The following is a 269,152-nucleotide window of genomic DNA, read 5'->3' as shown; positions in this document are numbered from 1 at the left end:
CAGGGGGGCCGATGGGCGTGAATTCCCACGCTGGGTCGGCAATCCGGGATCAATCCCTGTCAATTTTCCACATCTTTTTCATCGGCTCTGTCACGAGACATTTCTAACCACACTTGTCCTTACCAGAACGACCTTGAATGGTTGGCCGATAGCTACACCACACCGCTGGCTACCGATATTCAGAGGAGCTGTCAGGTTGCAGATAGTTGTGATGGGGATTTGGGGTAATTTGGAGTCATTATCTGTCCGAAGCGACTCCATCAAATTGTACGTGTGGCTGCGGGTGGGTAAAATCTTCCCCGTCAGCAGCTGCATTTCAGTCACACACACCCCCCCGGGGTCGCCTCCCATCTCCCTTTACCTCGGGGAAGTCATATTTTCTTGGCTGACCTGATCTCCGCTGGCTGAGACATGCCAAGGTGCCATCGCTCCCACACACCGCCACACCAATCACCCCCAGCTCGGGTGGCCAGTTTTGGTTGGACGTATTCCTGGAGGTTCCATCCCATGACATAACCCTTAATTAGAGATTAACCCCGAATTGCTGGAGACTCCAGGACAATGGTGGCAGATTGGCAGCCCTAGGCCTCAGATGACAGCCTGGTTGTGGACAGGGGTGGGCGGGGAAGGGATGGCGCCTAGCGACTCAGAGTGAAGGTGTCGGGCGGTAGGTGGGCTCCCGGGAAGGGGTCTGAGAGTGGAGGGGCAGACGGGGCGGTTGTGTTGAGGGGCTGTGGTTCCTTGCTTTCGTGGGGCGTTGTTTTGTCCACTGACCCTGGTTGTTTCACGACCTGCTTTGGGTGTTAAATTTGACAAGAGGTGCTTGTGAATTTCTACCGATGGGGAAATCTAGCCGCATGTGATGTTATGAGTGTAATATAATCGCTTCTCGGCTCTCTGAGCTAAGAGGTGAAAACATTATCTAAAAGCAATATCCCATTGAAGGGTGACAGGGCCAGAAAGAGTTAATTAACTCAGACTGACCTGACCCATGGGTGAACTTCAGAGATGGGTTAGAAAGATCTGTAAATGAATAGAGCTTTGAAATGCAGCCGGCACTGCTAGAGGTAGAAGGGGATGTCAGCAAACAAGTCTGGTCTATCGCTAGAGCTTCAATTCAAAGATCAAAACAGGAATATTAACAGTTTTGATGACACTTGAGTGAAATAATATTATTGTCTCTGTGTCTCTTTGAAGGTTGTGATAAATTGTATCCGATATTAAACTTACTCTCTCAGGCCAAGAGGCTCTGGAAAATGTCTAAAAACGCTGGGACATGATCCTGTTATATCTCAGATTTGCTTTGGGTTTCAAGAAGGGGAAACCCTGAGCCATAAGGATCGAGATCCCCAGTCATTGACTGGAGTCACCCTGAATATGGACATTGGACTGTAACCTCTGGACTATTTCTAAAAGGACTTTTCACAACTACAAACTCATCTCTGCTGTGTCTGAACCTCAAGATTTGAATTCACGTCTGTATGTATATTGATCTTTTAACCAACACTCTCTCTTTTCCTGTTAATAAATTTTAGTTTCATTAGTAAGAATTGGCTGTAGTGTGTATTTTGAGTAAGATCTAAGTTATAATTGGACCTGGGTGTGTGGCTGATCCTTTGGGGTTGGAAGAACCTTTTCTTTTATATGATGAGATCAGATTTTCAGGAATCATCATCATATCTGCCGTGTGTGTTGGATGGAGGCCTGAGGCTGGGCACTTCAAGGGAACTGCGGGGTTTGGATTCTGAGTAACCAGTGAGGTGATACAGGCGCTGTTTTGTGCTGGTTGGTAAATCTAAGTATTGGAATAACCACCAGCGTTTGGGGTTTGTCTGCCCCGTTCTGTTTGCAGTTCACCCTGATTGAGTGACCTCAGCTGGCTCCCATGGGCAGCACCGTCACAGTGGTGTAGTTTTGCAAGGATCCACAGAACCAGGTGAGTTGAGCTTTGGGTCAGAACCTCACGCTATCCACATTGGAATTTTGAAATTGAGAGTTTGGTTGGTTAAAGAGCAGTTGCAATGGATGAGGAAAGCGCATATGAGACCTTGGCAGATTTGTGTTCAGAAAAGGGGATAAGCTTTAGAAAGCTACAGCTCAAGAACTGAGAGAGCTGTTAATGGCCAGTGATCAGGAGGCAGGAGCACAGCCCCTACCTGAGGCTGCAGAAGCAATTAGAGTGCAAAAGGCAGCAAGCAAACTGCAGCTTGAGCATGAACAGAAACTAGCAGATCTTCGGTGGCTGGGAAAGCAGAAGATCGATCGTGTGAGAGAGAGAAAGAAGCTGATAAGAAAAAGGAGGAGGCTGATGAGAGAGAAGAAAGGGCTCGAAGGGCGTGCATGGAGCTGTTGGCTGCAGAGGAGAAGGCCCACTGACCTCAGCTCCAAGTAATGGAAGAGCGGAGAAAGTCATCGCCACCTGGTACTCACTGCCCCACCACTGGAGAGGATGTGTCCCATTTACAACGATACTGAGGAAATTGGGGAGGTTTTGGCGATCTTTGAACACCTCTGCAATCTGTACCAGATCCCTGCGGGTCAGCGAGTGCCCGTCCTGCTGACCAGACTGAGCGGAAAGCCAGGGAGGTATTTGATGAATCGGGGGAACAGGAAGCCTTGGATTATGAGCGGTTTAAAGATTCTGTGGTAAGGCAGTTCAAGGTTACTCCTGATCCTTACAGAGTGAAATCTAGGAAATGTAGCATGTCTAATGATTGTACTTTTGTGCAATGTGCCCATAGGCTGATGGGTTTTGTTAAAAAGTGGGTTGTGGGGGCAAAGGCACATGGGAGTTTTGAAAAACTGCTGAATGTAATAACTTTGGAAGAGTTGTTAGACATTGTGCCTGACCATGTTAAAGCTGCTGTTTGTGCTGGAGACCCTGAGTCAGTCCTACGGGCAGGGGGCGGCTCTAGGCACCAGCAAAACAAGCTGGTGCCTAGGGCGGCAAAATCTAGGGGGCGTCCCCTGTCGCCGGGGGGGGGGCGGGAGGCTGGGCCGGCGGACCTGCCGCAGTCATGCCTGCGGGAGGTCCACCGGAGCCCCGGGACGACTGGACCTGCTGCAGGCATGACTGCGGAGGGAGCGCTCGTCCCGCGGCTCAAGCTGGACCTCCCGCAGGCATGACTGCGGCAGCTCAAGCGGAGCCGCCGGACCCGCGAACCGTCCGCAGCCGCGGGAGGTCCAGCCGAGCCACGCGGGACCAGCGGTCCCTCTGCAGTCATGCCCGCGGGAGGTCCGCTGCTCCCGCGGCTCCGGGGCGCCTCCCGCGCATGACTGCTTGGGGCGGCCAAAAACGTAGAGCCGCCCCTGCCTACGGGCTGCAGAAATTGCGGCTGCCCATACCCGAAACAGGGCTCGGGAAGGTGGAAATCCCCTCGGAAAGCTAATCACCATTTGCCCCTGTTCAAGAGGAGGGAAGGGTTTAAAAGTAAACCGGCCCTGACTCGTATAAAGGAAAACTCCCACTCCAAGGGGAAACAAGTGCTCTGTCATTTGTGTGGTTCGTACACCTGGGCACATCAAACCAGAGTGTCCAACTGTGAAAAACAACCCCTCAAACCCAGCAAATGCTAATCCTGTTGTTATAAACTCACGGCCAGCCGCACTCAGCCCAGCGCTGGGGCCGTGTGTGCAAATGCTGTTCCTGTGGTCTCTGAAGAATTCGACCTTAAAACTCATATTAAAGCTAAATATGGGAAAAAATACTGCAGAGTTATTAGCAGCGCAGCAGTGATTGGAGTGAGGTGTGTGGCAGGGAGGGACACACAGCAGATATTACTCTGGTTAAAGCAAGTCTTGTCGGGGAGGAAGAGTATTTGCCAATTGAAAGTATAACTGTTGTAGCCTTAGCTGAGCATTTTGTCAGGGTGCCCTTGGCTGAAATCCACCTTCAAGGGAAGGGATCTGAGGGCACCATGGTTGTGGGAGTGAAAACACAACCCCTGAGGAGCTTACAAGCCGTGTTCAGTCAACATATCCAGGCACAGGGGAGCATTAATCCCGAGGTTGTGTCTAGGGAGGGTTTCTCCAAACGTTTGTCTTTGCAGAAGAGCTGTTTGGCTGTGAATGAAGTTTCTGAACATCTGAAGGGGCCTTTCAGCCTGTGATGGCTGGGAATAGGGCAGTTGTCTCAGAGTTGGTTGTAGATACAGCTAAAGCCCAGGAAGGGAATGGCCCTAAGTTTGTGTCTGCTGGGGAGAATGGCCCTGTGACTAGGGTGCATCCAGTTAGTTTCGTAGCAAAATCCCAGAGACCAGACAATTCTGGTGCTGGTAGTTTGCCAGTTGCTAATGTGCGGTTGGAAAGGGTGTAGCAAATCTGTCTGATCAGGGTGATACCCCAGCCAGGGCACAAGGAGAGCAGAAAGGTGATTTAATTGTGTTACCTACTGACAATTTAACAACTTGTAGCAAGAAGGAAAAGATTCCTGAGCTTGTGTGTGGCCAAGGGAAGGAGAATGCTATGAAATCTAGCAGTTTGCCTGAAAGGGGATGGGGTAGGAATCCGCCTGATGGGCCACAGATGATCCTGGATGAAGGTGAAACCCAGACAGTGTCTGTTGTTGCTCAGGGACGTGTTCCTTTAGAGCAAGCCCTAGGTGAAGAGGGTAAGGGCAGAATTTCTGGGAGGGGTGAACTGTTGCATAGAGAAGCCGGGGCCGACAAGAGGGAGGGAAGCTGGTACAAATTACTGGGGCCCGGTGGTCTGGAAGGGGGTCCAGGGCTCGGCTTTGTCGGCCCTGTTTAGCTGGTCCACCCTTGCTGGGGGGCCTGAAAATTTTTTTTCACCGGGACCCGAACCCGCTGTTGGCGGCCCTGAGAGAAGCTCCTAGGGAAAGGAATCCTCATGGTAACCTGGGCAAGCTGTTTGCTGTAGCTGAGGAGCGTGAAAGTGATTTAATCAAGAAAAAAGATTGAGGAGTAATTTATGTTAGTCTCTAAGGTGCCACAGGTACCCCTCCCTCTTTTTGCTGATACAGACTAACCCGGCGACCACTCTGAAATTAATCAAGGAAGTTTCAGTTCCTAACAGCCAGAGCTGTTCTGTTGTGAATGGATCCACTGACTTTCCTTTTGAAAGATCCAGTGTGGGGAGCTCTGAGAAGGTCTCCGATGGAGTAGAAGCTGTTAAGGGATTCACACAGCCCTGAAACCAAGTGCCTGGGTTTGGCCAGCTTGTTGGGGAGACAGTGGTGTTGGAACAGGAATGTCTCCATGTAGATTCTGTGAGTGAACAGTCTGTGTCTCGGGTTCAGAGGGAAGACTGGGTCGCTCGACAGGCAGAGCAGAACAGCTGTGCAGTTAATCTCTCGAGAATGCAGAGGATGGCAGGTACGGTCTCATCTCTAGACACTTTGGAGATGTAGTTTCTCAGTGGACTTAACGTCTGATCCCATGTGGAAGCCGAGGTTGGTAATGAAAGGACAACAGAACCTTGCATCTGACATGCTAGTAAAAATGGATGGTATCTCTTAAAGACAGAATCCAGCCTTAACATTGGTAGCAGCTGAGAATCTAAAAGCTAATGTCTGTGTTGATGCAAATTACCTGACTGACTGGAGAAAGAAAGACTTGCCACAGATACTCCTGTTCTTTTTGCTAATAGCTGTTAGCACAGAGAGCACAGCCAATCAGCCAGTGAATTCTGTTAAGCAAGAGGAATTGGGGTTCGATCCTTCAGAACAAGGAGGAAAGAGAGAATTTAATTTAGCAAAGGGAAGCCACAGGGTAACCCTAAAATGCCCAAACCCCAATGGTATTGGGCCAAAGGTGCGACATGACAACAACAATTATAAACGGACACTTGCGATGCATTTGTTGTTATTGCTAATGACGGTTTTTGTAAGTCATGTGTTGCTATTGTGGAAGCAGGGAAAGAATTAACAAGGATTTGAAGGGGATTTTAATGCATGTCAGTCAGTCAGCAAGAGTTAGGCCAGCTGTAACCCTAATGACATGAGACTTGTAGAAGCGAGGATGGTGTGAGGCGAGAGGAAAAGAACTGTGTAAAAAGTTATTACGACCTTGTAACTGATAACCAAATATGCAGACTGGTGTCTTCTAGGAGTGAGAAAAATAAGCTAGCAGGATGGCTTATGTATAAACAAAATGCAGTTGTTGCTCATTATCGTCTGTATTGTTGCTAGTTATTGTCTGTATCAAAGGTATAAATACTGCTGTAATTGTTTACCAGTGGAGAGACCTGTCCGGGACTGGGGCGACCCTGTGTCCTAGGACACTCCCTCCCTCTATTGTAATTACTGGAGAAATAATAAAGTATTTGATTTTGCTGCACCCAAAGAAAAAGCGAGAACTGAGTTTTTCTCCGACACTATTACCAAGAACTGTAAAAATGTACAATGGGCCTAATCTTTTGGCAAATCCCTTAGATATGTTCAAGTGATACATAAGAACACACTTTATGTTAGAAGGGCTTGTAATGCTAATGTTGCACTGTTAGTGCCTGTAAACAGTACTGGAACTTTTCACAGGGGAAAAGACGTTCCAGACCTGATGTGCTGTATAGGAAGGGAAACTGAGGCACACGACCATATTGCTTTCACGGCCAAATGCCAAGATTCCTACACTGTGGACAACATTAACCTCTACACTGACCTGAGGTTAATTGGGTTCTGAATGTTTGCCAGAGCTTGTATGGATAAAGTAGCTGTTTTCGTTAGCTCTTGGCAAGATCCCACGAGCCATACAGGAATCCTGCTGCAACAGCCGATCCAATCCGCTGTTGTTCTAACCAAGTTTTACCTTGAGTTTGTAAAGAGATTCAGTCATGTTATTGAACATGACTTGGATAAACCGTTTCTGTTATGCACTGGTACGGCCTCTAGCCCAACACTAGCTGCAGTGAGACAGACCCAAGGAGGGGGAGCTCTTGGGATGCACTCGGCGATGTTTTGTCATCCCTTCCTGCATCAATTTTGCGTTGGGGTGTGACGTTATGAGTGTAATATATCATCTCATTGAAAGGTGACAGAGCCAGAAAGAGTTAATTACCTCCCAGACTGACCTGACCCATAGCCGAATTTTAGCAACTGGTTAGGAAGATCTGTCAATGAATAGAGCAGGGGTTGGCAACCTATGGCACACGTGTCGAAGGCGACACTTGAACTGATTTTCAGTGACACTCACACTGCCCGGGTCCTGGCCACCAGTCCGGGGGCTCTGCATTTTAATTTAATTTTAAATGAAGCTTCTTAAACATTTTAAAAATCTTATTTACTTTACATACAACAATAGTTTAGTTATACATATAAACTTATAGAAAAAGACCTTCTAAAAATGTTAAAATGTATGACCGGCACGCGAAACCTTAAATCAGAGTGAATAAATGAAGACTCGGCACATCACTTCTGAAAGGTTGCCAACTCCTGGAACAGAGCTTTGAAATGCAGCCGGCATTGCTAGAGGTAGAAGGGGAGATGATTGCTCAGGTCTTGGGATGTCAGCAAACAAGTCTTGTCTATTGCTAGAGCTTCAATTCAAAGATCAAAACAGGAATATTAACATTTATGATGACACTTGAGTGAAATAATATTATTGTCTCTGTGTCTCTTTGAAGATTGTGATAAACTGTATCTGAACTGATTAATGGATAAATGACCCTGTGCTAATTGCTAGGGTGGTTGGGAGACAGAAGATTAAGCTTATTCTCTCAGGCCAAGAGGCTCTGGAAAATGTCTAAAAACCCTGGGACACGATCCTGTTATATCTCAGATCTGCTTTGGGTTTCAAGAAGAGGAAACCCTGCACCATAAGGATTGAGATCCCCAGTCATTAACTGGAGTCACCCTAAATATGGACATTGGACTGTAACCTCTGGACTATTTCTAAAAGGACTTTTCGCAACTACAAACTCATCTCTGCTTTGTATCTGAACCTCAAGATTTGAATTCACGTCTGTCTGTATAGTGATCTTTTAACCAACACTCTCGCTTTTCCTGTTAATAAATTTTAGTTTCGTTAGTAAGAATTGGCTGTGGCGTGTATTTTGGGTAAGATCTAAGTTATAATTGGACTTGGGTGTGTGGCTGATCCTTTGGGGTTGGAAGGACCTTTTCTTTTATATGATGAGATCAGATTTTCAGTAATCATCATCATATCTGCCGTGTGTGTCTGGATGGAGGCCAGAGGCTGGGCACTTCAAGGGAACTGCGGGGTTTGGATTCTGAGTAACCAGTGAGGTGATACAGACGCTGTTTTGTGCTGGTTGGTAAATCTAAGAATTGAAATATCCACCAGCGTTTGGGGTTTGTCTGCCCCGTTCTGTGTGCAGTTCACCCTGACTGAGTGACCTCAGCGGGCTCCCACTGGCACCATCGTCACACTGCAGCTGTGGGGAGAGAGTGAGGAGAGGTGGAGCTGGGGGGAGGGCTGGGAGTCAGGACTCCTGGGTTCTATAGTAGGTTATAGTAGTGGGGGTGGGGGTGTCTATTTGTTACTGGTAGTTTCTGCAGTTTCTCTGGTGGGCTGAAACGTGCCGAGTTGCTCGGGGCTCTGTCTTCACGTTCACCCCGAGCGTCGTGGTGAGAAACAGGAAATTCAGCATCTTGCACGGCTGCAGCTTTTGCAAAGGTGGCAGCAGGTGCGGCTGGGGGAGGGGGTGAGTTACTATCAGCTACAGAAGTGTCGGGGTCAGGGGCATGTATGATGCAAAATTCTCGGAGGTTAGCCCCCCCCAAGCCAGCCCACCCCCATCACTGCCTGGATCACACTGGGGGCAGCTCCCCGCTCTCAGAGCGACCAGCTCAGGCTCTCTGCAGACTCAGGTGTGGGTCCCACCTGCCCTGCTTTGGAGAAATGTCTTTGCACTCCTGAGGGCTAGAAGTATTTTTTGGCTCTGCAAGCTGAGCGCCTGGAGATCGCCCCCAGCTCGCGGGACGGAAACCGTGGTCAGTTATTTGTGCGTCACACATGGCCCCGACTCCGACATGTCTGTCGCTGATTGTAAATCACCCCCTGCCCGCACCTGCTGCTGCCTTTGCGATAGCTGCAGCCGTGAACACCGCTGAATTTCCTGTTTCTCACCAGGAGCTCAAGTGCAGACAGAGCCCTGAGCCACTCGGCGCGCTCCGGCCTGCCACAAAACCTGCAGCCGTAGCCAATGGAGGGGCCCCGGGCGCCACACAGATCTCCTGAAAAATACCGGGGCCCTGTGGTGCCAAGTGCAGCACAGATCAGCGCCCTTGTTATGCCAGGCTCTGCACAGACCTGAACTGAGCAATGGCACAGGGACCTGGACTCCTGGGTTCTGTCCCACAGTTAGGGGAAGAGTGGGGCTGAGAAGGTTTGGGGGGCTGGGGGCCAGGACTCCTGGGTTCTCTCCTGGCTCTGGGAGGGGAGTGGAAGCTGGTTGGTTACAGCAGGGGGGGCTGGGAGCCAGGACTCCTGGGTTCTCTCCCGGCTCTGGGAGGGGAGTGGGGGCTGGTGGGTTAGAGCAGGGGGGGCTGGGAGCCAGGACTCCTGGGTTCTCTCCCTGCTCCTGGGAGGGGAGTGGGGTCTAGTGCTTAGAGCAGTGGGGGGCTGGGAGCCTGGACTCCAAGTGACAGTTGGCCCCGCCCCCTCTCTCAGGTGACAGTTGGCCCCCTTCCCATACTTCTCGTGACAGCTGAACCCGCCCCTTCAGGTGACAGATGGCCCCGCCCCCTCCCACCCTCTAGGGGACAGTTAGCCCCTCCCCCAGGTGACCATTGGTCTCCTCAGATGACAGTTGGCTCCTTCCCCTCAGGTGACAATTGGTCCCGCCCCCTCAGGGGACAGTTGGCCATTCCCGCCCGTTTTTATCTCCGCGATTCCTCCCTCGTGCTGCCCCGGCTGACTCTGTCCGGCAACTAGTGATGCTCAAACACGACGGCGCCTTCTGATTGGCTGCCCCGCCCAAGCCAGCGAAGGAAAGGGAGGAGCCTGGGAGGAGAATAAGGAGGCGGGGCCACAGAGTGGGAGGGGCTAATGAGCGGGAGGGAGGGGCAGGGAGCAGGAGTGTGGCTAATAGGAAAGGGGCAGGGAGGGGGAGGGGCTATTGGCGGAGGGGCTGTTGGGGGGCAGGGATGAGGGGGCAGTTGGGGGGCTCTGCCCTCCCTTCTGTTCTGTCTCTCCCCCCATCCCCCCTGTCACTCATGAGCCAGGCCCAGCAGTCAGGGCTCCCCATGGCCCCAGGGCGGCGCTAGGGGCAGGGGGCGCGGGGGGCTCGGCCGGGGCAGTCAGGGCTCCCCAGGGCCCCAGGGGGGCGCTAGGGGGTGGGCTGCGGGGGGGGGGCAGCAGGGGGCTCTGCCCGGGCAGTCAGGGCTCCCCATGGCCCCAGGGCAGCTCTAGGGGCTGGGCTGCAGGGGGGGCAGCAGGGGGCTCTGCCCGGGCAGTCAGGGCTCCCCATGGCCCCAGGGCGGCTCTAGGGGTGGGCTGCAGGGGGCAGCAGGGGCTCTGCCCGGGCAGTCAGGGCTCCCCATGGCCCCCGGGCGGTGCTAGGGGCTGGGCTGTGGGGGGGGGGGGCAGCAGGGGCTCTGCCCGGGCAGTCAGGGCTCCCATGGCCCCAGGGCGGCGCTAGGGGCTGGGCTGCAGGGGGCAGCAGGGGGCTCTGCCCGGGCAGTCAGGGCTCCCCATGGCCCCAGGGCGGCGCTAGGGGCTGGGCTGCGGGGGGGAGGGGACAGCAGGGGGCTCCCCCCCGGCAGTCAGGACTCGCCCCATGGCCCCAGGGGGGCGCTAGGGGTTGGGCTGCAGGGGGCGGGGGACAGCAGGGGGCTCTGCCTGGGCAGTCAGGGCTCCCCATGGCCCCAGGGCAGCGCTAGGGGCTGGGCTGCAGGGGGGGCAGCAGGGGGCTCTACCCGGGCAGTCAGGGCTCCCCATGGCCCCAGGGCGGCACTAGGGGCGGGGGCAGCAGGGGGCTCTGCCCGGGCAGTCAGGGCTCCCCATGGCCCCAGGGCAGCGCTAGGGGCTGGGCTGCGGGGGGCGGGTTGGGGACAGCAGGGGGCTCCCCCCCGGCAGTCAGGACTCGCCCCATTGCCCCAGGGCAGCGCTAGGGGCTGTGCTGGGAGCAGCGGTATCCAGGCCAGAGGAGATGGAGGGGCTGAGAGTCGGGACAGGGCCGGGTTCTGATCCTGCTGCCGGGGCTCCCCCTCCTGCGCTGCCCCCGCTCCCCGACTCACTCTGCCCGGATTGGCTCGGGCTGGCAGCTGCGGGGACAGAGCTGAGCAGAGACAGACAAAGGGAGAAGTTGGCAGAGAGGTTTGCGCCCTGGGAGGAACCGAGAGCACATGTGTGTAGCCCTGGGCCCCGGCCTCGTCCCGCTGCCCTGAAGACTGCCTGAGCGCGGATTCCCCTGCCGGGATGCTGCTCCCTCTGCTGCTCCTCCCCTGGGCATGGGGGGCCCTGGCTGGTAAGTGGGGACACCCCCCATTATTGCTACTGGGGTGGGGGGGTAGGGAGGGTGTAATGCCAGGTTGGGGCAGCACCACGCTGGGCTAGTGACCCTTGCTGGGGGTGTAGGAGGAGGAGGGAGGTGGGTTGGGGTCAGCAGGGAGCGTTAAGGAGACTCATTAATCTCTCTCTCCCCCTGCTTTATCCCCCATGTGTTTCCTCTCCCCTCCCCACAGCCTCCCCTCCTGTCCCCACAGAGTCCCTCACCCTCCGGGTGCTCCAAACCATCATCTTCCACAACGCCAGCTCCACGGACATGTGGGGGACGGCCTTGCTGGGCGACCTGGAGACCCACTCCCTGGCCTGCAGCACCTGCGAGATCCGCTTCCTGCAGCCCTGGGCCCGGCAGGGCCTGACCCCGAAGGAGTGGCAGGACCTGCAGGAGCTGATCTATCGCTACCTGTCTGACTTCATCCGTCTGGTGAAGGCACTGGCTGCGGAAGAAGGAGAGGGCTGTGAGTATGGCGCGGTCTGAGGGGGTCCCTTCCCACCCCCACCGGGGAGCTGAGAACTGACACACTCACCGCAGCAACTGAGTGTGTCCTGACAGGGTGGATCGGGGGCAAGACAGCCAGGCCCTGGCCCTTAGGGTGAATGGAGCCGGCGTCCCCTAGAGGGGAAGGGCCCCGTATCCCATTCTCCACCCCACTGAGCCAGTCCCCCTCTCCGGGGCCGGATTGTAACCTGTGCGCCCCAGAGGGGAAAGGCCCCGTGTCCCAGCCCCTGACCCTAGGCTCATGGTCTTTCACGCCCACGTGCTGCGCTACCAAAGGCCTCTGTCGAAGGAGGGGGAAGTGGAAACGAGGGGGGAGGCTGCTCAAGGTGCCACCTGTCCTGCCTCAACCGTGAAAACTGGCACATGGGCAGGAAATGCAGAGCTAAGCTAATGCCTCCCCCAGGGCATGGGACAGAACCCAGCTCGCCTCTGCTCAGCGGCTCAGCCCAGGGTCTGCGCTGGGTGTCTGATGCTGGAGCACTCAAAGCAGGTCCTCGGGCGAGACTTTCTCTCAGGAACCCCTTAACCACCTGCCCCCAGATTCGCTCTACAAAGTCTCCCCTGCACCTTGCTGGGGCGGAGCTGGATTCACAGCAATCTGCCTGGGCACGTCCGTTTCACACACAGAAGCAAGGCCCAGGGGACTTCTGTAACCTTGGGAAGCCAAACGTGTCCTTGCTACCGGTGCGGCTCTGAGCTCAGGGGAGCCCAGGGGTGTGAGCGGATTGAGGCTCAGGGCCACAGTTTTCTCTAGAGCATCACAAATAACGTTCTAAATAATTAAGCATTTATTTGGGACGGGGTCTCTGTCTCCGGATCCCCCTGATGAAGGGACCCCAAATTAGCCCCACAAACTCTGCCTCAGGCCCCGATGTCTCACAGCGATTTTTAAGCCAATCTGACTATGCATGTGGAGGTTAGAACACTTTGAAAAATCAACTTTAAACAGAACCTGCAACGTACCCTGACCTCGAGCCAGGGCCGCCCCACAATCCCGCCACCATCTTGTGGCCAAACATCCTCATTCCACCTGACATTTATTTCCCCCACCACCACCACTGTCCCGGTGATCTCTGGGAGGCCTGTCCTCATCCCCCCGTCCTTCCTGTTCCAGACCCCATTGTTACCCAGTTCTCCATCGGCTGCGAGCTGCACCCCAACGGCTCCTCGAGGCGATTCTGTGATGCTGGGATGAACGGTGAGGACTTTGTCAGCTTTGACACGGACAGCGGCAAATGGGTCACTCGGCAGAGGGATAAACTGATGCTCAAAGCCCAGGAGATTCTTAACTACAACAAGGTTGTGGCCATCACGCTTCAGTTTCTCCTGAGAACAACGTGTGTCAATCAGCTCAAGAGCTTTGTCCAGCATGGGAATGAGTCTCTGGCGAGGCAAGGTGAGGCAGGACACCACTCCCCGCTCACTGCATGCAGCCACCTCTGGGTAGGGCGTGTTTGCTGTTTACACAGGAATTCCACACCCAGTGCTCATGTGCAGCCACCTCTGGGGTGGGGTAGGGGGCTGGTTATCCAGGGCCCCCTTGCCTGATGTACAAATGCAGCTATAGCTGGGGTGCAGCACAGTAGCCATTTCATAGCCGCACTGCACAGCAGTTTAGGACAGGAAGTGAAGGGGGATCTGTCACCACTGGTAATGCAGGGGGCAGAATTGGGGTCTGGCCAGGACAGCGGGGCCAACGCCTGACCCCGGGGAGCGGAGCTGGGCTTGGCTAGTGAGTCCCTGAGGCTCAGGCTGAATCGTCCCCTCTCCCCCGCCCCATCTCTCTCCTCCTGTCTCAGAGCGGCCGGTCGCCGTGGTGTTTGCCCGAGTGCCTCCCCCAGCCGGGCCCCCCGCGCCGGTACTGCTGGTTTGCCGGGTCACCGGTTTCTACCCCCGGCCTGTCCGCGTGGCCTGGCTGCAGGACGGGGAGGAGGTGGTGCCGGGCTGGTGGCTGAACTCCAGCGGGATCCTGCCCAACGCGGACCTGACCTACCAGCTGCGCAGCTCCCTGGGCGTGGAGCCGGGCGCCGGGCACAGCTACGCCTGCCAGGTGCAGCACAGCAGCCTGGGGGGCCAGAGCCTGCTGATCCCCTGGGGTAGGTGCACGTCCCCGGGGGCGGGGGCGGTCGTGGTCTCTGGGGGCTTTTCCTGCACGTCTTGAGTGGGACGAGGGTGGGTCCAGGCAGCGGGATTGGGGCGGAGGGAGGTCGAGGGTGTCGGTGGGTGTGTGGGGATGGGCGGGGGGATGCAGGGTGGAGGAACTGAGGGGGACCCGACTGGGACGGGGGGAATAGGGTAGGGGCTGAGGGGAGCATGAATGGGACAGGGTAGAGAGAGCTGTGTGGAGTGGGGCTGGGGAGGGTCAGGAGGTTGGGCAGAGGGACAGGGTCTGGAGGGGATGAGACAGAGGGGAGCAGGACTGGAATGGGGAAGTTGAGGGGTGGGACAGCAGGGGAGCGATGGGAATGGGATGGTGGGGGAGGCTGAAGGAAGAGATTTGGGGTAGGGCAAAAGCTGAGGGCAGTGAGTTGGAGCAGGGTGATTGGGGGATACTGTGGGGGAGGCTGAGGGAGCAGGGTCAGAGTCTGGGGGCTGAGGGCAGTGGGGTGGGGTGAGGGGCACAGGGGGGACAGGGGGGAGGCAGAGGGAACAGGGCCCACACTCCTGTCCCCGGTCCCAGCCCGGCCCCCCCTGTTTTACAGAGCAGAGCAGGCCCTGGGGCCCCGGCCTGGTCGTGGGCATCACCCTGGGGGTTGTGGCCATAGCCGCCGTGGCCGTGGTGCTGTGGCGGAGCAGACGCAGGTGAGTCCTCCCCTCTCGGGGGTGGGGGTGGGCAGGGGCGTTACACCCCCTAACCCATCCCCTCTGCTCTCTCCTTCCAGGGGCTACCAGGACGTTAGACCAGGGGAGTCCAGGCCCTGAGGGTGTCACAGGCCCAGGCGTGGGGATCAGCCCCTCCCCTGGGGACATGGACATTGGGGCTGGATCCCTGCCCGGCTCCAGAGCTGAGGGCCCCAAGAACAGGACTGGATCAAAGCGCTGGGAGATCGGGGCCCTGTGGGGGGGGTGGGATTCTTCTCCCTCTGGGACATTCAGGGACACTTGGGGGACTGTGAGATCGCTGAGTTCCAGGATCTGCAGGGAGCCGGCACTGGCCTCTTCCATTCAATAAACCCTTCCGGGAGGGGCTGCCCAGTGGACCCCACCGGGGGCTGTAGGAGCCGGGGCCTGGCTGCAGGGGTCAGACACAGCTACGTACACAAAGGGGGTAGGGGTGTGGGAACCAGGAGGGCCCTGGCAGGGCCTTCAGGCTGAGCTGAGGTGCCCGGAAAGCAAGCGAGTTCCCCGTGGGACATAGGCCCAGTAACCCCCACAGAGCCCTGACCACACTACGGCCTTTGGGGCGCTGGGGAGGCCGCTCCAAGTTGCTGGCTGGGCTGGGCTGAGAGCTCCTGGGGGCAGGGACCCTTCATAGCTGGGTGTGAGGGACCCCGTGACAGGATTGAAATGAAACGGTTCGAGAACGGGCAGGAGCAGACGGCCAGGGTGGTGTTCACGGAGCTGCTCCACAACAGAGACTGAACCTTCCAGATCCTGCTGGTGCTGGCGATGACCCCCCGGCGCAGGGACGTCTACACCTGCCAGGTGGAGCACATCAGCCTGTGCAGTGGGGTAAGAGCCTCTGAGTGTGGGGCAACCCCTGAGCCCGCTGGGGCACCCCTAGCTCTGTGGAGCCCCCTCAGGGGATGGGCCGGGTCAGATCCCCATCCCCACCCCGGGGGCAGAGAGCAGGGACGTGACAAGGGGAAGGAGAAGCTGGGCTCCTGTTTTCACAGAAGCACCAACTGACTCTGCCAGGGGCAAGATGCTGGCTGGGGTCGGGGGCTCCGTGCTGGGGTTGCTCTTCATGGTCCTGGGATTGCTCCTCTGCCTGAGGAATAAGAAAGGTGAATGGCTCAGGGATGGGGCCGGCAGCCCCAGGAAATGAGCCAACAGTGGGGCCATGACCCAGTGGCACTGGAGGGTTTCACTAGAATGTTGATTCACCACAATTTACATTAGCTTCCCCTTCAGACTCAAATCCAGTTTTCTAGTGACCGAGCAACTTCCTACCCATCTCTCGGCCCACGTCCAGGGCTTCCCATACATCTGAGTCAGACCTTTCAAACTCTGAGCTACGGTTGTGGCCTCCTGGCCTCCCCTCCACTTCTCCTCTCCTGGAACCTCAGGTAGTTACAGACACAGCTGAAGAGTTCGCAAATCAGTCAGTTCCTCTCTAGTTATGAAACAAATACACTTCCCCTTTGAAAAATATGGAGACCAAACTCACTTGAGAAACGCACCAGAAACTGATGAACTTCTGAGCCTGAATTTTGGGACTTTTTTATGCTACCCTCTAAGCTGCTTCCCTTTTTGCCTAAACGTGAGAAACAACGTGCAATAACTTGCAGGTCAAAATCCTGAGTGGATGATGCTGATACCGGAGAAATTCCCCAGACTCCATTTTGTATCCCTGGCTTCCATTTTAAGTAAGCAAGAGTCACTCCTCTATTTGAAGCTGCAGGTCACATAGCTCTAAAAATAGAATTGGTGGGAAAACCAAAGTAGGGGAAAGGTCAGCAGATCATAACAGTGAGGTAAACAATGGTGGCAGACTGAAAACAGAACAGACTGTTTGGAATGTGGGCAGTTGTCATGTGCAAGAAAGTCCTGATGGGTCGGTATAAAAGTCAGTGTGTCAGCAGACAGCCAGGGGGTAGGTGGAGAGCGAGTGGATGGTGAAGAGGAGGAGAGAAAAACAGAGAAGCTTCCCTGAGTGACCCATCTGTCCAACAACCGAACGGAGAGCTGATGGAGCAGCAGGAGAGTGTCCTGTCCTGTCCTGACCAGCAGCAGAGGGAGAAGACACACAAACCCAAGGAGAACCCAGCAGCGGAAGGAGGCAGAGAGAGCGCGCAGGAGAAGCAGACAGCAAACGGGGTCAATCGGTTGTAGATCCACTGGAAGCAATGGGACCAGAGCCCCAGCTTGTGTCAATCAACCGTAGGTCCGTCAGAGTCAATGAGGCCAGCCCCCTAGTTGGTGTCTATCGTCAGATATTAGGAATGGCAAACTGCTGAGCTCCAGTTCATCTGCAAATTTGACACCATCAGCTCAGGATTAAACAAAGACTGTCTGATACTATCGTCTGTAGCTCTTCTGACTTCAATGGAACTGATTTACAGACGCTCAGTACCTGCCCCACTGAGGTCAGTGCAGGCACGGCTGCTTGACACAGCTGGGATCTGGCCCCAACTTTTTCCTTAGCTTATTTAGAAATGGTTCTGTCAAATTAAACATTTCTGGGGAACAATAACTTGTGAGAAAACATTATTTCAGTGTGTTTTAAATGCAGCATTTTTAATGAAAGCTGTCTGCTGGGAAATGTTCTTCCAGTGCCGAAAGAGCTTTGAACAGAAAACGCATCTTTGTGAACTAGTCTTCTTGACAGAAACGCTGTCATTTGAAAAAGGAAAATACTTTGGGGAAGACGTTTCTCTTTACAAACAATATTTTCAGAAAAATTCATTATGGAAAATAATGTTTTTCCTTGTGGACAAAAAGTTGTGTGTGTGTGTGTATAATATAATATACACACACAATTTGTTTTTATGTGTGTATGTTTATATCTATATGTAATAGCTCACTGATATGTTCCACCCCAGTCATAGTTACATTTATGGAACATATTTTCTTTTCCTTACAAATATTTCAATGTTATTGAAATAAACACTTTTGCACTAGGAAATATATCTGTCTCGTGAATGTACGACATACCTTGCTAAGAGGAAATTTCCAGCGGAAACAATGGGGAGAGTTTTTTAAGGCTTCCGACTTTTTGCCCAGTGCAGATGTGTTTGTTTCAAACACATTGTGGGGTGAGACTCCTGGTGGAGGAGAGATTGCAGTACAGAGGAGAGACGGTGATATGGCTGGAAAATAATGCTGTTCACAAGCAGGGATCTTGGCTGGAATTTCAAGTGCTCCCAGTTCAGATGTTAAAAAAATAGACTTTCCATCTATTTTTTAACACTTATTTTTCTTCTGAACGGGAACATGTGGGTGAGAAATTGGAAATTTGGGTGGAATGTAAAGTTCTAAAACAGGTTCTGTTTGGAAATGAAACATTTTAAGCAGTTGGATCAAAACAAGCCATTCCAGCCGTGACGCTTGGCCAGAAAGGGTTACCCGTCCTGCAAAATAAATTACTCAAATTCAACCCTTAAAGACATATGTGAAGATCATGTTTGTGGTTTTGTGTATTTACATATATACCGGTAGTGGTGAACAATGTAATCAACAGTCCTTGTCTATGCTGTATTCTGATAATTCAGAGATCAAAAGAACATCCTGGCATGTAAATGAATTGTAAACACGGCGTATCTCGGTATTCATCTCTCTTCGAAGTGGTGGAGGAACACGCCTTATGTTAATTCATATAGACTCACAGAATATCAGGGTTGGAAGGGACCTCAGGAGGTATCTAGTCCAATCCCCTGCTCAAAGCAGGACCAACCCCAACTAAATCATCCCAGCCAGGGCTTTGTCAAGCTGGGCCTTAAAAACCTCTAAGGAAAGAGATTCCACCCCGTCCCTAGGGAACCCATTCCAGTGCTTCACCACCCTCCTAGTGAAACAGTGTTTCCTAATATCCAACCTAAACCTCCCCCACTGCAACTTGAGACCATTGCTCCTTGTTCTGTCATCTGCTACCACTGAGAACAGCTGAGCTCCATCCTCTTTGGAACCCCCCTTCAGGTAGTTGAATCCCCCCTCACTCTTCTCTTCTGCAGACTAAAATAGAAGTACCAGTGATGAACCTATTTCAAAGTTGCCCTAATTACCTATGGTTCCCCGAGGGACTCCAGCTTGTCAAAGAAGGCTTGAAATTGTATAAAATATCCTTCGGTCCCAATCCTTGTTATCTCAGATCTGCTTAAACTTCATCCCCCTCTCACAGCGACCAGCTCAGGCTCTCTGCAGACTCAGGCATAGGTCCCACCCGCCCCGGTTTGGAGAAATTTCTTTGCACCCATGAGGGCTAGAAGTGTTTTTGGCGCTGCAAGCTGAGCGCCTGCAGAGCGACTCTGGCTCGCGGGACGGAAACCGTGGTCAGTTATTTGTGTGTTGCACACGGCCCCGACTCCCAACACTTCTGTAGCTGGTTGTAAATCACGCCCCACTCGATGTGCTGCTGCCTTTGCAACAGCTGTGGCCGTGAAGGCTGCTGAATTTCCTGTTTCTCACCAGGAGCTCAAGTGCACACAGAGCCCTGAGCCACTCGGCGCGCTCCGGCCTGCCACAAAAACTGCAGCCATAGCCAATGGAGGGGCCCCGGGTGCCACACAGATCCCCTGAAAAATACCGGGGCCCTGTGGTGCCAGGTGCAGCACAGATCAGCGCCCTTGTTATGCCAGGCTCTGCACAGACCTGAACTGAGCAATGGCACAGGGACCTGGACTCCTGGGTTCTGTCCCACAGCTAGGGGAAGAGCGGGGCTGAGAAGGTTTGAGCGGGGTGGGTAAGGGGCTGGGAGCCAGGACTCCTGGGTTCTCTTCCCTGCTCTGGGAAGGGAGTGGGGTCTAGTGCTTAGAGCAGGGGGTGCTTGGAGCCCAGACTCCTGGGTTCTCTCCCTGCTCCTGGGAGGGGAGTGGGGGCTGGTGAGTTACAGCAGGGGGGGCTGGGAGCCAGGACTCCTGGGTTCTCTCCCCAGCTCTGGGAGGGGAGTGGGGGCTGGTGAGTTACAGCAGGGCGGCTGGGAGCCAGGACTCCTGGGTTCTCTCCCTGGCTCTGGGAGGGGAGTGGGGGCTGGTGAGTTACAGCGGGGGGGGGGGGCTGGGAGCCAGGACTCCTGGGTTCTCTCCCCGGCTCTGGGAGGAAAGTGGGGGCTGGTGGTTAGAGTGGGGGGCTGGGAGCCAGGACTCCTGGGTTCTCTCCCTGCTTGGGGGAGGGGGGGCCAGGTGGTTAGAAGGGGGGCTGGGAGCCAGGACTCCTGGTGACAGTTGGCTCCTAACCCTCAGGTGACATTTGGCCCCGCCCCTTCAGGTACCAGTTGGCCCCGCCCCCTCGGGGGACAGTTGGCCCTTGCCCGCTCGCGCTCTCAGCGGCCGTTAGCGCCTGGCGGCGCTTCCCCTCCCGTTTCCCGCCCTTTTTTATCTCCTGCGGCCCGGCTCACACTGCCCAGCAACTAGTGACCTAAAAAAACACGACGGCGCCTTCTGATTGGCTGTCCCGCCCGAGACAGCGAAGGAAAGGGAGGAGCCTGGAAGCAGCAGAGGCCTGGGAGGAGAATAAGGAGGCGGGGCCACGGAGTGGGAGGGGCTAATGAGCGGGAGGAAGGGGCAGGGAGCGGGAGTGTGGCTAATAGGAAAGCAGGGAGGGAGGGGGAGGGGCTATTCGGAGGGGAGGGGCCATTGAGATGGAGTGGGAGGGGCTATTGGCGGAGGGGCCGTTGGGGGCAGGGATGAGGGGGCAGTTGGGGGGGGCTCTGCCCTCCCGTCTGTTCTGTCTCTCCCCCCCATCCCCCCCGTCACTCATTAGCCAGGCCCAGCCCCACGGGACAGGACCCGGCTGCGGGGTGAGGGGGGGTGGGTTTGCTTTCCACCCCCCCCCAAGTCTCTCCCCGCCCCCACGCCAGGCCGGGTCCGGGGTGCGGCGCCAGGTCACAGGGGGCAGCTGGGGGCAGGTGGAGCTCCTGGGTGGGGTGAGGAGGGGGAGGCTGGCCTGTAATTTTGGGGCCACCCCCCACCAATTCGGGGCCTAGGGCCCTGCCTGGTTTGTCTGTGGGTGAATCTGGCCTGAGTGGGGGGCAGAGCTCCCCATGGCCCCAGGGCGGCGCTAGGGGCTGGGCTGCGGGGCGGGGGCAGCAGGGGGCTCTGCCCGGGCAGTCAGGGCTCCCCATTGCCCCAGGGTGGCACTAGGGGCTGGGCTGCGGGGGGCAACAGGGGGTTCTCCCCTGGCAGTCAGGACTCACCCCATTGCCCCAGGGTCGTGCTAGGGGCTGGGCTGCAGGGGGCGGGGGGCAGCAGGGGGTTCTCCCCTGGCAGTCAGGGCTCCCCATTGCCCTAGGGTGGTGCTAGGGCCTGGGCTGCGGGGGGCCGCAGGGGGGTCTCCCCGGGCAGTCCGGGCTCCCCCTGGCCCCAGGGCGGCGCGCGGGGCGGGGCTGCAGGGGGCAGCAGGGGCTCTGCCTGGCACTCAGGGGTCCCCATGGCCCCAGGGCGGCGGTAGGGGCTGGGGTGCAGGGGGTGGGGGGCAGCAGGGGGTTCTCCCCTGGCAGTCAGGGCTCCCCATTGCCCCAGGGTGGCGCTAGGGGCTGGGCTGCCGGGGGGGGGGCAGCAGGGGTTCTCCTGGCTGTCAGGACTCACCCCATTGCCCCAGGGTGGCGCTAGGGGCTGGGCTGCAGGGGGCGGGGTGGGGGGCAGCAGGGGGCTCTGCCCAGGCAGTCAGGGCTCCCCATGGCCCCAGGGTGGCGCTAGGAGCTGGGCTGCAGGGGGCGGGGGGCAGCAGGGGGTTCTCCCCTGGCAGTCAGGACTCACCCCATTTCCCCAGGGTGGCGCTAGGGGCTCTGCTGGGAGCAGCGGTACCCCAGGCCAGAGGAGATGGAGGGGGCGTCTCACACACACTGACCCTGGGAGTCGGGACAGGGCCTGGTTCTGATCCTGCTGCCAGGGAGCCCCCTCCCCAGGGTGACCAGACAGCAACTGTGAACAATCAGGACAGGGGTGGGGGGTAATAGGAGCCTATATAAGAAAAAGACCCAAAAATCGGGACCGTCCGTATAAAATCGAGACATCTGGTCACCCTACCCCTCCCGCACCGCCACCACTCCCCAACTCACTCTGCCCGGATTGGCTCGGGCTGGCAGCTGCGGGCACAGAGCTGAGCAGAGACAGACAAAGGGAGAAGTTGGCAGAGGGGTGTGGGCTGCAGAGGAACTGAAAGCACATTGGGATCCTGGACCCCTCGTCCCGCTGCCCTGACACCCACCAGAGCCCGGATCCCCCTTTTCCTGCCAGGATGCTGCTCCCTCTGCTGCTCCTCCCCTGGGCATGGGGGGCCCTGACTGGTAAATGGGGACCCCCCCCCGCTGGTTTTTCTACTGGGGGGGTGGGGTAATGCCAGGATGGGGCAGCACCATGCTGGGCTAATGACCCTTGCCAGGGGTGTAGGAGGAGGAGGGAGGTGGGTTGAGGTCAGCAGGGAGCGTTAAGGAGACTCATTAATCTCTCTTCCCACCTGTTTTATCCTGCATGTGTTTCCTCTCCCCTCTCCCCAGCCTCCCCTCCTGTCCCCCCAGAGTCTCTCACCCTCCGGCTGCTCCAAACCATCATCTTCCACAACGCCAGCTCCACGGACATGGCGGGGACGGCCCTGCTGGGCGACCTGGAGACCCACTCCCTGGACTGCAGCACCTGCGAGGTCCGTTTCCTGCAGCCCTGGGCCCAGCAGGGCCTGACCCCGAAGCAGTGGCAGGACCTGCAGGAGTTTATCTATAACAATCTGTCCAAATTCATCCGTCTGGTGAAGGCACTGGCTGCGGAAGAAGGAGAGGGCTGTGAGTATGGCGCGGTCTGAGGGGGTCCCTTCCCGCCCCCACCGGGGAGCTGAGAACTGACACGCTCACCGCAGCAACTGAGTGTGTCACTGGGGCAAGACAGCCAGTCCCTGGCCCTTAGGGTGAATGGAGCCAGCGTCCCCTAGAGGGGAAGGGCCCCGTATCCCATTATCCACCCCACTGAGCCAGTCCCCTCTCCGGGGCCGGATTGTAACCTGTGCGCCCAGAGGGGAAAGGCCCCGTGTCCCAGCCCCTGACCCTAGGCTCATGGTCTTTCACGCCCACGTGCGCTACCAAAGGCCTCTGTCGAAGGAGGGGGAAGTGGAAACGAGGGGGGAGGCTGCTCAAGGTGCCACCTGTCCTGCCTCAACCGTGAAAACTGGCACGTGGGCAGGAAATGCAGAGCTAAGCTAATGCCTCCCCCAGGGCATGGGACAGAACCCAGCTCAGCTCTGCTCAGCGGCTCAGCCCAGGGTCTGCGCTGGGTGTCTGATGCTGGAGCACTCAAGGCAGGTCCTCGGGCGAGACTTTCTCTCAGGAACCCCTTAACCACCTGCCCCCAGATTCGCTCTACAAAGTCTCCCCTGCACCTTGCTGGGGCGGAGCTGGATTCACAGCAATCTGCCTGGGCACGTGCGTTGCACGACAGAGTGACAGCCGGCCGTGCGATCACAGCTCACAGCCACAGGAACTGCTCGGTGACAGGGCTTGGATGGATCCTCCTGGGGCTCCGAGGTTGCAGCCTCTCCCACTGAGCGAGTGTGGGACTCGGTGTGTCACACCCTGTGTCGCTGCTAAGGAAAGAATCCCTCGCAGGGGTGTGAACTGTCTGTGGGCAGAGGTGCCACCGCCCGGTGTCCCGCTCCACACACAGAACCAAGGCCCGGAGACTTCTGTAACCTTGGGAAGCCAAACGTGTCCTTGCTACCGGGGCGGCTCTGAGCTCAGGGGAGCCCAGGGGTGTGAGTGTGTGAGGCTCAGGGCCACAGTTTTTTCTAGGGCATCACAAATAACGTTCTAAATAATTAAGCATTTATTTGGGACGGGGTCTCTGTCTCCGGATCCCCCTGATGAAGTGACCCCAAATTAGCCCCACAAACTCTGCCTCAGGCCCCGATGTCTCACAGCGATTGTGGAGCCGATCCGACTATGCATGTGGAGGTTAGAACACTGGAAATCAGCTTTAAACAGAACCTGCAACGTACCCTGACCTCGAACCAGGGTCCCCCCACAATCCCACCACCATCTTGTGGCCAAACATCCTCATTGCCCCTGACATTATGCCTTTATTTCCCCCACCACCACCACTGTCCCGGTCACCTCTGGGCGGCCTGTCCTCATCCCCCCGTCCTTCCTGTTCCAGACCCCATTGTTACCCAGTTCTCCGTTGGCTGCGAGCTCCACCCCAACGGCTCCTCGAGGGGATTCTGTGATACTGGGATGAACGGCGAGGACTTTGTCAGCTTTGACACGGACAGCGGCAAATGGGACACTCGGCAGGGGGATAAACTGATGCTCAAAGCCCAGGAGATTCTTAACTGCAACAAAGTTGTGGCCATCACGCTTCAGTTTGTCCTGAGAATGACGTGTGTCAGTCAGCTCAAGAGCTTTGTCCAGCATGGGAATGAGTCTCTGGCGAGGCAAGGTGAGGCAGGACACCACTCCCCACTCACTGCATGCAGCCACCTCTGGGGTGGGGCAGGGGGCTGGTTATCCAGGGCCCCCTTGCCTGGAGTACAAATTCAACTATAGCTGGGGTGCAGCACAGTAGCCATTTCATAGCCGCACTGCCCAGCAGTTTAGGACAGGAAGTGAAGGGAGATCTGTCACCACTGGTAATGCAGGGGGCAGAATTGGGGTCTGGCCAGGACAGCAGGGCCAACGCCTGACCCCGGGGAGCGGAGCTGGGCTTGGCTAGTGAGTCCCTGAGGCTCAGGCTGAATCGTCCCCTCTCCCCCGCCCCGTCTCTCTCCTCCTGTCTCAGAGCGGCCGGTCGCCGTGGTGTTTGCCCGAGCGCCTCCCCCAGCCGGGACCCCCGCGCCGGTACTGCTGGTTTGCCGGGTCACCGGTTTCTATCCCCGGCCCGTCCGTGTGGCCTGGCTGCAGGATGGGGAGGAGGTGGTGCCGGGCTGGTGGCTGAACTCCAGCAGGATCCTGCCCAACGCGGACCTGACCTACCAGCTGCGCAGCTCCCTGGGCGTGGAGCCGGGCGCCGGGCACAGCTACGCCTGCCGGGTGCAGCACAGCAGCCTGGGGGGCCAGAGCCTGCTGATCCCCTGGGGTAGGTGCACATCCCCGGGGTGGGGGGGGCGGTCGTGGTCTCTGGGGGCTATTCCCGCACCGCCTGAGTGGGACGGGGGTGGGTCCAGGCAGCGGGATTGGGGCGGAGGGAGGTTGAGGGTGTCGGTGGGTGTGTGGGGATGGGCCGGGGGAAGCAGGGTGGAGGAACTGAGGGGGACCCGACTGGGACGGGGGAGCAGGGTGGGGGCTGAGGGAGATGAGACAGGACTGGGACGGGGGAGCAGGGTAGGGGCTGAGGGGAGCATGAATGGGACAGGGTAAAGAGAGCTGTGTGGAGTGGGGCTGGGGAGGGTCGGGGGCTGGAGGGATGGGCAGGGGTCTGGAGGATGAGACAGAGGGGAGCAGGACTGGATTGGGGGAAGTTGAGGGGGGACAGGAGGGAGTGATGGAGGTGGGATGACGGGGGAGGCTGATGGAACAGCGTGGGGGGCTGAGGGGGATGGGTTCAGGGTGGGAGGTGCAGGGGGACTGCGAGGGAGGCAGACGGAACAGGGTCCTTACTGCTGTCCCCGTTCTGCGCATGGCACACACCTTCCCCCTGTTTTACAGAGCAGAGCAGGCCCTGGGGCCCCGGCCTGGCCGTGGGCATCACCCTGGGGGTTGTGGCCGTAGCCGCCGTGGCCGTGGTGCTGTGGCGCAGCAGACGCAGGTGAGTCCTCCCCTCCCTGGGGTGGGGGTGGGGGTGGGCAGGGGCGTTACACCCCCTAACCCATCCCCTCTGCTCTCTCCTTCCACGGGCTGTCAGGACATTAGACCAGGGGAGTCCAGAGATTGGGGGGTGGCATAGGCCCGGGCGTGGGGATCAGCCCGTCTCTTGGGGACCTGGACCTTGGAGCTGGATCCCTGCCCAGCTCCGTGAGGGCCGGTCTGGATCAAAAGCGCAGGGAGATCGGGGCCCTGGTTGGGGGGTGGGATTCTCCTCCCTCTGGGACGTTTGGGGGGTGTTGGACACTTGGGAACGCTGTGGGATCGCTGGGATCCAGGAACCGCAGGGAGCCAGCACTGGCCTGTGCCATTCAATAAACCCTTCAGGGTGGGGCAGCCAAGGGGAAGAGGGTTTGAGCCGGGGTGTTGGGAGCCAGGACTCCTGGGTTCTATCCCCATTTCTGGGAGGAGAGTGGAGCTCCTGCTCAATCAATGACAATAACCGTTATTTATTAATTCCCATTTGCATGGAACAGCTGCATCCTCCCCTCAGGGCCTTGTGCATCACTGTCTGTTCCCAGAGCTCTGCCCTGCCCAGCTCCCTCTTTTCTATGGTCCTGATTTGTGATCAGATGGAGGGGGGGACATAGAGACAGGCGGGGCCACAGGGGTAGGAGCAGACCCTGGTCCCGAGATCCCATCTCCCCGGGGCCAGAGAGTTAGACAATCCCTGTCTCTGTGGCCATGGGCGTTTCCCTTATGAAATAGGGGTCCCAGCCCCACCCCGGCCTCCTGCTTTGCTCCGTGATGGGGTTTTACCTCTCAGGGATTGAAATGAAACGGTTCATGAATAAGCAGGAGCAGACGGCCAGGGTGGTGTTCACGGAGCTGCTCCACAACAGAGACTGCACCTTCCAGATCCGGCTGATGCTGGCAATGACCCCCCGGCGCAGGGACGTCTACACCTGGTGGGTGGAGCACATCAGCCTGTGCAGTGGGGTAAGAGCCTCTGAGTGTAGGGCAACCCCTGAGCCCGCTGGGGCACCCCTAGCTCTGTGGAGCCCCCTCAGGGGATGGGCCAGGTCAGATCCCCATCCCCACCCCGGGGGCAGAGAGCGGGGACGTGACAAAGGGAAGGAGAAGCTGGGCTGAGCCCGAACCACCCGTGCTCTTGTTTTCACAGACGCACCGACTGACTCTGCCAGGGGCAAGATGCTGGCTGGGGTCAGGGGCTCCGTGCTGGGGTTGCTCTTCATGTTCCTGGGATTGCTCGTCTGCCTGAGGAATAAGAAAGGTGAATGGCTCCGGGATGGGCCCAGCAGCTCCAGGAAATGAGCCCCCAATGGGGCCATGACCCAGCGGCACTGGCGGGTTTCACTTGAATGTTGATTCACCGCAATTTACATTAGCTTCCCCTTCAGGCTCAAATCCAGTTTTCTAGCGACCGAGGAACTTCCTGCCCATCTCTCGGCCCACATCCAGGAAGTGCGGAGCTAATCCCAGCCCCTGGCTTCCCATACATCTGAGTCAGACCTTTCAAACTCTCAGCTACAGTTGTGGCCTCCTGGCCTCCCCTCCACTTCTCCTCTCCTGGAACCTCAGGTAGTTACAGACACAGCTGAAGTGTTCGCAAATCAGTCAGTTCCTCTCTAGTTATGAAACAAATACACTTCCCCTTTGAAAAATATGGAGACCAAACTCACTTGAGAAACGCACCAGAAACTGATGAACTTCTGAGCCTGAATTTTGGGACTTTTTTATGCTACCCTCTAAGCTGCTTCCCTTTTTGCCTAAACGTGAGAAACAACGTGCAATAACTTGCAGGTCAAAATCCTGAGTGGATGATGCTGATTCCAGAGAAATTCCCCAGACTCCATTTTGTATCCTTGGCTTCCATTTTAAGTAAGCAAGAGTCACTCCTCTATTTGAAGCTGCAGGTCGCATAGCTCTAAAAATAGAATTGGCGGGAAAACCAAAGTAGGGGAAAGGTCAGATCATAACTCTGAGGTAAACAACGGCTTCAGGCTGAAATTAGATCAGACCGTTTGGAATGTGGGCAGTTGTCATGCGCAAGAAAGTCCTGACGGGTCGGTATAAAAGTCAGTGTGTCAGCAGACAGCCACGGGGTAGGTGGAGAGCGAGTGGACGGTGAGGACAAGGAGAGAAAAGCAGAGAGAAGCTTTCTTGAGCCGTCCATGCATCCGACAGCCGAATGGAGAGCCGGCGGAGCAGCCGGAGAGTGTCCTGTCCTGTCCAGCAGCAGAGGGAGAAGATGCAGAAACCCAAGGGGAACCCAGCAGGGGCGAGAGCAAGCACAGGAGAAACAAGCATCAAGGGAGTCAATTGGCCGTAGCTCCATCCAAGTCAATGGGGCCAGATCCCTGCTGGGATCAGTCGGCCGTAGCCCTTCTGACTTCAGTGGAACGGATTTCCAGAAGCTCAGTACCTGGCCCCACTGGGCTCAGTGCAGGCGCGGCCACTTGACGCCGGCTGGGATCTGGCCCTGAGGTTTTCCCTTAGCTTATTTTAAAACAGTTCTATCATGTCAAACATTTCTGGAGCACAAGAGCTTGTGATAAAATGTTATTTCAAAATGTTTTAAATAAAGCATTTTTAATGAAAACTCTACCTGGGAAATGTCCTTTCGGTGCAAAAAATGGCTTTCCACAGAAAAAATATCTTCGTGAACTATTCTCGTTGACAAAAACAATATTTAAAAAAGGAAAATTCTTTGGGAACAATGTTTCTCTTTAGCAAAAATATTTTCAGAAAAAATCATTGTGGAAAATGATGTGTTTTCCTGTGGACAGAAAGTGAGTGTGTGTATATGCGTATATGTGTGTGTGGTTACCTCTATATATAATAGCTGACACAGTATGCTCCACCCCAGTGCTAGCTGCATTTATGGGAAATAATTATTTTTCTTGTGAAAAATAATGTTATATATATATATATATAAATACGTGTCAAGCTTCACCCCACTGGTAGTTGCGTTTATGGAACATATTTTCTTTTCCTAATATCAATGTTATTGAAACAAACACATTTGCATTTGGAAAATATCTGTCTTGTGAATGTGTGACACACCTTGCTAAGAGCAACGTTCTAGCAGAAAGAAAGGGGTGAGTTTCCTTCAGGCGTCTGACATTTTCCCAGTGCAAATGTGTTTGGTTTGAAAACACTGTAGGTCCAGACTCGGTGTAGGAGGAGAGATTGAAACAGAGAAGAGGAGGTGAAAGAAGGCCAGAAAATAAGGCTGTTCACTCTGTCAAGCTACATGAGAAAAGGATGTTGGGTGGAATTTAAAGCACTCCCAGTGCAGAAGTTCAGAAAACAGATTTTCCATCAATATTTTAACACTTGTTTTTCTCCTGAATTGGAACAAAAAGGTGAGAAATTGGAAATTTGGGTGGAAAGTAAAATTCTAGCAGGTTAGACCCCATCTGCGCCAGCCCACTCCCATCGCTGCCTGGATCACACTGGGGGCAGCTCCCCTCTCTCTGCGTGATCGGCTCAGGCTCTCTGCAGACACAGGCATGGGTCCCACCCGCCCCTGGTTAGAGATTTCTTTGCACCTGTGAGAGCTAGAAGCATTTTTGGCAGTGCAAGCTGAGCGCCTGGAGATCGACTCCAGCTCACGGGACGGAAACCGAGGTCAGTTATTTATGCATCGCATGTGCCACCGACTCCGACACTTCTGTAGCTGATAGTAACTCACCCCCTCCCACAGCCTCACCTGCTGCCACCTTTGCAAAAGCTGCAGCCGTGCAAGATGCTGAATTTCCTGTTTCTCACCACGACGCTCAGGGGTGAACATGAAGATAGAGCCCTGAGCAACTCAGCACGTTTCAGCCCACCAGAGAAACTGCAGAAAGTACCAGTAACGAATGGATCACCCCCATGGGGCTTAAGAGCTGCACAGACTCCTCCCCCCGAGAAAGATCGGGGCCCCTGTCATGCCAGGCTCTGCCCAGACCTGAACTGAAGGATGGCAAAGGGTCTGGACTACTGGGTTCTCTCCCAGCTCTGGGAGGGGAGTGGGGACTAGTGGGTTAGAGTCAGGGGGGCCTGGGAGTCTTTTTCTGCAAGACCTCGCTTAACCAGAACCTACGATAGAACCCAGGAGTCCTGACTCCCAGCCCTCCCGCCAGCTCCACCTCTCCTCACTCTCTCCCCACAGCTGCAGATAGATTCACAAGCACCCCTTGTCAAATTTAACACCCAAAGCAGGTCGTGAAACAACCAGGGTCAGTGGACAAAACAACGCCCCACGAAAGCAAGGAACCACAGCCCCTCAACACAACCGCCCCGTCTGCCCCTCCACTCTCAGACCCCTTCCCGGGAGCCCACCTACCGCCCGACACCTTCACTCTGAGTCGCTAGGCGCCATCCCTTCCCTGCCCACCCCTGTCCACAACCAGGCTGTCATCTGAGGCCTAGGGTGGCCAATCTGCCACCATTGTCCTGGAGTCTCCGGCAATTTGGGGTTAATCTCTAATTAAGGGTTATGTCGTGGGATGGAACCTCCAGGAATATGTCCAACCAAAACTGGCCACCCGAGCTGGGGGTGATTGGCGCGGCGGTGGGTGGGAGCGATGGCACCTTGGCATGTCTCAGCCAGCGGAGATCAGGTCAGCCAAGAAAATATGACTTCCCCGAGGTAAAGGGAGATGGGAGTCGATCCCAGGGGGGGGTGACTGAAATGCAGCTGCTGACGGGGAAGATTTTACCCACCCACAGCCGCACGTGCAAATTGGTGGGGTCACTTCAGACAGATAATGACTCCAAATTACCCCAAATCCCCATCACAACTACCTGCAACCTGACAGCTCCTCCAAATATCGCTAGCCAGCGGTGTGGTGTAGCTATCGGCCAACCATTCAAGGTCATGCCGGTAAGGACAGGTCTGGTTAGAAATGTCTCGTGACAGAGCCGATGAAAAAGATGTGGAAAATTGACAGGGCCGGATTGCCGACCCAGGGTGGGAATTCACTCCCATCGGCCCCCCTGGTGTGAGAGCAGAGCAGGGATTGGTGGCCCAGTGTAGGACGCAACCCTGGCCAGGGAGCTGCTCCTGGGGACCACCACCAAGCCAGGATGCTCCAGGAGATGCCAGCTGCTGCTGTGCTGACCCTGCGCCAGGGCAGCCAGGCGGGGCATCAGACCAGTTGCTCCAGCTCTAAACACGCCAACTGCCCCAGTCTAAGTAAGGGGAATCCTCCTTAGTCATATGCAGTACAGGGGCTAGGAGACACAGATAAATGCGGCTGATTCTAGGGGCAGTGGGATGCGTGCACACACACACACACACACACACACCAGCCTGTCCCTCACACAGTTAATAGCACATGCTCAAACACACACACACCCATCCGGCCCTTGTCCCCCGCCTCTCGCTGCAGCCATCTCAGAGGCACTGACCACAAAACTTTCCACCGCCCCCTGGGGCTGACGCTTCCGGATGATGCTGAGGCTGAGCTGAGCTGGCCCCACGGAGCTGCCCAGAGAGCGGGGACCATGGAGCAGCTGCCAGCCCTGAGCACCGTCCTCTGCATTGTCCTCCTCATCCCCACCGGGGGAGCAGGTACTAATTTAATGTGTTCATCCAGCCACCTACCCCATCTCTAGATCCATCTCTGTCCATCTGTCCCCACCCCTAGATCCAGCTCTGTCTGTCCACCTGCCCCACCCCTAGATCCCTCTCTCTCTCTGTCCTTCTCTCCACCTGCCCCACCTCTTGATCCATCTCTGTCTGTCCACCTTGTAGCCCAGAGGGCTAACCTGCTGGCCTGCTTTATTATGTTCTGCATTTATTTATTGGTCTGCTTGGTGTATTTGCCTTGTACGTTTGCATTGGGTTACTTTGTTATGTTTGGCTGTAATGGGACCTGCAGGCCTGTATCCTGTATGTTTAGCTTCAGCAAGTGAGCATCAGTGTGGTTAAGTGGACTTAGTGACCTTGGGCTCAGATATCTGGCCTCACCGATACCCTTTTAGATTTTGGGGAACTAAACATGTTTATCTAAGAAACTCGGGACTTCACGGTGACCACATGGGACACGGCAGGAATGTGGAAGTAACGACCAGAAACCAGATTGCGAAAAAAATAACGTGTGAGAATGAGCCAATTGGCCTATAGAATAAGTGCACCCCAATATTATGCGGGTGAGGACGTTAGATTTGGGCACAGAAGGTTGGGTACTAGCAAGAATATTCAAGATATTGCTGAGCTCCTATAGGAGGGCAACCCACCGTGTGCAGGCAGCTCCATCTTCTTCGGCTTTTGAGTTTCTCCACTGTCTATTGTCAACTTCGCTTCTCAGCTTCCGACCCCTCAGCTCTATTGTTCACCCTCAGTCTCGAGCATCGTCGGACCCACTTGGCAGGCCAGGGGCAAGGCTGGTCCGTTGTCTCTTACCACCAGGTGCCCATGTGAGGGAGCTAATCTAGGAAGCTTTGGTAAAGGCTGAGGTGACAGGTACCCCCAGAGCTGTGTTGTTCCCTTGTGGAGCTTTGGTAACTTTTTCACTTATTTTAATAAGCTCCTATGGCTGCATTTTCTCCTCAGCCTGCGTGTCCTTGTCATCGACCTTGAAGGTCCTTACAAGATATTGAACTCATGGCATTTAATTCTGGGTGGCCTGATTCTGGGACAAGAACCTCCTCATCTTCTGGTCAGATCTATTGGCGAGTCTATAATAACATACCATTCTCTAAAATCAGGCAACAATCTACCTCATCTCTATAGATGCTTCTTTATCTGTCCATCCATCCTCCACCCCTAGATCCACCCCCAACTGTCCTTCTGTCTATCTACCCCATTCCTACATCCATCTCCATTCATCCTACACCTGTAGATCATTTCTATCTGTCCATCCAGCCATTCATCCCTCCCCCTAGATCCTTCTTATCTATATTTCTACCTATGTACCCATCCACCCCACTCCTAAATTAATATCTACCCATCCATAGCCCATCTCTAGGGCATCTGTATCTAGCTAGCTATCGTCCAGCCAAGATCCTGTCTATCTATAGATAGAGAACTAGGATAGCTATGGATCTGGGGTGGAGGATCGGTGCATGTATGGATAGATACGGATATGTCATTTCAGGTTAACCAGATGTATTCTGTTTCCATAAAACTGAAGCATTTCATTTCAATTTTGACTCTTTTAATAATATAACATCAAATAAGTTTGGAAATGGAACAATCAAACCATTCCCTTTCGACCCGCTCAAAACGCTTTTTTGTGCCACCCACCCCATTGCTAAACAAGTTCTCGTCATTTCAGTGAAACGGCATTGTCCAAGGGACAAACGTTCCACCGGGAAACACTTCCACCCGCTGTAGCTTGGAGCACAAATTGTATAAAGTCGAGGCCTGTGCTTCCGGTGTACTTAAAACTGTTAAACTGACAACCTGCCACTTTAATTTATAAGTGGGTCTCCTGGGCCTGCTTGCAGCCTAGGGGTCTCCATGTGATCAGAGTCAGTCCTCAGAGACCCAGCCTAAACTAATGTGGGGGTGAGTCATTCCTCTCTGCCTTAGGAAGCAGCCTCTTTTCTCTCTCTCAGTTTTGGGGGGTTTGTGTGTTAGGATTCTGAATTCTAGGAAATAAAGTAGTGTGACTCGCAATCCTCCTGCAAGAACATAAGAATGGCCATACTAGTCCATCTAGTCCAGTCCATCTAGCTCAGTATCCCGTCCATCTAGCCCAGTATCCTGTCTCTGACAGTGGCCAGTGCCAGAAGCCTCAGAAAGAATGAACAGAACAGGGCAATCATCAAGTGATCCATCCCTGTCGCCCAGTCCCAGCTCCTGGCACTCAGCGGTTCAGAGACACCCAGAGCATGGGGTTGCATCCCTGACCATCTTGGCCATTGATGGACCTATCCTCCAGGGACGTATCTAATTCCTTTTTGAGCTCAGTGATACTTTTGGCCTTCACAACATCCCCTGGCAGTGAGTTCCACAGGTTGACTGTGTGTTGTGTGAAGAAGTACTTCTTCTTCCTTGTTTTAAACCTGCTGCCTGTTAGTTTCGTCGGGTGACCCCTGGTTCTTGTGTTATGTGAAGTGGTAATTAACACATCCATAGTCATTTTCTCCACACCATTCTTTATAGACGTCTATCCTATTCCCCACACACACACACACACTCGTCTCTTTTTTTAGCTGATCAGTCCCAATGTTTTTAATCTCTCCTCATACGGAAGCTGTTCCATACCCCTAATCATTTTTGTTGCCTTTTTCTGTACCTTTTCCAGTTCTAATGTATCTTTTTTTGAGATGGGGTGACCAGAACTGCCCGCACTACTCAAGGTTTGGGCGTACCCTGGATTCATTTAGTGGCATTATGATATTATCTGTTCCTTTTCTAATGGTTCCTACCATCCTGTTTGATTTTTGTCTGCCGCTGCACATTGAGCGGATGTTTCCAAAGAACTATCCATGATCTCTTTGAGATGTAACAGCTAAATTAGACCCCATCATTTTATATGTGTAGTTGGGATTATGTTTCCCAGAAGGCCTGACTTTGCATTTATCACCTTTGACTTTCATCTGCCATTTCGTCGCCCAGTCTAGTGAGATCCCTTTGCAACTCTGCACAATCTGCCTTGGACTTAACTGTCCTGAGGGATTTTACATCTAGCGTCTCTGTGAGCATCTGCCGTGCAATAGCAGTGCTGATGTGGGGTCTCTGCTGGAGGTGGACGTGAAAGCCCTGTGCAGTGTGGGATCGACAGTGTTGTGAGCAATAGCAAGGTGGGCCGGATGCACAATTCTTTCCCCTTAGCTTCTTATCTCCGTGCTGCTAAGGCTTCGGGCGGCTGGGGCGTGTCTCGGTATCACTGATCGTAGTTTTCCTTTGCTGCTATAACGTTTATTGCTCTGGTTCTTGAAGGTCTCACAGTCCTTCAGAGCCCTGCTGCCCTCCGAGCGTCCCCCGGCGAGACCATGACACTTAACTGCTCCTTCGAGAACAGACAGGGCAGCGTGGCCAAAGCGACCTGGACTATAGCACCCGGAGTCGTGCTGGATTCTGCCCATCCCTTCTACAGCGGGCGGCTCAGCGTGTCCCACCTGGAGCTGCTCCAGAAAGGGGAGGCCACGCTGACCCTGTCGGAGCTGGAGCTGCGGGACTCTGGTCTCTACCAGTGTCAGATCAGCATCCACCGGGGAGAGAGCGGGACGGGAGCAGGCACCGAGCTGCAGATGACGGGGAGAAACCAGAGTGACACAGGTGAGGTGGGGAATGGGGCACAGGGCTTCCCCCACTCCAGCCCCAGGGCAGGGGACTGGCTGGCTCCAGGGGCTGAGAATCCCCTAACGCTCCTCTCCATCGCCCAGATAAAGGACCAGCCCCCTCAGGGAGCTGCGCCCGGGAGCTCCTGTACCAGGTCACCATCGCCCTGGGGCTCCTTCTCATCCTTGGCCTGGCAGCCACCCTCCTCCTGAAGAGACACCGAGGTACCAAACCGGAGCCTTCCCCCCGCTAACCTCCTGGGCCCCATGGGCCAGGGCCTGCGCTACTGAACACACCCGAGCGGCCGTCTGTCCTCTGTGGTCCATGCTGGGCTGTCTGTCCATATATCCACCCCCCCTCCCCATCCTTCCTTCTCCCTCCTTCTTCCCCCATCCCTAGATCTCTGCAGCTTCCCTCTTCACCCCAGACTCTTTCTCACTCCTCCGTTTTAACGTTCCTTCCTTCTCCCTTCTTCCGCAGCCCCGCCCGACTCGCAGCCCCGCCAGCGGCAGCCGAAGGTGAGACAATGCAGGCTGGGCCCTGTTCCAGCCAGTGCTTGGGTCTGGTCTCCGGGTGCCAATAAGGACCGGTACAATACAGTGTGGGGAGAGAACCCAGGAGTCCTGACTCCCAGCCTCCCAACCCCTCCAATCTGGGGTAACACTGTGGGATTTGCTCCCTGGGAGCTGCTTAAATTGGCCAGAATTAAGAGGCGAGATGTGGGGTGACGGCTCCTCACTGTGTGTCTGTCCAACACAGGGCCAGGGCAGCCAGGCGGCCGCGGACAGCGAGAACCTGCACTACGCAGAGATTACAGTCCAGACCCCAGCACACAGGGACCACACGTCCAACCACTCCCAGCGGCGCTGAGTCCCTCCGCACACAGAACTACCTGAGTCCCTCACACCCAGAGCCACGCAGCCACGAGGGAATTCCCCACAGGAGGAGACCCTCACAGGGTTTGCAGGACAGCAGAAGAAAACTAACGGCGTGAAGGTCCATGTGAACCCCAACAAAACCCAACTAGCCCTCTGTACAGCGGGGAATAATCTACTAGGGCATGGTCCTACCCTCAGGAAATGCCTTCTCCGGGGCCTCCTGAAGTATAACTATATCACGCCCCTGTGCGTTATTTCCCTGGCCTCTCTGGAGTGATTGAAATGCCTCCCTATGGAGCATGACCAGGTGAGGGTAATTAATGCAGCATCTGGTCCCTCTTCCTAACTGAGCACGAAGAGAAACACTAGCCCACCTCAGCATCGTGTGGGCGGTGGAATCGGTCTGAGTGACCAGCATGACAGTTCCAGCCGGCTGGAATTGCTCAAAGAAACATTTTTTGTTTGTTTGTTTGTTTGTTTAAAAATTAAATAATTTCTTTTTGTGAAAAATTGTCTATTTTCAGACTTTTTTGAAAAAAAATGTGTTGGGTAAAAACTTTTTCTTTTCTCCATCATTTCCCTCTTCCCTTCAGTCCCCTAGTGATGTTCCAAAATCTTACAATGATTTTTTAAAATTTGCTTTTTAGAAAATCAATCATTTTCCCCATGAAAAAAATGTTATTTTCCTAAAGAATTGATATTTTGTTTTAGAACATAATTTTTTTCCCCAATGAAAATGTCATTTTATTCCTGAAAATTGTGACACTTCCCCCCCCACCACCAAAAAAACAAAACAAAACAAAACATTTTTTTCATGAAAAATTTTTTCTGAAAATCTTTTTTCCCTTGAAAATTGGAATTTTGTCCCCCATGCAAATGTTATTTTTTGTAAATGATGAGTGTGGGAAGAAGGGGAAAAGAGAGGAAAAAGAAGGAAATAAATAAAAATCACCGGGGAAAATCCACAACAGTGTAGAGACGTAATTGAAACACGGGTTAGAAATTGGTCTCTGATTTTTTTCCCTTTGGGTATTTATCATTTTTGTGGGAATTTTGTCCCTCTCCCACTTTTCTCCCATCCTCACCTATCTCCTCCCCATCGTACCTGACCTGGGGAAGGGGATTCACTCCCTTTCTGATACCAGCCCCAAACACAGCCCGGAACCTTCCAACGCGGCTCCTGTTTCCCACCCGGACCCCATGAGGAACTATGAAACCTATGGGCAAGTTGCTCCTTTATATTAGAGGGGTTGATGCCACTTCCGGTAAGCTTCCGCCCTCACTGAGATCCACTTCCGCTGTCTCCCCCTCCCTTTGGAACGTCAATCCCAGCTTCACTCGCCCCCGTTTAAATCCTGCGGGACCCAGCACACTTTGGAAATCTCCACCCCGTGTTTCCCTCCTGGACCATCGAGAGCGCCACACCCAACTGTGGGCAAGTTGTCTATGGCTATAATCCTGATGCCATATCCGGTTCACTTCTGCCCTGCCTCGCCCCACTTCCTGTACAGCCTTCCGTCCCCCCCACATACACACTTTCTCCCCTTGGAGCGATTTAACCCCCGCAGAACCAAACACATCCGGAACCTTCCCTTGCGGCCTCCTGTTTCCCACCCGGACCCTATAAGGCATTGCACCAAGACTGTGGGTAAACGCCTCATTGTGGCAGGCGACGTGACGCTACTTCCGCTTCACTTCCGCCCGCGTTTGCCTCCCCCTCCTGTTTCCCGTTCCCCGCCCCCCGCCCCCCCTTTGCTGCCAGGTGAAGGACTCATCGATTCCGCGTCCCCCCACCAGGGCAGTCGGCCCCCAGGGTGGACAAACCCCTCCCTCGCCTCATCGGGCGGAATGAGGTCACTTCCGCCCCGCTTCCGCCCTTCCGACTACCCCACTTCCGGTCCTCCCTTTTTCCCCTTCCCCCTCTGGTGTCGAATTCAACCATTGATTAACACCCCCCGGCCAGTGGCCCCGGGTGGGTATCGCAGCCCCGCGGGATGCGGGGGGGATGGAAGGGCCGGGGGGGGGGGTCTGGGAGGAAGAAGAGGGTTGCCCGGGGGCTCTGGGGGTCGGCAGGTGATCTGGGGCAGGGGGTGAGCAATGGGGAAGATGGTGGGTCTGGGGGGGCTGGAATGAGCAATGGGGACACAGGATCTGGGGGGCAGGGATGGGCTATGGGGTCATGGGGGATCTGGGGCAGGGCGTGGGCAGGAAGGATGATGGGGGAGTCTTGGGTCAGCAAGGGGGACGTGGGGTGATCGGGGAGATGAGCAGCGTCTCCGATGCCAGTCCAGGTGTCTTTAACCCCGACTCCCCCTCCAACACACAGGCCCATCCCCATGGCCTCGCGGCACCAGCGCCGCCTCTGGCGCTACGTGGAGTCTGGCCGGCACCGCCGACTGCGCTCGCTCCTTGCCCGCCACCGGGAGGCGTTAGACCTGGACCAGCCAGGGGGGCACAAGGGCCGTCCTCCCCTGCACTATGCCTGTGCCCACCGAGACCCCATTACCGCCCAGATCCTGCTGGGCCACGGAGCCAACCCCACCCTCCAAGACCGGCAAGGAGACACGGCCCTGCACCACGCCGCCCGGCAGGCTGCCCGCAAGGGCAAGAGCGGTGAGCACCGGCCCTTTAAATCCCAGCTCGGTGGGAAGGGATTTGAACCCAGGCCTCACCCCTGGGCTGCAGGGCTTTGAGGATACCACTCGGGGGGGGGAAGGCAATGGAGCCAGGGAGAGAACCCAGGAGTCCTGGCTCCCAGTGCCCCCTGCTCTAACCAGCCCCCACTCCCCTCCCAGAGCCGGGGAGAGAACCCAGGAGTCCTGGCTCCCAGCCCCGCCCCGCTCTAACCCACCAGCCCCGACTCCCCTCCCAGAGCCAGGGAGAGAACCCAGGAGTCCTGGCTCCTAGCCCCCCTGCTCTAACCCACCAGCCCCCACTCCCTTCCCAGAGCCAGAGAGAGACCCCAGGAGTCCTGGCTCCCAGCCCCCCTGCTCTAATCCACTAGACCAGGGGTAGGCAACCTATGGCACGTGTGCCGAAGGTGGCACCTGAGCTGATTTTCAGTGGCACTCGCACTACCCGGGTCCTGGCCATCGATCTGGGGGGCTCTGCATTTAATTTAATTTTAAATGAAGGTTCTTAAACATTTTAAAAACCTTATTTACAGCAATAGTTTAGTTCTATATTATAGACATAGAAAGAGACCGTCTAAAAACGTTAAAGTGTGTGACTGACACGCGGAACCTTAAATCAGACTCGGCCCAGCACTGCTGACAGGTTGCCGACCCCTGAACTAGACCCCCTCTCTTCTTTCAGATGCAACCCGTAGTGCGGGTCTCTGGCCACTAGGGGGTACCACTGAGCTCCCAGCCCCAGGAAAGGGGGAGAGACCTGGACATGGAATGGAAAAACCGGGAGCGGGAGTCTGGGGGCCATCGACCACGGGGGGGCTGGGGACCCAGGCGTCCAGGGTGGCATTTGCCCCCTCCAGGGGGCACCATTAACCTCTCCCTTTCTCCCTCCCCAGCGTACAAAGTCCTCTTTGCCACCCTGCAGAGCCACTGCCCTCGGGCCATGGGGATCCGGAACCGGGCCGGGGAGACGCCCGGGGACCTGCTGGGGCCCACGAACGCGGAGCAGGTACCGATCTGGGGTGCTGAGCTGTAAGGAGCCGGCTTGGGGCTCGGTGGAGGCGCTCTCCCCGTCCGTCAGGGCTGGCCCCAGTGCCCTGGGGCAGTGCTGGGGGGCTGAGCTGTAAGGAGCCGGGACGGGGCTCGGTGGAGGCGCTCTCCCCGTCCGTCAGGGCTGGCCCCAGTGCCCTGGGGCAGTGCTGGGGTGCTGAGCTGTAAGGAGCCGGACGGGGCTCGTGGAGGTGCTCTCCCGTCCGTCAGGGCTGGCCCCAGTGCCCTGGGGCAGTGCTGGGGTGCTGAGCTGTAAGGAGCCGGGACGGGGCTCGGTGGAGGCGCTCTCCCCGTCCGTCAGGGCTGGCCCCAGTGCCCTGGGGCAGTGCTGGGGTGCTGAGCTGTAAGGAGCCGGGACGGGGCTCGGTGGAGGCGCTCTCCCCGTCCGTCAGGGCTGGCCCCAGTGCCCTGGGGCAGTGCTGGGAGAGCTGGAGCCGGGCGCGGGGGAGCTCGGTGAGCCTCTCCCGTCTGTCAGGGCTGGCCCCAGTGCCCTGGGGCAGTGCTGGGGGGCTGAGCTGTAAGGAGCCGGCTTGGGGCTCGGTGGAGGCGCTCTCCCCGTCCGTCAGGGCTGGCCCCAGTGCCCTGGGGCAGTGCTGGGGTGCTGAGCTGTAAGGAGCCGGCTTGGGGCTCGGTGGAGGTGCTCTCCCCGTCCGTCAGGGCTGGCCCCAGTGCCCTGGGGCAGTGCTGGGGTGCTGAGCTGTAAGGAGCCGGGACGGGGCTCGGTGGAGGCGCTCTCCCCGTCCGTCAGGGCTGGCCCCAGTGCCCTGGGGCAGTGCTGGGGTGCTGAGCTGTAAGGAGCCGGCTTGGGGCTCGGTGGAGGCGCTCTCCCCGTCCGTCAGGGCTGGCCCCAGTGCCCTGGGGCAGTGCTGGGGTGCTGAGCTGTAAGGAGCCGGACGGGCTCGGTGGAGGCGCTCTCCCGTCCGTCAGGGCTGGCCCCAGTGCCCTGGGGCAGTGCTGGGGTGCTGAGCTGTAGGAGCCGGGACGGGGCTCGCTGGAGGTGCTCTCCCGTCCGTCAGGGCTGGCCCCAGTGCCCTGGGGCAGTGCTGGGGTGCTGAGCTGTAAGGAGCCGACGGGGCTCGGTGGAGGCGCTCTCCGTCCGTCAGGGCTGGCCCCAGTGCCCTGGGGCAGTGCTGGGGGCTGTGCTGTAAGGAGCCGACGGGGCTCGGGGAGGCGCTCTCCCGTCCGTCAGGGCTGGCCCCAGTGCCCTGGGGCAGTGCTGGGGGCTGAGCTGTAAGGAGCTGGGACGGGGCTCGGTGGAGCGCTCTCCGTCCGTCAGGGCTGGCCCCAGTGCCCTGGGGCAGTGCTGGGTGCTGAGCTGTAAGGAGCCGACGGGGCTCGGTGGAGGCGCTCTCCCGTCCGTCAGGGCTGGCCCCAGTGCCCTGGGGCAGTGCTGGGGTGCTGAGCTGAGCCGGGGACGGGCTCGGGAGGAGCTCTCCCGTCCGTCAGGGCTGGCCCCAGTGCCCTGGGGCAGTGCTGGGGGCTGAGCTGTAAGGAGCCGACGGGGCTCGTGGAGGCGCTCTCCCGTCCGTCAGGGCTGGCCCCAGTGCCCTGGGGCAGTGCTGGGGGGCTGAGCTGTAAGGAGCCGACGGGGCTCGGTGGAGGCGCTCTCCGTCCGTCAGGGCTGGCCCCAGTGCCCTGGGGCAGTGCTGGGGTGCTGAGCTGTAAGGAGCCGGCTTGGGGCTCGGTGGAGGCGCTCTCCCCGTCCGTCAGGGCTGGCCCCAGTGCCCTGGGGCAGTGCTGGGGTGCTGAGCTGTAAGGAGCCGGGACGGGGCTCGGGAGGCGCTCTCCCGTCCGTCAGGGCTGGCCCCAGTGCCCTGGGGCAGTGCTGGGGGGCTGAGCTGTAAGGAGCCGGGACGGGGCTCGGTGGAGGCGCTCTCCCCGTCCGTCAGGGCTGGCCCCAGTGCCCTGGGGCAGTGCTGGGGGGCTGAGCTGTAAGGAGCCGGCTTGGGGCTCGGTGGAGGCGCTCTCCCCGTCCGTCAGGGCTGGCCCCAGTGCCCTGGGGCAGTGCTGGGGTGCTGAGCTGTAAGGAGCCGGGACGGGGCTCGGTGGAGGCGCTCTCCCCGTCCGTCAGGGCTGGCCCCAGTGCCCTGGGGCAGTGCTGGGGGGCTGAGCTGTAAGGAGCCGGCTTGGGGCTCGGTGGAGGCGCTCTCCCCGTCCGTCAGGGCTGGCCCCAGTGCCCTGGGGCAGTGCTGGGGGGCTGAGCTGTAAGGAGCCGGCTTGGGGCTCGGTGGAGGCGCTCTCCCCGTCCGTCAGGGCTGGCCCCAGTGCCCTGGGGCAGTGCTGGGGGGCTGAGCTGTAAGGAGCCGGCTTGGGGCTCGGGAGGAGCTCTCCGTCCGTCAGGGCTGGCCCCAGTGCCCTGGGGCAGTGCTGGGGCTGAGCTGTAGGAGCCGACGGGCTCGGTGGAGGCGTCAGGGCTGGCCCCAGTGCCCTGGGGCAGTGCTGGAGTGCCCTGGGGCAGTGCTGGGGCTGAGCTGTGAGCCGGGGGGGGCTCGGAGGAGCTCTCCTCGTGCCTCTGGGCTGGCCCCAGGAGGAGGGGGGGGCTCGGGGAGGGGCTCTCCCGTCCGAGTGCCCTGGGGCAGTGCTGGGGCTGAGCTGGTCCGTCAGGGCTGGCCCCAGTGCCCTGGGGCAGTGCTGGGGGCTGAGCTGTAAGGAGCTGGGACGGGGCTCGGTGGAGGCGCTCTCCCGTCCGTCAGGGCTGGCCCCAGTGCCCTGGGGCAGTGCTGGGGTGCTGAGCTGTAAGGAGCCGACGGGGCTCGGTGGAGGCGCTCTCCCGTCCGTCAGGGCTGGCCCCAGTGCCCTGGGGCAGTGCTGGGTGCTGAGCTGTAAGGAGCCGGGACGGGGCTCGGGAGGAGCTCTCCCGTCCGTCAGGGCTGGCCCCAGTGCCCTGGGGCAGTGCTGGGGCTGAGCTGTAAGGAGCCGACGGGGCTCGGTGGAGGCGCTCTCCCGTCCGTCAGGGCTGGCCCCAGTGCCCTGGGGCAGTGCTGGGGTGCTGAGCTGTAAGGAGCCGGACGGGGCTCGGGAGGCGCTCTCCCCGTCCGTCAGGGCTGGCCCCAGTGCCCTGGGGCAGTGCTGGGGTGCTGAGCTGTAAGGAGCCGGCTTGGGGCTCGGTGGAGGCGTCTCCCCGTCCGTCAGGGCTGGCCCCAGTGCCCTGGGGCAGTGCTGGGGTGCTGAGCTGTAAGGAGCCGGGACGGGGCTCGGTGGAGGGGCTCCCGTCCGTCAGGGCTGGCCCCAGTGCCCTGGGGCAGTGCTGGGGTGCTGAGCTGTAAGGAGCCGGACGGGGCTCGGGAGGCGCTCTCCCGTCCGTCTGGGCTGGCCCCAGTGCCCTGGGGCAGTGCTGGGGTGCTGTGTGGTATGGAGCGGGCTTGGGGCTCGTGGAGGCGCTCTCCCGTCCGTCAGGGCTGGCCCCGTGCCCTGGGGCAGTGCTGGGGTGCTGAGCTGTGGCAGCCGGGACGGGCTCGTGGAGGCGCTCTCCCGTCCGTCAGGGCTGGCCCCAGTGCCCTGGGGCAGTGCTGGGGTGCTGAGCTGTGAGCCAGGACGGGGCTCGGTGGAGCAGGGCTGGCCCCAGTGCCCTGGGGCAGTGCTGGGTGCTGAGCTGTAAGGAGCCGACGGGGCTCGTGGAGGTGCTCTCCCGTCTGTCAGGGCTGGCCCCAGTGCCCTGGGGCAGTGCTGGGGTGCTGAGGTGCCCTGGGGCAGTGCTGGGGGCTGAGCTGTCTGTACGGAGCGGTGGTGTGTGGAGCTCCCGTCCGTCAGGGCTGGGCCCAGTCAGGGCTGGCCCCAGTGCCCTGGGGCAGTGCTGGGGTGCTGAGCTGTAAGGAGCCGGCTGGGGGCTCGGTGGAGGCGCTCTCCCCGTCCGTCAGGGCTGGCCCCAGTGCCCTGGGGCAGTGCTGGGGTGCTGAGCTGTAAGGAGCCGGGGCGGGGCTCGGTGGAGGCGCTCTCCCCGTCCGTCAGGGCTGGCCCCAGTGCCCTGGGGCAGTGCTGGGGGGCTGAGCTGTAAGGAGCCGGCTTGGGGCTCGGTGGAGGCGCTCTCCCCGTCCGTCAGGGCTGGCCCCAGTGCCCTGGGGCAGTGCTGGGGGGCTGAGCTGTAAGGAGCCGGGACGGGGCTCGGTGGAGGCGCTCTCCCCGTCCGTCAGGGCTGGCCCCAGTGCCCTGGGGCAGTGCTGGGGTGCTGAGCTGTAAGGAGCCGGGACGGGGCTCGGTGGAGGCGCTCTCCCCGTCCGTCAGGGCTGGCCCCAGTGCCCTGGGGCAGTGCTGGGGGGCTGAGCTGTAAGGAGCCGGGACGGGGCTCGGTGGAGGCGCTCTCCCCGTCCGTCAGGGCTGGCCCCAGTGCCCTGGGGCAGTGCTGGGGGGCTGAGCTGTAAGGAGCCGGGACGGGGCTCGGTGGAGGCGCTCTCCCCGTCCGTCAGGGCTGGCCCCAGTGCCCTGGGGCAGTGCTGGGGTGCTGAGCTGTAAGGAGCCGGGGCGGGGCTCGGTGGAGGCGCTCTCCCCGTCCGTCAGGGCTGGCCCCAGTGCCCTGGGGCAGTGCTGGGGTGCTGAGCTGTGAGCCGGGACGGGGCTCGGTGGAGGCGCTCTCCCCGTCCGTCAGGGCTGGCCCCAGTGCCCTGGGGCAGTGCTGGGGTGCTGAGCTGTAAGGAGCCGGGACGGGGCTCGGTGGAGGCGCTCTCCCCGTCCGTCAGGGCTGGCCCCAGTGCCCTGGGGCAGTGCTGGGGGGCTGAGCTGTAAGGAGCCGGATTGGGGCTCGGTGGAGGCGCTCTCCCCGTCCGTCAGGGCTGGCCCCAGTGCCCTGGGGCAGTGCTGGGGTGCTGAGCTGTAAGGAGCCGGGACGGGGCTCGGTGGAGGTGCTCTCCCCGTCCGTCAGGGCTGGCCCCAGTGCCCTGGGGCAGTGCTGGGGGGCAGTCAGATAGGCAGCGGGGGCCCGGCTCTCTGGAGCTCTCCCCGTCCGTCAGGGCTGGCCCCAGTGCCCTGGGGCAGTGCTGGGGTGCTGAGCTGTAAGGAGCCGGGACGGGGCTCGGGGGAGGCACTCTCCCGTCCGTCAGGGCTGGCCCCAGTGCCCTGGGGCAGTGCTGGGGGGCTGAGCTGTAAGGAGCCGGCTGGGCTCGGTGGAGCGCGTCCGTCAGGGCGGGCCCCAGTGCCCTGGGGCAGTGCTGGGGGGCTGAGCTGTAAGGAGCCGGGGCGGGGCTCGGTGGAGGCGCTCTCCCGTCCGTCAGGGCTGGCCCCAGTGCCACGGGGCTCGGTGGAGCGCTCTCCCCGTCCGTCAGGCCTGGCCCCAGGGCCCTGGCGCAGTGCTGTGGGTCTGTGCTGTACGGGGCCGCTCCTGGGCTCGGTGGAGGTGCTCTCCCCGTCCGTCAGGGCTGGCCCCAGTGCCCTGGGGCAGTGCTGGGGTGCTGAGCTGTAAGGAGCCTGGCCCCAGTGCCCTGGGGCAGTGCTGGGCGGAGGTCTCTCCCCGTCCGTCAGGGCTGGCCCCAGTGCCCCGTCCGTCAGGGCTGGCCCCAGTGCCGTGGGGCAGTGCTGGGGCTGAGCTGTAAGGAGCCGGCGGGGCTCGGTGGAGGCGCTCTCCCGTCCGTCAGGGCTGGCCCCAGTGCCCTGGGGCAGTGCTGGGGTGCTGAGCTGTAAGGAGCCGGGGCGGGGCTCGGTGGAGTGGCCCTCCCCGTCCGTCAGGGCTGGCCCCAGTGCCCTGGGGCAGTGCTGGGGTGCTGAGCTGTAAGGAGCCGGGGCGGGGCTCGGGGGAGGCGCTCTCCCCGTCCGACAGGGCTGGCCCCAGTGCCCGGGGGCAGTGCTGGGGTGCTGAGCTGCTGGCCCCAGTGCCCTGGGGCAGTGCTGGGCTGAGCTGAGTGCCCTGGGGCAGTGCTGGTCAGGGCTGGCCCCAGTGCCCTGGGGCAGTGCTGGGGTGCTGAGCTGGGGGCTCGGTGGAGGCTCTCCCGTCCGTCAGGGCTGGCCCCAGTGCCCTGGGGCAGTGCTGGGGTGCTGAGCTGTAAGGAGCCGACGGGGCTCGGTGGAGCGCTCTCCCGTCCGTCAGGGCTGGCCCCAGTGCCCTGGGGCAGTGCTGGGGTGCTGAGCTGTAAGGAGCCGGGACGGGGCTCGGTGGAGGCGCTCTCCCCGTCCGTCAGGGCTGGCCCCAGTGCCCTGGGGCAGTGCTGGGGTGCTGAGCTGTAAGGAGCCGGGACGGGGCTCGGTGGAGGCGCTCTCCCCGTCCGTCAGGGCTGGCCCCAGTGCCCTGGGGCAGTGCTGGGGTGCTGAGCTGTAAGGAGCCGGCTTGGGGCTCGGTGGAGGCGCTCTCCCCGTCCGTCAGGGCTGGCCCCAGTGCCCTGGGGCAGTGCTGGGGGCTGAGCTGTAAGGAGCCGGCTCGGTGGAGGCGCTCTCCCGTCCGTCAGGGCTGGCCCCAGTGCCCTGGGGCAGTGCTGGGGTGCTGAGCTGTAAGGAGCCGGGACGGGCTGGCCCCAGTGCCCTGGGGCAGTGCTGGTCAGGGCTGGCCCCAGTGCCCTGGGGCAGTGCTGGGGTGCTGAGCTGTAAGGAGCCGCTGGCCCCAGTGCCCTGGGGCAGTGCTGGGGTGCTGAGCTGTAAGGAGCCGGGACGGGGCTCGGTGGAGGCGCTCTCCCCGTCCGTCAGGGCTGGCCCCAGTGCCCTGGGGCAGTGCTGGCTGGCCCCAGTGCCCTGGGGCAGTGCTGGGGTGCTGAGCTGTGGAGGCGCTCTCCCGTCCGTCAGGGCTGGCCCCAGTGCCCTGGGGCAGTGCTGGGGTGCTGAGCTGGGACGGGGCTCGGTGGAGGTGCTCTCCCCGTCCGTCAGGGCTGGCCCCAGTGCCCTGGGGCAGTGCTGGGGTGCTGAGCTGTAAGGAGCCGGGACGGGGCTCGGTGGAGGTGCTCTCCCCGTCCGTCAGGGCTGGCCCCAGTGCCCTGGGGCAGTGCTGGGGTGCTGAGCTGTACGGAGCCGGGGCTCGGTGGAGGTGCTCTCCCGTCCGTCAGGGCTGGCCCCAGTGCCCTGGGGCAGTGCTGGGGTGCTGAGCGGTAAGGAGCAGGGAAGGGGCTCGTGGAGCGCTCTCCCGTCCGTCAGGGCTGGCCCCAGTGCCCTGGGGCAGTGCTGGGGTGCTGAGCTGTAAGGAGCCGACGGGCTCGGTGGAGGCGCTCTCCCGTCCGTCAGGGCTGGCCCCAGTGCCCTGGGGCAGTGCTGGGGCTGAGCTGTAAGGAGCCGGCGGGGCTCGGTGGAGGCGCTCTCCCGTCCGTCAGGGCTGGCCCCAGTGCCCTGGGGCAGTGCTGGGGTGCTGAGCTGTAAGGAGCCGGACGGGGCTCGGTGGAGGCGCTCTCCCGTCCGTCAGGGCTGGCCCCAGTGCCCTGGGGCAGTGCTGGGGTGCTGAGCTGTAGGAGCCGACGGGGCTCGGTGGAGGCGCTCTCCCGTCCGTCAGGGCTGGCCCCAGTGCCCTGGGGCAGTGCTGGGGTGCTGAGCTGTAAGGAGCCGGACGGCTCGTGGAGGCGCTCTCCCGTCCGTCAGGGCTGGCCCCAGTGCCCTGGGGCAGTGCTGGGGTGCTGAGCTGTAAGGAGCTGGGACGGGGCTCGGTGGAGGCGCTCTCCCCGTCCGTCAGGGCTGGCCCCAGTGCCCTGGGGCAGTGCTGGGGGGCTGAGCTGTAAGCAGCCGGCAGGGGGCGCGGTCGAGGCGCTCTGCCCGTCCGGCAGGGCTGGCACCACTGCCCTGGGGCAGTGCTGGGGGGCTGAGCTGTAAGGAGCCGACGGGGCTCGGTGGGCGCTCTCCCGTCCGTCAGGGCTGGCCCCAGTGCCCTGGGGCAGTGCTGGGGTGCTGAGCTGTAAGGAGCCGGGACGGGGCTCGGTGGAGGCGCTCTCCCCGTCCGTCAGGGCTGGCCCCAGTGCCCTGGGGCAGTGCTGGGGTGCTGAGCTGTAAGGAGCCGGGACGGGGCTCGGTGGAGGCGCTCTCCCCGTCCGTCAGGGCTGGCCCCAGTGCCCTGGGGCAGTGCTGGCAGGGGCGGCTCCAGGCCCCAGCACGCTCTGCCGGTCGCTGCGAGGGTGGCAGGCAGGCTGCCTTCGGTGGTGCCTGCGGAGGGTCCGCTGGTCCTGCAGCTTTGCCTGCGGGAGGTCCTCCGAAGCCGTGGGACCAGCGGACCCTCCGCAGGCAAACCGCCGGAGGCAGCCTGCCTGCCGTGCTTGGGGCGGCAAAATCCCTAGAGCCACCCCTGAGTGCTGGGGGGGTCTGTGCTGCAGGGAGCGGGGCGGGGGGCTCGCTAGGGGGTTGTTACCTGATTTGCCTGTTACTTTGGGGTCTGCTCATTTATTAGGGTTACTCTTCTGGGGGTGGTGTCACGGGGTCCCCGGAGGATGCTCTGGAACTACTCCATACGAAGCCGGGCCGGACTCTGCGGGAGCCTTCTCTCTCGGAGCCGGCTGTCCCCATGGCAAGGAGCTTCCACCTTGCTGGGTCTGAGCTCGGAGCATTCAGCATGTGCCCCTCCGTGCGCTACCCACAGCGAGTGCGCCTGGGCGGGGTCCTGGGGGAGCCAGAGGGTCCTGCACCCCAATTCCACAGTCAGACGTGACTCTCAGCCGGCCAGGGACACAGAAGGTTTATTTGACGACAGGAACACAGCTCAAAACAGAGCTTGTATGTACAGAAAACAGGACCCCTCAGTTGGGTCACTCTTGGGGTGTGGGGAGCCCAGACCCCGGTGCTGGGCCTCCCCCTGTCTCCCCAGCCAGCTCCGAACTGAAACCACCCCAGCCCCTCCTCTGGCCTTGTCTCTTTCCTGGGCCAGGAGGCATCTGATCCCTTTGTTCTCCAACACCTTCCATTGGCACCTTGCCGGGGAGGGCCCAGCCAGGAGACAGGGTGTCGGCCATTCTCCATGCAGACCCCATCACCCTGGCCCTCTGCTCTTGCAACAACCACACACCCTGATCCCCCCCATCTGGATACCTAAGAACTGCACAGGGGAAACTGAGGCGCACACGCAGTATTCAGAGAAAACATTAAGAACATTCCCGCTTCGTCCCAGGGGGTTCTGTATTTCTGTCGATGTGCAGCTTGTGTCACCTGTGTTCTCACACGGAGCTCGACTTCTGCAGCCCCCTCCCAATGGAGCTGTCCTGCAGGAGCTCGGTTCCCCAGGGCTGGGTCGAGCAGCACCTCCAAGCTGTCACCCCATATGCCCCCGGTTCAGCACGTCCCTGTCCCCACTGTCACACTGCTCTGGGGGTAACCCGCTGGATGAGCAAAGCCCACAGGGTTTGGGGCACTGCAGGGATCTTTTAGCTGAGGTACGAGGAACGTTGCTGCAGAGCGAACGAGGAAGCCACAAAACACCCACGAGGGGGAGAGAGAGAGAGAAGCAACCAGCTTAACCATGAACGTTATCTATTGCTGGGTAATAACCACACAAGGGGAACCAAACACACAAAACAGTGATAATGTTAAATCCAACTGACATTTGATTATAAAAGTCGGGTTTAGAAAACTACAACTGATCCCACAAGTCCGGGTCAGGGGGCTACAGCTAGAGAGATCTGGGTTCTCACCGCTCCGGGAAGCTGGAATCGGTCGGGGGTCCCAGGTGGTAGCTGGGGGTCTGGAGTGCTGGAGCCCGGCAGAGCCCCCGGCGCGATCGGTCAGGAGACGGTGAGGTCCCATGGAAGTGATGCAGAGTTTGGATCCAGGCGTCAGAGCACTGACTGGAGCCTGGGTCGGGTTCTGTAGGGCTGGAGGGAGAACAGGAGATTTGTCTGTGGGTAAACGAGGGAGGATCCCAAAGGTGTGTTGTTCAGGCTGGACATGAGGCTGGGGGAGTCTCCTTAGTCCTGTCACCCGTCCGGGGGGGTTAGGTGTCTCCCACGGCCTTGGCCTTCTCGTTGCTTTTTGTAAGTCTTTCGGATCGGCTTTGGCTCTAGCGGAGGTGGGGGGTGTCGTTCGTGAGTCTCACAGGTTGGATCCTGCACCCTGGTTCCCCAGGAACACAGAGCTGGCGGGTAACAGAGGGAGGTTAATGAGACTGGGACTGTCCAGCTTGGAAAAGGGACGGCTAAGGGGGGATCTAGAAAATCACGCCGGGTGTGGAGGAAGCAGATAAGGACATGTTATTTACTCCTCCTAACACAAGAACTAAGGGTCACCCAATGAAATGAACAGGCAGCAGGTTTAACACAAACACAAGGCCGTATTTCTTCACACAACGCACCGTTAACCTGTGGAACTCCTCGCCAGAGGATGCTGTGCAGGTCAAGGCTATCACAGGGTTCAAAAAAGAATTAGATACGTTCCTGGAGGACGGGTCCATCAGTGGCTAGTAGCCAGGCCGGGCAGGGATGGTGGCCCCGGCCTCTGTTTGCCAGAAGCTGGGAATGAGCGATGGGGGATGGATCACTTGATGATTCCCTGGTCTGTTCATTCCCTCTGGGGCACCTGGCATTGGCCACTGTCGGCTGACAGGACACTGGGCTGGATGGACCGTTGGTCTGCCCCAGTCTGGCCGCTCCAGTGCAGGGGTGTGTTAACCGGCGTGTCATGTGTAATACACGGGAGGTAAATGTCCTGCCCTGCTTGGCCCGGGTGAGGCCCCGGCGGGGGTCCGGTTCTGGGGGCCACGCTCTAGGAAAGATGGGGACACGTTGGCGAGAGGCCGGAGACGAGCAGGAGAACCGAGCGAAGGGTTCGAAAGCCTGACCCGGGGGAGGTTAGGAACGGGGCTCGTTTCGTCTGGGGAAAAGCTGAGCGAGGGGGAACCCGGGAACAGTCGACAGATACGTTCAGGGCTGGTGTGAGGGGCCCGGGTCTCAGTTGTTCCCCTCGCCACTGACGGCAGGACAGGCCGCGACGGGCTCAATCCGCAGCAGAGGCGCCTGGGTTAGATATCGGGAACTGAGCTCCGGGGTCGGCGGCCACGGGCGGGTCGTGGGATCCCCGTCACGGGAGGTCACAGACCAGCTTGGCCAAACCCCCGTCCGGGCTGGTGCAGGTTGGCCGGGCCCTGCCTCAGCGCGGCTGTGAGGGCGACGTCCCTTCCAGCCCTGCCCCGCGGGGGTCTCTGATGCCCCACGACTCTCCGCAGCAGCCCCCGGAGGGACCCGAAGAGAGCGACGGGGAGCAGGACGGGGACTGGGAATGGCGCCAGAAGCTCTTCGGGGAATGCCAAGATGAATACCAGGAGATCTGGCGCTACGAAGGTAGGACCCTGCATGGCCGCCGGCGCCCCCGAGAGGGGAGAGGCCCCGTGTCCCGTGTCCTGACCCCCTGAGCCAGCCAGTCCCTGCCCTGGGGCCAGGTGGGAGTCGGTGCCCCCTAGAGGGGACAGGCCCCTGCCCCATTCCCCGCCCCCCTGAGCCAGCCAGTCCCTGCCCTGGGGCTGGGTGGGAGCCGGCGCCCCCCAGAGGGGACAGGCCCCTGCCCCATTCCCTGCCCCCCTGAGCCAGCCAGTCCCTGCCCTGGGGCCGGGTGGGAGCTGGTGCCCCCCAGAGGGGACAGGCCCCTGCCCCATTCCCGCCCCCCTGAGCCAGCCAGTCCCTGCCCTGGGGCCGGGGGGAGCCAGCGTCCCCGAGAGGGGACAGGCCCCTGCCCCATTCCCCGCCCCTCTGAGCCAGGCAGTCCCTGCCCTGGGGCTGGGTGGGAGCTGGTGCCCCCCAGAGGGGACACACCCCGTGTCCCATTCCCCGACCCCCTGAGCCAGGCAGTGTCAGATCAGCCCTGGTGCCCCCGACAGGGGAAATTCTCACCTGACACCACCCTCCCGGTCTCTTCCCCCCCCCCCAGAGGATTTCTGCACGGCCCACCCGGACCCAGAACCCTACGAGCAGTGGGCAGAGCGCATGGCGCGGGAATACAGCCGCAAAGACCGCCAGGGGGCGGGGCCTGGCCGCCAGAGGGCGGGGCCTGGCCACCAAGGGGCGGGGCCTGGCCCTCAGGACCCCAGCCACGCCTCCCAGCGCCCCCTGGAGGAAGAGTCTCGTCTGTTCCGGGAACGCGCCCGCACCAAGGAGGAGGAGCTGCGGGAAGCCAAGCGGCAGCGCTACCAGGAGGGCTGCGCCCACGTCTTCGCCCCCGACGCCACCCGCCCCCTGCGCTACGGGGACATCCCCTGGCCCAGCCCCACGGGCACCGTGGCCGAGATGGCCGCAGCGGCCATGCTGGGCACGGATCCCTCGGACGCCGGCGCCTACCGCCGCCAGCTCCGCCGCCAGCAGGCCCTGTGGCACCCGGATAAATTCGCCCAGCGCTGCGGGGGGCGACTGGCGGAGCCGGATCGGTGCCGGGTCCTGGCCACGGTCACGGCCCTGTCCCAGGAACTCAACAGACTGGCTGAGGCGGCCAAATAACGCAACGCAGCTGTGTCAGTAAAGCTTCGGTTACTGTACTGAGCCCGGACTCCTGGGTTCTCTTCCCGGGTCTGGGAGGGGGGGCTGGGGGTTAGACCAGGGGGGGCGGGGAGCCAGGACTCCTGGGTTCTCTCCCCGGCTCTGGGAGGGGAGTGGGGGCTGGTGGTTAGAGCAGGGGGGGCTAGGATCCAGGACTCCTGGGTTCTCTCCCTGGCTCTGGGGGGGGGGGGGGCTGGGGGTTAGAGCAGGGGCTGGGAGCCTGGACTCCGGGGTTCGCTCCCTGGCTCGGGGAGGGGAGTGGGGGCTGGTGGTTAGAGCAGGTGGAGCTGGGAGCCAGGACTCCTGGGTTCCCTGCCCGGCTCTGGCACGGGAGCGGGGGCTGGGGGGTTAGAGCAGGGGGGGCTGGGAGCCAGGACTCCTGGGTTCTCTCCCCGGCTCTGGGAGGGGAGTGGGGGCTGGGGGTTAGAGCAGGGGGGGCTGGGAGCCAGGACTCCTGGGTTCTCTCCCTGGCTCTGGGAGGGGAGTGGGGGCTGGGGTGTTAGAGCAGGGGGGGGCTGGGAGCCAGGACTCCTGGGTTCTCTCCCTGGCTCCCAGCTGCAGTTCCTTGTCCCCAGAACAGAACATACCCTTCCCCCCCGCCCGCCGTCTGCTCCGGAAGTGGCCTCTCTGCTGCTCTTGCTCAATATGTTGTTCTCTGTGTTTGGTAACTAGGAGCTGGCGCTGGGCCTGCGGGCAGAGCCGGGCCTCCAGTTCCCAGGGTGTGACGACGGGAGCAGCCCGCAGCAAACCCACAGAGCTGGGGGGCAGGGCTGGGGGGGCAGGGGCTGCGGGTCGGGAGTGAGGGGCACCGGCAGGGCTGCGGGGGGCAGGGGCTGCGGGTCGGGAGTGAGGGGCACCGGCAGGGCGCTGGGGGGCAGGGCTGGGCTATCGGGGGGCTGCGGGTCGGGAGTGAGGGGCACCAGCAGACCTCGGGGAGGGGACAGGCCGGGCCCTGCGGTCTCCTCCCTCGCGTGACCTCGGGAGCTGGGGAGGGGAAGTGAACGTCCCCGTGTCTTGCGTAAGGCCCCGAATCGCCGCCCGGCTGGGATGATGCAGGCGCCTGGGCACTGACGCAGGCTCCCCGCGTCCAGGAACGGGCACGGAGTGTCCTGAGCCCGGGGGGGGGAGGCCATGAGCTCCTCTGGGGAATGTCCCCCATGAGCTGGGGGGAGCCCTGGGCTGGGCTGGGCTGGCAGGGGCTGCGGGTCGGGAGTGAGGGGCACCGGCAGGGCTGGGCTGGCAGGGGCTGCGGGTCGGGACTGAGGGGCACCGGCAGGGCTGGGCTGGCAGGGGCTGCGGGTCGGGAGTGAGGGGCACCGGCAGGGCGGGGGGGGCAGGGCTGGGCTGCCAGGGGCTGCGGGTCGGGACTGAGGGGCACCGGCAGGGCGGGGGGGGCAGGGCTGGGCTGGCAGGGGCTGCGGGTTGGGAGTGAGGGGCACCGACCCCCCCATCCCCTCAGGGCCCCACATGGATGCTGTCCCTGTGCGAGTGTCTCTGGGGAGCGGCCTGACGTGCGGGTCGTCCCCGGGCTCGACCCCGGCTCCCGGCCCTGCCCGGCTGGCACCGGGCGACCCTGCCCGTGTCCTTTCTGCTGCTCTCTCTTCCCGCCACCCTTGCTCGGTCGCCCATCCCTGTGCGCTGGCGCCCGCCGTCCATCGTCTGTCCTCCATCGCCTCGTTCCGTCTCCTTCCCTCATCTGCTCCTCGGCTTCCCCCTCACTCCCTCTCCCAGGTCTCTCCTTCCCGCAGCCGCCCCTCCTTTCCTCCCTGACGCCTTCCTTCCTTCCCGCCTTTTGCCTCCCTCGTTCTTCTTCCATTCAGCCCCTCGTCCCCTCAGCGGGGCCCCCGCTCGCTGGGTTATTCCTTCACTCGCTCTCTGCCACGTTCCTTCCTTCTCTCCCCCTTTCATTCCCCGGCCCAGCGGCTCTTCTGGCCTCCCCGTCTTCCTTAACTCGCCTCTTTCTTTCTATCCCTTTTCATTTGCACCCATTTTATTTCTGTTTTTATCCATTTTCTTTCCTTCTTTCGATCCTTTTTTCCTCTCTCCCCATTTTCCATCCTCTCTCCATCCATTTGTCTTTGGTTTTTTCTTTCTTTCCTCCATTTTTATCATGTTTTTCTTTCTATCCTTGACTTTCCCTTTTACGTTCTTTCTTCTGTCCATTTTCTTTCCTTTTCCCTTTTCTTTTATTCATTCTTCTCGTGTCTTTGTTTGTTTCCTCCCCGCCCCCCGGTGTCCCCGCACACGCCCCCGTCACACCCCTGGCTCCCCGTCAGGGTGACCCGGGAGGAAGGCTCCGGCGTCCTGCTCACATCACAGCTGGGTTGGGACGGGGTGACTCACGGGCAGGAATTCCCGCCCCAGCCCCGAGGCCGGTGCCATATAAACCCCGAACCCGTCCCGCCCCGAGCAGATGTCTCCCAAGCCCGGCACCCAGCCGCACGTCCCAGGGGCCACCATGGTGAAATTCGGGGCAGGCCTCAGGCCTGTGGATCCTGTCCGTGGCTCCGGCTTGCTCTGCTCGGCTTGCGGCTTCCTGCTCATCCGGCCCCGGCAGACAGAGTGTGGCCACCGGTACTGTGCCGCCTGCGTGCAGCAACTGCTGGGGTGAGTGCCAGGGGCTGCGGGTCGGGAGTGAGGGGCACCGGCAGGGCTGGGCTGGCAGGGGCTGCGGGTCGGGAGTGAGGGGCACCGGCAGGGCTGGGCTGGCAGGGGCTGCGGGTCGGGAGTGAGGGGCACCGGCAGGGCTGGGCTGGCAGGGGCTGCGGGTCGGGAGTGAGGGGCACTGGCAGAGCTGGGGGGGCAGGGGCTGCGGGTCAGGAGTGAGGGGCACCGGCAGGGCTGGGCTGGCAGGGGCTGCGGGTCGGGAGTGAGGGGCACTGGCAGGGCATGGGGCAGAACTGGGGGCAGGGGCTGCGGGGCGGGAGTGCGGGGCACTGGCCGCGCCGGGGGGCCGGGCTGGGCTGGCAGGGGCTGCGGGTCGGGAGTGAGGGGCACTGGCAGAGCTGGGGGGGCAGGGCTGGGCTGGCAGGGGCTGCGGGTCGGGAGTGAGGGGCACCGGCAGGGCTGGGCTGGCAGGGGCTGCGGGTCGGGAGTGAGGGGCACCGGCAGAGCGGGGGGCAGGGCTGGGCTAGCAGGGGCGGGTCTGGAGTGAGGCAGAACTGGGGGCAGGGGCGGGTCGGGAGTGAGGGGCACTGGCAGAGCTGGGGCAGGGCTGGGCTGGCAGGCAGGGCTGGGCTGGCAGGGGCTGCGGGTCGGGAGTGAGGGGCACCAGGAGAGGGTCTGTCTCTGACATGTGTGTAAGCAGACGTGCCCCGTGTAACCCGTGTCCCAGCCGTGTGGGGCCAGGCTGCGGTGATAACAGGACTTGTCTTTTCACAGGGACACAGACAAGGTGACCTGCTGCGTTTGTAGCAAGAGGCTGAGCCCCAACCAGGTGAGTGTCACCCAGAAAACGCTGGGGGGACTGCGGGTCGGGAGTGAGGGGCACCGGCAGAGCTGGGGGGGGCAGGGCTGGGCTGGCAGGGGCTGCGGGTCGGGAGTGAGGGGCACCGGCAGAGCTGGGGGGGGCAGGGCTGGGCTGGCAGGGGCTGCGGGTCGGGAGTGAGGGGCACCGGCAGAGCTGGGGGGGGCAGAGCTGGGCAGGCAGGGGCTGCGCTGTGGGGGCAGGGCTGGACTGGCAGGGGCTGCGGGTCGGGAGTGAGGGGCACCGGCAGAGCTGGGGGAGAAGGGGCTGCAGGTCGGGAGTGAGGGGCACCGTGGATTCACTCATTTATTTCTCTCCATCCCCAGTTTTACAAGGACCGAGCAGCCGAGAAAGACGCTCTCAGCACGGCCGTGACCTGCCCCAGAGCCAGCTGCAGCTGGACGGGGACCCTGGCGTCCTACCTGGTAAGAACCCGGGACACAGACACTCTCCGGCCCCAGATCGGGGCCGGCGCCCCCCAGAGGGGACGGGCCCCTGCCCCATTCCCACCCCCCTGAGCCAGCCAGTCCCTGCCCTGGGGCCGGGTGGGAGCCAGCGCCCCCCAGAGGGGACAGGCCCCTGCCCCATTCCCTGCCCCCCTGAGCCAGCCAGGCCCTGCCCTGGGGCCGGGGGGAGCCGGCGCCCCCTAGAGGGGACAGGCCCCTGCCCCATTCCCTGCCCCCCAGAGCCAGGTCAGGCCCGTGTCTGCTCTGGGGCTGTATTGATGGTGCAGTTCTGCCCCCTGGTGGCCGTCCCTGGGAATGGCAGGCTGGAGCTCTTAAAGGGCCAGTTCCCCTTTTTAACCTCACTCCGCCCCATCTCCCTTCACTAACCCCTCTAAACCCCCTAGACTCTCCCCCCTCCCATGTCCCCCCCCACTGCTTCCCCTTCCAGACTCCATCCCCTCACTGCGGTCCCCGTAACCCCCCCAATTTGCCCCGTCTACCCCCCAGCTCCCCACTTCTCCCCTCTCCCGGGCCAGCCTCGTCCCACCACGCTGCCCCTCCCGGTGCCCCCCACCCTCTAACCCTCTCCTCTCTCCCGCGGCAGGAGCACCTCTGCCCCCCGGCGGCGAGTCCCGGCCCGGAGGAGAAGTCAGCTCCGAAGGACCCGGAGGCCCACGCGATGGTGAGTCACGAGGCAGCCACCAGATGTGCGGGGGGCGGGGGCGGGGAGGCCTGTAGCCAGATGTGGAGAGGGGAGGATCATGTAGGCTGATGTTTACGTGGTGGGGGCAGATGGGGAGGGGGAGAGGGGAGCTTGTGGCCAGATGTTTTGGGGGTAGCCAGATGGGCAGGCTGGGGGGAAGCAGTTTGCAGCCAGGTGTGCAGGGGGCAGGGGAGCCCAGGCAGATGGGCAGGGTGGGAGCCAGATGGGAGCTGACCCTCTCCCTGCTCCCCCAGGACGCCCCGGCCCTGGATCTCCAGCGGCGGATTCAGCAGCTGGAGGTTATCGTGACGTCCCTGCGCCAGGAGCTCCAGAGCCAGGCCGGCACCATGGAAGCTCTGCGGCGCCGGTGCCTCCAGGACCAGCCGTCCCCGGGGGTCTCCGCGGAGCCACCCGGCTGCTCCCACGGGGCTCGGGGAGCCGTGGCGACGTCCCCGGAGCTGGCCAGCACCGACGGGACCCTGGTCTGGAAGCTGCAAGGGTTCTCCAAGCTGCTGGGGGACGCCAAGGCCGGGCGGGGAGCGTCCATCTACTCCTCGGTCTTCGCCACCCACCCCTTCGGCTACCGGCTCTGCCTCCGGCTCTACCCCGACGGGGATGGGGCCGGCCAGGGCACCCACCTCTCGCTGTTCGTGGCCCTGGCCAGGGGACCCTACGACGATCTCCTGCCGTGGCCTTTCCTCCGCCAGGTCACCCTGTACCTCCTGGATCCCTGGCGGCGGAGGCCGGCCCTGCGGGAGACGTTCGCCCCCGACCCCTGCAGCACGTCCTTCCAGCAGCCCCGGGGCCGGCTCAACGTGGCTAGCGGGAGCCCCCGCTTCGCCCCCCACGCACAGCTCCAAAACTACCTCAAAGACGACACCCTCTACGTCAAGGTGGTGGTGGACACGTCCGGGATGGAGCTGTGAGCTTTGGGGGTGGGGGGTTCCTCTGCCCCCATAGCCTCCTGACTCTTCCTAGTCCTCCCTAAAGCTCCGACCCCCAATGCTGCCCCCTGCCACCCTCCAGCTCGCCCGCCAAAGCCTGAGAAACAGCCTGTCTCGAGCGCTAGCCGCTCGGAAACCTTCCAGCTGCCAAAGGGTTGGTGTGGTGGGAGTTACCCTTGCGGCTCAGCGCACTACGCGCTTGTTGGGCTTTTAAAGCTAAGCAGGGGGGAGCCTGTTCTGAGACCGGATGGGTGACCTGAGATCCCCCTGCTGAACAGGGCCCTGGCTGTCTGGGGGCTTGGGGGGGAGACAGACCCCGATGCTCAGCAGGGCCTGGCTTGTTTGTGCAGGTGGATGGGAGACTAATTTGCCAGCCACCGGGTTGTCTTGCTTCTCTGGCCGATGATAATTTATGACCGTTAATAACGCCCGGTGCTGCGGGACGGCGGCGCTCGCGGGTTTATCTGAGCAGTGAATTGTCTATTTATCTATTTATGTATTTATTGGCCGGGTGCTGGTGCCCGGGGCCGAGCCGTTTCCCCGGGGGAAGGAGGAGTGTGTGTGCGCGTGTCTGTGTGTGTGTGTGTGTGTGTGTGAAGCACAGTTAATCCGGCCCCTGTGCACAGTCACGTCCTAGGACACGTCCGGCTGCCCCACCCCGTATTTATCGCCAGCGTGTGGTTTATTTATTGTGTGATATTGTAATAAAAATCTCTGTGCACCCGTCGTGTCACTGCCCTTGTCACAGCGCCCGGCGAGGCAACCGGCCGGCCCGGCCTGCCCGGGCACAGCGCCCCCTGCTGGGCTCCCCCTGCTGCCCCCCACAATCCAGTGCCCCTGCTGGGCTCCCCCTGCTGCTCCCTGCCCCCACAGCCCAGTGCCCCTGCTGGGCTGCCCCCCATCCCGCCCCGGCCCAGGGCCCCCACTTCCCCCTGCTGCCCCCACAGCCCAGCGCCCCCTGCTGGGGTCCCCCTGCTGCCCCCCACAGCCCAGCGCCCCCTGCTGGGCTCCCCCGCTGCCCCCCGCCCCCTGCGGCCCAGCGCCCCCTAGTGCTGCCCTGGGGCAGTGGGGCCGGGGGGGGGGGACTCCTGGCTGGGCTCTGAATGAACAGAGATTCACAGACCCTAGGGCTGACAGGGACCTCGCGAGGTCGAGTCCCGTCCCCTGCCCTCAGGGCAGGACCGAGTCCCGTCCGGCCCGTCCCGGGGAGACGTTTCTCGACCCTGCTCTTCGATCGCTCCAGAGACGGAGCTTCCACGGCCCCCCGGGCAGTTTGTTCCCGGGTTTAACCCCCCGGACAGGTGGGAACTTTTCCCTAATGTCCAGCGGCAGCGGGGTGGACCCCGGCTCCTGCCCTGAAAGGGTAAAACCAGCCCTGGGGAGGAGCTGTGGCTGGAGAAAGCAGTTTCTAGGCTGGGCTGATGGGGGGAAGTGGCTGCAGCTGGGGCCACACCCCAGACGGAGTCCGCTGGCCCTAGAGAGGCAGAGAAGCCAGGAGCAGACACAGCCTCCCTCTGCCTGTAGAGGGGGAAAGGGCCCGGCCGCAGGGAGCTAGAGACACAGGACTGGCGTGGAGCAGGGCTGGGGAAAGGCAGAGGAGCTGGGGAGCTCCAGCCTTGAAAGCCCCAGGCTGCGGCCTAGCGTGGGGCTAACAGGCACTGGGGGTGCAGGGGCAGCGGGTCCAGCCCCTTTGCTGGGCTGAGTGGCTGACACCGCTGTCTGCCCCAGGGGGCGGAGGCTGTGATGACTGGCAGTAGCCCAGACTGAGGGGGAATGGGGGTGGGGGTTCCCCAGGGCGGGGAGACCCAGATCGGGGGGGGGCAGGGGGCAGCACCCAGGTAAAGGGGCCCCAGGGCCAGGGAGGGACACGGGGCCAGGGGCGGATCACCGGCCTGCAGGGGGGGCTCTGGAGCTGGACCAAGCTGATCCCCGGCCGGCCCCAGCAGGAGGCGCCGCAGGGGTGAGTCCGCCCCTCCGCACAGCCCCCCGGCCCGGCTCTGACCCGGCCCCTCCGCACCAGCCTGACCCCCCGGGGCAGGTCGAGCCCATTGCTGCTGGTTCTGCCCTCGGGGGGGAGCTGAACGTTTCCTCCCTTCTGCTGACGCCCCCTGAGACCCCTGGAAACGGCTCTCGCGGCCCCGTCAGGCGTCACTTTCCCAGAGTGAACCCGATTCTCTGCCTCCTCCCCAGGCCGGGTTCCCGGGACCTTCCGTCCTTCTCGGGGCTCCTCTCCGGCCCCTCCCCAACTCCTCCGCCTCCCTCCCGCCATGCGGGGCCCAGACCCGGACCCGACACTCCAGCCGAGGCCTGGCCGGCGTGGGGCCGAGCGGAGAATCGCTGCTCGGGCCTGGCTCACAACACGCCTGCTAGAGCCGCCCGGAAACACGGTGGGTTTTTCTGCGACAGCGTCACCCTGCTGACTCCTGTTTAGCTTGTGGCCCCCTGTGACCCCGAGCTCCCTTCCTGCCGGGCTCCTGCCTGGCCCGTCTCTCCCCGTCCTGTGTGCGGGACGCTGATCGGTCCTTCCTAAGGGGAGCACTTTGCCTTGGTCTTTGTTAAACCTCATCCCGTTCCCTCCGAGCGTTTCTCCAGTGTGGCCGGATCGTTTGGGATTGTGACCCCGTCCTCCAAAGCCGCTGCAACCCCCCAGTTTGGTGTCGTCTGCAAACTTCATAAGTGTCTTTCTAGGCCAGTATCTAGTCGCTGATGCAGATATTGACCAGAGCCGGTCCCAAAGCAGAGCCCTGCTGACCCCCCCGTTCTGCCTTTCCAGCGGGCTTGGGACCGTTAATAACGACTCTGAGTGCGGGTCTCCAGCCAGTTACGCACCCGCCTTAGAGCAGCCCCAGCCACGTGGCATTTGCCTGGTTTATCGATAACAATCTCACGCGAGACCCTATCAGACGCCTTCCTAAAGTCCAGGTCCCACAGCCACCGCGTCTCCCCAGCCACACGGCTCGTTAGCCGAGCAGACAAAGCTCTCGGCTCCGTGTGACACGATTTGTTCTTCACAAAGCCCTGCTCTGTGCTTCCCTGGCACCTCACCCCCGTCCAGGGGTCTGCAGACGGTTCCCGTCACTCCTGGCTCCATGAGCTTCCCGGGCCCGGACGCTGAACTCACTGCTCTGTGCTTCCCGGGTGGTTTTTATTTCCCTTTGCAGAGCTGGGCACGAGATTGGCCCTTTTCCAGCCGTCTGGACTCTGCGGCTCCCAGGATTTCCAAAGAGACTCGCCCCGCCTTGGCTCCCTACACGTGCGGGGTGTCAGTTGCAGTTCCGAGGAACGGCCACGGGGTGGCAGCAGAGACCAATATTTCCAGGCCGACCATTAACCCTGATCAACCTCCGCTTTACACTGGGCCCCGGAGGCGCGATACCAGGGTAGATGGGCCCAGGGTCTGACCCGGGGTGGGAGGGAGGAGGCGGGATGCCAGGGTAGATGGGCCCGTGGGTCTGACCCGGGGTGGGAGGGAGGAGGCGGGATGCCAGGGTAGATGGGCCCGTGGGTCTGACCCGGGGTGGGAGGGAGGAGGCGGGATACCAGGGTAGATGGGCCCAGGGTCTGACCCCGGGGTGGGAGGGAGGAGGCGGGATACCCGGGTAGATGGGCCCGTGGGTCTGTCCCGGGTGGGAGGAGGAGGTGGGATGCCAGGGTAGATGGGCCCGTGGGTCTGACCCGGGGTGGGAGGGAGGAGGCGGGATGCCAGGGTAGATGGGCCCAGGGTCTGACCCGGGGTGGGAGGGAGGAGGCGGGACACCAGGGTAGATGGGCCCAAGGTCTGACCCGGGGTGGGAGGGAGGAGGCGGGATACCAGGGTAGATGGGCCCGTGGGTCTGACCCCGGGGTGGGAGGGAGGAGGCGGGATACCAGGGTAAATGGGCCCAGGGTCTGACCTGGGGTGGGAGGGAGGAGGTGGGAATGCCAGGGTAGATGGGCCCAGGGCCTGACCCGGGGTGGGAGGGAGGAGGCGGGATACCAGGGTAGATGGGCCCGTGGGTCTGACCAGGGGTGGGAGGGAGGAGGCAAGATACCAGGGTAGATGGGCCCGTGGGTCTGACCTGGGGTGGGAGGGAGGAGGCGGGATGCCTGGGTAGATGGGCCCTGGGTCTGGCCCGGGGTGGGAGGGAGGAGGCGAGATACCAGGGTAGATGGGCCTGTGGGTCTGACCCGGGGTAGGAGGGAGGAGGCGAGATACCAGGGTAGAGCGGCCCACGGTCGGACCCGGGGTGGGAGGAAGGAGGTGGGATGCCAGGGTAGATGGGCCCAGGGTCTGACCCGGGGTGGGAGGGAGGAGGTGGGATGCCAGGGTAGATGGGCCCGTGGGTCAGACCTGGGGGGGGAGGGAGGAGGCGGGATACCAGGGTAGATGGGCCCGTGGGTCTGACCCGGGGTGGGCCGGCGGAGGCGGCATACCAGGGTAGATGGGCCCAGGGCCTCACCTGGGGTAGGCGGGGGAGGCGGGATGCCAGGGTAGATGGACCCAGGGTCTGACCCGGGGTGGGAGGGAGGAGGCGGGATGCCAGGGTAGATGGGCCCGTGGGTCTGACCCGGGGTGGGAGGGCGGAGGCGGGATACCAGGGTAGATGGGCCCAGGGTCTGACCCAGGGAGGGAGGAGGCGGGATGCCAGGGTAGATGGGCCCAGGGTCTGACCCTGGGTGGGAGGAGGCGGGATGCCAGGGTAGATGGGCCCAGGGTCTGACCCGGGGTGGGAGGGAGGAGGCGGGATGCCAGGGTAGATGGGCCCGTGGGTCTGACCCGGGGTGGGAGGGAGGAGGCGGGATGCCAGGGTAGATGGGCCCGTGGGGCTGACCCGGGGTGGGAGGGAGGAGGCGGGATGCCAGGGTAGATGGGCCCGTGGGTCTGACCCGGGTGGGAGGGAGGAGGCGGGATGCCAGGGTAGATGGGCCCGTGGGTCTGACCCGGGGTGGGAGGGAGGAGGGGAGAAACCAGGGTAGATGGGCCCAGGGACTGACCCAGGGAGGGAGGAGGCGGGATACCAGGGTAGATGGGCCCAGGGTCTGACCCGGGGGTGGGGGGGAGGGGGCGGGATACCAGGGTAGATGGGCCCAGGGTCTGGCCCGGGGTGGAGGGAGGAGGCTGGATGCCAGGGTAGATGGGCCCAGGGTCTGACCCAGGGAGGGAGGAGGCGGGATACCAGGGTAGATGGGCCCAGGGTCTGACCCAGGGAGGGAGGAGGCGGGATGCCAGGGTAGATGGGCCCAGGGTCTGACCCGGGGTGGGAGGGAGGAGGCGGGATGCCAGGGTAGATGGGCCCAGGGTCTGACCCGGGGTGGGAGGGAGGAGGCGGGATGACAGGGTAGATGGGCCCGTGGGTCTGACCCGGGGTGGGAGGGAGGAGGCGGGATACCAGGGTAGATGGGCCCGTGGGTCTGACCCGGGGTGGGAGGGAGGAGGCGGGATGCCAGGGTAGATGGGCCCGTGGGTCTGACCCGGGGTGGGAGGGAGGAGGGGAGATACCAGGGTAGATGGGCCCAGGGTCTGACCCAGGGAGGGAGGAGGCGGGATACCAGGGTAGATGGGCCCAGGGTCTGACCCCGGGGTGGGAGGGAGGAGGCGGGATACCAGGGTAGATGGGCCCAGGGTCTGGCCCGGGGTGGAGGGAGGAGGCTGGATGCCAGGGTAGATGGGCCCAGGGTCTGACCCAGGGAGGGAGGAGGCGGGATACCAGGGTAGATGGGCCCAGGGTCTGACCCGGGTGGGAGGGAGGAGGCGGGATACCAGGGTAGATGGGCCCAGGGTCTGACCCGGGGTGGGAGGGAGGAGGCGAGATACCAGGGTAGATGGGCCCAGGGTCTGGCCCGGGTGGAGGGAGGAGGCGGGATGCCAGGGTAGATGGGCCCAGGGTCTGACCCGGGGGGGGAGGGAGGAGGCGGGATACCAGGGTAGATGGGCCCAGGGTCTGACCCAGGGAGGGAGGAGGCGGGATACCAGGGTAGATGGGCCCAGGGTCTGACCCCGGGGTGGGAGGGAGGAGGCGGGATACCAGGGTAGATGGGCCCAGGGTCTGACCCCGGGAGGGAGGAGGCGGGATGCCAGGGTAGATGGGCCCAGGGTCTGACCTGGGATGGGAGGGAGGAGGCAGGATACCAGGGTAGATGGGCCCAGGGTCTGACCCCGGGGTGGGAGGGAGGAGGCGGGATACCAGGGTAGATGGGCCCAGGGTCTGACCCGGGGTGGGAGGGAGGAGGCGGGATGCCAGGGTAGATGGGCCCAGGGTCTGACCTGGGATGGGAGGGAGGAGGCGGGATACCAGGGTAGATGGGCCCAGGGTCTGACCCAGGGAGGGAGGAGGCGGGATACCAGGGTAGATGGGCCCAGGGTCTGACCCAGGGAGGGAGGGAGGAGGCGGGATGCCAGGGTAGATGGGCCCAGGGTCTGACCCAGGGAGGGAGGAGGCGGGATGCCAGGGTAGATGGGCCCATGGGTCTGGCCCGGGGGAGGTCAGCGATGGGGGATCTGAAAGCAGGAGATTCTCCTCTGTCCTGTCCCCTGAGCCTGGGCTGCTTTGCATCGACACATAGTGAAACGTCTGCCTCTATTTCTGGCATCACTTGGGGACTGGGGCCTTTCACCCCAAACCGCATCCTCAGCGAGGGCTTTTCCCGCCTTACTTCAGCCCGGCCAGTGAGTCACCCCTGCCAACGGCTTCAACCGCTGCTGCCCTGGCCTGGGGGTGGGGAGCCCGGGCTGGGCCGGCAGGGGCTGCGGGTCGGGAGTGAGGGGCACCGGCAGAGCTGGGGGGAGCCCGGGCTGGGCCGGCAGGGGCTGCGGGTCGGGAGTGAGGGGCACTGGCAGAGCTGGGGGGAGCCCGGGCTGGGCCGGCAGGAGCTGCGGGTCGGGAGTGAGGGGCACCGGCCGGGCGGGGGGGGCAGGGCTGGGCTGGCAGGGGCTGCGGGTCGGGAGTGAGGGGCACCGGCAGAGCTGGGGGGCAGGGCTGGGCTAGCAGGGGCTGCGGGTCGGGAGTGAGGGGCACCGGCAGGGCTGGGCCGGCAGGGGCTGCGGGTCGGGAGTGAGGGGCACTGGCAGGGCTGGGGGCAGGGCTGGGCCGGCAGGGGCTGCGGGTCGGGAGTGAGGGGCACCGGCAGAGCTGGGGGGGGGCAGGGCTGGGCTAGCAGGGGCTGCGGGTCGGGAGTGAGGGGCACCGGCAGAGCTGATGGGGGCAGGGCCGGGGTAGCAGGGGCTGCGGGTCGGGAGTGAGGGGCACCGGCAGAGCTGTGAGGGACAGGGCTGGGCTAGCAGGGGCTGCGGGTCGGGAGTGAGGGGCATCGGCAGAGCTTGAGAGGGGGGCAGGGCCGAGGTAGCAGGGGCTGCGGGTCGGGAGTGAGGGGCATCGGCAGAGCTTGAGAGGGGGGCAGGGCCGGGGTAGCAGGGGCTGCGGGTCGGGAGTGAGGGGCACCATCCGAGCTGGGGGCTGCGGGTCGGGACGTACGTTCCATGATACGTTTGTTTCCACCCCTCACGTCAGTCGGAGATTTTTCTCTTCCACCTCTCGGCCACCGGAGCCGGAAGCAGAAGTGACCCCACTGCGTCCCAGAGCCAAAAATATCCCCAGTGGGCGTGGAGGAGACGCCGCAGGTTATGCAACCCGGTTACCTCACCCCATAGACTCCCTGATGAGCCAAGATCTCTCCCTGCCAGCGGACGTCACCAGCCTCCCGTCCCCCCCGCTGAGGCCTCCTCCCGCGGCAGCGCCCGGCCCGGGGTCCCCAGGAGAGGCTCTCCCGGCCGTGTTCCCACCGGCTGCGGGTGCCGATTGGAGCAGCGGTTGGGCCGGAGCAGCCAGGAGATCGTGACCCTTCCCCCCTGCGCGGTGGCGCCCAGCCCAGCGCCGCGACCGGCCCCTTCGCTGGGTCTGGCTCGCGTTTGGGGCGGGTTCCCCGGAGCTCCGTGCACCAAACCGCCGTGTCTGACTGGTCCTTGGGGGCCCCTCTGGCAGCGCCGCGTAGGGCCAGGCCGGGTTTGGGGTGGGTCCCCCCAGGGTACAAGCAGCTGAGCTCCCCACAGCACCTGGCCGGGGTGGCCGTTTCCAGAGCAGGGCTGCCCGGCCCCGGGTGAGTTACTCGGATTCGAGCTCCGCGCTCTGGGCCGGACCGAGCCGAGGTGTCTGGTGGTTTTCCATAAACTACGTAGAGTAACCCCACCACCCCGCGCCCCAGGGCCACGAGATGGGGCACTGCCCCTCACGCTTTGGTCTGAAACAACTTCCCAACACTGGATCCAACCCAACGTGGGATTAACCGTCTCCTGCTTCTGCCACGTGCGGGAACAGTGGAGACGTTCTTCTCTACCGCTAACAAACGGGCCTTTGTTCCGAGGGCTGCGCCGCAGCCTGGGCTGGGATCGACGCTCCCGGCGCCCCTGCGGATAAGAATTCGTAGATTCTACGGCCGGCCGGGACCCCCTGCATAACGCAGGGCCTGGGACTCCCCTGAATTCGGGCCTAGTCGGGCGAGGGCAGATCTTTGAGAAAACCAGATCACGTCACCCCCTGCTCGGTCTCTGTTCGGCGGGACGGAGCCGATCGTCCCTGTGATCGCTCTCCCGGCTCTTCTCGGAGCCGATCGTCTCCGGTTTCCCAGCCCGAATTGCGGTCACCAGCCCTGGACACGGGGCAGCGGCCGAACTGCTCCGCCTTGCTCTGCCCGTCCTTCAAACCAGGGCGCCTGGGGCGGTTTCGCAGCCGCGTTCTCCTGTGGACGATGGCCGGGGACCAGCTGAGGCTGGCGCTATCCAGGTCAGGTGTGGGCTGCGCTCACTTCCTCTCCCCTAGGTCGCCTTCGGCTCGGCTGGGGCGTGTGGTTGGACCCCCATCCGCTCCCTGGCGCTCCCCTATCTCCGGTGCCCATCTGGGGTCAGCTCTGCGCAGGCCACACGCAGCTTGTGGTGGGTTCCCGTAAGTCACGTAACCTCCAGCGAGTCCCATCGTGTGGGGGGCCGAGGCGGCGGGGGCGGGGGGCCGTCAGCCCGGCCTCGAGCGGCTCGCCAGGCCGCGCTCAGCCAGGCCCCTGGTTTTAGCGGCGAGCCAGGCCCGGGGCGGGCGGGGGAGTTGTGGGGAACAACAACGGGGTCAGCGCAGCCCAAGCGAGTTCCCGAGAAAAGCCACCGGCTGCAGCCCCGCGGGGCCGGGGCCCGGGCCTGGCTGGTTGCCGTGCGGCAGCTGCTGATTTTCGGAGAGGGCCAGGATGTGGGTTTGGTGGGCGGGGGCCGAGCCGGGGGCGTGGGGTCTGTGCTTGGAGCAGCCTGACGGGGACTGGGTCTCCGGCGTGGCGGGCGAGGGGGTCGGGGGGCAGCCGATGGTGGTTGTGATTGCAGGTGGTGAGTTGGGGGGGCTGTCCCCTGCCCCCCGCCCCGTGACAATCTGTGTCCTTAGTGCGTGCCAGCCGAGCGGGGAGTGATACACACTGGGGGGACCTGGTTTTGCACCAGTGTCGGTGCACTGTTTGCACCGATGGAAACGTCCTTCACGTGACCCCACGTCGCACGTGTGGCCAAGCACCATCGGCATGGCTGAACCGCGCCTTTTGCATGCAGACAGAGATTCCCTCAGCGTGTAGACCCCATCCCCTTTGCACGCCCTGCACACCTGTCTTTGCACCTGTTTGCACGCCCAAAATTCACCAGTGTTCACCAGCAAACAGCCACTCGTGTTCCTGTAAAGCACCCACATACGGGCACCTTCCCAGCTGTCACACACGCCCCAGCCTGGGCACGCTCAGCCCCCTGTGTTTGCACGTGGGTGGCCTGCACACGCGTGGGTGACGCTCGATGGTGCCGGCAGAGGGACCGGTCACAGTGTAAAGCTCGCACGGCTCAGCCTTTGCACAAAGCTTGAGAAATCCACTGTGGCATTCTCCAGAATCGTGCACACACGTGCTTTTGCATTATGCTTGCACCTGTGCAAGCCACCATTGCACATGAAAGCCTCTTGCACGCTTTGCCCTTTGCACACACGTCTTTGCCCTGTGCTCACGTGTGTGTGAGCCACCATGGCACAGGAACAAACCTTGCACGCTTTTCCGGGTTTGCACGTGTGCGACAGAACCCGGCCCGGTTAAACCTCCCCCCTCCCCTGTTTGCACACCAGTAGCTCCTCCTTGCACACGCAAGTCGTGCCCGTGAAGTGCCGGGGATCCTGCCCACCCGCCATGGCCTCTGGGCTCCGCGTGCCACGGGCACCCGTCCAACGGCCCCCCCCGCCGGTTAACCGCCCGCCCGCCCCTCTTTCGCTGTGACTGTTTCCTTCCCTTCTTCACCTCAACCGCTTTCCCTTTCAAAGAAAAGCAGCGCCCGGGGAATTCAGGGGGGGGGGTTACACAGAATCTGCCCCAGCCCCAGCCCAGCCCCGGCCCCGGCCCGGCTGAGTTACGGGAAGGGAGGAAGGAGGGAAGGAAACGGGCCCAGATGGAGAGAGAGAGAGAGATGCCGGGGGGGGGGGGCTGCGGATCGGGGAGCTGGGGGGGGCCTCACCTGCACCTCAGGGACCCCAAACTGAAACTCACTGGGGACATGAGGGGGTCTGTGGGGGGGGGGAGGGGCGGGGGGTCTTCTCTGGGTGTGTGTGTGTGTGTGTGCTGGGTGTGTATGAGTTTGTATGCGTGGTGTGGTGTGTGCTCTGTGTGTGGTGTGTTCTCTCTGTGAGTCTTGTGTGTGTGTGCGTGCTCTGTGTCTGGTGTGGTGTGGTGCGGTATGTTCTGTGTGTGTGTGTGTGTGTGTGTGTGTTTTCTGGCTCTGTGTGTGGTGTGGTGTATTCTCTCTGTGTGCATCGGTTTGTGTGTGTGCTGGGTGTGTGGGAGTTTCAGTGCATGTTGTGTGGTGTGGTGTGTGGGGGCATGGTGTGTTCTCTCTGTGTGGTGTCTGTCTGTGGGGTGTGATGTGTTGTATGAGTTTGTGTGTGTGCTGTGTCGGTGTGTGGTGTGCTGTGGCCCTGTGTGTGTGTGTGTGCGCGCCTGGGGGGTGCGTGATTGTGTCTGAGATCATGTGTATGTGGTGGGGCTGTTGTGGGTCCCACCTGAGGGTGCCTGTAGAGCCGGGGGCGGAGGTGTAACTGGCTGGGAGGGGCTGGGAGGCCGGGTTGCCCCACCCAGACTCTCACACACACACACACACACACACACACAGCTCCAGACACGCACCCTGGGGCCCAGCCAAGGCCGAGTGGTTGGGACCTTGATTCAGCGTCTGCTCTGGTTACCCGGGGACCCCCCGGCCTCCGCCTCCCCTCACGGCCGGCTCTGGGGCAGGGCAGGGGGCTGGTTACCTGGGGACCCCCAGCCCCCCGCTTCCCCTCACGGCCGGCTCTGGGGTGGGGTGGGGGGCCGGTTACCTGGGGACCCCCGGCCTCCGCCTCCCCTCATGGCCGGCTCTGGGGGTGGGGCGGGGGGCTGGTTACACGGGGACCCCCAGACCCCGCTTCCCCTCACGGCCGGCTCTGGTTGGGGTGGGGGTGCTGGTTTTCCGGGGACCCCTGGCCCTGCACTGAGATGCGACTGGCTCTGGGGTGGGGCATAGGGGGCTGGTTACCTGGGGACCCCTCGCCCAGCGCTGAGATGCAGCTGGCTCTGGGGTGGGCCTGGGGGCGAGTTATACAGGGAGCCCCGAGACCCAGCCCTGACTGGGGTTTAATGATCCCTGGGCTCCCTTGTGACACTGGGGGTCCCAATGCCCCAAGGGGAGCATGGGGGGTCTGACCCCCAAAGAATGGGCTGTTGGAGCCACTGCGTCTCCCCAGCTGGGCCGTGGGACCCGCGTCTCGGGCTCGGGGTGCCAGGGTGCCCGGGCCTGGGCAGTGGCTCTCCTGGCGCCGCCTGCCGATTTCTGGACACTCGCGGCCTGGGACCAAACGAAAGGGGAAACAGCTTCCCCCGGACAGGAGGGCAGCAGCTCCCTACCTGACCTGTCACACACACCCCCCCCAAGCCGAAAGAGAACCCATGAGTCCTGGCTCCCAGCCCCCTGCTCTCACCCCTACGCCCCACCCTCCTCCCAGAGCTTGTAATAGGGTGCATGGGTGAGAAATCGATTTATCCCCAACACATTTACCTAACCCTCCATCCCCACACACCCGCCATCCCTCTATCCATCCATCCATCCATCCCCACATCCCTTCCATCCATCCATCCATCCCAACACAACCCCTGCATCCATCCATCCATCCACTCTATCCCTCCATCCCCACACACCCGCCATCCCTCTATCCATCCATCCATCCATCCCAACACAACCCCTCCATCCATCCATCCATCTCCACATCCCTTCCATCCATCCATCCATCCATCAAACCCCTCCCTACATCCAACCAACCCCACACAAACCCTCCATCCATCCATCCATCCAACCACACAATCCATCCCCTCCCTCCCTCCATCCATCCATCCCCACATCCCGTCCATCCATCCATCCATCCCAACACACACCCTGCATCCATCCATCCATCCACTCTATCCCTCCATCCCCACACACCCGCCATCCATCCATCCATCCCCACATCCCTCCATCCATCCATCCATCCCACACAACCCCTCCATCCATCCATCCATCTCCACATCCCTTCCATCCATCCATCCATCCATCCCTCCCTACAGCCATCCATCCATCCACACAACCCCTCCATCCATCCATCCATCCATCAAACCCCACTATCCATCCATCCATCCATCCATCCATCCATCCATCCCCACATCCCTTCCATCCATCCATCCATCCCAACACCACCCCTCCAACCAACCATCCACTCTATCGTTCCATCCCCACACACCCGCCATCCATCCATCCATCCATCCATCCCTCCTCCCTACATCCATCCATCCCCACAACCCCTCCATCCATCCATCCATCTCCACATCCTTCCATCCATCCATCCATCCATCCATCCATCCTTCCATCTATCCATCCATCCCAACACAACCCCTGCATCCATCCATCCACTCTATCCCTCCATCCCCACACACCCGCCATCCCTCTATCCATCCATCCATCCATCCCACATCCATCCATCCATCCATCCATCCCCACACAACCCATCCCTCTATCCATCCATCCATCCCACATCCCTTCCATCCATCCATCTATCCATCCATCCACTCTATCCCTCCATCCCCACACACCCGCCATCCCTCTATCCATCCATCCATCCATCCCCACATCCCTTCCATCCATCCATCCATCCCAACACAACCCCTCCATCCATCCATCCGCCATCCCTCTATCCATCCATCCATCCATCCCAACACAACCCCTCCCTCCATCCATCCATCTCCACATCCCTTCCATCCATCCATCCATCCATCAAACCCCTCCCTACATCCATCCATCCCCACATCCCTTCCATCCATCCAAACACAACCCCTGCATCCATCCATCCATCCACTCTATCCCTCCATCCCCACACACCCGCCATCCATCCATCCATCCATCAAAACCCTCCCTACATCCATCCATCCCCACACAACCCCTCCATCCATCCATCCATCTCCACATCCCTTCCATCCATCCATCCATCCATCCATCCATCAAACCCCTCCCTACAGCCATCCATCCCCACACACCCACCATCTATCCATCCATCAAACCCTACTATCCATCCCTCCATCCATCCATCCATCCATCCCCACATCCCTTCCATCTATCCATCCATCCATCCCAACACAACCCCTGCATCCATCCATCCACTCTATCCCTCCATCCCCACAGACCCTCCATCCATCCATCCATCCATCAAAACCTCCCTTCCATCCATCCATCCATCCATCACAACCCTCCATCCATCCATCCATCTCCACATCCCTTCCATCCATCCATCCATCCATCCCCACACAACCCCTCCATCCATCCATCCATCAAACCCCACTATCCATCCCCTCCATCCATCCATCCATCCATCCATCCCCACATCCCTTCCATCCATCCATCCATCCCAACACAACCCCCGCATCCATCCATCCATCCACTCTATCTTTCCATCCCCACACACCCGCCATCCATCCATCCATCAAAACCCTCCCTACATCCATCCATCCCCACACAACCCCTCCATCCATCCATCCATCTCCACATCCCTTCCATCCATCCATCCATCCATCCATCCATCCATCAAACCCCTCCCTACAGCCATCCATCCCCACACAACCCCTCCATCCATCCATCCATCCACTCTATCCCTCCATCCCCACACACCCGCCATCTATCCATCCATCCATCCCAACACAACCCCTGCATCCATCCATCCATCCACTCTATCCCTCCATCCCCACACACCCGCCATCCCTCTATCCATCCATCCATCCCCACATCCCTTCCATCCATCCCAACACAACCCCTGCATCCATCCATCCATCCACTCTATCCCTCCATCCCCACACACCCGCCATCCCTCTATCCATCCATCCATCCATCCCCACATCCCTTCCATCCATCCATCCCAACACAACCCCTGCATCCATCCATCCATCCACTCTATCCCTCCATCCCCACACACCCGCCATCCCTCTATCCATCCATCCATCCATCCCCACATCCCTTCCATCCATCCATCCATCCCAACACAACCCCTGCATCCATCCATCCATCCACTCTATCCCTCCATCCCCACACACCCGCCATCTATCCATCCATCCATCCCCACATCCCTTCCATCCATCCATCCATCCCAACACAACCCCTCCATCCATCCATCCATCTCCACATCCCTTCCATCCATCCATCCATCCATCCATCCATCAAACCCCTCCCTACAGCCATCCATCCCCACACAACCCCTCCATCCATCCATCCATCAAACCCCACTATCCATCCCCTCCATCCATCCATCCATCCATCCCCACATCCCTTCCATCCATCCATCCATCCCAACACAACCCCTGCATCCATCCATCCATCCACTCTATCCCTCCATCCCCACACACCCGCCATCCATCCATCCATCAAAACCCTCCCTACATCCATCCATCCCCACACAACCCCTCCATCCATCCATCCATCTCCACATCCCTTCCATCCATCCATCCATCCATCAAACCCCTCCCTACAGCCATCCATCCCCACACAACCCCTCCATCCATCCATCCATCAAACCCCACTATCCATCCCCTCCATCCATCCATCCATCCATCCCCACATCCCTTCCATCCATCCATCCATCCCAACACAACCCCTGCATCCATCCATCCATCCACTCTATCCCTCCATCCCCACACACCCGCCATCCCTCTATCCATCCATCCATCCATCCCAACACAACCCCTCCATCCATCCATCCATCTCCACATCCCTTCCATCCATCCATCCATCCATCCATCCATCCATCCAACCCCACAAAACATCCATCCATCCATCCAAAAACAACCCATCCATCCATCCATCCATCCACTCTATCCCTCCATCCCCACACACCCGCCATCCATCCATCCATCCATCAAAACCCTCCCTACATCCATCCATCCCCACACACCCGCCATCCCTCCATCCATCTCCACATCCCTTCCATCCATCCATCCATCCATCAAACCCCTCCCTACAGCCATCCATCCCCACACACCCGCCATCCCTCCATCCATCCCCTCCATCCATTCCGACACAACCCCTGCATCCATCCATCCCCACGCAACCCCTCCATCTATCCATCCATCCCGACACCCCCTCCCTCCCTCCATCTATCCACACACACACCCTCCCATCCACATCCACCCCATCTATCTATCTATCTATCTATCCCCACACACCCCCTCTATCTATCTATCTATCTATCTATCTATCTATCTATCTATCTATCCCCAGCCACCCCCTCTATCTATCTATCTATCCCCACCCCCCCTCTATCTATCTATCTATCTATCCCCACACACCCCCTCTATCTATCTATCTATCTATCTATCCCCACACACACCCTCTATCTATCTATCTATCCCCACACACCCCCTCTATCTATCTATCTATCTATCTATCTATCTATCTATCTATCTATCTATCTATCTATAGCCAGCCACCCCCTCTATCTATCTATCTATCCCAGCCACCCCCTCTATCTATCTATCTATCTATCTATCTATCTATCTATCTATCCCCACACACACCCTCTATCTATCTATCTATCCCTCCCTCCAGGTCTCCACCCGCTGTCTGTGAGTCTGAGGCCTGGGGCCAGAGGACGTGAATCAGTCTCTCTCTCTCTCTGTTTCTGCCTCTCTTGCGAGGTTACATCCGCGCCTGTTCCCCGAACGCCGGGGTTCCCCAGTGACCTCAGCTTGCCTGAGGCCTCCTTCCCCTATAAAGAGCCGAGCCAGGCAGCTGCCTCATCACAGGCTCCTCCGGCCGCCTTGCCTCAGCCACACGCTCTGCCGGCTCTGCTCTCCCCGCCAGCCCCCTGGCTCCCAGCTCAGCCCCCCCAGCCATGCAGCCCCAGTCAGAGCAGGCCGGGCCCCTCCTGCTGCAGCTGGGGCCGCAGAGCCGCAGGGATCTCTGCTGGCACCTGCTTCGTGGCACCTGCTTCCTCCTGCTGGGGGCGCTGCTGGGCACCGTGCTGTACGGGTACTCCCAGAGACAGGTGCGGGCAGGGGCTGCGGATCGGGAGTGAGGGGCACCGGCAGGGCTGGGCTGGCAGGGGCTGCGGGTCGGGAGTGAGGGGCACCGACAGAGCTGGGGGGGGCAGGGCTGGGCTGGAAGGGGCTGCAGGTTGGGAGTGAGGGGCACCGGCAGAACTGGGGGGGGGGCAGGGCTGGGCCGGCAGGGGCTGCGGGTCGGGAGTGAGGGGCACCGGCAGAGCTGGGGGCAGGGCTGGGCTGGCAGGGGCTGCAGGTCGGGAGTGAGGGGCACTGGCAGAGCTGGGGCAGGGCTGGGCTGGCAGGGGCTGCGGGTCGGGAGTGAGGCAGAGCTGGGGGCAGGGCTGGGCTGGCAGGGGCTGCGGGTCGGGAGTGAGGGGCACCGGCAGAGCTGGGGGGGGCAGGGCTGGGCTGGCAGGGGCTGCGGGTCGGGAATGAGGGGCACCGGCAGAGCTGGGGGGGCAGGGCTGGGCTGGCAGGGGCTGCGGGTCGGGAGTGAGGGGCACCGGCAGAGCTCCATCATAATATTCCCCCCTCATTTGCAGGTGGAAGATGAGGCTGGAGGGGGGGTCAGAGGCTCTGCAGACGCCGGTAAGTCACACGCCCCGCCCGCCCCAGGCCAACCCCAGACTGGACTCTTGTCTGGACTCCATTGCAGGGAACCCAGGCGTCCGGCTCTCGGCCATGGCAATGACTCGTCTCTCTCTCTCTCTCCCCGCAGCCGCCCCCTGGCCCGCCCTGGGGCACCGCGCCGACCGGCCCCCGGCGCCCGCCGCCCATCTCGTCGGTGAGTCGCTGCCCTTGGGGGCCGCCCCCTCCCTCGCTCTGCGCCGCCCCCTGCTGGCGGAGGCCGGAATCGGGCCGCGCTGCGGGTGCCGCTGAGAACAGGGGTAGAAACAATGCCCCGATGTCTGGTTTGTCTCTGAGCCCTTCGGCCGCTGGTTTAACCCCCCCCCTTTCTCTGCCCCCCCCGCAGGGCACCCCGGCCCCTCCGGCGCGCGGCTCCGCTGGCGAAGCGACGTCGACGCCTCCTTCACCCGGGGCGGCTTCCGCCTGGCCAACGACTCGCTGGTGGTGCCGGCCTCCGGGCTGTATTTCGTCTACTTCCAGGCCTCCTTCCTGGGGGCCGCCTGCCCCGCGGGGGCCGAGCCCCTGGTCCTGGCGCACCGCGTGCTGCTCTTCTCCGACACCTACCCCCGCCACGTGCCCATCCTGAGCGCCCACAAAACGGCCTGCCCCGGCGCGGGGCCCTGGTACCGCTCCCTCCACCAGGGGGCGGCCTTCGCCCTGCACCGGGGGGACCGGCTCTCCACCCAGACCGAGGGGGAGGCCCATCTGCTGGCCGGCCAGGGCACGCTGGCCTTCGGGGCGTTCGCCCTGTGACCGGCTGCGGGCTTCGGGGGTGGGCTGGAGCGGCTGGGCCGGTGCGGGGGGGTCACTTTCCTGTACCCCCAAACGAGCAGGGTGCCCTCATTGGTGGGGCACCCTGGGATCAGTGCTCTGCGGTGTGGGGCCGGAGGTGTAAGACCAGCCCTGGGGTTGCAGAGGAGCCTCAAAATATTGTGGGGTTCCAGTTAATGCACCCCCAGATTTTCTGCACACGCACAGGCCCCGTTTAATGCTCTGGGTGCACTAGGACTTGGGGGGATTTTAACAGCAGCACCATTAATGGGGAATCCTCAGAATACTTTGGCAGTCAGCTGTACCCCTAAATTATTGGGGTGCCCTCAATTTTAGTTTATAGGCTGCTCTGCCATGTTGGGGTGACTGGATTAACCCCACCCCCAGTGGAAGGGAGAAACAGCTGAATTTTGGAGGGGTTCAGGCTTAGACCCCACAAATTTATTGGGGGTCCCCTTTGATTTAATTAAGCGGTGGAGCTGAGATTTGGGATGTAAGTGAGATTTTGGGGGACGGAGGCTATTTTCTTGCAGCTGTTCCCCTTCAAAAGTGGGGCCACAGTGACACTGATTGGGGGGAAATGCAGAGCTATTTTGGGGGTTCAGGGAATAGACACCCCCAAGTTATAGGGGTGCCCCTTGCTAGGTGATCATAATGTCCTCCTGGATTTGGGGGTGTGGGTGAATTGAACACCCCACACGTTGTTAGAGAGAGAACTTCTGGGTGCAGCTTTTTCGGGGCCCCCCACAGCACCCCAAAAATGTGTTTTCATCCAAAGCTCCCCCTCTTGGCGCTGGGGCAGCACCACTGACAGGAGACCTGCCTGAGAGTTTTCAGGGGGCAGGTGACCCCCCCCCCCAAGTTACTGGGGTACATCTCTGTTCCTGGGGGTGCCCAGGGCCCCACCCCCAGCAGGGGGCTGTGGATCAGGGAAATGGGGGGCGGGGGAGGCAGAGCTATTTATTTATGGAGCTGTGTTGTAAATTATTTATTTATGATGGGGAGCAGCTGGGGGGGGCAGGGTCCCCTCTTGCCCCCCCCCACTAATGTATTTATTTATGGCCTGTCAGTGAATTAAAGCTGGAATTGTGCCTGGTCTCCCTGGTGGTTTCATCTCGTTTCTCTGCGCCCGAAGGGTTCAAATCCCCTCCCCCGCTCGCACCCCACAAATGGTGAGGGGGGCTGGGGGGAGGGGCTTGTAAAGGGGGGGGTGGATCTGACTGGCTCAGCTGGGACACACCTCCCCAGTGGGCGGGGCTCCCTCAGGTTAGGACACACCCCCTAAATGGGAGGGAGGGGCTCCCTGACTGGCACAGCCCCCCAAAGGGGGGAGGGGCTCCCCTGGGCTGGGACAGCCCCCAGCTGTGACAAGCTCAAGGTCGTCCTAATGGGCAGCGCTTTAGTTTGGGACACCCCCCCCCGGACGCCTGGGTTCTCCACCCCACTGTGCCTCAGTTTCCCCACTGGTGCAATGACGCCGAGCGCCTCGGGAAGGTGCTGAGGCCAGACTGGGTCAGACCAAAGGTCCGTCCAGCCCCGTGCCCTGTCAGCCGACAGGTGCCCCCGAGGGAATGAACAGACCAGGGCAGTTATCAAGTGATCCATCCCCTGTCGCCCACTCCCAGCGTCTGGCGAACAGGCCGGGGCCACCGTCCCTGCCAGCCTGGCTACCAGCCATCGATGGACCCGTCCTCCACGAACATCTCTAGCTCGTCTTTGAACCCTGTTCTAGTCTTGGCCTTGGCGCCGTCCTGTGGCAAGGAGTTCCCCAGGTTAACGGTGCCTTGGGGGGTGTTAAACCTGCTGCCGGTTAATCTCATTGGGTGCCCCCTAGTTCGTGCATGAGGAGGGGTGAATGACGCCCTCCTCCGCCCCGACGCCCCCTTGTGGCTGAGCCTGGGCGTGAGCTCTCAGGTGCCCCTTCCCGGTGCTGCCCCCCCCCCCCGGGACTCAGGGGGCTCCCGCTTTGTGACCCCCCCCGGCAGGTCACTCTATCGTACCCCCTCCCGGGGTCTCAAACCCCCACCAGACCCGCTGGTGCCCGGCCCAGCCCCAGCACGTGGGCCCCCCCCTCGGGTTTGACCAGCCCAAGCAGCCTTCACCCCCCCGGGGCAGCAACTGACCCCCTGTGACGAAGTGGGACTGTTTGCACTGGGGGCTGGGAATGCTGGGGGCAGGCCCCTAAGTATCTAGCAAAGCAGAAGGCCGAATGCCTGACACTCTGTCTCCTAGCAACTGAGGGCCGGGCCCCTCCCTGCAAAGGTGCATCTAAAGGTGTTGGAGACAAAGGGGTCAGGTGACCTCCTGGCCCGGGAGAGAAGCTGGGCAGAGAGGAGGGGCTGGAGGGGGTTGGGCAGACTGGGGCTGGCTGGGAACAGAGGGGAAGCAGGGAGGAAGGGCTCTGATCCCCGAGGGGGCGGGGGGGGCTGTGAGGCCCCCCAGGATGGACCTAACCGGGGGGATCTGGTTATCTGGGCCTGCAAGACCTGTGCTGGCCTGTGTCCTGTCGGCTAAATAAACCTTCTGCTTTACTGGCTGGCTGAGAGTCCTGGGGAATCGGCAGGGAGCCCGGGGGTGCAGGGCCTGACTCCCCCACACTCCGCGACAACTGGTGGCAGCGGTGGGATCGGCACCCTGCAGTAAGTGACTGGGGAGCCGTAAAACGAAGGGGCGATTCACCCCTGGGAGAGTGTGGCCAGAGAGCAGGACTTTGCAGTAACAGGGTCCCCCAGGGGATCACAGCGAGCGATCCCCGGGGCGGAGGAGTCTGCAGCTCGACCCTGGCAGAGAGGGGGTGACCTCAAGGACTGGCACACTAGGGGTCCCCCTGGAACCCGTGGGGAGCGGCGAGCACCCCGGCCTGCGAGCGGCCAGCAGGAAGATGTATTCCCAGAAGCGTAAGTGTGAGCTGGTGGAGCTGTGCAAGCAGAGGGGGCTGCGCCATGGGAAGCTCACCAAGGCCCAGCTGATTGCCCGGCTGGAGGAGAGAGATCGCAGGGATGAACCGGTCCCTGTCTCTGAGGGAAGCAGCCGGGCAGATGCAGCACAGGCTCCAGTGTCTGTACCCGCTGGGAGTGGTCAGCCGGCCGCTGAGGGCTCCCCGAGACCTCCCACCCCTAGGCCTAGGGGGAGGGGGAGGAGGAACCCAGCTACCGAGGGCACCGTGACCCCCCTGGCCAGCAGGGGATCCTCCCGGCAAAGCTCACCCCCCAGCAGGGAATCGTCCCGGTGACGCTCATCCGTGGAGCGCCAGCGGCTGGACTGGGAGAGAGAGATACAACGGAGAGAGCTGGAGGATCGTAGGGAACAGAGGGAACATGAGGCGCGACAGAGGGAACATGAGGCGCGACAGAGGGAGCAGGAACGGGCGGAGAAAGAGCGACAGCGTCACCATGAGCTGGCCCTGGCGAGGCTGGGGGGCAGCAGGCCCCTGGCGGCGGTGAGTGAAGGGGGGGCCAGGACTGTGCGGAGCTTTGATAAGTCCATCCTGGCCCAGCGTAAGGAGGGGGAGGACATGGGTGACTTCCTGGATGCCTTTGAGACGGCCTGCGAGCTGCACCAGGTGGATCCTGTGGACAGGCTCCGGGTTCTCACCCCCTTACTGGACCCCAAGGCCGTGGCATTGTACGGCCGGCTGGGGGAGGAGGAGAAAGGGGACTACGACCCATCCAAGCAGGCCCTGCTGCGCGAGTTTGGGCTGACCCCGGAGATGTGCCGGGAGAGGTTCCGGAGTCAGGATAAAACCCCTGAGGTCTCCTATCTGCAACTAGCCGTCCGCATGGAGGGGTACGCCAGCAAGTGGGCAGATGGGCCCAGACGCCGGGGGACCTGGTTAAACTGCTGGTCCTGGAGCAGCTGTATGAGCGGTGCCCATCCGACCTGAGGCTGTGGTTGAGGGACCAAGAGACATGCCAGCGGGGGGGGCGATGCATGGGATGACTATGTGAAGGGGGGTGGGGAGGAGGGGCCCAGCCAGAAGAGGCCAGGCCGATGCAGAGAGAGAGAGAGAGACCACCCAAAGGGGGAATCGGGAGAGCCCCCTCCCAAGGGGAACGGCCAGCGCCAGGGACAACCGCCCGATTCGAGGGGACCAACGGGACATGGGCTGCTATCACTGTGGCCAGAAGGGCCACCTGCGGTCCCAGTGCCCCAAACTCCCGGACAAACTGAGCAGACCAACCCCCCACCGGGTTAACTGGGTAGAGACCCAGCCGGATGAGGGGCAGCGTTCGCAGGAAAGGGGGGCGGGCCGCGTACCCCCTGCGAAGGAGGGAGGGGGGCCCCGGGTCGACCCCTCCGAGGGGCTGGATGCTCCCAGCCCTGAGTTTTGGGTTTACAGGGTGGGCACGGGGCTGCCCCTCCGGAGCGAGTGCCTTGTTCCCCTGGAGGTAGACGGGAAGGAGGCCACTGGGTAATGGGACATGGGCGCAGAGGTGACGCTGGCCCGGCCGCAGGTGGTGGGCTCAGATCGGATGGTGCCCAACACCTACCTGAACCTGAGGGGTGTGAGCAGGACCCCATTCAAGGTGCCTGTCGCGAGGGTACACCTAAAGTGGGGGGACAAGGAGGGCCCCAAGGACGTGGGGGTGCACCCACATTTGCCCACGGAGGTGTTAATGGGGGGGGACCTCGAGGACTGGCCAAGTAACACCCAGGGTACCCTGGCCGTGAACCGTAGTCAGGGTCGGCGCAGGGCTCTGCACCCTGACACCGGGGCAGGCACTCTGCCCGGGGCACCGGACCCTGACCCGGTGGGGAGGGGACGCCCCGGGACAGGGCTCAGAGAGGCTGTGGGCCCAGACCTAGCCGGGGAGAGAGAGCAGATCCCCGCCCCTGCCCCAGCGGCTGAGTACCAGGCCGCGGTGCGGGAAGACCCCTCCTTGCGGAGGATAAGGAACCTGGCCAGCCTCGGGGGGGACAGACCATGGGGGGAGGTGGCCGGAAAAGGTTCCTGTGGGAGAAGGGGCTCCTGTACCGAGAATGGGCTCCCCCAGGGAAGATGGAGTCAGGGGGGATCAGGAGGCAGCTGGTGGTACCCCAGGAGTATCGCCGCCAGCTGCTGTGCCAGGCCCATGACATTCCCCCCTCTGGGCACCAGGGAGCCTGGCGTACCCAGCAGCGGCTGCTGCAGAACTATTACTGGCCTGGGGTCTTTGCCCATGTCCGGCCGCTCCTGTAACCCCTGCCAGAGGGGGGGGAAGGCCCGGGACAGGGGGGAGATGGCTGTAAGGTCCTTGCCCCGCCCCGAGGAGCCTGTCCAGAGGGGGGCCAGGGTCAGAAGGGGGGCTCTGAACCGAGAGAATCCGAATCACAGCCCCCCAGACTGGAACGTGGGGAGAAGGCCCCAGCCCCGCGTGCACCCCAGGGGTACTGGGGTGGGGAAAGGGTGCAGGCGGCATAAGGCTTCCCCCCTGCAACCTGCAGGTGCCCTCGAGTCCCCCCGACCTACAGGGGGGCCGGAAACTGGAATGACCTGGGGTAACTCTTCCCCCATCACTGGGGGGACCCTGGGGCAGCCAAGGGAATGCAGGTGGGTTCGAACTTCCCCAGGTCACTGGCTGGAGGGACCCCGCTCAGTTCGGTCGAAGGGGGGAGGTGTGATGAAGTGGGACTGTTTGTACTGGGGGCTGGGAATGCTGTGTTGGTGCCTCAGTGTCCCCTATGCAGTTCTTAAGTATCTAGGTGGTGGGATCAGGGTGTGTGATTGCTGCAGAGCAAAGGGCCAGTGCACCTAAATGCCTGACACTCTGTCTCCTAGCAACTGATGGCCGGGCCCCTCCCTGCAAAGGTGCATCTAAAGGTGTTGGAGACAAAGGGGTCAGGTGACCTCCTGGCCCGGGGAAGAAGCTGAGCAGAGAGGAGGGGCCGGAGGGGGTTGGCAGACTGGAGCTGGCTGGGGAAAGGGGGGAGGCAGGGAGACCGGGCTCTGATCCCTGAGGGGGGCTGGGGGGCCCCAAGATGGAGCTAACCGGGGGGATCCTGTTATCTGTGCCTGCAAGACCTGTGCTGGACTGTGTTCCTGTCGTCTAAATAAACCTTCTGCTTTCCTGGCTGGCTGAGAGTCCTGGGGAATCGCAGGGAGCCCGGGGGTGCAGGGCCTGGCGCCCCCACACTCCGTGACACGCCCCCCTCGGCTTCCCACCAGGCTCCGTAATCCGGGGAGGCCCAGGGCTTCCTCCCCCCGTCCGGAGCACCCCCTCGTGCCCCCCACGCCAGGGCATGACAGCAGCTCCCTCCCGCCAGCCCCATCGTCTCTATCTCTCGGCCTCGGGAGCGAATCTCGCCGGGGCTCTTGGGAAACCTCCCGGGGGTTTTACGGCATTTTCCATTTTCAGTTCCTCGCCCGGGCTCCGGCGCTGGCGCAGGGCCAGTTTCGGCTGGATGGTTTCGCAAAGGTTCCCTCACCCGCCGGTGCCCTCCCGGACCAGCCGGCGCGGCCCGGACCCCAACGTGCCCTCCCGGACCAGCCGGCGCGGCCCGGACCCCGACGTGCCCTCCCGGACCAGCCGGCGCGCCCGGACTTCGACGTGCCCTCCCGGACCAGCCGGCGCGGCGGACCCCGACGCGTGCCCTCCCGGACCAGCCGGCGCGGCCCGGACCCAGCGTGCCCTCCTGGACCAGCCGGGCGCGCCCGGACCCGACGTGCCCTCCCGGACCAGCCGGCGCGGCCCGGACCCCGACGTGCCCGCCCGGACCAGCCGGCCCGGCCCCGACCCTGACGGGGCCGCCGGGACCCGCCGGCGCGGCCCGGACCCCGACGTGCCCTCCCGGACCGGCCGGCGTGGCCCGGACCCCGGCGTGCCCTCCCGGACCCGCCGGGCGAGGCCCGGACCCGGCGGTGCCCTCCTGGACCCGGCGGCGCCCGGACTTCGCGGTGCCCTCCTGGTCCGGCCGGCGAGGGCCGGACCCCGGCGGTGCCCTCCTGGACCGGCCGGCGCGGCCCGGACCCCGGCGGTGCCCTCCTGGACCGGCCGGCGCGGCCCGGACCCCGGCGGTGCCCTCCTGGACCGGCCGGGCGCCGGACTCGGCGGTGCCCTCCTGACCGGCCGCGGCGCCCGACCCCGGCGGTGCCCTCCTGACCGGCCGGCGTGGCCCGGACCCCGGCGGTGCCCTCCTGGACCGGCCGGCGAGGCCCGGACCCCGGCGGTGGCCTCCTGGACCGGCCGGCGCGGCCCGGACAGCGGTGCCTCCTGACCGGCAGCGGCGCGCCCGGACCCGGCGGTGGCCTCCTGACCGGCCGGCGCGGCGGACAGCGGTGGCCTCCTGACCGCCGGCGCGCCCGGACCCGGCGGTGGCCTCCTGGACCGCCGGCGCGGCCCGACCCGGCGGTGCCTCCTGACCGGCCGGGCGCGCCCGGACTTCGGCGGTGGCCTCCTGGACCGCCGGGCGCGCCCGACCCCCGGCGGTGCCCTCCTGACCGGCCGGCGCGCCCGGACCCCGGGCGTGCCCTCCTGACCGGCCGGCGCGGCCCGGACCCTGGCGTGCCCTCCTGGACCGGCCGGCGAGGCCCGGACCCTGACGTGCCCTCCTGGACTGGCCGGTGCGGCCCGGACCCCGGCGGTGCCCTCTTGGACCAGCCGGCAAGGCCCAGACCCTGGCAGTGCCCTCTTGGACCGGCCGGCGAGGCCCGGACCCCGCCGGATGGATGGATGGATGGATGGAGGAGTGGGGGGGGGGAGGGGATGGATGGATGGGGTGTCTGGCGAGGGCTGGATGGAGGGATGGATGGATGGATGGAGGTGTCTGGCAATGGATGGATGGATGGGGATGGATGGATGGATGGAAGAGTGGGGAGTGGATGGATGGATGGATGGGGTGTCTGGCAATGGATGGAGGGAGGGAGGGATGGATGGATGGATGGAGGAGTGGGGGGGGAGTAGATGGATGGATGGATGGGGTGTCTGGCAATGGATGGAGGGAGGGAGGGATGGATGGATGGATGGGGTGTCTGGCGATGGATGGAGGGAGGGAGGGATGGATGGATGGGGTGTCTGGCGATGGATGGAGGGACGGAGGGATGGATGGGGTGTCTGGAGATGGCTGGAGGGACGGTGGGATGGATGGATGGATGGATGGGGTGTCTGGAGATGGATGGAGGGATGGATGGATGGAGGGAGGGAGGGATGGATGGATGGATGGGGTGTCTGGAGATGGATGGAGGGACAGAGGGATGGATGGATGGATGGGGTGTCTGGCGATGGATGGAGGGACGGAGGGATGGATGGATGGGGTGTCTGGCGATGGATGGAGGGATGGAGGGATGGATGGGGTGTCTGGCGATGGATGGAGGGAGGGAGGGATGGATGGATGGGGTGTCTGGCGATGGATGGAGGGAGGGAGGGATGGATGGATGGGGTGTCTGGCGATGGATGGATGGATGGATGGGGTGTCTGGAGATGGATGGAGGGACGGAGGGATGGATGGATGGATGGATGGATGGGGTGTCTGGAGATGGATGGAGGGATGGATGGATGGGGTGTCTGGAGATGGATGGAGGGACGGAGGGATGGATGGATGGGGTGTCTGGCGATGGATGGAGGGACGGAGGGATGGATGGATGGGGTGTCTGGCGATGGATGGATGGAGGGATGGATGGATGGGGTGTCTGGCAATGGATGGAGGGATGGAGGGATGGATGGAGGAGTGGGGGGGGAGTGGATGGATGGATGGGGTGTCTGGCGATGGATGGATGGATGGATGGGGTGTCTGACGATGGATGGAGGGATGGATGGATGGATGGGGTGTCTGGAGATGGAGAGATGGAGGGGTGTGTAGATGGCTCGCTAGCTAGAAGAGGGGCGTGGGGGTGGCTAGCGCTGTCTGTCCGACTGACGGGGTAGGGGGCAGGGGCGCCGTGGGGCCGGGATCCCCCAGGGCAAAGACAAACCACCCAGGAACCCCGGAGCCGAGTCCTGCCGTTCCCCAGCGCGGCCAGCAGGGGGCAGCTCAGGCTCAGCTTTGGCAAAGAGACGGATCCAGCCGGGGCCTGGTTCCAGGCCGGCTCCGCCCTGCGCTCGGCCCCATTGCAAGGGGGGCTCCCCCCTAGGGGGCGCCGGCTCCCCCCGTCCCCAGGGGACCGGCTGGCTCAGAGGGGTGGGGAATGGGGCAGGGGCCTGTCCCCTCTAGGGGGCGCCGGCTCCCCCCGTCCCCAGGGGACCGGCTGGCTCAGGGGGGTGGGAATGGGGCAGGGACTGGCTGGCTCAGAGGGGTGGGAATGGGGCAGGGACTGGCTGGCTCAGGGGGGCGGGAATGGGGCAGGGACTGGCTGGCTCAGAGGGGTGGGGAATGGGGCAGGGGCCTGTCCCCTCTAGGGGGCGCCAGCTCCCCCCGGCCCCAGGGCGGGGACTGGCTGGCTCAGGGGGGGTGGGAATGGGGCAGGGACTGGCTGGCTCGGGGGGGGTGGGAATGGGGCAGGGACTGGCTGGCTCGGGGGGGCGGGAGTGGGACCCCCCCCGGCCCCGGGACGAGGCAGAACCAAAACCGAAGCGCAGCCCGAAAGGCCGTTTTCACTTTGCCTCCTGGCGGTGGAAGCGAAAGCAGAAGAAAGTGGCTGAAAACTCCATGTCGGACTCTTGCTTCACGAGGCCTGAACTTTCAGGCGCTCGGATTTTCCCGTGTGGTGGGAGGCTGGGCCGGGGGGAGGGACTTGGGAAACAGCCCCCCCCAAACCCTGATCCCTCCGGATCCCACCGCTGCCCCCCAGCTTCTGACTGTGTCTCCAGTTGTTCACTCACTAGCTCGGCCTGTTGCTGGATCACTTCGGGGACCGGGGTAGGGGCGTCTATACCCCAAACTCTGCTCCCACCCTACACTCCCCCCCAAGTCTGACCCCCTCCCTATCCAGCTGTTACATTGGGGGACTCGCCATCCCACAGTCCCCCCGTCTCTGATCACACACACCCCAACATTTTTTTTGCTGGTGCTAAAATTTAAGCCCCCAAATAATGACCCCCCCGGCTTGGGGTGGGGGTCAGAGGAGCGACCTAGATGCAGCCCCTCACCCCTAATGGCTTTGTCCCCCCCACACCTGACAGGCCCCCCCAGATTTGCTGACACTAAGATCTGAGCTTCCTAAGCTCCCCCAGGGGAGGGCGAGGTGGTGAGACGCCCGCCAAAGGCATTTCGACTTCCCACCCTGTCGTGGGGTTTAGGGGTCCCCACTACAGAGCCCCCCGGATAACCCCGTGGGGAGACCCTGGCTCCCAGAGCGGCTGTGGGTTAGATCCAGCCAGTCTCAGCTCTAGGGCTGGGGGGGTCTGGTGGGTTCCCCCCGAGCTGATCAGCCCCAGATTCATCACAGGTACACACACACCCACACACACAGAGATCCACACACACCCCTACCTACACACACCTGCACAACTACACACACACACAACTACACACAACTAGACACTCACAGAGCTACACACAGACCCACACACAACTACACACACATAGCTGCACACACACACAGACCTACACACACACACACACACCACTACACACACACCTGCACAACTACACACACACACAACTACACACAACTAGACACTCACAGAGCTACACACAGACCCACACACAACTACACACACACAGCTGCACACACACACAGACCTACACACACACCTGCACAACTACACACACACACAACTAGACACTCACAGAGCTACACACAGACCCACACACAACTACACACACATAGTTGCACACACACACAGACCCATGCACAACTACACACACACACACACACACACACACAAAGAGTCACACACCACTACACAAACACACACAATCGCACACACACAATTGTACACAAAGTGACCCACACACAACCACACACACACACAGACCCACACACAATTGGACACAGAGAGATCTAGACACACACAAACACAACTACACACAGAGAGACTCACACACAACTAGCCACACAGTGACCCACACAACTACACACACATACAGACCCACGCACAACTAGTCACACACCCAGCGATCCATGCACAACTACACACACACATGCACAGACCCACATACAAGACACCCATGGCGACTCACACAACCGCGTACACACACAACTACACACAGCACACAACCAGACAGGCACTCACAACAGGACACAGACACACACACCCCCCACACCCTTCTCAAGGCCCCTCACTCTCACCCCTTTCCCACTCCAGCCAGCCCCCCCCACGCCTGACCCCCCAAGTCACCGTCTGCCCCCCTGACAGAGACGCCCAGGTGCCAGGTCCCAGCGCGGCGGCGTGGGAGGTGGGGACCCCGGTATCCCCAGGGGGCTCCCCCCACCCTCTCCAGAGCTGGATTCACACCTCCCCACTCCCCAAAAACCACAGTTCCAGCCGCTGCTCCTGCTTCTGCTTTTGACGCCTTCTATTTTCGGCTTTTTCCTCTTCCCGCCTTTCGCCATCGCAGACTCTCGTCTTTCCTTCCTTCTCTGTGGGCGGCAGCTTCGGAGCTCGAAAATTTCCTCCCGTGTCATGGGGGAGGCGGCTGGGCGGATCCGAAGCGCAGGCAGGAGGCGTATAAATAGGAGCCGACGCCTCGAGGCTGCCACGCTTCTCCACTCATCAATCACCCCAGGACAAGAGCTGCCGGCCACGCAAAGGGGAAGGAAACTGAGGCACGACCGAGCTCCACGCCGGGGAAACTGACTAGACTCAGAGGGTGAAATCTGCTCCCATTCGTCGCTCCGCTCCAGGGAAATCACCTCGATTCGCCTTCTGAAATCGGCTCAATTCACCCGGCAGCTCAGGTGAAATTCCCCACGTTCGCCTGTTTCACAGCCGAATTCGTGCCGTGGAATCGGCTGAATTTGCCCAGGGAAACCAGCTAAATTCACCCCTTTGATCCGGGGAAATCGGCTCCATCCGCCTGCCGGCGTCACTGAAATCCCGGGAATTCGCCCAGTGCCAGCTGCTAACTTCGCCCAGCGAGAAACTAACCCTGGAGATCCCTGCCCGGAGCCCAGCCAAACCCACGGCCATGAGCACCGAAAGTCTGGTCTGCGACATCGAGAAGGGGGGCGTTATCGTGGTGCGGGAGTCGAGACCCACCGACGGGCGCTGGAAATGCCTCAGCATCTGCTCCTTCCTGCTGCTGGTGGGCGCCACGGCCGTCTTCGCCCTGCTGCATTTCAGAAACGGGGGGCCCTTGGTCAGCCAGGTGAGTCGCGACGCCGGGGTGCGGGCGTAACCCCCCAAGCCAGGGAGCCCGACGCGCTCTGTGGCCACCCGCCGCCGATTGTGTGTCTGCTGGAGTGTGTCTTTGTCTGTGGGTGGCTTTCAGCTCCCTGCCTGTGGCTCTGATGTGTGCGTGTGCGGTTTGTCCGCACGTGTGCGGCTCGGACGCTTGTGTGCATGCATGTGTGTCCTCGTGGCCGAGGGCGTTTGGGGGGTTTTACCACACAATTGCAGTCTGGCCTGCGTGGAGTTGTGTGTCTCTTTGTAGTTCTCTGCCCGTTGGCCTGCGAAAGTGTCGGTTATGGGTTTTGCGTGTCTGTCTTTCCAGGTGTGTTTTGCCTAGACGCCGTGTATCTATCTGGCGACTGTGTTTTGTCTGGGGGTGTGTTTTGTGCTGTCTGTATTTCTCATTTCACTCGCATGTGTCTGGCTCCCTGGGCTCTGTTTTGTCTCGCCTGCTGCCTGTGCCGTGTGTAATGATGTGAGCGGCTCTGCTTCTTGCAGGGTGTGGTACACACAGCACCCGACACACACTCCGGCTTTGACTCTGTAACCTCTGTACTCAACTCTCCTCTCTCTCTCTCTTTGCCAGGATCCCAAAGAACCCAGGAGTTCGGGCCACACACAACAACTTAGTAAGTATTTCCCAAGCTTTATTTTCCAACATTAGCCTCTAAGCCGAATCTCCCCGCCCCGGATGAAATTCCTCTTGCCAGATTTACCACAGATCTAATTACTGGCCCTCAATCGTCTTCCCAAAAGGGCCAGCAAATTACAACTGGTCTCCATAGTTCTGTCCCGTTGCCTGACTCGAGATGCCTCCGGGTTTTTTCCGAGGCTGCCGGCTCGGGATTTCCCCGTGAAATCACAGTCATTGACGGTGTTTCGAATCTGAGGTGGTGAAAGGGAACAGAACGGACAGTGCTGCTGGCCCCTTTGGGAAAACATCACCCTGCCCATCTCAGCTCGCTCTGGCCACATCTGGGAAGTGTGGGGAGGGCAGGTGAACCAGGGAAGATCTGTCTGACCGTCCATTTGTTCTTTCTGAAGCAGGTCCTATGACGATGAAGTTGCAAGCCCAGTCGCTGAAAAAGCCAGCTGCCCACGTCGTAGGTAAGAGGAATTTACAGCTGAGATGGGGGAGGGTTTGAGGAACTGGGCCCTACGTGGGTGGAGGGGATGCTTGTGGTTGGGGGTTTCTATGTCTGAGGCAGGCAACAGACAAACAAACACTTCCACAAAGACACACTCATCCACAAGCACACATTTCCACAGCCACCGGGGCACATCTGCTCATAGACGGAAACGCAGAGGGGAAGGGCCCTGTCTTTCAGGGTGATGGAGGTTACGTGGACGTTGTAGGCCGAAGTCCAGGAGAAGCCGGACAGGAGGGGTTTCAGTCCCTCTAGGGTTTGGCCTAGTGTTGTCAAGGATTAGACACGCCATCACTGGATTGAGTCGTAGGCCAAAGCCTGGGTAGATTGACTACAGGGGAGAGACTAGGGTTAGGACCAAGAGTTATCATTTTGGGGGATGATGTAGGCCAAAGCCTGGGTAGACTGATCATGGGGGACAATCCAGGTAGGGTTTGACCACTCATGGCTGGATCATAGGGAATAATCCTGCTGGGTTTTGACCACGTCTGTCTTCTTCTGTCCCTCCCAGCATCCAGTGACTCCAAAGAGCTGATCTGGACTGACAAAGTGGCGCACACCATGATGCAGAACGGGATGACGCTGGTAAACAATAAATTGGTGGTCCCGTCCGACGGCCTCTACTTCATCTACTCCCAGGTGGTCTTCAAGGGAGACAAATGTCCGGAGGAGTCCATTCCTCTCCAGCATACCATCTTTCGCTACTCCGTCGAGTACCCAGAAAACGTTCCCTTGCTGATGGCCATCAAGTCGTTCTGCGAGGGGTCCAAGGCCGCCGAGAATAAGGAGGGGGTGTGGTTCGAGTCCATCTACCAAGGAGCTGTCTTCCAGTTGATGAAAGGCGACGAGATCTCCTCTGAAATCGACTCGGCCCAATATTTAGATCTGGACAGCAATGGGCAGGTGTATTTTGGGGTGATCGCATTGGAATTAGGAGCTCCCCAATAATGATCCACTGTCTTCTGTCCTTGGCCAACGCATCCTGCATCCTTGGTCAACCCACCATCTTCCATCCTCGGTCAACTCTTCAATCCTTCTACCCAACTGGCGTCCAAAGCCGAGACTACCACCCGCATCCCACCACATCAAACTGACTATCAGAGATGATCAGAAGCCCTCTCTGGACGTCCTTTATGCCTCTCTGCCAATCTGTCCCATGTGCCCACCTCTAGGGACCAGACAATCTCTCTAGACTTGGCCTGTCTGTGGTGGTCAGGATGGGGCATTGGGTTGCATCTTGGTAGAACAAAACAAGAACCGGGTCAGAGCCACTGACCTACAAAAATGTTGTGTTAACTAATATTGTATTATTTTTATGGTTATTATGGCTAATTATTGTGGCTAATAATTTATTTATTTATGTATTTATATTTATTGGGGTTAACGAAGCTGTGCTGGTGCACAGAGAGATTTTTGTGTGTGTTGTACACACCTATGACAACTATAGGCCATTGTGCGTGTGTGTGTGTCCGTCCACAAATTCTAAGATTCTATATACACATCAGAAGGGGGTAGTGGGTGTGTCTACACATAGACCCACAAAACCGCAGGCAATGTTTGTGTGTTTGTATCACACAGCTGCAGATAATAGACAGTTTTCTGTACACACACACACACACACACACACACGGATGTTGCCTGTGGGTGTTTGACCCAAACCCACACCAATTTTTGGCAATTCTGGGAGTTTGTGTGTTTACAAAACACCCAGATTTTCAGAGTGTGTGTGTGTGTGTGTGTGACAAAGTCTTCTTTCCAACAAAAGAGCCATCCTCCAAATCAGGCTGGCGGCGGGTGTGACATTGTGTTACTCTTTGACCTGAGCAGCGACACAACCTCACCCCAACCTGCCCTGTTGCTGAGAGGGCTTTGTGGTGGCTGGACTACGCCCTGGCCCCCTCGGTACGGATTCGGTGTAGGGTCCCTGTACGTATACGGTGTATACATGACCCTAGCTGGCTATATGGACGTACATTACACACAGCCAGGACTCCTGGGTTCTCTCCCGGCTCTGGGAGGGGAGTGGGGTCCAGTGGTTAGAGCAGGGGGGGCCGGGGGCCAGGACTCCTGGCTCACTCAAGGGAATGATGTTCTCATTGTGAGGGGCAGAGATATTTGTATCTGAGATACAGTTTCCTGTCGAATCCCTGATCTCACGTCTCTTCGGGGATTTCAGTCGTTTTACGTTTTATGTTAAAATGTCCCGCGCTGGGGGTGGGGCTCCCGCGTCTAACCTGGCGAAGGTTTGCCGGGCCGAATCGCTCGCCACTCCTGGGTTTCTCATGTGTGTTGTGGTTTATTTTATTTATTGTGGTTATTTATTGTGCGTTTATTCCACTGTGCGGGGAGGGGAGGGGCGGGGGCGGGGGAGGGGAGCTGTTTGCCTTTGTTTGAACCGGCCTGTGAACCAGGCCAACCAATAAACCTTGGAAATGGAGATTTGAATTGTGTCTCTTTCAGGCTGACTGGGGGAGGGGCAGCTCGGTGGGTTGAGGCTTCGGCCTGCTAACCCCAGGGCTGTGAGTTCAATCCTTGAGGGGCCGCTTAAGGAAACGCTGTCCGGGGATTGGCCCTGCTTTGAGCAGGGGGCTGGACTAGATGCCTCCCGAGGCCCCTTCCAACCCTGATCGTCTAGGATTCACCTAGCGCGGTATCTGGCCTCTCCCATATCTCACAAATGGCTTCCTCTGCCCAACAACCCCTGCTCCCTGCTATGCTCCAATGTCGTCCCTGGAGAAGAGACACAGAGCAGGGGGCTTCCTTGCTCTCCATGTCCCTCTCCTCCTTGACATTCAGCTTAACTTCAGTACCCACAAGATCGAGGTCTCTTCCAGTCCTATGATTCTAAGATAATGGAGCAAATAATCAACCAATCAATTTGCAGACATTTAAGAACATAAGAACGGCCGTACCGGGTCCGACCAAAGGTCCATCCAGCCCAGTATCTGTCTACTGACAGTGGCCAATGCCAGGTGCCCCAGAGGGAGTGAACCTAACAGGCAATGATCAAGTGATCTCTCTCCTGCCATCCATCTCCATCCTCTGACAAACAGAGGCTAGGGACACCATTCCTTACCCATCCTGGCTAATAGCCATTTATGGACTTCACCACCATGAATTTATCCAGTCCCCTTTTAAACACTGTTATAGTCCAGCCTTCACAACCTCCTCAGGCAGGGAGTTCCACAAGTTGACTGTGCGCGTGAAGAAGAACTTCCTTTTATTTGTTTTAAACCTGCTGCCTATTAATTTCATTTGGTGGCTCCTAGTTCTTGTATTATAGGAATAAATAAATAACTTTTCCTTATCCACTTTCTCCACATCACTCATGATTTTATATACCTCTATCATGTCCCCCCTTAGTCTCCTCTTTTCCAAGCTGAAGAGTCCTAGCCTCTTTAATCTCTCCTCAGCTGGGACCCTCTCCAAACCCCTAATCATTTTAGTTGCTGTTCTCTGAACCTTTTCTAGTGCCAGTAGATCTTTTTGGAGGTGAGGAGACCACATCTGTACACAGTATTCGAGATGTGGGCGTACCATGGATTTATATAAGGGCAATAATATATTCTCAGTCTTATTCTCTATCCCCTTTTTAATGATTCCTAACATCCTGTTTGCTTTTTTGACCGCCTCTGCACACTGCGTGGACATCTTCAGAGAACTATCCCCATAGTAAGGCGCTAAGTAAGAATCAGCAAGGATTTGTCAAGAACAAATTGTGTCAAACCAACTGTGATGCAGTGGGGGGGTTTCTTGGGGGTCTCTGTGTTTCCCAGGGGGTTGCATGCAGGGGCGTGGGACTCAGTGTCCCCGGGTGTTACGGGTTTAACGAGGGGAGGGGAGGGGGGTTCGTTGGACACAGGACCGGAGGGGGACTCGGGACCCCGGCCGATGGCCTGGAGGATGGAGACCCCAGCGACTGGGGACCCAGAGGCCCAGCTCAGGAGTCGCAGCCGGTTCTGGCCAGTGGGGGACAATGGGCTGCGGGGAGAGGGGCCCGGGGACCTGACCAGCCAGTTCCAGCCAGAGGGGGGCTGGGAGGTGAGGAGACCCAGGCCTGCCTGTTTACCACCCTGTTTCCCTGGAGAGAAGCCAGTGGACGGGGGGGCTTGGGGCCAGGGTATTGGAGGCCCAGCTGGGAGCAGGGGGGCTCGGGGCTGGGGGGGGGGCAGGCAGAGCCCCCCTGGCTGCAGGGGGACTGGGATGTGCTGGGCTGAGGGAGGCCAGGCCTGAGGCCGGAGAGTTTCCTGTGCTGGGTTCAACCCTCAATAAACCTCCTGTGTTACGCTGGGGGAGTCGCTCCGGGCTAGAGAACAGGGCGGGGGGGGATCGTCCCCTTCGGGGGTGAGGAGGCCTGGGGGGCCCAGAGCGAGGGGACTCCCTGGGGGGGCCCACGGCAGAGACAGACGTGCTGAGGCTCCGGGAGGTGGAGGGGCCTGACCCCGAGAGAGAGGGGCCCCCCGAGAAGGGCTGTCGCACTGCCAGGGCCCCCCCCCACGGACCGCACGGGCCACGCGTGGGCACCATCTGTGAGTCCGTGACACCAACACAATAACTTTCTTTGGCAGGTAACAGGCCTGGGGGGGGGTAGATGTGGTAGAACTCGACTTTACTAAGGCTTTTGCTAATGTGTCACACGAGCTCCTCATGAACAAACGAGGGGACATGCAACCTCGACGGAGCTACTAGAAGGTGGGTGCAAAACTGAACGTAAGAACGGCCAGACTGGGTCCATCCAGCCCAGTGTCCTGTCTGCCGACAGTGGCCAATGCCAGGTGCCCCAGAGGGAGTGAACCTAACAGGCAATGATCAAGTGATCCATCCCGTTGGCTGCTCCCAGCTTCTGGCAGAGGCCGGAGCCACCATCCCTGCCCGGCCTGGCTACTAGCCACCGATGGACCCGTCCTCCAGGAATCTCTCCAGCTCCCCTTTGAACCCCGTTCTAGTCGTGGCCTTCACAGCCCCCTCTGGCGAGGAGTCCCCCAGACTGGCTGTGTGTCGTGTGAAGAAATACGTCCTTCTGTTTGTGTGAAACCTGCCGCCTGGTCATTTCATTGGGTGGCTCCTAGTTCTCATGTTCTGAGGGGTAAATAACACGTCCTGATTCACTGTCTCCACACCCGGCATGAGTCTATGGACCCCTGTCATATCCCCCCCCTTAGTCGTCTCTTTTCCAAACTGGCTGGAAAACCGCTCCCAGAGAGCAGCTCTCAGCCGTTCCCAGTCAGGCTGGAAGTGGGGGCCCGCGGGGATCAGTTCTGGGTCCGGTTCTCTGCAATATCTTCCTCAGTGATTGACCTAATGGCACAGAGCGTCCACTGATCGTGTGGGGCCGATGCCAAGCTGGGGGGTTGCGGGTGCTTTGGAGGGGAGGGTTAAAATTCAAACTGATCTGGACAAACGAGAAATGGTCTGAAGTTACTAGGATGAAATTCAATCAGGACAATGCAAAGGGCTCCACGTCGGAAGCCCCCATCAGTTGCACACAGACTGGGCAGTGACCCCCCAGGAAGGGGCTGCGGACGGGGCTGGGGGTCAGAGTGGACCAAGCGCGAAATATGAGCCAACAGTGTAACAAAAAAAGCGGCCGTGCTTCTGGGCTGTGTGACGTTATTGAGATAAACTGGGACCATATAGAACATGGGTTGCAACCAAGGTCCTGTAGTGGCACCAAATCTTAGGTAAAGGGGGTCATCTGAGGTGTCCAAGACCAGGTTCTGGGTTGCTGGTTATGATTGTGCTGCCTGTGTGCATGTGTCATTTTGTAGTTGAAGTTATGAGATTTGGCTCTAGACTGTCTGTATTTCAAATCTGTGCTGTGCTGCTCGGTGACACCCCAGACAAGCTGGTGTTAGCTCTGCCCGGCCTGCTTGATGGCCCATTAAGGACCATCAGCTACACAACTGACCCATGGAGAGAAGGCAGACATGCCTTGTGACTCAGCAAAGTGCAGGGACTGGCCCATGTGACTCCAGACTCCATTTTGCTGTTAAGCCTAAGGCTGATGCCTCATCTCCATCTTGTCTTCAATCCTGCTTCTTACCTCTGGAGGGACTTTGCTGCAAACTGAAGCTCTACACCAGGGACTGAGGACCCATCCCAGCGGGGGATGTTCCAGAGACTTGATTTGAACCTGCAGTTTATGCCATCACTGCTACAAGCCTGAACTAAGAACTTTGCCATCACTGTATGTAATTGATTCCATGTAACCAATTCTACCTCTCAGCTCTACCTTTTTCCCTTTGTGAACAAACCTTTAGATTTTAGATTCTAGAGGATTGGCAGCAGCGTGATTTGTGGGTAAGATCTGATGTGTATATTGACCTGGGTCTGGGGCTTGATTCTTTGGAATCGAGAGAACCTTTTTCTTGTATTGGGGTGTTGGTTTTTTATAACCCTTCATCCCCAGGACGAGTGCACTGGTGGTGATACTGGGAGACTGGAGTGTCTAAGGAAATTGCTTGTGTGACTTCTGGTTGCCAGTGGGGTGAGACCAAAGTCCTTTTTGTCTGGCTGGTTTGGTGCCTTAGAGGTGGAGAAACCCCAGCCTAGGGCTGTGACTGCCCTGTTTGAGCAATTGGTCCTGAATTGGCGCCTCAGTTGGGTCCTGCCAGAACCGCCTCGTCACAGGCTGTGTCCGCAGGAGCGCTGGGAGCCAGACCCGAGCAGTGATGCTCTGCGCGGCTCCGGCTCCGGCTCCGGCTCAGCCGCAGGGTTGGGCCCGTTCTGGGCGCCGCGTCTCAGGAGAGGCCAGGGGAGGGGCTCGGAGCCCTGAGCCGCGAGGGCCGGCTGGGAGCCCGGGGCTGGTTCAGGCTGGAGCCGAGGGGCCGTGATCGCAGGTTTCGGGTACCTGAGGTCGGTCGCTCAGTGCGAGGAGCAGGGGGCTGGGTGGTTCTCGGGGACTCTGGGGCCGGGCCGGGGAGCAATGGGCTCGGGCCGGGTCAGGCTGGACGTCGGGCGTGCGGGAGGCTCCGGCTGGAACAAGTGGCCGGGTCGCGGCGGGGGGGGGGGGACGCCTGCGGGGAGGGGCTGGAGGACCCTGAGTCCTGCCCTGAGTGCAGGGGGCCGGGCCAGACCCCTCCCGAGGTCCCTGCCTGGCCTACGAGTCTCTGCTTCAATCGTAGAGGACCAGTCTTGGCCATTCATGGACCTTCCAGCCGCTAATCTCCCTCCACCCCATGACCCCACGCAACCAGGCCTGGCCGTTCTGGGCTGGGCAGGGCTGATCTCCGCCCAAGCAAAGCTGCAGGCGGATGCCTCTTGGCTCACCGTCTCCGCGTGCTCCCGGCCCGCTCCTTGCTTTCTAAGGACGCTAAATTTAGTCCTTGGCAAATAACCCTCTTCTTGCCTTACCCAACCCACTGAGTCACATCCGCTGAGAAATCCCGGCTGGGGTTTTAAGCAGGCCCGAGCCACGGGTTGGGTGTGCTAGGGAGGAGTGGGGCCAAGGGGTTAATGCATGGGAGCCCGGACTCCTGGGTTCTCTCCCAGCTCTGGGAGGGGAGTGGGGGCTGGTGGGTTAGAGCAGTGGGGGCTGGGAGCCCGGACTCCTGGGTTCTCTCCCGGCTCTGGGAGGGGAGTGGGGGCTGGTGGGTTAGAGCTGGGGGCTGGGAGCCCAGACTCCTGGGTTCTCTCCCGGCTCTGGGAGGAGTGGGGCTGGTGGGTTAGAGCAGGGGGCTGGGAGCCCGGACTCCTGGGTTCCCTCCTGGCTCTGGGAGGGGAGTGGGGGCTGGTGGTTAGAGCAGGGGGGCTGGGGGCCCGGACTCCTGGGTTCCCTCCTGGCTCTGGGAGGGGAGTGGGGGCTGGTGGTTAGAGCAGGGGGCTGGGGGCCCGGACTCCTGGGTTCTATTGTACCTGCCCAGCGGAAGCCCTGGGTTATTTTTGGGTCTTGAGGCTACATATTTCCTTCCGCTTTTGCTTTAGTGGCTGATGTGTCAAGAGAAGTTGTGTCCCCGAAATGCACCTGCCCCCTTCACATCTGCCCCATCCCCTCCCCCAACACCCCCGACGGCTCCCCACGACTATACAGGGGGTGGGAGGGGGCAGTTGGGGAATGCAGAACCCCCACGCCCGGTCCCCACCGGGGCCCCCCCACCTCCCTCCCTATGAGTGACACCCCCAACCCGCTCCCCCTGCACCCCACCCCCCCGAACTCCCTGCCCAGCCCAGCCCAGCTCAGCAGGGCCTGGCCGGAGATTCCCTAGTTGCAGATGAGACAAATCTCGGGATGCTCAGGCCGGGGGCAGCCCGGAGAGACCTGTGGGGGCGGCCGGGATCGGTGGGGGGGTTCCCCTGGGAGATGCCACATAGCAACTGCGGGCTTCCCCGGTGCCTCGTGCCCCTCACTCCCGACCCGCAGCCCCTGCCAGCCCAGCCCTGGGCTCCCCCCTGCTCTGCCGGTGCCCCTCACTCCCGACCCGCAGCCCCTGCTAGCCCGGCCCTGCCCCCTCGGCTCTGCCAGTGCCCCTCACTCCCGACCCGCAGCCCCTGCTGGCCCGGCCCGGGGCTCCCCCACACCCACGCTTCCACCTCGGCACCAAAACTGAAACCGGTGGTTTGGTAACTTTGGCTTCTCCACACATATTTGCGGAAATCTCCAAGCTGAGCAACACAATGAGTCGCACAACCCCAGGGCAGAGATCTGAGGGGGGAGGGGCCCCAGGCTGGGCCCGCAGGGGCTGCGAGTCGAGAGTGTGGGGCACCGGCGTTGCTGGGGGCGGGGGCAGGGCTGGGCTGGCAGGGGCTGCGGGTCGGGAGTGAGGGGCACCGGCAGAGCTGGGGGGGGCAGGGCTGGGCTGGCAGGGGCTGCGGGTCGGGCGTGAGGGGCACCGGCAGAGCTGGTGGGGGCACGGCTGGGCTGGCAGGGGCTGCGGGTCGGGAGTGAGGGGCACCGGCAGAGCTGGGGCGGGGCAGGGCTGGGCTAGCAGGGGCTGCAGGTCGGGAGTGAGGGGCACCGGCAGGGCTGGGCTGGCAGGGGCTGCGGGTCGGGAGTGAGGGGCACCGGCAGAGCTGGGGGGGGCAGGGCTGGGCTGGCAGGGGCTGCGGGTCGGGAGTGAGGGGCCCCCCCAGCTCGGGGGCCGCTCCCGGCTTTCTGCCGCTGGAGGTGGAGGTTCCTCTTGGGGCTTCCCCCGGCACATGGAAACTGCTCGGCAGCTTTGTACCCGCTTGGGCGCTCGCAGCATCGAAAGTGGGTCAGTTCCGCTTTCCTCCCGCTGCACCGCGGCGCTGCTCCTCCCCCCACCAGAGAACCCAGGAGTCCTGGCTCCCAGCCCCCCCTGCTCTAACCAGCAGCCCCCACTCCCCTCCCAGAGCCAGAGAGAACCCAGGAGTCCTGGCTCCCAGCCCCCACTGCTCTAACCAGCAGCCCCCACTCCCCTCCCAGAGCCAGAGAGAACCCAGGAGTCCTGGCTCCCAGCCCTCCTGCTCTAACCCCCCAGCCCCCACTCCCCTCCCAGAGCTGGGGAGAGAACCCAGGAGTCCGGGCTCCCAGCCCCCCTGCTCTAACCAGCAGCCCCCACTCCCCTCCCAGAGCTGGGGAGAGAACCCAGGAGTCCGGGCTCCCATCCCCCCCTGCTCTAACCTGCCCTTGAAAGTGGGTCAGGGCGTGTGGGTTGCTGCTGGGAAGCCCGGGGAGCGGACGTGACCCCCAGGCCGGGTTCAGCCTTCGTCACTTTGGCCGCCTCATCCCCAGCCGCAGCCGCAGCCCGTGTCCGGGGCACCCTGGGCGGGGGCTGGGGGCTGGATTCCCGGAGGGACCCAGCTCCCTGCCTGCGTCACAGCTACTTCCGCGCCGTGGGCCGGGGGGAGCCGGTGCCCCCCAGAGGGGACAGGCCCCTGCCCCCTTCCTGCCCCCCTGAGCCAGCCAGCAGGGCCACCCGGGGCGGGAAGCGGCTCCAGGTTTTCGGCAGCGGGTCCTTCAGGGCAGCGCAGGACTCGGAGCGAGTGAAGAACCCGCTGCCGAATTGCCGCCGAAGACCCGGCCCTGCTCCAGCCCCCCGAATGGCCCTGCCAGCCAGGCCCTGCCCTGGGGCCGGATCGGGGCCGCTGCCCCAAAGAAACGTGGATTCACATATCCGGGCTGAGTCAGCCCAATTCCCCGCGATGCCCTGCCCCCGCGCCGAGCAGCACTAGCCCAGCGTGGGGGGTGCTAGCCACACGCCCCAGAATAGCAGCCGCGGGTGGAAGCGACGGGCGCGTTTCTGTTCCGCCCGCCCGGCTGCTGCGCTCAGGGAGTTTTCCTACCGAGCGTGTGTGAAATAGAACCCAGGAGTCCTGACACACGCACCTCCTCCCGCTGCAACTCAAGGCCTTGTTCCCCTCCCAGAGCCGGGGAGAACCCAGGAGTCCGGGCTCCCAGCCCCCCCATATTCTAACCACTGGGCCCCACTCTCCTCCCAGAGCCGGGAGAGAACCCAGGAGTCCTGGCAACCAGCACCCCATATTCTAACCACTAGGCCCCACTCCCCTCGCAGAGCCGGGAGAGAACCCAGGAGTCCGGGCTCCCAGCCCCCCATGCTCCGACCACCAGCCCCCACTCCCGTCCCAGAGCCGGGGAGAGAACCCAGGAGTCCTGGCCCCCAGCCCCCCATGCTCTAACCACCAGCCCCCACTCCACTCCCAGAGCTGGGGAGAGAACCCAGGAGTCCGGGCTCCCAGCCCCCCCATATTCTAACCCCGAGGCCCCACTCTCCTCCCAGAGCCAAGGAGAGAACCCAGGAGTCCTGGCTCCCAGCCCCCCCTGCTCTAACCCCCCAGCCCCCACTCCCCTCCCAGAGCTGGGGAGAGAACCCAGGAGTCCTGGCTCCCAGGCCCCGCTGCTCTAACCCCCCAGCCCCCACTCCCCTCCCAGAGCCAGGAGAGAACCCAGGAGTCCTGGCTCCCATCCCCCCCTGCTCTGACCTGCCCTTGAAAGTGGGTCAGGGCGTGTGGGTTGCTGCTGGGAAGCCCGGGGAGCGGACGTGACCCCCAGGCCGGGTTCAGCCTTTGTCACTTTGGCCTCCTCACCCCCGGCCCCGCCCAGCCCGTGTCACGCCTGCGTCATGGCTCCTTCCACGCCGTGGGGCCGGAAACGTGGGGCTCCCCCCGGGCAGGGAAATGGCCGCCGGGAGTCCTGAGACACGTACAACCGTGTGTTACACAACTAACACACAACACACAGCGTCAGGCCTTAACAGCGCGCACGCCGCGTGGCAACGCAACACAACCACAAAGCAGCGCAACAGGGCAACGCTGCCTCGCAACACGACACAACGCGCCGGCCCCACGGGGCAGGGACTAACCACCGTGCCACACAACACCGCCGAACACCGCCCAACGCACCCCCCGCCGCACAACCCTCCCGTCGCCACAACGCAACGCGGCCAAACACAACCACCACAGCACAGAGCCCATGGGACACACCGTACGGGTGAAAGGGGGCGGGGCTGGGGGCCAGGACTCCTGGGTTCTCTCCCCGGCTCTGGGACGGGAGTGGGGCCTAGTGGTTAGAATATGGGGGGGCTGGGAGCCCGGACTCCTGGGTTCTCCCCGGCTCTGGGAGGGGAACAAGGCCTTGAGTTGCAGCGGGAGGAGGTGCGTGTGTCAGGACTCCTGGGTTCTATTTCACACACGCTCGGTAGGAAAACTCGCTGAGCGCAGCAGCCGGGCGGGCGGAACAGAACCGCGCCCGTCGCTTCCACCCGCGGCTGATATTCTGGGGCGTGTGGCTAGCACCCCCCACGCTGGGGCTAGGGGCAGGGTCCCGCCGGGAATTGGGCTGACTCAGCCCAGAGACATTTTTGGGGGATACCAGCCCCGATCCGGCCCCACGGCGGGGACTGGCTGAGGCAGGGGGGCAGGGAATGGGACGTGGGGCCTGTCCTGCCAGGGACGCCGGCTCCCACCGGGCCCAGGGCAGGGACTGGCTGGCTCGGGGGGGGGAAATGGGGCAGGGGCCTGTCCCCTCTGGGGGGCACCGGCTCCCCCCGGCCCCAGGGCAGGGACTGGCTGGCTCCGGGGGGCGGGGAATGGGGCAGGGACCTGTCCCCCCTGGGGGGCGCTGGCTCCCCCCAGCCCCAGGGCAGGGACTGGCTGGCTCAGGGGGGTGGGGAATGGGGCAGGGGCCTGTCCCCTCCGGGGGGCATGGGCTCCCACCCGGCCCCAGGGCAGGGCCTGGCTGGCTCAGGGGGGCGGGGAATGGGGCAGGGGCCTGGCCCCTCTGGGGGGCACCGATCCGGCCCCAGGGCAGGGCCTGGCTGGCTCAGGGGGGCGGGGAATGGGGCAGGGGCCTGGCCCCTCTGGGGGGCACCGATCCGGCCCCAGGGCAGGGCCTGGCTGGCTCAGGGGGGCGGGGAATGGGGCAGGGGCCTGGCCCCTCTGGGGGACGCCGATCCGGCCCCAGGGCAGGGACTGGCTGGCTCAGGGGGGCGGGGAATGGGGCAGGGGCCTGGCCCCTCTGGGGGGCACCGATCCGGCCCCAGGGCAGGGCCTGGCTGGCTCAGGGGGGCGGGGAATGGGGCAGGGGCCTGGCCCCTCTAGGGGGCACCGATCCGGCCCCAGGGCAGGCCCCGGCTGGCTCAGGGACCGGGCCCCACGTGGCAGCAGGTCTCTGCTGGCTTGTGGCCAGTTTATCTCCCTGGTGGTTTTTTCTCTCTCATTCGCTGGCTCCGAAACTGCTGAACTGAGTCGTCTCTGCCACTTCCTGCGCCGAGCACGCGCCCGAAATCCCCCGGCTCCCCCCCCCCGGACATGGTACCTAGAAGCAAACTCCATCTCACCTCCTCTGCACACCCCCAGCCCGGGGTTGTGGGGTGACTGGGCAGGGGGGTGGGGGCTGTGGTTAGGCACCTCCTGCTCCCGGATTCACTCAGGCTTCTGGGTAAGCGGGGAGGGGAATTCACAATCCCAAAAGCTTCTCCGAATGCCTCAGCCACCCCCACCCCCCAATGCGCCGCTGTTATAGGTGAGCGGCTGGCTCTGGGGTGGGGCGCGGGCGTGGGTTATCCGGGGACCCCTGGCCCGGCACTGAGCTGCGGCTGGCTCTGGGGTGGGCTACGGGGGTGGGTTATACGGGGACACCCCGGCCCGCCACTGAGCTGCGGCTGGCTCTGGGGTGGGCTGTGGGGGTGGGTTATACGGGGACCCCGGCCCGGCACTGAGCTGCGGCTGGCTCTGGGGTGGGGCACGTGGGCTGGTTATACGGGGACCCCCGGCCCTGCACTGAGCTGCGGCTGGCTCTGGGGTGGGCTGCGGGGGTGGGTTATACGGGGACCCCGGCCCGGCACTGAGCTGTGGCTGGCTCTGGGGTGGGCTGCGGGGGTGGGTTATACGGGGACCCCCGGCCCGGCACTGAGCTGCGCCTGGCTCTGGGGTGGGGCGCGTGGGCTGGTTTCCTGCACCGTATGAACAGCTAGGGACAGAAAGCAAAGTGGGAATCTTGGATCCAGTATTTTAGGAAGGTGAAGTTTTGGGGCAGCCCTGACGGCCTGGGCAGAGCCCCCTGCTCTCCTGCTCCCTGCACCCAGCCCCTAGCGCTGCCCTGGGGCCATGGGGAGCCCTGACTGCCCGGGGACAGCGCCCCCCACTGCCCCCCCACCCCCCGCAGCCCAGCCCCTAGCGCCCCGCTCGGGGCGGATCCCCCAGCAGGGGGCAGCGCCGGGCTGAGTCCCACACCGGGGCAGGGCGCAGAGGCAGAGCGAGATTCGGCCCCCGCGGTGGCTCGATTCCTCCAGTTTCCCCCACCCCGGGACCGATGGGGGGCCTCAGAAACTGGGTCAGGGCTGGGGCGGGGGAGACTTTCCCCAGTGCCTGGTGACTCAAAGGGATCCGGGTTCAGGTGAAAACCCCTTTCACTGGAGTGACATAACTCACTGCTTTCTGTTTCCAGGGCAGGTGAACCCAGGCATCCGGGCACCTAGCCCCCACCCCCGCTCTAACCATGAAGTCCCACACCCCTCCCAGAGCTGGGGAGAGAACCCAGGAGTCCTGGCTCCCAGGCCCCCTGCTCTGACCCACCAGCCCCCACTCCCCTCCCAGAGCCGGGGAGAGAACCCAGGAGTCCTGGCTCCCAGCCCCCCCTGCTCTAACCCACCAGCCCCCACTCCCCTCCCAGAGCCGGGAGAGAACCCAGGAGTCCTGGCTCCCAGCCCCCACCCGCTGTAACTCACCAGCCCCCACTCCCCTCCCAGAGCTGGGGAGAGAACCCAGGAGTCCTGGCTCCCAGCCCCCCCCGGCGCTCACCCACCAGCGCCCACTCCCCTCCTAGAGCCAGGGAGAGAACCCAGGAGTCCTGGCTCCCAGCCCCCCTGCTGTAACTCACCAGCCCCCACTCCCCTCCCAGAGCCAGGGAGAGAACCCAGGAGTCCTGGCTCCCAGCCCCCCTGCTGTAACTCACCAGCCCCCACTCCCCTCCCAGAGCTGGGGAGAGAACCCAGGAGTCCTGGCTCCCAGCCCCCCCTGCTCTAACCCACCAGCCCCCACTCCCCTCCCAGAGCTGGGGAGAGAACCCAGGAGTCCTGGCTCCAGGCCCCTCCTGCTCTATGAGGCCTAATGGGGGGGCTGCGGGTCTGGAATGAGGGGCACCGGCAGGGCGGGGGGGGGGGCAGGGCTGGGTTGTCAGGGGGCTGCGGGTCGGGAGTGAGGGGCACCCACAGAGTGGGCGGTGGGGCAGGGCTGGGCTGGCAGGGGCTGCGGGTCGGGAGTGAGGGGCACCCACAGAGTGGGGGGTGGGGCAGGGCTGGGCTGTCTGGGGGCTGCGGGTCGGGAGTGAGGGGCACCCACAGAGTTATACGCTGGCGCCATCTGCTGGCTCACAGCCCCATTGTCCTGAACAGAACGACTGACCCGTGGCGCCCCCTGGTGGCTCTGAGGAGAAGGATCCCCCAAACCATCCGTCTGCCCCACGGCCCCCCACATCCCCGGCAGCTGCGCAGGGGCTGGCTGGGCCCGAGAGCTGCCAGGGCCTGGAGTCCGGCCTCCCGCCAGCGCCTGCCCCCGGGGCTCAGAGCGTCTTTGAATGACGCGCTTCCCTATAGCCCCCTGTGCCGGTTGGAAAAACGGAGTCACTTTGGTTTCTGACAAGAAGTGATCAGTTAGATCGCGCCAATCCCGGCCAGGGGTAACAGAAAATGAACCGGGTGGCGGTAACAGTGTTCTGCGCTTCTTCCAGCTCTGGGAGCTCGTGCGTGTGATCGCTAGTATCTAACACACGGGCATTACACCTACATTCATCCACTGCGGGTCGGCTGACACTTGCATCTCCCCAAATCCTGCGTTCCAGCATGGAACACACACACCTTGGCCGGTGTACAAAACACACCTTCCATTTTTAGTTTGTTTTACACACGTTTCCAATCAGGTATTTTTCCTACATGGTTTCGTGGTGACAGGTAGGGACAAGCACACCCATTTCTGAGGGTTTTGCTCTGTGCACCCAAGGGTGGCCAATCATTTCTTGGGGGGGGGGGGAGGGTTTAGCCCACTGGCCCATAACCCGGGGTAGCCAAAAGGATCCCATGGTCAGTTTTGGGAGTGGGGCCACTTTTTATATTTCTGTTTTTATAGACTGTTGGGGAGCAATTTTAACACTTATTTTACCTAATGACAAATGAGGCTTAACCGCGCTGGAAACACATTGCCGTCATTTGTATCTGGAGGTGTTAAACAAGGACTTTTGTTCTGGTTTTAAAAGACGCGTTAATACCCGAACATTCCCAGATGTCACCCAAAACATTTCGTGCTCAAGTGACGCTAAGCTAAGAATCGGCATCTCAGTGCGTCCTATGGCCAAGGCCGTTTTCTCTCCTACGTGCCTGCCTGCTTGGGAACAAGACTGGTTTGCAGTTGTGACAAGAAACTTATTTTAATTACCTCCAGCCTTATAGTCGTTCCAATTCCTGCTTTAAAACCAATCCCTCCTAATATGGCGTCTGCTACCTGAGGATGTGTCCCTGGCAACAGACGGGCCTTCCTCGACCTCCGCCCTTCTGCAGCACTGCTTTCTGGAAATACAGTTAAAATGCGTAGTCATTGGGTTTTGCCTAATGCAGTAGCGGTGTTTTGCTTTGTTTTGTGGTTTTTTGGTAACACAATACACAGCGACGCTAGCAACAAGACAAGGACCACAAGACAAAAGATAAAACGCAGGTTTTGTTGCGACGGCAGATCCATGGTGTTCTGGGTTGCTTTTTAGCTGCTTTTTCTGATTTTTTGAAAGACAAAAAGAACATGTTTCTACCCCTTTTGGGGTGGCAGGTTTTTGCTTAAAATATCCCTTCCTTTTACAAATACCCCTGCTGATTGCAGGCAGAACAGAGGACTTCCCCCCCTGACTTTCCTGTGCTTTTGTGGAGAGGCAGGTTTCGATGGCTTCTACCTTTTAAGGGTGTGAAAGTAGAATGAATTATGTTACAAAATAGATAGGATTAAAGAAATGCTGTCTGTACCTTTAAGGAAAATCGCTGGAATGCTGGAGTCCAGGTGTCAGGAATACAGACATTAACATAGAACAATTGCACCGTTTAAGGGCAATTGGTGAAGCATTAGCCTTAGATCGATAGGAGCTAGTAAGGAAGTAGGATATGCATGCTATGCCCCAGGTGAATTTTGCTGTTTTCTCCTTTGTCCCTTTGTTTGATTCCCGCTCTTTTATCTGTATAAATAAGACTGTTTGGGTCTTGCATGGCCACTCACATTATCTGAATGTTATTGGCGGAGCGCTTTGCTAATAAAAACAGAGTGGTCTGACAAATTGTGAGTCTTGATTTTAACTTTGACAATTTGGAGGTTCCACCGAGATGGCAACCATCTTCACTGGGGCTGTGTGATTCCTGACTGTTTTTGTAGGATGACCGTGGCAGCCGGCACCTGGGCATTTGGCCTGAGCGGTCCTCCACTATAACAAGAAGGGTGCACAACCACAGTGAAGTCTACGCCATCGAACCTGTTGGTTCCCACTCTGTTCTGGTAGGGATCCCAGGATCTGGCATCAGGAATCTGGTCAGGTAATTATATCTGTGTTTTGTCCGGACTGAGGACTGTCCTGTCTCTGTGTCTATCCGTCTTCCTGTGGAGTGTTTGAGTCTGGGTGCCATCTCCGTCCGGGGATCGGCCGACCAAGGGGTTCCTGTCCCCGCGGTCTGAGTGAGTGGAATCTGCACAATCGCAGCCGCACCGCACCTTGGGTAAAAGCCCTGGTGTGAAAGCAAGGGCAATTGAGGCAGTAGCCTGTGGGCTCCTAACCTGAATTTCCTTCTTGTGCGATTGGTGTGTGAAGTCCTCCTGTATGGGTAACCAGACGTCTAAGTCAGGACAGTTCCCTAAACGAACGCTGGCTCATTTTATATATTTAGGATGGGTCCAGACTCCTGTAAGAAGGGTCCGGACTCCTGTAAATTTCTGGAAAAATGGTCTAGGCTAACTCAGGGGGATCCCAAAACTCAGTGGCCACTGTTAAAATCTTGGAACAAAGACCGAGTGGACGTCTTAAAGGACAAACTCGGCCAACCTAAAACTAAATTGGCTAAAGAAGAGGTTAATTGTTTCATTCAGTGGTGGGAAGAGGCAAATCGTAGCTGGACAAAGAAAAAAAAAACTCGCCTCTCTCAAATATTCAAATAATCAGTTAAAAGCTTTATTAAAAGCCTCCTCTCCCACCACCAGACCGAGCGCTCCCCTTTACCCCGTTCTCAAAAACCCACCCCGAATCGATCCAATGCCCTTAATACTCCCATCTCATTGTAAAAAGGACAAAAAGCCCCTTGTTCTGCTCCCCTTTGTTGTCTGCCTCAAAAACTGATTCTTTAGAGTTCCACTACCAATTCAGCAAGGAGGGTTGGCTCCTCAACTAGCCCCCACCCTTCCTGGTCCCTTTCCTTAAACATTTATTTCAAAATTGTGAAGTGACCACAATATCACTCACAAATGGTTCATTGGAAAAAAAAAGCAGGATCGGGCCCAGAAAAGCAGGCAAGCAACAGATAAAGAAACTGAAAAACAGGTTGGAAGCCCTAAGGGCATAGTGTTGGCAGTAAGAAAAGCAGTAAGTGCAGGCATGAACCCCTGGAACAATACTTAAAATGGTGAAATCTGAGGTGATAAAGGTGTCATTTTGGGAGATAAACGAGTGATTTAAGGAAAGAGAGTGAAAAGTTAACTCTACAAAGGCTGGAGAGAATTAAGCAGTTAAACTTTGTGAAAATGTTAAAAAGGACCATGTTAAAGAGAGAGAATTCTTGGTTTCTTTGCAGCCATTCTGAAGGGAAAATGGGCCCTTTTCCAAAAGAATGCCTGTAAATAATCCATATATATATAGAGCTATGTAAAAACAAAGCAGTGCAAAGGAATAGAAAATGTGTATGTATCTATTTGTCTGTGAAAATATGTAAAGTTCTAAGAAGCTAAACCAGCACATCTGGTTTGTAAAACTCCTGTTTTGTAGGTGTAAGATAAATTGGTTTTGTTTTTGTTTTTAATGCCACTAAAAATTCATTTGACTCTTAATTCAAAGTTGCAAAACTGACAGACCTTTTTGCAAGACACAGGTAATTAGTGTTGTTTGACTTTGGGATTTAGCATTTAACCCTTAAGGGGTAACTTGATTCTTTATAAAATTTAAAATGTTTTTTTTTTAAATAAAAACCAAGTCATGGCTGCAATAGGGCAGTCAAAATCAGGAGAATAGGGAGAGATTCTGGAGTCTTTTTGTTTGGTTGGTTGTTTTTTTTTTGTAACAATAGCAGATACGAACTGTAGTGAAAAAAAAAATTTTAACAGTTCCCCTCTGAAGCAACAGGTGAGGTGCATAAAACAAAAAGAAGCAATGTTAAAAACATTGAGCCTTAAAATGGCTCTGTGTAATCAGACTGTCACTTTGATAAGGGTACATGAAAACTCTGTAAGAAAAAAAAAAACAGTTACATCGTATGTAAAAATTGATATGGCTAATGTTTAAAAAAAAAGTTGTAGTATAGAAGGAATGTGCTTTTTCCCTAGAACATGTGCAGTGTATATTGTAAAAAGGGGTAAAAGAAATACAAATGAAATATGCTACTGAATTAAAATCCTATTAGGGCTCCAAAAAGTGCCGCAATACACTGTTTTCTTTTTCAGATCTCTGTGTGTTTTGTAAGCAGGAGTTGAAAGTGGAAAGAAATCAAAACTCTGGTGAAAGTTGATTGTGTCCCTTTTAAGGCAGGTCTCTGAGCTCTGCTGATGGCTTTGAATCCAAAAACAACAACAACAAAAAACAACATGGTATAACAAGATATCTTTAATAGATTTGATGCTAATGTTATTGTTAATATTAAACATTGAAATAAATGTAATATTAGTAAGTACCCCTGTAACAACGTATAGTATGTATGATTTTTGGAAAAATCCTTTAAGGTAATATGGTAATGATGCTTCTCAGCTATTACCTGTGAATAAACTTAAAGCTTACCACAGCAGGAAAAACATTACAAACTTGGTCTGCTATATAAGAAGAAAAACTTGAGGTATACCACCTCATGAATTTAATAACTAAACAGTGGAATAATTTCCCCATAACCCTTAAAAAGTAGAAGCCATTAAAACCTGGCATACCTATATAAAAAAAAAAAAAAAAAAAAAAAAAAAACCACAGGAAAATATGGAGGTAATTCCTCTGTTTTCCCTGCAATCAGCAAGGGTATTTGTAAAAGAAAGGAATCTTTTAAGCGACAATCAATGCCACCCTGAAAGGGGTAGAAAAATGTTTTTTGTCTTTCAGAAAATCAGAAAAAAAGCTAATACCAGCTACAGAACAACCTATTACAAAAACAAATGAAAGTTAAAAAAAACATACTGCAATAGCTATGAAATGTACTGAAATGCAGATATTTAGAACATAAAATGTTTTGGGTAATATAAAAAAATTAAGGTTTTGATACATCTGTTAAAGGAAGAAAAAAAAAAAAAAGATAATTGTTTAATACCTATCAATATAACTGGATGCAGTATGTCTCCAGTACGGTAAGACAAAATTTGTTAAGTGAAAAAAATTGTTATTAAAATTGCACACCAACAGGCTCTGGAAGCAAAGAGATGGAAAGTTAGCCCACTCCACAGATTGCACCTGGGATCCTTCTGGCTACCTCAGACCTCAAGCCAGTGGGCTGGGGAGGAAGGGAAACTATTGGACACTAGAGGTTGTACCAAGTGGACTCCTCAAAAGTGGGTATGCTTATCCATGCCTGTTGCTCCAAAGCCCTGTAGTAAAGGCATCTCACTAGGATCCTGTATGTGGGATACAATTAATAATTAGGCCAAAGTATTGTATAACGGGCAATGTGTGTGTTAATTCTTGGAAAGAAGTGTTTTAAAAGGATAAAAGTGTTAGCAACCCACCAGTAGACAAATGTACATGTAATGTAAGTACTGTGTTTACCAATAATCACATTTACTATTTGCCACAACCAAAAAGTCTCAGCTTACTGTAAGCACTGATTTAGCTGAGTTCTCTATCAGTCTTAGCATTGAATGGCAAACAGTTACCAATTATCTGTTTAAAAAGGTCAAAAGGTAACATAGTTCCTAAAAACAAACAAAACAATATGGGAAACAGAACCATTCATATTATCTGGATGGTCTCCCACAACTACTGGCATACTAATGTTACTACCCCTAATTGTTTTTGGTTTTAAATTGTATGTGTTTAATTGAAATGTTTAAAATATACTGGTGGATAAAACAAATGTATGCAAAGCTAGAGCCACAGGCCCAAATCACCTCCCAGTATTTTACTACATAAGAAGTGACACTGGCGATTAATAATCTTAGTGTCAAAAGGGGGATATGTAGGAGCTGGACTTTATAATGTATAATTTGATTTCATCCTACCAGCCACCCTTTTTGAATAGCAGAAAGAAATGACCCTCTGGGACTATAAGATTCTGTTTTCCCATATGCATTACAAATTGGGCCCTCTCTCTAACTCTTTGTTTTAAGATTTAGGTAGTAAGAGACAGGATTCTCTATTGTGTCTCATTCATTCATTCATGCCCGTCACCCCAACCGGGGTATGGGCCGCCAACAACAGATCTCCATAGTCTTCTATCCTGGGCCATTCGCTCTAGCTGGTTCCAGGTATAGCCCATTTTTTTGCTATCAACCTGGAGGTCGCGTCGCCAGGTATTTCTTGGGCAACCTGCGCCGTCTTTCCTGACTCGTACATGGTCCTCACGTTCCATGTGCCGATGGTAATCCTCCTGGCTGCAAGAAGGGTGATCGGCTTAGTGGCTTCCTCGCGGCTTTCACCACCCAGCGTCATGCATCTTCGAGTTGAAGACCCTTCTTTTTCCAGGCTAAAAGTCTCTGTTAACTCTATTGTTGGCGTTTCTGTAGCAAGCTGATTTTTACAGGGTGGAGTTGCTAGCCCCACGCCCAACCCTCCTCCTTTACCCTGACTTGGGACAGGCAGATGGCCCCAAAGGACCTCTCTGGTGGAGTTTCTATTGTGTCTATGTTAAGTAAATTAGAGAAACATTGAAGGCCTGGGTCTCAATGTAAATTGTCTTGGTTATTAATTGTAAAACTTAGCAAGGTTCAATTTGCAATGCCTTTTTTGCTCTATATAAAATACTACTGTTTGTATTCTCAATCTGTTTGTGTGAATGAGGAATGAATGCATCAGGAAAAGATAAGGTGTGAAGGCCATTGTTATAGCCAGAGTCAAGGAAAGAAGCAAAAAGACTTAAAGAGTATCAAAGAATCATCAGGCACTGCTTACTACCCAGATGGCTGTTAAACTGTCTGGCATCCGCAGCATGAGTACATGCTTTGCCGTGTAAGAATGCACCACCCCCAGCGAACCAATCACCACCTCAGGACCACGCAGAGTCAATTTTGACTCCAGAAGATGACGTAGAGGAACAGCCTGCAATACCTTACAATCTACGTTCTCGTAAGGGTTGCCAGAAGCAGACGACTACCTAAAGCAAGGCCCAAGAAAAAGCAGTAGTGAGCCTAGCGCCTGCTGCCTGGTGGACATAAAACTGTGACTGCAGTTCCCTCAGTTGAGGTTGTCAGAACCAGAAGGGCCCTGCCTCCAACATGTGGTGCCTGTTCCTCGGCTGTTGGTGTCTGAAGGTCTGGGGAGTCCACAATGACAATTCTTTTATCCAGCAGCAAGTGTGGATAGCTCAGACCCTTAATATTTCTAAATGCTGGGTCTGCAGCCACATCCCAGCCCACTCTCAAACTGATGTTCCTGTCCTGGCTCAATTCCCCAGACCTCACTGGAGGACCTTGTCCGTTTAACACAATATGGAACAGTAATGACACCTGGGAAGAGACTATTGGCAGTTCCTTTATCCCACTTGGGGGAGTAATACACCATGCAAAAAGGCTCCTGAGGTTACAAGCAGTAGTTGAAATAATGGCAAATGAAACCGGAGAAAGTTTAAAAACTCTGGCCAAAGAAACAGAGGCGATCCGACAGGTGGCCCTTCAAAACCGTCAGGCATTGGACATAGGAGGGACCTGTGCACTCATTGGAAAAGAATGTTGTGTGTATATACCTGACAATACCAATGAGGTAATAGATCGCGCTAGCCACTTAGAACAAATCGCATATCTTCCCCATGAAGAGCCGAGTTCTTTATGGAAGTGGCTAAGCAACCTGTTCAATTTCTCTGGCGTAGGAAACTGGTTGTTTCAGGGAGCCCTGACTATCCTGTTTGGAATCTTAGTGATTTTTGTATGTTTTCAGTTAATCTCCTGTTGTATCCAAAATTGTGTAAAATATGCCACCCAGGTGACTGCCCCAAAACAGAGTGTTAATATGATGATTTTAAATATCGCTGATGAACAAAAAGATAAAGAACGGTTAATATGTGGAACCCAGTCCATCGTTGGTCATGGCGAAGCGTGACCAAAAGGAGGGATTGTGAAAGTAGAATGAATTATGTTACAAAATAGATAGGATTAAAGAAATGCTGTCTGTACCTTTAAGGAAAGTCGCTGGAATGCTGGAGTCCAGGTGTCAGGAAAACAGACATTCACATAGAACAATTTGCACCGTTTAAGGGCAATTGGTGAAGCATTAGCCTTAGATCGATAGGAGCTAGTAAGGAAGTAGGATATGCATGCTATGCCCCAGGTGAATTTTGCTGTTTTCTCCTTTGTCCCTTTGTTTGATTCCCACTCTTTTATCTGTATAAATAAGACTGTTTGGGTCTTGCATGGCCACTCACATTATCTGAGTGTTATTGGCGGAGCGCTTTGCTAATAAAAACAGAGTGGTCTGACAAATTGTGAGTCTTGATTTTAACTTTGACAAGGGTTTAGGGGAAATTATCCCACTGGTCAGTTATTACATTCACGCGGTGGTGTGCCTCAGTTTCCCTTCTTATACTGCAGACCAAGCTCGTAAGGGTTTTTCTGCTGTGCTAAGCTTTACGTTTATTCACAGGTGATAGCGAGAAGCATCATTACCATATGACCTTAAAGGTGTTTTGATGTTTTTTAATGATACACTTTACGTTGTTCCCGGGGTATTTATTAACATTACATTTATGTTAACGTTTCACTTTAACAATCAGATCAGCGCTACGTTTCTGAAAGGTATCTCGTTACACCAGGAATTCTATCCTGGGGGGCTGGTGAATGAAAAGGTGGGGGTGTCACACACACAAGCAGACCCCTTTGTACCCGCCGTTAGATTCGCACGGCGCACTGCGTTTCCACTTCCCTCACCCTGCTCCTTTTTCGGCTTTAGGTTTCACTTCCTTTCCCACCTTCCTCTGCAGGGTCAGACTTTGAGCCCTTGGGTTCCAGGTGGTTTGTTTGCGGACCAGGCCTGTCCTCTATCCGCAGCTCCTTGGTGCTGCCGTCTCTGGGCAGGTCTTTTCTTTCTTTACTAGTCAGGCGATTTGCATCCACACAGACGCTTTCTGGCCGGCCTTTGGCTCCGCAGCCCTCGGCAGAGCTCAGAGCCTCTGGCTGAAAAGGGACCCAGGCAGCTTCCACCCGAGCGCTGAGGCCTTTTCCCTTTCAACTCCGGCTTCCGAAACACCCTGCGAGCTGACCAAGGAATCCAGCCTTTGGTAGCCCTAAGAGGGTTTTAATTACGTAGCATGTTCTGTTTGCATTTCTTTCCCCCTTCTACAACACACACTGCACACGTCCCGGGGAAACGGCACATTCCTTCCAGAGTTTAACGTCTGTACCATTGTCTGAGCCAGATCCCGCCTGACACGCGGTGGAGCCGTTCCTTTTGTCTCACAGAGTTTTTATGTACCCTTATCACCGTGACACTCTGATTACTCAGGGCCACCTTCCCGCTCAGCGTTTCTAAGGCTGCTTTTCCGTGCCCTTCACCCCTGCTGTTGCTCCACAGGGGCGCGGTCTTTTTAATTTCTTCTTTTTTTACTACAGCTCTTAGCTGCTATTTTGTTACCAAAAAACAAATCCAGAATCTCTCCCCATTCTCCTGGGTTTGACTGCCCAGCTGCAGCCACCACTTTGGTTTTTAAAAAGATATTGAACTTTATAAAGCACTAAGGTACCTTAAGTTCGATCCAGTGGCCAGCGAGGTTGATCGGGGTAGGGAGGAGCCGGGTCCCGTCGATCAAGACACGATGCTCCGGGGAAGTCTTGGCAGGACGAACCCAACGTTTCATGGCAAGGCCCCCTGTTGATATTGTGATCTTCCTTCACTGGGGCAATGAGTTCTGCAGCGTCGGGCTGTGATCAGTTGTTGTTCGACAAGGGCTTGTTTTCTGAAATTGTCCTTCTCGTCCTTCATCTCGTTCTTTCCTGGAGTCTCAGGGAGCTCCCTCAGGCTGGGTGTGATCACCTGTCCCCGTTGACAGGCGCCTCTCAGCTTTAGAGTCGTCAACCTGCCTCCTTGTGTCTCGACCGAGGGAACCCGACTCCTCCCTCCCCTTGATCAACCTCGCTGGCCACTGGATCGATCCGCACTCTGGGCTGGTACCTAGAACAGTGAGTGGGTGTGTGATTGGATGTATCTTCAATAAACGCGGCGTATCGCCGTTTCCCCTGAAAAAGATCCCCTGTGCTTCTTAGAAGCATAACATTTTGGGTGGAGAATTGTGAAAGGTATGATTGTTGAAAAGACGGCTGAAAGGTATCCCATCCGTGTTCCCATCAGGTTGCAATGCAGAGGAAAACAATCCGGCATCTTTTACTTCTTTTCGAGTGCAAAGCCTACAACAAAGTGGTGACCCTCAAAGGTCTGTTACTGCCTTGAAATCAGCTCAGACACAGAATTATACAAAATACAAACATTAAATCCTACTATTACACCCGGGCAGTCAGGGCGGCCCTAGGGGCTGGGGTGCAGGGGGCGGGGTGGGTGCAGAAGAGGGCAGGGTGGGAGGGTGTGATGTTATTGATATAAACTGGGACCATATAGAACATGGCTTGCAACCGAGGTCCTGTAGTGGCACCAAATCTTAGGTAAAAGGGGTCATATAAGGTGTCTAAGACCAGGTTCTGGATTGCTGGTTATGATGATGCTGTCTGTGTGTCTGTGTATCATTTTGTAGTTGAAGTTATGAATATTGGCTCTTTACTGTCTGTATTTTGTATTTGTGCTCTGCTTCTGGGTGACACCCCAGACAAGCTGGTGTCAGCTCTGCCTAGCCTGCTTGATGGCCCATTAAGGACCATAAGCTACACAGTTGACCCATGGAGAGAAGGCAGACACGCCTTGTGACTCAGCAAAGTGCAGGGACTGGCCCATGTGACTCCAGACTCCATTTTGCTGTAATTTTCCACAGTAAGAACAAAGAGGTTCTTACACCTGGAAAAGCCTATATAAGGCTGATGCCTCATCTCCATCTGGTCTTCAATCCTGCTTCTTACCTCTGGAGGGACTTTGCTACAAACTGAAGCTCTGCACAAGGGACTGATGACCCATCCCAGCGGGGATGTTCCAGAGACTGGATTTGAACCTGCAGTTTACTCCATCACTGCTACAAGCCTGAACTAAGAACTTTGCCATCACTGCATGGAATTGATTCCATGTAACCAATTCTACCTCTCAGCTCTACCTTTTTCCCTTTGTGAACAAACCTTTATATTTCAGATTCTAAAGGATTGGCAACAGCATGATTTGTGGGTAAGATCTGATGTGTATATTGACCTGGGTCTGGGGCTTGGTCCTTTGGGATCGAGAGAACCTTTTTCTTGTATTGGGGTGTTGGTTTTCATAACCATTCATCCCCAGGACGAGTGCACTGGTGGTGATACTGGGAGACTGGAGTATCTAAGGAAATTGCTTGTGTGACTTGTGGTTAGCCAGTGGGGTGAGACCAAAGTCCTTTTTGTCTGGCTGGTTTGGTTTGCCTTAGAGGTGGAAAAACCCCAGCCCTGCTTGAGCAGTTGGTCCTGAATTGGCACCTCAGTTGAGTCCCGCCAGAACTGCACCGTCACAGTGGCGTAGTCATGCTTGGATCCACAGAACCAGGTCAATTAAGCTTTGGGTCAGAACCCCACGCTATCCAAATTCTAAATTTGGGATTGAGAGTTTGGTGGGTTACAGATCAGTGACCATGAGCCAGAAAGCATCAGCAAAAGCAATGAAACTGCAAGCCCTGATGGACAGCCTGCAGTCTGAACATGAGCAAAAACTGGCAGAAATTTGAATAGAAGAAGAGCAAGCCTTGGCCCAGCTGGAGAGAGAGGCTGCTGAGAGAGAAGAAAAAGCTCGTAGGGGGCGTCTGGAGCTGCTGGCTGCTGAGGAGAAAACTCGACAGATGCAACAGGAGACTCACAAGATGGAACAGGAAACTCACAAGATGCAACAAGAAACTGCCAGACTTCAGCTCCAAGTCAAAAAAGCAAGGGAAGAACAGCAGAAACTGTATCCTCGTGAAAATCCAGTTTATAACTGTGTTGATAGGTGGTATCACTGTGGGCAGTTTTCTGTGTTTAACCCATTTTGCTATGGCTATGGAGAGGGGGGTTCTAACCTGGTGGGAAATAGCTGTTTGTCTGTGCAAGAAAGCAGTGTGGCTGTGAATGGAGCTTCTGAAGGTCTGTCTGATGTCTCAGAAGTGAATCTGGAGTTAGATCAAGAGCAGAAAGATCTCATTGGTGAGGAAAATGTTTCTCAGGAGCAGATTAAAGTAGATGGTGAGGTTGAAGCCCTAACTGAGGAAGGAAAGGGTAGATCTGTGATGGGTGATGGATTGTTGGCTAGTGCAGCTTGTAAAAGGGAACCTGAAATGGGTAACTGTGAGTTGCTGGCAGCAGCTTATCTGTTGGGAGTGGCAATGTGCCTGGCAGGGAAAGTTTGGAGGAGCCTGGGCAGCCTTGTGAGCTGATGGCTTTGTCTAGTCAGCAGTTTGGGAGGCCAGGCTAGTGGAAGATGAGTGTCCATATCCCTTACCTGTTTCCTGTGTGGAGAAATGTGACAGTGAAGGGAATGTGCCTGTCTCTGTCAGGGGTATTGACTTGCCTATGGAGGAAGCTACCTCGGTCTCCAAGCAGTTGTCTGTGAACAGCCCTGTGTGCTGGGACAAGGGAAGTGAAATCCCAAGCTGTATGTCTGGGGAAGGGAAAGGTGTCTCTGGCTCTTGTCTGTGGAGCAGACAGAAGGTGTCTTTCAGCCTGTGATGGCTGGGAATAGTGCAGTTGTCTCAGAGTTGGTTGTGGATACAGCTAAAGCCCAGGAAGGGAACGGTCCTAAGTTTGTGTCTGCTGGGGAGAATGGCCCTGTGACTAGGTTGCATCCAGTTAGTGTCGTAGCAAAATCCCAGAGAACAGACAATTCTGGTGCTGGTAGTTTGCCAGTTGCTAATGTGTGGTTGGAAAGGGTGCAGCAGCTCTGTCTGCTCAGGGTGATACCCCAGCCAGGGCACAAGGGGAGCAGAAAACACAATTAAATCACCTACCTACTGACAATTTAACAACTTGTAGCAAGAAGGAAAAGATTCCTGAGCTTGTTCCAGGCCAGGGAAAGGAGATTGCTTCTAACCGGTTATCTAGAAAGTCTATAAGTTTGCCTCCCCCTCCCGCGCTGCCCCCGCTACCCGACTCACTCTGCCCGGATTGGCTCGGGCTGGCAGCTGCGGGCACGGAGCTGAGCAGAGACAGACAAAGGGAGAAGTTGGCAGGGGGGTGTGGGCTGCGGAGGAACTGAAAGCAGATTGGGTTCCTGGGCCCCTCGTCCCGCTGCCCTGACACCCACCAGAGCCCGGATCCCCCTTCCCCTGCCAGGATGCTGCTCCCTCTGCTGCTCCTCCCCTGGGCATGGGGGGCCCTGGCCGGTAAGGTTTTTGCTCCCAGGGATGCGTGGGGATGGTGCAATCCTAGGGCCAGGGTGGGGAAGTACCAGGCTGGGCTAGTGACCGTGGCTGGGGGAGTAGGACGGGGGAGGCAGGTTAGGGATCAGCAGGGAGACCCCGTAGTGCAGGATTGTTCATGGGACAGAGACTCATTAATCTCTCTCCCCACCCGCTTTGTCCTCCACTTGTTTCCTGCCCCCGTCCCAGCCTCCCCTCCTGTCCCCACAGCATCTGTCACCCTCCGGCTGCTCCAAATCGACGTCTTCCACAACGCCAGCTCCACGGACATGTGGGGGACGGCCCTGCTGGGCGACCTGGAGACCCACTGCATGGCCTGCAGCACCTGCGAGATCCGCTTCCTGCAGCCCTGGGCCCGGCAGGGCCTGACCCCGAAGGAGTGGCAGGACCTGGAGCTGGTGATCCATTATTACCTGTTCAACTTCAACCGGACTGTGACCAGAATAGCCCAGCAGCTGGGAAAGGGCTGTGAGTGTGGAGCGGGCTGAGGGGATCCCCCTTCCCCCCCAAACCCGGGGTGCTGAGCACTGACACACTCACCGCAGCCACTGAGTGTGTCACTGGGGGCAAGACAGCCGGTCCCTGCCCCTTAGGGAGAATGGAGCCAGCGACCCTGGGAAGGGAAACACCCGTGTCCCATTCGCCACCCCACAGTCAGCCAGCCGGGTCTGGGGCAGATTGTAGCTGCACTTCCTAGGGGGAAAGGCCCCGTGTCCCACTCCCTGAGCCGAGGCTCCTGGTCTTTCCTGACACACCCTGCGCCTTGGAAAGCAGCTCGTTTGGGCGGGGTCTGTATCTCAGCAACCCCGCGACCAAGGGGCCCCAAATTTGCACCACAAACTCTGCCTCAGGCCCCGATGTAACGCAGCGATTTTCCAGCGAATCCGACTATGCCTGAGAAAAATCAGCTTTAAACAGAAACTGCAACTTACCCTTAACTCCAGCCAGGGCCGCCCCACAATCCCAGTGCCGTCGTGTGGCCAAATATCCTCATGGCACCTGACGTTATGTCTTTACTCCCCCCGGCTCTGTGTTTCTGCCCCCTCCCGGGACCTCCGGACGCCCGTCCTCATCCCCCTGCCCTTCCTGTTCCAGACCCCTTTGTTACCCAGGGCTCCCTCGGCTGCGAGCTGCACCCCAACGGCACCTCGAGGCGATTCTATGATGGTGGGTTGAACGGCGACGACTTCATCAGCTTCGACGCGGACGCAGGCAAATGGGTCGCTCGGCAGGGGGATAACGTGGTTGCGCGCTACACCCGGGACCTTTTCAACCAGGATAAAGGCACAGTGAGCCGGCTTCGGTTTTTCCTCAGCATGACGTGTGTCAATCAGCTCAAGAGCTTTGTCCAGCATGGGAATGAGTCTCTGGCGAGGCAAGGTGAGGCAGGACACCACTCCCCGCTCAAGGCATGCAGCCACCTCTGGGGTAGGGTGTGTTTGCTTTTTATAGAGGAATCCCACACCCAGTGCTCATATGCAGCCACCTCTGGGGTGGGGCAGGGGACTGGTTATCCAGGGCCCCCTTGCCTGGATAACCAGTCCCCTGCCCCACCCCAGAGGTGGCTGCATGGAGTGCAAATGCAACTATAGCTGGGGTGCAGCACAGTAGCCATTTCATAGCCGCACTGCCCAGCAGTTTAGGACAGGAAGTGAAGGGGGATCTGTCACCACTGGTAACTGCAGGGGGCAGAATTGGGATCTGGCCAGGACAGCGGGGCCAACGCCTGACCCCGGGGAGCGGAGCTGGGCTTGGCTAGTGAGTCCCTGAGGCTCAGGCTGAATTGTCCCCTCTCCCCCGCCCCGTCTCTCTCCTCCTGTCTCAGAGCGGCCGGTCGCCGTGGTGTTTGCCCGAGCGCCTCCCGCAGCCGGGACCCCCGCGCTGGTACTGCTGGTTTGCCGGGTCACCGGTTTCTACCCCCGGCCCGTCCGCGTGGCCTGGCTGCAGGACGGGGAGGAGGTGGTGCCGGGCGGGCGGCTGAACTCCAGCGGGATCCTGCCCAACGCGGACCTGACCTACCAGCTGCGCAGCTCCCTGGGCGTGGAGCCGGGCGCCGGGCACAGCTACGCCTGCCGGGTGCAGCACAGCAGCCTGGGGGGCCAGAGCCTGCTGATCCCCTGGGGTAGGTGCACGTGGTCATGGTCTCTGGGGGCTTTTCCTGCACGTCCTGAGTGGGACGGGGGTGGGCCCAGGCAGCGGGATTGGGGCGCAGGGAGGCAGAGCGGGTGGGTGAGGGCCGTGGAGATGGATCAGGGGGAGCTCCCCAACTCACTCTGCCCGGATTGGCTCGGGCTGGCAGCTGCGGGCGCAGAGCTCAGCAGAGACAGACAAAGGGAGAAGTTGGCAGGGGGGTGTGGGCTGCGGAGGAACTGAAAGCACATTGGGAGCAGGATGGAGAAGCTGAGGGGAACAGGACCAGATTGGGATGGGGAGTCAGAGCTAGAGTGGGGGAAGCTGGGTGGGAAGGTGGGGGGAGAAGGGGGGGACTGTGGGAGAGGCTGAGGGAACTGAGCTGGGGGGGCCCGAGGGCCATGGGTCAGCGTGGGAGGAGCAGTGGGGACTGCGGGGGAGGCAGAGGGAAAAGCATGGGGGCTGAGGGCAGTGGGTTGGGGTGGGGGCACAGGGGACTGCGGGGAGGCTGATGGAACAGGGTGGGGGCCTGAGGGCCGGGGGTGGGAGGCACAGGGGAGTGCGGAGGAGGCTGAGGGAAAACGGTCGGGGGGCTGAGGGCCGGGGGGTGGCGGGAACAGGGGGGAGGGGGGGAGGCCGAGGGCACAGGGCCCACACTCCTGTCCCCGGTCCCAGCCCGGCACCCCCTGTTTTACAGAGCAGAGCAGGCCCTGGGGCCCCGGCCTGGCCGTGGGCATCACCCTGGGGGTTGTGGCCGTAGCCGCCGTGGCCGTGGTGCTGTGGCGGAGCAGACGCAGGTGAGTCCTCCCCTCCCTGGGGTGGGGGAGAAGTGGGGGGGCCGTTACACCCCCTAACCCATCCCCTCTGCTCTCTCCTTCCAGGGGCTACCAGGACGTTAGACCAGGGGAGTCCAGGCCCTGAGGGGGCGGCACCGGCCCAGGCGTGGGGATCGGCCCCTCCCTGGGGACATGGACCTGGATCAAAGCGCTGTGGGATCGGGGCCGGGGTGTGGGGGGGACTCTCCTCCCTCTGGGACGTTCACGGGGGGTTGGACACTTGGGGGCGCTGTGGGATCGCTGGGATCCAGGTCTCGTTACAAAGCTTCTAATCTGCTGTGTGGGGCATCACCTGGCACGAGGGGTCAGGCCGAGGAATGTGAACTATGACCCTGGGCTCCGACTGGAGTGATGCCAAGTGGGGCCGGTAATGGGGGGCTTGGAGTCTTGCTGGCTCCCATTGCCAGGCCCATTGGTGGCAAACGGCTCCGTTTACACCAGGCCTTGCTGGGTCCCCGGGTGCAGCCAGTGGGGCAGGAAGTGTCACCGGACATGGGGCCATGTCACCTGGTTCTGGCATCCAGCTTGAACCTGGGGCGTTGCCACTTAGAAGGGGGGGTGGGGCCCGGAGACAAAGGGTTCCCGCCTTGGGCCGACGCTGTAATGGGGGGCGCAGGGAGGGGCGCAGGACAAGGGGGCCAGGCCTGAGACCGCCCCTGCTTTCCCCTGGGATCCCGGCTGGAGCCAGCCAGGGCTGCCCCGGGGCGGGGACGGGCCCAGGCTACGGAGGGGTCTGGCCTGTGAAAGAAGCTTCTTGGCCCCTCTGGGCGGGTGAGATTTACCCGGGTTCACTTTCTGCCTGGGTCAGGCTCACACTTGCGTGTTTTGTTTTGTTTTATTTGCTTGGTGACTCACGTTGTTCTGGCTGCTGTTACTTGGAGCCGCTGAAATCCTCCTCTGTGTGCTTCATAAAATCACTTTGTGTATTAATTAACCCAGAGCAAGTGATTAATCCCTGGGGCAGCAAACCTCTGGCAGCGTTACAGAGTGTGGACAGTTTATGGGTTACCCTGTATGCGCTTTGCACAGGGGAAAAGGGATTGATTTGGGGTGTGGACCCCGCTGGGAGCTGGGTGCCGGGTGCTGCAGACAGGGGACTTGCTGAGGCGGTTTTGGCTAAAGCCTGCGGGTTTGGGGGGTCCAGGCCGGGGTCTGGGTTGCAGCAGGCTGGCGTGTGGGGCTCAGCGGGGCAGGGTGCTGGAGTCCCCGGCTGGCAGGGAAATTCAGCACATCAGGTGACGCTCCCAAGGGGGTCTCTGTGACCGAACCCGTTCCGGGGGGGGCGACCAGGAGGGCCCTGGCAGGGTGTCCAGGCTGAGCTGGGTGCCCGGGTAGCAAGCGGGTTGCCCATGGGACATTGGCCCAGCTACCCCCAGGGAGCCCTGACCACACTACGGCCCGCGGGGCGCCGGGGAGGCCGCTCCAAGTTGCTGGCTGGGCTGAGCTACTGGGGGCAGCCCCCCACCCAGAGCTGGGTGTGAGGGACCCAGGCTCCAGGGGTAGGTTCTACCTTTTTGTTCTGCGTCTGTGCAGCGCCGAGCGCAAGGGTGCCTGGGCACGGTAACAGCCATGATAGTCCTGGTGGGGAGGGGAAGTGGGTTCGAGCGGGGGGGAGGGCTATTCAGGACTCCTGGGTTCTGCCTTAACTCTGGGAGTGGAGTGGGGTCTCGTGTGTGTGCCTCGGTTTCCCCTGTGTGTGCCTGGTTCGCTAGCTGGGGGGGAAATGGCCCTTTACTCTTTGCGGAGGCCAGCGAGGCAGGTGTGGCTGATGCCCAGCTGTCCCGGCCATGTAGCCAAGCCAAACTCGGCAACAGTCACCACCTGGCCACCACCAACTGCTCCGGCGCGTGTGGCCCTCCTGCCTCTCAGCCGGGCGCTGCGCCCCCTTCCCCTGGCCACGAGCCCGGACTGAGGAGGGGCCGGGTGGGGGGAGCTCACCGGGAACTAGAGCCAAAGGGGGGCAGGGGACAGAGGCCCAGAGCGGGAGCCAAGGGGTCCGCACAGCTTGGCTGGGACGGGGAGACCCCCAAAGGAACTGTGCTGTACCCCATTTCTCTGTGCTGGCCTGTGCCAATCACCCCACAAACCCGCCCGCTGTGACAGGCGGCCTGAGGCCCCGCCCACGCTGTGCCCAGCCCTGCGCTCCCCAGCAACCCTACAATAACAAAGGAGTCTGTCCACACTGCGCAAGCTACCCCTCCCCGGACCCACCCCCTCAGTGACAGTTAGCCCCGCCCCCAACCCACCCTCAGTGACAGTTAGCCCCGCCCCAACCCACCCTCAGTGACAGTTAGCCCCGCCCCTAACCCACCCTCAGTGACAGTTAGCCCCGCCCCAACCCACCCTCAGTGACAGTTAGCCCCGCCCATACCTAACCCCTCAGTGACAGTTAGCCCCGCCCCTCCCCCAACCCACCCCCTCAGTGACAGTTAGCCCCGCCCTCAACCCCTCTCTCAGGTGACACTTGGCCCCTCCCCAACGCACCCCCTCAGTGGCAGTTAGCCCCTCCCCCGACCCATCTCTCAGGTGATACTTGGCCCCTCCCCTGTCGCGCTCTCAGTGGCCGTTGAAGCCTCGCGCCACCCCCCGTTTCCCGCCTCTTTTCCTCGCTCCCTCCTGCAGCCCCGAGTGACTCTGCTCGGCAACTAGTGACGTCAGCACGCGGCGGCGCCTCCCATTGGCTGCCCTTCTGGAGGGACCGAGGTCACGTGAGCAGCGCTGGGCGGGGCACGAGGAGGTTGCCGGACTCTAGGCATCTACCTGGTCCGCCCGAGTGTGCATCCGGCCTCGGGCTCCGCCCGTCAGTTAGGGCTGGTCCCATAGCCCCGGAGGGGGGCGGGGCGAGAGGCGATGGGGCGGGGTGGGGCAGAGGGGGCTCCCCCCCGGCAGTCAGGGCTCCCCAGGGCGGCGCGAGGGGCTGTACGGCGGGGGGGTGGGGGCAGGGCGATGGCAGAGGGGGGCGGGGTGAGGGCAGGGGGGTGGGGGCAGGGCGATGGCAGAGGGGGCGGGGTGAGGGCAGGGGGTGGGGCAGGGCGATGGCAGAGGGGGCGGGGTGAGGGCAGGGGGTGGGGGCAGGGCGAGGGCAGCAAGGGGGTGGGGCGAGAGCCGATGGGGCGGGGTGGGGCCAGTGCGATGGCAGCAAGGGGGCGGGGTGAGGGCAGAGGGGGTGGGGGCAGGGCGGTGGCAGAGGGGGTGTGTGGCGGGGAGGCAGCAGGGGGCTCCCCCCGGCAGCAAGGAGCCCGTCTGCCCTGGTTTCGCCGTGACCGTACGTCCCTTTTTAAGGCCCTGTCCCGGGCGTCCAGAGGAGCCTTTGTCCCGTGTGGGGTGTGGGGGGGCGAGCGGAGAGCGCAGGTGCCAGCCCCCGCAGGGGGAGCCAGGGCTCAGGCTGGAGGCTGGATGCTCAGTGTAGCCGCTGTTTGTCGCCAGAAAACCTCCTCACACCCACACACGCGGCAGCGGCTTGGCCGGCAGGAGCGCTGCTCACACAGCACTTTTCCTCAGTGACACTCATGGCCTTTGGGGGGTGGTTTTGTGCCAGTGTGGACACACCCTGAGCCTGCCGGGGACAGGGCCTAGTTCTGATCCTGCTGCCGGGGCTCCCCCTCCCGCGCTGCCCCCGCTGCCTGACTCTGCCCGGATTGGCTCGGGCTGGCAGCTGCGGGCGCAGAGCTGAGGAAACACAGACAAAGGGAGAAGTTGGCAGGGGGGTGTGGGCTGCGGAGGGACTGAAAGCACCTGGGGATCCTGGGCCCCTCGTCCCGCTGCCCTGACGCCCACCAGAGCCCGGATCCCCCTTCCCCTGCCAGGATGCTGCTCCCTCTGCTCCTCCTCCCCTGGGCATGGGGGGCCCTGGCCGGTAAGTGGGGACCCCCCCTGCTCCCAGGGATGTGTGGGGATGGTGTAAGGCTGGGGCCAGGATGGGGAAGTACCAGGCTGGGCTAGTGACTGGCTGGGGGAGTAGGACGGGGGAGGCAGGTTAGGGATCAGCAGGGAGACCCCGTAGTGCAGGATTGTTCATGGGACAGAGACTCATTAATCTCTCTCCCCACCCGCTTTGTCCTCCACTTGTTTCCTGCCCCCTGCCCCAGCTTCCCCTCCTGTCCCCACAGTGTCTGTCACCCTCCAGCTGCTCCACATCAACGTCTTCCACAACGCCAGCTCCATGGACATGTGGGGGATGGCCCTGCTGGGCGACCTGGAGAGCCACTCCATGGCCTGCAGCACCTGCGAGATCCGCTTCCTGCAGCCCTGGGCCCGGCAGGGCCTGACCCCGAAGGAGTGGCAGGACCTGGAGCTGCTGATCCATCACACCCTGTCTGACTTCAGCTGGACTGTGACCAGAATAGTCCAGCACCTGGGAAAGGGCTGTGAGTGTGGAGCGGGCTGAGGGGATCCCCCTTTTCCCCCCCAAACCTTGGGGTGCTGAGCACTGACACCGCAGCCACAGAGTGTGTCCCTGGGGGCAAGGCAGCCAGGCCCTGCCCCTTAGGGAGAATGGAGCTGGCGACCCTGGGAAGGGAAACACCCATGTCCCATTATCCACCCCACAGTCAGCCAGCCGGGTCTGGGGCAGATTGTAGCTGCACTTCCTAGGGGGAAAGGCCCCGTGTCCCAGTCCCTGAGCCGAGGCTCCTGGTCTTTCCTGACACACCCTGCGCCTTGGAAAGCAGCTCGTTTGGGCGGGGTCTGAATCTCAGTAACCCCGCCACCAAGGGGCCCCAAATTTGCACCACAAACTCTGCCTCAGGCCCCGATGTAACGCAGCGATTTTCCAGCGAATCCGACTATGCCCAAGAAAAATCAGCTTTAAACAGAAACTGCAACTTACCCTTAACTCCAGCCAGGGCCGCCCCACAATCCCGGTGCCGTCGTGTGGCCAAATATGACGTTATGTCTTTACTCCCCCCGGCTCTCTGTTTCTGCCCCCTCCCGGGACCTCCGGACGCCCGTCCTCATCCCCCTGCGCTTCCTGTTCCAGACCCCTTTGTTACCCAGGGCTCCCTCGGCTGTGAGCTGCACCCCAACGGCACCTCGAGGCGATTCTATGATGGCGGAGTGAACGGCGAGGACTTCATCAGCTTAGACGCGGACGCAGGCAAATGGGTCGCTCGGCAGGGGGATAATGTGGCTGCGCGCTACACCCGGGACCTTCTCAACCAGGATAAAGGCACAGTGAGCCGGCTTCGGTTTTTCCTCAGCATGATATGCGTCAAGATGATCAAGAGCTTTGACCAGCATGGGAATGCGTCTCTGGCGAGGCAAGGTGAGGCAGGACACCACTCCCCGCTCACTGCATGCAGCCACCTCTGGGGTGGGGCAGGGGGCTGGTTATCCAGGGCCCCCTTGCCTAGTGTACAAATGCAGCTATAGCTGGGGTGAAGCACATTAGCTGTTCATAGCCGCACTGCCCAGCAGTTTAGGACAGGAAGTGAAGGGGGATCTGTCACCACTGGTAACTGCAGGGGGCAGAATTGGGGTCTGGCCAGGACAGCGGGGCCAACGCCTGACCCTGGGGAGCGGAGCTGGGCTTGGCTAGTGAGTCCCTGAGGCTCAGGCTGAATCGTCCCCTCTCCCCCGCCCCGTCTCTCTCCTCCTGTCTCAGAGCGGCCGGTCGCCGTGGTGTTTGCCCGAGCGCCTCCCCCAGCCGGGCCCCCCGCACCGGTACTGCTGGTTTGCCGGGTCACCGGTTTCTACCCCCGGCCCATCCGCGTGGCCTGGCTGCAGGACGGGGAGGAGGTGGTGCCGGGCGGGCGGCTGAACTCCAGCGGGATCCTGCCCAACGCGGACCTGACCTACCAGCTGCGCAGCTCCCTGGGCGTGGAGCCGGGCGCCGGGCACAGCTACGCCTGCCGGGTGCAGCACAGCAGCCTGGGGGGCCAGAGCCTGCTGATCCCCTGGGGTAGGTGCACGTCCCCGGGGGGGGGGGGTCGTGGTCTCTGGGGGCTTTTCCTGCACGTCCTGAGTGGGACGGGCGTGGGTCCAGGCAGCGGGATTGGGGCGCAGGGAGGCAGAGGAGGTGGCGGGAGGCTGCAGAGGTGGATCAGGGGGAGCAGGATGGAGGAGCTGAGGAGAACAGGACAAGACTGGGATGGGGAGTCAGAACTAGAGTGGGGGAAGCTGGGTGGGAAGGTGCGGGAGAAGAAGGTGGGGACTGTGGAGAGGCTGAGGAACTGAGCAGGGGCCGAGGCCATGGGTCAGCGTGGGAGGAGCAGTGGGGACTGCGGGGGAGGCAGAGGGAGCAGGGCTGGGAGGGCTGAAGGCAGTGGGTCGGGGGTGGGAGGCACAGGGGACTGTGGGGAGGCTCATGGAACAGCGTGAGGGGCTGAGGACGGTGGGTTGGGGGGCATACGAGGGGACTGCAGGGGAGGCTGAGGGAGCAGGGTCAGAGTCTGGGGGCTGAGGGCAGTGGGGTGGGTTGGGGGGCACAGGGGACGGGGAGGCTGATGGAACAGGGTGGGGGCTGAGGGCCGGGGGTGGAAGGCACAGGGGGGATGGGGGGAGGCAGAGGGAACAGGGTGGGGGCCTGAGGGCCAGGGGGTGGGAGGCACAGGGGGGACCGGGGGGAGGCAGAGGGAACAGGGCCCACACTCCTGTCCCCGGTCCCAGCCCGGCCCCCCCTGTTTTACAGAGCAGAGCAGGCCCTGGGGCCCCGGCCTGGCCGTGGGCATCACCCTGGGGGTTGTAGCCGTAGCCGCCGTGGCCGTGGTGCTGTGGCGGAGCAGACGCAGGTGAGTCATCCCCTCGTGAGGGTGGGGGTGGGCGGGGGCGTTGCACCCCCTAACCCAGGTCTGCACAACATGCGGCCCGGGGGCTGCATGTGGCCCGCGGAGCCTCTCTGTGCGGCCTGCGAGGGGATTCTAAATCCCCCGCACACGGAGCTCTGCAGGGAGCCCAGAGCCCTTTGAATCCCGTCTGTGGCCAGGAAGCAAAGAGTTCTGGGCTGCCGGCAACTGCGGGGAGCCCTTTGAATCTCAGCCGTGGCTGGGAGTCAGAGGGCTCTGGGCTGCCCGCAGCGGCGGGGGGCGCAGAGTCCTTTAAATCTCAGCTGTGGCTGGGAGTCAGAGGGCTCTGGGTTGCCCGCAGCCGCAAGGAGCCCAGAGCCCTTTAAATCCCAGCTGTGGCCGGGAATCAAAAGGTTCTGGGTTGCCCGCAGCGGCCCCCCACCCCCCAGCACCTGCCTCCAGATTTGAACCTCAAAATTCAGGAGGGCTCAAGCTCAGTTCCGGCAGCTGTTACTTCATTTCTCCCAAATCAAATACATGGATCCACTGTAACTTGCTGTAGAAAAAGCAGGATAAAATTGAGCAAGAAATGCTTATTAGCACGGAATTGCTATTTTCAACAGCCATTGCCTTTTGTTTGTTTGAAAGGAAGACAGTGATATTGCATTGGCAAATTCCCCAGAGAAAGAAAGAGTGGAACAAAAGAATAATAAAGGCACCTCAACTTTTCCTCATTTATGGAGGACAGTCTTATAATCTGCATCCAGCTCTCCTCCAATCCCACCAGCTGAAAATTGTTCCCCTTTACTGCAGCTCTGTATCCATATGGGAACCAATCCTGTCTGTGTTCTGTGCACATCCAAAATTCCTGCTGAATGACCCGCCCTGGGAGTGTTACCAGTGACCCAGGGCTGGGGAGGCAGGAGGTGTGTGGGGGGGGCACTGGTGGGGGGGAGCCTAGGGCTGGGGCAGTAGCAGGGTGGGGGGAGGGCACTGGTGGGGAGGAAAGGGGGAAGCCCAGCACTGGGGCGGCAGGGGGTGTGGGTCAGTGGGGGGAGAGCCCAGGATTGGGGCAGCAGGGGGATAGAGGGGGGAGCCCAGGGCTGGGACGGGGGGCAGACAAGTTTTTTTTTTTGCTTGGGGCAGCAAAACACCTAGAGCCGACCCTGCCGGGTTCCCCCTGCCGCTGGAGCCCCGGTTGATTTGACCCTGAGGGCTCCCAGCCACCTCTTCAGCTGGGAGCCCCCGGTTGATTTAAAATAAAGTATCACCTCCTCACCCCCCACCTTCCTTTTTGGCCCACAGCTGTTTTGGTGGGGCGGCGCTGGGGAAGGAGGGTTTGTTTCTGCAGGGCTGGACGGCCCTGGGGCGGGGTGTTTCTGCGGGGCTGGGAGGTTTCGGCCCTCGAGGAATGTGGCCCTCGACGCTTTACGAGTTGTGCGGGCCTGCCCTAACCCATCCCCTCTGCTCTCTCCTTCCAGGGGCTACCAGGACGTTAGACCAGGGGAGTCCAGGCCCTGAGGGGGCGGCACCGGCCCAGGCGTGGGGATCGGCCCCTCCCTGGGGACATGGACCTGGATCAAAGCGCTGTGGGATCGGGGCCGGGGTGTGGGGGGGACTCTCCTCCCTCTGGGACGTTCACGGGGGGTTGGACACTTGGGGGCGCTGTGGGATCGCTGGGATCCAGGTCTCGTTACAAAGCTTCTAATCTGCTGTGTGGGGCATCACCTGGCGCGAGGGGTCAGGCCGAGGAATGTGAACTATGACCCTGGGCTCCGACTGGCGTGATGCCAAGTGGGGCTGGTAATGGGGGCTTGGAGTCTTGCTGGCTCCCATTGCCAGGCCCATTGGTGGCAAACGGCTCCGTTTACACCAGGCCTTGCTGGGTCCCCGGGTGCAGCCAGTGGGGCAGGATGTGTCACCGGACATGGGGCCATGTCACCTGGTCCTGGAATCCAGCTTGAACCTGGGGCGTTGCCACTTAGAAGGGGGGGTGGGGCCCGGAGACAAAGGGTTCCCGCCTTGGGCCGACGCTATAATGGGGGGCGCAGGACAAGGGGGCCAGGCCTGAGACCGCCCCTGCTTTCCCCTGGGATCCCGGCTGGAGCCAGCCAGGGCTGCCCCGGGGCAGGGACGGGCCCAGGCTACGGAGGGGTCTGGCCTGTGAAAGAAGCTTCTTGGCCCCTCTGGGCGGGTGAGATTTACCCGGGTTCACTTTCTGCCTGGGTCAGGCTCACACTTGCCTGTTTTGTTTTGTTTTATTTGCTTGGTGACTCACGTTGTTCTGGCTGCTGTTACTTGGAGCCGCTGAAATCCTCCTCTGTGTGCTTCATAAAATCACTTTTGTGTATTAATTAACCCAGAGCAAGTGATTAATCCCTGGGGCAGCAAACCTCTGGCAGCGTTACAGAGTGTGGACAGTTTATGGGTTACCCTGTATGCGCTTTGCACAGGGGAAAAGGGATTGATTTGGGGTGTGGACCCCGCTGGGAGCTGGGTGCCGGGTGCTGCAGACAGGGGACTTGCTGAGGCGGTTTTGGCTAAAGCCTGCGGGTTTGGGGGGTCCAGGCCGGGGTCTGGGTTGCAGCAGGCTGGCGTGTGGGGCTCAGCGGGGCAGGGGGCTGGAGTCCCCAGCTGGCAGGGAAATTCAGCACATCAGGTGACGCTCCCAAGGGGTCTCTGTGACTGAACCCGTCCCGGGGAGGGGGGGGGAACCAGGAGGGCCCTGGCAGGGTGTCCAGGCTGAGCTGGGTGCCCGGGTAGCAAGCGGGTTGCCCATGGGACATTGGCCCAGCTGCCCCCAGGGAGCCCTGACCACACTACGGCCCGCGGGACGCCGGGGACGCTGCTCCAAGTCGCTGGCTGGGCTGGGCTGAGAGCTCCTGGGGGCAGCCCTCCCGCCCCCCAGAGCTGGGTGTGAGGGACCCAGGCTCCAGGGGTAGGTTCTGCCTTTTTGTTCTGCGTCTGTGCAGCACCGAGCGCAAGGGGGCCTGGGCATGACCGGGCTCCTTGGCCCTGTGGTAACAGCCATGATAGTCCTGGTGGGGAGGGGAAGTGGGTTCGAGCGGGGCCGGGGAGGGCTATTCAGGACTCCTGGGTTCTGTCCTTAACTCTGGGAGTGGAGTGGGGTCTCGTGTGTGCGCCTCGGTTTCCCCTGTGTGTGCCTGGTTCGCTAGCTGGGGGGGAAATGGCCCTTTACTCTTTGCGGAGGCCAGCGAGGCAGGTGTGGCTGATGCCCAGCTGTCCCGGCCATGTAGCCAAGCCAAACTCGGCAACAGTCACCACCTGGCCACCACCAACTGCCCCAGCGCGTGTGGCCCTCCTGCCTCTCAGCCGGGCGCTGCGCCCCCTTCCCCTGGCCACGAGCCCGGACTGAGGAGGGGCCGGGTGGGGGGAGCTCACCGGGAACTAGAGCCAAAGGGGGGCAGGGGACAGAGGCCCAGAGCGGGAGCCAAGGGGTCCGCACGGCTTGGCTGGGGCGGGGAGACCCCCAAAGGAACTGTGCTGTACCCCATTTCTCTGTGCTGGCCTGTGCCAATCACCCCACAAACCCGCCCGCTGTGACAGGCGGCCTGAGGCCCCGCCCACGCTGTGCCCAGGCCAGCGCTCCCCAGCAACCCTACAATAACAAAGGAGTCTGTCCACACTGCGCAAGCTACCCCTCCCCCAACCCACCCCCTCAGTGACAGTTGGCCCCGCCCCTAACCCACCCTCAGTGACAGTTGGCCCCTCCTCTAATCCACCCACTCAGTGACAGTTGGCCCCGCCCCCAACCCCTCTCTCAGGTGACAGTTGGCCCCTTCCCAACGTACCCCCACAGTGGCAGTTAGCCCCTCCCCCGACCCATCTCTCAGGTGACAGTTGGCCCCTCCCCTGTCGCGCTCTCAGTGGCCGTTGAGGCCTCGCGCCACCCCCCGTTTCCCGCCTCTTTTCCTCGCTCCCTCCTGCAGCCCCGAGTGACTCTGCTCGGCAACTAGTGACGTCAGCACGCGGCGGCGTCTCCCATTGGCTGCCCTTCTGGAGGGACCGAGGTCACGTGAGCAGCGCTGGGCGGGGCACGAGGAGGCTGCAGGAGCCTGGGTCCCTGCCTGGTCCGTCCGAGAGTGAATCCGGCCCTGGGCTCCGCCCGTCAGTCAGGGCTGGTCCCATGGCCGCGGGGCGCGTGGGGCGAGAGGCGATGGGGCGGGGCGGGGCAGAGGGGCGGGGTGGGGGCAGCAGGGGCTCCCGGCAGTCAGGGCTCCCCAGGGCGGCGCGAGGGGCTGTACGGCGGGGGCTGAGAGGCGATGGGGCGGGGTGAGGCAGAGGGCAGGGACGGGGCTGTGGCAGAGGGGGTGTGTGGTGGGGGCAGCAGGGGTGGGGTGAGAGGCGAGGGGCGGGGACAGAGGGGCGGGGTGAGGGCAGAGGGGTGGGGCGGTGGCAGAGGAAATGTGGTTGGGGGCAGCAGGGGTGGGGTGAGAGGTGATGGGGCGGGGGCAGAGGGGGGCGGGGCGATGGCAGCAAGGGGCGGGGTGAGGGCAGAGGGGTGTGGTGATGGGGCAGCAGGGGTGGGGTGAGAGGCGATGGGGCGGGGGCAGAGGGGGGCAGGGCGATGGCAGCAAGGGGGCGGGGTGAGGGCAGAGGGGGGGTGTGGTGGGGGGCAGCAGGGGGGTGGGGTGAGAGGTGATGGGGCGGGGGCAGAGGGGGGCAGGGCGATGGCAGCAAGGGGGCGGGGTGAGGCAGAGGGGTGGGGGCAGGGTGGTGGCAGAGGGGTGTGTGGCGGGAGGCAGCAGGGGCTCCCGGCAGCAAGGAGCCCGTCTGCCCTGGTTTCGCCGTGACCGTACGTCCCTTTTTAAGGCCCTGTCCCGGGCGTCCAGAGGAGCCTTTGTCCCGTGTGGGGTGCGGGGGCGAGCGGAGAGCGCAGGTGCCAGCCCCCCGCAGGGGGAGCCAGGGCTCAGGCTGGAGGCTCAGTGTAGCCGCTGTTTGTCGACAAAAAACCTCCACCCCCCACAAGCGGCAGCAGCTTGGCCGGCAGGAGCGCTGGTCACACGGCACTTTTCCTCGGTGACACTCATGGCCTTTGGGGGGTGGTTTGGTGCCAGTGTGGACACACCCTGAGCCTGCTGGGGACAGGGCCTAGTTCTGATCCTGCTGCCGGGGCTCCCCCTCCCGCGCTGCCCCCGCAGCCTGACTCACTCTGCCCGGATTGGCTCAGGCTGGCAGCTGCGGGCGCAGAGTTGAGGAAACACAGACAAAGGGAGAAGTTGGCAGGGGGGTGTGGGCTGCGGAGGGACTGAAAGCACCTGGGGATCCTGGGCCCCTCGGCCCGCTGCCCTGACGCCCACCAGAGCCTGGATCCCCCTTCCCCTGCCAGGATGCTGCTCCCTCTGCTCCTCCTCCCCTGGGCATGGGGGGCCCTTGCTGGTAAGTGGGGACCCCCCCTGCTGTTTTTGCTCCCAGGGATGTGTGGGGATGGTGTAATGCTGGGGCCAGGGTGGGGAAGTACCAGGCTGGGCTAGTGACAGTGGCTGGGGGAGTAGGATGGGAGAGGCAGGTTAGGGATCAGCAGGGAGACCCTGTAGCGCAGGATTGTTCATGGGACAGAGACTCATTAATCTCTCTCCCCACCCGCTTTGTCCTCCACTTGTTTCCTGCCCCCGTCCCAGCCTCCCCTCCTGTCCCCACAGTGTCTGTCACCCTCCGGGTGCTCCACATCGAAGTCTTCCACAACGCCAGCTCCATGGACGTGTGGGGGATGGCCCTGCTGGGCGACCTGGAGACCCACTCCCTGGCCTGCAGCACCTGCGAGATCCGCTTCCTGCAGCCCTGGGCCCGGCAGACCCTGACCCCGAAGGAGTGGCAGGACCTGGAGCTGGTGATCCATCGCTCCCTGTCTTACTTCAGCAGGATTGTGAACAGAATAGTTCAGCACCTGGGAAAGGGCTGTGAGTGTGGAGTGGGCTGAAGGGATCCCCCTTCCCCCCCAAACCCGGGCTGCTGAGCACTGACACACTCACCGCAGCCACTGAGTGTGTCCCTGGGGGCAAGACAGCCAGGCCCTGCCCCTTAGGCTGATTGGAGCCACTGTCCCCCAGAGGAGAAACACCCGTGTCCCTTTCTCCAGCTGGGTCTGGGGCAGATTGTAGCTGCACTTCCTAGGGGGAAAGGCCCCGCGTCCCACTCCCTGAGCCTAGGCTCCTGGTCTTTCCTGACACACCCTGAGCCTTGGAAAGCAGCTCGTTTGGGCGGGGTCTGTATCTCAGCAACCCCGCCACCAAGGGGCCCCAAATTTGCACCACAAACTCTGCCTCAGGCCCCGATGTAACGCAGCGATTTTCCAGCAAATCCGACTATGCCCGAGAAAAATCAGCTTTAAACAGAAACTGCAACTTACCCTTAACTCCAACCAGGGCCGCCCCACAATCGCGGTGCCGTCGTGTGGCCAAATATCCTCATTGCACCTGACGTTATGTCTTTACTCCCCCGGCTCTCTGTTTCTGCCCCCTCCCGGGACCTCCGAACGCCCGTCCTCATCCCCCTGCCCTTCCTGTTCCAGACCCCTTTGTTACCCAGGGCTCCCTCGGCTGCGAGCTGCACCCCAACGGCACCTCGAGGCGATTCTATGATGGCGGAGTGAACGGCGAGGACTTCATCAGCTTAGACGTGGACGCAGGCAAATGGGTCGCTCGGCAGGGGGATAATGTGGTTGCGCGCTACACCCGGGACCTTCTCAACCAGGATAAAGGCACAGTGAGCCAGCTTCAGCTTCTCCTCAGCATGACGTGCATCAAGCTAAACAAGAGCTTTGTCCAGCATGGGAATGAGTCTCTGGCGAGGCAAGGTGAGGCTGGACACCACTCCCCGCTCACTGCATGCAGCCACCTCTGGGTAGGGCGTGTTTGCTGTTTACACAGGGATCCCACACCCAGTGCTCACCTCTGGGGTGGGGCAGGGGGCTGGTTATCCAGGGCCCCCTTGCCTGGAGTACAAATGCAGCTATAGCTGGGGTGCAGCACATTAGCTGTTCATAGCCGCACTGCACAGCAGTTTAGGACAGGAAGTGAAGGGGGGATCTGTCACCACTGGTAACTGCAGGGGGCAGAATTGGGGTCTGGCCAGGACAGCGGGGCCAACGCCTGACCCCGGGGAGCTGAGCTGGGCTTGGCTAGTGAGTCCCTGAGGCTCAGGCTGAATCGTCCCCTCTCCCCCGCCCCGTCTCTCTCCTCCTGTCTCAGAGCGGCCGGTCGCCGTGGTGTTTGCCCGAGCGCCTCCCGCAGCTGGGACCCCCGCGCCGGTACTGCTGGTTTGCCGGGTCACCGGTTTCTACCCCCGGCCCGTCCGCGTGGCCTGGCTGCAGGACGGGGAGGAGGTGGTGCCGGGCGGGCGGCTGAACTCCAGCGGGATCCTGCCCAACGCGGACCTGACCTACCAGCTGCGCAGCTCCCTGGGCGTGGAGCCGGGCGCCGGGCACAGCTACGCCTGCCGGGTGCAGCACAGCAGCCTGGGGGGCCAGAGCCTGCTGATCCCCTGGGGTAGGTGCACGTGGTCATGGTCTCTGGGGGCTTTTCCTGCACGTCCTGAGTGGGACGGGGGTGGGTGCAGGCAGCGGGATTGGGGCGCAGGGAGGCAGAGCTGTTGAGTGGGGGGTGTGGAGATAGATCGGGAGGATGGAGGAGCTGAGGGGAACAGGACAGGATTGGGATGGGGGAGCAGGACTAGAGTGGGGGGAAGCTGAGTGGGTGGGCAGGTGGGGGAGAAGGGGGGGACTATGGGGGAGGCTGAGGGCAGTGGGTTGGGGTGGGAGGCACAGGAGGGACGGCGAGGGAGGCAGAGGGAGCAGGGCTGGGGAGAGCGGAGGAATGGGGAGGAGGCTGATGGAACAGTGTTGGGCTGAGGGCAGTGGGTCAGGGTGGGAGGCACAGGGGGGACGGTGAGGGAGGCAGAGAGAACAGGGCCCACACTCCTGTCCCCGGTCCCAGTCCGGCCCCCCCTGTTTTACAGAGCAGAGCAGGCCCTGGGGCCCCGGCCTGGCCGTGTGCATCACCCTGGGGGTTGTGGCCATAGCCGCTGTGGCCGTGGTGCTGTGGCGGAGCAGACGCAGGTGAGTCCTCCCCTCCCTGGGGTGGGGGTGGAGGGGCTGTTACACCCCCCTAACCCATCCCCTCTGCTCTCTCCTTCCAGGGGCTACCAGGACGTTAGACCAGGGGAGTCCAGGCCCTGAGGGAGCGGCACCGGCCCAGGCATGGTGATCGGCCCCTCCCTGGGGACATGGACCTTGGGGCTGGATCCCTGCCCGGCTCCAGAGCTGAGGGTCCCCCGAGGGCCGGTCTGGATCGAAGCACTGTGGGATCGGGGCCTAGGACGCTCAGGGGGGGCTGGACACTTGGGGGCGCTGTGGGATCGCTGGGATCCTGGTTACAAAGCTTCTGATCTGCTGTGCGGGGGCATCGCATTGGGTTCCCGCCTTGGGCCGACGCTATAAGGGGGGCGCAGGGAGGGGCGCAGGACAAGGGGGCCAGGCCTGAGACCGCCCCTGCTTTCCCCTGGGATCCCGGCTGGAGCCAGCCAGGGCTGCCCCGGGGCAGGGATGGGCCCAGGCTACGGAGGAGTCTGGCCTGTGAAAGAAGCTTCTTCTTCGAGTGATTGCTCCTATGCATTCCAGTCAGGTGTGCGCGCCGCGTGTGCACGGCATCTCGGAACTTTTTTACCCTAGCAACTCCGGCGGGCCGGCTGGCGCCCCCTGGAGTGGCGCCGCTATGGCGCGTGTTATATACCCCAGCCGGCCCGTCCGCTCCTCAGTTCCTTCTTACCGCCCGTGACGGCCAGTTGGAACTGTGGAGTGCTCTCTGTCCTCCACTACTCTAGCTCTCGCTAAAGGTTTTTTGTATATAGTTAGTTCATAGTACATGTAGTTAGTTGTTATAGTTAGTTAGTTAGGTTTTAGTGATAAGGTTAGGGGGGTTTCCCCTCCCTTTCCTCCCCCGGTGCGGGCTCATGCCCAAGGCACCAGGCTTTAAGCCCTGCGCAATCTGCCAGAGGCCTATGCCGATCGGGGACCCACACGACGCCTGTCTTCGTTGCCTCGGCGAAGGTCATCGCACAGACAAGTGTCCGATCTGTTCCGCCTTCAAGCCGAGAACGCGTAAGGAGCGGGACAATAGACTAAAACAGCTCCTTATGGAGGCGTCGCTACAGCCCCCGGCACCGGCCGCGCCGGCACCGAGAGCCTCATCGGTGCAGAGCGCACCAGCTGCTCCGAGCCGCTCCGGCACCGCGGCGCCACAGCCTCAGCCAGCAACTGCGAAGACCCGGCACCGCTCCCTTTCGCCTGCTAGGAAGCGCAGGCTGGCAAAGGCGATCGCTCAGTCCCGCGCTGAGGACTCAGCCAAGACTATTGCGCCACCTGCGACTCCCGCGGTGGCCGTGCACCAGGCGGGCACCAGGCCGTCGAGTCCGGCACCGCCACGCTCCCCGGCACCGTCCGCGGTTGAGCCATGACTGCCGTCGACGCCGGAGACATTCTCCGCGGCGCGTGAGCTGATACAGCTCGTAGAGGCACCGAGCCTCCGGCCCCCGGCACCGCCGGTGCGGGCTGTCGCGTCCGTAGGAAAGCCGGCGATGATGATCCGGCCGCCCTCCGCGGACCACCGGCACAAATGACGCTCCCGGTCCCGGTCACGCTCCCGGTCCTGACGAAGGTCGCCATCTCGCCGATCCCGATCTCGGCACCGCTCGCCGTCCCGGTACCGGTCGCCATCCCGACGCCGGTCGGAGTCCCGGTACCGTTTGTCATCCCGGTACCGGTCGCACTCCCGACACCGATCCAGGTCCCGATCGCCGTCGCGTCGGCACCGCCGCAGGTCTCAGTCCCGGCACCGTTCCTGGCACCGCGACTCCCGCAGCCACTCCCGGCACCGCAGATCCCGCTCCCGGCAACGGTCGAGCTCCCAGCACCGCGGTGGCCGACAGTCTCGGTCACCGTCCCGGTACCGGATGTACACGCACCATTCCTCGGCACCGTCTGCGGACAGACTGCCGCCTTCGGCGGTACAATCTGTCAGCGCCTCAGCACCTCCTTGGCCATCCCGCCCAGCATCGGTGGCCTCCGGCGCTGACAGCAACGCGCACCTGCCACCGACCCCACACGGCGAACCTCAGGGGTCTCAACGGTGGGGCTTCTGGGTTCCCTGGGCCCAGTATGAAACGCAGGGCGTACCGTTTCCCCTGAGAGACTCGGCCTCCGAGCGCAGGGTCCCCGAGGCAACGGTTAGCCGGCTGGCTCCTTCACCTCGACGCGAGCCCTCCGTTCCGCCGGACCACCAGTCCTCCATGCAGCACGACCCAGCCGAGGCGCAGTCAGCAGCCCCTGCGGCGGAGGCCGTCGTGCAGGGCTTGTCCTCATCGTCCTCCCCGGACGAGGCGGTGGCCGGTGCTTCGGCCAAGGAACCGCCGCCCATTGACCTGAAGGCCCACCAGGATCTGCTTCGCCGGGTGGCGACAGCCATGGATCTCCCAGTAGCGGAGGTCCAGGAGGACGAGGACCCCATTACCAACATGGTGGGCGCGGACGCTCCCGTGCGCGTGGCGTTGCCCTTTGTGAAGACAATCCAGAAAAACGCCACCACGCTCTGGCAAACACCCGCATCCATCCCTCCCACGGCCCGCGGGGTTGAGCGTAAATACTCAGTTCCCCCTACGGGCTATGAGTATCTTTATACCCACCTGACCCCGGACTCGTTGGTCGTGCAATCGGTTAACGACCGCGAGAGGCACGGTCAACCTGCCCCTGCGCCTAAGTCCAAAGACGCCCGGCGCATGGACCTGCTAGGCCGCAAGGTCTACTTGGCAGGTGGCCTACAGATGCGCATCGCCAACCAGATGGTCCTCCTCGCCAGGTATGTCTATGACATCATGACGTCCCTGGCAAAGTTCACAGAGCTCCTGCCATCAGCCTCCCGCCAGGAGTTCGCGGCGATGTTGGACGAGGGAAGGAGATCATCTAGGTCCTCCATCACAGCCGCCCTCGACGCTGCGGACTCCGGAGCTCGGACTTTAGCCTCCGGCGTGTCGATGCGGCGCATCGCCTGGCTGCAGTCCTCCACCCTGCCACCGGAGGTGCAATATACACTGCAGGACCTGCCCTTTGACACGCAGGGTCTCTTCTCCGAGAAGACGGATTCCCGGATCCAGACCCTAAAGGACGGTCACGTTGCCATCCGCACCCTAGGGATGCACACGCCGGCGACACAGCGCAGGTCCTTCCGGTAGCAACCCTCCCGGCCCTTCTACCAGCAACGCTATCGGCCGTACAATAGCCGGCGACCGGCTCAAAATCGCCGTCGTCCTTCCGGCAATCGGCGTAGCCAGGGCCAGGCCTCTTCCAAGGCCCCTCAGTGGCCAAGCAGGCCTTTTGATGGGACGCTCGAGGACGGCCCATCACTCTCCCTACCGGATCCTTCCCCTTTATTTTACAACCGCCTTTCCCATTTCTTTTCGGCGTGGTCCCAATTAACAACAGACAACTGGGTGCTTCAAACAGTCCAGTCGGGATACCGCCTTCAATTTGTTTCACCCCCACCTTCCCACCCACCCTCCCTGTCCCTCTTCAGGGACCCCTCTCACGAGCAAGTCCTCTTACAAGAGGTTCAGACTCTGTTGAGCGTGGGTGCCATAGAAGCAGTGCCTCAAGACAGGCGGGGCAGGGGATTCTACTCCCGTTATTTTCTCATCCCCAAAGCGAAAGGCGGGCTACGTCCTATCCTGGACCTTCGTGAGCTGAACAAGTATCTGCTCAAGCCCAAGTTTCGCATGGTCACCTTGGGGACCATCATTCCCTCTCTGGATCCGGGAGACTGGTTTGCCGCCCTCGACATGAAGGACGCCTACTTCCATGTCGCGATTTATCCTCCTCATCGACGTTACCTCCGGTTTGTGGTCAACAACGCCCACTACCAGTTCGCCGTGTTGCCGTTCGGGCTCTCCACCGCACCGAGGGTATTTACCAAATGCATGGCGGTGGTTGCCGCAGCCCTCCGCCGTCGTCGGATACATGTCTACCCGTATCTCGACGACTGGCTGGTTCGCGGACAGTCTCGGCAGCTGGTGATGGGCCAGTTGACAGACATACTGTCCCTCTTCCGACGGCTCGGACTTCTCATCAACACCGAGAAGTCCACCTTGATCCCGTCGCAGCGGGTGGAGTTCATTGGAGCGGTCCTTGACTCCTCGTTGGCCCGGGCTTGCCTACCGCGAGCTCGACATCAGACGATGGTCTCCCTCATCCGGGACCTCGTCTCCTTCCCAACCACGACGGTGCGCTCCTGCCTCCGCCTCCTGGGCCACATGGCATCGTGCACCTACATCACCGCGTACACGCGGCTTCATCTCCGCCCATTTCAGGCTTGGCTCACGTCGGTGTACCGGCCGCATCGAGATCCCATCGATATGGTGGTCACAGTCTCCAGGCCAACCCTCGAGTCCCTCAACTGGTGGCTGGACCAGGAGATTGTTTGTGCGGGAGTCCCGTTCCATCCTCCTCGCCCATCCGCCACTCTGACCACGGATGCATCAGCGCTCAGTTGGGGAGCTCACCTGGGCGATCTTCACACCCAAGGCCTGTGGTCGCCCCAGGAGCTCGCTCTGCACATCAATGTCCGCGAGCTGTGAGCGATCCGTCTGGCCTGTCGCACCTTCTGCACCCACCTGCAAGGCCGCTGTGTGACAGTGTTCACGGACAATACCTCAGCAATGTTCTACGTGAACAAGCAGGGCGGAGCCCGCTCTTCCCTCCTCTGCAAGGAGGCGATGCTTCTGTGGGACTTCTGCGTGACCCACTCCATTCACCTGGAAGCGTCGTTTCTTCCGGGAGTACAGAACACGCTGGCCGATCATCTCGGCAGGTCTTTCTTCTCCCACGAGTGGTCTCTCCGTCCCGACGTCATGCACACAATCTTCCGCAGGTGGGGGTTTCCCCAAGTAGACCTATTCGCATCCAAGGCGAACAGGAAGTGCCACCTGTTCTGCTCGTTCCGGGGTCACGCGCCGGGATCCCTGTCGGACGCCTTCCTGTATTCCTGGAAGGATCACCTCCTCTATGCCTTCCCTCCGTTCCCGCTCGTCCATCGAGTGTTACAGAAGCTTCGGAGGGACAGAGCCACCGTCATTCTCGTAGCTCCGGCCTGGCCGAGGCAGCATTGGTACTCCCTGCTGCTCGAGCTCTCCGTTCGGGATCCCATCCCCCTTCCGTTGTGGCCGGACCTCATCACCCAGGACTTCGGCAGGCTCCGCCATCCGAACCTGCAGTCCCTCCATCTTACAGCTTGGTACCTGAGTGGTTGACCCACGCAGAGAGGGACTGTTCCGCGGCAGTTCAGCAAGTCCTACTAGAGAGCAGAAAGCCTTCCACTCGCTCCACCTATCTGGCGAAATGGAAGCGGTTCGCGCTCTGGTGTGACCAGCGAGGCTTCAATCCCTTCGTCGTCCCTGTCCCTACCATCCTGGACTACCTTTGGTACCTTAAGGAGCAAGGTCTTGCGGTCTCCTCCTTGAGAGTTCACCTGGCAGCAGTGTCCGCCTTTTGTCCATCCGTGGAAGGTCGGTCCATCTTCTCTAACCAGATGGTTTCCCGCTTCCTCAAAGGCCTGGACCGCTTGTACCCGCCGGTGCGGCGTCCTGCCCTGACCTGGGATTTGAACCTCGTGCTGGCCAAGCTGATGGGTCCTCCTTTCGAGCCCTTAGCCACGTGCTCCCTGCTCTACCTCTCCTGGAAGACGGCCTTCCTCGTCGCCATTACATCAGCGAGGTGAGTCTCTGAGCTCCGCGCTTTGATGGTTAGTCCGCCATACACCGTCTTCCACGCGGACAAGGTGCAGCTTCGACCACATCCGGCCTTCCTCCCAAAGGTGGTGTCAGCCTTCCACCTCAACCAGGAGATCTTCCTCCCGGTGTTCTTCCCGAAGCCGCATGACTCGCCTCGGGAACAACAGCTGCACACCCTCGACGTCCGCAGGGCGCTTGCTTTCTACATCGAGCGGACTAAACCCTTCCGGCGCTCGCCCCAGCTGTTCGTAGCGGTTGCTGACCGCATGAAAGGCGAGCCGGTCTCCTCCTAGCGGATTTCCTCCTGGGTCACTGCGTGTATTCGGACCGGCTACGAGCTTGCTCGCGTGCCGCCATGCCGCCTCACTGCACACTCCACGAGGGCACACGCCTCGTCGGCCGCCTTCCTGGCTCATGTCCCCATCCAGGACATCTGTCGAGCGGCCACCTGGTCTTCGGTCCACACCTTCGCCTCCCACTACGCGTTGGTGCAGCAGTCTCGAGACGACGCAGCCTTCGGCTCCGCGGTATTACACTCCGCCACGTCTCACTCCGACCCCACCGCCTAGGTAAGGCTTGGGAATCACCTAACTGGAATGCATAGGAGCAATCACTCGAAGAAGAAAAGACGGTTACTCACCGTAGTAACTGTTGTTCTTCGAGATGTGTTGCTCCTATCCATTCCAGACCCGCCCTCCTTCCCCACTGTCGGAGTAGCCGGCAAGAAGGAACTGAGGAGCGGACGGGCCGGCTGGGGTATATAACACGCGCCATAGCGGCGCCACTCCAGGGGGCGCCAGCCGGCCCGCCGGAGTTGCTAGGGTAAAAAAGTTCCGAGATGCCATGCACGCGCGGCGCGTACACCTAACTGGAATGGATAGGAGCAACACATCTCGAAGAACAACAGTTACTACAGGTGAGTAACCGTCTTTTCTTGGCCCCTCTGGGCGGGTGAGATTTACCCGGGTTCACTTTCTGCCTGGGTCAGGCTCACACTTGCCTGTTTTGTTTTATTTGCTTGGTGTAGAACCGATGTGAATGAAATTGTTTTTAGTTATTCAGTGTATCATTGTAACTCCTGTTCACCATTTCATTACACTTGCCATTTTACTTACAATACAATTTCTGTTACACTTGCCATTTTGCCTACATTGTAACTTCTGTGCAAAACCCATTTTAAAATGCTTACTCCCTTTTGTAGAAGGCTTGTGCTGCAGCCTCCATTTTTGCAAGCCAGACTGTAATTTGATTAGTCTAGTTGAGATGTGTGAATGAGGTATGGATGGGTGACAGAATCAACCTCCAGCACCAGCCCGTCCTCATGAGATAACGTTCAAATACCAAGGGCTGAAGAACTAGACAACAGCCCTAAACAAAGCAAGAAGCATCCACCCTAAAAAGAAGAGGACAAAAGAAGGAAGAACAAAGCCAGGTCCCAGGCTGACAGTCACGCCTGCAATTGACCAGTGATCAATCCAAACCCAGAGGCGGCGTGACACAGCCAGACCTAGAGACTTGGAATCTGAACTAAAAGCCTGTAAAAAGGAAGGGTGAGATGAGACTTTGGCATAAGCGCTTCAGCGGCGCTGCAGCGCAGCGCGGCTCGCGTGGCGCTTGTAGCGTAGCTGCCAGCGCCGCAGGGAGAAAGAAAAAACTCCAGCGCTGCTCACTCAGCCTCCGGGACAGCGCTGGGGACGCCTGGGGAGCGCAGCCAGCGCTGGGGCTGACCCACTGGCGCTTTGCCGCGCCGCAATGCAGCCGCTGGCAGAGGTGTGTTTTTCACCTGCAGCGCTGCAAATGCAAAGTGTAGCCAAGCCCTGAGGGTAACGTTCTGCTATCGACAGAGACCCGGCTCCTCCTCGTGCTCAGCTTTCCTGGCCAGTTCCCAAGCTGCGAACTCAAGCCACAATCAGGACTGGTAACTATCCAGCAGCTGCAGGACGTGTGTGTGTGTGCGTGTGTGTGCATTGAGGCATTTGCTAATAGTTCACGATCAATAATAAATGTGGTGTCTTTGTCTTCACCCCTAAAACGATCCTGTGTGGGTTTGTCTGTACAACACACGTTGTTCTGGCTGCTGTTACTTGGAGCCGCTGAAATCCTCCTCTGTGTGCTTCATAAAATCACTTTTGTGTATTAATTAACCCAGAGCAAGTGATTAATCCCTGGGGCAGCAAACCTCTGGCAGCGTTACGGAGGAAGGACAGTTTATGGGTTACCCTGTATGCGCTTTGCACAGGGGAAAAGGGATTGATTTGGGGTGTGGACCCCGCTGGGAGCTGGGGGCCGGGTGCTGCAGACAGGGGACTTGCTGAGCCGGTTTTGGCTAAAGCCTGCGGGTTTGGGGGGTCCAGGCCGGGGTCTGGGTTGCAGCAGGCTGGCGTGTGGGGCTCAGCGGGGCAGGGGGCTGGAGTCCCCAGCTGGCAGGGAAATTCAGCACATCAGGTGACGCTCCCAAGGGGTCTCTGTGACTGAACCCGTCCCGGGGAGGGGGGGAGAACCAGGAGGGCCCTGGCAGGGTGTCCAGGCTGAGCTGGGTGCCCGGCTAGCGAGCGGGTTGCCCATGGGACATTGGCCCAGCTACCCCCAGGGAGCCCTGACCACACTACGTCCCGCGGGGCACCGGGGAGGCCGCTCCAAGTCGCTGGCTGGGCTGGGCTGAGAGCTCCTGGGGGCAGGGCCCCCCCAGAGCTGGGTGTGAGGGACCCGGGATCCAGGGGTAGGTTCTGCCTTTTTGTTCTGCGTCTGTGCAGCGCCGAGCGCAAGGGGGCCTGGGCATGACCGGGCTCCTTGGCCCTGTGGTAACAGCCATGATAGTCCTGGTGGGGAGGGGAAGTGGGTTCAAGTGGGGTGGGGCTATTCAGGACTCCTGGGTTCTGCCGCAGCTCTGGGGTCCATTGGGTTAGAGCAGGTGGCTGGGAGCCAGGACTCCTGGGTTCTGCCCCAGCTCTGGGGTCCAGGTTAGAGCAGGGGGCTGGGAGCCAGGACTCCTGGGTTCTGCCGCAGCTCTGGCAGGGGGCTGGGGTCCAGTGGGTTAGAGCATCAGTGAGTGCGCAGCCCAGAGCCACACCTGGAGATGGACAAATTCCCACCTGGACACCTGCTGCCGCGGGCTGTCCCCGCATGGCAGGGCCCAAGCGGTGCGGGTCCCCGGCAGCCCAGTGTGGACGCAGCGCTGCCAGTGCCGGGAGGGGTTTATCCCCGGTGTGGGGCCGGCCCTCGCCCTGTTCTGCAGCGCGGCCGCGTGCGCCTGGGGGTGTCAGTGAGGAAGCTGGGGGTGGGTTGGCTGTTCCCTGTCCGGACGGAGGGAGAGGCCAGGCTGCGTTGTGCCCTGGGGGGCGGGAGGGGGGCGGGAATGGCCGTTGCCTCTTTGCAGAGGCTGTCCCTGCTCTGTGCTTGTGGTGCCCAACCGCCCGCCAGACGCGGCGTGGGGGACCCTGGTGGCGGTCGAGCATCCGCCGAAATGCCACCGACAAGCGGCGTCAGCCAGAGGCGGCAGCGGTATTTCGGCAGGTGCTTGTCCGCCGGCCTGTCTGAGGGCGCACTGAGAACCCCGGGGGGGACCCCGGCTCCGTGCCAATCACCTAGCGACCCCGCCCGCTGGGACAGGCTGCCGGGGGCATCCACGTCTCGGGGTGCCCAGCCGGGGCACTTGCTGACGGACGCTCACAGCGTGGGGCAGGGCTGCCAGCCGCTCCAAACCTGCGGAGCCGGGACAGGGCCGTTCGGGGGGTGGGACTCAGAACTTCTCCAGCCCCGACCCTTCCCCTGCGCCCCACCCGGCCAGTGCCCAGCACAAGCCCTTTGCGGTGTGTCCTGCTCCGCCGCCATCGGCACGGGGGGCAGCCATGGGGCCACTGCAGGCGCGGGCGGGTCCTGCAGCCCCCCCCAGGCCCTTGCCCCGCCCCCTAGGCGGGAGAAGGACGGAAACGAGCCCTCGGGGCTGGTGCTCGGAGCTGCACAAACCCAGCGGGGTGACACTTGGCTCCGCCCCCAACCCCTCTCTCCGGTGACACTTAGCCCCTCCCTCAGGTGACACTTAGCCCCTCCCCCAACCCCTCTCTCAGGTGACACTTAGCCCCTCCCCCAACCCCTCAGGTGGCAGTTGGCCCCTCCCTCAGGTGGCTGTTGGCCCCTCCCCCAGGTGACACTTAGCCCCTCCCCCAACACCTCCATCAGGTGACACTTAGCCCCTCCCCGGCCCCTCCCTCAGGTGACACTTGGCCCCTCTCCCGGCCCCATCCCTCAGGTGACACTTGTGAGTCCCTTCCCCTGTCTTGATCTCAGTGGCCGTTGACGCCTCGCGCCGGCGCCCTGCCCGTTTCCCGCCTCTTTTCCTCGGTGCCTCGTGCAGCCCCCGCTGACTCTGCCCGGCAACTAGTGACGCTCCCCCGCGGCGGCACCTCCCATTGGCTGCCCTGCCGGAAGGGGCGTGGCCAAGGGAGCAGCGCTGTGCGGGGAAGGAGGAGGCGCAGGCCCGGGGTGGGCGAGGAAGAAGAGGCGGAAATGGCCCCGCCCCCCCGGGCCCGGGGCGGGGGGAGCCCCGGGCTGCGGCCTAGCGCGGGGCTGACGGGCCCTGGGGTACGGGGCAGCGGGTCCAGCCCCGGCGCTGAGCTAAATGATGGGGGCTGGGGGGAGCCCCAGCTCGGGGGGGCGGGGAGCAGCCCCCAGGTAAAGGGGCCCGGGGGCGGGGGCGGGGCCTGGGCAGGGGGCGGATCCCCGGCCGGCAGGGGCGGGGCCTGGGCAGGGGCGGATCCCCGGCCGGCAGGGGCGGGGCCGGGGCGGATCCCCGGCCGGCAGGGGCGGGGCCTGGGCAGGGGCGGATCCCCGGCCGGCAGGGGCGGGGCCTGGGCAGGGGCGGATCCCCGGCCGGCAGGGGCGGGGCCGGGGCGGATCCCGGCCTGCAGGGGCGCGCGGCTGGACCGAGCTGATCCCCGGCCGGCCCCAGCAGGAGGCGCCGCGGGTGACTCCGCCCTCCGCCCCGGCTCTGACCCGGGCCCGCGGGGCCGGGGCCGGGGCTGGGGCTGGCGCCCCGGCAGGAAAGGCCCCGAGTCCCGTTCCCGCCCCGAGCCCGCCAGTCCCGCCCGGGGCCGCGGGAGTGACCGGGCCCCACCGCCCCGCCCGCTGCGGGCCCGGACCCTGCTGGCTCCGGCCGGGCCTCCCCGAGCGGCCCCGGAACCGCCGGGTCAGCCGGGCCCCCGTCCCCCAGCCCCCAACGGGGCCGGGCCCCAAAGAAACCCGGGATCCCCGGCGGTGCTGGGAGCTGCTCTGGGGGGCGCCTCTGCCTCGGAGCCGACCGGCCCCAGGGCAGGAACCGCCCCGGCTTCACCGCCTGGGTCCGACCCCGGAGCACCCAGCGCCCCCCCCGTGCGCTGCCCCCAGCGGGTCCGTCCGGGGGGCCCTGGGGGGCCTGGCATCCCTGCCCCCCCCCGTGCGCTGCCCCAGCGAGAGCGCCCGGGGGGGCCCTGGGGGGCCTGGCATCCCTGCCCCCCCCCGTGCGCTGCCCCAGCGGGTCCGTCCGGGGGGCACTGGGGGGCCTGGCGTCCCTGCCCCCCCCTGCGCAGTCAGACGTGACTCAGCCAGCGGGGGAAGCGGGTGTGTCAGGCGGCAGGAACACGCCGTGGGGCAGAGCTTGTTAGCCCAGAAATCAGGGACTTCCAGCCAAGTCCGTCGTGGGGAGTCCTGGGCCAGACCCCCCTCTGGGCCCCCCCCTCCAGTCCCCCCCACGCAGACCCCCAGCCTCCAGCCGCCCCACCTCCGACACCCCCCTTTGCTCGTCTTTGTCTCCCTTCCCAGGCAGAGTCACCCGGTCGCAGCCCCTCCTGGGGCCCAGGTCACACAGGTGCAGACAGCTGGGCAGCGAAACTCAGCCCCCCAATTCCCCCCGCCCCCGAAGTATCGGGGCAGCACGCAGGGAAACTGAGGCACGCACCGTCTTCGCACAGGACAGGGAGACTCACAGGCAGCATAACGAGGTGAGCAGACCCCACATCTCCGTATAAAGCCTGTCCGGGGTGAACCCTCACCTGTCCCCTCCGCAGCGCGGCCGGACCCCGCGGCTCGCTGCCCCACGCGTTAATCACTCGCTCGGGGTCAATTAATAAACAAATGTGATTTTTATTAAATACAAAGAGTCGGATTTCAGCGGCTCCCAGTAGCAGCAGCCAGAACAACGTGAGTCACCAGGGAAATGCAACAAAACACGCAAGTGTGAGCCTGACCCGGGAAGGGTCCGAACGCGGGGAAATCTCACCCGCCGGGAGGCCTCAGTGAGGGACCCCAGCCCCGTTCCTGCGGGCCGGGCCGGGCCCCCCGTGCCGGGAGCTCGGCAGGGGAACAGGCCAGTGACAGGCCACGGGGCTGGAGCACCCTTCATGCCGCCACGTAGCACGTTCCCGGCCGCCAATCACGGTTACACCCGTTCTCCTCGCTCCGGGCACAGACCTGCCCGCGCCCGGCGGGCACCACCGTCGCCGCGAGCCAGTGACCTCATAGTCACACTCGTTAGCGTAGCTGCCTAAATTCATACGGAGTGCGACGTCCCAGCCCCTGCGCCTGCCCCCCAGCTCCACCCTGAGCCCAGCCCCATAACCGCTTCCCCTGCCCCCCCAGCTCCACCCTGAGCCCAGCCCCATAACCCCCTCCCCTGCCCCCAGCTCCACAATGATCCCAGCCCCATAACTGCTTCCCCAGCCTCACGCCCTGGCCCCCCAGCTCCACCCTGAGCCCAGCCCCATAACCCCCTCCCCTGCCCCCAGCTCCACCCTGATCTCAGACCCATAACCCCTCCCTGCCCCAACCTCACACCCTGGCCCCCAGCTCCACCCCGATCCCAGCCCCATAACCCCTCATCTGCCCCAGCCCTACCCTGATCTCAGACCCATAAACCCCTCCCCTGCCCCCAACCTCATGCCCTGGCCCCCAGCTCCACAATGCCCGTCAGTACAGACACCCCGACCGAGTGGACCCCAGCTCCACCCTGATCCCAGCCTCATACCCACCTCACCTGCACCCAGCCCTACCCTGATCCCAGCCCCATAGCCCCCTCCCTGCCCCCACCCCTACCCTGATCCCAGCCCCATGGCCCCCTCCCCTGCTCCTCAGTACAGACACAGACACTCCCCCAACCGAGAGTGCCCCCCCCCCGCACCGGGCGCTGCCCAGACCCACCATACGAGCCAGTCCTGGGGTATCTATGATCTCGGTGTGTGATGATTATTGGTAACCAGGTACCTTCCCCCCACCTACATTACCGGGGACCCCCTCCTGCTCCCCCTTGCCCCACCCCCGCCAATTCGGCTCAGTGGGCGGCTGCCCCTTCCTGGGGGTCCTGCACGAGCTCCCCGGGGTCCCTGCCCCGATCTGGCCAGGCCTCCCCTTCCTGGGGGTCCTGCATGAGCTCCCCGGGGTCCCTGCCCCGATCTGGCCAGGCCTCCCCTTCCTGGGGGTCCTGCACGAGCTCCCCAGGGTCCGCGCCCCGATCTGGCCAGGCCTCCCCTTCCCCCCCCTCCTCGGCCAGGCCCTTCACTTCGGCCACGGTGGCGTAGTCCGTGTGCTGGGGGCCGGGGGGCTCCGGCTCCTGCTCCCCGACCTGGGCTGAGGCCAAATTCTGCAGGGAGGCGTAATGCACGTCGGGGTCCTCCAGCTCCGCGCCGTCCTGGGGGGGAACGGGCACCCCCAGGGGTTAATAATGAGCAACGCCCCTCACGCCCGACCCACAGCCCCCGCTAGCCCAGCCCTGCAGGTGCCCCTAACTCCTGACCCACAGCCCCTGCCAGCCCAGCCCTGCCGGTGCCCCTCACTCCCGACCCGCAGCCCCTGCCAGCCCAGCCCTGCCGGTGCCCCTCACTCCCGACCCGCAGCCCCTGCCAGCCCAGCCCAGCACCCCCCAGCTCTGCCGGTGCCCCTCACTCCCGACCCGCAGCCCCTGCCAGCCCAGCCCTGCCGGTGCCCCTCACTCCCGACTCGCAGCCCCTGCCAGCCCAGCCCTGCCGGTGCCCCTCACTCCCGACCCGCAGCCCCTGCCAGCCCAGCCCTGCCGGTGCCCCTCACTCCCGACCCGCAGCCCCTGCCAGCGCCCCTCACTCCCGACTCGCAGCCCCTGCTAGCCCAGCCCTGCCCCAGCTCTGCCGGTGCCCCTCACTCCCGACCGCAGCCCCCGCGAGCCCAGCCCTGCAGGTGCCCCTCACTCCCGACCCGCAGCCCCTGCCAGCCCAGCCCTGCCGGTGCCCCTCACTCCCGACCCGCAGCCCCTGCCAGCCCAGCCCTGCACCCACCAGCTCTGCCGGTGCCCCTCACGCCCGACCCGCAGCCCCTGCCAGCCCATCCCTGCCCCCCCCAGCTATGCCGGTGCCCTTCACGCCCGACCCGCAGCCCCTGCCAGCCCAGCCCTGCCGGTGCCCCTCACTCCCGACCCCCAGGCCCTGCCAGCCCAGCCCTGCCTCCCCCAGCTCTGCCGGTGCCCCTCACTCCCGACCCGCAGCCCCTGCCAGCCCAGCCCTGCGCCCCCCAGGTCTGCCGGTGCCCCTCACTCCCGACCCGCAGCCCCGGGTTCTCCCCCACCCCCAGCACAGGTTAGCCAGTGCCCCCCACTCCTGTCTCTTACCTTCCAAGCCACCAGCTTCTTTACTGTAACAGAAAGTGAACATTGTAAGTCTTGACTCCAGTCCCAGAGCCGGGGAGAGAACCCAGGAGTCCTGGCTCCCATCCCCCCCTGCTCTAACCCACCAGCCCCCTCCTCCCAGAGCCGGGAGAGAACCCAGGAGTCCTGGCTCCCAGCCGCCCCTGCTCTGACCCAACAGCACCCACTACCCTCCCATATCCAGGGAGAGAACCCATGAGTCCAGGCTCCCAGCCCCCTGCTCTAACCACCAGCCCCCACTCCCCTCCCAGAGCCGGGGAGAGAACCCAGGAGTCCTGGCTCCCAGACCCCCCTGCTCTAAATTACCAGCCCCCACTCCCCTCCCAGAGCCGGGGAGAGAACCCAGGAGTCCGGGCTCCCAGACCCCCCTGCTCTAACCCGCCAGCCCCCACTCCCCTCCCAGAGCCGGGGAGAGAACCCAGGAGTCCGGGCTCCCAGCCCCCCCTGCTCTAACCCACCAGCCCCCACTGACCTCGTCTCCTGGCCCGGCACAGGCAGACAGACAGCACCAGGATCAGAACCAGCATGACAAACCCCCCACCTGCCGCGGTGGCGACTCCCCACAACGGGATGCAGCATTCCTTACCTACCAAACACCAGACAGGGGGTCAGTGCTGGGACCCCCCCCCCGGCTCCCGCCCCCCCCGCTGCCTCCCGGACCTGCGCTGGGGGCCAGGCCCTGGCGAGGGCGCTGGTCAAATCTGAAGCTGCCACCCCACCAGGAGGGAGGGGCCAAAACCGCCGTGAGAAACTGAGGCTGGTCTGGATTCAACCCGGTGAAATTCAGTCAAGCGCAAGGGGTGTAACCCGGCCCGGCGGCCGTTTGGTTAACGCAGCCCGGCACTTGGCTGGATTCTGTCACTGGCTTGTCCTTGTCTCTCTTAGGCGCCCGGGCGCCTCCGTCTCTCTTGCGGGATGTGAGATTTTTTGCAGGTGGGACCCGGCTGGAGCGGTGAGACCCAGGCCAGGCGCGGGCGGGAGTGGGTCCTGGGCCGGGCCGGGCAGGGATTAGAAACCTGCCCCGCGCCGGTGTCACGGAGTGTGGGGGCGCCAGGCCCTGCACCCCCGGGCTCCCTGCGATTCCCCAGGACTCTCAGCCAACCAGGAAAGCAGAAGGTTTATTTAGCCAACAGGACACAGGCCAGCACAGGTCTTGCAGGCCCAGATAACCGGATCCCCCCGGTTAGGTCCATCTTGGGGGGCCTCACAGCCCCCCCCCCCGGGGATCAGAGCCCTGTCTCCCTGCCTCCCCTCTTTTCCCCAGCCAGCCCCAGTCTGCCCAGCCCCCTCCAGCCCCTCCTCTCTGCCCAGCTTCTCTCCCGGGCCAGGAGGTCACCTGACCCCTTTGTCTCCCACACCTTGAGATGCACCTTTGCAGGGAGGGGCCCAGCCCTCAGTTGCTAGGAGACAGAGTGTCAGGCATTCGGCCTTCTGCTTTGCTAGATACTTAGGGGCCTGCCCCAGCATTCCCAGCCCCCAGTGCGACCAGTCCCACTTCCTCACAGCCGGGCACAAAGCAGAGCCCGTGTTAGAAAACCTGGGCAGGGGGTTTTCCCGAGGCCGGGCCGATGCTGCGTCTCCGCAGACGGCAGCAGGAGACGTAAGCAGGTGCCTCAGGGCCCTTGCGGCTGGAGATCAGGACAAACTTTCCCGGTCTCGGGGCGCTCGGCTCTGGCATCGCCCGCAGGCGGGACGTGGGATCCCCCTCCCGGGCGGTGAAGGACCAGGTGCAGGTTGGCTCGGTCCCGGGACGACCCCCATGGTCCCTCCAGCCCTGGAGCCGTTTCGCCCGGCCCCGTTCTGAGCTTTTCTGAGCCCACCCCCGAGACCACCCCCCCCCGAAATGAAGAAACTGGGCACCAGCGAGGCAGAGTCGGCACCAAATTGGCATTTCTCACACCTGCCCCCCAGAACGACCGGCGCTGGAAAACCTGCCCCCGGTTTGGGTGGGGAATGAAGTGGCTCCTTCTCCCCTGGGTGAAAGGATGGAGCCGCATTTCCAAACCAGCTCCCGGCCCCCCCGTCCTCACCCCACAGGCTGTCCTGCCACAGGGTCCCCGGGCTGGGATCACCCCTCTCCTGAGCGGGCACTTCCGTGGGGAGAGTCGTACCTGATGTGCAGGTCTCATTTACACTGGGACATCCCATTTCAGCAGGTGAACCCGGGTCTCTAAGGCCAGAGGAGGGCAACAGGTCACACACTGGACGCCCAGGGAGAGAACCCAGGAGTCCTGGCTCCCAGCCCTCCCCCCCCCGCGCTACAGCACTAGGCCCCAGGAACACCCCCCACCCCGCGAGAGGCTCTGACCCTCGGGGCCACGTCCCGTGGGTCTCACACTGGGGCCCGGGCAAGGCACCCGCACTTCAGCCATTTCAAACCAGTGGGGAGCAGAGGGTGGGGCTGGGGGGTGGATGGATAACTCCAGGGGTGAGGGGTGTGAATGGAGGTGGGGGTGGGGAGGGATGGATGGTGAGGGAGGGGTGGGGAGGGAGAGAGGGAGGGGAGATGGATGGAGGGTGGGGCTGGAGGAAGCGGTGAGTGGGGGCTGGCTGGAGGAGGTGGGGAGAGAGGGGAGGGGATGGACGGGAGAGAGATAGAGGGGAGGGGATGGGAGGGGGCTAGACGAGGGGAGGGATCGATGGATGGAGGAAGGGGTGGGGAGGGATGGATGGTGAGGGAGGATGGAGGAGGGGTGGGGAGGAGGCAGGGGTGGGGAGGAGGGGTAGATGGAGGGAGGGGTGGGGAGGGAGGAGGAGGAGGAAGGGGTGGGGAGGGATGGAGGAGGGAGATGGACGGAGGAGGCAGGGGTGGGGATGAAGATGGGGCTGGAGGAAGCGGCGAGGGTGGCTGGAGAAAGCGGATAGATGGGGAGGGGCTAGATGAGAGGAGGGGTGGGGAGGGATGGATGGGGAGGAGGGGTGGAGGAGGGTAGATGGAGGGAGGGGAGGAGGCAGGGGTGGGGAGGGATGGATGGGGAGGAGGGGTGCGGAGGGAGGGAGGGATGGAGGGGGTAGATGGAGGGAGGAGGAGGGAGGCAGGGGTGGCGATGGATGGATGGTGAGGAGGGAGGGATGGAGGGAGGGGTAGATGGAGGGAGGAGGGGGAGGCAGGGGTGGGGAGGGATGGATGGGGAGGAGGGGGTGCGGAGGGATGGATGGAGGAGGGTAGATGGAGGAGGAGGGGAGGGATGGAGGGAGGGGTAGATGGAGGGAGGGGAGGGAGGCAGGGGTGGCGATGGATGGATGGGGAGGGAGGGAGGGATGGAGGAGGGTAGATGGAGGAGGGAGGAGGCAGGGGTGGGGAGGGATGGAGGAGGGTAGATGGAGGAGGGGAGGGAGGCAGGGAGGGGGAGGGATGGATGTTGAGGAGGGAGGAGGAGGGAGGCAGGGGGTGGGGAGGGATGGAGGGAGGGATAGATGGAGGGAGGAGGAGGGAGGCAGGGGTGGGGATGGATGGATGGGGAGGAGGGAGGGATGGAGGAGGGGTAGATGGAGGGGAGGAGGCAGGGGTGGGGAGGGATGGATGGTGAGGGAAGGGGAGGGAGGGAGGGGGTGGGGAGGGATGGAGGGAGGGGAGATGGACGGAGGAGGGTGGGGTGAGGATGAAGATGGGGCTGGAGGAAGCGGCGAGTGGGGTGGCTGGAGGAGGTGCGGATAGATGGGGAGGGGCTAGACGAGGAAGGGGTGAGGAGGGAGGGAGGAGGAGGAAGGGGTGGGGATGGAGGGAGGGGAGATGGACGGAGGGAGGCAGGGGATGGGGAGGAGGGATGGAGGGAGGGGTGGATGGGTTGGGGTCAGTGGGGTGGCTGAATGGAGGTGGGGATAAGGGGAGGGGGATGGGAGGGGCTAGATGAGGGGAGGGAGGAAGGGGTGGGGATCGATGGATGGGGAAGGGGTGGATGGGTTGGGGGCAGTGGGGGTGGCTGAATGGAGGGGATAAGGGGAGGAGGGGATAGGAGGGGGCTAGATGAGGGAGGGAGGAAGGGGAGGATCGATGGACGGGGAAGGGGTGGATGGGTTGGGGGCAGTGGGGGTGGCTGAATGGAGGGGGATAAGGGGAGGGGGATGGGAGGGGGCTAGATGAGGAGGGAGGGAGGAAGGGGAGGGGATGGATGGACGGGGATGGGGTGGATGGATTGGGGGCAGTGGGGGTGGCTGAATGGAGGATAAGGGGAGGGGATGGGAGGGGGCTAGATGAGGAGGGAGGAGGAAGGGGAGGATCGATGGACGGGGATGGGGTGGATGGGTTGGGGGCAGTGGGGGTGGCTGAATGGAGGGGGATAAGGGGAGGGGGCTAGATGAGGAGGGAGGGAGGAAGGGGTGGGGATCGATGCACGGGGAAGGGGTGGATGGATTGGGGGCAGTGGGGGTGGCTGAATGGAGGGATGGGGATAGATGGGGAGGGGGCTAGACGAGGAAGGGGTGGGGAGGGAGGGAGGGAGGAAGGGGTGGATGGACTGAGGGGTGGGGATGGAGGGGAGGGATGGAGGAGGAAGGGGTGGGGATCGATGGACGGGGATGGGGTGGATGGATTGGGGGCAGTGGGGTGGCTGAATGGAGGGGATAAGGGGAGGGAGGGGGCTATATGAGGGGAGGGAGGGAGGAAGGGGAGGATCGATGGACGGGGAAGGGGTGGATGGGTTGGGGGCAGTGGGGTGGCTGAATGGAGGAGGGATAAGGGGAGGGGATGGGAGGGGGCTAGATGAGGGGAGGAGGAAGGGTAGGTGATGGATGGAGGAAGGGGTGGGGAGGAGGGGAGGAAGAAGGGGTGGGGATCGATGGACGGGGATGGGGTGGATGGATTGGGGGCAGTGGGGGTGGCTGAATGGAGGGAGGAGGGATAGAGGGGAGGGGATGGGGATAGATGGGGAGGGGGCTAGACGAGGAAGGGGTGGGGAGGGAGGGAGGAGGAAGGGGTGGATGGACTGAGGGGTGGGGATGGAGGGGGGAGGATGGAGGGAGGAAGGGGTGGGGATCGATGGACGGGGATGGGGTGGATGGATTGGGGGCAGTGGGGTGGCTGAATGGAGGGGGATAGAGGGGAGGGGGATAGATGGGGAGGGGCGGTACCCCAGGTGGGCGGCAGGGCGGGATGGACAGTTGGTTTGAATCTTTCTGACCCTCCCCCCATCGATCTCTCCCCCCCCCCTCGGCCGTCTCCAGCCCCCCGTCCCCCTCTGCTCCCTTCCCCCCCCCGGCCCGGCCCGGCCCCTCGGCGTGGGGGCCACTCACCAGCCCCAGGCCCGGGGAGCGGCACCGTCCGTCCGTCCCTCGTCCCCCACGGGCTGCGTGTCCTGCGGGGGGGGGGGACTTCTGCTTCCAGCTCCCCAGCCCCGGAAACCCCCAAGAGTTCACACCACACGCTCACGCGGCAGCTGTATCCGCCGCAAGGGCTGCAGGGTCAGCGGGGGGGCTGGGAGCCCGGACGCCTGGGTCCTCTCCAGGGAGGGGAGGGGAGTGGGGGCTGGTGGGTTAGAGAAGGGGGGCTGGGAGCCCGGACGCCTGGGTTCTCTCCCCGGCTCTGGGAGGGGAGTGGGGGCTGGTGGGTCAGAGCAGGGTGGGGCTGGGAGCCCGGACGCCTGGGTTCTCTCCCCACCTGGAGGGGAAGTGGGAGGGGTAGCTTTGGTGCCCCCAAGGGAGAGCCTGGCAGAGGCAAAATTTCCGCTGCTGAGCTGTGAAATCTGCCCCCCGCCCCAGGGGCCCTGCTCCCCACCCGGGGCCTGGCGGCCTTGGGGGCAGGGAATGGGGCTCGGGGTTCGTCCCCCCAAGGGGGAGCCGGGCCCCGGGGGATGAGCAAGCTACTGTAGTGGGGTGCAGAGCGCCAGGACTCCTGGGTTCTCCCGCAGCGCTGGGAGGGGAGTGGGGACTAGTGGTTAGAGCGAGGGGCGGGGAGCCAGGACTCCTGGGTTCCGTTCCCAGCAGAGGGTTGACCCAAAGCCCCCATCCCCCATCCCCATGGCCGGGGTCCGTCCTTCCTTGTGAATCTGCCGGTTGTGAAACACTCGTCTCCTTCCTTCTGCAAAACAACCCCACAACTTCCTGGCTACCGCACCTCCCTCGTCCGCCCCACAACTGGCAACGGCAACACAACCCTGAATCCTGGCTCCCGGGCCCACTGCTGTACCCACGGGGCCCCACTCCCCTCCCGGAGCCAGGGAGAACCCAGGCATCCGGGCTCCCGGCCCCGCTGCTCTAACCACCAGCCCCCACTCCCCTCCCAGAGCCGGGGAGAACCCAGGAGTCCTGGCTCCCAGCCCCCCTGCTCTAACCCACCAGCCCCCATTCCCCTCCCAGAGCCGGGGAGAGAACCCAGGAGTCCGGGCTCCCAGCCCCCCTGCTCTAACCACCAGCCCCCACTCCCCTCCCAGAGCCGGGGAGAGAACCCAGGAGTCCTGGCTCCTACCCCCCTGCTCCACCCACTGGACCCCACTCCGCTCCCAGAGCTGGGGAGAGAACCCAGGAGTCCTGGCTCCCAGCCCCCTCCCACTTCCCCTTGCCCTTGTGAGTGCTTGTGGGTCCCTTTCACCCGCTCCAGGGCCCCCAGCTGAGTGACCCTTTGGCAGCTCTGCCTGGTGTTATTGTAGGCCCTACAGGATGTCATCGCAGGGACCTGGAGCCACAGCGGCGCCGAGGGAAATGAAGATTTCTGTTTCCAGCAGAACCAGCCTTTATTCGGGTGCAGAGAAACGTAGCGAGTCGAAACCCTGGAGCGAGGAAGTGGCTGGCGACCGGCTCCGTGCGGCGTCAGGGCCCAAAATACCCTGAGAGGGGCTGGAAGAGCCGGGCCTGGGGCAATCGCCGGCTTGGCTGGGAACGGCCGCGGGCTGGCCGGGGGAATCGCGACCCGGGGCGGTGCCCTCCGGGCGCTGTTATGCAAATATGCTAACGAGGGTGACTATGATGCAACGAGGTCTCTTGTAAGGTCTCGTTACAGAGCCTCTAATCTGCTGTGCGGGGGCATCGCATTGGGTTCCCGCCTTGCGCCGACGCTGTAATGGGGGGCACAGGGAGGGGCGCAGGACAAGGGGGCCAGGCCTGAGACCGCCCCTGCTTTCCCCTGGGATCCCGGCTGGAGCCAGCCAGGGCTGCCCCGGGGCAGGGACGGGCCCAGGCTACGGAGGAGTCTGGCCTGTGAAAGAAGCTTCTTGGCCCCTCGGGGCGGGTGAGATTTACCCGGGTTCACTTTCTGCCTGGGTCAGGCTCACACTTGCCTGTTTTGTTTTGTTTTATTTGCTTGGTGACTCACGTTGTTCTGGCTGCTGTTACTTGGAGCCGCTGAAATCCTCCTCTGTGTGCTTCATAAAATCACTTTGTGTATTAATTAACCCAGAGCAAGTGATTAATCCCTGGGGCAGCAAACCTCTGGCAGCGTTACGGAGGAAGGACAGTTTATGGGTCTACAGGGTAAAAGGGATTGATTTGGGGTGTGGACCCCGCTGGGAGCTGGGGGCCGGGTGCTGCAGACAGGGGACTTGCTGAGCCGGTTTTGGCTAAAGCCTGCGGGTTTGGGGGGTCCAGGCCGGGGTCTGGGTTGCAGCAGGCTGGCGTGTGGGGCTCAGCAGGGCAGGGGGCTGGAGTCCCCGGCTGGCAGGGAAATTCAGCACATCAGGTGACGCTCCCAAGGGGTCTCTGTGACCGAACCCGGCCCGGGGGGCAGCGCGCAGGGTCTCTGCACGGCTGGTTGCTTTGAAACGCTGCTGGAGATTTGACGTGAGGTTTGGGGGGGGGCTGCAGAACAGGGTCGTTGGTCTGTGGCTGGTTTCGGGGGAGGGACGTAGGGACCGAGCAGTCAGCGAAGTGAAGACGCTGGAACCGCGCAGGTTGCAAAGAGCCCAGGACGGCTGAACACGCGGCCTGGGGAAGTCGCTGGTAACCGAGAGGCCCCTGGGCTGAGGGTGTCCCAGTTCCAGTGACCGGCAGCCTCGGGCTCTGGGCTGGAGCTGACTGGAGCGTGTGACGCAGCGAGAGGGGAGCAGGGGGCCTGGTCTGGCGGGGGGGTCTCTGGGGTGTCCCAGCCCATCCGGTGACGGTCTCAAGGGGCGACCAATGGACATGGCTGCGCCGTCTGCCCGGGAAATGCTGCCGTGGGGGCAGAAGCCGCCAGACACGGGGCTGCCCACCGGCAAACCCCGGAACTGAAAGCCGAGAAACAGGCCAGAGCCACCCCCAAGCGGGGACCCCGAAGCTGGACCCGGCTGTAACGGGGTGGAGGGGGCACAGAGACGGGTCCTGGAGCTGGACGGCGGGGTCCTGCCGACGGCTGCGGTGGGACCCGAGCTGGGAGCAAACCCAGCCCGAGTGAAGGGGGGATTCGCTGGCCAGCGAAGGGTCCGTCGTAGCTGGTGGCTCAGGGGCTCCCTCCCTTTGGGGGACGCAGGAGCGTCTGCCCCGGAGCGGAGCCCAGAGAGGAATTCGAGTGTCCCGCCCCCGCCACGGGCAGGGCCCCGGTCTCCGGCACATCGCACCCACGTGCTCGTGCGTGTGAAGATAATGTAACGGGAAGGTGCTTCGTGCGACAGGCTCTACTTTTTATACTTAGTAAATCACTTTTGCTTATTAACTGACGCCCTGAATTCACCTCTGAGCCCGTTTCCCTGCCAGCCGGGGACTCCAGCACCCTGCCCTGCTGAGCCCCACACGCCAGCCTGCTGCAACCCAGACCCCGGCCTGGACCCCCCAAACCCGCAGGCTTTAGCCAAAACCAGCTCAGCAAGTCCCCTGTCTGCAGCACCCGGCCCCCAGCTCCCAGCGGGGTCCACACCCCAAATCAATCCCTTTTCCCCTGTGCAAAGCGCATACAGGGTAACCCATAAACTGTCCACACTCTGTAACGCTGCCAGAGGTTTGCTGCCCCAGGGATTAATCACTTGCTCTGGGTCAATGCTCTGAGAGTGGGGGCTGGTGGGTTAGAGCGGGGGGGGGGGGCTGGGAGCCAGGACTCCTGGGTTCTCTCCCGGCTCTGGGAGGGGAGTGAGGGCTGGTGGGTTAGAGCAGGGGGGCTGGGAGCCAGGACTCCTGGGTTCTCTCCCCGGCTCTGGGCGGGGTGTGGGGGCTGGTGGGTTAGAGCAGGGGGGCTGGGAGCCAGGACTCCTGGGTTCTCTCCCCGGCTCTGGGAGGGGAGTGGGGGCTGGTGGGTTAGAGCAGGGGGGGCTGGGCCCCAGGACTCCTGGGTTCTCTCCCAGCTCTGGGAGGGGAGCGGGGGCTGGTGGGTTAGAGCAGGGCGGCTGGGAGCCCGGACTCCTGGGTTCCCTCCCAGCTCTGAGAGGGCAGTACAGGCTAGTGGTTAGAGCAGGGAACATGAACATTCACATTCGCAGCTGGGCTTTGCACTGACGCTCCCTGACTCGTCTCTGTCTCCGCTGGGACACTAGGACAAGAAAAAGAGAGAAAAGTGAAGGGCTCAAATAAGTGGGGTGGAAAACAGCTTCTCCCCGACCTGGCAACCAGTAAAGTATCTGATACCATCAGCGGAGCAGGGGTGGGGCAGGGCTGGGCTGGCAGGGGCTGTGGGTCGGGAGTGAGGGGCACTGGCAGGGGTGGGGCAGGGCTGGGCTAGCGGGGGCTGCGGGTCGGGAGTGAGGGGCACCAGCGGAGTGGGGGGAGCCCAGGGGGCTGCAGGTCGGGAGTGAGGGGCACCAGCGGAGTGGGGGGAGCCCAGGGGGCTGCGGGTCGGGAGTGAGGGGCACCAGCGGAGTGGGGGGAGCCCAGGGGGCTGCAGGTCGGGAGTGAGGGACACCAGCAGAGGGGGGGATCTGGTCACTCACGTTTCCTCTGGTAGCACAAGCTGGTCCCCAGGGCGCCGGCGGCGAGGCCGAAGGTGCAGATCAGCCCCCGCAGGAAAAGCCACAAGAGGACGAATCCGTCGGGCTTCACGTCCGTGGGCGCTGAACGGGTGAGCAGGGAGGAGAAAAGGGTTGTGGGAAATTAATACTGTGTGGGCTGGGGAGAGAACCCAGGCGTCCGGGCTCCCCCCCCCCCGCTCTGACCCACCAGCCCCCACTCCCCTCCCAGCGCCGGTGAGAGAACCCAGGAGTCCTGGCTCCCAGCCCCCACTGCTCTAACCACCAGCCCCCACTCCCCTCCCAGAGCGGGGCAGAGAACCCAGGCGTCCGGGCTCCCAGCCCCCTCTGCTCTAACCACCAGCCCCCACTCCCCTCCCAGAGCCGGGAGAGAACCCAGGCGTCCAGGCTCCCAGCCCCCCCCTGCTCTAAGCACCAGCCCCCACTCCCCTCCCAGAGCCGGGGAAAGAACCCAGGCATCCGGGCTCCCAGCCCCTGCTCTAACCCACCAGCCCCCACTCCCCTCCCAGAGCCGGCGAGAACCCAGGCGTCCTGGGCTGCCTGGACTCACCCGCTTTCACCACCTGGAGCCAGGTCCCGTTCCCCGCCCCCTCGCCCAGGCTGGGGATCTTCACCAGGCACCGGTAGGTCCCGCTGTCGTAGGGTCTCAGGTCCCGCAGCTCCACGTCGGCTCGTCTCCCCCGCAGGAAGCTCCGGTCCCCGGCCCGGCTCACCCGGCCCCTGAACTCCTGGGTCCCGTCGCTCAGCTCCAGCCGGGCGCCCGCCACCTCCTTCAGCCACGTGTAGCTGCCGAGCCGGGGCTCCCGGGTGCTGTTGTAGGAGCAGGGCAGGGTGACGGAGCCACCCTCGGTGCCCTGCACGGAGCTGGGCTGGGACACCCACAGGTCCTGCGCCCGGCAGCCTGGCAGAGAGACGGGACAGAGGGAAATCACCCAGGGAGCGGGGCAGGGGCCTGGCCCCTCTGGGGGGCGCTGGCTCCCACCCGGCCCCAGGGCAGGGACTGGCTGGCTCAGGGGGGCAGGGAGCGGGCAGGGCCTGTCCTCTGGGCTCCCACCCGGCCCCAGGCCCGGGAGTGGCTGGCTCAGGGGGGCAGGGAGCGGGGCAGGGGCCTGGCCCCTCTGGGGGGCGCTGGCTCCCCCCGGCCCCAGGGCACGGACTGGCTGGCTAGGGGGGGCAGGGAACTGGGCCTGGGGCATACGTTGGCCAGACCGGGTCAGCCCGATGGCCCGTCTGTGGCAGGCCCGGCAGTGAACAGAACCGGGCGATTATCGAGGGCTCCAGCCCCGGCCGGCCAGTCTCAGCCTCTGGCTCCAAACCGGCCTCAAACCAGAGTCAAACCAGCTTGTGAAATGGTGATTCCCCTGCTGAGAGAAACCACCACGTCACTCGTCCTGTGTGTCGGCTGGGCCCTGCCGCGGGTCCCCCCGAGCCCCACTCCTGCCCACCCACCATCTCTCCATCCCCATCCACCCGACCCGGCATCATCATCCAGCCAGCCCCTCTGTCCATCCATCCATCCATCCATCCACCCATATCCATCCCCTCTATCCATCCATCCAACCCCATCCACCCGACCCGTCATCATCATCATCCAGCCAGCCCCTCTGTCCATCCATCCATCCATCCATCCATCCATCCATATCCATCCCCTCTGTCCATCCATCCATCCATCCATCTACCCATATCCATCCCCTCTGTCCATCCATCCATCCCCATCCACCCGACCCGGCATCATCATCATCCAGCCAGCGCCTCTGTCCATCCATCCATCTCCATCCACCCGACCCGGCATCATCATCATCCAGCCAGCCCCTCTGTCCATCCATCCATCCATCCATCCATCCATCCATCCCCTCTAACAATCCATCCATCCCCATCCACCCAACCCGGCATCATCATCATCCAGCCAGCCCCTCTGTCCATCCATCCATCCACCCATCCATCCATCCACTCATATCCATCCCCTCTATCCATCCATCCAACCCCATCCATCCGACCCGTCATCATCATCATCTAGCCATCCAGCCAGCCCCTCTGTCCATCCATCCATCCACCCATCCACCCATCCATCCATCCACCCATATCCATCCCCTCTATCCATCCATCCAACCCCATCCACCCGACCCGTCATCATTGCCATCCAGCCAGCCCCTCTGTCCATCCATCCATCCACCCATCCATCCATCCACTCATATCCATCCCCTCTATCCATCCATCCAACCCCATCCATCCGACCCGTCATCATCATCATCTAGCCATCCAGCCAGCCCTCTGTCCATCCATCCATCCACCCATCCACCCATCCATCCATCCACCCATATCCATCCCCTCTATCCATCCATCCAACCCCATCCACCCGACCCGTCATCATTGCCATCCAGCCAGCCCCTCTGTCCATCCATCCACCCATATCCATCCCCTCTATCCATCCATCCACCTGACCCATCGTCATCATCATCTAGCCATCCTTCCATTCCCTCTAGCCATCCATATCCATCCATATCCCCTCTATCCATCCATCCATATCCATCCATATCCCCCCCGTGTACATCCATATCCACCCCCTCTATCCATCCATCCATATCCATCCCCTCTATCCATCCATCCAACCCCATCCATCCGACCCGTCATCATCATCATCTAGCCATCCAGCCAGCCCCTCTGTCCATCCATCCATCCACCCATCCACCCATCCATCCATCCACCCATATCCATCCCCTCTATCCATCCATCCAACCCCATCCACCCGACCCGTCATCATTGCCATCCAGCCAGCCCCTCTGTCCATCCATCCATCCATATCCATCCACTCTATCCATCCATCCACCTGACCCATCGTCATCATCATCTAGCCATCCTTCCATTCCCTCTAGCTATCCATATCCATCCATATCCCCTCTATCCATCCATCCATATCCATCCATATCCCCCCCGTGTACATCCATATCCACCCCCTCTATCCATCCATCCATCTCCATCCCGTCCATCCATGCATCCAACCCCATCCACCCGACCCATCATCATCATCTAGCTATCCAGCCACCCCCTCCATCCATCCATCCAACCCCATCCACCCTCTCTATCTATCTATCTATCTATCTATCTATCTATCTATATATCTATATATCTATCTATCCATCCCCATCCACCCCCTCTATCTATCTATCTATCTATCTATCTATCTATCTATCTATCTATCTATCTGTCCCCAGCCACCCCCTCTATCTATCTATCCCCATCAACCCCCTCTATCTATCTATCTATCCCAGCCACCCCCTCTATCTATCTATCTATCTCCAGCCACCCTCTCTCTCTCTCTCTCTCTCTCTCTCCCCACACCCCCCCTCTATCTCTCTATTTATTGCAACACTCCACATGTTTCTGGCTGATGCCCAGAGCAGAAGCACTTCCCAGGTTCTCTCATCCCCTCACCGGACAATTCCCCATTCCCTTATTTCTACAGTTCAAGTCTCATTTCGTTTCCGTTTGGGCCCTTGGCCTGTGTACCTTCCCCACAACGCAAGTCCCCCCCGGAGCCCCAGGGACCGTGAGAGCCAGGAGCCGTCCCGCCCAGCCCCCGTTGGGTTTAGGGTCAGCGATCGGACTGGAATTTTCCTCCAGGGTAGATTGGCAGTGGCCCTGGAGGTTTTTCGCCTTCCTCCGCAGCATGGGGCAGGGGTCGCTTGCTGGAGGATTATCTGCTACTTGAAGTCTTTAAATCAGGATTTGGGGACTTCAACAGCTGAGTCAAGGGAGAGAATTATTTCAGGAGTGGGTGGGTCAGCTTTTGTGGCCTCATCTTGCGGGAGGTCAGACTAGATGATCATAATGGTCCCTTCTGATCTTAAATTCTATGATTCTATGATGGACCAGGTTACGCTGGAGAGAAATCCCAGGCGTCTGCTGACACGACTAGTCACACACGGGGCGATAACTGGGCGCCTCTGACTCTGACACCGATTGGGATTCACCGCTGGGATGAAGCTTAAACCTCTTGCAAGAATTTCCGGGACTGAACTCTGAGCTGCATCACGCAATTAACTGGGATACGTTTGGAAAGAAAACAGTATTTTCCTTGGATTAAATCTTACAGGAATTTCAGTGATCGATTGGGGTTATCAATCTAATTCCCACAATTTCCTTAGATTAAATGATAAACTTCTGGGGCTAATTTTGAAAGGACGCCTGGATTATCTTTAAGAAACTTCATTTTTCCTAGAGTAGAATTTTAAAAGAATTACCATAATCTGATGGGATTAACAGACACATTCCCTGGAATTAATTTCTAATCTTCTGGGTTTGATGCTGAAATGCGTCACAACAATTTACTACAATTATTTTTAAGGACATTGAAATAGTTGCCCTGGGATTATTATTTAATTAAATTTCAATTGTTCACAGGATTAACGATGACGTTGCAATAATTCTGTGCCTTGGACTCGGAAATAAATTGGTGTCGGTCACTTGAATTCAGTTTTAAATCTGCTGCAGCCATTTCCACGGAGTAACAGATACGTTCTCACAACGTCCTCAGATGAATGCATTGAATTGCAATTGTGGTGTTGAGATTAATGTTAATGGACTTTCCAATTAAATGGCTGGGAGTATATTTTTTAAGAAATTGCAATGATTTACTGTGATTTTTTTAAACTGCAACAATTGTTTCAGGATTTGGTTTAAAGAAATTGCAATAATTCTGCTGAGAATCTCAAATCCATTGCAACTCTTGGCTTGTAATTATAAAGAACTGCATTCATTTTCCTAGGAACCAGACTGTAATCATTTAGTTTAATTAACTATTAAATAGTAATTTAGTACCATTAACTCTTAAATAAATTGCAACAAATTGCTGACTTTACTGTTAAAGAGACTGAAATTATTCAGTGGGACGAACTCTTAAATACTTTGCAATATTTCAGCAGGATTATTTCAAACTGGAATTATATTTTAAAGGAACTGCAAAAAGTCAGTGGATTTTGCAGTAATTTTCAAGGAATAACCAAATAAATTATCTTTATTAGCAGCAATTAAATTATAAAGAAAAAGAGTTTATTAGGGTTACTCGAATGGTGAATTAATTTGCTGAAATTATATTTTAAATTACAAGCGTTGCCTGGGATGAATATTTAAATGTTGCAAGATAATTAATATTTAAATATGGAAGATTGATCCGGGATTAGCTCCCAAACTTCCTCCATGTACTCGGATTAATTTGAATCAATTTCTCTCAGTTTCTAGGATTAAAATTCTTTGAAGACGTGGCAAGAATTTGCAAAGGGCGAACAAAGAAATGGCCTCGCTTGGCTCGGATTTGCTCAAAGAAATTGCAATAATTTGGGGTTGATTTAAATACTTTGCCGTAACATCCTAGTAACAAAGAAATCGCCACAATTGGCTGATACCGGTCGTAAGAAAAGCTCGTGAATTAAACTACATGAAGTTTTAAATAGTTTTCCCAGTTTCATTCAGAACTTGCAGCCTGTTTCGGGGGCTTAGCTGTGAACATGTAATAATGAACTGGGCTCAATCGTTAAATCCTGTATCGTTATTTCCTGGCCTGAGCTGTGAAAATGTAACGGCTCCGGACGGTACCGGATGAATTTAGACGTGAGACGGACGGAGCCGCTCGCTGAGCAATGGGCCACGTTCGTTACTGAATCGCTTGCGTTTCGGAGGCGGAATCGTTAACGTGGTGCCTGGATCCGTCAGGTTAGTTCGGAGCAGCCGTTCCCAAGCAGGGGCCCGAGCGGGTTTCGGGGGCCGCCAAGCCAGGGCCGAAGCTGGGGCCCCCGAGCCGGCTGGCGCCGAGAGCAAAGCCTGAGCGATGTAGCCTTGCGGGTCCCCCTGGGCGTGGGGCCCTGGACTGGGCTGGCGTGTTGGGGGGGCTCGGGCAGGAAAAGGCCCCTGGTTTTGAGGCGATCACCCCTTGCAGGCCCCAGCCGGTGACCCCGGGGACGGGGCCGCGCACACGTGGCTGGCTCTGCCGGTGGCTGGCTCTGCCGGCGCCCGCCGGGACCGGCTCCGAGCGATGCCCCGCGGCCCGGGCCGCTCCTGGGTACGTTCATCCCGGCGCAGCGAGTTATCGGCCCCCGGGCAACGCTGGGTCCCTCCGGCCGCCGGGTCGGCCCCGTCTCCCGGTGCCCGCTCAGGAGAGGGATTTAGCTGGGGACGGGCGCGGGGGGTGGCAGTGGCTGGGGATGGGCAGGGCGGGTGCAGGGGGATGGATGGGTCGATGTGCCCACCCGCCCGGGCCATACACCATCTATCCTCCCGCAGACCCCTCTGTGCCCACGGACACCCGGCTGGGCAGTGCCTCCACGCGCCCGGCGCTGCCTGGCTGGGCTGCGGGTTCAAATCCCCCCTCCCCGCTCACCTGCAATCAGGGCCAGCGTCCAGAGCAGGGGGCCTGGGACCATGGCTGCCGGTGCGAGGGCACAGGAGTGCGGGTGCAGGGCTGGTGCGACTCACACCGGCGAGGGGGGGCTCAGGAAATGAGCCTCTGAGCACCACCCGCCTAACGCGGCCGGTTCCTGGCGTGCTTCAGGCTTCCGGCCCAAGGGCCAAACGAGGGGGGAGGGGAGGGGCCCGGACTCCTGGGTTCCATCCCCGGTGCTGGGAGGGGAGCAGAGTCTAGTGGTGAGAGTGGGGGGCTGGGAGCCAGGACTCCTGGGTTCTCTCCCCAGCTCTGGGAGGGGAGTGGGGCCTAGTAGTTAGAGGGGAGGCTGGGAGCCAGGACTCCTGGGTTCTCTCCCCAGCTCTGGGAGGGGAGTGGGGCCTAGTAGTTAGAGGGGAGGCTGGGAGCCAGGACTCCTGGGTTCTCTCCCCAGCTCTGGGAGGGGAGTGGGGGCTAGTGGTTAGAGCAGGGAGGCTGGGAGCCAGGACTCCTGGGTTCTCTCCCCAGCGCTGGGAGGAGTGGGGCCTAGTAGTTATAGGGGAGGCTGGGAGCCAGGACTCCTGGCTTCTCTCCCCAGCTCTGGGAGGGGAGTGGGGCCTAGTAGTTAGAGGGGAGGCTGGGAGCCAGGACTCCTGGGTTCTCTCCCCAGCTCTGGGAGGGGAGTGGGGCCTAGTAGTTAGAGGGGAGGCTGGGAGCCAGGCATACTGGACACATGAATTTAGCTCAACAGCTTCTTACATTGGCGCGACTTTATTCAGTGCCAAGGCCGGGGGCCCGTGGCCCCCCCCCCGCCCGCCCTGCGTGTCCTGCTCCCGCCTCAGTCACTTCGTGAGACGACCCCGTGGCTGCAAACGGCCCCGATCCCCCCCCCCCCCCACCCAGTTACCGGCTGTTTGAACCAGGGCAGCTGCTCCCGAAGGAACCTCACCCCGGCGGGAGCCCCCCCAGGCCCCGGGGAAATCGCCCCCCTCCCGGCACAAGCTGACGCCTTGTTCCCAGGCCGGCTCTGCCCAGCTCCGGCTCCGGCTCCGGCTCCTGGCCAGGCTGGGGTTCGATCCCCTGCCAGCCTGAGGGCCCCGGGGGGTGTTTGGCTCCCCCGGTCGGTGCCTCCAGCCGGGGACACGCACCCCCCTCGCCGGCCTACTCAGCTCCTGGACCGAGCTCCTGGGGGGGCTCGCGCGGAGGCCGGTTTTCTAACCCTTCCATCGTCCCGGGGGCTCCTCCCCGAGTGCCCCACGTCCCCCTCGAATCGCGGGCACCGGGACGGAGCCAGGCTCCAGCCGGGGGAAAATCCCCTCCCGGCTCCTGCCCAAGACCCCCCCGGCCGGCGTTCGCCCTTCACCCCGTCCAGCTGGAGACGGAGCGGCCCAGGGTCTGCCCGGGGCGGGGGGGGACCGACGGGGGGCCAGGCACGAGGGAGGGATCTGGGGAGCCCGGAGTCCTGGGTCCTTCGTTCCTTCCCTCCCTGCGGAGCCGGCCCCGCTCCGGATCAGCTGCTCTCAGCGTGTGTGGTTCAGCCCCACGCAGCCGCCTGAGCGCTCAGCCGACCACACACAGCCCAGGGCCTGTTTCCTGAGCGGGGCTGGAGGCCGGGTTGCATAAGCAGCTCTCGAGAGGCCAGGGGGGTGGAAAAACTGGGTCACCGGCTCTCACGCCCTGCGGGAGGAAACAGCCACCGGCCGCGTCTGCTACGCCCTGAGAAACCAGCGCGGCAGCAGTTAACCCTCATGCTCCAAGGCGGAGAGTGAGCGCCGGGAACTAGGGGTCAGGAAGGGACAGTGAGTCCGGCGCTGGCCACTGGGTGGATGGCTGGGTCCTCTTCAGAAACTGTGGGTCAGGTCTGAGGGGCACCGGCAAAGCTGGGGGGGGCAGGGCTGGGCTAGCAGGGGCTGCGGGTCGGGAGTGAGGGGCACCGGCAGGGCTCTGGAGTGGGGGGAGCCCAGGACTAGACTCTGCCGGTGCCCCTCACTCCCAACCCGCAGCCCCTGTTCCCCAAGCCCCAGGCTCCCCCCACCCCACAGAACCTCCAGATCTAAACACATGAGCCCCGTGACTGAGCTCACAGGCCTGGGGGCTGCTGCCGGCCCCTCACCCCTGCCTGCGGCCAGGCCAAACCCACAGTCTTTTCTCTCGCCGCGTTGGCCCGCCAGCCCGGCTCTGGGTTTCTCCAGTGTCTCTACCCCGGCTCCGGGTTTCGCCAGCCCGGCTCTGGGTTTCACTAGCCCGGCTCCGGGATTCGCCAGCCCGGCTCCGGGATTCTCCAGCCCGGCTCTGGTTTTCGCTAGCTGGTCTCCCAAGCTTTGCTTAGCCGCTCTGTGGATTTGGGCATCTCTGGTTAGCCACCCTGGCTCCCTCCCAGCGCCGCGCCGGGCCTGGAAATGCGTCCCAGTTCCTGGAGCCGCTCGGGCCCAGCTCCGGGCAGGCTCCACCCCAGACTCAGCATCGCGGGGCCGGAGACGGGTGGGTGGGGACGGCTGGGGCGGGACGCACGGGAGCACGAACCGGGAGCCCCAGAGTAACTTGTGCGGGTGGGGGCGGGTGATACTGCAGGGCGAGGCCGCCCCCTGGTGGCGGACGGTGGAACTGCAGCCCCCTGCTGGGAGGATGGAGAATTGCAGTGGGGCTGGTTTGGGGGGGTCCCTGCTGCCCCCTCCTGGCGGTGCTGTGTGTGGGGTGGGGCGGTGCGTGGGGGTGCACATGTGGTGTGAGGTGCATGTGTGGAGTGGGGTGTGTGGGGCAGGGTGGGGGCATGTGATGGGGGTATGGGGGGGTCGGAGGGCTGTGGGGGGAGGGGTGTGTGGGGTGGGGGTGTGTGGAGGGGGGCACATATGTGGCGGGGGCGGGGGCAGGTGTGGGGTGGAGGGGGGGCGGGTGTGGGGGGAATGTGGGGGGGTCTCCGTCCCCCCCCGGCCGCGCCCCGCGCCCCGGAGGCTGCCCCCGATGGCGGCGTAGGTGACGAGTTCGCCCGCGGGCGCCGGGCGCCGACCCGGCTTCACCCTCAGCTCCGCGTAGCTCGGCTCCGGGGCCTGGGCGAGAGGGACAGAGACGGACCCGTCACCCCCCGGCCCCGTCAGCCCCGTCAGCCCCCCGCCGACCCCAGACCCCGGCCCCGTCAGCCCCGTCACCCCCACCGACCCCTCAGCCCCCGGCCCGTCAGCCCCCGCCGACCCCAGACCCCCGGCCCCGTCAACCCCCACCGACCCCCAGCCCCCTCGGCCCCGTCAGCCCCACCGACCCCAGACTCCTCGGCCCCGTCAGCGCCACCCCCAGCCCCGTCAGCCCCCTCCTCGGCCCTGTCAGCCACCCACCGACCCCTCAGCCCCCTCGGCCCCGTCAGCCCCCACCGACCCCAGCCCCCTCGGCCCCGTGAGCCCCCACCGACCCCAGCCCCCTCGGCCCCGTGAGCCCCCGCCGACCCCCCAGCCCCACCCTCGGCCCATCAGCCACCCCCCAGACCCGTCACCCCCCGGCCCCGTCAGCCCCCCGCCGACCCCCCAGCCCCACCCTCGGCCCATCAGCCACCCCAGCCCCGTCACCCCGGCCCCGTCAGCCCCCGCCGACCCCAGCCCCCGGCCCCGTCAACCCCACCGACCCCAGCCCCCTCGGCCCCGTCAGCCACCCCAGACCCGTCACCCCACAGCCCCATCAGCCCCTCCTCGGCCCTGTCAGCCACCCACTGACCCCAGCCCCCTCGGCCCTGTCAGCCACCCACCGACCCCTCAGCCCCACCTCGGCCCATCAGCCCCCACCGACCCCAGCCCCCTCGGCCCATCAGCCACCCCAGCCCCGTCACCCCCAGCCCCGTCAGCCCCGCCAACCCCAGACTCCCCGGCCCCGTCAGCCCCGTCAGCCCCCACCGACCCCAGCCCCACCTCGGCCCATCAGCCACCCCAGCCCCGTCACCCCAGCCCCGTCAGCCCCGTCAGCCCCCGCCGACCCCAGCCCCACCTCGGCCCATCAGCCACCCCCAGCCCCGTCACCCCCGGCCCCGTCAGCCCCGCCAACCCCAGACCCCCGGCCCCGTCAGCCCCACCAACCCCTAAGTCCCCGGCCCCGTCAACCCCACCGACCCCAGCCCCCTCGGCCCCATCAGCCCCCGCCGACCCCCAGCCCCACCCTCCGCCCATCAGCCACCCCAGCCCGTCACCCCCAGCCCCGTCAGCCCCGCCGACCCCAGACCCCCAGCCCGTCACCCCCAGCCCCGTCAGCCCCGCCGACCCCAGACCCCCAGCCCCGTCAGCCCCCACCGACCCCTCAGCCCCCTCGGCCCCGTCACCCCGGCCCTGTCAGCCCCCGCCGACCCCTCAGCCCCCTCGGCCCCGTCACCCCGGCCCCGTCAGCCCCCGCCAACCCCTCAGTCCCCATGGCCCCGTCAGCCCCCACCAACCCTCAGTCCCCCTCGGCCCCATCAGCCCCCGCTGACCCCTCAGCCCCTCGGTCCCGTCAGTCCCCACCGACCCCAGCCCCGGCCCCGTCAGCCCCCGCCGACCCCTCAACCCCCTCGGCCCCGTCAGCCCCGCCAATCCCCAGACCCCCGGCCCGTCAGCGCCACCCCAGACCCGTCACCCCCACAGCCCCGTCAGCCCCTCCTCGGCCCTGTCAGCCCCGCCGACCCCAGCCCCCTCGGCCCCATCAGCCCCACCGACCCCTCAGCCCTCGGCCCCGTCAGCCCCCGCCAACCCCTCAGTCCCCATGGCCCCGTCAGCCCCCACCAACCTCAGTCCCCATGGCCCCGTCAGCCCCCGCCGACCCCTCAGCCCCCTCGGCCCCGTCAGCCCTCGCCAACCCCTCAGCCCCTCAGCCCCCTCTCGGCCCCGTCAGTCCCCGCCGACCCCTCAGTCCCCTCGGCCCCGTCAGCCCCCACCGACCCCTCAGCCCCCTTGGCCCCGTCAGCCCCCACCAACCCCTAAGTCCCCCGGCCCCGTCAACCCCACCGACCCCAGCCCCCTCGGCCCCATCAGCCCCCTGACCCCAGCCCCACCCTCCGCCCATCAGCCACCCCAGCCCCGTCACCCCCAGCCCCGTCAGCCCCCGCCGACCCCAGACCCCCAGCCCCGTCAGCCCCACCGACCCCTCAGCCCCCTCGGCCCCGTCACCCCCGGCCCTGTCAGCCCCGCCGACCCCTCAGCCCCCTCGGCCCCGTCACCCCGGCCCCGTCAGCCCCCGCCAACCCCTCAGTCCCCATGGCCCCGTCAGCCCCACCAACCCCTCAGTCCCCTCGGCCCCATCAGCCCCCGCTGACCCCTCAGCCCCCTCGGTCCGTCAGTCCCCACCGACCCCAGCCCCCGGCCCCGTCAGCCCCCGCCGACCCCTCAACCCCTCGGCCCCGTCAGCCCCGCCAATCCCCAGACCCCCGGCCCCGTCAGCGCCACCCCAGACCCGTCACCCCCACAGCCCCGTCAGCCCCTCCTCGGCCCTGTCAGCCCCCGCCGACCCCAGCCCCCTCGGCCCCATCAGCCCCACCGACCCCTCAGCCCCCTCGGCCCCGTCAGCCCCCGCCAACCCCTCAGTCCCCCATGGCCCCGTCAGCCCCCACCAACCCCTCAGTCCCCATGGCCCCGTCAGCCCCCGCCCGACCCCTCAGCCCCCTCGGCCCCGTCAGCCCCTCGCCAACCCCTCAGCCCTCAGCCCCCTCTCGGCCCCGTCAGTCCCCGCCGACCCCTCAGTCCCCCTCGGCCCCGTCAGCCCCCACCGACCCTCAGCCCCCTTGGCCCGTCAGCCCCCACCAACCCCTAAGTCCCCAGCCCCGTCTGCCACCCCCAGACCCGTCACCCCCACAGCCCCGTCAGCCCCTCCTCGGCCCTGTCAGCCACCCACTGACCCCAGACCCCTCGGCCCGTCAGCCGCCCCGCCGACCCCTCAGTCCCCCTCGGCCCTGTCAGCGCCCCTCCAGCCCCACAGGCCCCTCAGACCCCTCCCCATGGCCCCATCAGCCCCCACAGCCACCCCAGCCAGGATTGTCCCCTCAGCTCTTCCCCAGGTGATCCGCCCCACAGTCCTGCCACCCCACAGACAGCGCCCCATAGCCGGGATCAGCCCCACATCCCGAGCCCCCAGGCCAGGCTTCTCCCACCCCTGCACCTCCGGCAGGGGAGCCCCGACTCCCAAATCCCCAGGTACTGAGCTGCCTGTCCCTGCGCCCACCCCTCCCTCCATCCCCACACCCCTCCCTCCATCCCTCGTTCCCCTCATCCCCAACACCCCTCCATCTGTCCATCCCCCCACACCTACCTCCATCCTCCACACCGTCCCTCCATCCCTCGTTCCCCCAGACCCCTGCATCCATCCCCCACCCCTCCGCTCATCCCCATCCCCATCCCCATACACCCCTCCCTCCATCCCTCGTTCCCCCATCCCCCAGACCCCTGCATCCATCCCCCCACCCCTCCGCTCATCCCCATCCCCATCCCCCCATACACCCCTCCCTCCCTCCCTCGTTCCCCACATCCCCCCACACCCCTCTGCCCATCCCCCCAGCGGGTCTCACCTGCACTGGGGCTTCCGTCTGGGGTCCCACGTCTCTCCGCTCTGGGGGGATCAGTAACGTCATTAATTGACCCGCAGGGGCAGGAATCGCGGGTCAGCGGCCCAGACGCCCAGCTCGGCCCAGAGCCAGTTAGAAGAACGAGGAGCCCGTTCTAATCAGGTCTCAGGAGGAGCCAATAATCAATTCTTGGCATCGGCATAAATCAGCCGCCAAGAGCCAGGGATCAGCAGCTGCCAGCGCGGCCAACGCTCGCCAGTAGCCATTGAGCACCAGTCGGTAGCCAGCCGGTAATCGACAGTCACTGACGGTGCGTGTGAGCGGTGACTGGCAGCCGACGGGGCTTGGGAGCCAGGAACTGATCATTAGTCGCCCATAGACAACGCTGGGCAGAAGCCGTTAGCCAATGGCCAGTAGCCAGTCGGCAATAACCGTTAGGCAATAATCAGGAGCCATTTGTCAGTCGCTGGTGGCCAGGAATCTAGCAAGAATCTTTAGCCAGGAAGCAGGAGCCAAAACTCGACAATAGGTCGCCAGCGATCAGCAGGTAATTATAAATATTCAGTTGCCAGCAGTCAATAATCAGTAGCCAATAATCGATAGCCAGGAGCCAATTATCAATCAGTAGCCAATAATCAATAGAATTAATCAGTAGCTAATAATAGTGAATAATCAATAACCAGGAGCCAATTGCCAACCAGAAGCCAGTAATCAATCACTAGCCAGTAGTCAATAGCCAATCAGTAGCTAATAATCACTAACCAGGAGCCAATCATCAATCAGTAGCTCCTACGGTCCCCAGTCAGTGGTCAGGGTCACGGTGAGGGGTAGGGATGGGTTTGGGGTCAGGGTTGGGGTCTCTGGTTGGGGGTGGGGGCAGCATTAGGGTCCGTGGTTGGAGCTTGGGGTTTGGGTCAAGGCTGGGCCTGAGGGTCGCTGTCTCTGGCAGCCCCCCCCCCAATCTCCTTGTGACACCATCACCTCACTATTCACCACGGTCGTGCAATTAGGACACGTTTTGTGCAAAGTGCGGCTCGCGAGGTGTCACTGCAGGCGTCCGGGTCTGCTCGACAGGCCCAGCTGGTCGGACGGTGAGCGCTGCCGGCGGGTGTGATGTGGCGTTTGTCTGCGTGTCACTGAAACACGGCGTGAGGCGGAGAACACCCACGAGGAGCCGTTCGGCTGCGCCAGCGAAAAGGCCAAACAAGGGTAACGGCTCAGTGAGAAACCCTGAAACGCTGGTGAAAGGGCAGCCGGGAGGCTGGGGGCAGAGACCCTGCGTGTAACGGCAGCTGGGCGTGTCCTGCCGGTGTCAAACGCTGGTGAAAGGGCAGCCGGGGGCTGGGGGCAGAGACCCTGCGTGTAACGGCAGCTGGGCGTGTCCTGCCGGTGTGAACGCTGGTGAAAGGGCAGCCGGGGCCTGGGGGCAGAGACCCTGCGTGTAACGGCAGCTGGGTGTGTCCTGCCGGTGTGAACGCTGGTGAAAGGGCAGCCGGGAGGCTGGGGGCAGCTGGGCGTGTCCTGCCGGTGTGAACGCTGGTGAAAGGGGGGCTGGGGGCAGAGACCCTGCGTGTAACGGCAGCTGGGCGTGTCCTGCCGGTGTGAACGCTGGTGAAAGGGGGGCTGGGGGCAGAGACCCTGCGTGTAACGGCAGCTGGGCGTGTCCTGCCGGTGTGAACGCTGGTGAAAGGGCGGCTGGGGGGGTTGGCAGCTCAGTGCGAGGGGGAGCCGAGGCGGGTGGGTCGGGGGGCTCGGTGGTGCCCCGGTTCCAGGGGGGCCCCGTCCCACTCACCTCCTCTCTTGTGGCAGAGCAAAATCAGGGCGGCGGCTGCGCCAGCGACCCCCACGGCGGCGCCTAGGCCCAAGCCGAGCGCGCCCAGCGCCAGGGGTGGGAGGGCCTGCCGGGGAAGAAAGAGGAATGAGACAAAGCGGCCGGAGAAGGGGGAAGCTTCCTGCGCCTCTCCCCCTTTTCATTCGTCCCTTTCTTCCTTCCTTCGTTCATCCCCTCGGCCCCCAGCCCCTGTCCGTCCCCTCGGCCCCCCCTCCCTCCCCTTGTCGCTTTTACACTTGTTCTTTCGTTTCTTTGTGACTCGGCCCCTCCCTCCGGCCCGTCTCTCGGGAGCTCCCCAGCTGCTCCCCCCGTCCTTCGCAGCCGACCACGCGCCCCACGGCCTGCGCCGACTCCGCTGTCAGCCTCGCCCCCAAACCAGCCACGAGGAGCCCCCCAGAAATAGCAATAACGGCCCCACTTCCCCCTTTTCAATCCAGAACCACCCCTGCTCTAACCACTAGGCCCCACTCCCCTCCCAGAGCAGGGAGAGAACCCAGGAGTCCGGGCTCCCAGCCCCCCCTGTTCTAACCACCAGCCCCCACTCCCCTCCCAGAGCCAGGCAGAGAACCCAGGCGTCCTGGGCTGCCCGGACTCACCCGCTTTCAGCACCTGGAGCCACGTCCCGTTCCCCGCCCCCTCGCCCAGGCTGGGGATCTTCACCAGGCACCGGTAGGTCCCGCTGTCGTAGGGTCTCAGGTCCCGCAGCTCCACGTCGGCTCGTCTCCCCCGCAGGAAGCTCCGGTCCCCGGCCCGGCTCACCCGGCCCCTGAACTCCTGGGTCCCGTCGCTCAGCTCCAGCCGGGCGCCCGGCACCTCCTTCAGCCACGTGTAGCTGCCGAGCCGGGGCTCCCGGGTGCTGTTGTAGGAGCAGGGCAGGGTGACGGAGCCGCCCTCGGTGCCCTGCACGGAGCTGGGCTGGGACACCCACAGGTCCTGCGCCCAGGAACCTGGGAGATCAAAGGCCAAGGGTCAGCAGGACAGAAAACCCCCCTCCCCTCCCAGAGCCACGGAGAGAACCCAGGAGTCCTGGCTCCCAGACCCCCTGCTCTAACCCACCAGCCCCCACTCCCGTCCCAGCGCCGGTGAGAGAACCCAGGAGTCCTGGCTCCCAGCCCCCCCGCTCTAGCCCCCGGAGCCGGGGAGAGACGCCGAGGGGGTGGCCGGATGACGATTGTCCAAGCGCCAGGCCTCCCTCGCCCGCGTCCCTCGCGTTTCTTAGAGGCGACGGCCAGTAGACGACATTGGCCCCTCGAGCTGGTCTCCTCCCAGCACCCGGCTGCACCCGGCTCCCGCCGCCTCCTCCTTGGCCAGCGCGGCTTCCAGGGCGGCCCCCAGGCTGGAGGTGACAATCCATCGCTTCCCTTGGTGGGTCCTTCCAAAGGTCCGGCCCCCTCGCCCCTAAACACCGGAGCCTTGTTTCCCATGGGAACGTGTCCGACTTTCATTTCCTCCTCTGGGCCCCGGGCTGCCCCTCGCCGGCGGGAGAAGGAGCCGTTGGGGCCACGTGTGGTCGCCCGGAGAAGGTCCCCTCTGGATCGTCTGCCAGACGTGCTGAACGGACGCAGCTCCGTACGTCTGCCGCTCTCGGGCCAGGCGCGTCCCTGCCACCCTCCGCCGCGCGCGGCTGCCCTCCCTCCCGAAGGTCTCCACGGCCGCGTCTTGCCGGGCAATGAGCTGCAGGGTCCGAGCGCTGCCCCGTCCACCACGGCCGGGGGGAGCTGCTCCCTCGACGGTTGGACTGAGCCGTGTTCCCGGCCTGAATTTGTCTGGCTTCGGCGTGGAGCTCGGTCAGCCGCTGGCTGCGGATGGAGGAGCCCTCGGAGAGCAGAGACCTCCCTCCGTCGCCACCTTCCCTCGGCTAAAGCCACGTTTAGCGCCCGGCCCTGGGCCTTCCGCCACCTGCACGTCCTCTCCAGAGCGAGCCCACAAGACGCCCCCGGGACGGTGTTGCCAAGTCTGGTGATTATCCCGACAGCTGGTGCTTTTCCGCAGCTCCCGGCTCTCGGCGTTGGGTGGCTACGGACCATGTTCAGCTTTCGTTTACCAACCCCCCCCAAAAATGGTTTCTAGCCCTTCGGGTTGCGGAGAAAACCCAGCGAATGCGAGAGCGAAATATCTGTTTTCCCCAAGGGAAAATCTTCGACGCGAACGGAAACGCTTTGGCCGGGCTCCTGGCAGCATCCGCAGCCCACGAGGGGCTCCTGGCTGAACCCCGCAAATCCGGGCTGAGATTAAAGCCTTTTCCCACCGAAAACCTGTTTGACGGAAGGTTTTTATGGACCCGCGCGGCCTGGAAAAGGAGCTGCAACGACAGACAACTCCCAGGTGGATTCGTTTTTACAACCGGGAGTTTTTTCAAAGTCCGGCTCGTGATTCACGGCGGAGCCTGAGTTGTGCTGGCACATTGGACTTGGCCACTTTAAAGCCGGGTTAGGACCCAGCTCCGGTGGAAGCAGCTTCGCTTGCTCACGGCTCTTATCGCCCGAACGCTGGTGCACAACGTTCCACTGAAGAGACAACGTGTCCCGTCGAAGTCACTGAGCAGCACGGCTGCACCAGCCACCATTTAACCTCCCCAAAACTCACCAGATTTGCCTAAAATTCACAAGATGAAGAAAAACCCGATGAAATCTCTGGCTTTCTCCCTTTTGCGGGTTCAGAATTCCCATCTGGGAATGTTTCTCCACAATACAAGGTGCTGGGAACTCGCTGGGTTTTAAAAGACAAACCGGCCGTTCCCCGTAGCCGTGCAGAAGCCGGAGCTTTCGGGAAAACACCCAACAGCGTCACAATCAAATCGGGAGTGGCAAGTTGAGACTAAAACTGGCGATTTCTTTGCCGCCCTGTAAATTGGCCGGGGAGAATTGTTCGTTTCTGGCAAGATGTTCCCCTTTCTCATTCAGCGGCTGTCGTGGGTCAGACCCCCAGAATGTGAATTAGATGAAGATTAAAGAATCCAGCTTAGCTGAAGATGAAGGCAGATCGTCCCCGTTTCCCCCGTCACGCAGGCGGGTTCTGCTCACGGCGTTAACGTCAGACTTGGGCCGTCTTTTGCAGGCACCTTTTAGGGGAATCATTTGGGGGGTTCGTCAACTTCTCTTGCTTTTTATCCCCACCCCGAAAACATCTGGTTTCCAACATGAAAAGGATCATTCAGCAAAAGGGATTTTCCAGGGACACTTTTCGGCGGCCGATGTTGGGGTTTGGGGTTTTCTCGGGTTTGGAAACAGCGAACGGCTGGTTGCCAAGGGGGGAACATTTAACCGGCTTTGGGGGATTTTCACTGCTTGGTGGGGGGGGGTCGGTTCATGTTTTCCCTACATGCCTTGAGGAAACATTGAGGGGTTTTTCCACCCAAGTGTCAGCGTCCCGAGTGCCCCGCGGGGCTCGGCAGCGGCTCCCGGTCGCCCCCGTAACGGCTCTTCCCTCGCCCGGCGCGTCTGACTTTCAAAAAGCCAAATATGATTTTGGGGAGCAAAAAACGGGGGAAAAATCAAACCCCCTTGAGCTGCAAACCAGGCACACGGGCGGTTTGGTCCCTTTTCGCCGGGCGCCACCTGCCAGCGCGGCCGCGTCGGGACCCGCTCGGGGCGTCGCGGGGGCAGAGCGGCTGGGGGGCCGCGTCAGACCAGGGAGGGTGAAGCCGGGACGATGCCGCCGGGCCGGGGCTCCCGGCTCCAACGGGCAGAGGGGGCGATTGGGGCCCCCCCGGGGGGGGATGAAGCGATAACCCAGGAGGGGATCAGGGGAATTCCCCGCACCCGGGGGGGGGCCGAGGTGGGACCCCACTCCGGGGCGGGGGAAGGGACGATTGTGCCCCAGGCGGGGGCGGGAGGGGCAGGGTCCCCCTTACCGGAGCAGGTGAGCAGAAGGCAGAGCCGGCGCAGAGCCATGGTGCCGGGGGCGCAGGGGTCCCAGAGTGACACCCCGACCCCGCGGGCGGCAGGATCCCGGCAGCCCCCACCGGACGTGAGTCACAGAAACCAGAGCGAGCGGGACCCAGAGAGCGACGCCTACGCTGGGCCGGAAACCTCCCCCCCGGCCAGGCCCCTCTGCCCCCAGCCCTGCCGGTGCCCCTCACTCCCGACCCGCAGCCCCCGCCAGCCCAGCCCTGGGCCCCCCAGCCCTGCCGGTGCCCCTCACTCCCGACCCGCAGCCCCTGCCAGCCCAGCCCTGCCGGTGCCCCTCACTCCCGACCCGCAGCCCCTGCCAGCCCAGCCCTGCCAGTGCCCCGCACTCCCGACCCGCAGCCCCTCCCAGCCCTGCCCCCCCCAGCCCTGCCGGTGCCCCTCACTCCCGACCCGCAGCCCCTGCCAGCCCAGCCCCCCCCAGCGCTGCCGGTGCCCCTCACTCCCGACCCGCAGCCCCCGCCAGCCCAGCCCTGCCCCCCCCAGCCCTGCCGGTGCCCCTCACTCCCGACCCGCAGCCCCCGCTAGCCCAGCCCTGCCCCCCCCAGCCCTGCCAGTGCCCCTCACTCCCGACCCACAGCCCCCTGGGCTCCCCCCAGCTCTGCCGGTGCCCCTCACTCCCGACCCGCAGCCCCTGCCAGCCCAGCCCTGCCCCCAGCTCTGCCGGTGCCCCTCACTCCCGACCCGCAGCCCCAGGGCTCTGCACGTGAGCTGTCTCTGTGGTGTCGAGCGTCTGGCACCAGACCGGGCTGGGGTCAGCAGCACGGAGCAGAGACGCTGACCACATGGAGGGGGGGGACATGGGGCCTCTCGCTGTCTGTGCAGGTCGGGGCTGGGGCCGCCAGCGGCTCTAGGGCCGGGGGGGCGACAGGGCCCCTGTGGGCTCCAGGCTGATGCACAAACCTGCTGGGCTGAGCACGGCCGCGAGGCGCTTCCTGTGCAACCTCCATCCCCGGCTCGCACTGCCCAGCGCCTGCAGCGTCGGCCAGCGCCAGGGGCTGCGGGTCGGGAGTGAGGGGCACCGGCCGAGCTGGGGGGGGCAGGGCCAGGCTGGCAGGGGCTGCGGGTCGGGAGTGTGGGTCACCGGCCGCGCTGGGGGGCAGGGCCGGGCTGGCAGGGGCTGCGGGTCGGGAGTGAGGGGCCCTGTGGGGGTGGCGGGGCAGGGCTGGGCTAGCCGGGGCTGTGGGTCGGGAGTGGGGGGCACCGGCAGAGCGAGGAGCGGGGCCGGGCTGGGCGCGCCGGGGCTGCGGGTCGGGAGTGGGGGGCCCCGGCAGAGCTGGGGGGCAGGGCTGGGCTGGCAGGGGCTGCGGGTCGGGAGTGAGGGCACCGGCAGAGCTGGGGCAGGGCCGGGCTGGCAGGGGCTGCGGGTCGGGAGTGAGGGCACTGTGGGGGTGGCGGGGCAGGGCCGGGCTGGCAGGGGCTGCGGGTCGGGAGTGAGGGGCACTGTGGGGTGGCGGGGCAGGGCCGGGCTGGCAGGGGCTGCGGGTCGGGAGTGAGGGGCACTGTGGGGGTGGCGGGGGCAGGGCCGGGCTGGCAGGGGCTGCGGGTCGGGAGTGAGGGGCACTGTGGGGGGTGGCGGGGGCAGGGCCGGGCTGGCAGGGGCTGCGGGTCGGGAGTGAGGGGCACTGTGGGGGTGGCGGGGGCAGGGCTGGTCTCTGCATTTCTCGGCACCGGGACTTTGTTCCGTGTGAACCGAGTTGCTCCAGGAAGCATCAAAATAAAAACTATTTCAATGGGGCAAAAGTCAAAGATCTCAGGCTTGGGTGGGGGAGGGGCGTCGGCCTAGAGCCCCAGGCCCCGTGTCCCACCCCCGACCCACCAGGGCGCCTGGGTTCTCTCCCCGGCTCGGTGAGGGGAGTGGGATCCAGTGGTTAGACCGGGGGAGGGGGGAGAGGGAGTCGGGGCGCCTCGTGCCTCAGTTTCCCCATTGGGAGTGGTGTCTGAGTGGCTGGCAGGAGGCCAGGGGGCTTGGCCAGGAGGAAGTGGATCAATCTCAGAGCCGGGGGGGAAGCCCCGGCCCCACCCGCCCGCGGGGTTATAAGGCGCCCGACATCCCTTGGGGCCGCGACACCCTCCTGGACCATGGGCCTTGGCCGGGCCCTCCCCTGGCTGCTGCTCCCGGCGCTGGCCGGCGCCTTCCGCCCCAACCCCGAGTCGGGGGGCCTGGCCCCCGGCGACTTCACCGATGCCGACATCACCGAGCGCGGCGCCCTGCGGGCCGTGGCCTGGTTCCTGGAGCAGAACCCGCCCGCCGGGAGGCCCCCCATGGCCCCCGGGACGCTGGAGAACATGGAGCCGCTCACGGCCAGCGGGCTCTTCAAGGCCTATTTCCAAGGTGAGGAGAGAACCCAGGAGTCCTGGCTCCCATCCCCCCCGCTCTAACCCACCAGCCCCCACTCCCCTCCCAGAGCTGGGGAGAGAACCCAGGAGTCCTGGCTCCCAGCCCACCCTGCTCTAACCACCAGACCCCACTCCCCTCCCAGAGCTGGGGAGAGAACCCAGGAGGCCGGGCTCCCAGCCCCCACTTCCCTCCCAGAGCTGGGGAGAGAACCCAGGAGTCCGGGTTCCCAGCCCCCCCGCCCCAACCCACCAGCCCCCACTCCCCCCCCAGAGCTGGGGAGAGAACCCAGGAGTCCGGGCTCCCACCCCCCGACTGTCTCTTGCAGCCGATGTCTCCGCCGGGCGCCTGGCCGAGGCCATCCAGGAAATCATCGCGGGGAACAACCAGGTGGAGATTTTCCACCTGGACGACAGCAGCTACCACTTCCACTGCGAGGAGATCGCCAGAGGTGGGGGCGGGGGCTGGGGGACCGGGGCTGGGCTGCAGGGGAAGTTTGGAGGGTTTGGGGCACCCGGCTGCAGGGGTTGGGGGTCGCAGGGGATCCTGCACGCAGGTCGGGGTTGGGAGTTCGGGGCTCGGGGGCACCTGGCTGCATGTGGGGTTCGGGGGTGGGGGCACCCAGCTGCAGGCAGAGGGTTGGGGGCACCCGGCTGCAGGTGGGGGCTGGGGTTCAGGGTTCTCGGGGGCACCCGGCTGCGGGGTTCAGGATTATCGGGGCACCCGGCTGCAGGTGGGGGCTGGGGGTTCAGGGTTCTCGGGGGCACCCGGCTGCAGGTGGGGTTCAGGGTTCTCGGGGGCACCTGGCTGCAGGTGGGGTTCTGGGGTTCAGGATTCTCGGGGCACCCGGCTGCGGGTGGGGTTCGGGGTTCAGGTTTCTCGGGGCACCCGGCTGCAGGTGGGGTTTGGGGTTCTCGGGGCACCCGGCTGCAGGTGGGGTTCTGGGGTTCTGGGTTCTCGGGGGCACCCGGCTGCAGGTGGGGTTCTGGGGTTCTCGGGGGCACCCGGCTGCAGGTGGGGTTCTGGGGTTCGGGGTTCTCGGGGGCACCCGGCTGCAGGTGGAGGGTCTGGGGTTCTGGGTTCTCGGGGGCACCCGGCTGCAGGTGGGGTCGGGGTCAGGGTTCTCGGGGCACCCGGCTGCAGGTGGGGTTCTGGGGGTTCAGGGTTTTCGGGGGCATCCGGCTGCAGGTGGGGATTCGGGGTTCTCGGGGCACCCAGTTGCAGGTGGGGTTTGGGGTTCTCGGGGGCACCCGGCTGCAGGTGGGGGTTCGGGGGTTCAGGGTTCTCGGGGCACCCGGCTGCAGGTGGAGGGTCTGGGGGTTCAGGGTTCTCGGGGGCACCCGGCTGCAGGTGGGGGGTTCGGGGGGGGTCAGGGTTCTCGGGGGGCACCCGGCTGCAGGTGGGGTTCTGGGGGTTTGGGGTTCTGGGGGCATCCGGCTGCAGGTGGGGTTCTGGGGGTTTGGGGTTCTCGGGGCACCCGGCTGCAGGTGGGGTTTGGGGTTCTCGGGGGCACCCGGCTGCAGGTGGGGGTTCTGGGGTTCAGGGTTCTCGGGGCACCCGGCTGCAGGTGGGGGTTTGGGGTTCAGGGTTCTCGGGGCACCCGGCTGCAGGTGGGGGGTTCGGGGTTCAGGGTTCTCGGGGCACCCGGCTGCAGGTGGGGTCTGGGGTCGGGGTTCTCGGGGGCACCCGGCTGCAGGTGGGGTCGGGGGTCGGGGTTCTCGGGGCACCCGGCTGCAGGACCCGCGCGCCACTCCGGACCCCGCTGGCTTTGCAGGGGCGACCCGGCTGCGGCTGCTGCGGACGCGGCCGTGGGGCGCTGGGGCGCCGAGCCTGGCGGGGCTGGAGTCGGCCCGGCTCAGCGCCGGAAATCCCTGCACGTCCTGCAGCAATTCTACAGCAACAGCAACTGGGCCGAGCTGGGCCGGGCCGAGCCCTACGGGCACCTGGGTAAGAGCCCCGGGCCCCCGACTGCCTCTCGCCCCAACTGCCGCCCCCGGGGCCGGAGCCGCCTCGCCCCCGACTGCCACTCGCCCCTGGGGCCGGAGCCGCCTCGCCCCCGACTGCCACTCGCACCCCGGGGCTGGAGCCGCCTCGCCCCCGACTGCCACTCGCCCCCGGGGCCGGAGCGCCTCGCCCCCGACTGCCACTCGCACCCCCGGGGCCGGAGCCGCCTCGCCCCCGACTGCCACTCGCACCCCGGGGCCGAGCCGCCTCGCCCCCGACTGCCACTCGCACCCCGGGGCGAGCCGCCTCGCCCCCAGACTGCCTCTCGCCCCAACTGCCACTCGCCCGGGGCCGGAGCCGCCTCGCCCCCAACTGCCACTCACCCCGGGGCCGGAGCCGCCACTCGGCGAGAGAAAAACCCCCGGTCGGGCCCCCCACATCCCTAGAACGGGCCCCGAAATCCCCAGATCGGTTCCCAAACGCTCACGATTTTTGCAAAGCTCTGATTGGGGTTTGGGCCCCTCCCTGGGGGTGGGGGCAGGAGCTGCCCCCCCACATCTGCCCAGCTCCTGTCGAGCTGTTAATCCTGCCCCCCAGCCCCCCATCGGTTCAGTCCCCCCACCCCAGTGCCCCCCAGTGCCCTCCATTCGCCCTCCCAGCACAGCACCCACCAGCCATACAGCCCCCCAGGGGCTGGCTCAGGGGGGCGGGAATGGGGCAGGGGCCTGGCCCCTCTGGGGGGCACCAGCTCCCCCCAGCCCCAGGGCAGGGGCTGGCTCGGGGGGGCAGTTACCAGATTCCCCCCCCCCGTAGTGAACGCCTCCAGCCCGGCCGTCCCCACGGCGCCCCCAGCGAAGCCGACGTGCCAGGACTGCACCAAGGAGCCGGGGTGAGACCTGGGGACCCCCCGACACTGTCTGGGGAGGAGATGGGGGACCCTGTGTCCAACCTCAGAGGGTGCTGGGTAGGGGATGGGGTTAGCGGGGCTGGGTGCTGGGTAGGTGCTGGGGGGGATGGGGGTTGGTGGGGTGGGGCAGCAGGGGTGCTGGGTAGGGGCAGGTGCTGGGTAGGGGATGGGTAGTGGGGTGGGGGCAGCAGGGGTGCTGGGTAGGGGCAGCAGGGGTGCTGGGTGGGGATGGGGGTTAGTGGGGGCGGGGGGGCAGCAGGGGGTGTCACGGACTCACAGATGGTGCCCACTGGTGGCCCCGTGCGGTCTGTGGGGGGGGGGCTTTCAGTGCGACAGCCCTTCTCGGGGGGGGCCTCTCTCCTGGGGTCAGGCCCCCCCACCTCCCTGAGCCTCAGCACGTCTGTCTCTGCCGTGGGCCCCCCAGGGAGTCCCCTCGCTCTGGGGCCCCCAGGCCTCCTCACCCCCGAAGGAGATGATGCCCCCCCAGAGCGACTCTCCCCAGCGTAACACAGGAGGGTTATTGAGAGTTGAACCCAGCACAGGAAACTCTCCGGCCTCAGGCCTGGCCTCCCCCAGCCCAGCACATCCCAGTCCCCCTGCAGCCAGGGGGGCTCTGCCTGCTCCCCCCCCGCCCCGCGCCCCCCGCGCCCAGCGGGGCCTCCGACCCCCCGGCCCCAGGCCCCCCCCGTCCACTGGCGTCTCGCCAGGGAACCAGGGACACTGGGTCTCCTCCCAGCCCCCCTCTGGCTGGAGCCGGCTGGTCAGGTCACAGGGCCCCGCCCCCCGCCGCCCAATGTCCCCCCTGGCCAGACCCGGCTGCGACGCCGGGTCCCCAGTCGCTGGGGTCTCCGTCCTCCAGGCCGGGCCGGGGTCCTGAGTCCCCCTCCGGTCCTGGGTCCAACGAACCCCCCTCCCCTCCCCTCGTTAAACCAGCGACACCCGGGGACACTGAGTCCCACCCCCCTGCATGCAACCCCCTGGGAAACACAGAGACCCCCCCACTGCGTCACGGGGGCGCAGCAGGGGGAGCAGGGCTGGGGGCAGTGGGGCGCCGGGCCCCCCCCAGCTCACGCCCCGTCTCTCCGGCAGGGGGCCCCCCCCAGCTCACGCCCCGTCTCTCCGGCAGGGGGCGCTATCTCTGCCAGGGGAACGTGCTGGTGAGCGACATGGTCACCAGCGGGTACAAGCTGTCGGGCACCTGCCGGAGCAAACCCCGGGGTGAGCGGAGCCCCCCCTCCCCGCCCCTCCCGCCCTTCCCCGCTGCTCCCTCCCCTCTCCCCGCCCCTCCCCACTGCTCCCCTCCCCGCCCTTCCCCGCTGCTCCTCCCCTCTCCCGCCCCTCCCCACTGCTCCCCTCCCCGCCCTTCCCCGCTGCTCCTCCCCCCTTCCCCGCCCCTCCCCTCCCCGCCCTTCCCCCGCTGCTCCCCTCCCCACCCCGCTGCTCCTCCCCGCCGCCCATCCCTCCCACTCGCCACTGCTCCTCCCCATCCCCTGCCCTTCCCCACTGCTCCTCCCCACCGCCCCCGATTATCCCCCTGCTGCTCCCCTCCCCACCCATCCCCGTCACTGCTCCCTGCCCCCAGCCCCACCCCAATCCCAGCCCCCATGTCACCTGCCTCCCCATCCCCTGTCCCATCCTCCTCCCCCCCATCCACCTGCTCCCCTCCCCCGCCCGGCCACTGCTCACTCCCCACCCGCATCCCCAGCCCGGCCGGCTCCCCTCACTCCCGACCCGCAGCCCCGGCTCCGCCTGCTGCCCTCACTCCCACCCCAGCCCCGCCCCACTGCCCCTCCTCCCGACCCCAGCCCTCTCCGCCTGCTGCCCCCTCACTCCCGACCCCAGCCCCGGCTCCGCCCCGGTGCCTCACTCCCGACCCGCAGCCCCGGCTCTGCCAGTGCCCCTCACTCCCGACCCGCAGCCCCCGGCGGGCCGGCGCCCCTCACTCCCGTCCCGCAGCCCCCCCGGCTCTGCCGGCGCCCCTCACTCCTGACCCGCAGCCCCCAGCCCGGCGGTGCCCCTCACTCCCGACCCCAGCCCCGGCCCGGCCGTGCCCCTCCTCCCGACCCGCAGCCCCGGCCCGGTCGGCGCCCCTCACTCGACCCACAGCCCCAGGGACCGCGACCTGGCCGGTGCCCTCACTCCCGACCCGCAGCCCCGGCCCGACCGGCGCCCCTCACTCCCGACCCGCAGCCCCAGGGACCCCCACCTGGCCGGCGCCCTCACTCCCGACCCGCAGCCCCGCCCGGCCGGTGCCCCTCACTCCCGACCCACAGACCCCAGCTCTGCCGGCCGGCGCCTCACTCCCGACCTGCAGCCCCAGGCCCGGCCGGCGCCCCTCACTCCCGACCCGCAGCCCAGGGACCCCACCTGGCCGGCGCCTCACTCCCGACCCGCAGCCCCCGCCCGGCCGGTGCCCCTCACTCCCGACCCGCAGCCCCAGCTCTGCCGGCCGGCGCCCTCACTCCCGACCTGCAGCCCGCGGCCCGGCCGCGCCTCACTCCTGACCCGCAGCCCCCCCCGCCCGGCCGCTGCCCCTCACTCCCGACCCGCAGCCCCCCCCGGCCGGTGCCCCTCACTCCCGACCTGCAGTCCCCGGCCCGGCCGGCGCCCCTCACTCCAGACCAGCAGCCCCAGGCCCCACCTGGCCGGCGCCCCTCACTCCCGATCCGCAGCCCCCGCCCGGCCGGTGCCCCTCACTCCCGACCCACAGCCCCCGGCTCTGCCGGCCGGCGCCCCTCACTCCCGACCTGCAGTCCCGGCCCGGCGCGCCCTCACTCCTGACCCGCAGCCCCGCCCGGCCGGCGCCCCTCACTCCCGACCCGCAGACCCCGGCCCGGCCGGCGCCCCTCACTCCCGACCTGCAGCCCCCCAGCTCTGCCGGCCGGCGCCCCTCACTCCCGACCTGCAGCCCCCCAGCTCTGCCGGCCGGTGCCCCTCACTCCTGACCCGCAGCCCCCGTCCCCCCGCCCGGCTGGTGCCCCTCACTCCCGACCCACAGCCCCCGGCCCGGCTGGTGCCCCTCACTCCCGACCCGCAGCCCCTGCCCCCCTGAGGCGTGTGGGTCCCGCAGGCTCGGGGCTCCTGGCCCAGGTGGGCTCGGCCGCCTTCCGGAAGCTCTTCAACCTGGCCGGCTACTCGCTGACCTTCGCCATCGACACGACGGGCAGCATGAGCCCCGACATCGCCCAGGTCCGGCGCGTCTGCCTGGAGCTCGTCCGCCAGCACGTGGGCTCCGCCGACGCGCCCCACAACTACGTGCTGGTGCCGTTCAACGACCCGGGTACGGCCCCGACCCCCGTCCCCTGATCCCCTGATCCCCTGCGCCCCAACCCCGTCCCTGCCCCCCGCGCCCCACACCTACGTGCTGGTGCCGTTCAACGACCTGGTACGGCCCTGACCCCGACCCCTGATCCCTGATCCTCTGTACCCCAATCCCTGCGCCCGATCCCCGCGCCCACAACTACGTGCTGGTGCCCTTCAACGACCCGGGTACGGCCCTGACCCCGAACCCCGACCCTGATCCCTGTACCCCGATCCCCGTCCCTGATCCCCTGATCCTCTGCCCCCGTGCCCCGATCCCCGCGCCCACAACTACGTGCTGGTGCCCTCCCGATCCCCGATTCCCTGATCCCCTGATCCTGCCCCGAACCACCGTCCCTGATCCCTGATCCCCTGTACCCCAATCCCTGCGCCCGATCCCCGCGCCCACAACGACGTGCTGGTGGCAGTTCAACGACCAGTACGGCCCGTCCCCGACCCTGATCCCTGATCCTCTGCCCCTGCGCCCGATCCCCAGCGCCTGACCCCTGTCCCCTGATCCCCGATTCCCGGTACCCTGATCCCCTGCCCCCGCGCCGTCCTCCCCTGGGCCTGCCCCACTCACCTCCCTCTGCCCCCAGACGTGGGGCCCGTCTACACCACCCAGGACGTGGGGCAGTTCGAGGCGGCCATCGCAGGGCTGCAGGTGAACGGCGGCGGCGACTGTCCCGAGCTGGCGCTGACCGGCCTGGAGCTGGCGCTGCAGGCGAGCCCAGTGAGCCCCCACTGCCCCCAAATCCCCGCTGCCCCTGACCTCCCACTCCCGCTGCCCCCACTGCCCCCAAATCCCCGCTGCCCCTGACCTCCCACTGCCCCCAAATCCCCCGCTGCCCCTGACCTCCCGCTGCCCCCACTGCCCCCACTGCTCCCCACTGCCCCTGCTGCCCCTGACCTCCCACTGCCCCTGACCTCCCACTGCCCCCAAATCCCCGCTGCCCCTGACCTCCCTGCCCCACATCCCCGCTGCCCCTGACCTCCAACTACCCCCGCTGCCCCCACTGCCCCCAAATCCCCCGCTGCCCCTGACCTCCCACTGCCCCGAGTCCCCACTGCCCCCGCTGCCCCTGACCTCCCACTGACCCACTGCCCCCAAATCCCCTGCTGCCCCTGACCTCCCACTGCCCCCAATGCCCCTGACCTCTCCCCGCTGCTGACCTCCCCCCGCTGCCCCCGCCCCTGACCTCCCACTGCCCCCAAATCCCCACCCCGAGCCCCTGACCTCCCACTGCCCCCAAATCCCCCCAAATCCCCTGCTGCCCCTGTCCTCCCACTGCCCCCGACAGCCCCACCCCCCCGAGCCCCCTGCTATCCCTGAGGCCAAACTCCTCCCACACCCCTAAGCCCCCCAGTGCCTCAAGCCTCCCAATCCCGTCCCCAACTTCCCCCAGGCTGGACCCCCAGAGCCCCCCGCTGCCGCCTGACCCCCCAGCCTCCTCCCATCCCGTCAGCCGAGATCTGCCCCCCCCAGCCCCGGCCCCCCCTCACCTCTGTCCCTGCCCCCCACCCGCCAGCTCGAAAATCTTCCTCTTCTCGGACGCGGGGGCCAAGGACGAGGCGCGGCTGGAGCAGGTCGAGGTCCTGGTGGAATCGACCCGCAGCCAAGTCAACGCCCTCCTGACGGGGCGGGCGCCCCCACGGGACCCGAGCAGGGCGGGACCGGCTGGCTCTGGGGCTGGGAACGGGGCTGGGGTGCTGGCTCTGGGGGCTGGGAGCGGGCTGTGCCTGGGGGCACTGGCTCTGGGGGCTGGGAACGGGCTGGGGCGCTGGCTCTGGGGCAGGGAACGGGCTGTGCCTGGGGGCGCTGGCTCTGGGGGTGGGAACGGGCTGTGCCTGGGGCGCTGGCTCTGGGGTGGGAGCGGGCAGTGCCTGGGCGCTGGCTCTGGGGGCAGGGAACGGGCTGTGCCTGGGGCGCTGGCTCTGGGGGTGGGAACGGGCTGTGCCTGGGGCGCTGGCTCTGGGGTGGGAACGGGCTGTGCCTGGGGTTGCTGGCTCTGGGGTGGGAACGGGCTGTGCCTGGGGCGCTGGCTCTGGGGTGGGAACGGGGCAGGGGCGCTGGCTCTGGGGGGCTGGGAACGGGGCTGTGCCTGGGGGGCGCTGGCTCTGGGGGGCTGGGAACGGGGCTGTGCCTGGGGGGCGCTGGCTCTGGGGGCTGGGAACGGGGCTGTGCCTGGGGGGCGCTGGCTCTGGGGTGGGAACGGGGCAGGGGCGTTGGTTTCTGATCCAGCCCCAGGCGGGACCGGCTGGCTCTGGGGCAGGGAACGGGCTGGGGCGCTGGTTCTGATCCGGCCCCAGGGCGGGACCGGCTGGCTCTGGGGCAGGGAACGGGGCAGGGGCGCTGGCTCTGGGGTGGGAACGGGGCAGGGGCGCTGGCTCTGGGGGCTGGGAACGGGCTGGGGCGCTGGCTCTGATCCGGCCCCAGGGCGGGACCGCTGGCTCTGGGGCTGGGAATGGGGCTGTGCCTGCGGGTGCTGGCTCTGGGGTGGGAACGGGGCTGGGGCGCTGGCTCTGATCCGGCCCCAGGGCGGGGACCGGCTGGCTCTGGGGGGCGGGGAAGGGGGCGGTGCCTGGGGGGTGCTGGCTCTGGGGGGGGGGCCCGGGGCAGGGGGCGCTGGCGCTGATCCGGCCCCAGGGCGGGGCCCGGCTGGCTCTGGGGGGCTGGGAATGGGGCTGTGCCTGGGGGGTGCTGGCTCTGGGGGGTGGGAACGGGGCAGGGGGCGCTGGCTCTGATCCGGCCCCAGGGCGGGGACCGGCTGGCTCTGGGGGGCTGGGAACAGGGGCTGGGGCCTTTCACCCTTGTTGTCTCCCCCCCCCCCAGCTGTGAACGTCTTTGAGGAGCTGGCGGCCTTCTCGGGGGGCTACTTCGTGCTGACGTCGAAGGCCCAGCTCGCGGGGGTGCTGGGGGTCATGGAGCTGGCCCTCAACGCGGCCCCCGTCACGGTGACCCGGGCCCGGCTGCTCGGCTCCCGCTTCCCCTTCCCCGTGGACGACGCCCTGAGCGAGATCTCGGTGTCCGTGCGCAGCCTGGCCGGCAGCGGCTTCGCCGTCTCCCTCCTGCAGCCCTCGGGTAGGGGCTCCCCCAGCCCCCCGCGCCCTGCGCTGCCCTTCTGCGGGCTTGTTATAGGTGGCTGTTTTCTGGCCCTGCGCCCCACACCAGAGGTGGCTGCATTTCTGCACCAGGCGATGGGTCACTGTGTAACCAGCCCCTGCGCCCCACCCCAGAACCAGCCGCACCTCAGGCCCCGGATAACCAGCCCCACCCCAGAGGGGGCCGGGTCTCAGCGCCCCCGGTGCCTGTCGCCCCCCGCAGGCGAGCCGCCGGCCGGCGTGGAGTCGGTGATCGACACGGCCCTGCACAAGGTGCTGAAGCTGCGGCGGGTGGAGGCCGTGGGGAGCTGGACGGTGGCGCTGACCCCCAGCGGCAGCTACGAGGTGGAGATCGGGGGCAAGAGCCTGCTGGACGGGACCCTGCAGATCCTGGAGCAACGCCAGGACCTGCTGCTGCCCATCCAGGGCCGGCCCGTGCGAGGTAACGCCCATGCGAGGTAACGCCCGTGCCAGGTAACGCCCGTGCCAGGTAACGCCCGTGCGAGGTAAAGCTTGTGCCAGGTAACGCCCGTGCGAGGTAACGCCCGTGCGAGGTAACGCCCATGTGAGGTAATGTGCAGGAGAAGTAACACCCGTGCGAGGTAAAGCTTGTGCAGGGTAACGCCCGTGCGAGGTAACGCCCGTGCGAGGTAACGCCCAGGGGAGGTAACACCCGTGCGAGGTAAAGCTTGTGCCAGGTAACGCCCGTGCCAGGTAACGCCCGGGGGAGGTAACGCCGGGGGGAGGTAACGCCCGTGCGAGGTAAGGGCCGTGCGAGGTAACGCCCGTGCGAGGTAACGCCCAGGGGAGGTAACACCCGTGCGAGGTAAAGCTTGTGCAGGGTAACGCCCGTGCGAGGTAACGCCCATGCCAGGTAACGCCCGTGCGAGGTAACGCCCAGGGGAGGTAACGCCCGTGCCAGGTAACACCCGTGCCAGGTAACGCCTGTGCCAGGTAACGCCCATGCGAGGTAACGCCCAGGGGAGGTAACGCCCGTGCGAGGTAAAGCTTGTGCAGGGTAACGCCCGTGCGAGGTAACGCCCAGGGGAGGTAACGCCCGTGCGAGGTAACGCCCAGGGGAGGTAACACCCGTGCGAGGTAAAGCTTGTGCAGGGTAACGCCCGTGCGAGGAAACGCCCGGGGGCTGCCTGGGGGGCTCTGGTGACTCCCGTCTCTGTCCCCCCCGCAGGGGCGAATTACACCGTCTCGGCCCGGCTGCTGGGGGAGGCCGGCGGCGCCCGGCTGCTCCGGCTCCTGGCCCTGGACGGCACCGGCGGCCTGGTGGGCACCGCGCCGCTGAACCAGAGCACGGACGCCAGCGGGAACCTGCTGGCACTGGCGCCCATCAGCTTCCAGCTGCCGGTAGGGCCCCGCCCCGGGGCACCCGATGTCCCCCCCAGGCTGGGCCCCGCCCTGGGGCTCCCCGATGTCCCCGCCAGGCCAGGCCCGCCCGGGCACCCGATGCCCCCGCCAGGCCGGGACCTGCCCCGGGGCGCCCCAATGCCCCGCCAGGCCGGGACCCGCCCGGGCGCCCCAATGTCCCACCCCACCAGGCCGGGCCCGCCCGGGCTCCCGATGTCCCCTGCCAAGCCGGGCCCGCCTGGGCGCCCGATGCCCCCGCCAGGCCGGGCCCCGCCCGGGTGCCCGATGTCCCAAGCTGGGCCCCGCCCCAGGACTCCTGATGTCCCCCAAGCCGGGCCCCACCCGGGGCTCCCGATGCCCCCAGGCCGGGCCCCGCCCTGGGGCGCCCCAAGGTCCCCCCCCGCCAGGCCGGGCCCTGCCCCGGGGCTCCCCAATGCCCCCCCCCGCGAGCCGGGCCCCTCCCCGGGGCTCCCCGATGTCCCCCCCGCCAGGCCAGGCCCCGCCCTGGGGCTAAATGATGTCCCACCCCACCAGGACGGGCCCCACCCCAGGGCTCCCCGATGCCCCCCCCGAAGCCGGGCCCCCCTCCAGCTCTGTTCTCCGCCCCCCGCAGGCCACGGTGCTGGGCGTGGAGGGGCTGACGGGCGCCGGGTTCCCCTTCACCCGCCTCCGCCCCGACCCCCTGGCCACCGAGTCGGTGCAGGTCCGGGCCCTGGACGGGCAGAACGGTGAGTGTCCCTGAGGGGGGGGCTAATCCCCCCACCCCGTCCGCCATCCTGCCCCCGCCGCTCACCCCACTGCCAACTGCCCCGTAGCCCCTCCCTGCTCTAACCCACTAGAACCCCCTCCCCCAGCCAGGAAGAGAACCCAGGAGTCCTGGCTCCCAGCTCCCTCCCGCCAGCCTGGCCCTATATCACCAGACCCATTGCCCCTCCCCACCAGCTGCTCCATCCAGCCCCTCCCCAAAGACCTGCCCCCACCCCGTCCCCCCTCCCTGCCCCACCTCTCTCCTCCATAGCCCCTCCCCATCTGCTGCCCCGCCCCCTCCCCAGTGCTCCGCCCACCTCACTGCCATGGCTCCGCCCCTCCCCAATGCTCCGCCCACCTCGCTGTCACGGCCCCGCCTCCTCCCCAGTGCTCCGCCCACCTCGCTGCCACGGCCCCGCCCCCTCCCCAATGCTCCGCCCACCTCATTGCCACAGCCCCGCCCTCTCCCCAGTGCGCCGCCCACCTCGCTGTCACGGCCCCGCCTCCTCCCCAGTGCTCCACCCACCTCTCTGCCACGGCCCCGCCCCCTCCCCAATGCTCCGCCCCATTTCTCCCCCCCGCTCACCCCCTCCGTGGCCCCCAGGCACGCTGCTGCCGGGCGCGGTGACACGGCTGGCGGTGCTGGTTGTGAACGACGGGGCCGAGGCCACGTTCACCTTCTCGGTGACCGACGAGCTGGGGCTGCTGCAAGGATACGACCCCCCCGGGGGGCACCTGGGGCCCGGCGCCAGCGTCGTCCTCAGCGGGACCTTCGCCGCCCCCGCCAGCCACGCCGGCTTCTCGTCCAGGTGAGGAGCCCAAACCCCTCGCGGGGCCGGGACGGGGGCCGGGCCAGGGGCCGGGATCCCCCAGGTCCCTCGCGGGGCCGGGCCGGGGGCCGGGCCAGGGCCCCAAAGAGAAAAACAATTTTCACTGACCTTGGGGGGCAGGAAACCAAAATCCGAAGGGTCTTCTGGCGTTTCCGCCAAAAGGTTTTAAAAACATCAAGGCAGATTTTGGGGGGGCTCAGAAATGTTCAGCTCAAATCTCGGCTGCTGTTTGAAATCGCCAGGAAACGTGTGGCCGGAATCCCACCCGCGGCAATGGAAATGTTCAGCCCCTTTTGGAAAATCTGGACCATTTCGGCGCTGGCGTTGCAGGGGTGCCAAGGACGCCGGCCCCTTCCGCCGCGTGTCGGGGACGAATGGGAGGGAGGCTGCGGGAAAGTCGCACTGATTTTTTTAGGGGGTCAAAGTTTCCACTACATTTTTGAGGCAACTTTTTACAATTTCAACATTAAAATTTAAATGTTAAAATGTTTAAAAGTTAAAATGTTCCGCCAAAGTCAAAATTCCAGCTAAAAGTTTTGGTGAATTAAACAAAAATTCAGCTCAAAACTTTGGAGAATTTTTATAAACCAACTACATTTGGGGGAGGGGGGATTTCCACGCAACGTTTTTCAAACCAAATTGTCACTTTTTTGGGAGAATTTGAACCATTGAAATTCCGAGGAAAAAATGTTCCTGAAATGCCAAACATTTCCCGCTGGAACTTTTTGCAAAATTAAAACAAATTTAAAAAAAAAAGAACTACAATTTTGGATGCTGTTCCGGACATTTCAACAACAATTCTTTGATTGAATTCCAAAAAATATCAACTAAAATTTTCCATGAAAATTCAGCTGAAACATTCAGCCTCCGGTCGGCTGAAATTGTTGATGAAATTCAGCCCAGCTCCACGACGGCTTGGGCTGAAACCCCAAACATTTCGATTGCCAAAAAAGCCACCTGCAAACGTTCGGTGCCATTTGCTCAAAAACGTTCTGTGAAATTTAAAATTTCAGCCGCCATTTTTGACGACGTTCAGTTTTCAGCAACATCGTCAGATTTGCAACCAAAACGCTGGGACTGAAATTTGCGACGGAATTTCAAAATTTCATAAAATGCCCCCCCAAAAACCCAGATCCACAAACGGGGAATGTCCAGAAAACTGCATTTGAAGAATGTCGCCCTTTTGGCTTTTGCGGAATTAGATTTTTTTCATCCCAACTGCAATGCAGCTCTAATTACGAGGATCTATAATTATTAATGACCATTATTACTGGGAGTTTTCGGCAGCCGCAGTGTTTCACATAACACCCAGCTCAGGCGCAATCTTCTAACCCAAACACCCCCCGCCTCTCCCCAGCATCGCGACGTTTATGGCACAAAGTTCGTCAGCTCATAATTACGTGAAAATCCCCATCACGGTGGTGCCAGAAGAGGCCGTGGTGAGTTGGCTTCGGAGCCAGCCCGCGCTCTCCCTTCCTACGGCGCCGCGTTGGGTCGCTGGCGTCCCCCGCTCATCGCTTGCCAATAATCGATGGTCTCGCTCCCTGGCCAATCACGCGTCACTGCCAATGACAAGTGCTGATCATTAGCGATGGCTAATGGGCGGCCGGTTATCGGGCATTAATCAGCTGATGGTGCCACATATCGACCACGGGCCCTTGGCTCCTGCTCACCGATGGCCAGTCATGAGCGAGTATTGACTGCGAATCGCCGCAGTTAACGCCGGATTCTCCTCCCGCCGGCGGCCGATCGATTGTTGACGTCGGCGCCGCTGACTTTCCCAGCCGGCTGCTCCGACTCCCGCACGGTATTTCGGGGCTGGCTGATTATTGGTTATTGATCCCCGGTCGCTGGCGGCTGATTCACAGTCCCCGATCTCTCCGCAGCGGGGCCTCACCCCAGGGCTCGAGGGCTACCTGGGTTCCCCTGGCTGTTGGGTGGTGACCAGTGATCTCGATTCCGGCTCCTCGGGTGCTGAGGGCGGATTTCTGTCCCCTCCCGGCAGGTGACGGACGAGAACCCACCGACCCACCGGCTGCTGGAGCTCTCCATGCCCTGCGTGGGCAGCATCCAGCACGACCCCGACTGCGCCCGGCACGTCTGGACCATGAGATTTCACGCGGTCGATGCCGAGAGTCCGGTCACGGTCCGGGTCGGCGCCAACCCCTCCGGCCTGAGCTGCCGCCCGCGGAGCCCCAGCGCGGACGAGGGCCTCGTGTGTGACTATCGGTGCGTAATGGGCCCGGTGCCCCTCACTCCCGACCCGCAGCCCCCTCGTCCCCCCCAGCTCTGCCGGTGCCCCTCACTCCCGACCCGCAGCCCCCTCGTCCCCCCCAGCTCTGCCGGTGCCCCTCACTCCCGACCCGCAGCCCCCTCGTCCCCCCTCCAGCTCTGCCGGTGCCTCACTCCCGACCCGCAGCCCCTCGTCCCCCAGCTCTGCCGGTGCCCCTCACTCCCGACCCGCAGCCCCCTCGTCCCCAGCTCTGCCGGTGCCCCTCACTCCCGACCCGCAGCCCCCCGGGTTCCCCCCAGCACTGCCGGTGCCCCTCACTCCCGACCCGCAGCCCCCCCAGCTCCGCAGGTGCCCCGCACTCCTGACCCGCAGCCCCCCCCAGCTCTGCCGGTGCCCCTCACTCCCGACCCGCAGGCCGCTCGTCCCCCCGAGCTCTGCCGGTGCCCCTCACTCCCGACCCGCAGCCCCCTCGTCCCCCCCCAGCTCTGCCGGTGCCCCTCACTCCCGACCCGCAGCCCCTGCCAGCCCAGCTCTGCCGGTGCCCCTCACTCCCGACCTGCAGCCCCTGCTTACCCGTCCTGTCTCTGTTGCCCGACGCAGCTGGACGTGCTGCTCCCCGTACGTGGAGGTGCTGGTCAGTGATGGGAACGGAAACACAGACGCCTTCACTGTGGACTATCGGACACCAGGCCCCAGCAGAGCACGGTAACCCCCCCCCCTGCCCCCCACGGGCCTAGCCGGGAGTGGGGGTGGGGCCCGGATTCCTGGGTTCTCTCCCCAGCTCTGGGAGGGGAGTGGGGCCTAGTGGTTAGAGCAGCGGGCCTCGGAGCCCGGACTCCTGGGTTCTCATCCTTAATGTGACTCTCTTTCTCCCCACAGGTGAGTGGGGGTCCTGTGCTCACCCCACGGCTCAGCAGGGGAGGGGAACCCCCAGTTCCCGCCGAGCGACCCAAGTGGTCCCCTGTAAATGGCACCGATGCACCAACGGGTCTTCGGGGGCTTTAAGCTTTCAATAAACGCAGGCGCCCAGCAGGTCGAGACGTCTCTGATCATTTCATTGCCCGGAGCCCTGAGGGGCTGGGTGGGGACCCCTGGGCCGGCACTGGGACGCGGCTCCACTGCGGGGGCGCGAGGGGGCAGGGTATAGGGGGATCCCTTGCTAAGCACCGAGACCCAGCCCTGCTCTGGGGGGGAACAGTGGCTGGTTACCCGGGGACCCCTTGCCCGGCCCTCAGATGCAGCTGGCTCTGGGGTGGGTGACTGGGGAACCACCAAACAGAACAAAAAGTCTGGGGCAAGACTGGGGTCTCTGGGCTGGCACCGACTGGCAGGGGAGAGCACCCCCTGCTGCCCCCCTGCAGCCTTGGCCGCCCAGCACGGTGACACCCCCTCCCCCCTTGGAGTCAATGGCTCCTTGAGGTGGCAGAAGGGGAAGTGGCCGGTATTTATAAAGGCCGGGCCCCAGCTGCGGAAGGGGGAAGTGGCCTTGAGGCGTCGGCCCGGACTCCGGGGTCCAGCGCAGGAGGCAGAGACCGGAACAGACATGAGCTCCCAGCAGAATCTACAAGGTACCGTCCCAGTCTCCTGCTCCAAAGCACCCCGGACGCCTGGGTCCCGTTCCCCATCCTGGTCTCCCTCCCCCCACCTCCTCGGACTGCTGGGTCCCCTTCTCCTGCTCCCCGGACGCCTGGGTCCCGTTTCCCATCCTGGTCTCCCTCCCCCCACCTCCTCGGATTCCCAGGTCCCCTTCTCCTGCTCCCCAGACGCCTGGGTCCTGTTCCCCATCCTGGTCTACCCCACATTCCACCCAGGACACCTGGGTCCCATTTCCAGTCCTCATCTCCCTCCCCCGACCTCCTCGGACTCCTGGGTCCCGTTCCCCGTACTCATCTCCAAGTCCACCCCACATGCCTGGGTCCCGTTCACTATCCGCCCCACTCACCGCCGGGTCCCCTGGGAACGAGCGCCCGCCCGGACGCCTGGGTCCCATTCCCTTGCTGCACGGGGGCTGGGAGCGCTGTGGGGTTCCCCCACCCCCGGACGCGTGGGCAGGTGGGGGGAGGGGCGTTTCTCTCCCCGGACTCACGATCCCTCTGTCAGTTCCTCCTGCCAGGCTGGGAAAAGCAGCAAAAGCGAAACTGCCTCAGACTAACCCCAGAAAGGGGAAACCAGCCAGGCCGGAGAAAGAGGAAACCCAGAGCCTGAACGGGGGGCCGGGCTGGGGGGCTGCGGGTTGGGCGTGAGGGGCACCGGCAGAGCTGCGGGGGCAGGGCTGGGGGGCTGCGGGTCGGGAGTGAGGGGCACCAGCAGAGCTGGGGGGCTGAGCTGGGCTGGGGGGGCTGCGGGTCGGGAGTGAGGGGCACTGGCAGAGCTCAGGGGGCAGAGCTGGGCTGGCAGGGGGCTGCGGGTCAGGAGTGAGGGGCACCAGCAGAGCTGGGCGGGGCAGGGCTGGGCTGGCAGGGGCTGCGGGTCGGGAGTGAGGGGCACCGGCAGAGCTGGGCTGGCAGGGGCTGCGGGTCGGGAGGGAGGGGCACCGGCAGAGCTGCGGGGGCAGGGCAGGGCTGGCAGGGGCTGCGGGTCCGGAGTGAGAGGCACCGGCAGCGCTGGGCTGGCCGGGGCTGCGGGTCGGGAGTGAGGCACCGGCAGAGCTGGGCTGGCAGGCCTGGGCTGGCAGGGGCTGCGGGTCGGGAGTGAGGGGCACCGGCAGAGCTGGGGGGGGCAGGGCTGGGCTGGCAGGGGCTGCGGGTCGGGAGTGAGGGGCACCATTAACCCTTTGTTCCCCGGCGCCAGGGGGCAAGGCCTTCGGGGCGCTGAAGGCCCAGCAGGAGGAGGTTCTGGACTCTCTCAATAAGGTAGACGTTCCCTCCCCCATGGGTCTGTGGGGGCCCCAGGGATGGGGGAGGGGAATGGGCCCCATGGGCCCCCCCAGCCCACATGTGTCTGAGCCTGGATCACCCCCCAGCTTGCTGTACCCAGGGGCGGAGCTACCCGTTGCCATGGTGTCCCAGCCGGCTCGTGATGTCGCCGTGGGGAGGGCAGTGATGTCACGGGGGGGCGGGGATGTTATGAGGCTCCGGTGTCACTCACCACGGGCTGTGATGTCACTGGGACCTGTGATGTCACGTCCTGAGCCAGGCAGCCTCACACGCAAGTGGCTGGGAGGTCGCGCCCCCAAGTCATGATGTCACCCTGGTGTGTGATGATGTCACGCTCGGCACCCTATGATGTCCTACACAGGGGGCTGTGATGTCATAAGGCTGTGAGGTCACCCGCAGAAAGTGGTGACGTCATGGGCAGGGCACTGATATCACCCATTGAGGTCCTCTGACCCCCCAGGCCACTGCCCCCCAGCTCCACCCCCAATCCAGCCCCCTCTCCCCACCCAGCTCCGCCCCCAGCCCAGCCCCCTCTCCCCACCCATCTCTGCCCCCAGCCCAGCCCCCCTCTCTCTGCCCCCAGGAGTTCCTGGATGACCCCAAATACAGCACAGATGAAGACCTGCCGGAGAAGCTGGAGGCCTTCAAGAGTGAGTGACGCCCAAGGGGCGGAGCCGGGGGGGCTCATTTGGGGTGGGGCCCAAGTCGCCTGAGAGCTGAAGGGGAGATCAGGGGTCCCAGGCCCTCTGGGGGTGGGGGGCAGTGGGTACCAGGGGGCTGGTGATGGGGCAACACCCCTGGGAGTGGAGGGGAGTGGGGGCCCCGAGTGCCTCTGTCTAATCCTCTTGTCCGTCTGTCCGTCCTGCAGAGAAATACATGGAGTTCGACCTCAACGGGGAGGGGGACATCGGTGAGTCCTGTGGGCGAGCATCTGTGTGTGTGCGAGCGTGTGTGCGAGCGTGTGCATGTGAACCTGTGCGAGCACGTGTGCGCGAATGTGTACGTGTGAGAATCTGGGTGTGTGCGGGCGTCTGTGTGCGAGCGTGTGCATGTGAACCTGTGCAAGCATGTGTGTGCGAGCGTGTGTGTGCGAATGTGGGCGTGTGCGGGCGTGTGTGTGTGAACGTGTGAGCACACGTGTGTGCGAGCGTTGGCATGTCCCCGCTGGCCCCCCTGACCTCTGCTCCCCCAGACATCATGGCTCTGAAGCGGATGCTGGAGAAGCTCGGGGCGGCCAAGACCCACCTGGAGCTGAAGAAAATGATCACGGAGGTGACGGGCGGCCTGGGCGAGACCATCGGCTACCGGGACTTCGTCCGCATGATGCTGGGCAAGCGCTCGGCCATCTTCAAACTGTGAGCGCCCCTCACTCCCGACCCGCAGCCCCCGGCCGGCCGGCGCCCCTCACTCCTGACCCGCAGCCCCATCCCCGCCCGGCCGGCGCCCCTCACTCCCGACCCGCAGCCCCGGCTGGCCGGGCGCCTCACTCCCGACCCGCAGCCCCGCACCCCACCTGGCCGGCCGGCGCCTCACTCCCGACCCGCAGCCCCGCCCCCAGCCCTGCCGGTGCCCCTCACTCCCGACCCGCAGCCCCCGGCCGGCCGGCGCCCCTCACTCCTGACCCGCAGCCCCCGTGCCCCCGGCCGGCCGGCGCCCCTCACTCCTGACCCGCAGCCCCCATCCCCCCGCCCGGCCGGCGCCCCGCACGCCCGGCCCGCAGCCCCCGGCCCCCCGCCCGGCCGGCGCCCCTCACTCCCGACCCGCAGCCCCCGTCCCCCCACCCAGCCAGTGCTCCTCACTCCCGACCCGCAGCACCTGGGTCCCCCTGTCGTTAACTCCGTCTCCGTCCCCCCTGCAGGATCCTGATGTACGAAGACAAAGCCAAGGAGAAGGAGGAGAAGCCGGCCGGCCCCCCTGCCAAGAGGGCCATCACTGACCTCCCCTAGCTGCCCCCGGACCCCTCTCTCCAGGGGCTGTCGGGGGGCCCCGGGCAGGGAGCTTCTCCCCCGCTGCTCTGGGGTTCCCCTGGTTCATGGCGCTGCTGGAAGCCAAGCCACTAACAATGTCCGCGGGGGGGCGGGGGGGCAGGGTGGGGGGGCTGGGGGGCGGCCCCCAGGCGGGGGGGCAGGGTTGGGGGGAGTGGGGGGCAGCCCCCAGGCTAGAGGGTGCAGTTTTGCCGGACCCACTGGGATTCTGGGATTGTCAGACCTTATCACACCTCCCCCGTGACTCCCGCCAACCCTGCAAAGGATTCTGGGATTGATAGACCTTGTCTCACACACACTCCTGCATGACACTGCTAAGCCTGCAAAGGATTCTGGGATTGACCCTCCCCCCATGCCAGACTCACGCCAACCCCACAAAGGATTCTGGGCCAGCCAAGGTGGGAGAGGTTAAAGGTCGAGAGCCCCTTGGCACTCATGGGGTCGGCGTGAGGGGTGAAAGGTCAGGGGTCACAGGGGGGTGACCCACACATGCAGCACTGTCAATAAAGGCGTCTTAATGACCCTGCTAATGCCTGGTGGTTTCTGTGGGGGGTGTCACTGATCATGGGGGGAGCATGTGATGTCATTCCCCAACCAATCAGGAGCCTTCAGGCAGGCGCGACAGAAATAGAAGTCTCTGATTGGCCAGGGAGTGGGTGGGTTGGGCTTTTCCACCGGTGGGGGGGGGGGGAATCCATTAGCAGTGGAGGTGGGAATGTCCCATTATAGAGGGGAAGTGGGGGTGTCTTCCAGTGGAATGGCCCATTATAGCCTGGGGGTGGGTGGGATGGAATGTGCCATGATAGAGGGGAAGTGGGGGTGTCTTCCAGTGGCATGGCCCATTATAGCCTGGGGGATTTAGGAGGGAATGTGCCATTATAGAAGGGAGGGAGGTGTCTCCTGACGGAAAGGTCCATTATAGAATCGTCCCACGAGGGCTCCGTGCGCTGCCCTCGCCTGCAGGCACCACCCGCCGCAGCTCCCATTGGTCGGGAACAGGGCCCTGTGGCCAATGGGAGCTTCGGGGGTGGTACCCGCAAGGGAAGGCAGCGCACGGCGGAGCTGCCACCCACCCCACCCCCAGGGGCCACTGCCAGACAAGCTGCCCACCTCCGGGAGAAGTGTGGGGCCAGGGCAGGCAGGGAGCCTGCACCCCAAACCCCTCCTGCACCCCGCACCCCTGCCCTGAGCCCCCTGCTGCACCCCTCCTGCACCCCGCACCCCTGCCGTGAGCCCCCTGGCGCACCCCTCCTGCACCCCAACCCCCTGCCCTGAGCCCCCTGCCGCATCCCTCCTGCATCCCGCACCCCTGCCTGAACCCCTGCTGCACTCCTCCTGCACCCCAACCCCTGCCCTGAGCCCCTGCCACACCCCACCTGCACCCCGCACCCCTGCCTGAGCCCCTGCCGCACCCCAACCCCCTGCCCTGATCCACCTCCTGCACCCTGCACCTCTCCCACACCCTGCACCTCCACCCCCTGCCCCTGCCCTACATTCATGGCCCTGCATACAACTTCCCCACCCAGAGGTGGCCCTCGGGCTAAAGTTTGCCCACCCCTGATCTAGACCATCCCTGACAGGGGTTTCTCCAACCTGCTCTTAAAAGTCCCCAATGATGGAGATTCCACAACCTTCCTCGGCAATTTGTTCCAGCGTTAACCACCCTGACAGTTGGGAAGTTTTCCTAAAGTCCAACCTAACCCTCCCTTGCTGTAATTTAAGCCCATTGCTTCTTGTCCTGGCCTCAGAGGTTAACGAGAACAATTTCTCTCCCTCCTCCTTGTAACAACCTTTTATGTACTTGAAAACTGTGATCACGTCTCCTCTCAGTCGCCTCTTCTCCAGACTAAACACACCCAGTTCTTTCAATCTTCCCTCACAGCTCAGGGCTTCTAGACCTTTCATCAGTTTTGTGGCTCTTCTCTGGACTTTCTCCAGTTTGCCCACATCCTTCCGGAAATGTGGCGCCCAGAACTGGACACAGTCCTCCAGTTGAGGCTTATCTAAATCATTGAGGAAGATATTGAAGAGAACTGGACCCAGAACTGATCCCCGCGGGACCCCACTCGTTGTGTCCTTCCAGCCTGACTGTGAACCACTGAGAACTACTCTCTGGGAACGATTTTCCAACCAGTTTTTCATCCACCTTATAGTAGCTCCATCTGGGTTGTATTTCCCGAGTTTATTTAGGAGAAGGTCACATGAGACACTATTAAAAGCCTTACTAAAGTCCAGATATACCACGTCTACCGCTTCCCCCTATGCACAAGGCTTGTGACCCTGTCAAAGGCGGCTCTTAGGCTGCTCTGACACGCTCTGTTCTTGACAAACCCACGCTGACCGTTACTTATCACCTCATTATCTTCTAGATATATGCAAATCGATTGCTTAATGATTTGCTCCATTATCTTTCTGGGTACAGAAGTGAAGCTGACTGTAATTCCCCGGGTCGTCTTTATTTCCCTTTTGAGAGCTGGGCACTAGATTTGCCCTTTTCCAGATGTCTGGAGTCTCTCCCATCTTCCAGGACTTTTCAAAGATAATCGCTAATGGCTCAGATCCCTCCTCAGCCAGTTCCTTGAGTATTCTAGGAGGCATTTCATCAGGCCCCGGTGATTTGAAGACATCTAATTTGTCTAAGTCATTTTTGACTTGTTCTTTCCCTGTTTTAGCCTCTGATCCTACCTCATTTTCACTGGCATTCACTACATTAAATGTCCAGTCACCCCCAACCTTCTTGGTGAAAACGGAAACAAAGACGACATTAGGCACCTCGGCCATTTCCACATTTTCTGTTATTGTCTTTCCCCCTTCACTGAGTAACGGGCCTGCCCTGTCCTTGGTCCTCCTCTTGCTTCTAATGTATTTGTAGAACGTTTTCTTGTTACCCTTGACGTCTCCAGCTGGTTTGATCTCGTTTTGTGCCTTGGCCTTTCTATTTTCGTCCCTACAGACTTGTGTTAGTTGTTTATATTCCTCCTTTGAAATTTGACTGAGCTTCCACTTTCGGAAGGACTCTTTTTAGAGTTTCAGATCACTGAAGATCTGGTTAAGCCAGGCTGGTCTCTTGCCATATTTCCGTCTTTCCTACGCGGTGGGGTAGTTTGCTCTTGTGTTCTTAATAACGTCTCCTTGAAGAACTGCCAACTGTCTCCAGTTGTTTTTCCCCTTAGACTTGCTTCCGGTGGGATCTGACCTGCCAACTCCCTGAGCTTGCTAGCGCCTGCCGCCCTGAAACCCAGTGTCTGTATCGCGCCGTCCTCCCTCCTACGCACCACGAACTCGACCATTCCACGATCACCGTCACCTTCCAATTCTCAGTTATAACTGGGGTGTAGAACATCCCATGGTAGGATGGGGGGGGCGTGAATTAGAGGGGGTATTGGAATGTTCCATTACAGCAGGGATGGGGGTGTTGGAATGACCCATTACAGGTGGAACATTCCATTTTGGAGGGGAGGGGGGTGTCTCCTGGTGGAAGGGAGTTATAGCAGGGGGTTGGGGTAAAAAGGCTCATTATCTCTGGGGGGAGCTGGGCCAGTTCCTGATGGCATGACCCATTCTAGCAGATGAGGGAGAGTGGTACAGTCCATTTAATGGGCAGGGGGGTGTATCCTGGTGGAATGGCCCATTATAGCAACCCGGGGAGGGTGCCACTGCAAGAATCTGTCTATTATAGCTGGTGGACTTGCAACATCCCATTATTATATGGAGGGAGGAGTCTCCCAGTGGAATGGTCCATATATTTGTAAGTAAATGTGGTTGGAACTTCCCATTGTAATGGGGAGGTGCTTCTCCATGTGGAATGGTCCATTATAGCAGGTGGGATTGGAACATCCCATTATAATAACAAGGGGGAGTGTCATGGTGGAATGGTCCTTTATCATTATTGGAGGGGGGGTTGGAATATCCCATTGTACTATTGTTGTACTCAAAGTACCATACAGGATCTTTTCAGCGGGATTAAGGCAAAAGGCCACATTTATTAGTAATACAGGTATCAATGAATACTCTATGATATGCATATGAGATATCTCACAGTCATGCATTCACACACACACACAGACACAAAACAGCAAGACGGAGTGTGTGTTACCAACTAGTTGCTCCCCTTAACTGCACTGGCCAGGTGAGTTAGATGGGGGAGGGGTGGAGCCGGGCTTCTGCCGATCCGGATCGATGCTCCGATGGTGACAAGACGAGACCCGGGGTCCTCCTGCAAGACACCTCCCATTTATAGCAGCTTCCCTCTTATGCAAATCTAGACCAGAGTCAAAATCTGGGTCTGTGTCCGTTGTTCTGTGTCCGTTGGTCTTTGTGCTGCTTTTCTCTGGGTGTTGTCCCAGTGCTGCTCACAGAGGGTGTTTTCTAAAGCAGGTGCTGGCTGCTAATCCCTGAGGCCGTCAGTGTGTCTGCGCTTCTGTGTCGGGCCCACTTGACAAGCTGTATTGTCCTTTGCTCTGGCTCCCATTCCCTCTGCAACTGTTGTCTCTGTCTGGAGGTGGGGGTCTTCCAAGCCTCACTCATTCACACCTCATTCAGTCAATAGGGCAATTGATTACAGAGTGGGGGGAAGATCTTATTCTACTTCTAGCCAAAAGGCACATGTTTCTTTTACTTTAACTATACCATCCCTAGGGGCTATAACATTTGATACAATGGCCCCACAATATGCCAATATTTTTATGGCCGACCTGGAACAACGCTTCCTCAGCTCCCGTCCACTCACGCCCCTTCTCTACCTACGCAGGGGCGGCTCTAGAGATCACGCTGCCCCAAGCAGCGCGGAGCGCTGCGCCGCCCTTCCCCGGTCCCGCGGTGGGTCCCCTCTTCCCGCGGCTCCGGTTGAGCTCCCGCCGGCATGCCTGCAGCAGGTCCACCGGAGCCCGGGGCGAGCACCTGCCGCAGTCGCCTGCGGAGCTCAACCGGAGCCGCGGGAAGACGGGACCCGCCGCAGTCATGCCTGCGGCAGGTCCGCTCGTCCCGGGCTCCGGTGGACCTGCCGCAGGCATGCCGGCGGGAGCTCCACCGGAGCCAAATGCCGCCCTCCCCAGGACGCCACCCCAAGCGGGCGCTTGGCCCGCTGGTGCCTAGAGCCGCCCCTGTACCTACGCTACATTGATGACATCTTCATCATCTGGACCCATGGGAAGGAGACTCTGGAAAAATTCCACCATGATTTCAACAGCTTCCACCCCACCATCAACCTCAGCCTGGACCACACTACACGGGAGGTCCACTTCCTAGACACCACGGTGCAAATAAGTGGTGGTCACATTAACACCACCCTATACCGAAAACCTACCGACCGCTATGCCTACCTTCATGCCTCCAGCTTCCATCCCGGGCACACCACAAGATCCATTGTCTACAGCCAAGCACTGAGGTACAACCGCATCTGCTCTAACCCCACAGACAGAGACCAACACCTACAAAATCTCCACCAAGCATTCTCAAGACTACAGTACCCACACGAGGAAATAAGGAAACAGATCAACAGAGCCAGATGTGTACCCAGAAGCCTCCTACTGCAAGACAAACCCAAGAAAGAAACCAACAGGACTCCACTGGCCATCACATACAGTCCCCAGCTAAAACCCCTCCAACGCATCATCAGGGATCTACAACCCATCTTGGACAATGATCCCACACTTTCACAGGCCTTGGGTGGCAGGCCAGTCCTCGCCCACAGACAACCTGCCAACCTGAAGCATATTCTCACCAACAACTGCACACCGCACCATAGTAACTCTAGCTCAGGAACTAACCCATGCAACAAACCTCGATGCCAACTCTGCCCACATATCTACACCAGCAACACCATCACAGGACCTAACCAGATTAGCCACACCATCACCGGTTCATTCACCTGCACGTCCACCAATGTAATATACGCCATCATATGCCAGCAATGCCCCTCTGCTATGTACATCGGCCAAACTGGACAGTCTCTAAGGAAAAGGATAAATGGACACAAATCAGACATTAGGAATGGCAATATACAAAAACCTGTAGGAGAACACTTCAACCTCCCTGGCCACACAATAGCAGATTTTAAGGTGGCCATCCTACAGCAAAAAAACTTTAGGACCAGACTCCAGAGAGAAACTGCTGAGCTCCAGTTCATCTGCAAATTTAACACCATCAGTTTAGGACTAAACAAAGACTGTGAATGGCTTGCCAATTACAGAACCAGTTTCTCCTCCCTTGGTTTTCACACCTCTACTGCTAGAACAGGGCCTCATCCCCCCTGATTGAACTAACCTCGTTATCTCTAGCTTGCTTCTTGCTTGCTTATATAAACCTGCCCCTGGAAATTTCCACTACTTGCATCCGAAGAAGTGGGTATTCACCCACGAAAGCAAGCAGTAGAGGTGTGAAAACCAAGGGAGGAGAAACTGGTTCTGTAGTTGGCAAGCCATTCACAGTCTTTGTTTAATCCTGAGCTGATGGTGTCAAATTTGCAGATGAACTGGAGCTCAGCAGTTTCTCTTTGGAGTCTGGTCCTAAAGTTTTTTTGCTGCAGGATGGCCACCTTAAGATCTGCTACTGTGTGGCCAGGGAGGTTGAAGTGTCTCCTACAGGTTTTTGTATATTGCCATTCCTAATATCTGATTTGTGTCCATTTATCCTTTTCCTTAGAGACTGTCCAGTTTGGCCGATGTACATAGCAGAGGGGCATTGCTGGCATATGATGGCATATATTACATTGGTGGACGTGCAGGTGAATGAACCGGTGATGGTGTGGCTGATCTGGTTAGGTCCTGTGATGGTGTCGCTGGTGTAGATATGTGGGCAGAGTTGGCATCGAGGTTTGTTGCATGGGTTGGTTCCTGAGCTAGAGTTACTATGGTGCGGTGTGCAGTTGTTGGTGAGAATATGCTTCAGGTTGGCAGGTTGTCTGTGGGCGAGGACTGGCCTGCCACCCAAGGCCTGTGAAAGTGTGGGATCATTGTCCAGGATGGGTTGTAGATCCCTGATGATGCGTTGGAGGGGTTTGAGTTGGGGGCTGTATGTGATGGCCAGTGGAGTCCTGTTGGTTTCTTTCTTGGGCTTGTCTTGCAGTAGGAGGCTTCTGGGTACACGTCTGGCTCTGTTGATCTGTCTCCTTATTTCCTCGTGTGGGTACTGTAGTTTTGAGAATGCTTGGTGGAGATTTTGTAGGTGTTGGTCTCTGTCTGCAGGGTTAGAGCAGATACGGTTGTACCTCAGTGCTTGGCTGTAGACAATGGATCTTGTGGTGTGCCCGGGATGGAAGCTGGAGGCGTGAAGGTAGGCATGGCGGTCGGTAGGTTTTCGGTATAGGGTGGTGTTAATGTGACCATCACTTATTTGCACCGTGGTGTCTAGAAAGTGGACCTCCCGTGTAGATTGGTCCAGGCTGAGGTTGATGGAGGGGTGGAAGCTGTTGAAATCGTGGTGGAATTTTTCCAGAGTCTCCTTCCCATGGGTCCAGATGATGAAGATGTCATCAATGTAGCGTAGATAGAGAAGGGGCGTGAGTGGACGGGAGCTAAGGAAGCGTTGTTCCAGGTTGGCCATAAAAATGTTGGCATATTGTGGGGCCATGCGGGTGCCCATAGCGGTGCCACTGATCTGGAGATATATATTGTCATCAAATTTGAAATAGTTCTGTGTGAGGATAAAGGCACAGAGCTCAGCAACCAGTTGTGCTGTGGCATCATCAGGGATACTGTTCCTGACAGCTCGTATTCCATCAGCGTGTGGGATGTTTGTGTAGAGAGCCTCTACATCCATGGTGGCCAGGATGGTGTTTTCTGGAAGGTCACCAATGCATTGTAGTTTCCTCAGGAAATCAGTGGTGTCACGGAGATAGCTGGGAGTGCTGGTAACATAGGGTCTGAGTAGAGAGTCCACATAGCCAGACAGTCCTTCAGTGAGAGTGCCAATGCCCGAGATGATGGGGCGTCCAGGATTTCGGGTTTGTGGATCTTAGGTAGTAGATAGAATAACCCTGGTCGAGGTTCTAAGGGTATGTTGATTTGTTCCGGTGTTAGTGTAGGGAGTGTCCTGAGTAGATGGTGCAGTTCCTTAGTGTATTCCTCAGTGGGATCTGAGGGAAGTGGCCTGTAGAATTTGGTGTTGGAGAGTTGTCTGGCGGCCTCCTTTTGGTAGTCAGACCTGTTCATGATGACAACAGCACCTCCTTTATCAGCCTCTTTGATTATAATGTCAGGATGGTTTCTGAGGCTGTGGATGGCATTGCGTTCTGCACGACTTAGGTTATGAGGCAAGCGATGTTGTTTTTCCACAATTTCTGCCTGTGCACGTCGGCGGAAGCATTCAGTGTATAGGTCCAGACTGTCATTTCGACCCTCAGGAGGAGTCCATGTGGAGTTCTTCTTTTTGTGCTGTTGGTGGGAGGGTGACTGTGTATCAGTGCGCTGTTCAGTGTTGTCCTGAAAGTATTCTTTGAGTCGGAGACGGCGAACATAGGCTTCAGATCGCGCAGAACTGTATCATGTTGGTGGGGTGGCAGGGCAGAAAGAGAGTCCCGAGATAGGACAGACTGTTCTTCTGGGCTGAGTGTGTGGTTGGATAGATTGACGATATTGCTGGGTGGGTTAGGGGTACCACGGTTGTGGCCCCATGTGGCAGGTAGGAGTTTAGACAGCTTACAGTCCTTTTTCCTTTGTAGAGAGGTGAAGTGAGTGATGTAGATCTCCTGTCTTATTTTAGTGACGTCCGTTTGTATGGAAGTTTGGTTATTGATGAGAGTCTCCAGGTTGGAGAGCTCTTTTTTGATGTTTTCCCGTTTGCTGTATAGGAGGCTGATCAGGTGGTTCCTCAGTTTCTTCGATAGAGTATGGCATAATCTCTCACTGTGGTCTGTGTAGTATGTAGATAGCAGTGGATTTTTTACCTTTAGTCCATTAGGTATGATGTCCATCCGTTTGCATTTGGAAAGGAAGATGATATCCGTCTGTATTTGTGCAAGTTTCTTCATGAGGTTGATGGATTTCCACTCCATACGGCTAAATGCAGTGCCTTGCATGGTGTCAAGTATCAGAGGGGTAGCCGTGTTAGTCTGGATCTGTAAAAGCAGCAAAGAGTCCTGTGGCACCTTATAGACTAACAGATGTTTTGCAGCATGAGCTTTCGTGGGTGAATCTACACTTCGTCGGATGCAAGTAGTGGAAATTTCCAGGGGCAGGTATATATATGCAAGCAAGAAGCAGGCTAGAGATAACGAGGTTAGTTCAATCAGGGAGGATGAGGCCCTGTTCTAGCAGTAGAGGTGTGAAAACCAAGGGAGGAGAAACTGGTTCTGTAGTTGGCAAGCCATTCACAGTCTTTGTTTAACCCTGAGCTGATGGTGTCAAATTTGCAGATGAACTGAAGTTCAGCAGTTTCCCTTTGAAGTCTGGTTCTGAAGTTTTTTTGAACAAATCAACACACCCTTAGAGCCCTGACCAGGGTTATTCTATCTACTACCCAAGAGCCACAAACCCGAAATCCTGGACGCCCCATCATCTCGGGCATTGGCACTCTCACTGAAGGACTGTCTGGCTATGTGGACTCTCTACTCAGACCCTATGTTACCAGCACTCCCAGCTATCTCCGTGACACCACTGATTTCCTGAGGAAACTACAATGCATTGGTGACCTTCCAGAAAACACCATCCTAGCCACCATGGATGTAGAGGCTCTCTACACAAACATCCCACACACTGATGGAATACAAGCTGTCAGGAACAGTATCCCTGATGATGCCACAGCACAACTGGTTGCTGAGCTCTGTGCCTTTATCCTCACACACAACTATTTCAAATTTGATGACAATATATATCTCCAGATCAGTGGCACCGTTATGGGCACCCGCATGGCCCCACAATATGCCAACATTTTTATGACTGACCTGGAACAACGCTTCCTTAGCTCCCGTCCACTCACGCCCCTTCTCTACCTACGCTACATTGATGACATCTTCATCATCTGGACCCATGGGAAGGAGACTCTGGAAAAATTCCACCACGATTTCAACGGCTTCCACCCCACCATCAACCTCAGCCTGGACCAATCTACACGGGAGGTCCACTTCCTAGACACCACGGTGCAAATAAGTGATGGTCACATTAACACCACCCTATACCAAAAACCTACCGACCGCCATGCCTACCTTCATGCCTCCAGCTTCCATCCCGGGCACACCACAAGATCCATTGTCTACAGCCAAGCACTGAGGTACAACCGTATCTGCTCTAACCCCTCAGAAAGAGACCAACACCTACAAAATCTCCACCAAGCATTCTCAAAACTACAGTACCCGCACGAGAAAATAAGGAAACAGATCAACAGAGCCAGACGTGTACCCAGAAGCCTCCTGCTGCAAGACAAACCCAAGAAAGAAACCAACAGGACTCCACTGGCCATCACCTACAGTCCCCAGCTAAAACCCCTCCAATGCATCATCAGGGATCTACAACCCATCCTGGACAATGATCCCACACTTTCACAGGCCTTGGGTGGCAGGCCAGTCCTCGCCCACAGACAACCTGCCAACCTGAAGCATATTCTCACCAGCAACTGCACACCGCACCATAGTAACTCTAGCTCAGGAACCAATCCATGCAACAAACCTCGATGCCAACTGTGCCCACATATCTACACCAGCAACACCATCACAGGACCTAACCAGATCAGCCACACCATCACCGGTTCATTCACCTGCACGTCCACCAATGTAATATACGCCATCATATGGCAGCAATGCCCCTCTGCTATGTACATCGGCCAAACTGGACAGTCTCTAAGGAAAAGGATAAATGGACACAAATCAGATATTAGGAATGGCAATATACAAAAACCTGTAGGAGACACTTCAATCTCCCTGGCCACACCATAGCAGATCTTAAGGTGGCCATCCTGCAGCAAAAAAACTTCAGGACCAAACTTCAAAGAGAAACTGCTGAAAGCACCCACAAAAGCTCATGCTGCAAAACGTCTGTTACTCTATAAGGTGCCACAGGATTCTTTGCGGCTAATAAACCTCTTCCTTTTCCAGGAGACCCTCGTCTTGGGAATAAATTATGCAAATGATACCACCCCTCTCTGAAAGATGCATATTTGCATAAATTATGCAAACAAAGATTCCCATATTTACATAATTTGCCTTAGGACACTGCCCCAATTGTTACATAAATTATGCAGATAGAAAAAAACTTTTAATAGCCCCCTTTGAGTTTTCAAAACCCATGTTAATTACAGGCCCTCCCCCACACGCATCCCATTTCAGCCCGTCCCCCTCCTGCTTTCCAATAAAATCATAGAATCATAGAATCTCAGGGTTGGAAGGGACCTCAGGAGGTTCTAGTCCCACCCCCTGCTCAAAGCAGGACCAACCCCAACTAAATCATCCCAGCCAGGGCTTTGTCAAGCCTGACCTTAAGAACCTCTAAGGAAGGAGATTCCACCCCCTCCCTAGGGAACCCATTCCAGCGCTTCACCACCCTCCTAGTGAAAAAGTTTTTCCTAATATCCAACCTAAACCTCCCCCTCTGCAACTTGAGACCATTGCTCCTTGTTCTGTCATCTGCCACCACTGAGAACAGTCTAGCTCCATCCTCTTTGGAACCCCCTTTCAGGTAGTTGAAAGCAGCTATCAAATCCCCCCTCATTCTTCTCTTCTGCAGACTAAACAATCCCAGTTCCCTCAGCCTCTCCTCAGAAGTCATGTGCTCCAGCCCCCTAAGCATTTTTGTTGCCCTCCGCTGGACTCTCTCCAATTTATCCACATCCTTCTTGTAGCGGGGGCCCAAAACTGGACACAGTCTCCAGATGAGGCCTCACCAGTGCTGAATAGAGGGGAATGATCACATCCCTCGATCTGCTGGAAATGCCCCTACTTATACAGCCCAAAATGCCATTAGCCTTCTTGGCAACAAGGGCCACTGCTGACTCATATCCAGCTTCTCGTCCACCGTAACCCCCAGGTCCCTTTCTGCAGATGTTCAAAATGTTCAAATCCACTGAGTCTTTTATACCAGAAGCCACGCCCCTTATGCAGATGAGGCTATTAAATAACCTCAGTGGCATTACATCACAAGCCAGGATGTATGCAAATTAGAAGGCGCTCCAGGTATTAGCCCAGAAGCCTCTTATCTTTTGCATATATTATTTTAATGAGCAAAAAGCTCCCTATGCCCCTAGTTCATTACGTCACAGTTTATGCAAATGAACAGACCCGCCGAATAATCCAGTTTTAGTGTGGTTTGCACATTATGTAAATGAACATAACCACTAAATAACCCTGGTTAATTATAATTACACCACTAGCCTAGGCGGCCTTGTACAACTCATGCAAATGAACAGACGCCCTTAAGCACTCCTTGTTTTATTTGATCAATAGCCACTCTCCTAGTGCATATATTATGCAAATAGAAAAGAGCTTAGTATGATACCAGGAACCTCCTTCCCTTCACAGGCACTATGCAAATGAGAGACAATCTCGCAAGACTTCTGCTGGACCACAAACCTCTCCTCTTTTGCATAAATTATGCAAAACAGAACGCGTCCGAAACGTCACCCCCTCTCCAAAAGCTCCTCCCTTTTGCATAAATTATGCAGATCACAAACTACCCTGTAACGGCAACTATTCCATCCTGCAAGAATCCCCACCGCTTCTGCATAAATTAGGCAAATTTTTCTGGCCCTGGGAAGCCCCGCCCTTTCGTATTGACCTTTCTCCGCCCCACCCAGCCCCTGGCCCCGCCCTTACGCAGCGTGGGGGCGTGGCCTCCCCTGCGCCGCCGGGGCCTGGGACCCGGATGGCCGTTTAGTCGGTGCCGAGACGCCGAGGCTTCCACATCGGGCCCTGGAAAAAAAATAATAAAACGGGGGGGGGAGGGGATCCGCCGTAATCCGCATCCATCCTCCGCCTGGCGCCCCCATCCGCTCCCGGGAAGCCCGTATCCGGATAGAGCGGACCGAGCCCGATCCGAAGAGGTGGGTATCGACCCGGTTCCGCCCCGCTGGGCTCGGCTCTCGGCCCCTGGAAGGGAGGCGGGGGGGAGGGGAGACGGCTCGGCTCGAGCCGGTAGAACGTTCAGGCCTCCGCCATCTTGTTCCCAGCCCTCGCCTTCTCCCTACCCCCCCATCTTCATCCACATCCATCCGCCCCTCGGGGGCCCCCGTCCTCCCCCCTGGACCCCCCCATCCCCTCCCAAATCGCTTCCCCCACCACCTCCAGGGGCCATTTGCCCCACTGGGGGGCGTCTGGGGTCATTAACCCCCCCAACGTACAGCCTCAGAGAGGAGGGTTCAAGTGACTGTTGAGGGGGGAGTAGCCCCCCCGAATTCCCCAGAACTCGTCCCCCAAGGGGTGTGGGCGCCCTGAGGGGTCACCATGGGGGGGGGCTGGATCCCCCTGGCACCCCCATTTGGCCCCAAATGTCAGAGCCCCTGCAGCTGCCCCACAGCTTTAAAGGGGCGTGGGGGGGTCATGGGGTGCGGGGTAAGGGGGGGCTGGGCAGGTGGGGGGACATGGGGTGAAGGCTGCTGTTCCCCCCTCCCCCCCAGGGCTGTCAGGTTTGCCCCCATGATTCTACCTACCAGAAAAATCCTGCCCGCTCTGTGTGGGGCCCCGGCACGTTTTGGGGAGCGGCCTTGGGGTGCCCCCGAAAGCTGGGGTCCGTGGGGAGGCCTGGGCACGGGGTGAATCTCACTCTTCGTTCTTCCGTTCCCTGGGGAAAAATCACCCCCCAGGACACCTCAGCCCTCATTGGGGGGGGCTTGTGATGCCACTGGTGGGGTGACTGAATTTTGGGGGGCACGTTGATGCCAGCGCAGGGCTGCGTCTAAGTGAACCCGCAGCTTTGGTTTTTTCCCAGTGGTACCCTAAAAAAAATCAAAGCCGCTGTGTAAACCTCATCTGTATTTCTGGGGTGGAATTGTTCCATGTATTGGGGTGTTGTTGAAATTTGGGGGGGGGGGTCAATCAGGGCTAATTAAATCCCTTTTCATTCTTTCTATAGCACCCTAAAGTATTTAAGTCACTGCCCAAAACCCAGCCCACTTTTGTGGGGGGTACGAAGAAATTCTCATGGAAATAATGGTCTGTCATTGAAATGTGGGGTTCACGCCGGTGGCAGAACAGGGGTGCCATTTGATTTCTCTTTCCCTCCTGTTGTTTAAAGTGACACCATGAATTCATCTGAAAACCCCCGTCTACGCTAGTGAGATGGTACTGCAATTTGGGGTGCATGCCTGTTGGTCTCTCGTAACCCTCCTTTTCTTTTCAACCACACCTGAGAAATCTTAAACTGCTGTTTATAAAAAAAAAATAAAATAAAATGGGGGTTGGTTGTACTAGACAACTTTCCTCATTCTGGGGTGTTGGTTCAGGACACAGCAGGGGATGGATAGAAATGAACCCCCTCCTTTCTCAGCAGCGCCCTCGTATTTTTAAATCACTGGGGGAAAAAATCCAGTCCCACATTTTCAGACTGCTGGAAATCGGGGTGTTGCTGAAATCTGGGTAGGGGAAGGTGATTGTGAAGCAGGGGGGAGTTTTTCCTAATATTCCCCACCCTAAAAATATTCCATTGCAATGGAAGGAGAAAATATGGGGTGTTCATAGTAGAATAGGGGGTGAATTAACCAGTAATTTGAAACCACCCCAAAAAAATAAACGGCTGGCAATTTAAATACCATGGTGGTGTGGAGATTTACCCCTACAAACCCCTCAGTCCCTACTTTAAAATTATATCGGGGTGATTCACATTTGGGGTGTGGTGACGGGATGAAGGAAGGTCTGTGTATCGCCCCCCACAGAAATAAGCCCCAATAATCCTCCCAAAAAATCCATATGGGTGTTTATTTGGGATGTGGGGGTGCTGCCGTTTTGGGGTGGTCAATTTGAACTCTACCCTATATTTCAGCACCGCCCTACACCTACCAGTCAAAGGCAGCAATCACAGATTCATTATCAGTCTGATTAGGGTGGGAATCAGCGGGTTTGTGTTGGTTTTGGGGGCTGAATTCTTATTTTATTTCTCTTTCTTACCCCGTAATTATCCGTTTCTCATAAAGAATGTTTAGGGCTAATATCATTGAATTTGGGGGGTATATACGAGGTGTAATCGAAATACTACCCCACCCCTTTATAATGCCAACTCAGGCTTCAGCAGCTACATTATTTATATTCAGTCATTATCTGATCTTTTTTTTAATTATGTTGAAAGTGCAGTTTGGGGTGTGCAGGGGATTTGGTCTTGATTTTTTATTTTAAACTAGGAAGGAAGTAAAATAAGAGAGATCTGTGTGAATTATTAATAAATATCCATTTAGCTGCAGAAAGCCATGACATTTTGGGGCTGTGGAGTTGGTCATTTAAATGAAAACGAGCGAATATAATAAAGCCTGCATACCGTGCTGTGTATACTGTAGGACTAGTAATACAGATTGAATTGAAATTACTGACTATGTGGGGATTTAAAAGATGGGGGTGCGAAGGGGGGAAAGGGGGGTTGGTATCCCTCGCTATTTTATTTTCGTTAAAATGTGGCGTGCACAGTCGGTGCAAATTATCACCATATTTTGTGTTGTCTTTTTAGTGACAATCTGGACAGAACCGAAGAATCGAGGTTAATTTAGCAGCATTCTTAGGGTTACAAGGCAATTAGGAATAGGGGGGAAAAGGAAGCAGCTAAAATTATGGGTGGGGTCTTCTGATTTGCGTGGTCCGGGCAATGTCGACGTTGGTGAGGTGTCTTTGACATCCAATGATGAATTTAATAGTCAGTCCGTATCTGTGTGTATCATGGCAACACTCGGATTAAGGCTGGGGGTCTCTTACCCCCTGGAATTTATGATGCAAAAACATTCATGAATTCAGTCATCATAAAGGTTGTAAGAGACCTCCCGAGGAGTACGCCGGTGGCACCCTACCAAAGACAATGCTAAATTAATAACCCATTCGAAATGAACAGACATTATAATGAACTGACACCCCGCTAGAGCTGTATTTGTGTATTGAGGTCAGGGACCACCCTGGTTATGCCAAATCCGAATGGTTTATTAATTCCATCTGCAGCGATATTCAGGCTAACCGGCTCTCTGTACACTTACTGTTACCCGACGACACCAGTACGTTTTGCTGGGATGTGAATAGATCCCCTTTTTGTGGGGGTGATGCTAAAATTATACCATGGGGAATCTTTATTTTCGTCTCCCTTCCGTGCTCATGATGGAGCATCTGTAATGTAGCCAAATTTCTGTTTTGTGGTAGGGAAGTAAATGTATATCGTCGCCGCAAAGAGACCAGAGGAAGAATTCTGATTTCCTTGTAAGTAAGGCCAGGAGAGATCGTTAAACCTTCCCTTTAATTACTAGATAAATAACCCACGAATATTAGCACGCATCATCTCTCTTAGAGAGGCCCCCAAATTACACTTATTCTAAAGCGCCATACACTGTTCGAGAGGCAGCCGATGTTACATGTGACTGGAATGGGCCCTTTAAAGAGAAAATCCATAATTTGAATGATCAAAATGTGTGCAAAGAACCGGACACCCGAATAGCAAGGGTTTGCCTGGTCCCAAAGCAAGATTAAAATACAATATCAGTTGTCACTTTCCCTGCGAGTTCCAGTGGATGCTGCCCTGTTCCTGGATACTTCAGAGGTAGAGGGATTGGTGCTTAAAGAAACCCAACCTCTCTGCTTCCTTCTCCAACCGCTTCCTTCCATCTGCCAATCAAATACCTGTAAAATAAAGGCCCCCCCCCTCCAAAAAAAGGTGTTTTGACCCTTGATCTGGAAGTAACTTGCAGCCATTTGTGGGAGATAATTGTCATGGCGTTAATCTTAACACAGGATTTCAAAGATGGGCAGTTACACGATACGTGTTAATCCCGTGCTGTATCATTCACCCTTTAATGATATATAAATCATGTTAATGTTTTGTGTTTTTCTGGATCTAGTGGACACAGCTGTGAATTGGACCAGTTATTAATATTGTTTTGTTTACTCCTCACTTTATGATGTGATCGTCCTGTTTATCTAACAATATTTGTATTTCACTGTGGTGTTGCGTACCAGGTACGCTTAATCCTGCCTGGATGGGCTAGATTCTCTCTTCCAGGCTACGTTTCTGTCGTTCTGTGGTGACTGTATCCCCGGTTCGTTGGGAACAATGTATATTGTGCGTCTGTATTGCTAACATTCTGTTTAACGATATTTAACAGGATATTTATTCTGGGTGCATTTTAACCTTTCTTCCTAAGAATAACCCGTATTCTTTCTTTTTTAGCAATATTTCTTAACAATATTGTGTATTTCTTAGCCATATTTGGTGTGATGTTGTTAACACAAGGTACTGCCAGCCGATAAGAGGCAAGCATGGTATTGTTAACAGTGTTTTCGTTAAGTGTTTACTCCATGACTGGATTGTTTCCCCTTTAAATCTTAACAATCTTTGTGGCTCTGGATGTCTTGCTAAGGTAGAGAGGTGTGAACAATCCACATACGCAATAAGAAATCATTCTGAATTAAAGTGTTTGCAAATACAGGTACTGCTCTTGAGACAGGAAAAGCTGTTAAGGTTGGGTCCCATCCCGGGATTGTCTGGGGGTTGGTCCTGCTTTGAGCAGGGGGTTGGACCAGATCCCTCCTGAGGCCCCTTCCAACCCTGATCTTCTAGGATTCTGTGATAACGACCCTTAGCTTTGACCTAGCACTTTCCATGGGTAGCGCTCAAAGTGCTTTACTAAGAAGGGTCAATATCCTTCTCCTGACTCTACAGATGGGGGAACTGAATCATGGGGCAAGTGACTTCCCCTGAGGTCACCCAAGAGGCCGGGATGGAGCTAGTTCAAGGCAGGTGTCCTGAGTCCCTGTCCAGCGCGGTGTGTGCGGCTGCCTTTCTGGAAGGAAAATGCAGGATGGTGTTTATGACTGCGGCGCACCGTACATAACCCACCGGAGAAATGAACTAACGCTGGTAGCCAGTAGTAACCCAGAGGCTCGTACCAGCGTCTCTGCGCTGCCTGCGCTATTTACACTCGGCTGCACTGGTTCACAATCTTTGTATTTATTAAGATTCTGGATTTCCCCCCCCTCCTGTTCTTGACCAGTCGTTTTTCCTTGACTCCTTCCATCCCTCCGCGTTTACCAGCAGTTGATGATTCTGGGTAGAGTGTAAGAGGGTTGCCTGGGTTTCATGTGGATTTGTTTGTGCCCTTCCGTTGTTGATAGTAATTTTGTTAGGGATCATTCCGGGTGCTTTGGCTACACCTCTCCGTTGGCAGGATGGTTTTTGCCAGCGATATGATTTGTTACTTACTCTGTGCAGACTGGACAATTGTTCTTTGTAAGGATTCGTTTACCCCCCTCCTTATTCCTAGGCTGTTCTAGGGGTGGATTGGGTTTGTGCTTTTATTTTCTGTCACACGTTCCTGGCCTCCTCCTGCAAATCCAGCCAGGCATTAATTCAGGGCGCAGCAGTGGCCTGTTGTACAGGGGGTCGGACTAGAGGATGAGAGTGATCCCTTCTGGCCTTAATCTGGGAAAATAAGCTCAGCCATCCATCAGTATCGGGACGACCTCCTTGGGGTGTGGCTGTAAAATTACCACCTGTGGGTTTGGGGCATTGGAGTCATGGGTTTTAAGGGACCGTTAGATCATCTGGTCTGAGTTTTCCTGTCACCCAGGCGAGGGAGTCTCGCCTGTTCCCCTGGCAGGTTGGAAATCCCAAACGGCAGAGTGTGTAATTCTGTCGGCCGTTCCGTTATTCTTTCCCTGGCCACAGCCGCCCCATGGCCTGTGATTTCCAAAGCCGCTCTCTCTGTGCTCACCAAACCTCCCCCTAAATCAGTCTGCGCTGGGGGAGGAGGGGAGAGACATCCCTGGTTCTTTTCCCACCCGCCCTCCCAAGGGAGCCTGGCTGGGCTCTGGAGATTTCCTCCCAGCTGCAGCCGTTCTGCCCGGCTCTGTCTTCCAGCTCCGGGCGGGGGGTGTTGGCTCAGCCAGGAAGTATGGGGAAATCGGGTGTGGTGATTTCAGAGAGCGAGCGCACAGATTTAGCTTTCGGTTGGACAGTGCTGCAGACCCCTTGGCAAGAGAGCGGCCCTGCTTTACAGCAGGGGGACTGGGAGCCAGGACTCCTGGGTTCTCTCCCTGGCTCTGGGAGGGGAGTGGGGGCTGGTGGTTAGAGCAGGGGGGGCTGGGAGCCAGGACTACTGGGTTCTCTCCCTGGCTCTGGGAGGGGAGTGGGGGCTGGTGGGTTAGAGCTGGGGGGGGCTGGGAGCCAGGACTCCTGGGTTCTCTCCCCGGCTCTGGGAGGGGAGTGGGGGCTGGTGGGTTAGAGCAGGGGGGGCTGGGAGCCCGGACTCCTGGGTTCTCTCCCCGGCTCTGGGAGGGGAGTGGGGGCTGGTGGGTTAGAGCAGGGGGGGCTGGGAGCCCGGCCTCCTGGGTTCTGCCCCCGGCGCTGGGAGGATTGGGGCTGGTGGTTAGAGCAGGGGCTGGGAGCCAGGACTACTGGGTTCTCTCCTGGCTCTGGGAGGAGTGGGGCTGGTGGGTTAGAGGGGGGGGCTGGGAGCCAGGACTCCTGGGTTCTCTCCCGGCTCTGGGAGGGGAGCGAGGGCTGGTGGGTTAGAGCAGGGGGGGCTGGGAGCCCGGACTCCTGGGTTCTCTCCCCGGCTCTGGGAGGGGAGTGGGGGCTGGTGGGTTAGAGCTGGGGGGCTGAGGTTTCATATGGCTGCCTCCAGGCAGCTTTAGGCTGGATTTCCCCATCGCCAGGCACTTGGGGTGAGCTGCCCCTCCTGAAATCCAAGGCAGCCCCATCCCGTGTCCTCACACGACCCCAGCGCTGAGCTGCACCACAGCTGTCAGGGAGACCCTGCGATCCCAGGCAGGCGTCTCAGCTGTGGTGAGCTCAGGCTCAGAGGGTGAGTCAAGGACGTGCCCTTAAAGGGACAGGCGCAGGCACTGAGGATGGAGTGAAACTAACCCCAGGGGTTAGAAACCTTCCCTGCCCCGGGTCTGCCCCGGAAGGGAAACACCAACCGCCTCAGGGCCACATTACGCAAATGGCCCCGTCAGCTCCTGCTTGTTTGGGATCCAGAAATGCCCCCTCATTCCTGGTCCCTGTGGTGCGGCCTTGAGGGAGTAGGGGCCACGGTCAGAGCCAGATCCCCCTCACCCCCCCGCTGTTCATGTTGCAAGGGGAAAGTTTGAAATCCAAAGCAAACCAGCCCCTGGCACTGGTGAAATTCCAGCAAAGCCTTTCCCAGGGGTGCTGGATCGGCTGCTCTATTGTTATAACAAACCCTCACGTTCCTGGACTTAAAATAAAAACTGTACAGGACTCAGCGCGTCTCATAAAACCCAGGGGTCACTTGGCTGATGCCGTCTCCCTCGGTTTCTTTTTTTCAAATGGTATCTCGTAGGAAGTGGGTGAGGTGGTTTGTGTGGGACCTAACACCAACACAGCTTCAAACCAATTCCCCTTGAAACACCCGGGGTTAGAGGGGCTGCGGCTGGGAGCCAGGACTCCTGGGTTCTCACCTCTGTCCTGCCTGCAGACAGAGGCACGTTTCGCGAGGAGCCAGGAGGAACCAACGTACTCAATGACCTTCCAGCGCGATGTCAGATCGTTTGGGGCAAACAGCAAAGGGGAAGGATGGAAAAAAGTATTCGTCACTCAACCTGTTTGATACGTACAAGGGGAAGTCCTTAGAGATTCAGAAACCCACAGGTACAGGCACGAGGGGGTGCCGGGCGCAGGGGTCCATGGGGGCGCCGGGCCGCAGGGAGGCGGGCACAGGGATCTGGGGGGGGTGTGTCGTGCCGCAGGGACGGGCGCAGGGATCTGGGGTGTCGTGCGCGGGAGGCGGGCGCAGGGATCTGGGGGTGCCGTGCCGCAGGGAGGCGGGCACAGGGATCTGGGGGTGTCGTGCCGCGGGAGGTGGGCGCAGGGATCTGGAGGGGGTGTCGTGCGCGGGGAGGCGGGCGCAGGGATCTGGGGGTGTGTGTCGTGCCGCGGGGAGGCGGGCGCAGGGGTCCGTGGGGGGGGGTGCCATGCCGCGGGAGGCGGGCACAGGGGTCCGGGAGGTGTGTCGTGCGCGGGAGGCGGGCGCCGGGGTCCGTGTGGGGGGGGTGCCATGCCGCGGGAGGCGGGCGCAGGGTCCGGGGGTGTGTGTGTGCGCGGGAGGCGGGCGCAGGGGTCCGTGTGGGGTGCCATGCCGCGGGAGGCGGGCGCAGGGATCTTGGGAGGCACCGCGCCACGGGAGGTGGGCGCAGGGATCTGGAGGGGGTGTCGTGCCGCGGGGAGGCGGGCGCAGGGATCTGGGGGTGTGTGTCGTGCCGCGGGGAGGCGGGCGCAGGGGTCCGTGGGGGGGGGTGCCATGCCGCGGGGAGGTGGGCGCAGGGATCTTGGGGGGGAGGCACCGCGCCATGGGGAGCTGGGCGCAGGGGTCAGAACAGGCCCTAACCCCTCTCTCTCTCCAGTAGCCCCTCGCCATGGCTTGCAGAGTCTCGGGAAAGTTGCCATTGCCCGGCGTATGCCACCCCCTGCGAACCTGCCAAGCTTAAAAGCGGAGAACAAAGGCAATGACCCCAACGTCTCACTAGTACCGAAAGACGGGACAGGATGGGCAAGCAAGCAGGACCAGTCAGACCCAAAGAGGTGAGGAGCCGTCCCCCCTCGGAGCGGGGTGGGCCTGGCCCAGGGGGACGGGGCCTTTCCCCTCTAGGGGGCGCTGGCTCCCATCAGGCCCCAGGTCTGAAGTCTCTCTCTCTGCCTCGCTCATTTCCCGTCTCAGTACCGATGCCTCGACAGCTCAGCCGCCGGAATCGCCGTCGCCGCCGGCTTCACAGACGTCTGCCTCAAACCCACCGAAACGACCCCCAACAGCACCCGAGGTGAAGACACTGGGGGGGGGGGGTGTCTCCCTTGACAGAGATTAAGATCCCAGGGATGCCTTTAGGGGGACTCCCCAAACACTGTCCAGGATGGAGAACAAGGAGAGTCTGAGCTCCCAGCCCCCCCCGCTCTAACCCACTAGCCCCCGCTCCCCTCCCAGCGTGAGGGAGAGAACCCAGGAGTCCTGGCTCCCAGCCCCCCTGCTCTAACCACTAGCCCCCGCTCCCCTCCCAGCGCCAGGGAGAGAACCCAGGAGTCCTGGCTCCCAGCCCCCCCTGCTCTAACCACTAGACCCCACTGCCCTCTCAGAGCCAGGGAGAGAACCCAGGAGTCCTGGACCCCAGACCCCCCGCTCTACCTACTAGACCCCACTCCCCTCCCAGGGCCGGGGAGAGAACCCAGGAGTCCTGGCTACCAGCCGCCCCTCTCCTCCCGCCCGCCCTAACTCACCAGCTCCCACTCCCTTCCCAGAGCCGGGGAGAGAACTCAGGATTTCTCTCTCTTGGAAGCAGCCTGCGTCCATGTCGCTGACACCTAGACCCCGCTGGCATTTCCTAGGGCCACAGGGCCGCCCCTGCTGGACGTTGGTGCTGCGGCCTGTAACCTCTCTGCCGAAGGAGCTTCCCAGCCTTGGCGGCAGGATCTGAGAATGAATCAGCCAGTGGGAGCTGTTCAATGGGCAGCTGGGAATGTGGGGCTGGGGGTGGATCTTGGGAGGCTGGTGAGGGGGCCGCAGTCCCCAGAGTCAACCTAACCCCTCCCCCTCCTTTGTTCTGTCAGAATCCCCCTACAGTAGCAAGCGGGGTAAAGTCCTGGGCACAGGCCAGCGTTACCCATGGAGCGCAAGGAGATGGTGAGTTCGTTTACCGATCCCCCCAGAGTGGAGCTCAGGGGTCCTGAGCTGCAGGGAGCTGGGGTTGTTCTAATGTTAACCTGTGGAACTCTCTGCCACTTGAAGTCATGGAGTCAAAGAGCCTAGCAGGCTCAGACACTGCAATGGCTGATGGGAGCTCTCAGGCTCAGTGAGAGGGGATGAGGCATGGGGGCTCGAACCCCAACCACCAACTGTCCAGGGCCTGAGCCAGTGATCAGGAAGGACCTGCCCACCCCCATTGGGCACCGCCCACGGGCTGGTTTCTGGCACGGTTTTCTGGAGCAGCCGGCCCTGACCACTCAGAGACAGGCTCGGTGGGCCCCAGGCTCATTCTGCCAGGCAGTTCCCTGGCTTGGTCCTCCAGGGTCATAGAGGTGGTAATTCCTCTGGTCCTTGGTCCTCCAGGGTCATAGAAATGCAAGACATTGGCCTCAAGGGTTTGGCGAATTGGCATGTCACAGCCTCTTGCTTCTGGCTTCATAGAGGTGGAGGATGAGGGGTTCACCGGGCACAGAAGCAGCATTCTCAGCCCTTTGGTCCTGAAGAGTCATAGAGCTGGAAGATAATTGGTCCTCCGGGGTCATAGAGGGGACAGTTCTTGCTATTCCATGGTCCTCCAGGGTCATAGAGGTGGGCTAGACAGTCAGCCTCCCTCTCTCTCTCGCAGGTGGAAAGGGATCAAGCCTACTGTCGCGATTCTCTCGCGAGGAATTTCCGACCCTGCAGGCGGCTGGCGACCAGGACAAAGCTGGCAAAGAAAAGGACACTGCCGATGCGTCGTATGGGCCCGGACCAAACCTCCGCCCCCAGAGTGAGCCCCGGCACCCTCGGTGTCCTCAAGGACCCCCAAGTGAACCTTGAGCCCGGCTGTGTCAGCCAAACCTTGGCAGGCTCCTGCCTGCCCCAGGGTGTGTCCCCCCCCGCCCCCAGACTGGGGAGACCCCTTCTCTGCGGGCCACGGTCTTGTTCTGTTCAGCTGCTCCCCCATTTCTGCGCCCCACCCCAGAGGGGCCACATCTCTGTGCTGGGCCGGGGCTCCCCAGAGAACCAGCCCCCGCGCCCCACCCCAGAGGGACTGCATCTCCGTGCCGGGCCGGGGCTCCCCGGAGAACCAGCCCCCGCGCCCCGCCCCGGAGGGGCTGCATCTCCGTGCCGGGCCGGGGCTCCCCGGAGAACCAGCCCCCGCGCCCCGCCCCGGAGGGGCCGCGTCTCCGTGCTGGGCCAGGGGTCCCCGGAGAACCAGCCCCTGCGCCCCACCCTGGAGGGGCCACATCTCTGTGCTGGGCCGGGGCTCCCCGGAGAACCAGCCCCCGCGCCCCACCCCGGAGGGGCTGCATCTCTGTGCCGGGCCGGGGCTCCCCGGAGAACCAGCCCCCCCGCCCCGGAGGGGCCGGAGGTCCCTGGATAGCTGACCCCACAACTGCGCGTTGCCTTACCGCTCCCCCCTTTCCTTTGCAGATGCGACGAGCTGGCGGGATGGAGGCGGGCGGGGCACTGACGGGGAGGTGCCCGAGCAGCACCCCGGAGCCCCCGACGGGCGGGCCGGGGTGGGCATGCAGCCCTCCGCCCCGCCCCACTTCCCTCCCTACCGGGGCATGATGCCGCCATTCGTGAGTGTCCCAGGGGCCGGGGGGGGGTTTGCTCCGTGGGGAGGGGAGGGGCAGAGGGCGGGGGGTGCGTTGCTCCGTGGGGAGGGGAGGGGCAGAGGGCGGGGTGATTTGCTCTGTGGGGAGGGGAGGCGGGGGTGATTTGCTCCGTGGGGAGGGGAGAGGCGGGGGGCAGACACCTACGAAGGGAGGGGAGGGCGGGGGGTGATTTGCTCCGTGGGGGGTCAGACCCCTACGCAGGGAGTGATCCATCTCCGTGACTGAAGGTGGCTCAGCAGATCAAGGGTTATGCGGGGACGGGCGGGGGCTGAACTCGTCCCCCCCAGCATTGGGGGGCCCCCTAACAGCCCATCTCCCCACAGATGTACCCCCCGTACCTCCCGTTCCCGCCTCCGTATGGGCCGCAGGGAGCTTACCGCTACCCCACCCCGGACGCACAGAGGTGAGTTGGGGGGGGCTGTCAGGACGCCTGGGTTCTCTTCCCAGCTCGGGAGGTGAGTGGGGTCTGGTGGTTGCAGCCAGTTGCCAGGACTCCTGGGTTCTCGCCTTGGCTCGGGGGGAGGGGGCAGTGGGGGCTGGGGGTTAGAGCGGGGGGGGCTGGGAGCCCGGACTCCTGGGTTCTGTCCCTAGCCCCTCCATGGTTCTCCCTCCCCAGGTTCCCGCGGCTGGCTGGGCCCCGCCCCTCGCAGCCCCCCCAGCGGGCGGTGGAGCCTGTGAGCCGCCCGCCCGTGCTCCGGCAGGACGACCTGAAGGAGTTCGACGAGCTCGACCAGGAGAACGACGAAGGCTGGGCAGGTAGCGCCCCCCCCTGGGGATCCGGGGGTGGGGAGGGGGGAGCTCCCTTCCAGCCTGGCCCCCCCCAGGTCCAGCTGTGGGGCAGGCCCTGACGCCAGCTCTCTGCCCCCCAGGCGCGCACGAGGAGGTGGATTACACCGAGAAGCTGAAATTCAGCGACGAAGAGGACGGCAAAGAGTCTGACGAGGAAGGAGCCGAGAAACAGTAAGAGGGACCCCGGGACGCCAGCCCATCCAGGGCCCTGCCCCCATCCCTGCCCCCTAACTCCAGCTCAGCCCCCGGATCAGACCCACCAGCTTGCTGAGCCCCACAACCCTGAATGAGCCCCCTGGCCCGTCCACTGCCCCCGCTCAGACCCGCATCAGCCCCACGGGCTTGCCCCAGCCCCACGCCCCCCATCAGAGCCATGGTCCCAGCTCACTGATCTCTGCCCCCCAGCCAGGACAGCGAGGGGCCAGACCCCGAGGGCAGGAAGGCCGCCAGCCCCAAGGAGGAGCTGCCCCCTGTCAAGGCGGCCTGGGCCGAGGGCTCCCGCCCCCCGGAGGGGGCCAAGGAACCGCCTGCCGCCCCTGCACCTCGCCCCCTGCCGCCGCCACCCCCACCCCCCAACCGGGGCAACTGGGGGCAGCCCAACGACTTCCCAGTGAGTGTCAGGGGGGACGCGGGGGTGGGGGGCTGGAGGGTTCGCTGGGGGCGGGGTCCGGGAGGGATCTGAGGGCAGTGGGGCGTGAGCCCTGGGGAGGATGGAGCAGTCATAGGGTGCGGGTTTAGGGGGTGTATAGAGGAAAGGTGTGGGCCTGGGGGGCTGTGGGGCAGGGATCTGGGGGTGCCCTTGGGGTGGAGGGATGTAGGGGGCAGGGATCTGGGGGAGTGAGGGGCTGCGGGGTGGGATCTGGGGGGGTGAGGGGGCTGCGGGGCGGGGATCTGGGCGTGCCCTTGGGGTGGCGGGATGTAGGGGGCAGGGCTCTGGGGGAGTGAGGGGCTGCGGGTGGGATCTGGGGTGAGGGGCTGCGGGGCGGGGATCTGGGAGTGCCCTTGGGGTGGAGGGATGTAGGGGCAGGGATCTGGGGTGAGGGGGGCTGCGGGGTGGATCTGGGGGTGAGGGGCCCTGGGGTGGAGGGATGTAGGGGCAGGGATCTGGGGTGAGGGGCTGCGGGCGGGGATCTGGGAGTGTAGGGGATGTGGAGGGATGTAGGGGCGGGATCTGGGGGCTGGGGCGGGGATGTGGGAGTGCTTGGGTGGAGGGATGTAGGGGGCGGGGATCTGGGGGGTGAGGGGGCTGCGGGGCGGGGATGTAGGGGGCTGCGGGGCGGGGATCAGGCTGTGGGAGGCGCTGACCCCCCCGCCCGCCCCCCAGGCGCGCCCCCCGGCGCCGGAGGACGAGGACGAGGCCTTGCGCCAGCGGCGGAAGCAGTCCTCCTCGGAGATCTCGGCGGCGGTGGAGCGGGCGCGCCGGCGCCGGGAGGAGGAGGAGCGCCGCATGCAGGAGGAGCGCCGGGCCGCCTGCGCCGAGAAGCTCAAGCGCCTGGACGAGAAGTTCGGGGCCCCCGACAAGCGCCTCAAAGCCGAGCCCCCCAAGGAAGCGCCCGCCCCCCCGCCGCTGCCGCCCCCCACCCCGGCCGTCGCCAGCCCCCCGGCCCCTGCCGCCCCCCCGGCCCCTGCCGCCCCGGAGGAGAAGAGAGACCAGGAGGAGCCGGCCCCGGCCAGCAAACCCCGCAGCAGCGGCAGCAGCACCAGCGGCAGCTTCGACGCCGGGCCAGGTAGGAGGCGTCTTGGGGGCCCCGGGGAACCTGCCCTGGGGGCCCCGGGGAACCTGCCCTGGGGGCTCCGGGGAACCTGCCCCCTGCCCTGGGGGCCCCGGGTAACCTGCCCCGCCCCAGAGGGGCCGCGTCTCGGGGGCCCCGGGTAACCTGCCCCCTGCCCCGCCCCAGAGGGGCCGCGTCTCGGGGGACCCGGGTAACCAGCCCCCTGCCCCGCCCCAGAGGGGCCGCGTCTCAGCGGTGGCTGCCAGGTGAGGCCTCTCCGCTCCCGTGTTGAGCCCAGCGCCTGACCCCCCTGCTCTCCCCCAGCCGAGCCCCCTGCGGCGCCTGCCCCCAAGGAGGTGCCCGAGGTGCCGGAGGAGCCAGTGGTGGTGCCGGCCCCCCCTGCGGCCCCCGCCACGCCCAAGACAGAGCCCAAGGGCGAGACTGTGGTGCCGCCGCGCCAGCCGCCCCCAGCCCAGACCCTCGGCTACTCCAAGTACCAGAAGTCTCTGCCGCCCCGGTTCCAGCGGCAGCAGCAGGTAACAGTTGGGGGCTCGCTGGGGGGCTGTGCTGGAGGGGGGGGACTGTGGGGGGCCTCACTCGGGGGCTGCGGCCCGGCATGGGGGAGCCATTGGGGCTGGCTATGGGGTGAGGAGTGGCATGGGGGGAGCCGTTGGGCTGCGGCCTGGCCGGGGGGGGGCCGTTGGGGGGCTGTGGCCCGGCATGGGGAGCTGTTGGGGGCTGCGGCCTGGCATGGGGAGCCGTTGGGGGCTGGGGCCCGGCAGGGGGGAGCCGTTGGGGCTCGCTGTGGGGTGAGGAGTGGCATGGGGAGCTGTTGGGGGCTGCGGCCTGGCATGGGGAGCCGTTGGGGGCTGCGGCCCGGCATGGGGGGAGCCGTTGGGGGATTCGCTGGGGGGGGGGTTCAGCCTGGCATGGGGGGAGCCATTGGGGGGCTCGCTATGGGGTGAGGAGTGGCATGGGGGAGCCATTGGGGGGCTCGCTATGGGGTGAGGAGAGGCATGGGGGAAGCCATTGGGTGGCTGCAGCCCAGCATGGGGGGAGCCATTGGGGGGCTCGCTATGGGGTGAGGAGTGGCGTGGGGGGTCCCTAACCCCTCTGTGCCCCCCAGGAGCAGTTGCTGAAGCAGCAGCAGCAGTGGCAGCAGCAGCACGGGCCGCCCCCGGTGCCCGCCTCCCCCCAGCAGCAGGTGGCAGCCGCCTCCCTGGGGGGCCTGGGCCCCTCGCCTGGTATCCACCCTGCGCAGGGGGCGGGGCAGCAGCAGGCCCCGCCCCCCCAGCAGCAGGCCCCGCCCAAGGCCATGTACCCAGGCTCCATGGGGCGCCCCCCGCCCATGCCCCCGATGAACTTCGACCCCCGCTGGATGGTGATCCCGCCCTACATGGACCCACGCATGATGCAGGGGCGGCCGCCCATGGACTTCTACCCGCCCGGGGTGCACCCCTCCGGTAAGCCCCGCCCACGCCTGGCCATGTGACCCGCTGGCCCCGCCCACGCCTGGCCATGTGACCCGCTGGCCCCGCCCACGCCTGGCCCGGGGTGCGACCCATTGGCTGGGCTGCACCTGGGAGACCCGACGGCTGGAGAAGGGCAGATCTCGTGCCCAGCTCTGCAGAGGGAAACGGGCACAGCGGGGCATGGCCGCCCTGGCAGCGTCCCGGCTGGACCCAATCGACCTGCAAAGCCCCGGGAGCCGCCGAGCAGCCCGAGAGCCGCCCGCGGAGGGGGCGCGTGGACGGGGTATTCGAGGGCTTCGGCGGCTCAGCCATAGGTCGGGGGGTTGTTCCGGGAGGGGGCGGGTGAGATTCCGTGGCCGGCGCTGGGCAGGGGTCAGACTAGACGATCATCACGGTCCCTTCTGGCCTTCGCGTCTAGGAGCCTCTGGACTGGAGCAAAGCTTTTCCTGCCGTCTCACCTGACAAACCCGGCTGGAAACCGCTCCCAGAGAGCAGCTCTCAGCCGGTCCCAGTCAGGCTGGAAGGACATAACGAGTGGGGACCCACGGGGATCGGGTCTCTTCAATATTTAATTAATTAATTAATTATTGAAATTAATTAATAATTGGAGATATGCCAATCTCCTAGAACTGGAAGGGACCCTGAAAGGTCATCACGTCCTGTCTCCTGCCTTCACTAGCAGGCCCAAGTCCTGATTTTCTCCCAGATCCCTAAGTGGCCCCTCAAGGATTGAACTCTCACCCCTGGGGTTAGCAGGCCGATGCTCAAACCCCTGAGCTCTCCCTCCCCCTCTCCTCAGTGATTGAGCTAACGGCACAGAGCGTCCACTAATCGTGTGGGGCCGATGCCAAGCTGGGGGGTTGCGGGTGCTTTGGAGGGGAGGGTTAAAATTCAAACTGATCTGGACAAACGAGAAATGGCCTGAAGTTACTAGGATGAAATTCAGTCAGGACAATGCAAAGGGCTCCACGTCGGAAGCCCCATCAGTTGCACACGGACTGGGCAGTGACCCCCCAGGAAGGGGCTGCGGACGGGGCTGGGGGTCAGAGTGGATCACAACCAACAGTGTAACGCTCGCAGAGCAAAGCGCCCGCAGGAGCGCTGGGAGCCAGGCCCGAGCAGTGATGCTCCGCGCGGCTCCGGCTCCGGCTCAGCCGCAGGGTTGGGCCCGTTCTGGGCGCCGCGTCTCAGGAGAGGCCGGGGAGGGGCTCGGAGCCCTGAGCCGCGAGGGCCGGCTGGGAGCCCGGGGCTGGTTCAGGCTGGAGCCGAGGGGCCGTGATCGCAGGTTTCGGGTACCTGAGCGGTCGGTCGCTCGGTGCGAGGAGCAGGGGGGTGGGTGGTTCTCGGGGACTCTGGGGCCGGGCCAGGGAGCAATGGGCTCAGGCCGGGTCAGGCCGGACGTCAGGCGTGCGGGAGGCTCCGGGTCGCGGGGGGGGGCGGACGCCTGCGGGGAGGGGCTGGAGGACCCTGAGTCCTGCCCTGTGTGCAGGGGGCCGGGCCAGACCCCACCCACACCTGGTCACATGCGTCCTGGTCGGGGTCATGTGACCCAGCCAGCTGCAGTGGGTTGGGTTCCACCTCCCCTGGGCTCTGGCCTGTCACATGACCCATTAGTCCCACCTACTCCTGGGTCATGTGACTGCTGCCATGCCCTGGGCGTGTGGCTGCCTCCTCATGGCTGGGGGGCGGCCCTCTGACGTGCCCTCTCTGCCCCCCTGCAGGCCTGCTGCCCCGCGAGCGCTCGGACAGCGGGGGCTCCAGCTCGGAGCAGTTCGAGCGCCACCCCCAGCTCCTGCGGGAGCGGGGCACCCCGCCCATGGACCCCAAGCTGGCCTGGGGGGGAGACGTCTTCAGCGCCCCTGCCGCCGACCCCCGGCCCCTGGCCTCGCCCCTCCGGCAGCCAGACGAGGACGAGAAGGGCCTGCGGTGAGTGGGGGGTTGGGGAGCTGTGGGGCTGAGCACAGGACATTGATGGGGTGGGGCAGGAGGGTCGGGCGTGGGGCAGGGGAGGTAGGGGGCCAGGCAGTGGAGGGCCCAGGTGTTGGGCTGAGGCGTGACGCCCCCTTCTCTCCCCCCAGGAGCGAGACGCCCCCCGTCCGCCTGCGGGAGGCCGCCACCCCCCAGCCCTACGTAGGCAGCTACCCGGCCTTTGCCGAGAACGGCGCCCCGGCCCCCCTGCACCGCTTCCCGGGGGATGAGCCCCGCCCGGGGGGGCCCTGGCCAGCCGGCCTCGCCCTGCCCCCCAACGCTCCAGGGGAGCTGGCCAGGAACGGGCGCCCCGAGCCCCTGGCCCAGCCCCCCCAGCGCCAGCCGGACGAGAAGCCCCCCAACGCCGAGGAGCCCAAGGAGCCCCTGGTGGCGCCCAAGAAACCCCCCAAGGAGGAGCCTGTCCTGCCCCCCAAGGAGGAGCCGGGCCTGCCCCCCAAGGAGGAGGCGCCACGCCGGGCCGAGCGCCCCTCGCGCCAGCCACACGACTTCCACCGGCCGCCACGGCGCGAGGCCAAGACGGAGACACGCTGGGGCCCCCGGCCGGGCAGCAGCCGGCGAGTGGACGAGCTGCCAGGCGGCGAGAAGCCCCCGCGCAGAGCCGGGCCCATCAAGAAACCCGCGCCCCCCAAGGAGGAGGCTGAGGAGCCGCGCCCCAAAGCCAAAGAGGGCACCGAGCCAGCGGGCGCCAAGCCGGACCCACAGCCCGGCCCCAAGGAGCCCCCCAAGCCAGGCAAGGAGGCCAAAGCCAAGGTGCTGGTGAACGGCAGCATGGCGGGGCCGCCCAAGGAGCCGCAGGGGGCGCTGTCGCCCACCCGCCGGCGCCGGGAGTGCCTACGACGCGGGGCGGCGGCATGGGCGCGGGCGCGCCGGGCGGGGAGTGCCGCCCGGGGCGCGGCTTCCGGGGCGCCTACAGTGGGCGCGGCCGAGGCGGCGGGGGCCGGGGCCGCAGCAGGGAGTTCCGCAGCTACCGGGAGCCGTTCTACCGCCTGGAGGAGGGGCCGGGGCCCCTGGGGGGAGGGGGTGGCGCCCGGCCCCGCAACGCCAGCGAGACGCGCAGCGAAGGCTCCGAGTACGAGGAGATCCCCAAGCGCCGGCGCCAGCGCGGCTCGGAGACGGGCAGCGAGACCCACGAGAGCGCCAGCGACGTCGCCCACTCGGACAAGGAGGCAGCCCCGCCCCCGCTGGCCCCCCAGCCCGCCAAGGGGGAGCGGCACCGGGGCCCGGCCGCCCTGCCCCGCTTCGCGGACAGGATCCCGCCCCGCCTCTCGGAGCCGGGCGCCCGCGGCGGCCGCATCTTCACCCCCCGCGGCGTACCCTCACGCCGGGGCCGGGGCGGGGGGCGCCCCCCAGCCAGCACCTGGAGCCCCCCGGCCAAGCCCCCGCTGGGGAAGAAGCTAGAGAAGCAGGAGCCGGAGGTAGTGCCGGATTCGCCCGGCAAGGAGAAAGCAGCGCCGGGGCCCACTCTCCCGGCGCCGGAGGATCTGGCCGGGTTCCAGGCTCCCCCCAAGCAGCAGGGGCCGCCCCCCAACGGTGCCGTGGATCGCAGCTTCGAGCGGCCCCCCCGCCGGCGGCGCCACGGCCGCTCGCAGCAGCAGGACAAGCCGCCCCGGTTCCGGCGGCTGAAGCAGGAGCGGGACAATGCGGCCCGGCTCAACGGGGAGCAGCGGGGCGGGCCGGGGGCCCCGGCGTACCCACCGCCCCCGGCCCCGGCCGAGGAAACGGTCTCCCGGCGTGTGGCCGGCGCCAAGTCCCCCGACCTGTCCAACCAGAACTCGGACCAGGCCAACGAGGAGTGGGAGACGGCCTCGGAGAGCAGCGACTTCACCGAGCGCCGGGGCGGCGGGCCGGGCGACAAGGAGCCAGGGGGCCCCCCGCCCCAAGCCTTCCTGAAGGGGGGCGGCGCCCCCTCCCTGGGGGGCCGGGGGGCCGGCACCGACCTGACCCTCGCCCAGCGCAAGGAGATGTCCAAGCGCAGCTTCTCCAGCCAGCGGCCCGGCATGGACCGGCAGAACCGGCGCCCCAACCCCGGGCCCGGCAGCGGGGGCAAGGGTGGGGGCCGCGGGGGGCCTGGCGGCGGCCGCGGGGACAGGAGGACCTGGCCGGCGCCCAGGAACCGCAGGTGTGGGGGCCGAGGGGAGGGGGCACGTGGGGTGGATGGTGGGTCCGGGAGGGGGATTGGGGCAGAGTTGACAGTGGCCTGCAGGGCCCGGGGGCGGGGGGTGCTAATGGGGACTGATGAGCTGCGGGGGTCGGGCGACGCAGGCGGGCAGGGCCAAGGGGCACAGACACATTTCGGGGCCTGCAGGTGGGCAGGCCCGGGGGGCACCCAGCCGCCCCCCCTAACTCGCTCTCTCCCCAGCCGCCCGGCGGAGGAGCGCCCCCCAGGCCTGAGCCTGCCGCCCGGGCCCACCACCAGCGCCGTCTCCCGGCTGGACCACGTGGTGCCCAGCGACCCGGCCGGCATCCAGCAGGCGCTGGCTGAGCTCAGCAGCCGCCACGGCGCCCGCGCCAAGCAGCAGCCGCCCCGGCGCGCCCCGCCCGGGCCCCACGCCGCGCCTTCCCGCCCGGGCGGCTACGGCCGAGGTGAGAGCCACGCGCCGGCCCCGGCGCCCCCTGCAGCAGGGGGGTGTAGCCAGAGCCCCCTCCCGCAGGCTGCACCCCCCACCCCCTCCTGCACCCGTCGCTCCCTCTTCCAGAGCCAGCACCCCCCAGCCGCCTCCCCCAGCCCGGAGCCCCCTCCCAGAGCCAGCACCCCAACCCCCCTCCCGCACCCCCACTCCCAGAGTCAGCGCCCCAGCTCCCACCCCCAGCCTGGAGCTCCCAACCAGAGCCTGCACCCCAACCCCAGCCTGGAGCCTGCACACCCCAACCCCTCCCCAACCCCTCCCCAGCCTGGTGAGAGTGACGGACAGAGGGGGTGTGTGGAGGGGGCGGGGCCAAAGGGAAGGGGCGGGGCAGATCCTTGGTTGCCCTTAAACTCAACAAGTGATCTTGGGTGTCAAAGGTGGGAGCCACTGCCAGGCGTAGACCCTGGGCCCCCGAGCCAGCCAGTCCCTGCCCTGGGGCCGGGGGGCAGCCGGCGCCCCCTAGAGGGGACAGGCCCCTGCCCCATTCCCCGCCCCTGAGCCTGCGCCCGCCCCGAGGCAGCCAGTCCCGCCCTGGGGCCGGGTGGAGCAGCGCCCTAGAGGGGACAGGCCCCTGCCCCATAGCCAGCGCCCCAGAGGACAGGCCCTGCCCCATTCCCTCCCGAGCCGGCGCCTGCCCCGAGCCAGCCAGTCCCGCCCTGGGGCCGGTGGGAGCCGGCACCCCTAGAGGGAACAGGCCCCTGCCCCATTCCCACCCCCCTGAGCCAGCCAGTCCCCGCCCTGGGGCCGGGGGGAGCCGGCGCCCCCCAGAGGGCAGGAATGCACTGACCCCACCTCTCGGTTTCAGAGCCTCCGTTCCTGGCCAAGGCCCAGCTGCTTCAGTCGGGCGCCAGAGCCCTGGGCGACGTCCCCGGGGTTAACGGCTTCCTCCCCCGGCGCCGCGACCGGCCCCACAAGCAGGAGGTGAGAGGGGACGGAGGGAACGGGGGGCCCCTCCCCCAAGCGCCCCCCCATCCCGCGGCATTAACACCCCTCCTCTTCGTCCCCCGCAGGACCCCCTGGGCTATTCCCACAGCCCCGGCTTCCCCGGCCCCAAGCAGGACCCCCCGGGCGCCCACCTGGCCCAGCGTGGCAGGAGCAGCTCCTCCGAGGGGCTGGCGCCCCACATCTGGAGCCGGCTGCAATCCAGTAAGGAGCTGGGGGGCAGGACCCAGTCGTGCTGGGGGCGCTGGAGCCTCCTCGGGGGGCAGGGGGCAGTTTGGGGGGCCGCTGACAGATCCCCTCATCCGAGCTCTGCCTCCCCCAGGTGCCCCCAGGAAAAGCTACCGGCCCAGATCTGTGGAGCCCTGGGTCGACCCGCTAAATGCCTTTGAAGACGTCGTTAGCACAGAGGTGAGGGGCGGGGGCAGGGGGGGGCTCTGCCCGGGCAGTCAGGGCTCCCCATGGCCCCAGGGTGGCGCTAGGGGCTGGGCTGCAGTGGGGGGCAGCAGGGGGCTCTGCCCGGGCAGTCAGGGCTCCCCATGGCCCCAGGGCGGCGCTAGGGGCTGGGCTGCAGGGGGGGGGCAGCAGGGGGCTCTGCCCGGGCAGTCAGGGCTCCCCATGGCCCCAGGGCGGTGCTGGGGGCGGGGGGCAGCAGGGGGTCTCCCCCGACAGTTGGGGCTGCCCCCTAACCCCCCCACCCCCCCAGATGAGCCAGTCGGACAGCGGGGTGGATCTCAGCAGCGACTCCCAGGTCTCGTCCGCCAGCTGCAGCCAGCGCAGCTCCCCCGACGGTGGGCTGAAGGCGACCCCTGAGCCTGGCGTGGGGGGCACGCGGGGCGCCGAGCCAGTGGCCCCCGGAGCCCAGGGGGCCGCGCCCCAGGAGCAGGGCAGGAGGCCGGTGCCCAAAGACACCAGCCCTCACAAGGACAGGAAGGTAGGAGGGGGGCTGGGGACGATCTGCTGGGGCGGGGTTGGGGGTCAAACGGCTGGGGCGGGGCTGATGGGCTGGGGGCTGATGGCTGGGGGCTGATGGACTGGGGGCGGAAGGGCTGGGGCGGGGATGGCGGAGGGGCTGATGGGCTGGGGGTCGGAACGGCTGAGGGGCGGGGATGGTGGGGGCTGATGGGCTGGGGCCGGAAGGGCTGGGGGGCGGGGATTGGGGCCATGACTTACCCTCTCCCCCTCCCCCTCCCCAGCAGGCTGGCAGCCCCGGCTCCCCCGGGCCCCGGCCCGGGCCCCATTGGGACTGAGCGCTCCCAGCGAGCCGAGATGGTCAGGGAGAGCGGGGGGGGCCCCAAGCCCGGCCCGGAGTCAGTGACCCCCAGCACCGGCCCCGGCCCCCTCATCCAGTTCGGGGCCAGCGACAAGGTGAGCAGCACCCGGACGCCTGGGTCTGGATCCGGGGCGGGGGCCGGGGGCCAGGACGCCTGGGTTCTCTCTCGGTCTGGGCGGGGGCTGGGGGCCAGGGGTCAGGACGCCTGGGGTCTCCCTCGGTCTGGGCGGGGGCCGGGGGTCAGGACGCCTGGGGTCTCCCTCGGTCTGGGCAGGGGCTGGGGGCCAGGACGCCTGGGTTCCATTCACCTGGCTCCCGTCCCCACAGGACACGGAGCTGGGGCTGCTGGTGAGCGAGGGCAGCAAGGCCGGCAAGGAGCCCCCGGCCCCGGGCCTCACGGACGGGGTGAGTTGGGGGAGCAGCATCCCAGGACTCCTGGGTCCTGTCCTGGCTCTGGGAAGGGGTTGGAGGAGGGGGAATCCCAGGACTCCTGGGTCCTGTCCCGGCGGGGGAGGGGGAGTCCCAGGACTCCTGGGTCCTGTCCAGGCTCTGGGAGGGGACCAGGGTTCTTGGGTCCTGTCTTGGGAGGGGGAAGGTGAGTCCCAGGACTCCTGGTCCTGTCCCGGCGAGGGAGGGGAGGGGGAGTCCCAGGACTCCTGGGTTCCCCCGGCTGAGCGCGGCTTTCACCTGCTGTTGTTCTCTCCCCAGCTGGCGGGCGCGTCCCGCGAGTGGGAGCTGCGCCCGGCCCCCCAGCCCAGAGCCCTGGGGCCGGCCTGCCCCCCGGCGGAGCCCTCGGCGTTCTCAGGTAGGGGCGGGCGGCGTGGGGCGCTGGGGGGCCGTGGGGCCGGCCTGGGGTCTCACTGCTCACTGCTTCCCCCTGCAGGTGAGAGGGGGCCGAGCCAGCGGCCCTACCCCGAGCTCCTCTTCGGCAGCCAGCCCGGCGTGGCCCAGGTACCCTCCGTCTGGCCGGGGCGGGGCGGGGGGGCTGGCCGGGGGGGGCTGGCCCTCTGTCTGACCCGCGCCCTCTGCCCCCCCCAGCAGGTGCCCAGCCCCCCCGGGGAGTCCCAGCTCAACGGCAGCGGCAGCTTCCGCCCGGGGACCCCTTCGCTGCATCCGTACAGGTGAGGGGGAGCGGGGGTCCCCCGAGCCGGCATCCTGGTGGGGGGGGGGTCCCTGCCCTGCCCCAGAGCCAGCCACCTGGCCGGGGGGTCCCCGTATTCCCAGCCCTGCCCCAGAGCCAGCCGCCTGGCCGGGGGGTCTCCGTATTCCCAGCTCCAGAGCCAGCCTCCTGGTGGGGGGGTCCCCGTATTCCCAGCCCCACCCCAGAGCCAGCCGCCTGGCCGGGGGGTCCCTGTATTCCCAGCTCCAGAGCCAGCCGCCTGGCGGGGGGGGGTCCCCGTATTACCAGCCCCCCGGCCTGTCTCAGCTCAGCGCTGGGGGGGGGTCCCTGTATCCCCGCCCCCCCCAGCCTGTCTCAGCTCAGCGCTGGGGGGGGTCCCCATATCCCCAGCCCCCCGGCCTGTCTCAGCTCAGCGCTGGGGGGGTCCCCGTTTCCCAGCCCCCCGGCCTGTCTCAGCTCAGCGCTGGGGGGGGTCCCTGTTTCCCAGCCCCCCCCCGGCCTGTCTCAGCTCAGCGCTGGGGGGGGTCCCTGTTTCCCAGCCCCCCCGGCCTGTCTCAGCTCAGCGCTGGGGGGGGGTCCCCTTATCCCCGGCCCCCCGGCCTGTCTCAGCTCAGCGCTGGGGGTCCTGTATCCCCGCCCAGCCTGTCTCAGCTCAGCGCTGGGGTCCTATCCCCAGCCCCGGCCTGTCTCAGCTCAGCGCTGGGGTCCCTGTTCCCAGCCCCCGGCCTGTCTCAGCTCAGCGCTGGGGTCCCTGTTCCCAGCCCCGGCCTGTCTCAGCTCAGCGCTGGGGTCCCTGTCCCAGGCCCCCGCCCTGTCTCAGCTCAGCGCTGGGGGGGGGTCCCTGTTTCCCAGCCCCCCCGGCCTAGCTCAGCTCAGCGCTGGGGGGGGTCCCCATTTCCCAGCCCCCCCGGCCGGGCTCAGCGCAGCGCTGGGGTCCCATCCCGGCCCCCGGCCTGTCTCAGCTCAGCACTGGGGGGGGGGTCCCTGTATCCCCAGCCCCCCCGGCCTGTCTCAGCTCAGCGCTGTGGGGGGGATCCCCGTTTCCCAGCCCCCCCGGCCTGTCTCAGCTCAGCGCTGGGGGGGGTCCCCGTTTCCCAGCCCCCCCGGCCTGTCTCAGCTCAGCGCTGGGGGGGGGTCCTGTCCGGGTCTCCGTGACCCCGCGTGTCCCTCTCTCTCCGCAGATCCCAGCCCTTGTACCTGCAGCCGGGCCCGGCCCCCGGCTCCCCGGCGGCCCCCGTCCTGCCCGGCTCGGCCCTGCTCTCGGGGGTGGCCCTCAAGGGCCAGTTGGTGGAGTTCTCGGCCCTGCAGGCGGCCGAGCTGGCCAAGCTGCCGGCCACGGGGCTGCTCTACCCGGCGGCCCCCCCCTTCCTGTACAGCCCCCCCTTCTGCGCCGGCCAGCTGGGCCCAGAGCAGCCCCTGCTCCAGGTACGCGGGGGGCGGGGCTCTGGGGGAGGGGGCGGGGCTCCCTACGCCTGGCTCCGCCCCCTGATCCTGGCTCCTCCCCTCCAGGTGCGGCAGGAGCTGAACCCCCCCTCGGATTTCTACCCGGGCTCCCTGCCGCCGGCCAACCAGAGCAACTTCCTCCAGGGCCCGGGCCCCGCCCAGCAGGTGAGCCCCACCCCCAGCTCACTGGCTCCGCCCCCGGCCCCTGGCTCCGCCCCATGCGCTGACCCCTCTCCCCCCCGCAGATGCTGCTGCCTATGGTGGAGTCGCCGCTGCCCCCGGTGGTGAACTTCGGCTCCCTGCAGCAGGGGGCGCCAGCCGGCCCCCCGCCACTGCCCCTGGTGCCCGTCACCCCGGCCCTGCGGGCCCCGGGGCAGCTGGCCGGGCGCCTGGTCCCCTCGCCCGTCCGCGCCTTCCCCATGGCATGGGGCGCACGGAGGTAAGGGGGGCGGGGGGGAACCCGGCTGGGGGGGGGCTCGGGGAGGTGGGGGGCTGGCGGGGCCCTGGCTGACTCCCGCTCCCCTCTCCCCACAGCTGCACCCCATGGAGCTGAAGCCCTTCCCCGAGTACCGGAAGCTGAGCAGTCCGGGGGGTCGAGCCCCAGCAGTGGGCAGGTGAGTGGGAGTGGGGGGCTGAACCCCAGGTGTCCCCCTCCCACCAGGGCCCCCTCACCTACTCTCCTCTCCCCTCCCCCCACAGAGCCTGCGTGGGCCCCTTCAGCTCCCGCCTCCGGGCCCCAGGATCCAGCTACGCCGGGGGCAGCCGCAGCCAGCGCCCGGATGGGGGCCTACCGGTGAGCCGGGCGAGGAGGGGGGCACTGGGCCTGGGGCCCCTCCCCCCGGGGGGTGCTGCCCTGATCCGACCCCCAGGGCCCTTCCCGCTGGGGGGCGCTGCCCCGATCCGGTCCCCGGGGCCCTTCCCCGCTGGGGGGGGGTGTTGATCCGATCTGGCCACGGCCTCTCCCCCTGTGGGGACACTGCCCCGATCCGGGCCCTTCCCCGCTGGGGGGCACTGATCCGATCCGGGCCCCTCCCCTCAGGGGGGTGCTGCCCCGATCCAGGCCCCTCCATGCTGGGGGGGGCACTGCCCCCCTCTGGCCTCAGCACAAGGAATGGGGCTTGGGGCCTGATCTGCATGTGGGGGGGTAAGTTGCACCCCGTGTGTCTGACTCTCCCTCCCCCCAGGTCTCCCCGTCGGACGTTCTCTGCTGGACCCCCAGGCCCTGGGAGCGCCACCCCCCAGCCCGCGAGGGGCCCCCCACCCGCCGGCCCCCCAGCCAGAGTGACAAGCAGGATCCCGGCCTCGCCCATCAGCGCTAGCCTGGCCCCCCACCAGCTCGGGCCAGGGGGTGGCCCCGTTCCCCCCTCCCCCTCAATGAGTGGGGAGGGGCTGACCCCTTCCCCTGTTAATTTGTGGGGTGGGGGGTTTCCGGGGGCGAGAGCGGAGCTGCCCCACTGAATGTAACTGGAGTTGGGTTTGGTTTTGATTCACCTGAATTAATTTGGGGGGCAGGAGGTGGGGTCCCCTGCCCGGCTGCGTGTAAATATGTGTAGGGCAGGGGGCTCTCGCCCCTCCCCCAGCCGGGGGGGCAGCAGGTTTGTTACAAAATAAACTGAAAAACTGTTTAAAAAAATGAATAAAAGGTTAAAAAAGAAGTGGGGGGGGCCTGGTGTGTGTGGGAGTGTTGGGGTGGGGGGCAGATGAGGAGCAGAGAACCCAGGAGTCCTGGGGCTGGGTCTACTCTAGGGCTGTCAGGTCAGTGCTGGCCCAGCGTGACACCTCCCCCTGCCCCCCCAGGCCTGGGCCACCAGCCCAGCCTGGCTGCTAGCCGGGGGGGCCTGTCCTCCGGGGCCAGCGGGAGCCCGTGTCTCGGCTGTCGCACTGTCCTGGGGCGAGGAGTCCCCGGGGTTAACGGGGGCAGACATGGCGCTGGGTGACCCCCTCCCTCCCTGGCAACCGGGGAAGGGGATCAATGGGATCAGGGCTCGATTTGTTGTGTCTGGGGCCCAGGGGACAACATTGACCTGTCAGCACTGAACTCGCAGGCTCCAGCGCAGTGATTGGCTGGTGGCAGAGCTCCGGTCGGACACCCCCCCCCCCCCCCCCCGGCTGTGCTGTTTCCCAGGGCTTGGCTGCGCTGGGAGTTGCAGCGGTGCAGGGAAAGCGCTGGGGTGTGGCCACACTCGCAGCTACCCGCGCTGCTGGGAGTGGTGCATTATGGGCAGCCACGTGCTTTTCAAAAGAGGGGGGTGGGGGGTGCAGTGTCACCGGGGGGCGGGGGGAACAGTGGATTTTTGGAGCCGACCCTGCGTATCAGCTCCCTGCCTTGCAAAATTAGAAAAATTTCCCAACCCCTCAAGCAGCCCAGAGGAGCAGCCGCTCCCAGGGACTCCCTGTCTCCGCCCCGCCTGCCCCATTCACAGGGGTCTCGCCAGTGACTGATCCCGGCAAACAGGAGCCCCGAGGTCACAACAACACAAAGAGCAATTTAGTTACAAGCAGCCTGGGCGATAGCCTGGAGGCCACTCACAGCGCCGCCCTCGCTGCCGCCCAAGCAGACCAGGTGTGGGGCCAGCGCTGCCCTTGCTACCCCCCAAGCAGACCAGGTGTGGGGCCAGGGCGTTGCAGCGCTGGCCGTGCCCTGCGGGTGTGGACAGTTACTAATTGCAGCCCTGGAAAGCCTCCACCAGCCCTGCACCCTCCAGCGTGGCCAAGGCCCCAGTCCAATCCCTGGGTTTGGGGCAGGGGCGGGGGGCCCGGGCCCACGGCCTGTTCCAGGCCAAGGGGTGGCAGGAAGGAGCAGCCAGCGCGTCCCCCTGGGCTGGAGCAGCCACCGAACCCGCAGCCCCAGCCTGGCCCTGGGCCCCCGGGGAGATTTTCTGTCTTTTCCCCTCCCTGCCCCCAGCCCCACCCGGTCTCCCCCTCACTCGGGGGCTCACAGCTGATTTATCTCCGCAGCCAGGGGACCCCCCCCATTTCCCTCTCGCCGGCTGAGAACTGATCCCCCACACACACACACACCCGGGGCAGCCACGGACCAGGGGAAACTGAGGTACAGGGAGTGGGGCAGGGCCCCCGGCACAGACAGGACCCACAGCGTGACACCAAGCGGCTTTATTGGGGGGGGGGATAAATAGGGGGCAGGGGGCAGGGCCCCCCTAGGCCTCGTCCCCGAAGGCGCGGGCGGCGTTGGGGAACCGCTGGGGGGTGAAGCTGGGATCCTCCCGCAGCCGCTTCTGGAGGTCAGCGCAGAGCTGGAAAAGAGCGGGGGAGGGGTGAGCGCAGAGGTATGGGGAGCCCCCCCCCAGAGCTTCAGGGTCCCAGCTGCTGCCAAAGCCCCATTTGTGGGGGACCCAGGGGCTCCCCTGCTGCGGCAGACCCATGGGGGGTGCTGGATGGGGCCGACCCACAGGGGACAGGGCTGGGTGCTGAGTGGGGCAAACCCACACAGGGTGGGGAGCAGGGCGACCTGTGGGCCGGGACAGGGCTGGGGCTGACCTGTGGGGTGTGCAGTCCCCAGCAGGCAGTGGTGGGGGCACTGGGCAGGGCAGACCCAAAGGGGACAGGGCTGGGGGCAGCGGGCAGGGCCGAGCTGCGGGCCGGGGGCAGGGGCAGCGGGGGCAGCGGGGGCTCACCTGCTGCCGGTAGCCCTCCTGCAGCGCCGGCTCGGCCAGCTCCCGGCTCAGGCTCTCGCTGCCGCCCAGGGGCTTGGCGCCGGCGGCCTTGGCGGCTCGGCTGACGGCCTCGGAGAGCAGCAGCTGGGGGCCGTCGCCCCGCATGGTCTGGGCACAGCGGAGAGAGAGCGGTTGGGGGGGGCCTGCGCCCTGCGCAGAACTGAGCGGTTGGGGGGCAGGCGGGGGCCTCACCTCACGGCCTTCGGCCACCCTGCCCCTCAGGCCTCGCTCAGCAGCCGGGGGGCGGCCTCTCCTCGCGGCGCTTGGCCGGCCTGCCAGGTAGGTACAGGGGCTGGGGGGCAGGCAGGGGGTGCCGTTGAGGGGCAGGCACAGGGGGGGCAGGCTCACCTTGTGGCGCTTGGGTGGCATGCCTGTCAGGTAGGCGTCGCTCAGAGGCAGGGGGGCTAGACAGGGGGCGCGGTTGGGGGGCAGGCACTTGGGGGGCTCACCTTGCGGCGCTTGGCTGGCATGCCCGTCAGGTAGGCGTCGCTCAGAGGCAGGGGGCAGGCAGGGGCGCGGTTGGGGGCAGGCACTTGGGGGCAGGCACTTGGGGGCTCACCTTGCGGCGCTTGGCTGGCATGCCCGTCAGGTAGGCGTCGCTCAGCGGCTGGGCGGGGGCAGGCAGGGGCGCGGTTGGGGGGCAGGCACTTGGGGGGCAGGCACTTGGGGGGCAGGGCTCACCTTGCGGCACTTGGCTGGCATGCCCGTCAGGTAGGCGTCGCTCAGCGGCTGGGTGGGGGGCAGGCAGGGGGCGCGGTTGGGGGGCAGGCACTTGGGGGGCAGGCACTTGGGGGGCTCACCTTGCGGCGTTTGGCCGGCATGCCCGTCAGGTAGGCGTCGCTCAGCGGCGGCTGCTGCTTCCCGCGGCGCTGGGTCTGGATGTCCTCGCGGATGATGGGCACCCACTCCTGGGGGCACGGGGGTCAGTCAGGGGATGCGGGTGCCCCCCACCCTGGCCCCCCCAGGCCTGGCACTCACCGCGGGCACAGCCGCTGCCCAGGGCTCGGCGTCGGGTGCAGGCTCCCCCGGCAGCTCCCCCGGCTCCGGCTCCGGCTCCAGGCACCGCGCCAGGGCCTCCTCCGCCGTGGTGGGCCGGGCGAGGCGCTGTCCCGCTGTAACCGGGGTTAGAGACGGCAGGGCCCCACAGCCCCAATGGCAGGGACCCCACAGCCCCAACGGCAGGGACCCCCGACAGCCCCCACCTCACAGCAGGGACCCTGACAGCCCCCACGGCAGGGACCCCGACAGCCCCACCTCACCGCAGGGACCCCCCACACCCGGTACCTGCGCGGCTTCAGGGGGCTGCTCGGCCGCCTGCACCTCCATGGGCTCATCCGGCACCGGCTGCAGAGAGGGGGAGGGTCAGAGAGGACACGGGGGGGGGGTCGCCCTGCCCCCCGCCCCCCCCCGGCCCGTCCGTACCTGGGGGCCCTCGCCCACGCGGCGCACGTAGGGCAGCACCTGCTCCTCGGTGACCGGCATGTGCTCCAGCACCACCTGCAGCCGCAGCCCCATCATGGCCGTCAGCCAGCTCACCAGGGAGGGGTTCACGTCCGCCGAGAGCCGCTGCCGCTGCCGCGGACCCTGCACCCCCAGCGTCGCCCCGAACCCCTGCAGCCAGCTCACCAGCTGGTCATCCACCGCCGCTGCTGGTCAGCCCCCCGAAACCCCTGCACCCCCCACCAGCCGGCACCGCCCCCCCGGCAGCCAGCTCACCAGGGAGGGGTTCACGTCCGCCGAGAGCCGCAGCTGCGGGACGGGGGGGGTCAGCGTCGCCCCGAACCCCGCCGGCCGGTACCACCCGCACCCCCAAGCCAGACAGCGCTGCCCCCGCTGGCCAGCCCGGCCCCCCAGACCTGCCGCCCGCACCCCCCGCCGGCAGGGGGAGATGCCCCCTCCCACAATCCTGGCCGGGGCCCTGTGGGCTGGGGGGCCCGGGGGGGGCCCGGGGGGGCACTCACGATGCGGTCGTTGATGACGGCGGTCAGGGCGCCCCGCTCCCCCCGCAGGCAGTACAGGTTCAGCGCCAGGCACTCGAACAGCCCCTGGTTACACAGCTCCAGCAGCCGGCACCCGAAGGTGGGGTCTGCGGGGGGGGGGGCATTAGAGCTGGGCCTGGAACCCCCACAGCCCCCCTCCCCGCCTCAGGGACCCCCCCCCGCAACAGCCCCAGAAACCCCCTCCCGCCTCAGGGACCCCGCAACAGCCCCAGAAACCCCCTCCCACCTCAGACCTCCCCGGCAACAGCCCCAGAAAGCCCCAGCCTCAGGGACCTCCCCTGGGACAGCCCCCCCCCGAGAAACCCCCTTCCAAGCCCCCCAGAAACCCCCCCCCAGCCTCAGGGACCTGCCCCCGGGCCCCCCCGGCCCCCCTCACCGGCGCAGCGCAGGATGTGGGTGGCGATGCGGCTGAAATGCTCCTGCAGGAACTCCAGGTTGGTCCGGGTGATGTCGACCCCGTCCTGCACCCGCACCGAGGCCTGGGGGGGGGGGGAGCCATGAGACATTGGGGACCCCCCCACGCACACCCGGAGCCCCCCACCCCCAGCCCCGGGAAGCCCCTCACACACCATTACTGGGGGGCTGTTCCTGCCTGCCCCATTATCCTCAGGCCACCTCTGACCAGAATGGGGGAGAGCGGAGCCCCCCCCCCCCAGCACGCAGCCGGTGGGAGTGGGGAGAGCGGGGGCCCCCCGCAGACGGGGGGGGCAAGGGGAGAGCAGAGCCTCCCCCAGCCGGTGGCGGGTGGGAGCTGAAGGGAGAGCAGCCCCCCCCCCCAGCCCGCAGCCGATGAGAGTGGGGGCCCCCCTGCAGCCGGGGGGGAGTGAGGGGAGAACGGGGCCCCCCAGCCAGTGGGGGGTGAAGGGAGAACAGCCCCCCCCCCCGCAGCCGATGAGAGTGGGCCCCCCCGCAGCCGGGGGGGAGGGGAGAACGGGCCCCCCAGCCAGGGGGACACTCACAAAGCTCTCGCGGATGTATTCCTGCAGGCCAGTGATCAGGCTGTGGGTGGCCACCTGGGGGAGCAAACACAGGTTAGGGGGGAGAAAGGGGAGCAGCCAGGCTGGGGGTCGGGAGTGGGGGCCACAAGGAGCAGGGGTGGGGGGCTCATGGGGGTTTGGGGGCCCCTCACCCGCACGTTGTGGTCCGAGGGCTCCCGCCCCCCCCCAGGTGCTCCTGGTGGAAGCAGTGAGCGGGGGATTCGGGGGGCCGGGTCGGGGGATTCGGGGGACCCAGGAGGGTTCGGGGGGCCCCTCACCCGCACGTTGTGGTCCGAGGGCTCCCGCCCCCCCAGGTACTCCTGGTGGAAGAAGCGGCGCAGCTGGGGCTGGACGCGCTGCAGCGGCTGGAACTGCCCGTGGAGCAGCATCACCACGTCCACCATGGAGAAGTTCTGGCAGATCAGCGAGAGCAGGTCCCCGAAGAAGCCTGGGAACAGACGGGGGCCGTGGGGCAGCGGGACATCCCTGGGGGGCGCTGGGGGGCAGGGTCTGGCGGGGGGGCCAGGCAGGAGGGGGCGGAGGAAGCCAAGAGTAATGTGGCCTGGCAGGATGGTGGGGGATGGGCCAGAAGGGGCATGTCCCCCAGGAAGGGGCGGGGCCTAGCAGCCCAGAGGGGGCGTGGCCGCCGGACAGGGCGGGGCCCAGCAGCCCAGAGGGGGCGTGGCCGCCAGAAGGGGCGGGGCCCAGCAGCCCAGAGGGGGTGGGGCTGTGGGAACGGACAGGGCCTGGCAGCCCAGAGGCGGGCCCAGCAGCCCACAGGAGGCGGCGCCGCCCGAAGGGGTGGGGCCCGGCTGGGAAGGCGGGGCCACCAGAAGGGGTGGGGCCTGGCAGAGGCAGCATGGCTGCCGGAAGGGACAGGCCACCCAGAGGGGGCATGGCCGCCAGACGGGGCGGGGCCCGGCAGCGCAGAGGGGGCGTGGCCGCCGGAAGGGACAGGCCACCCAGAGGGGGCGGGGCCCGTCAGCCCAGAGGGGCGTGGCCGCCGGAAGGGACAGGCCACCCAGTGGGGGCGGGGCCCCGTCAGCCCAGAGGGGGCGTGGCCGCCAGAAGGGGCGGGGCCCGGCAGCCCAGAGGGGGCGTGGCCGCCGGAAGGGGCGGGGCTCACCGATGGCGCCCTCGGTGCCCGGCTCGAAGAGGTTGCTGGTGCCGCTGAGGCGCTGGATGAAGCTGGCGATGCTCTCGGTGCTGCCCTGCTGGGCGTTCAGCGAGCCCATCATGGACGACAGCACCCCCTGCACCACGCTGATGAAGAACTCGGGGGTCAGGGCCTCGGGGCCCCCAGGGGGGCGGCCCCGCCCCCGCTCCCCGCCTGACACCCGCTCAGACATCAGGGGCGGGGCGGGGGCTGGAGGGGCCTCTGGCTGCGGGGGAGGGGGAGGGGCAGGGGGTGGAGCCTGTTCTGGCACCTGGGGGGGGGCAGCCCCCATCTGCGTGGCCTGCAGAACAGAAAGAGACAGTAGTCAAGGCCGGCTCGGGCAGGCTGTCCAGTCAAGGACATGGGGGGAACTCTGGCCTTACCCAGAATGCCACGGGGTGGGCGGGGCGGGGCTCACCTGCAGGAAGTCTGTCATGCCCTGCAGGAAGGCGGGCATGCCGGGCATACCGGGCATGGCCACGGTGATGGTGGGGGAGCCCACGCCAGCCACGCCCGGGCCCGCCGCCCCCAGCAGGCTGCCCAGGAGCTGGGAGAAGTGGAGATCGTCAGTGGGGGGGGGCGGCTGGGCCGAGGAGGAGGCGGAGGGCACGGGGCCCCCAGGCGCCCCGGCAGAGCTGCCTCCCGCCGCCGTGGTGGCCGTGTTGGTGGTGGCGGCACTGGCCGAGGCCGTGGGCGGGGAGGCCGGGGCCGGGAAGGAGGCCGCTGCGGTGCTGGTGCTGGTGGTGGTGGAGGAGGAGGAGGAGGACGACGCCGATGACGAGCCGCTGCCCTGAGCTGGGAGGGGCAAAGTTAGCATAGAAGGCCCTGCCCCTCCCCTTCCCATGATGCCCCCTGCCTAACCCCTCCATCTCTCCCTACCCACTCCACTACCCCTCCCATAATCCTCTCTGTCTGCCTCCCCCGAAATAACCCCCCCGCACACGCTGCCCCACCCATGACCCAGCACCTCGCACTGCCAAAGCCCCTCGAACCCCTATGGTGCAAGACAACGGGGGAGAAAAGCCCCCCCCCCGCCCCAGTTTCCTGCCCCCCACCCCAAAGGAGACGTGTGGGGCAGAGACTTACCCACGAGAACCGGCTGCATCAGCAGCTGCCCGAGGAGCCCGCTGATCATCTGTGCCAGGGAGGCATTGCCCCCTATGCCGGGGGTCTGGGGGGGAGACAGACGTTATCTCGGAGCCAGTGCCCCTTAGCGGGGAGAGACCCCGCCCCACTCCGTGCCCCCCTGAGCCAGCCAGTCCCTGCCCTGGGGCCGGGTGGGAGCCAGCGCCCCCCAGGGGGGAGAGGCCCCTGCCCCATTCCCCATCCCCCTGAGCCAGCCAGTCCCCGTAGTGGGGACAGGCCCCATGCCCCATTCGCTGGGCTCTCACCGCAGGTCCTGGCGCCTGGGGGGCCCCCGGGTGGGTGGGCCGGGCGGATGGGGCCGAGGGCCGGGCAATCACCACGCGGGTTGGGGCCGACTGGAAGCCAGGGACCTGCTGGCCTGTGGCACAGGAAGGAACCGGGTTAGAACGAGCCGCCGGGGTGGGAATGCAGCCACCTCTGGGGCGGAGCGGCCCCCCGCTACCCCCCACTGGCCGCACCCACCTGTGGCGGCGGAAGCCGCGGCCGCCATGGCCTGCTGGGTGATCTGGTGAGCCACCGCCTGCATCAGCTCCGGGGGCAGGCTGGGCAGGGGGACGTGCGCAGCGCCTCCTGCTGGGGGGAGGGGGACAGCCGGGTCACCGGGCGGTGTCAGCGCAGCGCCTCCTGCTGGGGAGCCGCCGCAACAGCTCCAGCCCTGCCCCCCGCCCCCCCGTCCAGCCCTGCCCCCCAGCCCCCACCACGCCCTCTCCAGTCCAGTCCAGCCCCCCGTCCCCCCCATCCAGCCCCACCCCCCCAGCTCCCCCCACCCCTGCCAGTCCACCCCGCCAGCGCCCTGCTAGCCCAGCCCTGGGCTCTAAGGCTGGGCACATCTCACCTATGCCCGGGCCATGCCCGGCTGGTCCAGCAGTGCCCATGGGAACGGTGCCCCCAGAGCCGCCCCCTGGTGCCTGAGACCCAGAATCTGAGGATAAGAAACAGACGATTGACCCAGCACAGAACCAGGATGGAACCCAGGAGTCCTGGAGCGGAACAGCCCCTGCCCCATCCCCCCCGTTTCCCCCCGAACCAGCCAGTGCCCTCTAGAGGGGACAGGGCCCCTGCCCCATTCCCCGCCCCCCAAGCCAGCGCCCCTCGGGGGTCTCCCACTCACCCTGTATGTTCATGTGCATCATGACGACGGGCTCGACGGTCTGGTGGGAGATGCGGATGACCCGGGGGTGGCTGGTCTGGGAGCCCTGGGTCTGAGTTGGGGCCGCCCCGGGCCCCAGCTGGCTCTCTGGGCCCCGGCCTGGCTCCCCGGGGCTGGGGGCTCCAGCCGGGACCGGGGGGGAAGGCTGGGTGGGGGCAGGTCCCTCGGAGCCAGGCTGGGAGGGGCGGGCACCGTTCCCCGTCATGGTCACTGTGGTCCCAACATTGATCTGTGGACAGATGAGAAATTAGGGGGCCCGTCCCGGATGCCTGGGTCCATCCTCTCCCTCCCTGGGCTGTGACCCTCCCTAGACATGTCATCCTGGACTCCTGGGTCCAGCCCCGAGCCCCTCTAGGGGTATCATCCCAGACACCTGACTCCCCGGCAGCCCCCCAGGTGGTGTCAGTCCAGAAACCTGGGTCCATTCTCCCTCTCTAAGAGCTCCGAGGTCCCCCGGGGCGGGCGCCGTTCCGGACACCTGGGTCCCGCGAGGCCCCTGAGGGGCAGGCGCCGTCCCGGACGCCTGGGTCCCGCGAGGCCCCAGCTCACCTGTATGGGGATGGCAGCCTGCTGCAGCACCATGGGGGCGGCGTAGTGGGACATGGGCCGGACCACGTGGAGGTGGCGGGGGGCGCTGCAGGACAGGTTGCAGCGCAGGTCAGACAGGGCCACGAAGGTGTTCCCCAGCAGGCGCATGGACTCCCCCACCAGGTTGATGATGCGCTGGTCCTCCTCGCGCCCCTCCGTCTGCCAACACAGGGGGCACAGTCAGCCCCCACAGTGCCCCCCTGCCGCCCATGGTATCGCCCGCCTCCCCCACTTCCCCCATCCCATCCATGGTGCAACCCAGCTCAGGGTCCCCATCGCCCTGTTCATGGTATCACCCATCTCAGAACCAAAATAATCCCCGCCCCCTTGCATGGTGCAAACCATAATGCTCTCACACCCCTACTCCCAAAAATGAACTGCTCGGCTTCTAGCCAATCAAACGCCTGACAGCAGGGGGCAGGAGCCTGGACCATCCCCAAGGGTTAGAACTGACTTGTGGGGAGGGGGGATTTGGATCCTGCCATCCTTTCACAGACTGGGGGGGAGGGCAGAATTTGGACCATCCCATTATCACCAGGATGGGGGGCAGAGAAGAGATTTGGACCATCCCAATCTCACAGCGTTGGGGGGAATGTTCCAAACATCCCATTCTGAGGGGAGACTTGGACCATCCCAATCTCAGGGACGGGGGGGTGTTCAGAACATCCCATTCTCCCTGGGACGGGGTGGGCCTGGCACATCCCATTCTCTCTGCCCGGTGCGGGGGGGGGTAACTAGCCCTTACATTGTTGTTGTAGTCAGTGGTGCTGGCCGTGGCCAGGATCTCCTGGTATCGCTGCAGGAAGGGCTGCAGCTGCTCCTCCACCCTGCGCAGCTCCAGCAGCACCTCCACGTACTCGGCCGGCGCCGGGTGGCTGCAGGGAGACCGGAGACAGGGCTCAGTGGGCGCCAGGGCCCCGCTCCCCACCCCACCCGCTCAGCCCTGTCCTCACTTGGGGGCCCCTTCGGCAGCCGGGGGCGGCTCCGGCCCAGGCTGGGGGCTCTCCTCGCCGGGCGCGGCTGGGGGCTCCGAATCAGCTGCCTCCATGGGCTCCCGCTGGCCGGGGCTGGTGGAGGGTGGCGGTTCGTCGGGGGCCGGGGGGGCATTCTCTGGCGTGGGCTGCGGCTGCCCGTTGGTGCGACCCTAGCGAGAGAGAGAGAGAACCTGGGCTCAGAGCCTGGGACTCCCCTCCTCCCCCCGAGTCGAGCCTCAGCCCCACGGCACTCCCGCCCCCTCCCCTCCCGCCGGGCCTCGGCCCCACGGCACTCCCGCCCCCTCCCCTCCCGCCGTGCCTCAGCCCCACAGCACTCCCGCCCCTCTCCCCGCCTGGCCTCAGGCCCACAGCACTCCCGCCCCCTCCCCTCCCGCCGGGCCTCAGCCCCACGGCACTCCCGCCCCCTCCCCTCCCGCCGGGCCTCAGCCCCACGGCACTCCCGCCCCCTCCCCTCCCGCCGGGCCTCAGCCCCACGGCACTCCCGCCCCTCCCCTGCCAGGCCTCAGCCCCTGGCACTCACCTCCAGCCGGCCCAGGATGCCCTGCACGTCTCGGAGCATGTGCTGTGCCATCACCAGGCGCACGCGGGGCTCACTCTGGAACAACAGGGCAGGGCCAGGTCAGGGCTGGGCCTGGGAGTGGAGCTGACAAGGGGACGGCCTGGTACTAACCCGGACCAGGCCCCGGGGCCCGGCCAGCCAAGGGGACACCCCCCCCCCCGGGGTCCGCCCAGCCAGGGACACACACACACACCCCCGAGCAGTCAGGGACACACACACACACACACACCCCAGGCCCGGCCAGCCAGGGACACACACACACGCACACACACACACACACCCCCGGGCCAGGCCAGCATGGGGGACACACACACACACACACACACCCCGGGCCCGGCCAGCCAGGGGGACACACACACACACACACCCCGGGCCCGGCCAGCCAGGGGGACACACACACACACACACACACACCCCCGACCCGGCCAGCCAGGGAAACACACGCACGCCCCCGGGCCAGGCCAGCATGGGGACACACACACGGACACACACACACCCCTGGGTCCGGCCAGCACGGGGCCCCCAGACCAAGGGTCAATCCAGAACAGGACCCAGACCCCTCCCAGGACACCCCTCGGGCTCGTCCAGCCTGGGACCCCCGCCTCCTGGATGAGATCCATGGGCCCTGCCCCCCTACCGCCACCACCCCCCAATGAGACCCATGAACTATCCTGCCAAGTAACCCCAGGATCAGCCCATGGGCCCACTCAGCTCTTTCCTGTCCTCTTCAGCCCTGCCCCCAACAAGATTTCCGGGAGGGAATTTCACTGGATCAGACCCAGAACCTGCCCTGTGCTCTGCCAATTCTCTAACCCTTCCCAGAATCCCCCCCGCCCCCCAACCCCCGCTGCCGACCTTTCACCCCTGCGCCCCCCAGGCCCACCCCCCTCCAGTACCTGTATGGGCGCCTGTTCCATATTAATATGAACATCCACAGAGGATCCGTCGATCTTAGGGGGAGGAGGGAGGAGACGGGAGCGAAGGAGGGAGGGACGGAGAAAACCAAAGGAAACAAAAAAGGAGGAAAGGAGGAAAAACAGGAAAAGAAAGAGAAAAATAAATAAAAACAGAGAAAGGCGGGAGAGGCCACAGACACTCAGCACAAGGGGGAGGTGGATAGAGACTGGACCCCCCCTCCCCTCCCCCAGCCGGGATGGAACCCAGGAGTCCTGGCTCCCAGCTCCCCCGCTCTAACCCCCATCCCCCACTCCCCTCCCAGCGCCAGGGACAGAACCCAGGAGTCCTGACTCCCAGCCCCCCCTGCTCTAACCCCCATCCCCCACTCCCCTCCCAGCGCCAGGGACAGAACCCAGGAGTCCTGGCTCCCAGTCCCCTGCTCTAACCCCATCCCCCACTCCCCTCCCAGCGCCAGGGAGAGAACCCAGGAGTCCAGGCTCCCAGCCCCCCCAGCGCTAACCCACCAGCCCCACTCCTCCCAGAGCCAGGGAGAGAACCCAGGAGTCCTGGCTCCCAGCCCCCCCTGCTCTAACCACCAGCTCCCACTCCCCTCCCAGAGCCGGGAAGAGAACCCAGGAGTCCTGAGTTCCCACCCGTCCATCACACTTAGTGACACACACCAGCCAGAAGATCTCACACCCATCAGAGAACCACACAGAGAATAAACCAAAGCAAACTGCCAGAGGAGAGTGAGAACCTGCCTCTTCCAGGAGCCGACCCCCGGCAAGGCACTGGGGCTAGCGCTGCCGGCAGGAGAGAGCCCCACCCCCACCCGCACGGCGCCCCCGGCAGGAACTCACCTGGGAGGGCGGCTGCGGGTCCATAATGCTGACTGGTAAATTGAAGGTCCCGACCATGACGTAGCTGTTGGCGTTACGGTCGTGGACGGTGGCACCGGCTCCCCGGCCCCCGATGCCATTGTGGGGGGCTGAGGCCGAGCTGGCTCCAGAGGGACCCCCAGAGGAGGGCGACTGAGCCTGGGGAGGGGCTCGTTCCACCAAGTGGATCACTTTCCCCCCAACATCTTGGAAAAAAGAGACAAAAGGAGGGTGAAACCAGAACCTCAAACCTCTGGACTCCATCTCCTCCCCCGCCCCCAGCTCTGCCGGTGCCCCTCAGTCCCGACCCGCAGCCCCCCACACTCACTATATTCTTTTAGCTTCTTGTCGTCCTGCAGGACTCGCCCCTGGTAGATCAGACGCTGTTTCTCCGCGGGGATATTTACTGAGCCTGCAATGTGCTCTTTGAACTCCTTCACTGTCACCTACAGGGGAAAGGGGAAAGAACCAGCGGGGTCAAACCTGCCCCCATCACCTCGTCTCGGCTCACACGCTGGGGTCGCCACCCCGTGCATGCAGCACCCTGGGGTGGGGTGCAGGGGCTGGCTAGTCGGGGACCCCCCGCCTGGGGCTGAGCTGCGGCTGGCTCTGGAGTGGGAGGCAGGGGCTGGCTAGTCGGGGACCCCCCCGCCCGGGGCTGAGCTGCGGCTGGCTCTGGGGTGGGAGGCAGGGGCTGGCTAGTCGGGGACCCCCCCGCCCGGGGCTGAGCCGCGGCTGGCTCTGGGGTGGGATGCAGGAGCTGGCTAGTCGGGGACCCCCCGCCCGGGGCTGAGCCGCGGCTGGCTCTGGAGTGGGAGGCAGGGGCTGGCTAGTCGGGGACCCCCCGCCCGGGACTGAGCTGCGGCTGGTTCTGGGGTGGGACGCAGGAGCTGGCTAGTCGGGGACCCCCCGCCCGGGACTGAGCTGCGGCTGGTTCTGGGGTGGGACGCAGGAGCTGGCTAGTCGGGGACCCCCCGCCCGGGGCTGAGCTGCGGCTGGCTCTGGGGTGGGACGCAGGAGCTGGCTAGTCGGGGACCCCCCGCCCGGGGCTGAGCTGCGGCTGGCTCTGGGGTGGGAGGCAGGGGCTGCCAAACAGCCGAATGGGGCCGGTGCAGAGCCCTTTAGCCGGCACGGATCGCTAAGGGATCGAGCCGCACCCAGCAGCCTCCCAACCGCTCACCTCCGCCTCCACGGTGAAGGTCCTGGTCTGCGAGTCGAGCGTCTTCACCATCACTTCGAGGGTCTCCGCCTCCGCCATGGCGCCGGCTCCTGCCACGGGACAGCGGGTTACACGACCGGGTCCCCCCTTCCCTCCAGACCCGCCACCCCTGGGTGTCCTGAACGCGACCCCACCCACCCCTCCCTGCCCCCACACCCTCCCCCACCCACCCCCTCCCCACCTTACACCCCGGCCCCCACCCTCCCTCCCCACTGTTATACCCTGGCCCCTGCCCTCCCTCCCTGCCCCCAATCCTCCCCCACACCCCTGCCGGCCTCCCCACCTTACACCCCGGCCCCCGCAGGGCGCTGAACACGCCCCTCCCCCACCCGACATTATCCCCGCGCGGGGGGGGGACACGCGCACGGACCCCCCCCCCCCACGTGACCCGTGACGCTCACCCCGCTCCAAGGGCCCCTCTCGGCGGGGGGAGGGGGAGGGGCGCCCAGTCCTGCTGGCCCCGCCCCCCGGCCTCGCAGGCGGGAACTTCCGGTCAAGCCGGAGCCACTTCCGGTGGAGCCCGAGCCCCGGGGCCCCACTTCCGGTCCCCCGCGGGGTCCGGCGGCCGCGGGGGGGAGACGCGTCCGGGCCCGGCCGGGGAGACGCTGCGGGCTCGGAACGGGGCGAAGCGGCCGCGGGACCCGGCGCCTCCTTGGAGCGACTCCCTCCAGCCGCCTCTCGCCGCTGCTGCGCGCGACTGCGCATGCGCGAGAGCGGTGCGCGCCCCCGCCTTCCCACAGCGGGTCCTTCACCCCGGGGCTGTCCGGGCCGGCGCCTGATTAAATACACCGTGAAACCGACCTACTCGCCCTCCCGCGCCCCCGCCGCTCGTTCCTTGATCGCTCCTCGGTTCCGAGCCGCCGGGTCTGTTCGCCCGGCGGCGGCGGCGGTGCCGCTTGTTCGCCTCCGATCGCGAAGATTTTGTCCAGGCACCGTTCGGGCTCCTATACCCGGCTCGAGGGGCCTCGCTCGCCGGCGCCTGCGTACTAAGGCCTTTGTCCACCATCTTTCTTCTGGGCGGGCCCATGCGGCTGCGTATACGGTGAAGGCAGCGCGGCGGCCATCTTGGACGTTGGCGTGGAAATGATGACGCGGATTCCCCGGCCCGACAGACCTTTTGAGGGCAACACCTTGGCGCTCCAAGGAGCCGAAGCCAAAGCGGCGGCCATATTGGTTATGGGCACATACTTATGATAACTGACTTGCCACCATATTTATTGAGGGCACATGGTCCCTGTCCCGGTTGGGGGCTACGTTGTACTTTAATAACCCGCTCATCCGCCATCTTTGTTATGGGCAATGAGTTTGGCTAGGCAGAGAATGCCAGTTTGTTATTGTAGGGTCTCCCAAAAGCACTGGGGACGCCCACTCCTCTTTGTGTTATTGTAGGGTCTCCTCAAAACAATACAGGCCCTGGGTTTGTTTATGTTACTGTACGGCCTCCCCAAAATGGTGAACATGCCTCCCCCTCTTTGTGTTATTGTAGGGTCTCCTCAAAACACGAGGGGCCCCGGGCATGCTGATGTTATTGCAGCATTTCCCCCAAGGCACTAAGGACGCCCACCCCGTTACTGCCAAACCAGAGCCAGGCCGGGCGGGGAGGGCCCCCGAGACGTCGCCAAGACCAGACACACCCCCCGCACCGCGCTGAGGCAGGACCAGGTCAGCCCAGGCCCGGCCTGAGGGGGGCTCTTAAACCTCCCGAGACGGGGATCCCACAACACCCCCGACCCAAGCACCGAACGCCCCTGAGAGCCAGAAAGTGTCTCCCAATCTCCGGCCGAAATGGGCCTGGCTGCCGGGCTCGGGGGTTTCTCACCCTTCGCGCGCGTGGGTGGCTCCCAACCGATCGTGTTCCTGTAGGGCTCCCCCCAGAACCCTGCGGGCGCCAGCCCTGTTCTCGGGGGGGTTTCTGTCTACACAGGTTTGTTATTGTAGGGTCCCTCGCCAGCATCAGCCGCCCGCCCTCGTCTTGGGATTGTAGGGGCGCCTGGGGCTCAGTGTTATTGGGGGGAGGGGTCCCTTGCAAACACCCAGCTACACACACTGATTTATTATTGTAGGGTCTCCTGCAAGCTCCACCCCCTCCACACCCACCCTGTTGTTGTGGGATCTCCTGGAGGTCCCCAGGGCCCCTCCCTCGCTGCACTGTTTGCCATCGGGCCCCCCTGCCTCAGTGGGTGTCGGGTCGCTCCCACGCACGGGACTCTGGACTCCGGCGAGTTAACGATTAACAGGGGCCGGGGGGCGGAGGGGGCAAAGGTGAGCCAGCCACAGGGCCAAGGGCCGGCAGACGGCCCCGAACCCGGCCCCCACCGGCCATGCTCCAGCGCACCTGGTCCTACCTGCTGTACCTGTATGGGGCCCTGATCGGCGCCCTGAGCCCATGCGCCCCCCCTGCCCCGCTGCCAGCCAGCGGGCTGGACCGGGACCAGGTACCGGCCCTGGGGGGTGGGTCGGGGGATCCCCAAGGCTGGGGCACTGACGGTTGTGGGGGGACCCATGTGGGGGTTGGGGGATGAGCCCCCCCAGAGGTGGGCCTGGGGACCCTGGGCGGCAGGGAAGGGTGTGGGGTTCCCTCACCGGTATTGGGTGTCTGTGGGGAGGGCGGCTGGGGGGGGTCTCTGCAGCACCCTGACCCCCCGCAGTTCCCCCGGCAGTACCTGGGCACCTGGCACTTCATCGCCGCCGCAGCAGCCACCCCTGCTGCCCTGGAGACCTTCGCGGGCACCGACGGCTCCGTCTTCCACATGGGGCAGGGCCCCCAGCCCCAGCGCCTGCAGCTCCGCGCCGCCCTCCGCCTGTGAGTGCCCCCCCCCCGCCCGGATCCAGGGCGCGCCCGGCAGGCAGGGTGCAGAATGTGCCCAACACTCAGGCTTCAGGGTCTCACCGGCAGGGTCAGGAAGGGATTCCCCCCCCCGGCTCCGGGGATGATTTTACTCCTCTCCCTCGAAAGGCCCCGGGGGGGGTCTCTGCGCGTCGTCCCAGCCAGCTGCTCCCCCCGGGCCGCGCAGACGCCGGGGGCGGGGCGGGGAAGGAGCAGGTCCCCAGCTCTGATGGGCCATGACCCCCGTTGGGGGGGTCTCAGCAGGATGAGCCAGGCGGCTCGCCCCAAATCGGTTCCCGGCCATGGGGGGGGGCTCAGGCCCCTCTGGGGGTGGCTGAGGGGGTGCTGGGGGGGGCGGGTGGCAGCATGTCGGATGGGACGTTCACATGGCCCCTCTGTGCTCTGACCCTCCCCTCACGGGCCAGCCACCCCCCTCCACCCAGCTCCCCAAAGGCCCCTCCAGCTGTCCCCCCCCCTCTCCCCCAGGAAATCAGGGGGCTGCGTGCCCAGATCATGGATTTATCTGCTTAACGAAGGGAGCACCGACCTGGCCACAGAAGGTGAGTGGTGCCCCTCACTCCCGACCCGCAGCCCCTGCCAGCCCAGCCCTGCCACCCCCCAGCTCTGCCGGTGCCCCTCACTCCCGACCCGCAGCCCCTGCCAGCCCAGCCCTGCCCCCCCCAGCTCTGCCGGTGCCCCACACTCCCGACCCGCAGCCCCTGCTAGCCCCGCCCTGCCCCCCCCCACCCCTGCCGGTGCCCCATACAACCGACCCGCAGCCCCCTGCTAGCCCAGCCTTGCCACCCCCCAGCTCTGCCGGTGCCCCTCACTCCCGACTCGCAGCCCCTGCCAGCCCAGCCCTGCCCCCCCAGCTCTGCCGGTGCCCCTCACTCCCGAACCGCAGCCCCCTGCCAGCGCAGCCCTGCCCCGCCCCAGCTCGGCCGGGGCCCCGCACTCCCGACCCGCAGCCCCTGCTAGCCCAGCCCTGCCCCCCACAGCTCTGCTGGTGCCCCTCACTCCCGACCCGCAGCCCCCAGCTCCTGGCTCTGTCTCCCCCATCACAGGGCGGCCGGGGATGAGGACTGAGCTGTTCTCCAGCAAGTGTCCAGACACCATCATTGTCCAGGAAACCGACCGAGACTATCAAAGGATCCTGCTGTACTGTGAGTGGGGGCCCGGACGCCTGGGTTCTCTCCCTGGCTCCAGGAGGGGAGTGGGGGCTGGTGGTGAGAGCAGGGGGGCCGGGAGCCTGGACTCCTGGGATCTATCCTGGTTCTGGGAGGGGAGTGGGTCCTTGGGGGGGGGGTGCTTGGTGCCAGGACTCCTGGGTTCTCTGAGGTGTCACTCCCTGTCCTCCCTCCCCCCCAAGCCCGCACCCCCGACCTGGCTGACGACTGCATTGAGGATTTCCGGAACCAAGCCTACTGCCTGGACATGGAAGAATTCCTGCTTATCCCCCGCAGCCAAGGTACCACCCGGATGGGGAGGCCTTTAGGGGGTCCCCTCACCCCATCGGCCAGTGGGATTAGTTTGGCGGGAAGGCGGTGGGTTGGGGGAGGCAGGAGATGGGGGGGTAGATTTGGAGGAGGGGGTTGGGAGGCGCTGAGAAGAAAGGAGGTTGTGGGGGTGAGAGGTTTGGGGGTTCAGGAGGCGGTTGGACAGGTGTTGGGGGATGGGCAGATTTGGGGGGCACGGAAGAGGATTCAGGGTAGATTATTGGGGTCACCAAAACGCTCACTGATGCACAACCCCACCCAGAAATCTCCCCCCGTCCCTACCCCATGGGGTGATTCCCCCTGACATGCACCCCCTAACCCTCTCCCTCTTCTTCTGCCCCCCCAGACACCTGCCAGCTTCAGGATTCCTGATTGACCCACTGCCAGGTGAGCCCAGCCCCAGGACACCCCCCCCCCGCCCCAGGGGCCCCTCATCCCCTGGCCTGGCTGGAGTGAGCCGGGTCTCAGCCAGATTCCCCCCCCCCCCGGCCAGGCCTCCAGAGACCGAGCTCCCCATTCTGTGGGGGGGGGTTGGCTTTGATTGGGGGGGCACATCTCCTGGGTCTCCCCCCCCAATTCAGGGGGGCTCTGTGGGGCCCGGGTTTCCCATCGGATGCTGAAATTGGTTTTCCATCTCAGGCCTTTCTCCGTTTCTCTCTCCTCCCCTCTGCCAGCCCCCCAGGCTGCTGCGACTGGCCCCTCTGAGGAAAGGCCCCCCCCCCGAAGACTGACCCCCCTCATTCGCCTGGAGGAAGAAACCCCATTTCCGCAGAGCCTGGCAAATAAATCCCAGTCCTGCCGCATCTGTGACAGTGTGTCCCTAAGCGCTGGTTTCGACTCACAAACACATGGGGCGTGGCCAGTGGTGGGGGAGCAGGGCTGGGCTGGCAGGGGCTGCGGGTCGGGAGTGAGGGGCACCGGCAGAGCTGTGGGGGAGCCCAGGGCTGGGCTGGCAGGGGCTGCGGGTCGGGAGTGAGGGGCACCAGCAGAGCTGTGGGGGAGCCCAGGGCTGGGCTGGCTGGGGCTGCGGGTCGGGAGTGAGGGGCACCGGCAGAGCGGGGAGGGGGGCAGGGCTGGGCTGGCAGGGGCTGCCGGTCGGGAGTGAGGGGCACCGGCAGGGCTGGGCTGGCAGGGGAGGGGCACCAGCAGAGCTGTGGGGCTGGGCTGGCAGGGGCTGCGGGTCGGGAGTGAGGGGCACCAGCTGGGGTGGGGGGGGGGGGCAGGCTGCTATATTCTACTGCCCAGCCTGGGGTTATTTGCTCCTTACTTAAAGGAAACGTCTTTCCCGTGTGACGTTGGGAAATTCTCATCTCCCTCTGGGCCTCAGTTTCCCCACTGATTGAATGACCCAGACTTCGGGGAGCCTCTGAACGCCCCAGGGCGGGGACGGTCTCTCCCTGTCTGTCTGGGCAGGGCCTGGTGCGACGGGGGGAGGGGGACAGTCTCGGTTGGGCCACGTAAGAAAACCAGCCCAGGCCGGACGCTCGTCGTCTGTCAAATTTTCCATTTTATTTAAATAAAACACAGGTTTAAAACCCAGCGCGGGAGCCGGGCTCTGGAATCGGCTCCCGAGCGCTGGTCTGGATTAATCCACAGCTAAAGGTCACAGATTTCTGCCCCCGCGCTGCTCCAGAGCAGAGCAACTTCAGGTCCGACCCTCCTGCCCAGCAAACCCCGACTCCAACGCCCCCGCCCCACACCATAGGTGCTGATCTAGACCCCCCCGACTGGATCTGGGGCAGAGCTGGGGGGGTGCAGGCCGGGATTAAGGGGCACCAGCAGAGCTGGAGGAGGAGGCCAGGCAGGATCAAGTACAAAGACTTTTCTCAACTCAAATCTCCTTTCAACTGTGTTCTAGATCAGACACGTTCTAGATCAGGGTGATCTGGAGAGTGCAAGGAATGACTGTCTAGCACCACGCTGCTGAGAAAAGACAGCAGGAAACCAGTCTGGGTTGGGTGCACGGTGGGTCATGCTAGATTGTCCCTACGCTGGGTGAGTTAAGGGGGGGGGGGTTCTTCTAGAATCCGGCAGAAGAGCAGGGATGCTGGGAAAGTTGTTCTAGATCACACATGGGAGAAGGGAGCTTCCCAGACTCCAGAGCCTGAGGGTCATTCTAGGGCATTTCTGGGCAGGGCCGAGCGTGCGCTAGATTGGAGCACAAAGGGGGGTGGGGTTCTGGACTGTGTCCCAGAGCATGTTCTAGATCACTTGGGGGTCTCTGGAGCAGTGTCGATCGGGAGGGAGGTACTGGGGGCTGCGATAGACGATATCTCAGCAGCGAGCGCATGGGCTAGAACATAAGGCAAGGGGAGTGGACCTTCTAGATCCCATGCAGGAGCCGGAGGGTTCGTTCTAGATTGCAGAGCGACGGGGGTGCTGGTGAGAATCATCGCGAAGGGACAGTGTCCCACAGAGACAGCGGGCTCGCTCTGGACTGTGAGGCAAAGCGGGCACTTGGGCTTGCTCTAGATTGTGTCTAAATAAGGTCCTTGTTCTAGAGCTTGTGTGATGGCTGACGGCAAAGAGGTGGAGACCAGAGCTCTGTTCTAGGTCAGATGCCAGAGGCTTCCCAGAGGGACTGGCTCTAGCCTGCAGACCAGCAGGCCTCCCTCAGGAGAGGTTCTAGATTATAACAGCAGGGTCTAGACTGGGTGATGGCCTGTCCCAGTAGCACGTAGGGCCGGTGGGGTTGGTGGCATGTTCTAGACTATCACCGGCACCTCTTGTTTCTAGATCGGTCACCAAGGTTTTGGATCATGCCTTGTCTTTCCCGTCTGGGTTGTTCTAGATCACGCTGGGGTGGGGACGGGATGTAGTGTTCCTTAAATACCACGGCCCACGCCCTGAAGGCTGGCTGCGGCGGTCAGTTCTAGATAACGTCACCATGGTGACGTTGTTCGCTCTAGATCAGCAGCAAGCCTGGAAGCGATGGCCGGGGGGAGGTTGGTCTATAAGAGAGCGACAGGGTCCATCCCCACCACCCCTGAGGTGGGAGACCCAAGTCACGTTCTAGATTGTTCTAGAGCAGGAACATGGGATCACCCCAGCTGGGAGCCCGGGATGTGGGGGGTGGGGTCTAGACCTCCCCTCCCCCCATCTCCCTTGTCAGACCCCTCCCCGGGGGTCCCCTCCCCTGGCATCCACCACCAAGGAAGGGAGTTATTGCTAAGAAGAGACCCCCCCCATTGCTCCCCACGCCCGGATCCCCCCCACTTCCCCCCAACACAGAACCCCTCATCCCATGGCTCAGCTAGATCCACTCCCTGGGTTCTGACCCCTGGATCCCGCCCACCCCGCTTTCTCCCTTCCCTGTGGTCCCAAATCCCCTCGCCCTCCCTGACCCGGAGCGGTTCCGATCCGCTTCCTCCCCGCCCCCCCCGCCGCAGATCCACTTGCAGCTTGGCTGGATCCCAGCGGTTCTGATTGGTTCCTTCCCTGTAGTGGTTCTGATCCCCCACACACCCCCCCAAACTCCTGAGCCAGCCAGTCCCCCACCCCCTCGCACAAGTGCCTGGGGGCGGAGTCTCGTGTCTCTGTACCCAAGGGGGGCGGGGCTAAGTCCTGGTGCCCTCACCCCCGTAGTGCCGGGGGGTGGAGTCTCGTGTCTCCGCGTGGAAGGTGGGCGGAGCTCGGTCCTCGCACGCACACCCAGGCGCTGGTGACTCTGAGGTTTATTGCTGAGGTGCGAGGCGGAGGGGTGGGGCTGTCACTCCGTCCTCTCTGCCTCTGCCCCACCGCTGGGGTCCACACCCCCCGGGCCGCCCCCGCTCTCCCCCTCCTCCTCGGCGGCCCGGATGCTCACGCACAGCACCAGCGTCTGCAGGAAGCCGTAGAGGCAGGCGAACTGCAGCAGGTATTTCTGGACCAGCCACAGGGCCAGGTACATCCCGTAGGTGGTGACAAGGAAGGTGGCCAGTCCGTGGAGCCAGACTTTCAGGGGCCCCCTGAACCCCAAAATATCCAGGAGCAGCCGGAAAGCCGGGGAGCAGGCGCAGAGCAGAGTCACCACGCAGAGGTCAAAGAGGTGCCGGGCGAAGTTGAAACAGATCTGGAAATGCTCCGGGATGTCGGCCGGCGGCTGGTGGGGGGACAGATACTGAGGGACCTGGGAGACCCTAGAGAAGAGGCCCTCTCCTGGGGCGGGTCCCGGGTCCCCGGCGCGTCCCCATCCGATCAGAGCCAGGAGGCGCCGGGCGCCCCACCGCTGGGATTTCCGGGGGGCCTCTGTCGGCCTGCCCTCTTGTCCTGCCTCGGGCCCCCCCCAGCGCAGTTTTGTCAGCCAGGCCTTGGCTCTGGTTAGGGACATGGGGGAAACCAACGAAAATCCAGCACCCCAAATAAAATCAGCACTGGAGTGGGGGGGCGGAGGGAGCAGTGAGGGGGTCCAGACCTTGGGGGACCAGCCAGCTCCCCTCTCCAACGCACCGGCCTCCCTGAAACTCTCTCTGGGGCGTTTTCCCCTCTAAAGCCGCCTTCCACAAACACCTGGTTAGTTCAGGGTCCCGTGCTGCTCCCCAGAACCAGACGCCAGCTCCTCGATTTTGCAGTATCAGGGACCCTTCACCCCACAATAGCCACGAATTTCCTCTGTGTCGGGGTTAACTTCAGTCCCGCTGCCAGCTGCTGTCACCCAAAAATCTGAATCTCCCTCAGTCGTCTCTGCTGGGCCTGGGGTCCTTTGCCCCAAAATACTGGTCCCTCAGCCAGTCGGGATGTGTGTTGTCGAGGTCCAATTCTATCCACCGGCGCCAGGGCTAACAGAACCCCAAAATATCCTTTCCACCAACAGAGACAAATCCTTGTTGATTTCACCCCCGAATTCTCTGGGCTGGGGGCAGAGCTCGGACACTCCCCAAAATATGGCTCCTTGTTAATTTCAGCCCCTGAGTTGTATCCACTAGAAATGGTGCTAATTCACCCCAAAATGCTGCCCCCCCACAAAACGTACACCGGCTGGTTCAATCCACCCCAACGTGTCTCTTCCGCCGGCAAGAATTGTCCGCCCCCCACGAAACAGTGACCCTTGGAAAAATACCGATCTTCACCAATTTCACTCCCCTGACTCTCTGGGGCAGGAACCCCCCGAAATCCCGTGCAAGATACAGCAGCTGGTTTGTTTCAGGCTCCCATCCTCAATGCTGGGTCACCCCGGTATCACGAGTCCCCCTGAAACAGACAAACCCACTTTAGGATCCAATCGCAGCAGGACTGAGACACCCCCCAATACTTCTCCTTTGCCCTACACCAATTCTCCTGGCAGCAGAAATAAGACACCCCCACATACTGCGCCCCTGAAACAGGCACATGCTCGTTAAGTGCGATCACAGCGGTTCATGCACCCCGACAGGTTTACCCCATCTCTGAAGGGTAAAAATCCTTCACTCCTTGAAATTTCTGTGCTCAGGGCCAGGATAACAGAAAATCTCACCCCCTACAACACACCCCAGCTAGTTAATTTCACCCCTACATTGTCAGTGCTGGTGAGGTCCCCTCCCAAACACTGTACCCCAAAACCTAGCAATCCTGGCTGGTCAGGCACACCGGTCGCCACCTCTAATGGAGCTTTGCACCCCGAAATAGTAATCCTCTGACAGACAAATCCCATTAACTTCAGTCTCTCTTTCTCTGTGCTGGTGGCAGTATGCACCCCAAAAGCACTGCTCCCCCAAATACCACCTGGCTGATTTCACCCCATAGGGTCACTCATGGTGGTGGGGGGATACACCCCTGAAATATCAGGCTCACCCTGAAATGCCAGCTACTATACCCCACAGTCTCACGGGTTCTGGCAGGGGAAGCACCTCCCGAAACCCCAGCGGGGCAATTTCACCCCCCCCATTGTCAGGGAGGGCAGCAGAGGTTCGCAACCCCCCCCAAATCAAACCCTCCCTGAAACGCCGGGGGATCGTTTCCAAGCCCCATCCTCACTGCTTGTTCGGGCAGAGGGGGATACACCCCGAAACAGTGATCCCCGAAACACACCCACAGTATCGCTGGTTCGGGCACCCCCCAGCCCCCCTGCTCCCACAAAACAACAGAGCGGGTGAATTTCACCCCCAAACTCTCCAGGGTGGGGGAAGTGGCACCCCCCCAAATCCTGCCCGACCCCCCCCCGTTTTTAGCGCTCTCTGACCTGCTGGGGGCGGGGGGGTCCCCGGGAAATCTCGCTCCATGGCTGCTCCGTCCGGCCTCGCAGCGGGGTCCCCGGGCACCGAGTACCCCCTAAGCGTGGGGGAGCGGCGGGCCGGGAGCGTGGCAGGGACGGGAGAGGCTCCGCGCCCAGCCCTAGATGGGAGAATCCAGCAGCTGGTCGCGTTTCAGGAAGGACGGGATTGGGCAGGGGGTGGGGCCTCTGGGGAGCCCGGACTCCTGGGTTCTTTCCACAGCGGGGGCGGGGAGCCAGGACTCCTGGGTTCTCTCCCCAGCTCTGGGAGGGGAGTGGGGGCTGGTGGGTTAGAACAGGGGGGGGCTGGGAGCCAGGACTCCTGGGTTCTCTCCCCGGCTCTGGGAGGGGAGTGGGGGCGGGTGGTTAGAGTGGGGGGCTGGGACCCCGGACTCCTGGGTTCTCTCCTGGCTCTGGGAGGAGTGGGGGCTGGTGGGTTAGAGCAGGGGCGGGGACCCAGGACTACTGGGTTCTCTCCCCGTCTCTGGGAGGAGTGGGGCTGGTGGTTAGAGCAGGGGGGGGGCTGGGACCCCGGACGCCTGGGTTCTCTCCCTGGCTCTGGGAGGGGAGTGGGGGCTGGTGGGTTAGAGCAGGGTGGGGGCTGGGAGCCAGGACTCCTGGGTTCTCTCCCCGGCTCTGGGAGGGGAGTGGGGGCTGGTGGTTAGAGCAGGGGGGGCTGGGACCCCGGACGCCTGGGACCCCGGACGCCTGGGTTCTCTCCCTGGCTCTGGGAGGGGAGTGGGGGCTGGTGGGTTAGAGCAGGGGGGGGCTGGGATCCAGGACTCCTGGGTTCTCTCCCCAGCTCTGGGAGGGGAGTGGGGGCTGGTGGTTAGAGCAGGGGGGGGGCTGGGAGCCAGGACTCCTGGGTTCTCTCCCCTGCTCTGGGAGGGGAGTGGGGGCTGGTGGGTTAGAGCAGGGGGGGGCTGGGAGCCAGGACTCCTGTGTTCTCTCCCTGGCTCTAGGAGGGGAGTGTGGGCTGGTGGTTAGAGCAGGGGGGGCTGGGACCCCGGACGCCTGGGTTCTCTCCGTGGCTCTGGGAGGGGAGTGGGGGCTAGTGGGTTAGAGCAGGGGGGGCTGGGAGCCAGGACTCCTGGGTTCTCTCCCCGGCTCTGGGAGGGGAGTGGGGGCTGGTGGGTTAGAGCAGGAGGGGCTGGGAGCCAGGACTCCTGGGTTCTCTCCCCGGCTCTGGGAGGGGAGTGGGGGCTGGGACCCCGGACTCCTGGGTTCTCTCCCAGGCACGGAGACAGGGCAGACCCTACAATAACTAAAGACGTGGGGGCAGCCCTGGGTCCTTAAGAGACCCTGCTGCAATAACAGGCAGCCAGTCTCTTTGCCCCCAACAAAGATGGCGGAGGGGGAGGCTGCGCCATTAGGTATAAGGGAGAAAAGCGCCCCAGTGACCACATCCAAAATGGCCACCGACCTAGCTTCAGCCCATAAGAACAGGCAGATTTTGCCCTAAAAAAATATGGCGCGGGGGGGGTGGGAACAGGTATAACCGCAGCCCATCTCTAAGATGGCTGCGCACTCTGGTTTCGCTCCTATATTATTTAAAGTGCCCTTAGAAAACATGGCGCCCACTGCCTTCAATACGCATGTGCGGCAGTGCGAAGCCCCGTAAAGGTCCTTCGTATTCATGTAGGTGTCCTGGCAGGTGCCTGCTCGGCCTGTGACGGAGAGGGACCCAGTCACTCTGTCGCCGGCGGAATGGGTCGGGAGAGCTCTGCGAGAGCGGGGACCCCTGGCGGCAGCCCAAGCCCCGCACTGCAGGATCGGCTCAGGCGTTCGCCGCGGGCAGCTCCATTCCCGAACGGGAGGGGGAGAGGAGGGGCGGGGCTCCCCGGCGGTGGCGCATGCGCAATCGGCGAGCCGCGGTTACCGTTGCCAAGGCGATGAGGGAGCCCCTCCCCCTCCCTACGTACACAACCCCAAGCCCCACCCCAGGGCGTAGTGCGACCACACCGGAAGTAGTTGGGGATTGTGCCCGCCTAGCGCAAACCGCCTCATGAGACCGGAAGTGACGGTTCCAGAGCGGAAATCGACCCGGGAGGACAGGAAGTGACGTGACCCTGGGCACTCCACGTTCCCAGCGGCCCTCACTGACTTGAAGGGTTCAAGGGCAGGGGTCACGTGCTGCCCTAGCCGGCTCCCCTCCCCCTCTCAGGGGCAGCACCAAATTACCCCCCCCCATGGATCCCCCCCCAGAGCCAGCTGCAGCTGGGCCCCAGGGAGCCCCTGGACCCGGCCCCTCCCCCAGGGGCAGAAACAGACACAATTTGGTGCACAATTATTTATTGAGGCGACACCCCCAGGCCCCCCCCACGAGGCTGGTGCTGCCGGCTCCTGTCAGGCTGACCAGCGAGGCCGGCGGGGGCGGGGGCTGTCCCACCCCTTCTCCGTTCAGTCCCCGTCCCGCAGCCTGTCCCCTCCCCCACGGCGCAGGGCCCTGGCCTCTCCTCTCGGTAACCGACACCGGCATCCACCCAGCACCATCGAGAACTGCTAAAGTACAAACGGAAAAGTTGATTAAAATCCGTGTTTTAGGCAGTAGCTTTTCAGTCCCGCCCCGGGACCCCCTAAGCCATGATCCAGGCTTCGTGAACCCAAGTGAAGTCAGGCCGAACTCCAGAGTTTAGGATATTGGGGATGTCAACACTGGGATGTGCCACGATTCTGGAACAGGGCCTGAGGGTCGGGAATGAGGGGCACCAGCCGAGCTGGGCTAGCAGGGGACTACGGAGGGGGAGCCAGGGGCACCGGCAGAGCTGGGGGGTGGGGGCAGAGCTGGGCTAGCAGGGGACTACGGATGGGGAGCCAGGGGCACCGGCAGAGCTGCGGGGTGGGGGGGCAGGGCTGGGCTAGCAGGGGACTATGGATGGGGAGCCAGGGGCACCGGCAGAGCTGGGGGGTGGGGGGGCAGGGCTGGGCTAGCAGGGGACTATGGATGGGGAGCCAGGGGCACCGGCACAGCTGGGGTGGGGGCAGGGCTGGGCTAACAGGGGCTGCGGATCAGGAGCCCCAGAAGGCCTGGTGGGGGCCGTTGCTCAGGGCGCTGCGAATATCGTCACTGGGGGTCAGAGACTCTAGTCTAGCGGATTCATCACCACAACGGCCCCCCCAGGGAATGAGACTGGGGGGACCCCAACCCAGCCGTGAGCAGCGGCCCAGGAGAAACTTACCCAGATAGCTGGGAGGCTCCTGGGCTGAGGCCGAGTGTCACAGTGCCTGCAAATCAAACAGGGGAGTTATGTCCCACTGCAGAAGAAAAAACCCAGGAGTCCTGGCTCCCAGCCCCCCTGCTCTAACCCACCAGCCCCCACTCCCCTCCCAGAGCCGGGGAGAACCCAGGAGTCCGGGCTCCCAGCCCCCCCTGCTTTAACCCACCAGCCCCTACTCCCCTCCCAGAGCCGGGGAGAGAACCCAGGAGTCCTGGCTCCCAGCCCCCCCTGCTCTAACCCAGCAGCCCCCAGTCCCCTCCCAGAGCCGGGGAGAGAACCCAGGAGTCCTGGCTCCCAGCCCCTGCTATAACCCACCAGCCCCCACTCCCCTCCCAGAGCTGGGAGAGAACCCAGGAGTCCTGGCTCCCAGCCCCCCTGCTCTAACCCACCAGCCCCCACACCCCACCCCGAGCCGGGGAGAACCCAGGAGTCCTGGCTCCCAGCCCCCCCACTCTAACCATCAGGCCCCACTCCCCTCCCAGAGCCGGGGAGAGAACCCAGGAGTCCTGGCTGCCAGACACCCCACCCAACCCAAACCCACTACAACCCCACAGGTCTCTGGAGCAGGCTGGGTTGTCATTAGCGACTCTGACCCAATCTAGAGACCTCGGGGTCAGATCCAGCCAGCCAGGCCCTGGGGTGCGGGGACCCCCGTTAGCCCAGGACAGATGGGGTCTCCCCACCCCACATTACCCGTCTCCCCTCCCCACCCGATCCCCAAGGGAGCAGGGTCAGTCCAAGTTGTGTTATTTCATGTGAATCCCAACCTTGAGGTGGGAGCTCCTGTCGAGGAACAAATCGTCACCCCCTGCTCCCCGGATCGGGGCCCCCCAGCCCAGCCCCTCTATTCCCAGCAGTGCCACCGCCCCTGCCTGCCAGGGGGAGCCCCACTGCCCCCCGTCTCTGGTGTCCCACTCCTCACCCTGCCGCTGCGCTGTGCTGGCCATAGGCTCTCTGGCCAGAGACCCCGGGGGTCTCACCACGCTGGGCTCAGCTCAGAGCTAGACATGGGGTGAGAATCCAGCTGTGGGGGAAGAGAGGAGAGAGTTAAAGTCCTGAGATGGGGCTGTGGGTCAGGACTGAGGGGTGCTGGCAGGGCCATTGCTCAGGGCGCTGCGAATATCGTCACTGGGGGTCAGAGACTCTAGTCTAGCGGATTCATCATCGCAACGGCCCCTGGGAAGGAGCCGGGGGCGGGGGGGGAGCACAGCCCGGAGCGAGGGGCTGGGGGCCAGGACTTACCCAGATGCCCCAGAGTCCTCAGCTCCAGCGCTGCACGTCACCACTGCCTGCAAATCACCACCAGGGCATTTATCCCCTGCCGGAGAGAGAACCCCGGAGTCCTGGCTCCCAGCCCCCCTGCTCTAACCCACCAGCCCCCACTCCCCTACCAAAGCCATGGAGAGAACCCAGGAGTCCTGGCTCCCAGCCCACCTCCCCCTGCTCTAACCTGCTAGCCCCCACTCTCCTCCCAGAGCTGGGGAGAGAACCCAGGAGTCCAAGCTCCCAGCTGCCCCCCCCCCGCTCTAACCCACCAGCCCCCACTCCCCTCCCAGAGCCAGGGTGAGAACCCAGGAGTCCTGGCTGCCAGACACCCCACCCAACCCGAACCCATTACAACCCCACAGGTCTCTGGAGCAGGCTGGGTTGTCATCAGCGACTCTGACCCAATCTGGAGACCTCGGGGTCAGATCCAGCCAGCCAGGCCCTGGGGTGCGGGGACCCCCGTTAGCTCAGGACAGATGGGGTCTCCCCACCCCACATTATCCGTCTCCCGTCCCCACCCGATCCCCAAGGGAGCAGGGTCAGTCCAAGTTGTGTTATTTCATGTGAATCCCAACCTTGAGGTGGGAGCTCCTGTCGAGGAACAAATCGTCACCCCCTGCTCCCCGGATCGGGGGCCCCCAGCCCAGCCCCTCTATTCCCAGCAGTGCCACCGCCCCTGCCTGCCAGGGGGAGCCCCACCGCCCCCCGTCTCTGGTATCCCACTCCTCACCCTGCCGCTGCGCTGTGCTGGCCATGGGCTCTCCGGCCAGAGACCCCGGGGGTCTCACCACGCTGGGCTCAGCTCAGAGCTAGACATGGGGCGAGAATCCAGCTGTGGGGGAAGAGAGGAGAGAGTTAAAGTCCTGAGACGGGGCTATGGGCTGGGACCGAGGGGGGGCCCGGGGCTGGGCCGGCAGGGGGGCTGGCAGGGCTATTGCTCAGGGCGCTGCGAATCTCGTCACCGGGGGTCGGAGACTCTAGTCTAGCGAATTCATCATCGCAACGGAGCCGGGGGCGGGGGGGCACAGCCCGGAGCGAGGGGCTGGGGGCCAGGACTTACCCAGATGCCCCAGAGTCCTCAGCTCCAGCGCTGCACATCACCACTGCCTGCAAATCACCAACAGGGCATTTATCCCCTGCCGGGGAGAGAACCCAGGAGTCCTGGCTCCCAGCCCCCCCCCGCTCTACCCCCCAGCCCCCACTCCCCTCCCAGAGCTGGGGAGAGAACCCAGGAGTCCTGGCTCCCAGCCCCCCCGCTCTAACCACCAGCCCCCACTCCCCTCCCAGAGCTGGGGAGAGAACCCAGGAGTCCTGGCTCCCAGCCCCCCCGCTCTACCCCCCAGCCCCCACTCCCCTCCCAGAGCTGGGGAGAGAACCCAGGAGTCCTGGCTCCCAGCCCCCCCGCTCTAACCACCCGCCCCACTCCTCCCAGAGCTGGGGAGAGAACCCAGGAGGCCTGGCTCCCACCCCTGCTCTAACCACCAGCCCCCGCTCCCCTCCCAGAGCCGGGAGAGAACCCAGGAGTCCTGGCTCCCAGCCCACCCGGCTCTAACCACCAGCCCCCACTCCCCTCCCAGAGCCGGGAGAGAACCCAGGAGTCCGGGCTCCCAGCCCCCCCGTTCCCATGGGAGGCTCTGGTCGGATCTCGCCCCTCACCTGAGCCACCCGCCGGGAGTGAGGCCCCCCCCGCCCAAGGGAACCCAGGCGTCCGGCCCCTCCCCCCATGGCTCTGTCCCGGCCGGGCCCGGCGCGCGGAGAGACACGTGCGCTCGCTGCGGGGCTATTTATAGCGGGTCCTTCCCGGGCCGGGGCTGCCCCGGGCGCTGCCTGATCGCGGCCGGCCCGGCGGCCCTACAATAAACACCGGCCCGGGACGGGGGGGCGGGGGAGGTTCCGGAGCGTCCCCGCGACCCGCCCGTAACAAGCGCCCTGGGCCGGGCGGTGCCGCCAGGACCCCTCTGCCCACACCCAACATGGCGGCCGCAGCGCCGCGGGGCGGTGCCCTCAGCAAACATGGCGGCGGCACCACCGGGGGGGGGGAATGGGGAGCGGGGGCTTCCGGGCCTTTCCCCCCCCAGCCCGGCCCCTGCCCTCCCCCGGGGAAAGGGGGCGCACCCAGAATTGCAACATGGGGGGGGCTGCCAGGGCTCAGCTGCGGCCCCCTCGCCGCTGCCCCCCACCCCGCAGGTCCCGGGAAACGGGCCGAGGCAGCCCCGGGCCCGGTCTGGGATTGGGGGGGGGGGGGTGCACGTGCCTCAGTTTCCCCGTGCGCTGCACGTGTAACGACGTGC

The 269,152-nt window shown here is 63.0% G+C and overlaps 18 protein-coding genes and 1 long non-coding RNA gene across 34 annotated transcripts in view; 13 read left to right on the top strand and 6 right to left on the bottom strand.

Moving 5' to 3' along the window:
- The window catches only part of LOC120392456 (natural cytotoxicity triggering receptor 3-like), a 3,564-nt gene extending 3,545 nt beyond the window's left edge, over positions 1–19 (bottom strand). The window contains exon 1 of the mRNA XM_039517227.1: positions 1–19. This exon is cut by the window's left edge and continues 572 nt beyond it. The gene's annotated coding sequence lies outside the window, so the exon portion shown is untranslated.
- A 5,298-nt stretch (positions 20–5,317) lies between these two features.
- On the top strand, positions 5,318–15,868 carry LOC120392346 (antigen-presenting glycoprotein CD1d-like). Its single transcript, XM_039517064.1, has 6 exons — positions 5,318–5,333; positions 11,603–11,881; positions 13,037–13,318; positions 13,722–14,018; positions 14,625–14,724; positions 14,805–15,868. Exons 1-6 carry the CDS (start codon positions 5,318–5,320, stop codon positions 14,842–14,844), a joined length of 1,014 nt encoding a protein of 337 aa, XP_039372998.1. The 3' UTR covers positions 14,845–15,868.
- Positions 15,869–21,491: 5,623 nt separating this feature from the next.
- On the top strand, positions 21,492–26,790 carry LOC120392447 (antigen-presenting glycoprotein CD1d-like). 2 transcript variants are annotated; one of them, XM_039517204.1, is made up of 6 exons: positions 21,492–22,027; positions 22,238–22,516; positions 23,880–24,161; positions 24,501–24,797; positions 25,367–25,466; positions 26,646–26,790. In XM_039517204.1, the coding sequence occupies exons 1-6, from the start codon at positions 21,979–21,981 to the stop codon at positions 26,656–26,658; spliced, it is 1,020 nt and encodes a 339-aa protein (XP_039373138.1). In that variant the 5' UTR covers positions 21,492–21,978; the 3' UTR covers positions 26,659–26,790. The 2 variants fall into 2 exon arrangements, with proteins under 2 accessions (XP_039373138.1, XP_039373137.1); XM_039517203.1 differs by lacking the exon at positions 26,646–26,790 and adding an exon at positions 26,318–26,455.
- A 10,552-nt stretch (positions 26,791–37,342) lies between these two features.
- NFKBIL1 (NFKB inhibitor like 1) lies at positions 37,343–54,142 on the top strand. The gene is made up of 6 exons (XM_039517205.1): positions 37,343–37,559; positions 37,914–38,200; positions 39,114–39,226; positions 50,303–50,417; positions 51,001–51,577; positions 54,016–54,142. Exons 2-5 carry the CDS (start codon positions 37,924–37,926, stop codon positions 51,561–51,563), a joined length of 1,068 nt encoding a protein of 355 aa, XP_039373139.1. The 5' UTR covers positions 37,343–37,559; positions 37,914–37,923; the 3' UTR covers positions 51,564–51,577; positions 54,016–54,142.
- Positions 53,701–57,876, top strand: LOC120392446 (TNF receptor-associated factor 2-like). Its single transcript, XM_039517201.1, has 5 exons — positions 53,701–54,209; positions 54,984–55,038; positions 55,395–55,493; positions 56,119–56,196; positions 56,472–57,876. The coding sequence occupies exons 1-5, from the start codon at positions 54,016–54,018 to the stop codon at positions 57,141–57,143; spliced, it is 1,098 nt and encodes a 365-aa protein (XP_039373135.1). The 5' UTR covers positions 53,701–54,015; the 3' UTR covers positions 57,144–57,876.
- A 15,691-nt stretch (positions 57,877–73,567) lies between these two features.
- Positions 73,568–75,098, top strand: LTA (lymphotoxin alpha). The gene is made up of 4 exons (XM_039517063.1): positions 73,568–73,720; positions 74,261–74,306; positions 74,437–74,502; positions 74,692–75,098. Exons 1-4 carry the CDS (start codon positions 73,568–73,570, stop codon positions 75,096–75,098), a joined length of 672 nt encoding a protein of 223 aa, XP_039372997.1.
- An 11,592-nt stretch (positions 75,099–86,690) lies between these two features.
- Positions 86,691–90,777, top strand: TNF (tumor necrosis factor). 2 transcript variants are annotated; one of them, XM_039517232.1, is made up of 4 exons: positions 86,691–87,281; positions 87,891–87,933; positions 88,352–88,411; positions 88,964–90,777. In XM_039517232.1, the coding sequence occupies exons 1-4, from the start codon at positions 87,102–87,104 to the stop codon at positions 89,398–89,400; spliced, it is 720 nt and encodes a 239-aa protein (XP_039373166.1). In that variant the 5' UTR covers positions 86,691–87,101; the 3' UTR covers positions 89,401–90,777. The 2 variants fall into 2 exon arrangements, with proteins under 2 accessions (XP_039373166.1, XP_039373165.1); XM_039517231.1 differs by having other exon boundaries at positions 88,349–88,411.
- Positions 90,778–116,488: 25,711 nt separating this feature from the next.
- Positions 116,489–135,018, top strand: LOC120392449 (antigen-presenting glycoprotein CD1d-like). 9 transcript variants are annotated; one of them, XM_039517209.1, is made up of 6 exons: positions 116,489–116,684; positions 132,072–132,329; positions 132,941–133,225; positions 133,620–133,916; positions 134,386–134,485; positions 134,566–135,018. In XM_039517209.1, exons 1-6 carry the CDS (start codon positions 116,636–116,638, stop codon positions 134,603–134,605), a joined length of 1,029 nt encoding a protein of 342 aa, XP_039373143.1. In that variant the 5' UTR covers positions 116,489–116,635; the 3' UTR covers positions 134,606–135,018. The 9 variants fall into 9 exon arrangements, with proteins under 9 accessions (XP_039373143.1, XP_039373142.1, XP_039373150.1 ...); XM_039517208.1 differs by having other exon boundaries at positions 132,051–132,329; XM_039517216.1 differs by having other exon boundaries at positions 116,492–116,684; positions 132,072–132,259.
- LOC120392445 (antigen-presenting glycoprotein CD1d-like) lies at positions 122,958–128,766 on the top strand. Of its 3 annotated transcripts, XM_039517199.1 has the most exons (6): positions 122,958–123,542; positions 123,775–124,053; positions 124,665–124,949; positions 125,289–125,585; positions 126,315–126,414; positions 127,890–128,053. In XM_039517199.1, the coding sequence occupies exons 1-6, from the start codon at positions 123,494–123,496 to the stop codon at positions 127,927–127,929; spliced, it is 1,050 nt and encodes a 349-aa protein (XP_039373133.1). In that variant the 5' UTR covers positions 122,958–123,493; the 3' UTR covers positions 127,930–128,053. The 3 variants fall into 3 exon arrangements, with proteins under 3 accessions (XP_039373133.1, XP_039373132.1, XP_039373134.1); XM_039517198.1 differs by lacking the exon at positions 126,315–126,414 and having other exon boundaries at positions 127,890–128,766; XM_039517200.1 differs by lacking the exons at positions 126,315–126,414; positions 127,890–128,053 and adding an exon at positions 127,057–127,102.
- A 12,460-nt stretch (positions 135,019–147,478) lies between the features above and the next one.
- On the bottom strand, positions 147,479–154,224 carry LST1 (leukocyte specific transcript 1). Of its 2 annotated transcripts, none has more exons than XM_039517233.1 (5): positions 154,076–154,224; positions 150,874–151,013; positions 149,316–149,429; positions 148,808–148,830; positions 147,479–147,859 (listed from the first exon to the last, which is right to left on the bottom strand). In XM_039517233.1, exons 2-5 carry the CDS (start codon positions 150,989–150,991, stop codon positions 147,503–147,505), a joined length of 612 nt encoding a protein of 203 aa, XP_039373167.1. In that variant the 5' UTR covers positions 150,992–151,013; positions 154,076–154,224; the 3' UTR covers positions 147,479–147,502. The 2 variants fall into 2 exon arrangements, with proteins under 2 accessions (XP_039373167.1, XP_039373168.1); XM_039517234.1 differs by having other exon boundaries at positions 150,955–151,013.
- Positions 154,225–158,148: 3,924 nt separating this feature from the next.
- On the bottom strand, positions 158,149–165,059 carry NCR3 (natural cytotoxicity triggering receptor 3). Its single transcript, XM_039517062.1, has 4 exons — positions 165,017–165,059; positions 159,194–159,544; positions 158,608–158,727; positions 158,149–158,210 (listed from the first exon to the last, which is right to left on the bottom strand). Exons 1-4 carry the CDS (start codon positions 165,057–165,059, stop codon positions 158,149–158,151), a joined length of 576 nt encoding a protein of 191 aa, XP_039372996.1.
- A 20,421-nt stretch (positions 165,060–185,480) lies between these two features.
- On the top strand, positions 185,481–188,588 carry LOC120392343 (von Willebrand factor A domain-containing protein 7-like). Its single transcript, XM_039517061.1, has 3 exons — positions 185,481–185,729; positions 186,349–186,482; positions 188,583–188,588. The coding sequence occupies exons 1-3, from the start codon at positions 185,618–185,620 to the stop codon at positions 188,586–188,588; spliced, it is 252 nt and encodes an 83-aa protein (XP_039372995.1). The 5' UTR covers positions 185,481–185,617.
- Positions 188,579–195,243, top strand: LOC120392437. The gene is made up of 9 exons (XM_039517187.1): positions 188,579–188,831; positions 189,075–189,293; positions 190,041–190,213; positions 190,827–190,941; positions 191,565–191,769; positions 193,148–193,229; positions 193,796–194,019; positions 194,624–194,728; positions 194,903–195,243. Exons 1-9 carry the CDS (start codon positions 188,672–188,674, stop codon positions 194,904–194,906), a joined length of 1,287 nt encoding a protein of 428 aa, XP_039373121.1. The 5' UTR covers positions 188,579–188,671; the 3' UTR covers positions 194,907–195,243.
- A 235-nt stretch (positions 195,244–195,478) lies between these two features.
- Positions 195,479–199,414, top strand: AIF1 (allograft inflammatory factor 1). The gene is made up of 6 exons (XM_039517238.1): positions 195,479–195,591; positions 196,814–196,875; positions 197,483–197,549; positions 197,768–197,809; positions 198,092–198,254; positions 198,758–199,414. Exons 1-6 carry the CDS (start codon positions 195,567–195,569, stop codon positions 198,843–198,845), a joined length of 447 nt encoding a protein of 148 aa, XP_039373172.1. The 5' UTR covers positions 195,479–195,566; the 3' UTR covers positions 198,846–199,414.
- A 12,211-nt stretch (positions 199,415–211,625) lies between these two features.
- PRRC2A (proline rich coiled-coil 2A) lies at positions 211,626–238,084 on the top strand. Its single transcript, XM_039517060.1, is given in 34 exon segments — positions 211,626–211,850; positions 219,426–219,598; positions 220,351–220,528; positions 220,665–220,764; positions 221,546–221,618; positions 222,307–222,450; positions 223,098–223,249; positions 223,609–223,688; positions 223,902–224,041; positions 224,155–224,245; positions 224,480–224,684; positions 225,399–225,801; positions 226,111–226,322; positions 226,913–227,249; positions 228,980–229,184; positions 229,337–230,090; positions 230,126–231,366; positions 231,607–231,830; positions 232,680–232,795; positions 232,885–233,020; positions 233,139–233,224; positions 233,520–233,747; positions 234,010–234,029; positions 234,031–234,181; positions 234,414–234,491; positions 234,795–234,891; positions 234,970–235,207; positions 236,388–236,631; positions 236,716–236,814; positions 236,895–237,066; positions 237,069–237,088; positions 237,184–237,263; positions 237,349–237,442; positions 237,834–238,084. Coding segments are annotated over 33 exon segments (6,645 nt in total). The 5' UTR covers positions 211,626–211,850; positions 219,426–219,486; the 3' UTR covers positions 237,969–238,084.
- Positions 238,085–239,747: 1,663 nt separating this feature from the next.
- BAG6 (BAG cochaperone 6) lies at positions 239,748–252,629 on the bottom strand. The gene is given in 27 exon segments (XM_039517244.1): positions 239,748–239,903; positions 240,285–240,431; positions 241,124–241,231; positions 241,302–241,411; positions 241,414–241,435; positions 241,608–241,667; positions 241,746–241,895; positions 242,285–242,409; positions 242,700–242,802; positions 243,283–243,336; positions 243,579–243,748; positions 244,427–244,757; positions 244,875–245,251; positions 245,543–245,627; positions 245,848–245,960; positions 246,065–246,175; positions 246,438–246,524; positions 246,714–246,981; positions 247,302–247,499; positions 248,086–248,215; positions 248,294–248,484; positions 248,856–248,930; positions 249,791–249,844; positions 250,652–250,875; positions 250,998–251,115; positions 251,850–251,938; positions 252,290–252,629. Coding segments are annotated over 27 exon segments (3,900 nt in total). The 5' UTR covers positions 252,594–252,629; the 3' UTR covers positions 239,748–239,807.
- Positions 252,630–252,692: 63 nt separating this feature from the next.
- On the top strand, positions 252,693–257,030 carry APOM (apolipoprotein M). Its single transcript, XM_039517237.1, has 7 exons — positions 252,693–254,323; positions 254,549–254,691; positions 255,202–255,275; positions 255,780–255,878; positions 256,085–256,183; positions 256,558–256,598; positions 256,886–257,030. Exons 1-6 carry the CDS (start codon positions 254,210–254,212, stop codon positions 256,581–256,583), a joined length of 555 nt encoding a protein of 184 aa, XP_039373171.1. The 5' UTR covers positions 252,693–254,209; the 3' UTR covers positions 256,584–256,598; positions 256,886–257,030.
- Positions 257,031–259,537: 2,507 nt separating this feature from the next.
- CUNH6orf47 (chromosome unknown C6orf47 homolog) lies at positions 259,538–262,659 on the bottom strand. The gene is made up of 2 exons (XM_039517236.1): positions 262,348–262,659; positions 259,538–261,380 (listed from the first exon to the last, which is right to left on the bottom strand). The coding sequence occupies exon 2, from the start codon at positions 260,518–260,520 to the stop codon at positions 259,921–259,923; it is 600 nt and encodes a 199-aa protein (XP_039373170.1). The 5' UTR covers positions 260,521–261,380; positions 262,348–262,659; the 3' UTR covers positions 259,538–259,920.
- Positions 262,660–264,725: 2,066 nt separating this feature from the next.
- LOC120392469 lies at positions 264,726–268,626 on the bottom strand. 3 transcript variants are annotated; one of them, XR_005591696.1, is made up of 7 exons: positions 268,518–268,626; positions 267,922–267,968; positions 267,592–267,693; positions 266,838–266,884; positions 266,518–266,619; positions 265,557–265,602; positions 264,726–264,876 (listed from the first exon to the last, which is right to left on the bottom strand). It is a non-coding gene; the product is annotated as an uncharacterized LOC120392469 (long non-coding RNA). The 3 variants fall into 3 exon arrangements; XR_005591695.1 differs by having other exon boundaries at positions 264,733–264,879; XR_005591697.1 differs by lacking the exons at positions 264,726–264,876; positions 265,557–265,602 and adding an exon at positions 266,215–266,229.
- Positions 268,627–269,152: the final 526 nt, after the last annotated feature.

This window comes from Mauremys reevesii, unplaced genomic scaffold, assembly GCF_016161935.1.
Source record: "Mauremys reevesii isolate NIE-2019 unplaced genomic scaffold, ASM1616193v1 Contig1, whole genome shotgun sequence".
Taxonomy (NCBI): Eukaryota; Metazoa; Chordata; order Testudines; family Geoemydidae; genus Mauremys; species Mauremys reevesii.
This window is presented reverse-complemented; position numbering and strand designations above follow the sequence as displayed.

Excerpts from the sequence above, each read along its gene's own strand:
- LOC120392346 (XM_039517064.1), top strand. Across the intron at positions 14,019-14,624 it reads GAGCCTGCTGATCCCCTGGG|AGCAGAGCAGGCCCTGGGGC; the intron begins GTAGGTGCACGT and ends CCTGTTTTACAG. Across the intron at positions 14,725-14,804 it reads CTGTGGCGGAGCAGACGCAG|GGGCTACCAGGACGTTAGAC; the intron begins GTGAGTCCTCCC and ends CTCTCCTTCCAG.
- LOC120392447 (XM_039517203.1), top strand. The coding sequence starts at position 21,979 with ATGCTGCTCCCTCTGCTGCTCCTCCCCTGGGCATGGGGGGCCCTGACT. Across the intron at positions 24,162-24,500 it reads TGAGTCTCTGGCGAGGCAAG|AGCGGCCGGTCGCCGTGGTG; the intron begins GTGAGGCAGGAC and ends CTCCTGTCTCAG. Across the intron at positions 24,798-25,366 it reads GAGCCTGCTGATCCCCTGGG|AGCAGAGCAGGCCCTGGGGC; the intron begins GTAGGTGCACAT and ends CCTGTTTTACAG.
- NFKBIL1 (XM_039517205.1), top strand. The coding sequence starts at position 37,924 with ATGGCCTCGCGGCACCAGCGCCGCCTCTGGCGCTACGTGGAGTCTGGC. Across the intron at positions 38,201-39,113 it reads TGCCCGCAAGGGCAAGAGCG|CGTACAAAGTCCTCTTTGCC; the intron begins GTGAGCACCGGC and ends CTCCCTCCCCAG. Across the intron at positions 50,418-51,000 it reads GGAGATCTGGCGCTACGAAG|AGGATTTCTGCACGGCCCAC; the intron begins GTAGGACCCTGC and ends CCCCCCCCCCAG.
- LOC120392446 (XM_039517201.1), top strand. The coding sequence starts at position 54,016 with ATGTCTCCCAAGCCCGGCACCCAGCCGCACGTCCCAGGGGCCACCATG. Across the intron at positions 54,210-54,983 it reads TGCGTGCAGCAACTGCTGGG|GGACACAGACAAGGTGACCT; the intron begins GTGAGTGCCAGG and ends GTCTTTTCACAG. Across the intron at positions 55,494-56,118 it reads GGACCCTGGCGTCCTACCTG|GAGCACCTCTGCCCCCCGGC; the intron begins GTAAGAACCCGG and ends CTCCCGCGGCAG.
- LTA (XM_039517063.1), top strand. The coding sequence starts at position 73,568 with ATGCAGCCCCAGTCAGAGCAGGCCGGGCCCCTCCTGCTGCAGCTGGGG. Across the intron at positions 73,721-74,260 it reads ACGGGTACTCCCAGAGACAG|GTGGAAGATGAGGCTGGAGG; the intron begins GTGCGGGCAGGG and ends CCTCATTTGCAG. Across the intron at positions 74,503-74,691 it reads GCCCGCCGCCCATCTCGTCG|GGCACCCCGGCCCCTCCGGC; the intron begins GTGAGTCGCTGC and ends CCCCCCCCGCAG.
- TNF (XM_039517231.1), top strand. The coding sequence starts at position 87,102 with ATGAGCACCGAAAGTCTGGTCTGCGACATCGAGAAGGGGGGCGTTATC. Across the intron at positions 87,282-87,890 it reads GGGGGCCCTTGGTCAGCCAG|GATCCCAAAGAACCCAGGAG; the intron begins GTGAGTCGCGAC and ends TCTCTTTGCCAG. Across the intron at positions 88,412-88,963 it reads GCCAGCTGCCCACGTCGTAG|CATCCAGTGACTCCAAAGAG; the intron begins GTAAGAGGAATT and ends TGTCCCTCCCAG.
- LOC120392449 (XM_039517208.1), top strand. The coding sequence starts at position 116,636 with ATGCTGCTCCCTCTGCTGCTCCTCCCCTGGGCATGGGGGGCCCTGGCC. Across the intron at positions 132,330-132,940 it reads TCAGCACCTGGGAAAGGGCT|ACCCCTTTGTTACCCAGGGC; the intron begins GTGAGTGTGGAG and ends TTCCTGTTCCAG. Across the intron at positions 133,226-133,619 it reads TGAGTCTCTGGCGAGGCAAG|AGCGGCCGGTCGCCGTGGTG; the intron begins GTGAGGCTGGAC and ends CTCCTGTCTCAG.
- LOC120392445 (XM_039517198.1), top strand. The coding sequence starts at position 123,494 with ATGCTGCTCCCTCTGCTCCTCCTCCCCTGGGCATGGGGGGCCCTGGCC. Across the intron at positions 123,543-123,774 it reads GGCATGGGGGGCCCTGGCCG|CTTCCCCTCCTGTCCCCACA; the intron begins GTAAGTGGGGAC and ends CCCCTGCCCCAG. Across the intron at positions 125,586-127,889 it reads GAGCCTGCTGATCCCCTGGG|GGGCTACCAGGACGTTAGAC; the intron begins GTAGGTGCACGT and ends CTCTCCTTCCAG.
- LST1 (XM_039517233.1), bottom strand. The coding sequence starts at position 150,991 with ATGGGATGTCCCAGTGTAAATGAGACCTGCACATCAGGTACGACTCTC. Across the intron at positions 148,831-149,315 it reads GTGCCGGGCCAGGAGACGAG|TAAAGAAGCTGGTGGCTTGG; the intron begins GTCAGTGGGGGC and ends TTTCTGTTACAG. Across the intron at positions 147,860-148,807 it reads AGAAGCTGGTGGCTTGGAAG|GACGGCGCGGAGCTGGAGGA; the intron begins GTAAGAGACAGG and ends GTTCCCCCCCAG.
- NCR3 (XM_039517062.1), bottom strand. The coding sequence starts at position 165,059 with ATGGTCCCAGGCCCCCTGCTCTGGACGCTGGCCCTGATTGCAG. Across the intron at positions 159,545-165,016 it reads GACGCTGGCCCTGATTGCAG|GCTGCCGGGCGCAGGACCTG; the intron begins GTGAGCGGGGAG and ends TCTCTCTGCCAG. Across the intron at positions 158,728-159,193 it reads GCTCCAGGTGGTGAAAGCGG|CGCCCACGGACGTGAAGCCC; the intron begins GTGAGTCCAGGC and ends TCACCCGTTCAG.
- LOC120392343 (XM_039517061.1), top strand. The coding sequence starts at position 185,618 with ATGAGCCCCGACATCGCCCAGGTCCGGCGCGTCTGCCTGGAGCTCGTC. Across the intron at positions 185,730-186,348 it reads GGTGCCGTTCAACGACCCGG|ACGTGGGGCCCGTCTACACC; the intron begins GTACGGCCCCGA and ends CTCTGCCCCCAG.
- LOC120392437 (XM_039517187.1), top strand. The coding sequence starts at position 188,672 with ATGGAGCTGGCCCTCAACGCGGCCCCCGTCACGGTGACCCGGGCCCGG. Across the intron at positions 190,942-191,564 it reads GGCCCTGGACGGGCAGAACG|GCACGCTGCTGCCGGGCGCG; the intron begins GTGAGTGTCCCT and ends CGTGGCCCCCAG. Across the intron at positions 191,770-193,147 it reads CACGCCGGCTTCTCGTCCAG|CATCGCGACGTTTATGGCAC; the intron begins GTGAGGAGCCCA and ends GCCTCTCCCCAG.
- AIF1 (XM_039517238.1), top strand. The coding sequence starts at position 195,567 with ATGAGCTCCCAGCAGAATCTACAAG. Across the intron at positions 195,592-196,813 it reads CTCCCAGCAGAATCTACAAG|GGGGCAAGGCCTTCGGGGCG; the intron begins GTACCGTCCCAG and ends CCCCGGCGCCAG. Across the intron at positions 197,550-197,767 it reads GAAGCTGGAGGCCTTCAAGA|AGAAATACATGGAGTTCGAC; the intron begins GTGAGTGACGCC and ends TCCGTCCTGCAG.
- APOM (XM_039517237.1), top strand. The coding sequence starts at position 254,210 with ATGCTCCAGCGCACCTGGTCCTACCTGCTGTACCTGTATGGGGCCCTG. Across the intron at positions 254,324-254,548 it reads GCGGGCTGGACCGGGACCAG|TACCTGGGCACCTGGCACTT; the intron begins GTACCGGCCCTG and ends TTCCCCCGGCAG. Across the intron at positions 256,184-256,557 it reads GCTTATCCCCCGCAGCCAAG|ACACCTGCCAGCTTCAGGAT; the intron begins GTACCACCCGGA and ends CTGCCCCCCCAG.
- CUNH6orf47 (XM_039517236.1), bottom strand. The coding sequence starts at position 260,520 with ATGTCCCTAACCAGAGCCAAGGCCTGGCTGACAAAACTGCGCTGGGGG.